The following is a 219,035-nucleotide window of genomic DNA, read 5'->3' as shown; positions in this document are numbered from 1 at the left end:
GGGATGGAGAAAAACAATTTTTTATTCTTTTTAATCGCTTTGCAAATAACGTAAAACAAAGGCATTCATTGGGTCAGATCCTTTCTAATTTGAATTAGCAGATATTTGATGTGAAAGCAAATTGTAACTTTTATTATCATTACTCTCTCAAATATAACATTTAAAGTGTTAATAAATCATGAATATTTGTCATGTATGGTGAGAAATTAAGTTAAAATCGCCGTTTATAAAAATAAATCTTAAAAAACAAGATGATACATGATAATTCTACAGCTATCATTAAAAAGGCATTTTTTTGTTTCCCAGTGGCCCTGCTGGAGCAACTAATTTAAAATGACTAAAAATTGAAATCCGAATGCATGTTGCTGCAAGACACTCCCAGGCTATATCCCTTTTCTCTACAAACCATATAAAATACAATTAGCATATCTGGACTAGGAGAAAAGTATCTTTTTTTACTGGGGCTGAGATTTTTTGCACAAAAAATTGCCAAAAAGAAAATTAACCACTATCTGTTGTGTATGGTGAAGCCAGGGATTAAATAAAGCAAAATATTGAAAACATTATGTTTATACATAATATTTCCATCACAATTTTCAAAACAACACAGTTGTGTCCAAGGGGAGCAAAACATGAAGGGGCCCCAGAGGGTTACCAGAACTGGGTTAAACTGAGATTCACCCTAATTTATGCATAAAAGTCTGTTTTCTTTGTGAAACGTGTTCCTGGGATGAAAAGAAAATGTTTTAGGTAAATAAATCCTGGAGAAGATCTTGTACTCAGAGCTCTGATCGTTTTTCGTGTTTCATGCGGTCGGTAAAACGCAGACGGTCCCTGACATCAAGAGCTTTCAAATCCGCCTTTTGTTCTCGCCTTGGAGCTGGCCGTGGTTCTGAAATGAATCCTCGCAACTCGTGTCACATCATCAGGGATGAAAGAAACACGCTCTGAGAGGAGCGGAAGGGGAAAACAACAGCAGCAACAAACGCTATTTAAATGTTATTTGACGACACGCCCTCTCTGAGATTTGGGCAGCATGTAAACAATGAGCCCACATGACAGCGGGGCTGCACACACCCCGACACATGCGCACACGCAGAGACTTCAAAGGAGTCACGATCTAGACGTGCGTGGCTCCAACAGCAAAAAAAACACGATGGTGATCATTTTAAAATGAACATCACTGTCTTTCTCTCTCATTAATTTCTTTATTTTCCTGCGTTATAATTCATCTCGGAGGTTAAGAACCGCCATCTGCCATCAGTCACCAAATCCGGTCTAAGCCTGTGCTGCAGTTGCAGAGACCCGATTCTTACACAGTTGATCGGGTATTAATTGTTGATGTAAGTGTACCGGAAACGTGATCTGTGCCATATATGCACAGTGGATGGCGGTTTGAAACCAACACTGACATCTGGTGACGAACACATGACGACGGCAGAAGGCCTGTTAATATTTATAGCCAGTGTAAAGAACAGTATGAACAGATGCAGATGAATGGAGTCCGAGCTTATAAACGCGGTCCAAGTAGCAATGAAGGATTCACTAAATGTAATACAAGGAATAAATTAGGCGTTTGTGTCTGCTGTTAAATAGCATATTACAGCATTTTACTGGTCATGCTGTGGTAAAACTCCTACGTGAACATATTTCTGGCTTCATTTGCATATAAGCTAATGTCGATGAGACATGCTGAATTTTTCATATTTCATCATGACTCAACAACATACTTTAATGGGTTTTATTGGGATTTGATGTGATAGGCCAACGCTAAGTAGAGCACCATTAAGAATTGGAAGGAAAAGGATATCTGTTGTCTCCCCCAAAATGACTTGTAGCAGGCTGCAAGCAGAACTTCTAATGACTTTCTTCTTCCATCTCTTCTATAAAAGGTCAGATTCGTGGAGTGCAAAACTTATACATAGATCTCATGTCAACAGCTGTGAATCTCTGCAGCTCCCCCAGGGGTACCATAGGCATCGTGGTTTCCTTTAAACTGAAATACTACAAGTAAACTACAAAAAGGCGGAGTCTGTTTACTAATTGGTGAATTTGGAAGTCAATGGATTTTATTTAGTGGCATCCGAGTGAAGAAGGCAGAATACAAAAAAAAAAAAAATGTTTAAAAGCCATGCTTCATTTTCCTTCCACTTCACAATTATGCACTACTTTGTGTTGATTTACAGCAGAAAATGTGACAAAATGTGGGAGCGTTCAGGGAGCAGGGATGCAATAAACTGTTAATAATACAGCAAGGTACATAAATGAAGATGTGTCATGACATTGTGTCACTATATGGTAAAATGACTCCTTTGGAGCCATTTAAAAAAAAACAAAAAACATTTCAGTTTCAGACAGTAGAAAAAAAAAAAACTACAAAAAAAACTTTTCTCTCCTTTAGTGACATATTTGAGAATGAGGGAGATTTTTTTTTTCTGCTAATGATTTGGGAAATTTGCACACTTACAAACAAAAGAAGTGTCTTGAATTTTCATGGTAGTTTTATTTTAATATGAACATACTAGATCCAGCTGAAACAAAAAGTAAAACAATGATTTGAATGTCACTGTGAAATAAGCCTTTGATCCATCCAGGACATGATTTAGAACTTGGTTTAGAAACCATCATTGCTAAGAAGGTTTCTTGCAGTTGATCAACAGGTTTGCACACATCTCAGGAGGCATTTTGGCCCACTCTTCTGTTCTTAAACTGTCTAAATCCTCTGGGTCTCTTAGATGCCACTTGGCAACTCGAACCTTATGCTCCCTCACCAAAGAGCTTAGAGTAGCTAGGCTGCTCCATGAGCCTAATGTGATCCTTCTTAAGGCACTCCTTTTTTGTCTCACCGCTGTTTTTCCCATGGTAGTAGACCCATCCACAGTGTTCTGGTTGAGGGAAGAAGGCTCTCCAACAACATTTAACAGTAAACAGCCTCGTCTGTTGGCGCTTGGAAGCTGCGAGGTCACCATGTACTCTTAGAACAAAATCTGTCCCAAAGCATGATGCTACCACCGCCTTTGCTTGACTGCGGGGAAGGTGTTCTTCGGGCCATACTCGACATTTCTCTCCCGTCAAACACAGCAGGTTGAGTTGATGTAAATAACTGTGGAAGGCACAGCAAATATAATCAATCTAAACTTGCTTGTTTGAGGAACGCAGCTTTAGAATCTGAGATTATTGTAAGTGGGAAGCTGAAATATGGAGATTTGTTTGGAGACACAAATGTTTACCATCCCGTTGTCCTCTCAGTCTTGCAACAGAATCTGCTTTTAATAATTAATGTCAAAATTCATACAAATTCACACAAATGTTATCGGAGAAGAGGGAACAACAATAATAATATATACACAGAGGAGTGAATATATGAATAGGTTCTTTATTTTGAAAGTAATAAATATCAATAAATATTAAAAACTAATGCACATAAAATATTAAACAATCATCATATCACAGATTAACGAATCATGTCATCCAAAATCAACACAGTAGGAGTATTTAAATCCTTATAAATTCGTAGCCAAATTTAGGTTTGTAACCATTTTGAATTATTCACTGTGCAGATTAAATATGCTTTTTAAAGTTTAATGTTTATTTGTGGTCACCCCAGATGTTAATTCCAAGGGACTTCCTGATTAAAAGATTGAATTAAAAACAAAATCCAGATTTTTGGTTTTATCAGAGTGTTAAAATGAATACTGCAACAAAATCATCAGAAAACATTAGCAATAAAGCTTTTTATACAAAAACACATATTTAGAAGAAATAAAAATCTAAAAACCATGGTCTGCTTTTGATTTCAGTCCCCTGTACTGCAACACTCCTAATTAAAACCAGGAACCGTAATACGTCACATTATTAATTACCATAAATACAGTATCTCTGCTATTCTGTAATAGCTTTAGGATTTTTTTGTGTTAGTGATCAACTAACACTAAAAACTGCATGTGAACAAACTTCATGGAAACCGGGGAATACAGTGGACATGTCAGGGAAAAGGTTTATAGCAAAGTTAGATTATAAAACAATATCCCAAACTTTTAACATCTCACTGATCACTGGAATGAGTGTGGCACAACAGCAAATCATCCTAAGAGATCCAGAGCCAAGAGGCTGATGGTAACTCTGGAGGAGCTGCAGGAATCCACAGCTGAGGTGGGAGAATCCGCTAGCAAGACCACCATTAGTAGTTTACACATAAATCTGATCAGTTTGTTGAAGTGTCAAAATAAACCCTTTGTTGAACGAAATCCAGAAAAAGTCCTATTTGCAGTTTGCCACAAGACATGCAGGGGACATTGTAAACATGTGGAAGAATGAGCTCTGGTCACATGAGAACAAAACTGAACTTTTTAACCTATGTGCAAAATACTATCTCTGGGGAGAAAACCAACACTGCACATCACCCTGAACACACCACCCCTACTGTGAAACATGGTGGTGACAGAATCATGCTGTGGGGATGCTTATCTTGAGCAGAGATATGGAAGGTTAGACTTGATGAGAAGAAGGATAGGGCTAAACAAATGGCAATCCTGGAAGAAAAACAGTTAGAAGACTTCAGACAGGGGCGGTGGCTCACCTTCCAGTAGGATAGCGACCCTAAACATATAGCCAGAGCTGGTAATGGTAAAGTTGAGATCATATCCTATTTATATGTTGAAACGACCCAGTCAAAGTTTAGAGCCAAATCCAACTGAGAATCTGTGGCAAGAATTGAAAATTGGTGTTCACAGACGTGATCCATTGTGACAGAGCGTCACTGATCCACGCCACGCCACTCATTTCAGATTTTCTTTTTCAAAAACGCATCATTTTCCTTCCGCTTTGTTTTCTTGGATTACAGAGAAATACCACAGCATACATTAAAGGTGACAAAATGTGGAAGAGGGTATGAATACTTTTGCAAAGCACTACATCTGCAGCTTCTTTAAGACTCTATTCTATGTTTTATTTATTCAATAAATAATGCAAACTGATTGATGTTATTGTCATGCAGGCAATTTAAAGAATTAACTCCAAAACATATCTTACCTACACAATGTACGAAAAATGAAAAAGGACAGATCTGCCTAAGGCCCCATAAAACTTTGGGCCGGCCCTGGAAACACCAAACCCCCCCCCCCCCCCCCCCCCCCCCAACTCAAAAACAAACTCAGAAAAAGCTGGAAATACACAATTCCAACAGATTTTTTGGCCCAGCCTGCTGGGATTGTTCTGATTTTTCCCACTTTTGACACTTACTGTGGTGTCTGAAGGGATGGAAACTTGGAGCTTGCTCACCTTGCTGCTGTGGTTCTTAGCATTCATTTACAGACCGTGAAGAGCCATCATCACCAGGAGCGGAGCAGGATTCAAAGAAGTCCTCACTTCCATCAGCTAACGGGGCACAGCGGAGGTTTTCTTTTCCTTTTCCATCACATCACACACATCAAAGTGGCTCTGGATCCCTGAGGATGAGGGGGAGGGGAGAGTAGCGTTAAAATTCAAGGAAAGCAGGTCTGTTCTGGGAAAAAGAATTATATATATTTCTCACTTTATCATGCAAGAACTGAGCTATACATAAGCATCCTCCCATGAAAATAAATTAAATTGCTACGTCTCTTTTAAACAATCTTCGATCCCAGAGAAGCAGCCTAATAATGTGAAGGATCTCAGGAAGGATCTGCTGACATTTGGCAAAGACTCCTTCACCTAAACTCTGCCTACATTAAAATGGGCCTGCTCTTCTACTGTTCCCAATCAGTTTAACAATTAAACGTCTCACACCCAAAACTCTCGAAAAACCCTGATGTTTCCTATTTACTTTTATTAGTTGCACCTTTTTGCTTTTATCTCACCTGGTGCTGTTTTTTTTTTTTTTATCTCATTCTGTAGTTAAAGTAGGTCTGACTGCACTGATTTGTAAAAACTAGAGACTGGTTTATCATATCTAGTTAAGAATGAAGGTTTAATTGAAAGAAACATGTAGGAAAAAAAAATAACGTGAAAATATTTCTAATGAGTTACAGGAAAATGTGATTATTACATCCCCATGGGTAATATATTAAAACGAATGTCTGCATCATGAGCTGTTAAAGGGTTAAGGTCGAATGAACCCCTAATATATCCTGTTAGTATTTTCGAATAATTGGCTGTACTGAAAATTCAATTTTGGTTGTTTTCTGGGCTAATTTAACACATATGACCAGACACCTCAACTCTTACAACTAATTACAGTCAAACAAGGCTATCTTGACAATTTACTTTGACTAGAAATTAGATTTTATAACCAAATTAGATCAATATGCACACACATTAATAGCCATGCATCTGAATACTAAAAATGTCTACTTTGTAGGGATAGTGTACTTAAAGCATTTTTTTCTCAAGTAAAGCAGTCACAGTATTGTGAAAAGGATTAAAGCTTGCATTAATCTTTTAAAGTGATATTTTTCTTTTCTGATTGTCTTTTAAAGTCTTTCCTTCCAGCTGTTTGATTCATTTTCTGTCTGTTCTTTATGTCTTCGTTCTCTAAAGTAAGAAGAAAAAGGAGGATGATGGTCAACATCTTAAAAAAACCAAAATGTGATTAAGAAACCACATATTAAATCAACAACTAACTTCATTTTGGGAATTATCTTATTGGTGTTAAGATCATTTTTATCTATCTGTTAAACTGCTGTCTGACTGAAAATGGAGCACACGATGATGGGTTTCTGGTAAATTGACTAAAGAACTGAAAAACTGGTTATTGGCTAAGCTGCCTGTTTAAAGTAGAAAAACACAGATTCATCTGAGTTTAGGGGGCTTTTTATACCTAAAAGCTACATACATCTATCGCCGGACTTTAGCAAGGGCCTACATGGGCCCCGAGGTTTTAGGGGTCTCGCAATAGTTTTAATGGATTTTTTTGCAAATGCAGTATTTAAAATGTTTCCAAAGAACAGGTGAGGTATTGAAATGTGTTCTCTTTTCATTTACACAGCAAAAACACAATCCAATCCAATCTATTATCTTATCTAATCTCCTACAAAGAAGTTGCTGTAACAATTTGGGTAACTTCTTGCATGGATACAGACATTTCTAAAATTAGGCTGTTTTAAGAGAAACCATTCAGGAAGGAGAAATACTAAAGTTGTTATAGAAACAGCATTTTCATGTTGGCGAAGCCTAAAAACCCTGATATTTAAAATTTCATCAAACTTTCAACCAGTTCTAGTTTTCATGGTAAACAGAAACTTGTGTGGGTAAGGGAACAAAATAGCTGTAACCCAGTAGTCCACATCCTTCTAAATATGGCCATGCATAGATCAGATTTAAACAGCTTAACAAACAGATGAAAATCCTCTAAAAAGGTCTGGTACTGGACTGAGGGAAAAAGCAGCTGAAGTCCAAATAAAAACCTCAAAAGCCTTCAGAAAGTCCAAAGAAATAATGATCATGTTCACTTTAAAAGATTCAATTTAATCTTCCTGCTGGCACAAATGTATGTATATATATATATACACATATATATATATATATATAAAGGGATGCCTCAAGACTTTTGCACAATACTGTAGAGAACAAAAATTACCTCCTCTTCAAAATTTCCTTTTTTTTTTTTAAAGATTGAAAAGCAATTTTCAACAAAGCATTTCTGAGCATACTAATTTTAAAACAAAAAGTGTAAATTATTTATATTAACAAAGAATAACTGAATTACTTCAGAGAAATAGTTAAATAACTAAAGTCTGTATTATAACCTCCCTGAAGAAGCAGCAGCACGGTGGTGGGGGTATTATGCCGTTGGGGTATGGCACGGAAGAGGAAAACTGACAAGATCGGATGTTTTTATTGAGCCACAGCACAAACTACTGTTTAACTCGGTACTGTTGTTGCTTACAAAGTAGGAAAGGTTCCTAAATGCGAACAACTGAAGAGAAAATAGTCAAGAAATTAAATGAGCCACAGAACAAGGAAGTAAAACAAAGAGCTTAGAAAGAAAACTAGTGAGAGATCTCTCTAAAGGACCCAGAACAACTGCCAAGATACTGATTTAGCCAAGTCAGGAATTGGTGTCAAAGAAGACGATCACTAGAGCTCTGCAACAGGAATGGACAGCAAAAACGCAGCTTATCGAGAAGCGACACCTCCACTGAAATTGAAAGTTCATGCTAGACGCCCAGCAACTCTGAGAAATTTGGGGAGAAGAATGGGCTGGGTTTCGTCAGGAGTCGTGTTAAAAACTACAACAGACGGCTGCAGGCATCAGAGGGGCTAATAACTTGAACTCTGCAAGTTTCTGCACAATAATGTAATAAAACAATACGGAGAAATTTCATGGTGGGATGTGGTGGTATTTATTTTGATTATTTAAATAAGAGAATTTCCTAAAGTATTTTTTGGTGAGAAATACGTGAATATTTAAATGACTAAAGCTTTAAATTCTAAATTTAAAACCAACAAGCTTATTTTAGAGCAGTGATGCATCAGTTACAAGTTAAAAGACAGGAAACAACACATGTTTCAAACTCAGACTTTTATTGGTCAGTACAATGAAATAAAACTGGAGATATCTTCACCTCCTGCAGATTTATACTCCTGAGGGTCGGTGATGATGCACGCTGAAGAAAAAAAAAAAAGAAAAAAAAACACCTGCGATCTCCTTCATCCTTCTCAATTTGCAGCGTTCTCCTTTTGAAAAACTTAAATGAGACGTGAAACTATCACCAAGGGCATCTTGGTGCACTGGTTGAGCGAGCATGGCGTCACAAATAGGACATTCCCAGGTTTAAACATTGAAAAAAGGATTTACCAAATATGTTATTGGTAAAAGCAACATAATATGTTCTATAAACACACCCAAAATGATCAAAGTGGGATTTAAATTAATATTTCACCAAAAAAAACTACCAGTATAGTGCTGATTTAGAACCAAGCAGTTAAAACTGCTCGACAGGAAACTAAGAGAAGAAACATGGCAGCATCTATATTTGCTGTTATTTGGTAGCAAAATTAACCATCGTAATAGAACTGGGGGAACAGAAATATGAGGAACGGTCTGTGTTGAGTTAACCTACAGCTGATGAAGTGCATGTGAACTCTAATTTAATCTGACCTTTAATAAACTACCTTTACAAGTTTAACATTTAATGCAATGATTCATACTGGAGCAAAATAACACAAAAAGTGAATTATATATATATATATATCCACCTCTCATTTTCTTTAATCTTCCGTCTTCACTCAGCAACCTTTTCTGAGCCTCCCGGGATCTTTACGCTTTTTGTCCGTTTTTCCTTCTTCACCTCCATTTTCCCTGTCTGTATAACTGTCCTTTGATGCCCACTGGGATCTGCACAGCTTTAACATAGCGTGGACTTTAACACTCTTGACTAGCTAGAACCTGCCCCTCCTGAACTCAAGACGGAGCTGTCAGTACCGCGGGGGTAGGAAGGGTCTTTTCGGAGGGAACATTGGACCCCCTCCTCTCGGTCCTGGCCATTTGCCTCTAAACCTCGGATCAGGGCCGTTAAAACGAGGGAAAGGCGGGCGAGGCGGCCCTCTGGGGTGTGGATGGCGGGCTAAGTGCGGGGGTCGGGGCGGAGGGGGCCGCTGGCCAGGGTGACGCATTTCATGACGAGGAGGTGGCGGCCGCCTTGGCGCATACTGACGAGGAGGAGGGGGATTGTGCTGCTCATGGGCAAAGTAAGGGTCCCTTGAAGGTGAGAGCGGGGGAGAGAAGTGCCCTCGGCCCCTAGGATAAGGGTGAGGAGGACTACCCGGTCTGAAATATGGATCATCGGGCGGGTAGTAGGGATCATCTTGGAGGAAATGGGCATCAGGTTGTCCCAGATCGTCGTGGTAACGCATATCGTCCGGATGAGGATGAAACTCCTGATGTTGCTGTGGGTGATGCGGGTCGTGGAACACATCATCTGGATGCAACGACGATGTATGCTGATGGTCATGAACCACCATGCTGCTGATGAGGCTATCACCTCTGCCCCTGACCCCACCCCCAGCAGCTGTGTTGTGTACAGGCTCCTGCTGTGGGGGGTTCATCAGACCACCAGCTGGGGATGTCACCGGGGGATCAAAACTAGGAGGAGGGGGCGGTACCTTTGGGACAGGAGGAAGTGAGCATCTAAAGAAATTGGAGGCTGCAGAAGGCCCCTGCTGGGAGACAAACTCGTGATGTTCCCGAGTTTGCTCTGTTTGGTAGGGAAACAGTCCCGTTGTTTTGTTTTCTCTAACTCCTGGCACTAACATGTTGTAGCCACTGGGCTGCTGAGAGCTCCCCTCAGGGTGAGCATCTCCAAACCAACTCTGTTCATTTGCCCTCTGAAAGCCCTCGATTGTCTGTGAGCTACTGGCACTGCCTGGAACTCCTTCTCCAAACGCAGGTCCTCCTGGATGCATGGCCACATGTTGGTAATGTGAAGCTGGTGCAGAAATCCCACTCTCTAACATCTCCGGCTTCCCAAATGGGAAGGGCTGGAAGATCTGCCCATTTTGAGCAAAGCCTTGCAGAAGGGGTGCTGGATGTTGGGGATTGTTGGGGTTCTTCTGCTTGTTATTCTCAAACGCTACTGGAGCAGTTTTGGCTGCTTCATTGACAGATGACTGATTGTTGCTGGAACCGAACGGGACCGCCACTGCCTTGTCCATGATCTCATCTTGAGTTGGAGTGCCTCCTCCCTCGTCTCTGACTGGCGTTCCCTCCTGGTTGTCTGTGCCAGTTACTGGGCTAAAACGCTCCCCTCTCACTGATGCGTTTGTTGGAAACCTCTGGTCAAACGCACTGAACGCAGGGTTCCCCTGTAGGAAGCTGTGGATTTTAGATTCTAAGCTTGAAGAAGAAATAAATGGTTCTGGATCTGTACTCAAATCCATATCTCTGTGCAGAGCTTGCACCAGCGCAGAGGCTTTGTTTGAGGTTTTGGGGGCTGCTTGAGAGTTTTGCTGTGCAGCAGATTTTGATGAAGAATGCACAGGTGCTGGAAAAGAAAGAGCAATGCTCTGAGAAGATGCTGCTGAAGCAGATGAGGATAAGGGAGAGGAAGTAATCTTGCCTGGAGTGAAAGGGTCTGGGACAGTATTTGGGGATAGGAGAGGAGTGGTACCTGGATGCAAAATGACAGAGAACACAAATCAGTACTTATGGTGTGTGTGCTGCTTTTAACATAAAATCTACAATAGAACAAATGATGACCAACCCTTTAAGCTGCTTTGGCTCTGAACTTTGGACAGAGCACTGAGCAGGTCTGCAGGACTCACATCCACCTTGGAGAGGAGGTTCACCAGTGAACTGGCGTCCTGTGGGGCCAAAGGAGCAGTGGGTTTGGGCATCAATGGTGGAGCTGTGGGACGTTCTTCCACTACTGCTGCTGCAAGACAGAATAAGTCAGTCACTCATTGTGTTGATTCCCAATACAGTCAACCATTAAACAGACATAGTGCATTGCTAAAGTATTCAGACTTCTGAATTTCATGTTTTATAACAATATAGCCACAGTCTTTAATCTACTCTATTGGGACTTTATGTTTTAGACCAACACAAAGTAGTGCAAAGCAACATTTTCCCCCCCCCCCCTCAAATTAAGCGATACAAAGTGTGGCTGCATTTGTATTCAGCCCTCCCTGAGTCAATACTTTGTAGAAGCACCTTTCACTGCAATCACAGCTGCAAGTCTATTGGGGTCCGTCTCTACCGGTTATGCTCAGCAGAAAAGCTCAAGCTCACTCAGATTCGATGGAGAGACTCTGAAAAACAATTCTGATGTTTCATCACAGATTCTTGATTGGATTTAGGTCTGGACTGTGACTGGGTCATTCTAACATTAATATGATTTGATCTAACCTATTCCATTGTTTTGGGTTGCTGTTCTGCTTAAAAAGCAAACCTCTGCCTCAAGACTCGAGTCCGTTTAGTAGCATCTTAACTTAGCTTGTCTGTCTCTAATGAAGAAATTCTACACAAAGGTGGACTCCATTTACCGATTAGGAGACGTCTGAAGGCGACTGGCTTTTATTTAGAGGTATTAGAGTAAAGGTTGCTAAATACAAATGCACATGTCCAGCTGTTCAGATTTGTAATTGTTTTTTCCCTTCCACTTCACAATTGTGCTCTACTTTGTGTTCGTTCAAGTAACGTGAGAAAAAACATGCAAATGTTCACCGGGTACGCGCAATTCCTAACAGGTCTTCACAAGTTTTAGAAATAAAATACAGCAAAATTTATTTTAAAGAAAACTACATATACTCATAACCCTTATTTTGAGGGCTGATATTTTGCATGACTGGGCCACATCACCCTATAAAGCACATTTAACAAAGACATCCAGCTGGGAGATCCCCATCACATCAGAAGTTCAGAAGATGTCCAAACAGAGACCAGGACTCACCTGTAGTCTTTATGACAGGGCTCAAGCTGTTGAGGATGGAGCCAATTTTGCCCAAATCAACACTTTTCAAGGCAGCCGCAGGAAGAGTTGCAGGAGGAGCTGCAGCAGCTGCTGCAGGAACAGTTGAAAGGATGTTCGTGGAAACATCTGCAGGAGCAGCTGAAGAAACAGTTGTAAAGAAGTTTGCAGGAACTGTCGCAGGAACTTCTAAGGGAACGGCTGCAGGTAGAGCTGCAGGGGGAACGACCTGTGGGATGAGCGGCTCTGTTGCTAATGATGCCCCACTCTTCAAAGGGATTGGAGCGGACACCACTGGTTGGGAGAAGGATTCCTTCTGCTCCTCAACTGAAGTGCAAGGATAGAAAACACGCATAAGTTGCACATTTAATTCTTCATCATACATTAGTTTCCATAAGTAAAACCACACTGTAAAAAAAAAAACGTTTTACCTATGATGCCACCGCTGTCCATTTCCTCCTCAGAGAGCTCCATGTCCTCCACTTCACGGTTGTCGTTCTCCCCGATGGCCTCATCGTGTTTCGGTGACGCTCCTAGTGAGGACAGAGGACTCGGGGCTGGTGGCTCTGCGTCGTCATCCATAGCAGAACCATCGAGGTCTGGATCAGGGTGTGCCAACTCCAGTTCGTGAAAAGGGGACTCTGAGCCTGTTGGAGACGGAGCGTCTGCAGTAGGCGAGGGGATAGGGGACTCGTCCAGATCTGGTAAAGTGGCCTTCAGAGCGTCAAGCTTACGTTTGAGGTGGGAAACCCGGTTTGCGAATGTTTGGTAGGCCTGAAGAAAACACAGAAAGTTATACAGAAATGAATCGTATCAGGTGAATTTCTTTTAATTTAATCATACATTTTAATATATAAAACTTATACTCGACATCCAAATCTTAAATACTTACATTGGCAACAATCTTGACCTCTTTGTACTGCATCTCGTAGAAGATATCTGCATTCCCAAGAGCCTCAAGAAGTGTGGGGCCGGTTTTGCTTTGTTTCTCAAAAAATTTAACAAACTCCTGCAGTTGAGCACTTCCCTCCTCAAAGTCTCTGGAGAACTTCTTTCCTCCTGCTTTATCTGCATAAATTAGGAGGCATTGTGAGAATCTTGATTTAGTTTCAAGTTGAAACTGATCTGTGTTAGATTGTACAGCACTAAAAGGAGGCACCTTTGAGTTTCCGGAGAGCGTCAGAGCTGAAAATGTCAACCCTCATGGTAGCTAGCTGTTTTTCTCTGAGGTCAACCTCATCCAGAGATCTCTTGTACTTGGTCAGCTGCTCTATAAAAGCCTGAGGCTGAAGCAGAAGAAGTCATATTCTCAGATCAATGTTTAAGTTAATGGAGACAAACAAGGTCTACTGTGCTTATGGAGATGGTAACATTACAGTTCACTCGGGGGATATTTAAGGTCACACTCACCACAAACTCTGCAACAACTTTGGATCGCAGATCAGCTTTAGACTCAACTGGAGCTTTAAAAATATGAAAATTTGCCAAATGCACTTAATAATCCACATGTACATTTGTAGCATATATCAAAGTACAACAAAAACAGACTGAACTTAACACAGATGTTAAAAACGTCAATTAGTATAAAGATGCAGCCAAATTTACAGTTCGGAAGATTTCTGGGTACAAATGTCAACAGAAATGATGAAAGCACTCACTTTTTTGCTCCACTGGTGTCTCAGGAGGTGACTCTTCTTTAACCAGGATATTCCTGAGATCAGTAACGAGCGTCCCTGAATATACATCCCTCTCCTCCCAGATGGATAGAATCCTCTCCACGGATTTAATCATCTTGTGGTCACTCTCAAGTCTGGGAAAACAAGACCGGGGTTTACCAAAATACCTGTCAGGGTTGTTGGGAGTTGTACAGATACACTAGATTTTTATTCATCCCCTTCATATCAGTATAAATACAATGTGTGGGAGTCATTTTATTCAAAGCACCAGAAATGATTCAGGAACCTATCTTGATGATGGTTTAAATATAAATAACAATTGTATTTGATTGCTCTAAAACAGTAACGGACAGTGGAAAAGCAACATATGTTCCCTACTGCCCCCTTTACACGGATAAAGACCCCGGTACACTCTCTACAGTATCAAAGAACATGTCTGGATCATGGCAAAAACCCACCTTCAGTGCGAAGGCTCTGGTGATGTTGCTGTGCTCTCTGTACTCAACTTCCAGATGTTCCCTTGGAACCTCAGCATACTCAGTACCCTAGCAGCACCTTGTTACAATGATCTTACAACAAACTCCAAGAAATCGCCAACCTGGTGGGTACATAAGCAGCTAATAATTATTTTTAATGGTCGGCTGTTAATACTTCTTTCGAGTTGTGGCAAAGCAGACAACTTGACATCTTTAAATTTAGCCTGTAGTCCACTTTAGATTGGGTCAAGCATACCAGCCTTAAAAGTACTGGTTAAAACCAAACTGGACTGTATACACTTTGGCCCGTATCTACCTGGAACTTTAGGAGCTAGCATGTATTGTATTTGTATTGTATTGCACCGACTACATCAAAACAAATTCCTTGTATGTCCAAAAACGTACTTGGCAATAAAGCTTTCCTGATTCTGATGTATCGGTAAACGTCCGTCTGAACAACCCTAAATAAAAGCCCGAAGACTCTAGGCCATTAGTTTGGTATTGTTAGCTAGGGCTGCACAATATATTGCATATTTATCTTTAGCGTAGTAGCCCTGGAAGCAATATACACAGCTCAAAAAAATAAAGGGAACACTTAAACAACACAATATAGTGAATCAAACTTCTGTGAAATCAAACTGTCCACTTAGGAAGCAACACTGATTGACAATCAATTTCACATGATGTTGTTCAAATGGAAAAGACAACAGGGGGAAATCTTTGGTGATTAGCAAGACACTCAATAAAGGAGTGGTTCTGCAGGTGGGGACCACAGACCACTTCTCAGTACCTTTGCTTTCTGGCTGATGTTTTGGTCACTTTTGAATGTTGGTGGTGCTTTCACACTCGTGGTAGCATGAGACGGACTCTACAACCCACACAAGTGGCTCAGGTGGTGCAGCTCATCCAGGATGGCACATCAATGCGAGCTGTGGCAAGAAAGTTTGCTGTGTCTGTCAGCGTAGTGTCCAGAGCCTGGAGGCGCTACCAGGAGACAGGCCAGTACACCAGGAGACGTGGAGGAGGCCGTAGGAGGGCAACAACCCAGCAGCAGGATCGCTACCTCCACCTTTGTGCAAGGAGGAACAGGAGGAGCACTGCCAGAGCCCTGCAAAATGACCTCCAGCAGGCCACAAATGTGCATGTGTCTGAACAAATGGTTAGAAACTGACCCCATGAGGATGGTATGAGGGCCCGACGTCCACAAATGGGGGTTGTGCTCACAGCCCAACACCGTGCAGGACGCTTGGCATTTGCCAGAAAACACCAGGATTGGCAAATTTGCCACTGGCGCTCAGTACTCATTAAGAAACTATAACTCCTCTCCTGTGGAACCAGCTCCCAGTTTTAGTCCGTGAGGCAGACACCCTGTCTACTTTTAAGGCTAGGCTTAAAACTTTCCTTTTTGATAAAGCTTATAGTTAGAGTGGCTTAGTTTATCCTGAGCTATCTCTGAAGTTATGCTGCTATAGGCTTAGGCTGCTGGAGGAGATAATGACCACTTTCACTCTCTCTAATACATTCTCACACTACTCTCCAATTTTGCATTATTTGCTGTTATTTCAGCTTTCAACATTATGTTCTCTCTCTGTTTTTTCTTTTCCTAGAAGCTACACCTGGCCTGGCTTTGTGTTTAGCTTTGACACCTTCCTGGAGGGGACATCAGCTGAGCTGCTGCTGCCAACAACTTCATGTTCTCTTTTTCCGTTTAACCCTTTCTCTCCTAGACATAGCTACTGCTGAGCTTCAACTGTGACTAACTGTATGTGCTCTCTTTTATACTCTAGACTTAAAACTGGCTCAGGGTTCGTCTGCTTAGCTGCCTTTCTCTCCTAGAAGAAGCCTCTAAAAGGAGCTATAACCGTTAATGTTTCACTTTTCTTTCCATTGGAAAGTACTACTGGTTCAGTGCTTCTGTGTCTCTGCTCTGTTCTCTTAAACCCCCAGTCGGTCGTGGCATATGGCCGCTCACACTGAGCCTGGTTCTGGTTCTGCTGGAGGTTTCTTCCTGTTAAAAGGGAGTTTTTCCTCTCCACTGTCGCTACATGCATGCTCAGTATGAGGGATTGCTGCAAGTCACTGACTCGATGCAATCTGCTGGGTTTCCTTAGACAGAAAAACTTTTTATCCAATTTGAATAAATAGCTGAATCTGACTTGAAATCTGTATGAATGGATTGAATTGACTTTGTAAAGTGCAATGAGACGATGTGTTGTGAACTGGCGCTATATAAATAAAACTGAAATGAATAACTTCATCAATGTCCAAATAGCAGACCACAGCCAGAAGCAACTTTTTTAATAAAACCCTGTTGTTGAAATGAAAAAATGTATTTTTATTATTTTCCCAGTAGCTGGATAGACTACTCATGAACCAGAGTCCATGTTTGCTATAAACCCAAAGCAGAAAAACATGAACACTTTTTAATTAATTGCGACTCAAACAGTTACTCCAATATTCACCAGAATTGTTGCGTTTTGCTTGTCTGACTGATACTGTGCAGGCCTAGTACGAACTCCGACCTGGGACACATTACTGAAGGACCACCTACTGACCGATGGCGGCATCGCCTGGCTGGCCCACGTCTTCAAAAAAGAAAAAAACTTCTGCCAAAAACTTTTAGCCCTGCTGTCACCTAATCGAAACAAATCTCCAGCTGTTTGGGATATGCTAAAGACAGGAGTTTTACATCCAAGAATCCACCTCAAGAGTTAAAAATTAAATAAATACTGTCTTACCGTTCGGGAATTTATTGATCAGCTGATTTCAGGATGTTCTTTTGAGGTGACAAAATGTTTCTCTGATTTGTTGCTTATTTGTATCATCTTTAGTGTCGACTAAACCTATTGTGGATATAGCTAGAGAATTACTCCTGTTAAATCTTTTTACGCGTGTGATAAACATCACTTCTTGGCTGTGCAATGTGCCTAAACTGATAAAGATGTGTAAGAGGTCATTTCTTTTCAGTTGCTTTACTGCATTGCTGTTTTACGAGTTAAGATCTCTGTGCGCTAACGCAGAGCACACAATTTATTTCCCATTTCTTATTTTATATTGTACTGGTTAAAATTACACAGATGAGCTCATAAAGAGACTGTAGCCGAATAACTCCACAAAAATGGGACTCCCTTGGAGTCCCTGCAGTGTTTATGTCCCAGTAGTAACGTAGTTCAAGTGATTTAAAGTATCGGTGGAATACAGAAACATCAGCGGACCCGTTACTTGCTCAGCTGACAGCCCACTGTGTGACAGGGATGTGTATTTATCTGCATGTAAAGCAGGTTTCTGCAATCAGATCACTAAGAATGGATTTTAACGCAGGTTGTGAATTGTTGTTGTCAAGATGGCCTTCTTACAATCGAATCAACGGGGACTCGTTTATATCATTATTAATACCAGGTGGGAACATGGGCCAAAGAGACACTTTACATGCTTTCATAAAGAGAAAACACCGGTTTCACATATAAGTAACAATGTTATAAAGAATACATGTTTAGTGTTGAATACTTCAATCCAGATTTTAGATGCGTTAGATTTTTAATTAGAGCTAATTAAAGGGATTCCAGGTTCAAAAAAACTGTGAAAACCCGCTTTATTGTAAGCGCTGAATCAGCTGTTAGGTTGAGGGTTGTATTATGTACTCATTTAGAGTTGTAATTGCCTTTATAAATAGATAAACTTTTTAAAACTCAAGAGACAAACATATCTCTGGTGTGTGAAATGTGAAAAACTACACCTCTGTTCTGTGTGCCTTGCAGGTATCCACTTAATCTTATATCACTAAAGGCACTAGCTTTTTTTTGTTGACTTTGTTGATTACGCTGACCAATCACTGCGGTCCTACTGGCACGACTTTTTGAGACAGTGTTAAGATTGAAGCTTAAACTACTCTAGGAAAACTCCTCTGGCACGGGAATCACATCAGCACAAGGCATCTTTCACGACCTTGCTCTTATCTGCTGAATTTATCTTAATATCAAGGAGATTTGTGAGCATCTATCATCAGTTTCAGCCTTTGTGTGGAGGAGGAAACACCATTTGCATTTTCATTCTAGATAATTGATAACAATCAACCAAGAGTAGGACGTTTCTCAGCAGAACATCGACCACATCCAGTCCATTTTGTTCCTAGTCTAGTAGGCCTGACCATGAGAACAACTGCCTCACAGTCTCCAACAGTTCCCCAGGCTCCACCCAGGACCCCAACACATCGCCTCCACAATGAGAAACCAGAACATCAGAACAGAAGTTTTGTGTATGAATACATTTTCTTTTACATCATAGTGCCATCTTTATTCACTGTAAAGGGACTGTTAGCTGCTTATCGTTTAGAGATTTAACTTAAAATGTAAGTACAATCTACAGAAGAAGTCCCTTCCTGTGTCCTCTGCCAAGGCATATTTCTACAAACTACTTACTTGACCAGCTGGAAGGCGTCTGGCAACACCTCAGCAAACGCTGTGCGGTAATTGATGGCGTTCTTCCTTTTGCAATTCTGAATGACATCGTTGGCGAGATACATCAGGTTCAGTCTGTGGGAGGCATTAGCTGAGGAGGAAAAGATGGAGAACAACATTAGGGTCACTAAAATAATTGGTCAGTGGAGTCCAAATAACCTGAGCTCTTTAGAAGACAGGTGTCCAACTCCTGTCCTTAAGCGCCGGCGTCCTGCAACGTTTAGATGTGTCTCTGTCAACACATCTGGATCACATAATTAGATCATTAGCAGAACTCTGTAGAACTTGAGTGCATGAGGAGGTAATTAAGTCCTTTGATTCTGGACTTGGGACACATCAAAAAGTTGCAGGACACCGGACCTCGAGGACTGGAGTTTGACACCCCTACTTTAGACATTTAACTGTCCTAAAATCACCAATTCACCAACGGTACCTACTGAACTAAGATTGTAAGCTCTCATATAATCCACACATAAACGTCCTGACAGTAAAACAGGACAGGTCTGGCAAGAGACCCAACATGAAAACAAACGATGATGCAAGGAGATGTAACAAAAAGTACATATAAGCAAATGAATAAATAAATGTTTGAAGTTAGTAACTCAGTGGATAAATGAATGATACATTTTCACTCCGAGAGAAAGCATGCAGCCAATAACTAACCAATAGCTGCCTGATTGTAACATCCTTCCGGTGTTTGTTTACACAAAGAATATTTTTTAATCCTTTTGATACCTGTGCCCAAAACATTGCACCAAATCGATATTTTTCAGTCCCACTTTCTTAGCGAACCCATCTGTAACGCTCAGTGCTGCATAATGAGGTCATCACCATGAGAACTAAGAATAAAAGAAAACATTCTGTAGACGGCTCAGGTCCCTGCAATATTAAAAAGCATGCTACAAAGCAGACACAAAAGCCCCTTCATACGTGAGGTTTCAACTCTTTCGTACTAGTGATGCGCGATATATCTGCATTAACATCATAGTTATTTCTTAACTTATCGGCATCCGTCCCATAAGTAAAACCGGGCCAATATTTCTAGCCTGTGTTTATTTCCATCTGCTTGCTGTTTGTGTTTCAGGAGGGGATAGGAGGGGAGAGGGCTGGCCATGAGTTATTTGTTTAATTTAATTTAATTCCAGCCTTTAGTCTTTTTATTTCACACCTGCCATCAATTACAGAGACGCTGATAAACCTTTAGGGAGGAAAGGTTTACGGTAATAAAAAGACCGAACGGTTATTAGGACCATTTTAAAATGAAAGTACCATTATGTGGTGAGCACAAATGTGAAACCTTACAGTTTTGAACGCAGTGTTTCATTTGAACAGGACTGTTTCAACCACTAAAGATCAAGTGTTAAAAGTAGCTATAATTTGGAAATGAAAGAGACATCTCTCAAAAGATAATTAATTACACATTGTAAAAGGTGTGTCAATTATGGAAAAATTTGTTTTTTTATTTCCATTTTATTAAAACATACCCAGCGGAAAACTCTTCATTTGGTGTGGCAGCCATCAAACCCAGCTTAAAAAAGCTGACCTGTATTTTGCATGTTCCAATCAGTATTTTGATGATTTCTCTTTAGTGAAGACCTCCTTGCCATCACCCTAATCTTCAGCTTCTTCCACAGATTCCCTATCCGATTCAAATCCGGACCCACGCCGGGTCACTGCAAAACGTTGATATCACTCCCAGTCAGAGGAAGCATGCTGGTAAAGATTACTTTAAACTAGAATTAAATGAATATTTACAAATATTTTTGGGCCTAAATTTTATCTATTTAAATTACAAAAAAAAACCAACATATTTTTAAGCTCATTAAAGAGCATGCATTAAAGTGCTGGGTGCATTGCATGTTTTGGTGTCCACAGGTTTCTCTGTGACATCATCTAATAATGGGCAGTTGTCGCTTATGTTAATGTGTGATAAACAACTGCTACTACTAATAATATGGTTTATAAATACATGTCTGCAGTTGGGTTCAGCTCTAGTGAATTAGCATTTGTCTGTCATCATGATTCTACAGTTTCATATCATCAGATGCTCAATAACCGTGACTAAAGTTCTTGTCATCCTTTAGCTAAAGTTGCAGAGAAAGTTATATTATTAAAACTGGATGCTTCTTTCTTTGTCAAACAAAAAAAGACCAGATTGAAAGAAGAGGTTGTGTTCAACATGTGACAACAATCGCCTGATTTCTCCACATGTCTGATCTAAGGAGAAGGTGTTTCAGGAAAACACCTCGCCCTGGCTACAATCTCCTCATGTTCTGATGAAGCCAAACTTCAACTTCTGGACGAAATTCCACACGGTATGTTTGGCACAAAAAAGTATAACAATATACCCACAGTGAAATATGGTGGTGGCAGCATCATGCTCAGCATTTATTACTTTTCTTTAGATGGAACTAGACCTTTTGTCCAAATGAAGACATTAACAGGTCTGTCTTGACCTGAAACCATCACAGCAGCATCACAATGAGTCAAAACATCCATCTTAAATCAACAAGAGAATCAAAAGGAAGAGAATTAAAGTTTGGGAATGACCACCAAGCCAGAGATCAGAAGCATATCTGAGAGAAAATCTGTGGGACAAGAGGTGTCCTCACATTCTGATAGATGTAGAGAACGTTTGGAAGAAACAGTGGACAAAAATGACCAACTCAAGATGTGGGACGCTGACAGACTTCAACTAAAGAAGCCAGAATGCTAAAATTTACACAACAAACTAATAGCTTCAGAGTTGCAATCAGGTTATTGTAGCATTTCTATGTTTTTGTATTTTCCACTCCGTTTCCAGCTGAATTGCACAGAATAAATGTTGCATTAAAGGTGGAAAAAGTTTGGAAATGATTTATCATGCCCTTATTTCTTTACGTCATAAAAACCCCACATTTTAAGAGACTGTGTATACTTTTTACATCCACTGTAGCCACAGACCAGATGCAACACGTGTATTTCTCCTTTTTAGACTGGAAATAGCACATAAATACTAATGAAACTGAAGGGCATAACATAAATTATTATATTTTTTTAAAAATTACTGTGCAAACAAGTCAGAAGAATTAACTTAGGACTATCATATAAAGCTGTAAAATGTATTTTACACAGAAAAATTGATCTTTTTCTCAAAATAATTAATAATAGAAGCCAAAGTATGATAAACCATTAACTAATATAAGCAACATTTTTATCCCTGCTTTATAATTTGTGCCTTCTAGTTATTGCTTCCCATCCTTAAAGTTAAGGAAAATCGCTCCTTTCCGGGATGATGCCAGTCATCTTGGGAGTTCAGTCAAATCTAGTTTCACCAAACAGGTAGGCTTTAAACTAGTAATAAATGGGTGAATAAATTGGGTTTTTGCATTCATTTCCATTTTCATATTCAGCAGCTCTAAATGCAAATCCCAATTCCCAATAATAACTCAGTGCCAACAGAGCTAAACTAGAGACTAGACAAGCACAGTAAAAACCAGCTAGTGAGCAGAATCAGATGGTTTTCAGCTTGACCCACTCTGCACGTTACTGTGGAAAAACGCAACCGCAATCTTATTGTAACACTGAAAATGGTTACCATCAACCCGTGTTTCCCCATTCTTGCTTTTATCATCAAAATTTCCTTTCGCCCTCTGTAGGCTTTAACATCTGTCTTACCAATATCTGCATCACCTTTGACCATAAAAAGAAGTTAAAGTCAATCTAAGAGGCAAAATGCAAAACTTGCATGCAGAACATGAATGCATGGTGGTTGAAATGTAATAGGATACCAAATACTGCATCCAAGTAGTCCTTGGATACAGTAATGACAACTGTGATTCAATGCAATGTGCACCTCTTTTTAAAATATTAGTAAAACCCTGTTTTACAATTATAACTACCTATCACACAAACACACACTCTTGTCTTACTATTTGCTGTGAGGACGTTGCATTGACTGTCATTGACTTTCATTAATTTTCAACCCTTTCTATGGCCTACCCCTGAACCTACTGCTAAACTTAACTATTACCAGTACATTCCTAGCCCAGCACATGCAGACACACACACACACACACACACACAAACAGTGTAACATTGACACTGCTCTTCATATAAAAAATAATGACAAACAGCACAGAAAGGCCAGAGGGCAAAGGGCAGCACTTCAAATAGTTAGGTTTTAGGTTTCAAGTTTTAAGTCATGCACTGCCTCCTGATTCAAACAATTATTGTACAAAAAAAATATTAATTATTTTTTTCAAAAGACTTTTCAAAAACTCGAGTAAAACTACAAAGCCACCTAAATCTTAAAAATGCTTATGCCATTAACACAACCAGAAAAGCCCAACCTATTACCACTAAAAAGGTTCCCCTCAAGGTCAAGGGCAACTTCATCCTCAGCCCTAGACAACTTCCACTTTACCTCACACGAGCACCAATAGTGCTCCACCTAGACATGAACTTATCAGTCAGCGGCCCAGAAAACCATTAAATAACCCTGAATCGAAAAATACAATTACTTTAACTGAATGAGGCTCATCTTCAAACCTCACCCTCAACCATCCAGCACCTCATTAACAAGTAAATCAATCAACTTGTTAACTTTGTAGAACCTTTTTATAGCTTGATATCATCCAGAATATTTTTCAACTGAGTTCAAATTTTGCCGTTAATAGCTTCTTGAGAATAACCTTGCTAATAAAAAAAAATGGTTATGTTTTTATGAATTACCTTTACATTTTCTACTAGGAATGGGAGCAAATTGTACTGCTGTGACAAACGGTAAGTAATAGTTCACACACAGTCTTGTAAAAGCAAAATACTATAAATTAGATGTAACTAATAACCTTTGCACAGCATTGCATGCCATGTGCACAGGAAAAATACGGTATGCACTGAAAACACAAAATGAACATTTAACCATATGGATTCCCTTAGAAAGGGGCAACATGTTCCTCATCACCATAGTATACACTGTATGAATGCCTTTTCTATGCCTACAAGATAAAAGAAAATCTCATATTTTAGTGGCTTTGGAGATTTGATTTAGAGTATTACAAAGATCCTCTAAAAGGCAAGGTAATTCTGGTCAGAAGTTGAACAAATTCACAAACAGAAGATGCACAAATAATTGAACTTTCTGTAGAAAACACTGCTTCTTTCCACTAACATCACAGAAACTGGACACTGTCCTGATCAGGTGAGGAGCGGGTGGGTGGATGGATAGAAAAATGAATGGAAGGGGTGGATGATAGATGGATGGATGGATGGATAAATGTACTGAAGGACAGTTGGATGGAGAAACAGCTGACTGGATGGACGGATAAGACAATCAACATTTAAACAATGCGGGAATAAAACCTAGAAATACAAAACCTGTTTCCTTTCCCCTGTAATTGTGATCCAGATCAGAAACATACTTCAAATTCCATACTTTTCAAGACTATGTAGAAACCCAAAGTAAGTAATTTTAAGATATTCCTACCGAATTGGAAACCTTAAAGCAGATGCAAACTTCAGCCTACTTAGCCAGTTCCGATCATCGAGACCGTGCTTTAAGCAGGTAGTAAAAATACTTACATTTCCTCAAACATTTCATCCACTGGCGCACAATGAGGCTGTGGTACTTCTTGTTGTCTATGCACCAGGCTGACAGTCCCTGAATAGAATCCATCGTGTTGGTCAGACCTCTGAACCTCTTGTCCAGTTGGGCTTCCAAAGATCCGCCTGTTCCCGCTGCCATGTCCACCGGAGCCAGTCTCTATCGCTCCAACATTAACTGAGCTTGGGTTAGCACTTAGCTTAGCATGCTAGCTCAACGTTACACAAACACCATCGTGTTCAAAAGCCGCTCGGCAGCCTCCCGCTGTAATTTTATATAGAGTTAAAATTCGAGTTAGTTGTTTTCAAACCTCTATCTATATTTAAAAGTTATGGAGAGTGAGCTTCTTTTCCGGAGATAATTTGTCATATCATTTAACACTTATGGTTAAAACTTAGCGCCTTGTGACATCCTGGTACGCAGATGAAGACTTCCGAAACACGCTGTGATTGAGGCGCCCCCTAGTGTAACGGAATTTCATTTCTTTCTCATCAAAACGGTACTGTGAAACGGTTTTCTTCTTCTTCTTCTTCCTTCTTCTTCTTCTTCTTGAAGCGGTTGGTAAACAACAATTTGTTGCATTACCGCCACCAACGGGTAAGGAGCGTGAATCGGACATGAATGATAAAAAAAACTATACAGGTCCTTCTCAAAATATTAGCATATTGTGATAAAGTTCATTATTTTCCATAATGTCATGATGAAAATTTAACATTCATATATTTTAGATTCATTGCACACTAACTGAAATATTTCAGGTCTTTTATTGTCTTAATACGGATGATTTTGGCATACAGCTCATGAAAACCCAAAATTCCTATCTCACAAAATTAGCATATCATTAAAAGGGTCTCTAAACGAGCTATGAACCTAATCATCTGAATCAACGAGTTAACTCTAAACACCTGCAAAAGATTCCTGAGGCCTTTAAAACTCCCAGCCTGGTTCATCACTCAAAACCCCAATCATGGGTAAGACTGCCGACCTGACTGCTGTCCAGAAGGCCACTATTGACACCCTCAAGCAAGAGGGTAAGACACAGAAAGAAATTTCTGAACGAATAGGCTGTTCCCAGAGTGCTGTATCAAGGCACCTCAGTGGGAAGTCTGTGGGAAGGAAAAAGTGTGGCAGAAAACGCTGCACAACGAGAAGAGGTGACCGGACCCTGAGGAAGATTGTGGAGAAGGGCCGATTCCAGACCTTGGGGGACCTGCGGAAGCAGTGGACTGAGTCTGGAGTAGAAACATCCAGAGCCACCGTGCACAGGCGTGTGCAGGAAATGGGCTACAGGTGCCGCATTCCCCAGGTCAAGCCACTTTTGAACCAGAAACAGCAGCAGAAGCGCCTGACCTGGGCTACAGAGAAGCAGCACTGGACTGTTGCTCAGTAGTCCAAAGTACTTTTTTCGGATGAAAGCAAATTCTGCATGTCATTCGGAAATCAAGGTGCCAGAGTCTGGAGGAAGACTGGGGAGAAGGAAATGCCAAAATGCCAGAAGTCCAGTGTCAAGTACCCACAGTCAGTGATGGTCTGGGGTGCCGTGTCAGCTGCTGGTGTTGGTCCACTGTGTTTTATCAAGGGCAGGGTCAATGCAGCTAGCTATCAGGAGATTTTGGAGCACTTCATGTTTCTATTTGCTGAAAAGCTTTATGGAGATGAAGATTTCATTTTTCAGCATGACCTGGCACCTGCTCACAGTGCCAAAACCACTGGTAAATGGTTTACTGACCATGGTATCACTGTGCTCAATTGGCCTGCCAACTCTCCTGACCTGAACCCCATAGAGAATCTGTGGGATATTGTGAAGAGAACGTTGAGAGACTCAAGACCCAACACTCTGGATGAGCTAAAGGCCGCTATTGAAGCATCCTGGGCCTCCATAAGACCTCAGCAGTGCCACAGGCTGATTGCCTCCATGCCACGCCACATTGAAGCAGTCATTTCTGCAAAAGGATTCCCGACCAAGTATTGAGTGCATAACTGTACATGATAATTTGAAGGTTGACGTTTTTTGTATTAAAAACACTTTTCTTTTATTGGTCGGATGAAATATGCTAATTTTGTGAGATAGGAATTTTGGGTTTTCATGAGCTGTATGCCAAAATCATCCGTATTAAGACAATAAAAGACCTGAAATATTTCAGTTAGTGTGCAATGAATCTAAAATATATGAATGTTAAATTTTCATCATGACATTATGGAAAATAATGAACTTTATCACAATATGCTAATATTTTGAGAAGGACCTGTAATATTCTACCCAGTTACCATAAAATACCGAAATATTATGTTATGTTTTCTTAATTCTGTTCTTTCTCTTTGGTATTTCCTACAATTGTGCAAAAGGGTTTAAACTATGCATAGTTTCTTTATTCTTCGCAATGGTACAAGGTCTTTTTAAAATAATATTTTGAAGTAGGTTTTATCTGCATCATTTAGATTCCAAATATAAATCTGGAAAATCGATATTGCAGCCAATACTTTTCTTCAGCTTCACAGCAAAGCTGAGAAATACCCAAAAAAGGTTTCCCCAATAATTGCAACAAGAGTGGATAACAATGCTTATGACGCTATTCTGAAGTTTATTTGTAAAGAAATATGTAAAAAAATGTTTCATATTCCTTTCACTTCAAAATGAAGCATTACTTTGAGTAGGTCTACTGCAGCATCTAAGAATTCCACAAAACGTTTATGGCTGTAATGTGACAAAATGTGGAAATCTTTAGTTTTCTTTTTAGTTTTTGCAAGCCACTCTGCTTCATAAAAAACAAATTGAGCAAACTGATTTGATAAATCATTTCAGTCTTTTAATATATAAAAATATGCTTTTATCAAGCAGTTACAAGTAAGGACAATATGATTTATAAGAAACAAAGATATGGCCTCGTACAAAAAAAACAACTGGACTTTTTTGTAAACATACAACTGCAAAATGTTATTTCACAAATAGACAAATATGCAGTCATATAATACATTTTAACAACAAAAACACTAGGCTTTATTGTACATGAATTGTTCTTTGCCCTGTGCTGATCATTTCTACATGAACTAATGGTTATCCAAAATAAGAAAGCCTGAGAAACACCTGCACAAAAAGCACATTTGGTTTGCTGTGACATGATTTTTCAAATTTATTTATGAACTTATGCACTTGATTTTTCTTTGTTGTATAATTTAAAAGGCATGCAAATACATTGTTACGTTTGTGTTTATATGCAAGGCTGACTGATGACAAACCATCAGAGATGAGACGTCATCCAACATGAATGAAACCTCACTATAGTGGTAAAAAACCCAAACGTTATCAAAAGGTAATAAACAATGAGTTCAGGAAAGGAAATCGGGTCAGTTTCTTTTATCTTCACGACATATTTCTTATTGCACTTACAGTGTTACCAATTTCATGAAAAAATATTAAGTGGGATAAAGCTGTTTAAATGAGGCACAGCAGTTGGTTTCTACCTACTCATGCTTGGGTTTAGGATATATTATACATTTATTTCTTAAATGTTTCCCAGCACAGTGCCACAGGTCTATGATTCAAGTACTTCTCAAGCTTGTATCTAAGGATTAACACAAAACAGTTGATGAAATTTAATATAAGTAATGCTATTATAAATAATATCACAACTTCTTGGATGTTCACAGATGTGTAAAATTTCCTCATTTTCCTCCAAAGTGCAGATGCATGAATTCAGATGCGGACAGGCTTAAATATATTAAGTTAACTCTTACAGTGTGCTATAAATCTCCAGTGCCACATCTTTCCAGCAAAAGCAAAGAGCGCAACAGGCGAATTAAGCAATGTAGTTTTCATTTTTTGCTCCACTAGTTTGTTGTTTTTGCAGACAAACCTTTTCAAAAGGTTGAGATAGAAACAAAGATGTGATAAAAAAATAAAAAAATTGTGACATCATTGTCTCTAAAAATATTAAGTGGAGGGGGAAATGTGAGATAATGTATTTCAGCAAGATGACTGAAATCTACCAGAGACAAATTTAATGGAGGTTGGAAGCAGAAAATGGGTAAAGGAAGATCTTTCTTTATTTTTGGAGTGCCTCCAAGTCACTTAAAAAAAACTACATATAAAATAGTCAGCAAACCTGGCTATTGGAGGCGATATGCTCGAAGAGTGCATTGTTTCTTGTAAATGTATTCTTAATACAACAAAAATTCTTTTAAAATAATCACGGAAGCTACAAACGAATATTTTACTTCACAAATGGCCAGAAATCAGCAATAAGGCTCATTAAATTAATGCAGGATAGTGTAAAAAAACATTTACTGTATGTCACAAATGTTATCATCTGTGCTTAATATTACTACTATTGTTAACAATAATAATAATGGTAAACATTGTTTTTACTATTATTATTATTAATGAAATCCTGTGCTACTATCTTTCGTCCTGCCTTACAATATGTTAAAAGTACAAAACAGTAAAAAACTGCTTTAGTGCACATGAAATATCAAATATTTCTAACTCTTTCAACTCAGTTTTGCACAAAACATTACATTCCTACAAGCAATAGCTCCTAATAATATAAAAAAAACATAAAAATTATAAAGTCATTATTAGTATTATTTTAAAATCGCTGTGCTGCTACTTTTCGGGCTGCCATACATTATGTAGAAAATACAAAACACAAAAACAGCTCTAACACACAAGAAATATAAAGTATTTCCAAGTTCCTTTAACTTAGTTTCATACAAAAACATTACCTTCCTGCAAACCATAGCAATAGCTAATAATAAAAAATAAAAAAACCTATATATATATATTTATATATATATATATATATAAATATATATATATCACGGCCACTTCAGAAAGAGAAACCCAACAGGTTGGGGGTTAATAAGTATCTTTCTCCACCTACTCTGGTTTATAATGCCTTGCAGGCATGGCAGGCTGGCTTCGTGCCAATCTTTATGGTTATGTAACCAGGTCCGCCCTCTTCCTTAACTCTAGCCGACATGCTGAGGTACCTCCATGTGATAGCAAGGTCAGCCACAGCCAGTTAAGATGTGTCAGTTGTCCTAAAGCTGTTGCTTGAAGACACTGAGCAGTCCTGTGTAGCTGGGCTGCCACACGAAGAGGGCAGAAAAATCTCAGCAAGCTTCTGGTTCTCATTTTCTCTGCTGGTACATAAATAAGACCTGCCTAAAGAGCAAGTCCTGTCTGTAAACCTTTGCCTTGCTGGACAGTTGTCCACTGCAGCTTTAGCAGTTTTCTCCTCTGCTGTGGTCTGATTTTCAGGCAATACAGGAAGACATGTAGAAGCGGTGTCAAGTGAAGTGGCAGCGTGACAGCTCTCGTGTTCTCTGTGTTGACGGTGGCTTTGCTTAGCCGGGACTCTGTCAGCAACATCGGGGTCTGACCAGCTCAGTTTTCTCTTCTGCAGTGGAGAAGAAGAACCAAAAATAACTACTGTAACAAAGGTCTTAGAGGGAATTAGATAACATGCCTGAATTATGAAACACCGAACCACAAATAAACCAGTTTTCAAAACAAGACGTACAAACTGAATATAACTAATCATAATCTTTGTTTCTCTTTACAGCAACACTGTTTTACTTTCTATCTGTTTGCTAAACTGTCAGAAATATAAAGTGCCTAACAAACGTATTCATAACTCTTGAACTTTTTCACAACCACAAACCTAAATGTATTTTATTGTTTTCTGCAATAGAAAACACAAAGTTGTGCATAATTAGGAAGTAGAAGTAAAATCCTTCTTGGGAGGATGGATTGAACTTTACTGTTTTCTAACCTCACGCTTCTTCTCCAAAACTATCACTGACCTATTCTTGGTCTTAATGATGCTGTAACCTGTGAGGGTTTAACAGAACAGCTTGATTTAATTACACACAGGAGGATTTATTTATAAATAAGTAACTTCTGAAAAATGCTTGAACTGGATTTTATTTAAAGTTATCAGAGAAAAGGGGACAGAACACAAGTATTTGCCGCCATTTTACGATTTTAATGGTTAAAAATAATTAAAAAATAGCTTTTTTTTCTTCTTTTTTTTTTTTACATCTAATTCATAATTATGCGTCAGTTTGTATCGGTCTATCACATGAAATCCAAATACAACATCCTGAAGTTTACAGTTGCAGAAAAACAAAATGGGAAAAAGTTTAAGCTGTAAGAATGGCTTTTCTAGCAACTCTGTACTATGACATCAGTAGTTTGGACATTTCTTCTAAGGTCTAATATATGAAGCTCACCTTGACCGGAATGTGGAGTTGATTTTTCCTCCGATATGAGGCGAGTGTGGGAGTGCTGGTCGGCTTGGATTTGCCCACAGACTTGAATGACTTCTGAGGGAACCATGTTTTGAGCAGCATCTCTATCTGCAGCAGATTCTGGAGGTATTTCTCACTGCAGCACAAAAAAATAAATACCAAAGCTGTGCATTAGTAATAATAATATGTGCAGACATTTGATTTATAAGTATGTTTAGTTACCAGAATGTTGCACATGTACAATAAAATAGAAAATAATCAACAGTAAAAACCAAGAATAAAGAGAATTTTTTTTTTACCCCATTTCAGGTTTCTGTAGGATTCCAAGTATCCGCTGTAATCTGTCTATGGCAACACTCTGCTGGAAACTGGTTAACCCTATAAACAAATATCATGAATGTCAGCTCAGTTGGTTTAGAGGTTTTATTACACTTAATAACATTCAGTTATTATTAATCCACATACCTTTGTCAAACCGTCCAGTCTTTAGTCCCTTTAGAAGCTTAAGCAATGGGTGGGTATACCTGTGCAAATCAGCACACTGGAAATATAAAGACACGTTTTATTACAAAAGCCAGGCAAAAAATCCAGAGGGAGAGAAAACTTTTTCAGTGCAAGGGTTCTCACTTTCTCAGCAAAGATCAAGTCTCCTGGCGTCACTAATGATGATCTGAGTGCAGGCCCTTCAGGAGATAAATGTTTGGCTTCATCAGGGTATAGTACACACTGATCGCCATTAAACTCTGGGTGCAGGGAGTTTTTCAAACCGCCATCCCCCTCTCCCTCAGAGAAGATGTCTGCCTCGTCCTCCGTCTGCTCGTTCTCGCTGGGGGGGAAGCTTGAGGTGGAGGGAAGCGAGTCGTAAGACGGCCATTTGGAAGTTTTGCCCAATGATTTCATCTGTGGAGATATACAGAGGTTTTCCATACTTTTAGGAATGGCTTTGTTATCATTAAAGTTGTAACTAAAACTCATTTCACTCCTAAAAACAATGAGGAAACCTATTTTTAATACTGATAAAAGGAGCTAGAAACATATTTCTAATACATGTGGCTTCTTGCTTTCAGTAATAAAGTTCCACTAGAAGAAAAGGAAACAGCAAGTGGTCATTAAATGGTTAAATCGCACTATGGATGAAGTTAAAAAAACACTTAAAATACCTTTATTGTACATTGCAACTCAAGTAAAACCAATTTTAACTAACACATTACAGTCAAGCTTGTTCTTGGTACCGGCACCTTTTCTCTAAAAAGAAATAACATCATATTGTGGGGGGAAAATGAAAAAGGCAAAATCAACAAATAAAAAAACTATACAATAGGGCTGCACAATTTATTGCAAGTTTATCCTTATTGCGTATCACTCTATGCAATACAAATATCGCAAAGAACTCCAAGGACTGCAATAAATGTTAGCTAATTATTTAAAGATCAGGGTCTTTCTGCCTGTAATATATTTACATACACTTGTTGTTTAATGCAGAATTAGACGTTTTTAGTAGATGAAGAGGTGTTGAGATGCTTAAGTCATTAAGAAACAGAAGAAACATTTTCAATAAAACCTTGTTGTTGAGATGATAGCTGGATAATTATTTGTTTATTTCAGATCATTGTTGCAACATAATATCACATATTGGATGTTTTCCGAATATCATGCAGCCCTACTATAGAAATGAAAGGTTAAAAAAGAAAAAAGGAAAGAAGAAAAACCGTCCGTGTTAATTGTTGAGTTTCCAACCTCTTCACATTTGTAATTAATGTTAGAAAACTGGGAGATTAACCAGTTCGGCTTTTAAAGAGATCAAATTCAATCGGTATCTGTTTTCTGTTTTTAGATAAATGAGTAGATGAATCCATCTTTATTCTTCGGTAAATGGAACAAATAAGGAATTTTCAAGCTTCCATCTGCATATTAAGCAAAAACGCCACTGCTTACTTATTATGAAACCAATATCAGCAAACTAGTTTTAAGGAGCTTTGGGTAATGTCTGGCTCATGTTTGAGCAAGCATAACGTAAGGAAGATAAGGACAGAGTCAGTGATCAACTTTGACTGTTTATAACACTGGGTGGCAGTAAACAGTGGATCTGTACCAGACGTTAATGAACTCAAAGTGCCAGAGCCACTGGTGTAGACACTTTGAGTTAAACTATGATTGTGGGCAGTCCTTGACACTGAGGTTTGAATTGTAAAAAGTTGATTAGCTCTAACCAGGATCGGCAGCTGAAATACAGACAACTGAATTGTTCTTTCCTGTCCTCAAGACTACTTTCCCCCCCACATTTCAGGCTACTTCTCTTGGCACTTGTTTTCAGAATCAGAAGAGAGCTATTTGAGACCTTTGCCAAAAATAATCTAGTAATGGACCAGTTGAAATGAACAAAATTCACATTTTCTGTTTCAGTTAAAGGCATCGAAGCTGAAAACTCAGACTTTCTTAGTCTTTAAAAGAATCATCCAACAACATGCAGTTTGCTGTGCTTTGTTTTGGGTTTAGTAATGTACAGAGAAGGTAAGTGACATGTTGCAATTCCTTCATTTTCTGTTGGATTCAAAACGATGTCCTTTATCTGGGAAGATGTAGCACATTTTTTTCATTAATGGTCAGTTTTTATTAGATTCAAAGGTTAAGTGAAGAAGTTCACACAAATGAGTTTGCAACTAAAATCATTTACAAGGTCAGACGTTAAAAGAACATCAGACACCCGTCCAGTAATACCTGATCAGTTTATTTCTAATTTAATTAGAATTAGAGATTCGCCAATGACTCAACCAGAGACAGAAATCGACCCTTTTCCCTTAATCACCTCGATTGGTGATCAGCAGGTTGGATCCTTAAAAAACATATTTGTTCCACTGCTGATTAAATGCATCAGGATTAGATCATTTTAGCCTATAATCACATTAGCTTTCAGCAAGCCTTAAAAAGGCCCTTTAGATAAAGGTTAGTGAATATACTTCAGGTCCTATAGTCCTCAAAAAGAAGAAACAGAAATTCAGTTAAAATAAAAATAGGCAGATCACACCTAAAGGAAAACTGCAAATTTGTATCAGCCAGGAAAAGCCTGATTGATGAATCGCTTAATTTATGACCTATGCAAATGATTCCTAAAAAAAAAACTGCCTGAAAATGTAAACAGAAATTTTGGTTCAAGCTGTAAAAGGCTTTCAGTAACAACAGTGCAACAAGCACTTTTTAAAAGACAAATGAAGGATTTATTATTTGCATATAAGGACGGGACAATACTGCAAGAAAAAATAATCTATTTTTCAGTAATACCTAGACCTTGATTTCTGAAACTACTACAACAAACATGTTTTACACATAAACAACACATATTTCGAAAAGTGGGAACTGGACTGCAATATTGTAATCAAACACGATATAAGACTTCTTATATAAAATAATATAATATAATGACTGTTGTATAAGTGGTTAGTTACACATTTAAGTCAAATTGACAGAAACTATTTTTTAAACATTTTTCAGCATAAATATGCTTTACCATTGTTATTTTTGTTATGTTTAATAACTAAAAAAGGCTCTCAAGACTACACAACCACCGTTTTAAAAACTGCCACCAATTGGTCAATAGACGGAAAATAAAACAGTCTGCAACTGTAAATGGATCCCTTCAAATGGAGGGAAATGGTCTCGGATCTGCTGTTCAACTCTATGCTGAATTGGATTTTTATTTGAGATATATGTCAGAATTTGTTCTCTTTTGTGTGTTTTTTTTTTTTTTTTTTATCTAGGTAAAAAATATTAAATGAAAATGAAGAAAAAACACTATTATACAAGAGGGTGCCTAAAAGTTCACCACAAGCCTGGAAATAAATCATCTGAAACACACGCACCCTCTTATACAACACACCTCTGCTCATATGAAACCAATGTACCCAACATTTTCAACCCAGTTAGGTAAACACAGAACAGCTATGCTCATTTTACTAAGAATGAACCATAAATGTTTGAATTATTGACTGAATTTCAGCATGGTTGTCCTGCTCCATTGTGCCTCATAAAACGTTTAACTGTACGATTTAACGTGTAAAATACTCGTGATTTTTCTTAAATAAGAGTTCATAATTCTTACCTTTCTGCTTGAAAAATCCAGAAACTGACTACTAGCAAACTGTACTTTGAATCGATAAACTACTCCTGACAAGCGGAGGGACGTCGGACACCGAACTAACGGTGAATAAGCTCAGCTGTGAGTCCTGTCCTGTTCCCTGGTTCAGCGTCAGCTCCTCCCTGTTCCTCCAGTCGTCTGTGTGTCGTGTTTCCTGCACTCTGTGTATATCTCCGATCTGAACAGACAGTACTGGCACGGTGAAACGCAACGGCCGCCGCACGTGCTCGAAGAGGTACGGCGCTGCGATTGGACGAGAAGCAAGGACGCTCTCATTGGATGAAAGTCTCAACCAATCGGCGGCAGCCTTAGCTTCGGGTTGGTCTGTACACGCGGTGATACCGCCTCATCTCCTCGAGCCGCACGTGTTGGTGTTGTGGCTCGAGGAAGAGGGGAGCGGCACGTGGCTGCTGCTGGCAACTGTTAAAAATTTAGCTGTTCATAATGGGGTCACACTTGTCTTCTTTCAGTGGATATAACGCAACAACTGAGTGAGATAAACAACAGGTCACGTTTACTGTGTATTTATGCATAGACACTCCATTAAATCATAGTTTTTACCTTTTCTATCAGCCAATCACATCAGACACTAGGTCTCAAATATGTTGTCTACAGACAGCAACGTGACTTAAGTAACATACTGTGTAAGAGTTGATGAGGAAAAAAATGTTTTTATTTTTACATTTTCCTTATTTAGGGACCAATACATTCTGCAAGTTGTGTTGTTTGTGGTTAAAGCTTTAGTATTAATCCTTAATTATTCACAAGTATTTAATCATCAATGTAAGTTTACACTGTAAAATGTAACATGTTGTTTGAACTTAAAAATACAAGTGAAAGCTTTTCAAAGTCAGAGGTTGCTAAGTAGCTCCAGCTTTAATTTCCAATATAGCTACCAAGCATTTAAAATGTACTGAAAGTTGCAGGTGTAAACTATTTCTTAGCAGTTCTGTCAGTTTATATTTCAGTAGACCAGTTGAACTGTACATCTATTTGTTAACTTACTCCTTTTGTATGGAAGCAAATTGTTACCATATTTCAAATGAAAAAAGGCTGCCACAGCCTGCCACCGAAACTGCCAGTTCTGCCTGCCACTGCCACAAATTGAGCTCGGCCCTGCTGCAATTAAATCAATTTCTCGGCACATTTGCAATGTAATGCAATGCAGACGTGCACAGCGTCCCCTACCGAACAAGATGGGTAGCTCGGTCAGCAGGGAGCTGAGGAAGAGCGGCTGCTGACGTCACTCTGCTGCGCCCGCCGTTCGGAATGCTTTTTTCGTTTTCGAGTTCTGGGCAGTACTTTGCGGGCAGACCATGAAAACGAAAAAGCAATGTCTGCTTTGTTTTGTTTTTGATTATGGCATAAAATGTGCAGTCGTGAAGAAGAAAATGCAAATAGGATGATTGATTACTAATTTTATTTATGGGTCAAATAATGCAGCCACATTCTTAAAATGAAATAGCATTTCTGAAAATGCTTTTTCATTTGAAATATGGTAACGATTTGCTTCCATACTTTGGAGCTTTACAACTTTAAATGACTTTAAGGAGTGTTTTTATTGTATTTCTAACTGGTGTCAGAAATACAGGTCAACAGTATATCACAGGGCACCAAAGACACACAACCATGTACACACACAACCATCCCTTAGGGCAATTTAAAGAGACCAGTCAACCTATCGGATATGTTTTCAGACTGGGAGAAAAATGGAGTACCCAGTGAGAACCCATGCATGCATGGGGAAAACATGCAGAAATGGCTACCCTAGCAAAATTATTGTGAGAACACCTCAACGGCTTCTCTAGGAGATCACAAAAGAACCAAGAAAAACATCTGAAGGACTCCAGGCCTTGCTTGCCTTTGTTAAACTCAATGTTCACGATTTAACAACAAGAAAGAGAAACAAGAGACCTGGCAAAAGCGGTGGAGAGTTTTTTAAAACAGAAAACTCTAGAGCTTTACATAAAACACTTTATGGATTGACGAGACAATAGAAGGAACTATGTGGAAGGTGTGCATCCTGTTACATATGGTGTAAAGCGAAAAATAGGTCATCATACTGACAGTCAACAAAATGGTGGTTTTGGAGTGATCTAGTCAAAGTCTATTTTACATTTTTAAATATATTATTCCAATTGTGCTTTGTATTAGTGTTGTGAAGCACTTTGTGATCTGTGTCTTGAGAGGTGCTATATAAATAAAATTTTACTTACTTACTTACTTACTTACCTAAATCTGTTTGAGATGGTGTGGCATCACCTTAAACAGGTTATGCTCAAATACCCTTCAGTGTACCTAAATTAAAACAATCATGCAAAGATGGGATCAAAATTCCTCCAGACTGGTGTCTAAGGCTCATTACCAGTTATTGCAAACGTATGAGAGTTGCTGCTACCACCTGTTACACAACCAGAATTATGTTCAGGGGGACAATTACCTTTTTGCACTGGGCCAGCTTGGTTTGGATAACTTTTGTAAAACTGCATTAGGTTTATCTTCCTCTTACATTAAAAAAATATTCAATGAGTTGAAATACGGACATGTGACACAAAAGCAAAAAAAAAAAAAAAAAGAACAAATCTGTATACTATTTTACAGCACTGTGTAAAATAGACAAAGTTTTGCCTGAAGATCCAAATTAAAACATGGGGATTTTATTCCCATAATGTTTGCATTACTGACTATAAACTGCACAAGATTAGGAGACATGGTTTCGCAGATATATTAAAGTCTTCAGAGAGAGGAATGCAGTTTTACAGAATTACATTACAGCACAGAGAGGAGGAGTAAATCACTTCTTCAGTGCAGACGTCCGAAAGAGAAGATGTGGAAACTATATGTATTAAATAAAACAAAAGGGGGATGCATCTAATCGGTGTGATAATACTAAAGGGTTAGGTATGAAGTAACAAGTGACACAAAGTTTTGAACAATATCAGTCAATTGGAACTGTCACCTGAATGATCAAAGAACCAGAGTTTCCTGATGGACTGTACAGTACAGGCTTCAGACACAGATCAGGATGTACTTTTTAATGGTTCATTATTGCAACAGGCTGAACAGCATTTCGATGTTTGCATAGGGACGCTTAGTTCTGGATTTGTTTCTCTTCATTGCGACACAGCACCTACTGTAACCATCAAAACACCAACGGCCATGGCATCCTGGGCTGATAAAGAATCCATGGCAGCAAACATTTATGGCCACTACTAAAGGCCCTCTATGCAGACAGATGAGGCCTGGGAATATAGTGTGATATTCACTGTATAGGGAAGATTTGTTGAAATTTATCTGTATTTCTCAGAATTACACACTGCAGGAGGCAATACATAGCTAGGGATGGATAAGTTAGTTATTCCCCTTTGCCCCAGTTAGCCTTTATCAGTGGAAATGATTGTGTGAATATTGGAATTGTGCCAACAAAAATATGTGAATATTTCTCAGAATTATTACTCTCATTACATAGCCAACTAGACAATATAACTGAAATATCCTTATCTCTATCATTTATTTTCTTTAAAAATTATTTCAAGGAGGTCAAATAGGTTTTGCGAGTCATTATTTAGTTAAAAATATGCAACAACTTTCTCACTCATGTTAAAAAAAACAAAACTGAATTTCTGTTGCCTGCCCAGTGTTTGATTCTGAACAGTTTGTAGGAATTTGTAGTGTTTGTCTTAAGCTATGCAGGCTTTGTAATATTTTGCATATTTCAATGAACATTGTTTAAAATATTAAGGTAAGGTAATGTTGTGAAATAATGATTGCTTGGCTATTAGCAAGCATTAATAATTATAAATTATAATTATTAACCAAATTATTAACAAAATAATTAAACTTTAAGTCAGAATTCTTTAGTCAAACTCTTTAACTAGACTAATAACGTTTAACTGGACTACTAAGGAAAAATTAAAAGAATGAAGAAAACAAATAAACTACAAACAAAAGAATAAATTAAAACTGAAACCAATAACTATGACCCATGAGGGCCGTGGGGGCTGTGATGGGCTCTGATGGGCATCCCTGCTTCTAGACCTTTTGGGGGACCGGCCCTCCAGGGTGAAATACAATGTGCCCCTCCTACCATGGTCCCTCCGGGTTCTGACAGCTGCGGTGATCTGGTTCCTGCCCGATGTGTTGGGGGCTCTGGGGGTCTCCCCTGCTTTGTGCCAGGCAGACTTGCTGCAGGGGGTTGGTGTTGGCCCTGGGCTTGGCCTGCATGGCTGGGGTTGGCAGTGTGTCTGGGTCAGGGGGGTTCAGTGCCCTGCTTCTCTGTTCCTTTTTAGCCTGAGTGCTGCTGCTCCTGTGACTTGTTGGCGAACTTCTTCTGTGTGGCGCATATGGTTGCCCTGGGCTGATGCTTTTTGTCTGTCTGCCTGGGACTCCTGCAGCCTTCCAGAGCCAGGTCTACCTGCCCTTTATTGCTCTTAGGTGCTGCCCACATACACCACCTCAACACAAACACAATTATTTCTATAAAGCATAAACGCAACCAACAAGACATGCATTAACTACTTATGGTCAACAACTATTAAGAGTTAACTTTTTCTCATAATCCCACTTGAAAACCTCTAACTACTATGTATGTTAATGGGATTTTATGCAATAGACCAACATGAATTGTGATAATCGTGAGCTGTAAGAAACATTTACTCAAAATATGAAAAGAGTGCAAGTTATGTTTATGTCAGCTTTGCACATGTGGAAGTTGAAATTTTTGCACAGTCTTCTTTGCGAAATAGTTCAAGCTCAGCCAGCTTGATAGATATTGTCTGTGAAAAGCCATTATCAAGTCTTCCCACATAATTTTAACTGGATTTAGTTGTGGACTTAACTGGACCGTTCCAACACGAGTAAGCTTTGAGCCAAACCATTCTATTGTTTTTAGGGCCATTGTGATGCTGGCAGGTAAAACAGTCTCAGGTCTTTCGTTTCCTCTAACAGGTTTTCTAATTGAGATTCCATCACGCTTCCCTCTCCCTCCTGAAGACAGGCATCCCCGCAGCATGAGGCTGCCACCACCATGTTTCACATTGGAGATGGTGTCTTGAGAGTGACCAAAGAGTTCATTTTCAGTCTCATCTGATGAGAGCACCTTCTTTCATGTTTTGCCCGATAAAGGCCAGATTTGTGCTCTGATTCTCTTCCCCACTGGTTGTACCTCAGAAACCAAGGCAATGCATATATAGTCATATTCAATAAATTAAAATACTATTGAAAAGTTAATTTTTTTCCGCAACTTAACGAGCTAATTAAAAACACATTATATACATTAATTAAACACAGATCGATGTAGTCAAGCCTTTATTTCTGTTCATTATTATAATTTTTCGCTTACAGCTAATGAAAACACAACATTTAAGATTATAATATTACATCAGATAAAAAAAAAAAATATAATACAGAATTGTACGCTTAATGAAAAGTATGTTTAATACCTGCTTAAAGATTATTATTTACAAAAGGTCCTTTCAATCTGCTAAACGAGCTTCATTGGAGCGCATATTCTAATTGATTAAGTAAGTCTAATTCATTTAAAGACTCCAGTTCCAGCACATACACGGTATTCTGACAATCTATCTTGCTGGCAAGTAACTGCCAACAGGTTGTGCTACAGCTCTAGGGGTTATATTTCATAAAAATCAATTAGCATCTAACTCAAAGAATGTGAATCATTTCATTCAAACTTGCTTGCTAAAGGAAGGAGCAACAAGGAACAGCAACATCTCTGTTCATAGCCAATTTCATGTTAATTATGCAGCCTTAAAATGGATTATGTTTCATTTTTATCTCACTGTAATGAGAACAGTGTAGTTATACGCCTTAATATATCTATAGAGCAGCCCCTCACAATTATTGGCCCTCCTGGTAAAGATGTGTAAAAAGTTTGAAAATTATTTATCTGTTTTGCAGTGGCAGCAATCTGGCTTTAATTTTAGCACATTTATTCAGCTGGGGGGAAAAAAATGTCTTAAAATCTCCAATGCCACCCATATAAACACCCCAACGGTGTCTGTAAAATGAATACTTGTAACCATTGTTTTAGTCATGCTTTAATTTTTTGAGTTGATCAAAGTGAAGGTTCTGATTTTCTTCATAACAACTATTCAACACTATTTACATGCCAGCTTGTCTGGCAGCAACATCTTGTCTTACCTTCACAAATGTAAATGTGGAGTTTGCTAAACTGGGGCTTTAACTCAAACCATGTTCTTTGGGCAACAAACACTCCAGGTTGTTTAGGTGTGAAACAAAGGTTGAATATGTGGAAATGTATTTCATGTAGGTACGGTGGAGAAGCTATGATGCTGTGGGCCCATTTCTCTTCAAAAGGTCCTGGGACCTTGTAAGAGAGCACGGTATAGTAAATTCTTAACATTAAAAAAATATTTATGCACTTTAGCACACGCCTTCTATGCTTTGATGCATCTAATCAAAGGTGGTCTATGTATAGTTGTAAGATATGACAAAAACAATGACGTTCAGTGAATATTTAAACCTACAAATGTCAGCAAACAATTATCAATTAAGAACTTCTTTCTAAAATGCTCTCGAATCAAAAGTTAGCATTTTATATGTGGAGGCATGACTGATTCAAGCAAAATGCTTCAGCAAATTTTATTCAGTTTGAGACAGTTTTTTATAATTTGTTCATTTTTATTTCACCATCCCTATATTACATTTGTCTGTTTGTCTTACTAACCAAAGCTGTTTTGCAGGATTTGACACAGACAAAAAACAATATGCAGAGAATTTTAACCCATATTTCCACATTTATATTTTTATGAGTAAAGACTGGCACTGTTTGTAAGTTTAAGTTTCCATGGGCTGGAAGCATAAATGTAATTCAACAAGGCTGTTTTTTTTGTTTGCATTCAACAACAACCAAATATTATAAAACACATTTTTTTATACTTGACATCTGTGGTGCGCAGACATTTTGGGGGGCAGGGGCTCAAGGGGGAAAAAAGGGCACCTTGTGCGGCACATGGAGTTGCTGGTTGCGTTTGTAGTGTGAGATTTATTACAGGGACAGCATGAACATAATTTATATGTATTACTAAGCACCCAGAACACAAACTGTCCTGTGGGATGTAGGGAAATGACCACCCAGAAAGAAACTCCAAACAAGAATGCATTTTACAAAATTCTTTAAATTAATAAGGCAACAAAATTATCATAGATTGATTTAAAATTAGACACAACCTGAACTTCCTGAGTCAAATTTGAAACTTACGTTATCCTTCATTTTTTTTCTTTTTACACTGAGCACAGCGTGTTTGTCTTGACTATATCATTCTGTACTTTTATTCAATTCAATTCAATTCAAATTCAAAAATACTTTATTAATCCCAAAGGGAAATTAAATGTTGTTATAGCTCATATTATGTAGGTTTCTTCAAAGAGCCGTTGTAGATGCTGATGGCTGTGGGCAGGAAGGATCTCCTGTAGCGCTCCGTCTTCCAGTAGATCTGAAGAAGCCTCTGACTGAAGACACTCTGTTGTTGTAGGACAGTCTCATGAAGAGGATGCTCAGGGTTCTCCATAATGTTCTTCATTTTATGAAGAATCCGTCTTTCCACAATGATCTCCAGAGGTTCCAGAGGAGTCCCCAGAACAGAGCCAGCCTTTTTTATCAGCTTGTTGAGCTTTTTTAAGTCCCTGGTTCTGATGCTGCTTCCCCAGCAGATGATGGCAGAAGAGATCAGACTTTCCACAACAGACTTATAGAAGATATGCAGCATCTTGCTACAAACACCAAAGGACCTAAGCTTCCTCAAGAAGTACAGTCTGCTCTGTCCCTTCTTGTAGACGGCTTCACAGTTGCATCTCCACTCTAGTCTGTTGTCCAGGTGAACACCGAGGTATTTATACTCCTCCACCACCTCCACTTCTTCTCCCATGATAGAAATAGTTTTTGACTTATTCCTGTTTCTCTTAAAATCTACAATCATCTCCTTTGTTTTAGTCACGTTCAAGATAAGATGATTGTTTCCACACCATGCCACAAAGCGGTCCACTACCTTCCTGTACTCAGCTTCTTGTCCATCTCTGATCCACCCCACAACTGCAGAATCATCCGAGTATTTCTACAGATGACAGGAGTCTGTCTTGTACTGGAAGTCTGAGGTGTTCAGAGTGAAAAGGAATGGTGAGAGTACCGTCCCCTGTGGTGCTCCTGTGCTGCTGACTACCTGGTTAGACTCACAACCCTTCAGTCTCACAAACTGTGGTCTGTTTGTCAGGTAGTCTTTGATCCAGGAGATTGTTGAGGCTATCACAAAATGTCTTCTGCACCAAATAACCTTATGTTGTAGCAAAGCAGGTTACACTGCCAAATTTACCAGGTAGGTCACACTAAATGAGTTATCTTCAGAAATGTGAGCAACCAGTGACCATTCTACAGCGTAAATCAACTATACCCAGAAAATGAGTTATAAAATCTTTATAGTCAAAATGAAACCAACAGCAGAGAATATGATCATAAGAAGAATCATCTATACTTCTGCATGTAGCCAGTGTGATTTATGACAGAAATTATTATTAGAGAATAAAAATGAATGAGATTACAAGTCCTGAGAACTGGAAGATGTCTACTATTTAGAACTGAATATACTCTGATCACATCATCATTTTTACACACAGAAGTAGAAAATACAACTTAGCCTAGATGCCCCACATTTAATAATGTTAACCAGCTCATTTGGCCGTATTTGCAATTTTAAAAAAACATGAGTCACACAGAAGTCATCAAGGATTATTATAGCAATTGTAATACGTACATCTATGAGATAGATTTGAATTTATTTATTCTAATTTAAGAGTTCAATCGTAGACATCCTCCTGGCGCCTGGTGGCGGCCATAGAAAACATAGCGGCTAAAGGTATGCCATTGATTGGCCTGTTCTGTTTAGCTAAAATGGTGGCAAGTTTTTATTTTTTAATCCGAAGTTTAGGAAGCAAGTATATTCGTTTTGCGTTTTGTGTGTTACCTGGATGGTTAGGCGGCCTGTCTTCAGGGCTCTATCTGACGGCGGAGGAGAGGGGAGGAGAGAAGAAGTAAGCTGCACCAGCGCACGTCCACCTCTCCGCTCTGCACGCAGCCCGTCTCCGCTGAGAGACACACGAGGCGGGACACGGACGTGGGGGGTGTGGGGGGAGGGGGTAGTTGTCGATCAAAATTTCAAAACGTGGGGCACTGCTATTAAAGATCTTTAAATTCAGAAATTTTACCTTGGGCCACTCACTTTACAATGTAAAAAAAAAAAAAGATTTCAGGAGGGCACTTTTTGTCCATAGGATAAAAGGGCAGGTGCTCCAGCACCACCTCGTGTCTATCTGTGCACGCCCCTGCTTGACATGAATTCTGCAACAACTAGACAAGGTTGAAAGGTATATTTATTTTATCATGATAATGTTAGATGCCGGATGAACCAAAAGGAACACCCATTGGTGTAAGATTGAGCTGTTCTGCCTGAGGCCAAACACAACTTGGCAACCTGAGAGAATACTAAGTGTGGTTAAAATGCTCATTTGTCCAGGTGTGGATAAAACAAGTGCACACATTATAGCCTCCTGGAGTGAGAGCTAAGGGTCTGGGCAGATGAGATGGAGAGCTGAGATGGTTGAGCCTGCAGTAGCGAGTTAATGCACAGCAAACTTCAGCTGGGCTGAGACCCCATTCATAGAAAAAAGTACTGTATGTCACAATAAATCCAAACTTCCTGCAGAAAATCCAGTCTCTTCCAACTTCTTCAATATCTAATTGCCCTGGGTATTGCAGAAGCAAATATTTTCATGACTTTAATGCTTAAATTAATGTCTAGAGATGATCAACAGAGAGAATGTAGTTTACAGGCATTCAAAAAAAACATCCACTTGCATTTTTATTTTTTTATTTAGAGAAGACAAACGATGAATGAACATCTATAAACATTTTCTTCAATTTTGTTTAATTTTTTTTTCACAAGTCCCTTGAGGTGTAACACAGACGATGGCGTTTGTCTAGCGTTTCCCCTGCCCTCCTTGGTTAGTCAGTTCGTCCTTATTGTCCGTTCTCAACACATTCAACCTCCCTAGCAGCCGAGCCAGGGATCCTCTCTGTTTGTCTTGGAGACAAAAGCAATCTTTCGAGCCATTTCCATGTGGTAAATGCGCCTGCAGTTCTCGAAGTTCTTCCTCTGTCGCTCTCGGCAAGGCTTCTCGAAGTAGCGTTTGCGCTTCACCGTTTCGATTATCCCATCCTGGGTTAGAAGCCTAGAGTGTGGAGCAAAAAAGTGTGAGAACAGCTGAGTGAGGAAACACTAAATTTAAAGTAAACAGACAGAGCTTTGGAAAGGGATACTGACTGTTTCTGGTTTTTATATTCTACAAAAATCCCAAGTGGCACAGTTATCCTCACCTAACAATCCCTTTAAAATAAATGTAACCTAAGCTTATTTTTAATTTGTACTCTACTTATACTTTTTGGGAACCTCTAACTAGTATCTAATGACTTTCTGTTTCCATGGAGTATAATTATGAGGGTACAGAAACCCCATTCTTGAAAAAAGCCTGTCCTCAAAAACATCTGGAGTTTGCAAAACTACACTGGGGCTTTAACAGCAACCAGGAGCTTTGGTTAAATGAAACTGGGTGGGTTTGGACTCAAACGAGGAATGAAGATGAGGAAAAACATTTAATTTGCTGGTTATGAGAGAGGATCTGTGATGCTGGGTACCTGTTTCTCTTCCAAAGACTCTGGGAAACTTGTACATGGCACTATGAAGCTATCGAAATACCAGGATATTGAAATAAACACTGGCATCCTCTGCACAAAACTCTGCTGCTATATTTGATTCCACATTAGATTTTTTTAGCCCACACTAAGAAGGTTATCAAGTGTTCGAGACTTGGAAAGTCGATTACTGAAATCATCACATTAATCAGATGTGCTTTTATTGTAAAATCCATCCAAATGGTTTTTCGCTTGAGAAAAAAACCTACAAGATAGAACAACAGCCCCCAGTGATAAGAAAAGGCCCATTGTCTTATTATAGCTTTCACCTTTGGTGAAGGGCATGAGATCCAATAATGTTTGAGATACTAGTTCGTTATATCTGTAGTTTACTGCACTTTTAACTTGGCTTCCTATTGATTTTAAATAATTGTATTTAAATTAACTTATCTATCTTTGTTTTATTGTAGTGATTAATAAGCTTTATACCAGTTGTTGGAATTAAATCAAGTTTTAGTTTAACTCTATTTACGTTTTCTTCTTTTTACTATTGTACCCCCGTTGTTACATCAGTAACACAATTGTCTTTCAACATTTTGTCCCCCCGTCATGCTTGGTTAACATTGTTGAGCTAAGGTTTGTGCATGCGTGTCTTTTTATTACTGCCCCTTGTTAATGAACAGTGCACCATAAATACGTTCTCCGTATAAATACATTTATTTTTGGGGACCAGTTGTGACGCATTTTAAAACCCTTCCGAAATACATTAACAATAATCTATATATCTTGCATAACAAAACAGAAGCAAATCCATTAAAGGTCATTTCTCCTGCGCAACCGCACTTGGTGACATTGAGCTGCAGGCTAACGTTAAGCTAGCTATTACTAACGTCTCGTTTCCATGACAACAGCTAAACTGAAATTAAAATCAGCTAGAATTCTAGAGTTGAACCTGTTTAAGGTCCTGTACGCCACATCGACGTCGCCGCCTTGAACCATCACCGTCCGAGCTATGAAGCGAAGGTGCCGCGACATGATGAAACAGGAGCTTCCCTAATATCTTTCCGGAGGGTAACGACTAACTGCGAAAGGTTCCGGATAAAAGAGCACGGGATTAAAGAATCGCTAGGTGGCGCGTCACTCAAACATCCTTCCTAATATTAAAACTCACAATTCCAGTCTTATGTGGCAAAACCAGTGCAGTTATTTAAAAATACACAATGCATATATTTCATAATAGTTATTGTTGTTCAGAAGATTCAATTCAATTTAATTCAAAAATACTTTATTCATCCCAAAGGGAAATTGGTTGTTGTTGTAGCTCATTTTATACAGGTTTACAATTACCATCAGATTTAGATTCTATGCAGTTGGTGGGAGTCTTTTGGCATTTTAATTAAACAACAGATGTCCAATTACTTCTGTTTTTTACTATATTCTTGCAATAAATAATACATTTTGCAAAAAGTGATTAATTTAAATACTCCTTTCGCATTTATTAAGACCAAATTTCCAGTCTGAAAATATCAACTTAGAGGTAACAAAACATATTAATTTGCCTTCTGTAAATAGTTCAAACATCTACTAAATGTTTTTTTTTAAAAATCAAAATAAAAGAACCAAATGGTCTGAAATATCTAAGTGTGACGAGAGAGACAGAGAGAGAGAGAAGAAAACAGTAACGGGCGAAATACTTTTCATGGCAATGAAACATCTGTCTATTAGAATATCACTTAATTAGAGTATGTGCATTTACACTATTTCAAATTTTTATATGTCCTTACAAACACTGTCAAACTAAGAGAACCTCTGAGCTATTAAATACATATGTTGTTTAACCTTTTGTATAAAAATAAATAAATCTGACTTTACAAGAAAAGTTTTGGTTGTGCTAATCCACCGTGTGCCTAAAAAATACAATTATGCAAGTAATTCCCTTAACCTACTCCAATGATATGTAATTAACTATAATAATTATATTTTAAAGTTTAACAAAAATCTGTTATATGCATATTCCAGACTGTACTGTAGTGTCAAATGTCTCATCATATATGTTTGTCCCTTTTTTAAAAGTTTGCATATTAATAATTAGGTAAATTAAAAGTTTCAAATATTGAGTTCCAGCTCTGTTAACCACGGACTTAATCCCAGTCTTTGTATGCATTGGTTAGATCGGCTCCGATTAGGGACCTGAATTGCTGTAATTGTTGTCTGTAAAAATAGAAGATCACTATTAGGGAAACTGGAATTTGGATAGATTTGTCATCATAGCAGCAGGGACTCCAGTGTCCAATGTTAGTGTATTATCAAGCCCATTATCCTTATCCTTTTTGAACTTTGTCACCCCCATGCTGTTACTGTTTTATTTTTGTCTGTCCCATGTTTGGCGTTTGAGGGTTTTATTTGCTCCTTCTTCTCAAGAAACACAGCATTTAAAGTTAGTTCCCTTCTTGCTCTAAAGACTATACTACACTCTAAAGTATTCTGTATCTCCATTGCCATTGGGAGAGACTCTGACCCAACTTGCATAGATAATATCATGGGACCTTTTGTGAGGTGAATGGTGTCCTCATGTTTCCTCATCTGATCCAGGTGTGACAAAACAGTCCTGGCAGTGAGGGAGTGTGAGAGAAAAATAAAATAAAGAGGCAGAATCACCAGCAGACATTAGCATACAGACTCTGCCATCAATGTATGCGACACTTGTGTGGATATTATGAACCACATTTCACCGACACTGCGTCTGAAAGCATGAAAAAACATATTTCACTTGAAAAAAGGACTCCTGTCATCTGCAGAAATACTCGGATGACTCTGCAGTCGTAGGCTGTATCAGAGATGGACAAGAAGCTGAGTAAAGGGAGCTGGTGGACAGCTTTGTGGCATGGTGTGGAAACAACTATCTCATCTTGAATGTGAATAAAACAAAGGAGATGATTGTAGATTTTAAGAGAAACAGGAACAGGTCTCCACTATTTCCAGGAAAGGACAACCAAGGACAGAGCAGACTGTACTTCTTGAGGAAGCTTAGATCTTTCAGTGTCTCCAGCAAGATCCTGCATGTCTTCTATACGTCTGTTGTGGAGAGTGTGATCTCTTCTGCCATCATCTGCTGTGGTAGCAGCATCAGAGCCAGGGACTCAACAAGCTAATAAAGAAGGCTGGCTCTGTTCTAGGGACTCCTCTGGAGATCATTGTGCAAAGAACGATTCTTCATAAAATGAAGAACATTATGGAGAACCCTGAGCATCCTCTTCATGAGTGTTTTCAATCAGAGGCTTCTTCAGATCTGCTGTAAGACAGACCGCTACAGGAGATCCTTCCTGCCCACAGACATCAGCATCTACAACGGCTCTTTGAAGAAACCTTCATAATATGAGCTACAACAACATTTAATTTCCCTTTGGGATTAATAAAGTATTTTTTGAATTGAATTGAATTGAATTGAATTGAATTGAATTGAAATGAAGTGAATTGAAAAGAAAATAGCCTTTTCTGATCATTCTGTCTGTTGCCCTGGTAACAACAGTGTTCAGCATTCTGCCAGTCACTGCATCTTCTTTAATTTACAAACAAGACACATACATACAGACTTACAGACATACATACATATATCATAAATTATTTTAATAGTTTTTCCCACATAATGCAACATTTATTGTGTAGAATTGAACTGATAATCAAATAAATCAATTTAAAGGAAAATATAAAACAGGTGATTTATTTCAGTATGAAATCTTCTTTGGTAGGGGCGACCGTGGCAATGGTGGTAGGGGTTCGTCCTGTAACTGGCAGGTTGCCCTGCTCTGTCCATCTCTGTCATTGAGTCCTTCGGCAAGACACTTCATCCACCCTTATCTGCTGATGGTGGTCAGAGGACTCGGTGAATGGGTGGTTGACTGATTGTAGTGTAAAGTGCTGTGTGGTCTCTGGGGACTTGATAAAGCGCTGTACAAGTGCAGGCCATTTCAGCATCCTACACCTTCATTTGTTAATATTTGTCCACTCAACCATGCAAATGTTCTCAAAATCTATTCAGTTAATAAGAAAATCTCTTGTGCACAACCGTCTTTAGGTGACTCCACAGATTTTCTTCCAAGTTTAAGTCTGGATTTGGGCTGGGTTATTCCAAAACTTTAATTTTCCTCTCATGGAGTCGTTCTTTTATTGATTTAAATGTATGTTTGGTCTTATTGTCATGCTGAAAAATAAAATCTCTCATCATGTTTAGCTCTTTAGCAGATACCGGATGGATTGTGGACAAAACGTCCTGGTATTTTAGAACTAGCTATAATTTCATTGACCTTGATAAAGCCTGTTTAATCTGGTCTTGACTGTTTAAATTTTAAAGCGCAAGACAAGTCACAAGTACACTAGAATGTTCAGCAGATAAACTTGTCCATGTTTCTAGGTGAGACACAACTGTTGCATCCTTATTGGTGTGGGACTATATGGATGCAAACAGCTTTAGAGGAGAAAATGCTGGGTTAATATGTGTTTAAATGACAGAAGTGGGACAGGAAAAGTGTCGACAGATGACAGCAACTGCTCTTGTTCCTGGTAAGTTACTCTTGTTTTTATTGAGTGTGTTTACAACTGTTGCCTGCAAAGTATTTTCCTCCTTGGGGACGTTATAAACCCCTTTGAAATATGAACCCTTTGTGGAACCTGAAGCACATGTTAAAAACATTTAATGCACATTACTGTGCCAATGTCAAAAGCTGCCACTCTTTTCTTTGTTATGCACCTCTTAGATTTTTGATGATTGTGTCTGCTTCTGTCGGTTTCTGCATTTGAGTATGAATATTTATGTTTTTCTTCTCAAACATGACAGTAGAGATGGTATTTTATTTTAATCAATAAATTATATGAGCAGTTCTCAAACATCTTCAGTAATGACCCACAAAATAACAACAACAAAAAATTCAATGTACTTCAACCTGTCTACAGAGCAAGACATATGTATTGGCACCCTTTGTAAAATTGTGTAAAAAGCTTCATCTTTTTTGTAGCAGAATACTTTATTTTGAGCAAATTCAGTCAGTGGGGGGCGTGGGCGGGCATAATTGTTTTTAACAAAATCATTATTGGGACAATTCTTGTTAACATTGCTGTTAATGCTTTGTATACACCCCTTTTGCCAAAAGACCTTGGTCTTACGATTTCTGGGGTAGCGAATATAATCACAAGAAACTGACTTGGTATTATGTATTCGGTAGAGGGGCCAGTTCTAAAGGGGCATTGGCCCATGTTGGCCTCTGTCTACAATCACCCATGCTGGGGACATTGTTTCACAACCCAAAATGGGCTTCTGACCCCAGATTTAGGAACCAGTAACAGATAAGGTGTCCTCTAGCTGCAGTGATGCCGCCTTCTGGATATCTTATCTTTTGCTCTGTCAGTACCAGCTTTCCCACCTTCCAGCCTGCAGAATGAAAGATTCACACCGGATCTGATTTCACATTCCAGCTTTTCGACGCCTGCATACAAGTTGGACTGCTATTTTTCTCTTTTTCTCTTTTCATGAACAGATTCTAAATATAGAATTCTTACTCGTGCCTTGTCTGAACACTGTTGTTAATATAGCACCATCCATTCTATAAAAGAAACAAAACAATTAACACATTTCTTTGCTGTTAATCAACATCAAAAGCCTTACTGGAAGTGCATTTTTCCAGCTCGTATCCAAATCTTTCACCACGTTGCCAGAGGTGGAGGGTGCAGTTGGGATCTGGGGGGTGGGGAAAGTCTCTGCATTGGCTGGATCAGCATCACATTCAGCCGAGCTGTAGGCCAATGAATGGAGGAGCAGATGCAAGCGGAGGAGACAGCTTTTTAGGAACAGACGCACACCGACCAGAGCACTTACAATCACACTCCTGCTCTAATCTGCAAACAGCACCGAAATGGAGAACAAAGTGACAGATTTCTCTGGCAAATGGAAAATGAAGTCCTCGGAAAACTTCGAGGAGCTTTTGAAAGCTCTCGGTGAGTTACTCATTACAGCGCACTTTCATATTATTATTATTTTGGCGCATTGTTCTGTAATGTAGATTACCTTTTCAAAGCCAGAATACACAGGTTAAAACTATTAGGTTGCAATCTTTCTTTTTAAATCAATTTTAGCACATCCAGTTTTTCATACTAAGTATATTAATTAATGTCACTTATTGTTTTCTAGTTTAATCATACAAATCCCCCCTGATTTCTTTATAATGTTTCCAAATATGTTGAAATCTGTAAATGTAATCTTGTGGAACAGTTCTCCAGGTTTTCTAAAGGTCAGAGTTTTTCTTTGGACTTTAATTGAAAAAGCAGCTGAAGAGCTTCAGAAAACCTGATAAACTGTTGCTCAAAACCTTTGAAGACATTGCTTGAAAGTCTGTAAGGAAAAAATGATGCCTCTGATTGCCAAAAAAGCAAATTTGTGTTTTCAATAATTTTTATTGTTGAAAACCAACCCGGCTTTTAAGACACGAATTAGGTGTTGAAGTATTTTTCTTGCTGCTGTTTTGTTCTTATTAAGCTTCGAGTGGCTTGGCAGAATCCAGGTCCATGTGCCCATTGCAGGGGACAAAGGTCAAACGAGGGCCACATCCTGGATTCTTTCATAAAATCTAAGGTCAAATTGCCTGTGGAAAAATGTTAGATTAGTCTCATCTAAAGCAGCGTCCTCCTCATGTGGTTGTAATTATCGCCAATGTAAACGAAACTAAGCCTTGACATGGGCCCCAGCAGCCAACCAACTCTGAGCCTGACTTTCCTTCTCTGCCTCCCTATAGCCCTGGGCAATCCTGGGCTTTGTTTGTGTGCAAATGTGTTACCCCCTCTAAGTACCAAAACATGAGCAAATATGGTCTAAACTGAATCTGAGTTGTCTTGATCTCTCTGAAGCGAGGCCAGCTCAGATGAATAATGGCAGAGGATCAGGTTTATTTTTCGTCACTGTACACTCAAAAGAAACTGATCCATTTGCGTATGTTCTGTTTTGTTAGATATTAATCCACATTTCTGAATAGCAATTATATACATTTATATAGCAACTGAAAGACACTTAAATATTGTAAATTCCAGTAAATTTTAAAAATACACACGGTCAACTTAGTTAAATTCTTATTAATTATTAAGACACGTTTGCCCATCTGGTTTGGCCTCATTGTCAAATAAAAAGCAAAATAACTGCTTTGTGATCAAGGTGTAAAACATCACTGACACAGTAACAAACTTGTTTAATCCATTGTGACAAAATGGCATTTTAAACACTTTCCCTGACAACCGCAGCTAACATTGTTGATCAATGGCGATAACTGTCCCAGGGTTAGCAAGTTCAGGCCGCAAGCAACTTTGACTTTAGCATTAGCGCTGTCGCTAAGCTAGCTAGGTAATAGTGGACACATACATAAATTGTTGCTTCAAAACAGAAATATTTGCAACTAAAAATCTTATCTCAATCCTTCTTTTATTAATTTATTATACTGTTTCATAATACAATCCAGAAAAAACATATCAGCCTTATAGTGGTCTGCTGGACACCACACATGATAGATGAGAATAGCTGTGAAAAGGTATTTTACCCATTACAGATTTCTTTCTGCCACATTTAAATATTTCATGTTATGAAACTTTCATTGATAGACAAGATAACTTGAGTAAACACCAAAAATATCTTTAATTTATTGGGGGAGAAAAAACTTTCCAAAGTAGCCTATCTCTGCGTAAAAGGTTAACTCCCTTACTTTGTTAAACTCTGTAATAACCCACATTTTGTTCCAAACCCTTCATAATTACTGCCTGACCCGTAGAATAAAAAACCCAAATAAAATATGTTTAACAACATGAAGTAGGCTAAAAGATATCAAAAAGTTAAACATAAAGCCCCCCAAAAAAGAAATTCAAAAACAGAGAAGAAAAAAGTCACTGTCATCTATTTGTCTAGAAATAGTTACAAAGTCATTTTTAAGATTTTGGGACTCCACATGAACATGAGAGCCATTATCCACAAATAGAGAAAACATGGTTAACCATCCCACCTCGGTGCCAGCCTACCACAATTACTCAAAATGTGCCTCAATGATTCATCCAGTAGGTCACAAAAGAAGCCAGAACATCTCAAGTAGTGTAGGCCTGACTTGCTTTAGTTAAGGTCAGTGTTCATGATTCAACAAGAGACTGGACAAAAACTGGACCTATGGGAGAATTCCAAAGTCAAAACCTGAGCAAAGCGAACACAAAGGCCCAACCCACATTTGCCAAAAACATCTTGATGATTCCCAAGACTTTTAATATTCTGTGGATTGACAAACAAAAGTAAAACTTTTTGGAAGGTGAGCATCCCATTACATCTGGTATGAAACTAGCATAGCATTTCAAAAAAAGATCATCATACCAACCGTCCACGGTCTGGGGCTGCTTTGCTGCTTCAGGACCTAGACAACTTGCCATAATTAATGGAACCATCAATTCTGCTTCGACCAGAAAATCCTGAAAAAAATGTTCAGCCACCATATTATAACCTTAATCTCAAACACACTTTGGTTACAAGGATGTGCACCAGCAAGTTATCCTTTGATTTTGAAGTGGCCTAGTCAAAGGCTGGACTTAAATCAGAATGAGTTGTTTAAGCCAAGGGTGTCACAACCAGATCTTTTTAACCAGAGGTTTTTGGAACAATTACTTTTTCACATACAGCCAGGTTACTTAGATAGCTTTATTTCTCTCAATCAATTAAATCTTCATCTGAAAACAGCTTGTTTTTATTTACTTGGGTTATCTTTGTCGATGATAAGGTTTGTCTAATGATCTGAGAAATTTAAGTGTGGGAAAAAAAAACAAACACAGGTGAAACCTGTAAGAAGGCAAAAGCGCTGTAAGTAGTGTTTTCAAATTAAGTGACCAATATTCTTAGAGTTCAGCTATTAAACATCATATTTACAAACTAATATCCGTCCATCCATCCATTCACTGTCTATACCTGCTTGACCTCATAGGGTTGGCCTATAGAGTAACCAATTGACTCTGAAAAATGCTGTGATGGTGTATTATTACTAATTAATAAGAACCACAAATAAACTTCCCATAGACCATTTGTCTTTTATTTTGTTTTTACAAATTGATATTTCAGACTGACTAGAAATGACCATTTAAAATTTTCACAGCCTATGAGTATTTTGAGTAGTTTTATTCTTTAGATAGATTTTTATTTTATTTTTGCAAAATGAAAGCATGCTAAAGGATTCAAAATATGCAGTACACACTAAAAGTAATAATCTGTATTTAGTCTATTTACTAAACAGTTTGTAACAGTGACAAATTTCTATTAAATGTTAAAATTAATTCAAAACTATATATTACAGACTTTTTGAAGGACTGCTACATAAACAAATGTGCAATAACAGTTGGTATGTGCGTTCACTGACGCATGGACAACTCAGCTTCAGTCATTAAAACAACAACCTACCACATCTGTATTTTAAAATGTATTTAACTGACTGAAAGTTAATATTCTCCAAAATTAGTATTTATAGTGTAGATCCCCCGGAAACAGTATCTCATTGTGATTTTTGTAGAGAAAGCTTCCATCTGAGGTACAGGAAGTTGTGCACCAGCCTAAAGCCAATAATGTGGTTGTCTTCGAAGAACTGAACACAAACACGTTCTGATGACGACATTCAGTAAACATCCTTACCACAGCCTCATATTTTCACTGAAACATAAGCGCAACAGTCCTGTTGAAGACAATGTGTTTGTTTCTTTGCACCAACGTTTCCAGGTTTTTCTCATTTTGCTTCATACTAGAATTTACGTCACACTTTTATGGCGTTGGAACATCTTGTTTACATTACCAAAAGTCCAACATAGGAAAGCAAAAAGCATTTTGGGTTATCTTGCTCATTATAACAAGATTCACTGTTATCTTAACTAAGGTGGAGAAAAAACTGGGAGAAATCAGATTGCTTTTGTCTTACTAAAATTAATTTGTTCATTTTAGAGTATAGTATTGTTTTATTATGGGTTCTGTAGTACCTTGAAACATACCAGATGTGTCTTGATTTAATGAAGCCCAAATTATGCATGTTCGTTCTTGGTTTTGGTTTATTCCGACATGTAAAGGAGACATAAATCACTAATAATTATATCCTTGGCAAACTCTGCTGTTAGCAGCTGTGAAAATTGTTCAGAAATTTCACATTACATGTAGTTATGAAAACAGCCAAACACAAAACACTGACAGGCAAACATTGTGAAATTAATTTTGTTGGCGCTTTATGTAGGCTTCTTTTGACTGCCAAATATCAGGTAACATGGCTTCAATGATCCCAGGGCAAGATAGAAAATTCCAGCCATTCTTTGCACAGAGCTGAATTACCACAGGAGGCTTTTATATGTGTTAAACTTTCATAAAAAAAAAAGACAGACAGATTCACCCTGATGTATTGTCTACCACAATAACATTCAAAACCACTGGCATTCACAGCTGTGATTATACATTACGGACCACTAGTGAGACTTTAGCTCTGTGTGTGAATCCTTAGGTGTCAACGTGTTCCTCAGGAAGATAGCAGTGGCCGCGGCCTCCAGCCCGGCAGTGGAAATTACCCAGCAAGGAGAAACCCTCTCCATCAAGACATCCACCAGTGTCCGCACCACCCATGTCTTTTTCACCGTGGGTCAGTCCTTCAACGAGGCCACAGTCGATGGACGGCCTTGCACGGTACACATCTTTTTGCTTCGCATAAAGCATTCCTCTGTAATGTCAATAAGTGCATAATAGAATCTGCTCAAGGACAGCTCAACTGGCGGCAGTTCTGCAAAAAAAGTAACATATGGAAATAATTTCGGTGCAACTTGAGAGTCGGTTCGAAGGATTTTACACAGAGATCTGTTGTCAGGTTCTACCATTTTGGGTTCTGGTTTGTGTTTTTGTTCTGTGGAGTTTTGATAGTTTCTTTTTCTTATTTATTCCTGAATTCTTGTGTTCTTGTGTGCACTTTATATCAGCATCATTAGTTGTTTGGGTTTGTTTACTTTTCAGTTAGGTTTTCCTCTATGTCTTCAGGTTACTTTGTTAGTTCTTATTTTCCAGAGTTTTATATCTTAGGTTGTTATAGTTTTCTTAGATCTGTTTCCCTAGGTTTGTTATTTAATCCCTTCCCCCATGGTTTAGTTATGTAATCAGTTTCGCCTGTTCCACAGCCTCCCTGCATACACCTGACTCTAATCCCTGCTGATTGCTTGCCTCTCATTCCTTTGTTCTATACTCACTTCCCTCAGTTTAAAAGCTCATTGTTTTCCCATTACCAGTTGCTGGTTCCTCCCGTTCACTACCCACTTGTGTTCTGCTGGTATTATGTTTCGTGTAGGTTTTTGGATAACTCTTGTATGTTTTTTGGGAACTACTCATGTAAAGCTTTTTTTGAAGACCTTTGATTAAAGAAGCTTTTTCTCATCATGCTGCTGACCAGTGCCTGTCTGCATTTTGGTCCTTTACAGCCACAGACCGTGACATCTGTTCTTAATTTCTTTGTACTGAATGAGTGATGTTCATGTTCCTGACAACTTGTAAAGTTTTTCTCACAAACAGCGACTGGCAATTTCAGCTCCAGTTACAACCACACATCAAAACTAAGTGTCAGGAGTGGCTTTGGGTCAATTCGTCCCTTTAATAATTCCTGCCTGCATTTGCACCCACGTGTTGCCATTTCATACCTTCCTGTTCCTATTTCATACTTTTATACAAACCATGTTTTACTAAAACTATTGCATATCAGCTTTTTTTATGAATTATTTTCATAAACAAGTGGAGATAAATATACATAAAAATATTAAAATGTTATATATAATTTTATTTAAAGTAATTGTATTGTCTAAACATTTCCAAAGATTTTGGAATACAACCTATTACTCTTTCAGTATGACTACATTTGGACTCAACCGTATGACGATGTCTTCATATATTATATGAGTAGATCAGAAAAATTAAAAGTAAGAAACGACACTGTACCAAATGTCCCAATGGCTCTGTTTTATTCCAGAAGTGGGGAAATTACCGGCACCCAGCTAAACCACTTCAGTCATGCAACTTGTTCTCTCATTTGAATTCCTGTAGAGTTTTCCAAAGTGGGAGACGGCCCGAAAGATTAGCTGTGAACAGACTTTACCAAAAGGCGATGGACCAAAGACTGCGTGGACCAGAGAACTGACCAATGATGGAGACCTAATACTGGTAATTATTTTGTGCATATGTCAAATACACAACTTTACAGAGGTAAATAAGAGAACTAGATGTCTAACGTGACTGATAACTGTAGGGCAGTGTGAATTATTCGAGGATCAATTATTTCCATGATTGTTTTTAGAGATCTGAGCTCCTGAGTTTCTAAGTTCAATTGTCCTGGAAGCATACAGTTGAAATCAGATATTTACATAAACAGTATAAAAAGATGTTCAAATCCCTGACTAGGGTCTTTCTCCATGGAGTTTGCTTGCTCTGCCCATGCATACATGGGTTCTCTCAGGGTTCCTCAGACAGTCCAGAACATACATGTTAGGTTAATTGGTCTGTTTAAATGGTCCTTAGGAATGAATGTGTGCGTGCATGTTTGTTTGTCCTGTGTGTCTCTGTGTTGACCTGATGGCCTTTCCAGGGTGAACCCTGCTTTACACCCAAAATTATTTCGATTGGCTAAATAGCAGAATAATGACAGAAGACCTTTTAAAAAAATAATTTCTATTTCTTCAAAATCAGAGGTTTACAGACATTAAGATTACTGTGCTTGTGCTCATTCACAACCTTTGATTTAATTGTAGGCACACGTGAAGTTATTAAAGGGGCAATGTCTCAAACACATTGCTTCCTTGTGTAACATCATGGAAATATAAAGAAAATTCAGCCAAGATGTCAGGAAGAGAATACTGAACCTCCACAAGTATGGTTCATCTTTGGATACCATTTTCCAGATGCCTGAACATGGCACGTTCATCTGTTCAAACAGTTACCATGGGAAACAGGCGACACCATGGGAATGTCCAAACCTCTTGACAAGATGGGAGTTTTATTATTCATAGTGACACAAGTCCTGTACTAACATGGGCTGAAATGCCATTCGGAGAGAAAGAAGCAGTTACTCAAAAAGCAAGATGAAAAGCTATATTACAGTGTTCAAATGCACTCTAGAACAAATACCTTAATTTTTTTTACCTTAATGTCCTGTTATCTGATTAAAAATTGCAGTGCTTGGCCAATACAACCCTTATTACTTCAAGGGAAAAGGGAAGCCTGCAAAGCCAGAGAATAGCATCTCAACTGTGAAGTATGGGGGTGGCAGCTTTTATGTTGTTTGGCTGTTTTGCTGCAAGAGAAACTGGTGCACTTCACAAAATGAATGGATTCCAGAGAAAAGAACATTGTGTAGAAATATTGAAGCACCATCTGAACACATCAGCCAGGAAGTTTAGGCTTGGGCACAAATGGGTCTTCCAAATGGACAATGACCCTTATCATACTACCAAAGTACTTACAAAGTGGACAAAAGGGTAGATGCACTTTAGTGGCATCAAAAAGCTCTGACCTTAGTCCAATTTATGGGAATAAAAAGGCGGGTGCAAGCAAGATGGCTTACATAGTTACTGACTACTGATACAGTAACAACAGTCCTGTCTGGAGGAATGGGTCAAAATTTCAGCAAACTATTGTGAGCAGATTGTGGAAGGATTCTCAAAATGTCTGATTCAAGTCATGCAGTTGAAAGGACATTTTACCAGTTATTAAGGAAATGCATGCAGACTTCTGAATTTAAAGAAATTTAAAAAATATATTTGATTAAACAATCTGTCAAAATTCTTAGAAATCTTTTATAAATCCCAACTGACCTAAAACAGGAAAAAAAAAGTTTAGTCTGGTTTAATTTCAGACAAAGATAAAGAAATATTGTGGTTTTTTTGTACAGTGTATGTACATCTGATTTCAAGTATATGTTGCTAAAATTGCCAAGTTCCAAGACCCTAATGCTTAACTCAAACAAACACCTGTGTCCCAATCTTTTTTTAAAGAATTTCCCAGGAAATGAAAATCTCTAAAGTATAGAGTGACTGAGTTGATTCTCCCCTTCAGACCTATCCGTTTGAGCTGGACTCACAACACAGGTATAACAACTTCCCCCAGACCTGTATCCCGCAGGAGGAGGTCGTCTCAGTATGGATGAAACAAAACCAGAAATTATATTTGTTTCTAGCATGAACACTTTTTTAGTTCAGGTTTAAAATCTTCAAACAAGAGGTCACAGAAAGGAAAAAGATGGAAAGAGGAAGATGAAAGGCCAAGTTTCTTCTTATTCTTACCCATTTGCCATTTGTACGTCTTTGTCTATCATTAACAATGCATCTTTTATATGTGATAGCCTAATTAATGGCAAACTGAAAGTAGCTTTGAGAATAACACTTGAAATTTGTATTTCAATTGTACAGCAAAATGATTTTGTTCATTTATATAACAAAACTTAATTGATCCAAATGTACAATATGTTAGAACAACAGCATTAATTGCTGTTGTTAACGTGTAGTATTAAAGTGATATTACATGAAATGGTGATTTGGACTTAACGACTTAAAAATCACAACCAGAGATCTACCTAATGCATTGGTAAACAAGTGTTTATAACTCATTTTTCAACATTTTAATGTAGTTAAGAAAGAGCCTATTATCTGAGTTCGGGTTGTATTTATGCAAAGTGCTTGGCATAAAAACAACACAGCACCTTTCTGCAAGTACAACATATCTACAGTGAAAGGTTGTATTGGCAGCACCATACCAAAATGAAATCCTTCGATTTGATTTCCTACAAATACAACAATAATGGCCTTGAAGTCATAATACTGACTAGCAAAGTTGGAGGTTTTCAAGCAACCCAGAGGTCAGTATCCAATGTGACTGCCATGTATAAGAAATATGGTGAAATTTGCAGGTATAAAATATTTACAAGAACTTCTGACTGTTTTTATCCTATCAAACCAGTGGCACACAGAGTATGGTACAATCTCTACTTGTGATTATGCTCTTGAACATATATATACGCTCTTTGAGCGTATACAAACGAGAAGAATACATTTATGGGCTTGACTTAGTCATAGGAGTTAGCACCAAAACACTTTGCAAACCCGAAGGATTTTCCAACCTGCAACAAGAATGTGCTCAACCGGGTTGTGACTTCATTCTCAGATCCACGCCTGACTTCCAAGACAAAATTTGTGTATCTTTGGTTGAATTTTTCTTTTTTTAAAGAATATTCTCTAAATATGCAAATGAAATGTTTTATTGATAAACAAAAATTCTATATTTCTTAAAACTAATATTAGGTCTGTGTGTATGATTAGTCTTCTCTGTGATATGTATAGAATATTTCTGTCTTGACCAAAATGGTGGACCATTTAGCTGCTGATACCAAAGCTTGGTACAATGTGTTCAGTTTTTCTATGAATTTTAAACATTAAATTGAAAAACTTGTGAAAAAAGGTCTTAAAAGTGAAACCCTGTGTCGCTGTTGCTGTTTTCTTTCAGATGATGACTGCCGGGGATGTTGTCTGCACCAGAGTTTATGAAAGGGAGTGAGGACATTTTTACACAGTACTGTCATATAATACTTCTGTTTGTGTTTCATGCATGGTTTTCATTTACTCAGCTTGGTCTTTTCAGCCTCATCGTTCTCCTAGCCACTGAGTCCCGGTCTAGTCTTCCTCAAACAAGGAACTGGACAGAAAAGGCAAACTGCCTTTAACATGAACATTTTGTTTTATTGTATGATTTAATCATGTATACATTCCATTTTAATGCTTTATCCTTGTGCCTTTGTTCTTATGATCAATGTTAATAAACTATTTTCTATGAATTTGTTGTTTGCTTATTCTTTTTCAAGCTCTTGCTGCTTTGGTTGCACCTCCTTTTCCCTTGTCACGTACTTATAACTTCTCATTGCTGTCGATCATTCTTATTCTCCACTGCTTTTTTTCTTCCGATTTTCATACCATGTCTCCGTCATCACAACTGACTACAATATGCACTTGATTAGTACCAAAAACTCCCAAGGATGGTTCATATTTTCTAAACCCTGCAATGAGACACTTGGCAGAGACGAGGGGAAAACAGGGAGTGGAGAGAAAAATGAGTAAGAGAAGGAGAGAGCATGGCCATGAGAAAATTAAATCATTGCATCTGGAGTGGTTACGCTTCCTCTGTAACAAGCAACTATTCAGGAAACTCTTTTTCACTCTACTCTCTCATTTTTCACACAGGTACGAGGAGTTATTGGGCCTCCTCATACACATACCTGGGAGTTATCCACCTCTAAAATGTGTTTTCGACTACATAGATGCAAATATGTGCATGATTAGGTTTTAAATGCTAGATTTAACAACTTCAGCAGTGCTAGATTTTACACTATACTTCAGCTTGGGGCAAACTCTCACCTTTCAGTGAAAAATTGGCCTTGGGAGGACTGCAATGGTTCACAGGCAGTGATGGTTTTTCCAGGTTTTGAAACAGCCTGTAGTCCACCTCCCCTGTGAACTGTTTCCCAAGTTTATATATGCACAGTGCTGAGCAAGCAGCTAAAGCCCACAGCCTCATTTTTAAGATGGATATCCTCAGAAAGTTCAGTAGTTAAATGTGTTTGCCAAATCGACATAGCTCTCCAACTCTGCTCTCACTGAACATTTGATACAGGTGAATGTGTTATTGTGTGATCCTTTCCAAGAGTCTGAGTTAATTAATGAGGCAGAAAATGGGAAAAAAAACTTGTTAAACAAAAGTCGGTATGTGCTAGCCTTTTTTTGCAATCACTGTAAAGCATTGGACTTACAAGTTTCTTTGGTACAATGCAATATGACACGATACAATTCAAGATGATATGATGTACGATGAAGCCATGGTGGATCACTCCCTTCCAGGTTTGGCTTCAGTTTGTCCCTTAAGTAGAGAGGTTTGAGTACCTTGGTGTCTCGTTCATGAGCGCTGGTAGGATGCAGGGAGACATATATGGACTAAAGCCGACAATGCACTTCAACAATGCTCTTCATTTTATCCATCCAACTACATTCTGACCCTAACCTACGGCAATGACATATATGGATCAAAAGTGAAAGAATGAGATCCCGGATACAAGCAGCTGGAATGAGCTTAATTTGAAGGGTGTCTGGGCTCAACTAGAGATAAGGTAGCTACGTCATCTTGGAACGGAGTCTTTGTTCCTCTGCATTAAAAGGAGTCAGTTAAGGAGTTTTGGGTCTCTAATAAGGATGTTTCTTGAGTATGTTCCTTTGAAGGATTTCTGGACATGTCACAATCCAAAACTGGCTGGAGGGACTATACTTTTTGGCCGGGGAGCACCTTGGATCAAACAGGAGAGTCCTGCTGGGGAGAGGGACGTCTTGGTTCTCCTGGTTGCCTTATCTACCCAGTCTTGGATAACCTGAAGAGGGTTAATGAATAGACGGATGGGCGAACAGATGAATCAACAGACAAACAGATAGATGACGGATGTATGGATAGATGTGTGGAGTCAATGGATACACAGACAGCTGACTGTACTTTACTTTGGATCCAAGGTTTTCTTTGAAGATGCAGTCTTTTACTTGGCCAGCGAGATCAAGACGTTCATGTGTATGTCTTCTCCAGTGTAGCCTATGGAGGGCTTCAGGCAAATAGGAAGGCCAGTGCTGCACGCTGAGTTTTGTAGCTCTATGACGTCATGGGGTACTTCCTGGGAACTGTCATGAAAATGGTTTAATGCTGAGCATTCTGAGATTTAAAGTTTTTTATTAGTTCTTCTATGAGTTCTGTTTGTTTTCTGCATGCTGTTCAGACCTTGTTCCTCGCAGATGGATGGATGGATGGATGGATGGATGGATGGATGGATGGATGGATGGATGGATCATAAATGCCAGACAAAATGAACATCGTGATGTAGACGCTCTGTAGTGATCAATCAATTAATTACCAGGCAATCCTGAAATGTTCTACTAAACATCAGTATGGTTTTAGGTACAAAATATTAATGTTATTTTGTCATGTTAACTTTCTTTTCATTGCCATCTGCTATTTTCCTGCTGGCCCACTAAAGTTGGAATGTAAAATCCCCAGCCAACTCCAAATTCAGATCCAATATAACTGCTGCTGTACATATAAAAACCTTTCGTGAAAGTTGCAGTTGTATGTAGTCTGGGCACAGAGTACAACATCAGGATTTGTGGTTTTCTTGCACCTAGAACATGCTCAGCTCTGGTGTGACGTCATTTTCAGATTTAAGCTCTGATGTCCAACACCAATTGAATACATCAAAACTGGCAACCTTCTCTTCTCTGGTGTGGTAACCTTTGGGTATGTTTTTTTTTATTAATGTCTGTTAACCTAAGTTACTTGGTTTTAGAGGTTTTAAGTATGCAATGCTTGCACAAGCTCAACCATGTTTAATATGCTTTTATGTCTCATAGCTGGAAACTATGTGTTTTGTGGCGTCACTAAACCCCATATTATTGTGTAAGTTCTCATCAAAACCACAGTACTTGGTGTACAGTACTGCACACAGATTTTGGTTGAAAAGTCTCTTGCTGTTTGCTTAAGAACTGAACAAACCGCATGTAATCACCCAAAAAAAAAAACAATAAAAAAAAAAAGTCCAAATACAAGCTTAAACTGAAATGACCTCTTTGACAAATGATCGTGTCCCTCTGTGGAGCAGTTTAGAGCTGTTCCTCCTTAGGCGGGTCATTTTCCACACACAACTGTTATGCCAATTAATTCCTCAGGCAGTGATGTCATGGAGCACTGATTGGCTGAGGTGGAATGCTGCGGTTTCAGAACAGCAGGTCAAATTGGATCCAGCGATTGATTGGGATCCAACTGGACACATTGTGAAAGTCCCCGTGAAGCTTTGCTTCCTAAATGTTCATTGCAAAATTACGATAGAGTTGTGAGGTTAGCTGAAATAGACTTCAGTGGCACTGATGTGTCAAAAATCTAATAATATTTCTTGTATTAAAAATTGACTTTAATTTAGGGATAAATAGTTGTCAAGCAGCTCAGACAGAGTGCTTTGCAAAAGTGTTTATGCTCAATTTATTTTAATCATTCTTGTTGCTTAGCACTTTGGTACCTGCTGTTTTAAAAGTGCGTTATAAATAAAGTTGGCTTGGCTTGGCCTTAAACTTGTTCATAATGACTCAGATTACAACTACAAACTTCAGTGCATTTATTGGGCTTTTATGATACATAGTTTTAAAATAAAACTAAAACAAATCAAAATCTGAAAAGTGTGGGGTGCATTTGTATTCATTTTTTTAACTTTTGTTGCAATTACAGCAACTCCCAAGTCTTTTGGGGTATGTCTTTCCAGCTTTGCACATCAAGAGCCTGAAATATCTCAGCCTAAGTTGGAGTGGATGAAGACTGTGTGTGTGAACTTAAATCGTTAAGTCTCGCTACTCAACGGGGATAAAGTCTGGACTTTGTGCCATACTAACACACAAATATGCTTCAATCCATTGTGGCTCTGGATGTATGTCTAGAGATATTGTCCTGCTGGAAGATGAACCTCTGTATTTTGTAGCCTCTAACAGATGTTCTCCAAGAATAGTCAGACTCATCTTCCCATCAAATCTAGCCTGTTGCTGCTGAAAAAAAGCCTTCCCACAGTATGATTCTGCCACCATGTTTTCCCATATGAATGGGGTGTTCAGGACAATTTGGAGTCCTAGTTTCTTTTGTTCTAGACCCTCTACCATAAAGCCCAGATTTGAGGAGTCCACTTTTTGCTTTCACTTCACAGTGATGCACTACTTCCTGTTGGTCTATCTGATAAAATCCCAATGAAAAACATTTAGATTTGTGGTAATAATGTGACAAAATGTGAAAATGTTCAAGGGGTTTGGCTACATTATCATGGTATCCGTGGTATATCCGTGGAAATACATAGAAAAACAAAGCTGAAAAGGAGAAAAGTATCACTTTTTGACTATCTCTGACATGGCAGTAAAATTTATATTTTTCTAATCTTTAATGGGAAAATAGATTTTCCAAGATATATATGACTGAGATCTCATGTAAGAGGAAAGGGACATCATATGTCAAAGCAGGTCAAAGGATTTTGAGTTTGAACAGTGTGTTTATTATAAAATCTCATGACTGTCCTCATCCATGTGACCCCATGTGACGCTTAGAAGAAGAAGATTAAAAGAGAGCAGACCAGATTGTGTTGGGGCAGCAGGGCATGAAATGTGCATAAACTGGTGGACCTAAAGGTGTAATCTTATCTGCTGCTCAATCTGTGATGATGGAGATAATGAATGAGAAGTTATGCTGATTTTTACAACCTTTTTACAACCTTTTATTTCTATCACATCTATTCATGAACTTTAAGAGGTGATGATAATGTTCTTTACAGTTTTGCCTTACCTGGGTCAGAATTCAATTAAACTGGGTGTACAAATTCCACATATGTCAGCTGAGATAATCAATGAGCAAGTGGGACATCTACTGGTAAAAGTGATAATTACTTTTTAGGTATTAATCCAGTTTGACATCCAGTTTCACCATAAACAGCTACAGCTAGGCCCAAATGTATTCATACCCCTGTTATATTTAGATTTTAAATTATTTTCAATAAATCAGTTTTTTTTATATAGAAAATGAGACATGTAACTCTCAAATGTTAATAAAAAATGTAAATCTGTATTAATTTTAAATAAAATAATTTACCTGTTTGTATTTACGTTTTTCAATAAAATTCTGTCGAAAATTATTTATATCCCTTTATTGGCAATATAAAAATTAAACCCTTCTTATAATTGCTGAACATCTTTTGGCATGTTTCCCCTGGTATTTTGATTATTTATCTTTGGTAATGAGATCCATGTCTTTGAGGGTGGAAGGCCTCCTTCCAGAGGTATGCCTAATTTAATTCATTAATTTAAAATAATTGTATCTTACAATTATGAGATACAAGCTCACATCTGTGACTTAGCTATTTCATAATATTTGTTTTTCTTAACTATAAAAAAACTTTTAATTTTATTTAAGAACGGACAATTCAGATACTATCCAATCATTTCGAGATTGTATCTCAAATGATGTCATAATTATGAGATAGTTTCTCAAAATCATAAGTTATAATTGTGGCAGGGCAACTGTTATATATTTAGAAATTAGTTTTTTTAATTATGAGAATTATGAGATAAGTTGTTTTATTTTCACGGATACCTATTGCAGCACATATTTACCCACGGGTAATATTTAATCTGTATTATTGGAAGTTTTATATATATATATATATATATATATATATATATATAGTAACTGAAAAAAGTCTCAAAATAAGGGTTGTTAAAAAAATCCAAAGCCAAAAACATTTGCCCCATTTACTATAGCAAAATCACGACACATTTGAGTATTATATGAGTATTATAATTGTTTTACGGAATAAAACCCTTAAAATAAAATTTTAAATTCAGAACGTCTGTTTTTTCCCGCCCCCAACGTCTCCCACGTGACTCCATGCCGCAGCATTAGTCACATGACCTCTGGTTACTTGTTTTCCTGTAGCAGAACATATCTGATTTCCTCTGCTCTTCCTTGATTTCACGACACTGTTAACTTAGACGTTAGCAGCTTTTCCAGCCGCTAGCCTTTAGTCTAACGTTTTGTAAACGACTTAAAGATGAGCAACAAGCCTCCGTCTTAGCTGGATAGAGCCGCAACATCCGCCTTTATCGACAAGAAACAGAAACTAAAACCCCGTTAGGTCTGCTTGTTAGCATTAGCTTAGCTTCTGTTTTTATTTTCCCAACGTTTACATCAACTGTAGGCTGTGGCTCTGTGACGTTAGCTACACCGACATGTCGAAGTACACCAGCTTCCCAGAACCGGCGGAAGACCAGAACCCTTTCCAGGTGGGTGACAGGAAGCTTGTGAAGTTCCTGATGCATGACAGATTTCTGCTGTTGATAATGTGACGTGCTGGTTTCTGTCTGGGTCCATCTTTTGTACTTATTATCTTGCGTACCCATTGTAGCTTTAATATGCCGTGAAAACCGTCTGGAAACGTGTAAACCAGTTGTATAAATGATGTGTTGTCTTTTTTTTTTTTTTTTTTTTGCCTGTTAGGATCCGACTGTGACTCAGCATAGTAGCAACACAGAATATGCTACACTGGACCTTTACAATCCGTTTGATAAACCAGCTGGGGTAAGCAGTGTCTGAGAGAGAGAGATGGCCTGCAAACAACAGGGAAAATGTTAGATTTCATTTGAACTGTTTTCCGTTCCTGTCTTTCTCTGTTGTTTGCAAGTGAACTTGTAGTCAACTTCTATGTCTCATAAATGGTCTAAAAAGTAAAAATGCTGGATATGAAAATATGTATAGGAAGCCAATCAAGTTACACAGTGCTAGAGGTAGTGCAAAATGTTTCCAGAGTATTCATAATTTACGTACTACAGATGCATCTCAATAAATTAGAATATACTGAAAAGTAAATTTATTTCAGTAACTAGGTAAAACACATTATAGAGGTTAATTACACACAGACCGATGTTTTCAAGCCGTTATTTCTGTTAATTATGATGCTTTTCAGCATAAAGCGAATTAAAAGGAGGATATTTGATTTAGTAGAGGATTGTAATAATACAGAATACCTGTAGAAAAAAGAATTATTACAAAAATGTCTACTCTGTATGTAAAATACCTGCTTAAAGGTTGCTATTTTCAAAAGGTACTTTTACTGAGAAGCGAGCCTCATTGGAATGCTTAATCTAATTTATTGAGATGTACCTGTATATTTTACAACGCACAATAGTTATAGTTTGGGATTTATAGATAAAAAGATAGTCTGTATCTGTCCTTTAGACAAAGGTCTGCTGGTAAACAGTCAGATTGCAACAGGCAGAAATTATTTCTTGCAGTTTTCTTTATGACGGCAGAGCTGAGCAGGTCTGTTGCCTAAAGAACTCTGCTCTATTGGACGAATAGGAAGAAAGCAGGATCGGTTTAAAACTTTTTCACTCCAAGGGTACATTTTTGGTATGGCAGTAAAAACCTTCAATCAGATTAGACCAACTTTGTTCTGTTAATCATAAAATTACTTTGTCAGGTACTTTTAAGCAAGCAGTAACGAAATGGGAACCGACTCAGGACTTTCAGACATCTGTGCTTATAAATATGATTATATAGATCTCTAAAAACTGTGAAGCTTTGTTCTAAATGACTGAATGGTAATTGTGGACATTTAGTAAAGTCTTGTAGCATCTGTCAGTGAAAATCCATCTTATTTTTTTTATTTATCACGCTCATGGATGTGTTCTGTTGTTTTTTTTCCCACAAAACAATTGTGTTATAGCCTCCACCGCCATATGAAGCCTCATCTCCGTCTGCACCTGCAGCAGCAGAGACGCCATCAAGCGCAACAACACCCACTGAGCCTCGCAACTACGGCTCCTATAACTCCCAGGTATTCGTCTTGCAGTGTAAAGTTACCTCTAATGCGTTTTTTTTTTTTCCAGTGGAAGCTAGGTGCCCACAAATATGTGGATCTTCAAAATGATAAATACAATAGAAAGGACATACAGTGCTTTGCAAAAAATATTCATAACCACTGAAATGTTTTAACACATTTAATTGTAATTTTATCTGATAGAAAGTTGTGATTAATTGTGAAGTTGATGGAAACAATACATGGTTTTAAAAATTATTTTTAAATATTTTTGTTTCTGAAAAGCTTGATATGCATTTTAGAATGAATAAATAGTGTCCATTATGTGTGTAATATAATCTCAGTATAAAATCAGCTGTTCTGTGAAGGCCTCAGAGGTTTGAGAGAGAACATTAGAGAGTAAACAGCATCACGAAGATCAAGGAACACAACAGACAGGTCAGGGATGAAGCCAAGAGGTATGCGAGGTATCTCTGGATAAGCTGCAGACATCTGACTCTCAGGTGAGGGAATCTGTTAGTCGTGCACTGTAAAAAATCTGGCCTTTATGGACTAGTTGTGTGTAAGCCACAACAGTTTTGTAGTTTGTCACAAGTCATGTAAGAGACATGGCAAAAATGTCTAAAACGGTGCACTGGTAAGATTGGAAATTTCAACTTTTCAGTCTACATGCAAAACCTTATGTGTGACTGTAAACTATTACTGCACATCAGTCCGAACACAGCATCCTCACTGTGAAACATGGTAGTGGCAGCATCAGGCTGCGGAGAGGCTTTTTTTACAGCAGGGACAGGAATGCTGGCCGGAGTTGATGGAAAGATAACTACAGGAAAATCATAAGAAGTCCTCTCACCTGAATGGAAATGCAAGCCACACTTTTCAGATATGTTTTTGTTTGTTTTGATGTTTGTGGCTGTTGATTAAATGTGAGGAATTATAAAAGGTATGAGTACTTCTGCAATGCACTGTGAGTGCCTATTTATGTCAACTGGAACTGTTTTTATTGCTTTTCATCGTAAGAAGCAACACTGCCATTGTGATTGGCTACAAGCACAGCTCTTTTGTACAAATTATTAAGATAAGCATCTGTATCACTCTTTAAACCCAACTACATGGGTTGGACAATGAAACTGAAACACCTGTCATTTTAGTGTGGGAGGTTTCATGACTAAATTGGACCAGCCTGGTAGCCAGTCTTCATTGATTGCACATTGCACCAGTAAGAGCAGAGTGTGAAGGTTCAATTAGCAGGGTAAGAGCACAGTTTTGCTCAAAATATTGAAATGCACACAACATTATGGGTGACATACCAGAGTTCAAAAGAGGACAAATTGTTGGTGCACGTCTTGCTGGCGCATCTGTGACCAAGACAGCAAGTCTTTGTGATGTATCAAGAGCCACGGTATCCAGGGTAATGTCAGCATACCACCAAGAAGGACGAACCACATCCAACAGGATTAACTGTGGACGCAAGAGGAAGCTGTCTGAAAGGGATGTTCGGGTGCTAACCCTGATTGTATCCAGAAAACATAAAACCACGGCTGCCCAAATCACGGCAGAATTAAATGTGCACCTCAACTTTCCTGTTTCCACCAGAACTGTCCGTCAGGAGCTCCACAGGGTCAATATACACGGCCGGGCTGCTATAGCCAAACCTTTGTTCACTCATGCCAATGCCAAACGTCGGTTTCAATGGTGCAAGGAGCGCAAATGTTGGGCTGTGGACAATGTGAAACATGTATTGTTCTCTGATGAGTCCACCTTTACTGTTTTCCCCACATCCGGGAGAGTTACGGTGTGGAGAAGCCCCAAAGAAGCGTACCACCCAGACTGTTGCATGCCCAGAGTGAAGCATGGGGGTGGATCAGTGATGGTTTGGGCTGTCATATCATGGCATTCCCTTGGCCCAATACTTGTGCTAGATGGGCGCGTCACTGCCAAGGACTACCGAACCATTCTTGAGGACCATGTGCATCCAATGGTTCAAACATTGTATCCTGAAGGCGGTGCCGTGTTTCAGGATGACAATGCACCAATACACACAGCAAGACTGGTGAAAGATTGGTTTGATGAACATGAAAGTGAAGTTGAACATCTCCCATGGCCTGCACAGTCACCAGATCTAAATATTATTGAGCCACTTTGGGGTGTTTTGGAGGAGCGAGTCAGGAAACGTTTTCCTCCACCAGTATCACGTAGTGACCTGGCCACTATCCTGCAAGAAGAATGGCTTAAAATCCCTCTGACCACTGTGCAGGACTTGTAGATGTCATTCCCAAGATGAATTGATGCTGTATTGGCCGCAAAAGGAGGCCCTACACCATACTAATAAATTATTGTGGTGTAAAACCAAGTGTTTCACTTTCAATGTCCAACCCCTGTATAGCAGCTTTTGGATCTGTAGCTACACTTAATACAACACATTTACATCGCCCCTTTCATAATTTAATAAAAAATCATCCCTTTTTCTGTGAAAGCTGACGTCCACTTTGCTTGCTGTCTTTGTGTCTAAGCCTGCAGTGAACGCCACCACAGCAGAGCTCCTGAGGAAGCAGGAGGAACTCGAGAGGAAAGCCCAGGAGTTGGAGAGGAGGGAGCGAGAGCTGCAGTCGCACAGCCTCGGACCTGGAGCCAGTAAGACGCAGCGAAGCTGGCCTGTTTTATCTGTTTTAGTTCATAATTTTCTTCTAACAGTCTTTTATCAGTGCTCTCCGTGAGATTTCTAGTAGAGTTTATCCAATAAATATAAAAAGGGGATTATTTTCATTGGCTTTACCTGCATCTGTTCTCTTCTTCAGCTCGTCAGAATAATTGGCCCCCACTGCCTTCTTTCTGTCCTGTTGGGCCCTGCTTCTACCAAGACATCAATTTGGAGATCAGCCAGCGCTTCCAGCGTACTGTCACCATCATGTACTACTTCTGGATGTGTGAGTTTATCTAACTGAAATATATACATCCTACTTTGGAAATTTAGTGAAGTTTGTTTTCTTGGGGTTTGTGGGTTGGACTTCAATATCTGGGCCCAATAAATGAAGTGGACGGAAGTTGTTGATTTTAAGTGCGGTTCCGGTCAGATGTTTAAGTAAACTACCAATAGACAAAACTGCCAAATTATTTATTTAATGATTTATTTGAACTCTTCTAGTTTTTGTGGTGGAGGGGTGATGCAACATACAACTCTGATAAATAAAAGAAAAAATAATTGAATGCACAGGTTTGAATTTGATGGGAATTTTCTCTAAATATCCTTTTTACTATTATTTTACTTAAAAACTGAAATATATAAATACAATCCCCAGAGTTGCAGAGAAACAGCACATTTTCTATTTGTTTTAGCCAGTTGCTCAGTCCTGGTATACCTCTCTTCTTGTGTGTCCAATTTTATGAATGCCATTATTAAGTAAAGTGAGTAACTAAAATAGATTTATGTAGCAATAAATCTAGGTTAAATTACAAGGTTGCACAATATGTCGCAAGCATATCGTCAATATGCAATATTGATATTGCGAAGGACTCTGGATATATTGAAAGTGCTATGAACTTGCCTTTTTCCTTCTATTGTCATATTTATCCACGTGCCTCAGATGCTCACACCACATCCCCCAAAATGTTGAAGGTCACAGAATGATGGAAGCACAGAGGAGAAACAGAGGAAATGGGCAGAAATTGCCACTGATATCATCATTGCAATATTTACCAATTTTATTACCATTACAAGATTTTATAATATCATCCAGCTTTTATGTGCATTTCAAATGCAACAAATTCAGTTAACCAATGAAGTAAAAATGCAAAGAAAATGTAGGATGTTTTTTTTTTTTTATAAGAACCAAGGTTACTCTTAAAAATGTTAAGAGTAACCTTAAATATGGGCGCCACATATTCAAGGCCTCCATTACCCTTAGTTTGGAGTCTGACCAGTGGGGCAACCAGTAAACCCTAACCAGCTGACCTCGGAGAGCTAATGGGAGCATGCAGGTGAAGCGAATCGCACAGATTTGGGATCCTGTCCATGCGCACCTCTGGATTTGCAAGTTATCCTGAGAAGATCACTTGCAAATAAATTCATTTGTAAATAAGTGGCAGCAACTGTGTAAAATACCTATTTTAAAGATTGTCATAGAAATATTACGTATCAAGTTTTTAAACATTTTTAACTCCATTTCTAATTTCAGTCCTCCACATAAAAAACAAATATATATAATTTTTATATAATGGAAAAGTAATTTTTTCTTATTCCATATGGAGAAGTTTGTATTTTTTTTAACACAATATATTAAATATTTGCAATCTGGAAGATTTTCAAGATATGACAAAAAACATTTTAGCTAGTGGAAAACAATAAAATATGACATTTTAAAGGGATTTTAATACAAGGGAATGAAAGATGAATTCGAAACAGAAATCACATCGCACTTGTACAGTATTCAAAAACTGCATTTTGAATGCGAGTAAATTGCAACAAATCCTGCTGGGATGCAGATTTTTCTGTTTAATTTCAAAAGGCTATAAAAGAAATACACTTTAGGAAAATCTGCCCATATTACATTGTGCCATTTGCATCATTACAGACCATGGACTCAGGAGGGTTAAAAGTAAATATAAAAATAGTTTATTTGGATCAACCAAACTCCTGACACACTGGTTTGTTTCTGAGTGCAAAATACTGGATTTAAAATTCATCACCTGACTTCTCTTTTTATTAATCATCTCAAATGTTTGCTTGTTTTTTTCCTGTCTTTACCGACATGTAGTCTCTGCGTTCACCTTTCTCTTCAACCTGATCTCTTCCCTGGCTATGTTCTGTGTGGACACCGGTACCGGTTCTGGTTTTGGCCTCTCCATTCTCTGGGCCCTCCTCTTCACTCCCTGCTCCTTCTTGTGTTGGTATCGACCTGTGTATAAAGCCTTCAGGTGATCGCAGCTGTTTTATCATACTTCATGTGCAGATGAAAGATGCTGAACATTATTTTAATTATTAATCACTTTATGCTGTTATTGCTTGTTTATTTGAGAGAGATTTTTTTTTCTCTTGCAGGAGTGACAGCTCCTTCAACTTCTTTATCTTCTTCTTTATCTTCTTTGCTCAAGACTGCGTTTTTGTCATCATGACGATTGGAATCCCTGGATCAGGATTCAGGTAAAGCTTTTTAGTCTGTATTTATTCTCTAGCCAGTAGTTTCGGTTTTTCTCTGCTTAATTTGATTTACTTCACTAACTAATACTCTTAAGGTCAATGTTTTACACTGAGAGATCCAGGATAGAGTATCCTATTGTGGTGCTACTGTTGTGTTGTGCGTCCCAGCTACACATCATTTTCAGTCATCATCTTTAGCTAACCACATAATTATCTCGTTGTCTCACAATAACAAAGTCATTTTCTCGTGTTAACAAGATAATTGCTGTAGGGGAAAAGGTCACGTTTGAGCTCATAAGGTAAAAATGGTTTAAAAATCTGTGTTTTTTGTCTAATGCTAAGTTGAATCCTTTGTTATTTTCATGCTATGGGCTGGTTGATCCTTGTTTACTGATCTATAAAGCTTTGTGAATACACAGGTCGACGGGTCAGGATGGTGCATTCAAGTAATCAAGTCTAGTCAGTTTTATTCATGGAGCACATTTCATACATCAGTCCCAAAGTCCTTGTGCATAAAAAGAAATGTGAAAATTAAAACATTCAAGACAAATAATTAAAAGCAACAAATGTAAAACAAGTATAAAGAGATTTAAAGCAACATAAAATACATGAACCTTGCTGAAAGCTTGATAAAACGAGCATGTTTCAAACTTGCGAGATATAGTAGTTGCTGATCAGAGGTCTTGTGGGAGAGCATTCCAGACCGGACCATAATGACTTCAAGAACCGAGAGCTGATCTGGAGTTGATTTTAGGTATAGCAAGACTTACACTTGAAGACCTTAAGGGCCTCTCTGGAATATGTTTAGTAAGTAAGTAAGTAAAGTTTATTTATAAAGTGCCTTTCACAGACAGTCACAAAGCACTGCACAGGAAAATCACATTAAGATCTTCCTTTAAAATACAATAAAATCATGACATAAAAGCCTGGCGGAACAGAACAGCTTTTAAAAATCTCTACAGAGTCAGCAAAGTGAAGCTGCGGTGGCAAATTGTTCCACATTTCGGGGCTGCGGTCTGAAAAGTTGTTCCCCTTGGTTTTCAGTCTTGTGCGAGAGACATCCAGGATATTTTGGCCTTGTGACCGAAGGCTACGAGGAGCAGTTTTGATTAAAAGCTGACACAAATAGTTAGGAGCCTGGCCATTTAGAGCCCTGTAGGTAAGGACAAGAATTTTAAAACAAATTCAAAGTCAAAGTTTAGTGAGCGTCTGAGTAATGTAGGGAGGGGTCAGGTCATTTAAAGCTTTGAAAATAATAAGAACTGATTTGAAAAGACGTCCTAACTGTAAGCCAGTGGAGAAACTTTCCGATTGGAGTGATGTGCGCAAACCTTCTTGTTTTGGTCAAAAGCCTAGCTGCCATGTTTTGTATCTGTTGGAGAGATCTTATTTTACTAGAAATAAAGGAGTGAATCAGTTTTTCTAAATCCGGTTGTGTGAAGAAGGATGCGAAGTTAAAGCAAAGTTTATTTGTCCTGGGAAGCCACTGCAGTTGGTGTTTTTCTCGCTCGTATGTTCACTCTACTGTGTTTTTACTGTAACCCGTTTTCCTCCTCAGCGGATGGATTGTGAGCTTAGCTGTTCTGGCTAAAAGCCCTGCCGTTGGTGCGATCATGATTATGAACGCCATCCTCTTCACTGCCCAGACCGCCATGGGGGTTTTCCTGTTGAAGAAGGTCAGTGGCTCTCTATTAGTAGGGCTAATCTAAAGTCAGAAGCACACATTAAGACTGCATTTTGACATAATAATAGTCCTGTTGTGTGGGCTTCTTATAGATCTGTTAGTTTCAGTCTCACAGAGGTTTGTATCCTAATTTTAATCCATTTTGGTTTTAAACACTTAAACGTTTTACCACCTACCCAGAGAGAATCTTCTTCTTAATTTTTTTTTTACTTTAAGAATGGGTTGTTTTGAATAGATTAGGTTGTAGCTTATTCTTTGTGTTTATGTGGTGAAGGGAGAGGGTATGTTTAAATTAGCAATGGCTTTTTAAAAGGTATCAGTCCTGTAAGGGAGTGTTTGACCTGTTTTTGCAGAATCCAGAATGACAAAATCTTGAAACTCTCGAACAGAATGACTCTTAACAAATCAGTGTGCTCAGTTTATAGATCTGAGAATACACTGATAACCCCCACACCACTGTGTAGGGGGTTATGATTATTGATTGATTTATCTTGATCAATAATTATAATTACAAATCATAATTTGACAAAATCAATTTCTTAACCAAAATCCTCATTTATGAATCAAGACCAGAGATGTTTCTGGTGTTGTAATTGCGGCTCAACGCCTTTGACAATTACAACCGTTAAATACTCCGTAATAATTAATAACTATTGCCGGAGATGTCACTGTTTAATCGACCATTTCTGCCGAAACGTGTGGAACTTTAACCTTATCTTGACTGACAAATCACTTTTTGCACACAATGAACACATAACGCTCTCTTTATCTATGTGAATATTTATTAATCTTCACCTACTCAACATGCAAAATTCTACATAACAAGGGTAACACATCTAACTACGCAAAAATAAAGAAAACAGCAGTGGGTGTTGAATCAACCAGCATTTATGGCAAAATTGAGAATATGACGAAGAGGTGTGGCGGTGAGTGGAGAGTGGGCGGGGGCGCAACTCCAACTGTACTCAGTTATCCTGACCATAAAACTTCCCCCAACTCCTGAGCAGACAAAGAGTTATAAAACTTTTGGCGGCAAGCTAGCGAGCAGTGATGTTGAAGACAAAGGAAAAGGGAGAATTTTACCATGAGGTTATTTTAACAGTCCAGTCTTACAGCGCACCCGCGTTGACTCCCAGATAGTAAAACACGCACAAAGCTAGGAACGCGGCGGCTCCAGATATCAAAATAACACATCAGTTTCAATAAGCAAGGTTACATGCACATCTCATTCAGAACACATGAGATCCTAACTAGCGATTCTGATCGCTCTACAACCTCCGACCCTGCCCAGGCCTTCTAATAAAGAAATAAAAGATTAAATAAAAGATGGGTTTTACTTGGTGAAGCTTCCTTCTGGGGCAACGAGTGAGAGGGAGAAAGGGGGGGGGGTTTTGAAGCGCTGCTGCGCGTCCACAGTTAAACTCCAAGAGAGCGGTCAGTCCCGTCCTTTGGCCTTCTTGACGAAAAGGAAAAATAGGATCTGACCATCAGCAGTCGACTAGGGATGAAACACGGTGGCGGTTCGTTTCCTCGAACTCCGTGTTTTTAGTTGCGTGTTAAACTCACGTCTTCGATCGGCAAAGTGAAATTTCTGGCCTTCCTAGTCCAGAAACCTCAGTTATGAATTGTTCGTTGGCCAACGAGAGAGAGAATAAATGAAGACTCCACGTGGGATCTCTTCTTCTCCAGAGGATGCTTCAGTTGCGTGGTCACCGTGTCAAGATTTCCAGCTGAAGGCGGGGTTTTCAAAACGGAGCCTTCCTATATAGCGTCCTGTGACATCAGACTTGGGACGCCCAGTCATATCAGTCGCAGTGCTCGATGGGATATGTAGTAGCGGGCTGTCCTGGATACAAAATGACCGATGCCATTGGAGAGGCACAGTGACGTCCAACAACGTGCAGATAGTCCAATACTTAGCAACAAGTGGTCCATCAACTGTTTTATTTTTATATCCACACAAGGCACTAGGTGCATTCTTTAATTATATCATAAGTAGCTACAATCAAGGATAAAATAATCCAAAGCTTTGATTTACCGCACTATGTTTCAAATGTGACTTTTAAAGTAGACGTTTGAAGATTTGGCTCTTTTAAGAAGTACTTTCTGTTCAATTGAATTATCTGGGTTGGAGGGAATGCTGTGTTATATTGTCAGAATGCGTGTTGTAATCCATATTGTGCATGTTTCAAAAAACAGATTAGTGATTTCTAACTTGAAAGGAAAACCAGGGAGAAAATCCCCAAATCTAGGCTAAAAATGTCTACCCTTGAGTACATGTAGACCTTAATGTGAAGCAACTGTTTTTCACTAGCGTTACACTTCCAAATTTACATTATCCACTTTAAACTATGATTCATTGTGTGCATGAAAAAAAAAACAACAAAATAATGGTGGAAACCAGATATTTATATACACTATAAAAATGACAGAAGCCTCTTTTTCTCATTGCCTGAGATTAAATCAGGTCAAACTTTGCCTGTTTTGGATCACTTAAAATTAGTAAAATTATTTCGATTTGTGCCAGAAAAATATGAAGCCACTTTTTAGAGGATTATTTTTTACTTTCAACAAGTCCAGAGGTTTACTTACAGTCCCTTTAGTATTTGGAAGAATTACCTTTTAAGCTGCTTGATTTGGGTCAGTGTTTTGGGTTTGCGTCCGCCAGCTTCTTACTGTACTTTGCTGGAATTTGTATGTAGACTTTTGAACAGATGAACATGGCAAATTCAGGCATCTGGAAGTTGTTCCAAAGGATGAACCAGACTTATGGTCCAAAATTGCCTCCTGTTATCTCGGCTGATTTCTTTAGATGTTTTTTAATGGCGTCACATAATGAAGCAGTGTGTTTGAGGTGTTGACTTTAATTAGATCCATAACTGTTCTCCCATTTAAGTTAACCCATCAGAAGCTTATAAAAGCTATGACATAATCTGGACCTTCTGAAATTGTTTTAAAAAATGATGTAAAGAAAGTACTCACCGTGCTTCGTCTTGTCGGCCCGCCTCATGTCATACATTCAGCAGATAGCAAGCAGCTTCTAAGAAAACCCACATATCAGGTTGTAGGTATCGCTTTCACCCTCATTGTGTTTGATATATGACAATGAACTGCTGCACGTATCGGGTACCAATGTACTTTTCCCCTCTCCGCTTCAGATCCACAGTATGTACAGGCAAACCGATGCCAGCTTCCAGAAGGCTCAGGCAGAGTTCGCCACCGAAGTCATGTCCAATCAGGCCGTACGCCAAGCAGCTGCCAATGCTGCCCAGGGGGCCTTCACTGCACCTCGATAGGAGAACAGAAAGTAAAACTTCAGAAGTCATGCATGGGTTTTCTGATTTTGAAAGTGTACAGGATGAGCTGCATCCATTGCCAAACTAAAGTAACCAAGTAACCAAAAAGTAAAGGTTCAAATGGTGTAAAGAATAAAAACAATGCTTTCAAAGTGTCAGTAGATACAGAAAGCCATGCTGTCACCCCAGACTGTTTACCCAGCTTGTTTAAATAACTAAATTAATGTTTGTAGAAAAAAATGCTGCAACTTTTACATTTATATCCACAAACAGCTCATCCTAAGACAGTTTTTTGTTTTGCTTGAGTGTTAAATAACAAACATTTTTGCTGTTACAAATAAGAATACAAATTATCTGTATTGCCAAATCTTATACTGTAAGGACTATACTTGTAATATACTTACACCATACTATGGTGGTGTTTTCTTTTCCAGTATCTGTGACTGTTTTGTTGAAGCTTAATGTGATTAAATTATAGCAAACAACTGTTTTGGTTTTAAGCAAAACACATTGCCATGCTCTCACAGTCCTTGGCTGCTGTCACTGCTTTTCATTTGAATTATAAAACAGCTTTTTTTTATAAAAAAAAGATGACGTTTTATTTTACCTTGGTCAGTATGGCTCTTTGCACAGGGCGTCTTTGTCAGGAGGCGGCATGTGCCAGTTTTCTGTTTTTTTTGCATGTCCAGTGTTTAGGGAGTGGCAGGGATTCATGCAGGGTCTTAAAACGTCGTAAAACGTTGATTAAAGAATCAGGCCTTAAAATTGACCCAAATGCAACCTGATTCACCATAACTGACTTTAACTTTTATTTAAGTATGTCTTAAACAACTCAATTCAATTCAAAAATACTTTATTTAACCCAAAGGAAAATGAAATGTTGTAGCTAATTTTATACATATGAGCAACAAAGAGCTGTTGTAGATGCTGATGGCTGTGGGCAGGAAGGACCTCCTGTAGAGGTCTCTCTTACAGCACATCTGAAGAAGCCTCTGACTGAAGACACTGTTGTTGTACAACAGTCTCATGAACAGGATGCTCAGGGTTCTCCATAATGTTCTTCAGGTGAACAGCGAGGTATTTATACTCCTCCACCACCTCCACTTCTTCTCCCATGATAGAAATAGTTTTTGACTCTGTTTCTCTTAAAATCTACAATCATCTCCTTTGTTTTAGTCACGTTCAAAATGAGATGATTGTTTCCACACCATGCCACAAAGCGGTCCACCACCTTCCTGTACTCAGCTTCTTGTCCATCTCTGATCCACCCCACGACTGCAGAATCATCCGAGTATTTCTACAGATGACAGGAGTCTGTCTTGTACTGGAAGTCTGAGGTGTACAGAGTGAAAAGGAATGGTGAGAGTACAGTCCCCTGTGGTGCTCCTGTGCTGCTGACTACCTGGTTAGACTCACAACCCTTCAGTCTCACAAACTGTGAACTTGAACACTTTTGTATTTATTGCTTCTTCCATAGACTTTGTTTTGTTTCCTTTTAACTTATTTTATTTTACTGAGAAATGCACAGGCAGTTGTAATTTATGTTTGTTGTAGTTCAAACTGAGAGATTTGAGTGTTTTAAGATGTGATAGAACATTAAGACCCAGTCGTTCACCCTTTCCTCTAAAGCCTTGTAAGAATTATGTCCTTTTTAATTCAATTCACTTCGATTCAAAAATACTTTATTAATCCCAAAGGGAAATTAAATGTTGTTTTACTGTCTTTTTGTGGTTTAAGAAATTAAAATCAAAAAGATTTGTCATGATATTTAATATTTTATATTACTTTTTCATTAAGTAAGTTATTAAATTCCTAGGTATTTTTAATTTATGTAGGTCTGAAATTTTAATCATGAAGGATTTAAAAGGTCACAAAAAGGTCTTCAATTTACAAAAACTTGTAGAAACCCTGGAGTGAGTGCCCCCTTGTGTTGGGACTGCCCACTGAATTATCCCACCACAGACATGCAGTGTGGTTGGATAATGGTTGGTAAGAAAGTTAAGATTCCAGGGCAGCCTTAAATCAGATGGCTAGTTTATTGTTTTCTGATCAATTTGGACTGCATCTGATCATTGTCTTAAATTTAAAACCTGAAATACTTAGACTTGTCAAATTTGAGCTGGATTATTCTACACTGAACAGAGATTCTTTATAATACTTTTTTAGATTTTTTAAAAATCTTTATATGTGATTACACAAGAAGAGCGTTCACTCAATTTTAGCATCAGGAGGACCAAGACAAGGGTGGATAACAGAATATTATATAGAAGGGTCAAACCAGGATTTAATTTTTCCAATCTGATTACAGATTCTTTAATACAGATTTTATTTCTATAAACAATTTGTTAAAAAAGATAGATTCTTACATGTCATTCATATTTAGTGCTTTGAAAAAGTATTTACCCCCTCACAGATTTTTTATGTTTTTGCCACACTAAATATTAAATAAATTTCCATATTACGGAAACCCAAGTAAATGCAAAAAGCAACTTTCAAATGATAATTTCATTTATTAAAGAAGCTGCTATCTAAATAAACCTAAAAAAACACTTAAGTGGAACCTGTCAGGCAACACGAAGCAGAATTTAAGCTCTCAAAAAGCAACATAATCTAAATAATTTGCAGAACAGATGAGTAGTAAAGTTGTTGGCATCAATCTGGACAGGCTCACATGTAATTTCCAACACTTTGGTAGTCCAGCAGCCCACATAGTGAACTATTAACTTTGAACTGTGAACAACTAAAATGCTGCAGACCTCACTTGTCTCAATTAGGGTCTGTGGTTTGGGGCTACTTTGCATTGTCTGAACCTGGCCAGGTTACTGCAATTGATCAGAAAATCCTGAAGGAGAATGTCCAACCATACGGACGGACCTGCTAGTGTTGGTAGCAGCACTAGCAGGTCCATCTCTGAATCACTGAAAAAAAGAAAATGAAAGTCTGGACTTTTTTGTAGAATAATATTAAACAGGTCATTCGTGCTTAAAAATCCCCAGAAGAAATGTGTAAGGGGCAAATACTTTTTCACAGTATTGCATAGATATACTTAGCCTTAAATAATAATTTTGACTCTCTGTGGACTAAGGAAATGACACTATAATCAAATTTATCAACTCAATTATTGTCTTTGAAATACAGTGAAGTTGTTCGATTGACAACAGTCCACCTTGACAAAAAACTGCTCAGGTAATTCATTATAAATCACTGAAAGCCTTAAATTAAAATGAAATTCTATGTGGGGCCCAGAATGCTCACCCGGGGGCGGCATTCAAACAACAAACGCTCCTGGAAACACTGAAAACCGTGGAAAGGAACTTGTAACCCTGGTTACCAATGTCCTACCCAAAACATGATGTTTACCACCCAAAGATCGTCTTTTCAACTAGCAGATAATGTTGGAAACTTACTTGGTCCTTTAAATTTCTCAGTTCCTCGCTTGTCCAAACTTCTTGGACTGAGACTGAGAGCGACGTCAGAGACAGCCCCTCACTGTAAACATGGCGGAGGCTGCGGACGCGCCGCAACACCGGTTTTACTGTCACTGCTGTAAGAGAGGGACGGAGCCCAAATTCCCGGTGGGTCTCATTTTTCGGCGTGTTATTATTGTCATTCCATCTCCTGAAACGCTGTTTCTCTTTGAAAAATGAACTCTTGTTTAATTTGTTACAATTCAACTCAGAATGATAAGAAAGTGAAATCTGAGAAAAGAACAACCTTTTATTGGTACTTAATGCATACTTCGGTCGAATGCGCGAAGTATGCATTAAACTCTTAAATTAGATGGTCCGAGTAAAATCTGGTAAATCACTTTGCCATATTTAGAAGCGCTGCTGCTCTGTGTCCAGTTGTCTGCTGTCAGCTGCGTTTCAGACACATAAGGAGTGCGGTGGACACACACCCACCGCCGACAATTCAAAACCACACAACACCGGAACTATTTGGACAGTCTGATTTGTCTTCGTTTTTAGCTGAAAGGCGCTCTGTTACAATGTTTCTGGGAGAAGAAGCGAATGGAGAAAATGTGAGCGTTATGGAAAGCTGTTGTATCACTTAATAGTGAGGCTAGTGGGTTTTTTTTATTATGTGGACTCATGGCTTTACCCCTTGGGCACCACACAGTCACCAGCTGTGTTTATTTTTTTTTTTTCCATGAAAGCAGTCCTTGGTGAGCACCGCTTTCTTTATTAATTAGCAACACTGGTTCACAATTTTACAGATTATACAACAAACTAATGTCACCTTATCTTGAATAATCTCTTTATTTTTTGCCCAGGTGTGTAGCCTCCCTCTCTGGTACAGGTTTCTGTACCTGAAGCTGTAGCAGTTCATGCAATTCACGAGTAGCTGCATGCCTCTTAGCCAAGCAATGCTGAATTTCCCTGTCATGACATTTTCTGCACTTTGAGGTTACATTTATTAACAAGTCCCAGTTTGTAGATGTAATTTCTTCAAATTTCCCAGTTCACTAGCGTACTTGTTGCTTCTATTGTCTGCGTCTTCGACCCACCCACGGGTGACATTACTGTTCATTCAGAAGAACTAAGTAATCTACGGTGCCTGAGCTGAACCAGAGTTCATGCTCAGGAACCTCTTGTCGTCAGTGGAAACACACATCACCGGTTCTAAATCACATTCGGGAACCGAAACAGGCTCAGAACTGCATTAATGGAAACCAGTGGCAGTTTTTGGTATGGGCAATAATTCCCTCTGATGTTGCCCTAGGCAACTGACTATTATTGGGATATTTCTCCTTAGTGTAAAATTAATTTTTACCAATCCAGAATGCTTTTTATTTAATCCACAATCAACATTTAGGCTATCTCAAACATAATTAGTAAGACAATAACACTTTCAGTAAATATTTTATTTGACCAATATGTTTTAACCTCATCTATGAATATCTTTTGACCTCTGGTCATGTTTTTGCCAGTTTCTGTGGGAATAAATGCTATCATGGGAAAAGAAAGTACATTCCTTTAAAGTCTACGGGTTTCACTTATTTTGTGTGTATCTAGTGGTTTTTAGAGTGTAGTTGTGTTTTCACAAGCTTTTCCATTTTGTCTTCATCCCTCCAAAGACTTTACATCTCTTTAATGGTCATTTCAGGTCACCCGGTCATTATCTTTATTTAGGCCAGAAAATATGTGAAAGGTAAAATTGTTTTTTAGCCCATATGTCTAGTCTAAATTTTGCCCAAATAATGACATTGTAAGTCAAGCTTGTTTAGTTCTATCAACTTTAGCAAGCTGTCAACCATAATTAGACATCAATAAGCACCTTCACTTTCTCAGCATTTTCTTTTTTGTTAACCATATTTCATGTTTTTTGATAGAAGTCAATGACAGCTGTTCCAAGGATTTTTAGCCATGTTTTGCTTGAGGGGATCTTTGTTTAATGAATATTTGCCAAACCCCTAAAAAACTAAAATTGATGTGGGGTGTGTAACATAAAAAACGTGAAGAACTAGGAGTCTTATCAAATTCAAAAATACATTTTTTATCTGTCCTTTGAAGTCCTATGAAGCAATTTGAGTTGCCATGTGTATAAATGGAGCTATATAAGTACACTTGCCTGTTTAACTGGCAAAAATGGAAACTGAGATATCCAGTAATAATTTTATAAGTAAAAATACATTTCAGACCCCAGAAATGATTAAAATTTCATTCACAGTATAATTATGTAAATCTACAAAAATAAAATTTCTAGATTTCTTTTTACTTATAGCCAGAGGACTGCTATTACTGATGTTAGAAAAAGTAATTAGAAAAAAAGTGTAATTTGATTTTATGTTCCATTGGCCTGCCACCCTTGGACAAATGTTTAGTGTATAAAGTTATCTATGGTTTTAAAAGGTCATAAATATCCAATTTACTTGACATTTATCAGCAGTTTGATTATGTATTGTCTTATACCAGTTTATAAAATACTTATAATCAGAGAGCAACTTGTCATAAATGAGAATAATAAGCATCTGATCTGTTTGCAACATCAGAAATAATCTAGAGGGAAAGTAAGATCAAACCCCTGCAGGCAAATTCAGTAGTTCTCCTGTCAGAAACCAGTGCAGGAATAACTCCCAGTGGTTACAGCAGATGATCAAAGCCCAGGGGCGTAGTTATGAAATGAGACGGGAAGATTTCTGAAGATAAACTTTTCTTCCTTCAGGATTTGGTTTGTCCCACATGTGAGTCTGACTTCATCGAGGAGGTATCAGAAGACTCCAGGTAAAAGCGCCGTCTTTTATTCAGTAAAATAATTCATTTGTCTAAGTTTCGACAATGCAGTTTAGCGTTGGTCTTATGTAAATATGCATTACTGAAAAACGTTACAAAATATTTATTAAATCATATTAAAAATCATCATCTGTCTTATGCTTATGAAAACTTGCAGGCTTCCAAACCACATCTGCTTCCAGCTCCAGTCAGAAGTTTACATCCACTTGTCACATAAGTCATTTTGGGCTTTTATTCATGTATTTAAACCAGGCTTTTTCCAGGCTGAAATGCTTGAATAAACAAATAACATCAAATGCATATCCAAAACAAGAAGAAGTTCTAATATAATATGCATCCATTACCTATCATATTTGGTAAAACATCCTTAAGCATGTTGTAGAGAAACCACTCACCTTTTGAGGTCATTAACAACTTTCTGGTATAATTCTGGCTGAATTTTGAACCACTTTTCTTATCAGAAATAGGTTAGGACTGACCAATATATTGTGAATTTGTCATCATCGCAGTATTAGAGTGTGCATTATTAATACCGCTGAGGGCAGTTTGTAATGCAATACCTACAGGTTAATGTATTCCAATTGTCATGAATGCACATCTCCACGGCAGAAAGATTTTCAGCCTGTTAGATGGTGTCCAACTGTGGCAGATGTCCACCCCTGACACAGATGATGGTGCTCAAGATGCTAAAGGTCACAGAGAGGGTTGGAAGCATACATAAGACAGGAGTGAGAATGTCAGGGTTTATTGTTAGTCTACTGTATCCTCTTCAAACCAGTCTTCATGTGTGTTTGGGATGTTTATGTTAAAAACCCAGTTGTGTTTTAGTTTCAATCATCTGACCCAAACAGTCCCCTTCAAAAGATTGCAGGACCAAACAGGGTCCAGGCCAGCTATGAACTGGAAGCTGCTGGAATGCCAGAGTAGCTGTCAATAGTAAAGCCAGTTTAGCAGCAACTATGGCCTGAGAAGAATCCGACCAAGAAATAATCCACTGCTCCAAAATTTACAGATGAAGCAGAGATTGAGCCATTTGGCTAAAAAGACCAGACAAATCTAAAGATTTTCAAACATTAGCACACTGTACTAAGCGTCAAGCAAGGTGGTGGAAGCATCACAATGTGGGTCTCTTTTGTGTTCCAGGACAGGACAATGGTCCCAAACACAAATCTAAACTGATTTCGAACTAATTAAAGCTGGCTAACATTAGGCTTCTGAAATGGCCCCCAGCTTAACTGTATTGAACATTTATGGACTATGTTCCAAAGCAATTTGTGCGAGGAAACCAAGCAATTTAAATGAACAATTTCTGCCAAGATGAGTGTTCAAACATCCAGCCAGAAATATGCTGGAAGCTTGTTGAGACTACAAAAACAGTGTTGTTACTCTGCAGCTTGCTAAGGGACATTTATCCAAACATTAGTGGGGATGTATGTATACATTGAGCCTGTACATATAATATTGACAGGATTGGAGAAAATCTGCAGCAAATTCAAAGTTGTGCAGCCTGTTCATGTTTTTTTTTAACCTTTAAAGTTGTTTGTTGAATAATTATTCCCGAAAATGAAATAGTTCAAACAAAGCATGGAATATCCCAAATTAATATGACACTCATGCCAGTGATGAGTGGATGTAAAGTACAGTTTCATGGTTTATTTTACATTTCCATCCAGTCTGGCTTGCATCACATGAATGTTTTAGAATAAAGCAGAATTAATTAAATTGCATTAAGTGTAGATCCATGGGCCAAATGAGAAAAATAACCGATACAGCTAGAATCCCCAAAATTTATAAATGATTTTTAGAATTACTTTTTTTTTGTTTATTTTCTTTAAGAAGATTTTTTGAGACAGTGACCTTAACTAGCTCCTATTTTGCTCATTAAGTTTCCTTAAACTGCATTTTTGTACAGTAAAGGACATTCAAAACCAAACAAAGTTATTTTTTGCCTCCAGAAGACACATCCAAGCTGTATCTTCCTTTATTTTAGTACTGCATTTACATTATGTTTTTGTTTATGCAAAGTTTGATTTATCCCGAAACAAAGAAGAAACCTTGAAGGCTCCAATTTCTATCCTTTTAGCTCAACACTCAATACAGCTTGTGGCCTTTAGTAGGAGGAAAATTAGGTGCTAAATTTGGTCAGAATCCCAAAATTCCTTCCACAACAGAAAGTTATTCCTCACACAAACTTTATGTTCTAAGAAAGACGATATGTTTTTCCTTATTCTTGTTCTTTGTAAAGCATCCTGCAGGACAGCACGGCATCAGTAACAAATGAAGAGTCAAACTTGCTGTTCCCAGACGTACGTGAAACTAATTGCTTTTTAACAATGACCTCTTTTGTGTCTCAGCCTTTGTGTGACAATTTTCTCTGGTCTCTCTTTGCAAGATATGGCAGCTGCTGTTCATGGAGCGCTCCGCCCTGCTGTCGAACCCGCCCTCCTTCGAGTCTCGCCCAGGGGACTACCAGCAGGTATCTGCAGATCAGAGCCCCCCGTCTCCAGTGTCCCCGGTCGTTACAGAGTTGCACGAACAGGAGACGCTTCTTAATCCTGAGCGGGACGAGTCTTCCAGGCCTGAACAACATCCTGCTGTGTATGGGTGTGTTTGTAGACAAATTAGTGACACAGGGTTGCAGAGATATATTTTATGTATCTGTCTGTTGTGATCAAAGAGCAAAAAAATGATATAAAGAAGCTTTTAGGATTATACTGTTCTGTGCAAAAGTCTTGCATCATCCCTTGTTCCTTTAGATTGCATTTTGCTTCCTGGGTCAACATTTCTTCTGGCTTTCAGAGGTTTTCTAAAGTTTATTTTTTTGGACTTTAGCTGCTTTTTTTTCTCTTGTTATTGGACCAACAAAAGGACATTATTAAGTAGTTTATTTGTTAAGCCACTTATTCTGACCTACAAATAATTCAGTGATGAACAGGTTTCTGAGCCCAAGGAATAAACCAGTGTTACACATACAGTACAGACCAAAAGTTTGGACACACCTTCTCATTCAAAGAGTTTTCTTTATTTTCATGACTATGAATATTGTAGCTTCACACTGAATGCATCAAAACTATGAATTAACACATGTGGAATTATATACTGAACAAAAAAGTGTGAAACAACTGAAAATATGTCTTATATTCTAGGTTCTTCAAAGTAGCCACCTTTTGCTTTGATTACTGCTCCGACCACTCTTGGCATTCTGTTGATGAGCTTCAAGAGGTAGTCACCTGAAATGGTTTTCCGACAGTCTTGAAGGAGTTCCCAGAGATGCTTAGCACTTGTTGGACCTTTTGCCTTCACTCTGCGGTCCAACTCACCTCAAACCATCTCGATTGGGTTCAGGTCTGGTGACTGTGGAGGCCAGGTCATCTGGCGCAGCACCCCATCACTCTCCTTCTTGGTCAAATGGCCCTTACACAGCCTGGAGGTGTGTTTGGGGTCATTGTCCTGTTGAAAAATAAATGATGGTCCAACTAAAGACAAACCGGATGGAATAGCATGCAGCTGCAAGATGCTGTGGTAGCCATGCTGGTTCAGTATGCCTTCAATTTTGAATAAATCCCCAACAGTGTCACCAGCAAAGCACCCCCACACCATCACACCTCCTCCTCCATGCTTCACGGTGGGAACCAGGCATGTAGAGTCCATCCGTTCACCTCTTCTGTGCCGCACAAAGACACGGTGGTTGGAACCAAAGATCTCAAACTTGGACTCATCAGACCAAAGCACAGATTTCCACTGGTCTAATGTCCATTCCTTGTGTTCTTTAGCCCAAACAAGTCTCTTCTGTTTGTTGCCTGTCCTCAGCAGTGGTTTCCTAGCAGCTATTTTACCATGAAGGCCTGATTCACACAGTCTCCTCTTAACAGTTGTTCTAGAGATGTGTCTGCTGCTAGAACTCTGTGGCATTGACCTGTTCTCTAATCTGAGCTGCTGTTAACCTGCGATTTCTGAGGCTGGTGACTTGGATGAACTTATCGTCCGCAGCAGAGGTGACTCTTGGTCTTCCTTTCCTGGGCCGGTCCTCATGTGAGCCAGTTTCTTTGTAGCGCTTGATGGTTTTTGCGACTGCACTTGGGGACACTTTCAAAGTTTTCCCAATTGTACGGACTGACTGACCTTCATTTCTTAAAGTAATGATGGCCACTCGTTTTTCTTTACTTAGCAGCTTTTTTCTTGCCATAATACAAATTCTAACAGTCTATTCACTAGGACTATCAGCTGTGTACTGTATCCACCTCCTGCACAACGCAGATGATGGTCCCAACCCCATTTATAAGGCTTGAAATCCCACTTATTAAACCTGACAGGGCACACCTGTGAAGTGAAAACCATTTCAGGTGACTACCTCTTGAAGCTCATCAACAGAATGCCAAGAGTGTGCGGAGCAGTAATCAAAGCAAAAGGTGGCTACTTTGAAGAACCTAGAATATAAGACATATTTTCAGTTGTTTCACACTTTTTTGTTCAGTATATAATTCCACATGTGTTAATTCATAGTTTTGATGCATTCAGTGTGAAGCTACAATATTCATAGTCATGAAAATTAAGACAACTCTTTGAATGAGAAGGTGTGTCCAAACTTTTGGTCTGTACTGTATATATCACACAAAACCTAGCAAAAAACCCCAAACATTGTAAAGGACATCTTTTGGTTCTTACCAACATGTTGGCAGCAACATGTCATAGAGGCACTATTTGTTCCCATTTCGTATCTCCAACTCCAGCCCACAAGAGCCATTGTCTTGCAACTTTTCCATGCATCCCTGCTTTAAATGTATGTCAGTACCGTGAAAATTTGGTATTTTTACTCAGGGTTAACGTTTCATGAGAATCTCATACTGGCCCATGCCGAGTTGATTTTTGCGGCAACAAGCAGATTCCCGAAGCAGGTATTAGTTGGAAATGTATCACACAGTTTATGATCAGCTGAAAGATCATGCATCTGTCATGTTTTTGCTACATTTTTTCTTGTTTTTTTAAGAACATAACTTTCTTATACTGGCTGCACGGTGGGGCAGTTGGTAGCACTGTTGCGTTGCGGCAAGAAGATCCTAGGTTTGACTCCTGGCCAGGGGTCTTTTTGCATGGAGTTTGCATGTTCTCCCCGTGCATGCGTGGGTTCTCACCGGGTACTTCGGCTTCCTCCCACAGTCCAAAGACATGCCTGTTAGGTTAATTGGTCTCTCTAAATTTCCCTTAGGTGTATGAATGAGTGTGTGCATGGTTGTTTGTGTGTTGCCCTGCAATGGACTAGCGACCTGTCCAGGGTGTACCCCACCTCTCGCCCATAGACTGCTGGAGATGGGCACCAGCTTCCCCGCGACCCACTATGGAAGAAGCGGTCTGGAAGATGACTGACTGACTGACTGACTTTCTTATACTGTTCTTTTGGGTATAATGGTGCACATATTTGTATTGAACTGCCACAAAATTGATGTTAAAGTTTGGTCTTGCACACTCATCTGAAGAATTATCGCATGTACACAAGTATTTATTTCTTTGTCTTAAATGCCTCATTGGAAGTTGTGTAGATTAAATACTATCCAATGCACTCTGCACCAAAACAATGCAAGAATTGTGGATGATGATGACACACAGAAGCATGAGGACTCATCTGCGTGTTTTAATTCAGCAGTGTTATATAGTTCTGGGCTCTCTGTGATCTCATACAGCTGGTGGAGGGGGCGGGGGCAGTACTGTCTTTTATTTTACTTTAAGTTAATTAACTGAACCGAAACAAAACAGTATCATTTGTCATTACTTTCTACTTTCATAACAAGTGAGATTGTTTATTTGTTTTATGGCCTGCAGGTGGCACTGTTTAATTCAAACTGAATAAACATTTTCAAATATTTCTAATTTTGATTAACCATTAGACAAATCCAGCATAGAATGCTATCTTAGAGCCTCCCCACATACAAAGGCTTTTTTTTGGTTTTTGTTTCTGCTTTTGTGAGGGTTGTATTCTGTGTAGAATAAGTGAAATGATACATTTGTTTCCTGCTCCTGCTGTACTGAAGCCATATTGAACTGTTTCATATGGACGTTGAAAGGATTGATCAGAAAATAGGTGAAAACTAGATTCAGAAAACCTCTAGAATTAGTATTGTTGAACTACTAAACTTTTACAAGAAGCTCTGCCATCTTGGTAGAAACATGAAAAAAAAATGTAATGGTTTAAAACCTTTGCACAGTACTATATATCTATACTTGAGTTCCTTATAAATATATATAAAAATGTTTATCATGTTGGATTGAAGGTATTTGTCATTAAGTAAAATCAGCTGAGTTTTCTAAATCAGACACGTTTTTGGCTTGGTTTTGCTTTTACTTATCAGGATCATGCACCAGATCTTGGCTAACCTGTTTACCAGCAATGAAAACGCATCTTCTACTCCAACCTCACTGTGAGCATGCTTTTCTTTTTCGTTATTATTTTCAATGCACATCAGTTGCTTTTGATTTCATTCTGACGTCGTGTGGAAACCTTCCTCTCTTTTGCTTTGCCTCTCAGATCGAGCATGCTGCGATTGTACTCAAACCCGGGAGACTATGCGTGGGGTCATGGAGGCCTTGACGCGGTCGTCACAGAGGTCAGTAACAGCAGCGTTACTGATCACTGAAATACAGCGATACACAAATCTAAACACCAAAGCTGTTCACATATCATTTATTATCTACTTCTCATTACACAGTTATTAGAGCGGTTGGAGAACACAGGTCCACCCCCGGCTAAAAAGGAGATGGTCTCATCACTGCCAAGAGTCTGCATCTCTCAAGAACAGATAGGTGGGAATTTTTGCATCGTATGCTCTACGTTTACTCTTATGGCTTTTTAAAAAAGCTTCATTTTATATTTCATTTCCTTTCTTCTTTTCAGTTATTTTAACACTTTTTTAGTTTGTTTCCTTGCCCTGACTCTATCCTGCCTTCATCTTAAGAGAAAGACATGTTTTGACTGCAGGAGCCTTTCCAAGAGCCAGGGTGGATTTCTGGCCTGTTATTTACACCCCTGTGTTTCCACTGTATTTACCAGGGTAAAGACTAGTTACCATGGTAGAATTTACCCCAGAAAAGGGCCCAGTTAGGGAGGTGGTACTTTTGGTATTACCTGGAACATTTTGGGGTCGCGCTTTGTGGAGGGAGGATGCTCAAGATTTCTAATTGATTATTCTCAGCAATATGTTTCTTTTAAGTTTTTTTTTAAAGTTTTTTATTTTACTTTTATTTATGTTTCTGTCGTCCCATCTTATATTTTTCTGCAGTTCATTTGTTTGTAACTTTAACTGGTAAGGTTTTAAATCACAGACTTTTTCTTTCAGGAGTAAAACCTCCAAGGCGGTATTTTAAGGTTTTAAGCTGTTCATGTTAGAATGTTTTAAAGAAATTATGTGGTAAGGCACCAGTAAAAACAGCTACAGGCCTTCAGAAATCTGTTTCGTCAACAGATTTTTTTGTTGAACATCAGTGTTGGGCAGCAGCAGATGGGGAGATGGAGGATTCAGGGTAATGGGTTCTGTGGCATAAAGGTTCAGGGTAACAAACATGTCTGTACTTATATGTTTTTCTTTTTTCAGACTGCCGGCTAGAATGTCCTGTTTGTAAGGAGGAATATTCACTAGGGGAATCTGTCAGGAAGCTTCCTTGCCTCCATTGCTTCCACAGTGACTGTATAGTACCTTGGTTGGAGCTGGTAAGGATGAAAACTGGATATGGTCTAAATGCCTGCCTAAACAATCAAGAGGATTTCTTGAAACAGTAATCCAGATGCAGAAAATTACCTCTTATGCTTCATTACACATTCATGTGTAGTGATCAAAACGTTTTTTCTCCACTCCTAGCATGATACCTGTCCAGTGTGCCGAAAAAGTCTTGATGGCATCGACAACAGCCTCCTTCCCACATCGCAACCCTTAAACGAGTGCTCTGACAGGCAAGAGCATCAAGAGAGGGAGGCAATTTGAGCAAAGAGCCAACAACTCATCATGTTGGATCAGCTGCTTTTAAATAAAACATATTACATGCACCACAGTGCTAACTGTAGCTTCAGCTCTCACGTCATTCATGCATCCCAATGAAGGACCTTCATGTTTTCTGCTCTAGAATAAATGCTATTTTATGCATCTCCCACAGAGGGATCCAGCTGTTTTCTTGACAACATCCTGAGCGTGTGTGCTCTTCTCACTGCACTGCTTGCAGAGGCCGTTTTCTGAATGACTGACTTTGATGTGACGAACTAATAACCACTGCGCTGCTAGTGGCTGTCAAAATGATGGGCTCTTACAGAGTTATGGGAAAAACACTTTTACAAGATTGTCTTGGTAAGACAGTTTCAGCATTTTGTTGACCTTTAACCAACCTAAAGCTGCTATTAAAGCTTAACCCTGTGACCTCCACCCTTTGTACATACTTCTGTTTTATAATGTGATAAATACAGGCAGGTGTTCCAGTCTGTTCAGTGGCCAGTTAGGTTAGCATAGAGGTTTCATTGACTGAACACATAACTCAGTCTTTTGTATTATGGTTTAAATTGGGTATAAAAACAATGGCAATAATTATCATGATTTCATATTACTATGTGGAATCAGTTTAACACTTTCTGACATGTACGTAATGAATGAAATAATATGAGGTACTCCTATATTCCAGATTGCAGTAAACAGGTGCATCTCAAAAAATGAGAATATCATCAAAACATAAACATTTTTCAGTAATTCAATTTAAAATGTGAAACTTGTATAAAGAATAATTACAATTGATATATTGCAAGCTTTTTTCCAGTAATAAATGCCTAAAATTGTTTATTATCTCTTACACAATCATGGGGAAGACTGTTGACTTGCCAGTTGTCCAGCAGACAGTCATTGAGACCCACCTTAAGGAGGGTAAACCGCCAAAGGATCCTTGCTAAAGAATTATGGAAAGTTAAGTGGAAGGAGAAACTGTGATACGAAAAGGTGCAAATGCAACAGTGATAACTACTGCCTTGAGAGGATTCAGCAGGTTTGGGCAGGTTCACAAGGTGTGGACTACAGCTGGAGTCAGATCTATCACACACATGCGTATCTAGATCATGGGCCACAACTGTCGCAGTCCTTGTGCTAAGCCACTCTTGAACCAGAGACAATATAAAAAGCCTTTTGGCTAACTTAAGGTAAAAGAAAAACAATTGGACTGGAGACTTGTCCAGGGTGTACCCCAATTCCTCAAATGGGCCATTTTAATTTCTCCTTAAACTGTTGTAAATATTAAAATAACATTTCAAATTTCTGCCCATTTCAGACCACAATAAGATAAATGGCTTGCATTTTAATAAAACATTTCGTGTTCATAAATTAAACTCAAATAACCACTTAGTTTTTGTTTTTCTTTACTAGTTTCTCATGAGAAAATGCAAGTTGCAAAAATGACATGGAGCCACCTTGAATCTGAACTCTGACTTGGCCTGGGAAGTCAGCGTCCAGTTCTGGTTTCAGAAATTTGGATTTCTGAGTACAAAAACAAAGCAGGTCTGTCCATTTAATAACAATATAACATAAGTTCTCATCAGAAACCACTGATAAACACAAATATGTGGTTATTTGAGTTTCATTTTAAAATACAAAATTTTCATTTGAAATGCAAGTCATTTTTCTTAATTTGGTTGGTTTTTACTTTTAGATTTCTAATAATAGTAACCCTAAATGATAAGCAAGGAAAATCACAAAATTGGCCTGTTATCCCGCGCTCTGACACTCTCCACGCCTCAAATTATTTGCTTCATCCCCTGACATAACAGCCCATATGTGGTAGTAAGTGTTTTGACACCTGGTTCACAATGTGTTAAAAATGCTGCACAACCTTTTTAAACACTAATACCCAATCTATATTTGATTCATGGCAAAAGAAACAAAAAAGGAAATCACGTGGGACAACACCTTTGAGGTTGGAACTAGGAGCAACCTCTGGCGTCACAGTGTCCATTAATATCCGAATCAGGTGTCTGTGTAGGTGTATGGCAAAAACGAGCCAATTTTGTTTCCCTTTGCACTTGATGTAAGATTCAACGTTTTTATTATTTTAAACTTAAACCCCAAAATTAAAATTCCACTCTCGCGGGAAGTAGTTTTATATTTTTCGGACAGGTTTGACTTCCTCGGAGGCACTATCACAGTTATTTTTCTGCCTTGCAACTCAAAAACTCCAGCTTCCGAGAACGAATAGAATAAACCATGAATTATAACTGTTTTATAATACAGAACCATTTATTGTTTCTTTTCCCCACAATTGGCTTCCGTTTATCCAGCGTGTTATTGTTTTACAGTGTACAATCCGTTTATTTAAACGCCTTTGTGCTGCGTTCACGTCCTACGTCGGTGCTGTTTATATACAGTTACGTTTATGTTGACCCTCTGTGGTGGCTAACCTAGGCGGTACCGAGAGTCTGACAGATGACTGCTGCATACCAGCGAACACACCCTGAAATAACCCACAAGACAACTCTTAACGGTAACCTAAAATAGCTGCAAAAAACGGTACAGATATTTTTTCAGGGACCAAGGACCGCAGGAACCGCTCACAACAGACATTTCCACTCCTCTCTCCTCCTCCCTCCCTCCTGTGTGGGACTCAGAATGCCCGTGCTGTACAGACACAGTAGCGATACGGGGCTGAGCAGACATGGAGGCCCGATTAACGAGAGAGGCCCGCGCTGACACATCCAGGCCCAGCTAACAGAGACTCGTTGTGGATCTCAGAGCACCTCTGGAGATATTACGGACACCAGTCGCTGTAAGGGAAAACCAGTTTAGCCGCTACGGAAGGATAAATTACAGGCAGACCCATTTCGGGTTTCTGTTGATTCAACGCAGCCGCCATTTTGTTGACAGTTTTTTTTTTTTTTTTTATAACCTTACACGGCTCTGCATCTGTTGTTTTCTACCACTGGAATATAACTCTGCTTTTTTAAATTACTATTGAAAGTCGATGTCATTGTGCGCGTGTGTTTGAAACCGAATTGGGACATTTTTTTTTCTGGTTGTAGCAGAGTGTAGCTTCTGCATCGTTAGCCGTCGTAGCTGAGATGTAGTAACACGAGTGCCTACGAGAATGTGACGGAGATGCAAGATTATGGACATCACTTATCCCCGAGTTGTGACATTTACTTTCGGTTAGCGCAAATTGTGTTAAAGCTGTAGGCGTTTGCTGCCAATTTCTAGCCTAACTAGAGCGTAGGTTGGTGTTGTTGCTGGGTGAAATTAGCTTAAATCGCTATTAAACTGGCTTCTGATTAATAGCTAGTTAGCAACTGCCAGTGCCATTGATACAGAAGGGCTGTCTATTATTGGACGAGCGTTAGCTTGCATATTGCTACATTATAAAGGGACATATTTGATAATTTAGAGGTTGTATTAATCGCCCATTGACAAAGCCATCCCCGTTTATTGTTAATGCTCTACCAGCTGTGATCACAAGTGTTATTTGAATACGTTTTTGAGGGGATGCCTTACATGTTGGCACTGAGCATCCACCATCGTAACTTTCTGTTTTGAAGCAGGAACAGGCAGTTTTTCCAGGGCTGCTCCTGGTACAAGAGAATGCTAACTTTTGGGGAATCCCGAGGGATTTTCTGTGATTTTTATTTTCTGTAGCTCCGGGCGATTTGCTTAGAGTTGTATATGTAAGCAGCAATCAAAATTCCAGATCTGATTGTGTTTCGGTTTTACTATTTTCAGCAGTTGGAAGCTTATTAATAATAAAATGTGGCCACCGCGTTGATGCATACATGAGGACAGGCAACAGAGCCAAATGATGTGAACGCCGTTTCTGGACAAATTTGCAAAGGTGAGTGTGAAAAGATGTACTTCATTAGATGTGAGCAGTTGAAAAATAATGCCGCCTGCCCTTGTTTTGTCTGTGTAACCGAGGCAGAATTTGCACCATACTAATTTTTACGCACTATTACATCTGTTCAAAGTAATTTCTCCCTTAATGCAATAAACAGCTCGTTTGTCTGGGCATGGGTTTCCTTAGAAATATTAGTATGACTAAACGACGAGTAGCTGCTTCAGAGCTATTCCCATGAGGGGCTGTGTTGGCTGTACAGGAAACTGAATGCAGTTAACGTTATTTGCTGTGCTTTTTTTTTTTTTGTTTGTTTGTTGCATTGCGTACCTAATTAAATCACAGTGCACATTAAATATGCACCTTGTTTTAAACAGCAATGCACCCTGCAGAGCATGCCCGCATGCTGCACATTTGACTGACACCTGTCATCGCGCTTGCGTTTTATTTATACCCTTCTACAATCCAGCTTCGGGTTTAAAACATCGCAGCTGCTTCTTTTCTCTAAGGGTCATGCTCAGTTATGGATATATAGCCCTACTCCATTGTTAGGCGATGCACAGCCAAGGTAGTAGTAAAGGAATTTGGCTGGTTCCTCCCTCTGAGCAGGACTGAGTCCATGCACATACCAATGGAGTTAGAAGGTCTGGTGGAAATGACAGGGCAGACAGCAGCCCCTCATGTGAATAATGTGGTGTAGGGTGGAGGTTGGTAAGCGGGTGGGTTGGATACTATTGCTCTGGCCAAAGGGAAATCAGCAGTTATGAACAACGTGTGCAAAAGCAAGGAGAGAGTGAAAGGAGGGGAGGGTGGGAGTGAAGGGGAGGAAAGAAATGGGAGGGGGTGCGGGAAGTTGTTTACTACGTTCCTCCAGCTCCCTCGTTTTATTTGGTTGTTGGCCTGATATTTATTATGGATCCCCCTGGAATACAGATTATTTGTTCTCATTTTATGTGCCGTTCTTTCTAATTTAAGTCTCTATTAATGCTCTGAAAGACAAAGAAAACATGACACAAGCTGACTAATTTACTGTAACCAGTGGTGTTGTCATTGGGCAGATCTGCAGTGTGACTGGTAATGAAATTACTATTTTGTAGTCATTTACAAAAGTACCTTCGTGTTAAACTTGAAAATGACACACTTTATGGTTGGGGATTATTTATCTCAAATTTGAAAACTGATTAATTTGGTTCATTTTTTCTAACAGAAAAAAGTACCAATGACTGGTTTGTCTTAGCTGTCTAAAGGTGAGAGAAATCATTTTACTCTTTTGGTTTGGGCAAAGGCTTAATGAATTAGTCACTACAGTTGCTTTTTTACTTGCAGTATCCTGCAAACGCATTCTTACCCCTTGAACTTTTTCACATTTTGTCCTTTTACAACCACAAACTTCAGTTGACTTTGTGGGATAGACCATGATTTTCGTTATTCACCAATAAAAATCTGAAAAGTGTGGTGTGACTTTGTTGTTAGCCCTCTTTACTCTGACTCCCTTTAATACTATTTAGGAGAGCCAACTGTCTCGAGCAGTCACCTTATTAGTTAATGATGTGTTTGGAATGTTTTTCTTTGTATAAATCTAGCTGTTCTGTGAAAGCCTCAATGGTTTCTTGGAGAACACCGTCAACAAGCCGTGTATTAAAGGCATAGGAACACACCAGAAATGTATGGGATAAAGTTGTGGAGATGTTTAACGCAAGATTAGGTTATAAAACCTGTATAAAACAGATTGGACCATCTCCTGGAGCACAGTTCAGTCCATCCTCTGTGACTGGACACAGTATTGCATAACTGCAAACCTATCAAGATATTTCCACCCACCTAAACTGACAGACTGTTCAGGGAGAGCCTTTAATCAGAGAAGCAGCCTAGAGGCTCATGGTAACATTTGAGGAGCTGCAAAGATCCACAGCTCAGGCTGGGGAGCAGGGTTGGGGATCGTTTGAATTTGAAAGATTCCGGTTCCTATTCCTTGTTTTGATTCCAGTTCAGTTCCTGCCAATTCTCGATTCTGATTCTTTTAAGAGGCAGGATCAAAAACGTTTACATGGTTTAAATTTCATCTTTTGTTTGTTCCACCACCATGCAGCAGGGTCAGACATAATGGAGTAGCACATCATGGAGTCTGGTCTGCTGCCAGTCTAAGGATGTATTCACACCAGGAAAGTCCTTTATGTCTGCTTGTTTGGTCCGAACCAAAAGCGAACTTTATTTTTTTCATTTGGTGCGGTTTGTTTTCACATTGTACTTTTTGCAAGTGAACTATTACTTCCAAACAAAGCCACGCGGGTGACGATCATTGTTCCCATTGGACAGAAATGACGGGGGCGGGACAGAACACAGACCCGGAAATGTAGGAAAACATCTGTAGACGTGCTGCGTGCAGCACCTCTGTTCTGCATATTTATGCCGTTATTACAGCTGCAATATTATTGTGAAGATGAAGAGCAGCTCATTCAACACAGACTTTGAGACGTTTTATTTGTAATGTTGGAACCCCGTCGGAGAACGCGTGCTGAACGCCGACGTTCTCTACGTGTCCCACAACAAGCCAGTAGCGTTGCTAAGCAACACAGCTTATCAGGTATGATTACCTTACAACACACACCTTTGCTACTGGCTACGGTGGCTTTTTAGGTCCAAAGAGACGTACGTGTTTTGTTGTTGGTTCGGATCGGGGCCGGTTTGTATTCAGACCATAAGCGAACAGCACCAGAGTCTGTTTGGAAGCGGACCGAGACCACCTCAAAAGTGGGTCTCGTCTGTTTGTTTGGTCCGGACCAGGGTTCGATAGAGTGTATTCACACCTGCACAAAGGGTCCGGACCAAGGAGGGAAAAGAACTCTGGTCTGTTTAAACCGCACCAAAAGTGGCAAGTGTGAAAACACCCTAAGATTAACAATTTTAGGTTGTTTGTCTGTGAAAAAACACATGGGCTAACGTTAGCAATTCAGATAACCCACCCTTTAGGTTGAATGTGACTTGTTAGCTGCTTCATTGTTGGTATAAGACATGTTATATTGTTTTACTTACCTGAATCTGACTGCAGCGTGGTGCTAGGTTGAGTTTCAGGGTGGAGGAAGAGGCAGCAGTGTAACACAGGGCACTCTGTCACTTCTGCTTCTTCTTCCGTTTGAGCGATTGGGGCGGTCGGTCCTGTTGACGGGGGGCGAGGGGGTGGTGGTGGAGCCCTTGGTTGATAATGGAAGGGCAAACACTGGTATCAATATTTCTGCAAGGCGCTGTAGCTGCAGTCAGGCACTGGAAACAGTTCTCATATCAATGCAAGTGTTTAGTATCTAAGAATAAGAAAGAAATTGTCATTGTTTAAGTAGGATGCAAGCAATAGAGCCAGTCGGGTGGGCAATAAGGAGACAATGTGTTTTTGATTAAAGTTTCAAAAACACATGTAGTTTGTGTGCTTTCCAAGTTTGCGAAATCTCACAGAGGGGCTTTAAAAAAGCACCACTAGGGTGAAAAGACTGATTGAGTGTTAAAGAAATAGGGAGGTGTAAGTTGACTGTGGTATGTGTAATAAGGGGGAGTGTGAAGTTTTGAAGCAAAAAGGAGAAATTTGAGTAAACACAGAAAAGAGAATGCCAGAATAACTGCAGGCTTGATGTATGCCAAAAGTTATGCTTAATTTGCTTTATGGCTCAACCGAAAACATGTCTACTTCAGTTTTTTTTATTAGAGTCATAAAAGCAAACGATGTTAAAGGCTAGATGTACAGCTGATTCCTTTTTTCTTGCAGTTATGCTTAACTGATGGGTCGACTTATTTGACTTCCCCGAGGCTCCATTGAATTAGCTGTTTTAGTGCTCTCCTCTAATGTAGGTTGCAGGAAAACCGCTGGCACATCGATGCCTAATCGCTCACTCTCCGTTGCTGCTGTGAGAGGCAGGGAAAGGCTGCCGAATCGTCTGTTTGGTCCCAGAGGACCCAATGTGCTGAGGTCACAGTTCTGAATTGCCTCCAAATGACTTCACAAAGAGAAAGCACCTGCTTGGGGGCGAAGCTGCCTTAAATCACTCAGTGGGTGCAGGGAGCCGTAGACTACTTCATTGAATTGGGCTGCCCTCTATGAGCGCAATTAACAAGCATTCTGCTGTTTGTTGCTGGGCAGTTCACCAAGTATTAGAGCTTGAATATTCTGTGGCTTTTTTCTGCAACATGCGTAAAGATGTGGCAATATGTATATATTGTACATCATAGGTGGACAAATCAGAGGAGCTGTGCCTGATGTTGGATTTCTTAGGTAGAAGAGCCATGGCTGTGTAAGTGGGTCACAGATTATTATAGGCTGTGAATGGAGCACATCATAAAAAGCCACCTAGACTGAATGAGGGGTGCTCTTGAAGTAAAAAGGTGATTAGAAATGGCTTCCCTGCATCTGTTTTACATTACTCACAATGTGCTTTTTTATGGAGATTATGACTGCTGATGCTGAGAGGAGTGTCGCTGCTTTGAAAGTGTTATAAAACTTGAAGCCATTATACCCTGGCAATTTGTTAAATTCAAGCGGGAATACTTGTTAAAGCAACCCGAGTCCAGAATGGGTTCAAAAACAATGAAGTCAGAGCAATACAGCACTTATTGTTTCATAGCAGTTGTTGTAGAGAAGGTAAGGAAAGTCTATACTAAATCACTCTAAACCTCATGGAAAGATGTAACTGTGAAGATATCACTTTAATGATATTTCTCAGATGCATACTTGTTAATTTTCTTTGAAACGAAGGGAAAATTCTGGTTGGGATTACAACCTGGTGTTTTACAACCATAACTTGTGATTTTTTCACAGCAGTAACAGTCTGAAACAGAGCTGAGGAGCTTTACTACCAGAGCTATTTGCTCCACTGTAAACGGATCAGAGTTTTTCTCCTTTTGGCAGATGTAAAAAGCTCTTCTGAACTCTGCTGGGGACTAAACAAGTTTGCTTATCATGGGAAGGCATCCTAACTCTCCAGCAAACCAGAGAGAGGAAGTGATGTGTCACGTATGATTTGAAAACCTAAGTATGATCTAAAATCTTCTAAATCTTCACCAGGTGCCCGTAACCATAGTCTCTCCCTCTTAACCATTTTTTTGTTGCACACCTCGCTGCCTCGCCTGCTGCTCATAGTGGGCAGCTTCTTGTAATGGTGCCCAAAACGAGCAGCTGTTGTTGCTGCATGATGTTCTTGAGGTGGCTTGACCCACTTTCAAAAGTGCAGTGATAGCATTCACTTTCCAATTGAACTGAGTGTCCTGCTCCATTACGGTGTGAAAAAACCCTTAGAATCAGTGTAAAGCCAGAGTAAAGATGTAAAAGTTACAGGCTTCTAATAATTAAAGCCTACTCAATGTGTCCGAAAGCAGGAACCTGCAGTGGAATCCTTGCGTTATTTAAGATTCACTAATGATCCTGGGAGGTTGATTGTTTGTTTCTTGCCACATAAATGCTGTGAAATATTCAAAAATTACCATTTTATTTTCCTAAAAGTCACGTAGGTTACTTTTTGCTTTCACAGACAATGAAAGCTGAAGTCTGTGCTAAATGTAATTCATTTAAATAATGTTTTCACTAAAGTTAGCTGATTTTAACAGTGTATTTGAATGTAAGCAGCGTAAAACACTGTGATATTCAACATGTTTGCCAACTGTTCGGGTTGTTTAATAAAAATGCTACCTACCAGTGGTATTTTATGGGGTAGATTTCTACTGTTTGATTGACTCTGGGCTCCTGCAGTCAGGGATTAAAGAATGGTCCCAGAAAAATGACACTAGTTCTTGTAGTGGAAACACACTTGTAGTTTGTTTTTTAGCTAGAGGGCCCTCTCACAGCTGGCGGTGTTTTTCTTGTTGTTTGTTGCAGTGACTAACTGAATTTGTTTTTGACTTCTCTTTCTTATTTTGCCTGTCTCTATTTATACAGTTGAAGGACGGAGAAAGTGGGCTGGACAGCCAAAAAGGGAGAGAAGCCACTTCAAAAAAGGAGAGCTTCACCCTCAGAGATATCCCCCCTTTCCCCTCCTTCATTCCTAACCCGTCCTTATACAAGAACTCTACCTGGTATATACAATAAGCATCCACACCCCCTAAAGTTCTGATGGATCAGAAGGTTCAGGGACAAACTTCAACACCACCACCTCTTCTCTCTGCTGCTGTCACAGCTGAGCGAGAGAAGGAGGGAGGGGGTGGAAAAAAAGAAGAGGATGAAAAGAAACAAGAGAGAGAGAAAGAGAAAGAGGGAACTGCTACTGGTCCCCCTGGTGCAGGTGGGGCAGGAGACCCCGAAGGCGACCAGTCCCATTTCTCCATCACGGAGAGCAGCCTGTCCGAGGGTAATGTCAAGCTTAAGATTGGCCTACAGGCAAAACGCATGAAGAAGCCCCCAAAGAGCTTGGAGAACTATGTGTGCAGACCAGCCTTTAGGGCCACCGTGAGGCACACAAGTCGCGGGGGAAGTAGCACTCGTGGAAACCGGGCAGTGGCTGCAGGCGATGGTACGAGTGGTCAGAGTCAAAGCCCCTCAAAGAGCCATGGAAAGGAGAGGGAAAAGAGTCCGAGTGTGAAAAAAACACCAGCTACATCATCTTCATTAGTCCCCACTGCTAAAGCTATTACACCTTCTGCTGCTGCTGCTCCTCCTGGCATCATTAAAACCCCATCCCCCTCCCAAGTAAACGGGAGTGCTCCAGCTAAAAAGGTGAGAGCAAGACAGTCTTACAATTGAATTAATGAAAGTAATTCTTCAGCAAAAGCACACAATTGTGTTTAAATTGTTGCGTTTATATTGTGTTCTTATTTATCATGCTCCAAATTAAACATGCACCAGTCAAAGATTTAGCATGAGATTTCCAGGTTCTCTTTCAAAACTACAAAAAACATTTTGTATTTTGAAAATTCTTCTCTGCTTTCTAGATCAAATTTAAAAAGTAACTGTCAATCAAATATTTACTGTAGGAATTTCCTGATCAGTTTTTTTTTTTGTCTCTGATAACATAACAAATCATTTAAGAACAGGCCTTAGCCAATACAAAGTGTCTGTCTAATACTTCATTAAAGCTAACAGCCTCAATGCCTTTTGGTTAAAAACATAGGAGCTTCACAGTGCAGTAAAAAAATCATGGCATTTAATCAATACTACATTAACTCACCAATGTCGTTCTGGATGTTGGGCTCTCTCCTATTCTTCCTTCTCTTGACAGTGACAGATATTTAGTCCCAACCAGAGTTTACACTGGACAGCCATAATATGTTACGTTACGTATATTTACAGGTTAACTCAGTTAAGGAAACTACTATGATGCGTTAACAATGTATAACCTAAAACGAACATAGTTTTATGATTCCTTTCTAAAAATACGTTTGAATTCAGACGTACAGGAACAGGTCTTTCATAAACCTTCATTTGCTCCTGCCTCCTTCTAACGATGTCATGCGGAAAATGCTAGGCTAACGTTAGCATGTTTACAGTCTTTTAATAAGATTTATTGATAAATCAGCTAATAACATTTTTCAGTGTGGTTCTAGGTAATTGTCAGTGGGCAGAACTTGCTCTACTTTATGAAGCAGATTATTTTTTTTAAACTTGTGTTTCAGCTGCTCTCAGCTTGCTTCAGCGTGAACAGTTGTAGGCACATGAGCTTGCAGCCGCCAATAAAATCTTTATTTTAATGGAACCTCATTGTTAAGGGTGAAAACTATTAGATTGTTACGGAAAACACAGATTTCTTAGATCAGCAAATTAATGTGCACGGGCTGTCATACAGTTTTTCAAGTCGTGGACAAAAATAGGCTGTGATTTAAAAATATTCTGCTGCTGCTGAGCTCACTGGAAGCTCCTCTGAAATCATAGACAGTAGACAAATAAGTCTACCTGTATCAGGAGTTCATTTTAGTCGGGGATGTTGTTACCGATCGTCTTCAAATGCCATGATCAGAACCCCAAGCCGATATGAGGTTGGGTCCAGAACATTCCTACTAAATTGAACACAAAGTTGTGCTTATTTATCCCCCTTTAAATGTTTTTCTGAAGTAGAAAGATCCACAAAAAAGCAGTCTTAGTCATTTCTGTGTTATTGCACAAACAAATAAAAGGGCTTAAATTGCTCTTTAGATTTCATTGTGTTCGCAGTTGGCCTGCCTCTATTCATCATGCGTCACCCTCCGACCTGCCTCCGTCTGCACTGACGCTCCTCTGTCTCTTCATGACTATGGCTTTTCCACCCCCCATCCTGGCATGACCCCTCTTAATAGCTCTCCCTCACTGACCCCTCACTGACCTCACTGAGTAGCTCCTCCTTGCTTTCCCTGATCCAACATGTGCAGCAGGAATGAGTTGAAAATTTGTTCAATGAAACTGAAATTCATGAACAAATACATATCCTTGCTTTTAACTTTTTTGTTGGATGCTAATATTTTTTTCTTATGACATTTCATTGGAGAAAACATTTTATACAGTACCTTGCTATTTACATTGAACTTTTCACATTTTATCATGTTGCAAACACAAACTTTAATGTTCTTTATTGGAATTTAATATGATGCACCTAAACAAAATAGTGCATAATTCTGAAATAAATGGCAATGGATACATGGTTTGCAAAATGCTTTTACAAAAAAAAATCTGCATTTATATTTAGCCCCCTTTACTCTGATTCCCATAAATAAAATCCATTGCAACCGATTTCCTTCAGAAGTCACCTAAATGTAGACTCTACAATGGCATGGCTTAGCTCAAAGCACATTCATGGGATCGAATGGATGCAGTCCTGACCTCATTACAATTTAGAAACTGTGGTAAACCTTAAAAAAATGACATTTGAAAACAGACACTTCCCATACAATGTTTAAGCTTGTGCTGTTTTGCAAAACACTTCTGGATATAAGTCATTTCAGTCTTTAGATGCTGAAATAGACAAAACACTCGCAGCTGTAATTCCAGTAAAATTTTGTATCTTAACATATTGACTCAGGCTCCTAAATTCATATGTACCCCACACTTTTCAGATTTGTATTTGTAAAAAATGTTGAAAAAACATGTAGCTTTTTCTTGTCAGTTTCAACTTCACATTTACGTCCGTTGGTCTTCATCACTTACATATTTATTATTTTTCATGCAGGGTCCACCAAAGACAGATTGCAAGTCTGATTCAAAGTCGGACACAAAATCAGTCACTACCACATCTGAAAGACCCCTCAACCTTCACCGACCGCCACCGGACAATAAAACGCATTCCTCTGGGAAGAAAACACCAACGCCACAAACCAACTCACGGACATCTTCGCCTTCTTCGCCACCAATTGCAGCAAAAGAAACGACTTTTGAAGGTGTCAAACCTCCTCATTATACTTATAGCACGGAAGGTCAGAGAGACAAGGACAAGGGTGTCCAGAGTTGCGGACCACCCACTGTCACTGAGAAATTAGCCCAGCTTATAGCAACCTGCCCACCATCAAAGACTCCTAAGTCAGCTAAACCAACAAAAACAGATTCAAATCCTCCTCTTCCAACCTCAGGCTTCATGGCTCCCACAGCCAAGCAACGAGACAGGGCAATGGCCAATAGGAACACATATTCAAGACTGCTGCAACTTTCCCCTCCACCCCCTGTGTCAAGACCTCCTGGTCGGCCTTATGGCTCTAGGAACAGAGATGGCGTTTCAGAAAACGCACCCAGCCTGACGCAGCTGAGGAAGGAGGACTCAGACGGACTGGCAAAATCTATTGTTGGCAACATCAACAACAGCATTATTATAAGTAACAGCAGAAGTCGCAGCAGCAGCCCTGCATTCCCTCATAACCGCCCAATAGTTGCGTCCAAGGACGGCAACTACAACGACAGCAGCAACAGCCCTAGTGGTTTGTCTAAGTCACAGTCACGTGGCACTCACAGCTTACCATCTTCTCCATCTTGCCCCGTTCCTTCATCCTCCTCCTCCATCTCAGTTGAGCATAGGACAGTGACTGCTGTGAGTCACCTGGGCTCCCCTGCTCCCTCACAAGGACACCATGCACAGGAGTCCCCTGCCCTGGCAGAAGAAAGTGGGGCAGGTCAGAGGGAGCAGGGAGGCGACAGCCCCAGAGACTTAAAAAAGTACTCTCCTACAGCAGCATTAGGAAAACCAGAGAGTAAAGATAAGGCAGCAAGTCATCAATCATTGCATGTCGAGAGGGGGAGAAGCTCCAGTCCCAAAAAGCGCAGTCCCAACAGGGATAGTAGCCAATCAAGGAGAACCACCAGCCCTCCTGAACCCATTAGACAAAGTACGCCCTCTGCATCTGAGCCAGAGGATGAAGAAAGCCTACCAACGCCCCTTAGAGATGATTCACCTGATTCATCCCTAGACTCACCTGATGAGCAGGATAGTAAACCCCTAAAGAAACGTAGGGGAAGAAAACCCCGCTGGGTAATGAACAAGCTACAGACCCAGCTAGCAGTTCAAGACGGTCTCTTCAATGAGAACAAAACCAGCATGTCTCTATCTTCAGGTTTAGAAACTCCATCTCCACCAGTTAAAAGACCGGTGGGCAGGCCGCCAAACCCGAATAAGATCAAACCAAACCCAGTGCCGCAACATTCAATTTCACAGCTGTTTCCGCCCCAGCCTAAGAAAAGGGGACGGCCAAAGTCCAAAATGCCAAGACTTGATGCCCCAACTCCAGGGAACCCCTCTTATAAGCTGACCTCTTCCAAGGTCTTTTCATCTCTGCTAAAATCCAAAGAAGAGCAGGACCCGCCTGTTCTTCACCCAGAGGTAGACCTAAACCCGCCTAAGCCTATGCCTAGAAAACGTGGACGTCCTAAGCGCCTTCCTCCTACCTTACCCCAGGAGGGTCAGCCTCCCACTTTGGATCCTGAGTCGGGAGACATGGGAGACAAACGGTTCTGCAGCAAAGGAAACGGGCAGCTCATTATGAAAACTATTATCGGCAAAATCAATAAGATGAAAAGCGTGAAGCGGAAGCGTATTCTGAATCAAATCCTGTTGTGTCCAAGAACTGAAGAAACCCCTAAAAACAGCACTGTTGGAGTGGTTAACTCTACGGAAGCTACAACTCAGTCCTTGTCCTCCCTGGCTGCTTCTTTTGGGGGGAAATTAGGGCCGCAAATTAATGTTAGTAAGAAGGGAACAATATACATGGGTAAGAGGAGAGGGCGTAAACCAAAATCTGCATTCAGTCTGACTCCATCACCACCAGAACGTTTCCTGTCTCCGAACACCACTTCCACTCTTCATCACCACTCTCAGTCCCAGCAGCACCACCTGTCCTCCTCGGAGGTGTTCCCCTCTCCCTCCCTCTCACAGTCTAGTGGAGGCCACAGCCCCATCAGTGATGCCAGCTTTGTGGAACCTAACTCTGTGCACTTTTCCCACTATTCTAGCTCCCATCATAACCATAGCACGTTCTCCTTCCCTCCCCCAACCTTTTCGGTACCCAATAAAGTTCTGGGCTCCACATCCTCTTCACCAGCCACAGCAGCTTCCCAGAAAAAGTCTTCTTGTCGTGGGTACCCTCACCATCATCATCATCATCATTACAGACAGCAGTTCCATTATCATAAGCTTTCTCCTCCCAGGCCACTTCACCCGACCTCCCCTGCTCCCCTCAGCGAGCTAAAAGAAGCCACACCTTCACCAGTCAGTGAGTCACACAGTGAGGAAACGGTGCCCAGTGACAGCGGGATAGGAACGGACAACAATAGCACATCTGACCGCGGAGAGAAAGCTGGAGGGACGGCAGGCTTGGGTGGAATCGCTTTGCCAGCCGCAATGGGTGGTGGGTTATTAATGCCGGGGGTAATGAGCTCAGCAATGGCTCCAGGAATGGGCCTCAACTCCAGAGGCAGGCGGCGACACTCTGCTGTGCTAATGGAGCATCCCTCACCCTCTCCATCACCCCACGGAACAAGGTCCTCTCCTGATCCCAAGAGACCTCATCCAGCGGCTCCCACCTCAACGTTACTGGGACACAAGGAAAAACACAAGCACAAGTGCAAACGGCGCAGCCACGGATGTCCTGGGTACGACAAGATGAAGAGACAAAAAAGGAAAAGAAAGAAGAAGTACTTGCAGCTGCGGTCTCGGAGGCTTGATCCTGACTTTCTCGCAGAGTTAGATGAGATTGTTGTGATGCTGAGTGAAATTCGGATATCACACCGATCCACGGGGCACCGCCTTGGCAGTGGGATTAGCATGGAAGCTGGAACGAGTCGGATGCCAGGGCTGGGTAGCAGAGCTGGTGGTGGAATTGGGGGCCCAAGCGGCCCCCCTCCCCATCATTATGTTCACAGGGACCTCCTTCCCACAATCTTCAGGGTTAACTTCGGCAGGTTTTACTCTCATCCTGCATACTCCTGCGACCCCTTGCACTATGTTCGTAAACCAGACATGAAGAAGAAACGCGGACGACCTCCAAAGCTAAGAGAATCCATGTCTGAGGTTCCTTTTGTCCCCGGGCTTGGATTCCCTCTCTCCAGTGGAGGTTTCTACCACCCTTCCTATGGTGTTCCTTTCTCATCAGGGCCCCTGGGGTTGGGGTATTACAGAGGCTTTCCTCCAGCGAGTGCCCTGTTTTCTCACCCACATCACCAGTCGCCTCACGCAGCTCCATCACACCACTCTCACCACTCACCATCTTTCCCTCCCCCTCCACCCACGTCCTACATGCACCATCACCACCCTTCACATCTCCTCTTAAACCCCTCCAAGTTTCACAAGAAAAAACATAAGGTGCTCAGGCAGGAGTACCTGGGTGGAGGGAGGCCCCCCGTCCTCTTCCCACCCATGTCCTCCGAGCTGTCCTTTAACTGGCACCATAAACACAAACACAGGCACAAACATAGAGAGCGGTGTTCCGAGGAAGACCGGGAGCAAGTGACTAGGAGTGGATCAACGAGCCGGGTTAGTTCAGGGATTTCTGACAAAGGAGCTGCTTGTAAAGGAGAGCGAGTTGGAGGTCTGGGAATGACGGAGTCGTTACAAAGATGCAGGTTTGGAAGAGACACCTCTGGCGCCACGAGTAAGCAAGCTTCTGCCAACTCCCCTTCCTCCTCTTCATCTTCATCTGCGGAAAGGTACAAGCGCAAAGAGAGCTCCATGTCCTGTCTAGGACCTTCTAGGCTTACACTGGATAGCAGCTCAAAAGGCCATCATCCAGTTGCTTCCTGGTTCAGGATGGGCACGGAAGCAGATTACTCTAAGTTTTCACGGAGTCAGATGGCCGCTGGCCAGGGCTCGTTCTCAGATGGACGGGCAGGAGAGCCAGTAGGGTGCTCAGACAGCGAGGATGAGGAACCTCTTACTCCCACAGAGGATGGAGAAGCTCATGATTCTCCTAATCTGACAAATCTGTTCGCCTCGGCTCTGACACAGACTTCGCTGAAGGGAGGAAGGAGCAAAAAGACTGAGGTAGCTACGGAAAGTTCCAGCTTCTCTCACCTGGATCGGCCAATGAGGAAGGACCGCTCGACATCAGCTGAACGGAGAGAATTAGGTGAGTCCAGTTTATGTATTCTCTCATGTCAGATTGCATTATTTCCTTTTTAAGTTATTTAATCAATTAATAAGATGTGTAATTATGTTCTATAGACTCTACATTCCAATAATTACATCAAAACTGAAATGTAGGGGACTATTAAAAATGTATAATGGTAAGAAACTTAAAATTAGGTACTTTAGCCTCATTTAATTAAATTTGTTTTATTTTACAAGTTTTACAAACACCTATAGTTTTAAAGCTGTTTATATAAATGAAAAACATTTGCCCAGCAGTTTGTATGTTGTCAATTATCACAAATGACACAAAGACGTGGCTTTCTTTGTGAAGTTAAGAAGTAATAACGGGAAACCGAATATTGCATCATCTACAGGAGCCTTTATGGTTGAGTTAAAAGATTTAAAGCTGAAAAATGTTACTTTCACATGTCGGATGGTGAAACATGTATAAAACTGCAAAAAATGCAATTTTGTCATTAAATATTTGATCATATTTAGAAATGACTTTTAAAAACCTCTTAGCAAAGGCAAAAAGCTAAGGCTTTTGAGTAGAAACCTGTCGAATTTTAAATTAGTTGCAAAAGTCAGGTGGTGCAACCATTAACGGATATTTTTTGGAGGGTAAAGATAAAAGTGATAAAAAATAATTTAATGACATTTTACAAAGAGACTAAGGTTATCAAAGGTCTGTGTGTTAATAATCATTATTTAGGGGTTAATACCAATTATTTAATAACTGTGTTAGGTGTTTTGAAGTAAAGGTGATTTAGCTAAGCCAAGATGCTAAAAGAAAAAAAATTCAAAATAGCCTTTTACAAAACTGCCAAATCCGAAGCCCGCTTGAGTTGATTGATTTTTTTGTTCCACACACAGATAATGAAGCCCAGCTCTGTAAAGGTTTTATTTTGCCGTTATCCCCAGAATGTTATGAAAACGTTGAAATGGAAAATGTATAGGAACCCCCACATTTCATATGGAGTCTAAGCTTGTTATATTAAGCAGATCTTTTGCTTTTCAAACTCTGCCATGTGGCACAGTAAGTGGGATCTAATATTTTGTTTGATCTTCATACATGCACACACACACACGTGTGCATCAGCAAACCTCGATAGTGTGTTGGAGGTTGTTCTGTGGTTGCTGCTGGAAGCCTCCATACCTCAGTTGTGGCTACACCAAACAGCACTGATAAAATAAAGGTTGCGCCTCTGTAGTCATCCCAGCTGTCTACTATCTGAAAATTACAATAAGATCCAAAAAACAACTTAATTAAGCTGGTAAAGTGTTTCTCTTCTGCACACACTCTGTATGTGATTTGGTAGCTTTTATCAGTATTACTTTCTTGGACAGAAAGGGACTTTCAAAGTCTTCCTACTCCTTGATTTTTTCTTTTTGTCACATGAACTTCAATGCATTTAAATTGTGTGTTTTAAAAGTGATTGAACAACAGAAAGTAGTGAATAACTAAAGTGGAAGGAAAATGATACATTGTTTTTAAACAGTGCCCATTTAATTAAATTATTCTGATACCTTTTTAAATGAAATCCAGGGCATGCAAATGCCAGCTTGGGGAGAATCTGTTGACAGGACATTAGTCAAGTCGTGTAAAACCTTTGCTATTGTGGAACAGTGGCAAAGAAGAAGTCGTCACTGAAAGAAAGTCATAAGCGATACTGCTTGGAATTTGCTACAAACTACATAGGAAACACAGAAAATATGTGAAAACACGTGCTGTGGTGAATTAATTGTGGTGGCGACATCAAAGTGTGGTGATGCCTAAACATGGACAGGGAAACCAGTGAGAGTTGATGGGGAAGATGGATGGAGGGAAATCATGGAAATAAATCCATTAGAGATGGGAAAAGACTTCAGACCGGGCAGAGGTTCGTCTTCCAGCAGAAAAACGACCTTAAAGATTACAGCCAGGGCTACAATGGAAGGTCTTAGATTTAACGTTATCCATGTGTTAGGATGGCCTAGTCAAAGTCCAGACTTACATTCAATTGATTATTGGGAAAACAAAATAAAAGCTGTTCAATTGTGTCCATCCAGTTTGACTGTGGTTGAGCTGTTTTGCATGGAGGAAAATGGTACAATTTTGAGTGTCCAGATGTGGAAAGCTGGTAGACACATACCCAGACAAGCTTGCAGCTGTAGTCTCAGAAAACATGTGTTTTTTTATGTCTTGACTCAATAGGACTGGACATTGCTTCCCATGATTGCTTGGTGAATTGTACTGTGTGTGAGCAATGGTAAAACGGATGTTAATGAGTGTGGCCCAGTGTTTATAGGTATGTCTGCTGAGTAAGATGGGACGTTAAGAGGTCCCTGTGGAGGCAACGTGGGGCAGTTCAAAACAAGCCAAGTAATCCTGGATTAGAACGTAGGACTTGGGGTCAACCGGCGGTCACGCACGGCATGTTGACAGCAGAGGGGCCAAGAGAAGAGAATCTGGGGAATTGGCGGATGAACAAGACAACAGGGGAATGACGGAAGCAGATAAATACACACTGACAGAGGAGAACGTGTAGAGGATGCTGTGGGGAAATTCGGCAAAAAAAGAGCCCGAGGTGAACACTGCATAGTAGGAGTTTTTTATTTATATCAACATCTCTAAAAAAAAAAAAAAGAAAAGAAAGGGTAGTTTTCCAGTAGTAAATTGTTATTTTACTCCCTCTACGCTCTGAGATTATTTTGGTTGAGATCAGTCCTTATGGACAAATTTCTCCCTCTAACCAACATTGATGATTTATTGATTTCACCCCTCATTACAATCTGGTCTCACTAGAACAAATCAGTCCAGGTTTCAAGTTCATAGATGTTGCAACTTACAGTCACAACCCCATCTAAGGTGGTCCTGATGCCAAATACAACATTAAAATTGTTTTTGATTTTCTTTTTTTCTAACTTCATTTTTATGATGTTTTAGAGAACGAGTGAGTACGAGCAAGAACATTTACCAGTTACACAGTCAGATTTTTGCAATAATTAACAATATACAATGGAGATGTATGAATTATGCAGGGTATGCAAATTAAACAATGGTGAAAGACATTACATATTCAAAGGAATAAAGAAAACGACACTCAAGACAGGGGAAGGAAGCATGTCAGTTACAATTTTAATAACACACTTCCAAAATGGTTGGATTTTTGGACAGCTCCAAATATACGAAGGTGTCTGCCTGCCTGCAACCTCTCCAACACATATTTTATACTTTTTACTTTAGACTGTAGTTTGGCGGTGAAAATGGAACTGGATTTTTCTGACTACGCCAGTACATGGAACAAGTGGTAGTTAACACTGTCAGACACACATTTTCCTGTGTGTGTGTCCTGGCAAAATCAACATTTAAAAAGTAACAATAAAGTAGAACACCAAGAACTAAATGAACAGTGTGAAATCTGACTGACTTCCAACTTTAGGGTCACAAATTGCCCTGTCATCTCAAATCCCAGTGGAAAATCAGTTTATAGGGTCTCGTTCTCTGCACAAATCAAAGTCTCTCTTATTCTTTAATTCCATAATTAATTCCATAAATTCTGATATTACTACGTCAATGTCTTCCTTTTAGGTCTATTATTTTGGTTTGGAGATGTTTCTGTGGTAGACCATGAGGCAGAGCGTCTCTCGGGTCTGTGTTTGCTACCCCTATTTCTTCCACCTGTTGTTCTGCTTCAGTTAGCCACGTGTTGTGGTTTCAGACAACAGCAACAACGCTCTGCAGTTTCTGGTTTCAAGGCAGCAGCAATGCTCTCACCCTCCATCTCACCACACCCTGTCGGTTCAGTGCTAGCTAGCTCCTCGTCCGTTAGAGACGTCTGTTTCATAACTTTGACCTTATTCCCCCTCTAATTATTTTTTCTGTTTTGTACTTCAAGCATTCTTGATGATCTCGACTCGTTTAGGAGCCAATTTTATCACTACGACCAGGAGCTAACTATATTATTCCGCCGTCTTGAAAAGCCTACCAGAAGCCAGTTGTTTTTTTTTTTGAGGTTTTTTAATTTATTTTTTATGAATCAAGGAAAGGTTTCCTAGATCACAAACTCTGTTTAATAAACATTTTTTCCAGTGTAGAGTGATCCATACCGGGTCCATAGTCCATTTTGGCCTTAAGCTTGATTTAATCTATAATTGCTATAATGCAAAAAAAAAAAAAAAAAAACGTTGAAGTCTTTCTTTTTATGGAATAAAGGTTTAATAAACCTGAAACTGATTTACTTGTTCAACTTGGAATCGTCCAGCTTAGTTTGTCCAGTCTGAGTATTTTAGATTTAGAGATTAGCAAATCTCTGCCAAAAATCCTTTTAAAAACTGCAAAGTTTTGAAGTTCACATGCATTAAAACTTATCTGTATGTTTTACTAAGATATCTGGCACCAGTAACTCCCAATCTTGTATAGCGAATTAAATTTAGAGGAAGTCCATCATTTAGCAGTTCTGAGCGTTATTCCTGGATTTTACACAGCTGGTTGTCTTAGAAACAAATATGCAGGTAATGTTTGCTGGATTTGCACCCCTTGCTTTGGCATTTTGTCACAAGCCATAATAAATAATGTGGAATACCTGCAATATTGCACCTAACTTCATAGCTTGTTGCCATGACTGTCCTTGTTTATCTGTAGATGTGATTGCAGTTTGCAGCAGTTTAGATCTCTGGTCAGGTTCCAATTATAAAATGTTGGATGAAAAAGCAGAACTGGGTAACCCTGGCATGACGCAGACATGTTCAGTTGCTGTCAGAGTAACGGAAAGCAATGCATGTGTGAAAGGTGATGTAAACTATATTCTGGCTGACGATACAAACATATTTGAAGCCTTTTTCAGATATTTTTTCCAAATGTCTGCAATAGCGTAAGATCTAGCATGCTGTCAATCACTCTTTTTATTTAGTTCAAAATAAAATGATAAATGGAAAAAAAACAAAAAAAAAAAACAGCAAGAAATGAAAATCGGCATTCAGCTCAAATGAGTGGCTGAAGATAGGCAAAATGAGATATGTATTGGAAAAGGCTTTGATTGGTCATGTATCCTTGAATGGTGCTTTATAACTGTCCATTTTCCATTAATTTTGTTAATTGTGCTTAAATGTTGTGAGTTTATTGGCTTTATAGGTTAGCAATACCCAAAGATTTCCCTTCAAATAAAAAGATAAACATACAAGTTTATACAGAACTGGGTATTAACATGTTATGAAATTGTCTCTGTATCATATTATCAGTAAAAACACTTAAATATTTCTTGGTATTATGCAGACATTCAAAGCAAAAGATGTTTAACATGATCTGATTGCTGTTATTTGAAACATTGGTTTTGCTTTAAAAAACATCTGTCTTTATTTGACTGGGCACCCCTTTTGCGTGTCGTGGAAAACTAAAATAGTCCCTAAAGGTAAAGAGTTGAGTGATCTACTTCTCATGGGAAAAAAAACTAATTTTCCAAGTGGAGTTTATAAGGAAAAACATGTTGGGGTTATATGGAAGCATACCAGCTTTTTTCTTTGAGTGTATTTCAGGCAGTTCTTAGATTAAAAAACAGGACAAGCCAAGTCAAGTCGATTTAATTGTATCCCCCAGTATAATGACAAGAAAGACTTTACTATTCTAAGATAGGACAAAATGTGTGAACATTATTTCAGACTCTCTGGGAAAACTCTTTTATTTATTTGTACTGTTTATTTCTTTCCTCATCTAGAACCTCAAGTTGTTGCTAAAATGTGTTTTTTTTTTTTTTTAATAATTTTTTCTTTTTTCCAGGATCATCAGTCATCCAGTCAAGAGGTGTCGCGCTCTCTACTTCCGAAGGGCCTGAAGGATCCCTCCACAACCTGCACCAGCACCATCCCCAGTCCTCTCTGTTTCACTCCCACATCTCTCCTGGTTCTTCCTGTCTATCTTCCGCCCAGGACTTCTGCCTGGACGCCTCCCTTTCCCACCGCTCCCATCGGGTGCAGACATCCAAGCACAGCCTGCATCATGTCAACAAAATCCTGCGTGCCAAAAAGCTGCAGAGACAGGCTCGGACAGGTAACAACGTGGTGAAGAAGAGGGGCCCGGGACGTCCTAGGAAATACCCACTGCCCTCGCCGCCGTCTTCCCCACCCCATGAGGTGGAGTTGAATCAGACTGTGCACAGGGACATCGGGGGAGAGCAGCTAGCTGGCCGAAGAGGGTGGGAAGGGGATACTGTTACAGATGCTATTGAGTCTGTGGTCCAGGGTCAGCGTAGAAAATGTCAGAAAAGGTCACTTGTTGAGGCAGAGGGGGATGAAGAAGCAGAAGAGCAGGTTGAAGAAGTCCAGGAGGCAGAGGAAACCATGCAGCAACTGCCTGGGAGAGAGGAGAACCAGACTAACCTTCCACCAAAATCCAGGACAGAGACAGGAAGAAGCTGGCCTGCAGAGGAGGAACATCAGCACATTCAAGGGCATGTCATACCTTACGTTTCAGCTACAGTGCTCTTTAAAAAAATATTTGTATTTTGGCATCGTACACTAACTTTTGTCTCTATTTTTAGTTCCACAGAAGGCAAGCCAGATGGTCAGTTCTCCCCAGAAGTCCCAGGCACCGTCTCCAAGGAACAGGCTGCACCAATCAGCAGCCAACGAGAGAAGAAAGCAGCCAGACTTCCAAAGAAGAAGTTCCAGAAAGCAGGACTGTATTCTGATGTGTACAAGACTGAGGAGTAAGTCCCAAAGAAAACATCCATGATGTATTCTCTACATGAAGCAGTTATGGGCGTCTATACTTTAATGAGCTGCTTTCAAAGTTTTCTTTTACGTTTTTCTTTTTTAAGCCCTCGCAGTCAGCTTCTGCAGCTAAAAAAAGAGAAGCTGGAATACATACCTGGGGAGCATGAATATGGACTGTTTCCTGCTCCAATACATGTTGGTAAGTTTAAAATTCTCTGCTTTGATATTTAAGTAAAACTTTATGTAGTCATGTTTCTGCATGTTGTTGGTAATCATTGTACTAACTCTTAAAAGAAGACTAGAAACCAGGGAAGGCGTTTTTTTTCTCCCAGTTATAAGAAAATACAGCATTTTTGTATTTGGAGATACAAGCTATAAACCTGTATTTTGACAGTTTTTGTTTCTTTGCACGTCCCCGGCTTTGTTTGTGTTTTACAGGGAAGTACCTGAGACAGAAGAGGATTGATTTCCAGTTGCCTTACGACATCTTATGGTTGTGGAAACATGATCAGGTGATCAGTCTTGTTAAGCGGAAGGTTTTTAAAAGTGTTTTTCTTTTTTCGTACTCAAACAAACTGAATTCTTAGAGGCACAGTTTAAAATAATATTTCTGTTTTATTTTGGTTTTTAGCTTTACAAGAGGCCCGATGTCCCTCTTTACAAAAAGATCAGATCAAGTGAGTTACTGCTTGTTCACCTGACCTAATCAAAACGTCTTTCCCGTCTGATCTTTGTGCAGGCTACTGTTTCTGTATTGATCAGTGACAAGTTAGAGGGTTTGCTTTGTTGTCAGTTTGAATATTGTGGCTTTTGTTGTTTTTATGCATTGTGCGTCAAACAGGACATGATAAATTTAAAGCTCTGAAACACAGACGTGCTTAGGAAAAATGGAAAATTACAGAAAAATTTGAAATTTTTCTCCAGGTTTTTAAAAAAAAAATCATGAAAAATGTTTGGATTTTAATCAGTTGCCTAAATCCATCCATTGCATCCATCGCATCCATCCCTCCCTCCCTCCCTCCATCCCTCCCTCCCTCCATCCATCCCTCCCTCCATCGCATCCATCCATCCCTCCCTCCATCCATCGCATCCATCCATCCATCCATCCCTCCCTCCATCCATCGCATCCATCCCTCCCTCCCTCCATCCATCCCTCCCTCCATCGCATCCATCCATCCATCCCTCCCTCCATCCATCGCATCCATCCATCCATCCATCCCTCCCTCCATCCATCGCATCCATCCCTCCCTCCCTCCATCCATCCCTCCCTCCCTCCCTCCATCCATCCCTCCCTCCCTCCCTCCCTCCCTCCATCCATCCCTCCCTCCATCGCATCCATCCATCCCTCCCTCCATCCATCGCATCCATCCATCCATCCATCCCTCCCTCCATCCATCGCATCCATCCCTCCCTCCCTCCCTCCATCCCTCCCTCCCTCCCTCCCTCCCTCCATCCATCCCTCCCTCCATCGCATCCATCCATCCCTCCCTCCATCCATCGCATCCATCCATCCATCCATCCATCCATCGCATCCATCCCTCCCTCCATCCATCCATCCCTCCCTCCCTCCCTCCATCCCTCCCTCCCTCCCTCCCTCCATCCATCCCTCCCTCCATCGCATCCATCCATCCATCGCATCCATCCATCCATCCATCCCTCCCTCCATCCATCGCATCCATCCCTCCCTCCCTCCATCCATCCCTCCCTCCCTCCATCCATCCCTCCCTCCATCCATCCCTCCCTCCATCGCATCCATCCATCCCTCCCTCCATCCATCGTATCCATCCATCCATCTATCCCTCCCTCCATCCATCCATCCATCCCTCCCTCCATCCCTCCCTCCCTCCCTCCCTCCCTCCCTCCCTCCCTCCCTCCCTCCATCCATCCCTCCCTCCCTCCCTCCCTCCCTCCCTCCCTCCCTCCCTCCCTCCCTCCATCGCATCCATCCATCCATCCCTCCCTCCCTCCCTCCATCGCATCCATCCATCCATCCATCCATCCATCGCATCCCTCCCTCCCTCCCTCCCTCCCTCCCTCCATCCATCCCTCCCTCCCTCCATCCATCCATCCATCCATCGCATCCATCCCTCCCTCCATCGCATCCATCCATCCATCCATCCCTCCCTCCATCCATCCATCCATCGTGGTTCCTTATTTAAAGCCTGATTACCGTAGAAATATGTGATGTAATTTCCTGCTGGACCTTTGTTATGTTTTTAAAAAATGGCCAAAACTAGGAAGAGACTGTGAAGAATGAATTCTGGAAAAGTTTGGAATTTTGAATGAAAACTGTGTGGGTACCATTTAAAAAGTGTAACTCTTTGTCATATGTCACAGATGTGTATGTAGACGTGAAGCCTCTCTATGGGTATGAAACAACTACTTGCAACTGCAGACCTCCTGAGACTTCAACTGAAAAAGGGTGCCTCGATGATTGCTTGAATAGGTACAGAAACGTAACGACAAAGCTTGATTCTATTTCTAGATTTCCCATTAGTAGGTTTCATGTTGCTGGCTTTTTCAGCAATAATGGTTGGTTCACAGTAAGTTTCATTTTAATAGAGTATGAACAAAATGCCAAATCGATTCAAAAGTATCACAGTCACACTGAAATGAACCTTTTATTGTGATTTTGCAGGATGAGCTTTGCCGAGTGCTCCCCTAGTGCGTGTCCTTGCAGTGATCAGTGTGACAACCAGCACATCCAGAGACACGAGTGGGTCCAGTGTCTCGAGCGATTCCGTGCTGAGGGAAAGGGTTGGGGAATTCGCACCAAGGAGTCTCTCCGTGCTGGTCAGTTCATCATCGAATACCTCGGAGAAGTGGTTAGCGAGCAGGAGTTCAGGTGAGACGGTTAGATCGTTTCCCGCCTAATGCTTTCTTTTGAAGATGACAGAAATTCTGTTTGAAACTATATTGCTTCATGTCTGGTGTGTTTTAGGAACCGAATGATGGAGCAGTACCACAATGGCCACTACTGTTTGAACCTTGACAGTGGGATGGTGATTGACAGTTTCCATATGGGCAATGAGGCACGCTTCATAAACCACAGCTGTGAACCCAACTGTGAGATGCAGAAGTGGTGGGTGTCATGATAACTTGAAATGGTTTCCCTTAAAACCATCCTGCGTTAACCTTAAAAGATATCTATCCAAGAACCTGCTGGACAGCACATGAGCTACTGCCGCAAGGTGTTCTGAACTGGTAGTTTACCCAAACCTGGTTAATACTGCTTCCATTATCTTTGTGCTTCTTAAATATTCCAAGTTTAATATGCTTGGAGTGTTATAAATAGCCAGTCGGATTAAATTACGAAGGATATTGAGCCACTGAGATAAAGAAAGATGCATCAGAGAAGCTGGAAGTTGATGCAGCTGTACACTTCAGTATTTAGTCCTGAAACTGCTTACATCAGCCAGTAATCAGGCTGGAAATTGGCCATTTAGCTAAATGCTACTTTATTTGTGGTAATTTAGGACAATTGCACTGGATATATTTAGATTTCTTACACAGAATTGGATTTAACATTTTTTTTTTTAACTAAGTATTGGTTAAAATGTGTTAAAAGAAAAAATACAGTGTGGAAAATGCAAAGAAATTTGCAGACCTTCTTCCTGTTCTTTAGAAGCATGATGTGTTCACAGGCCTGCATCGGTTCACTTTTATAAGGACAAGTTGCCTTTGTGGGTTGAGGGGTTGATGTAGTGATGGCTTATAGTTTGTGTGACCACCTTGCTGCAGGATTTACAATCTTAAACAACGTTCCAAAATCATTCTGTTTGAGAAGAGTAAGAAGGTAAGATAGATGTGTAATTTGAATTTGAAGCATTCTTTCGAGCAACAACAGGATCCCTACACTAAGTTCATTCGCCATTATTGTTTTTGAAAAGAACGGTATGGAGAAAGTCAGAGGTTTGTGGGTTACTGCTGTATCCACCTGTGATTCATGAACGCCCAGCAGGAGCTCAGAGGCGGCACATCTTTGTTGGTTGATGACAGACAGTTTGGTAAAAGAGGCCCTGGACTACTTAAAATGGGTCAAACAAGGACCGGAAATTTTACAAATTTAAATGTGTATATAAACAAATTTAATTATTTAAATGCCCCTTTGGAGCTCCTTTTGCAAAACTGTGTCACTGTTTGCTTTTAAGATTTTCCTAAAAACAAAATCTAGAGTGTAACCTAAAACAGATATGTAGCTACAGTGTAAACATGGAAATGTTGATCTAGTTTGGGTCACTTACCTGTTAGCTCTGAAAGCACTTCTAGCAGGTGTGACTCTACCTCGAAACCACAGCCCTGTAATTTTATTTCTGTGGTGGTAATCTGATGAGGTCACCTCGCTCCTTGACACGACTCAGCTACATAAACGGTTTAAAGTCACTTTCTCCCTAGAGGTTGTTCACACTGCCAGACTTGTCTGGACAGTCCGCCCTGTCCCTGATTCTTCACAAGTGACACCATTTAAAGCATTTGTGATCACCTTTTCGCCCTCAGAGGTTTTGCTCGTTGAGCCCTCTTATAAACCAGGACACCAGCGTGTGAGGTCCAAATGTGGAGTGGCTCAGCTGAAATAAAAATCCTCCTCAAGGCTGGAGGAATTTCAGCACCAAACCAGACAAGTCATTCATCTTGTCACAGAAGAGAGATTGTATGCAACCAGGCCTTAGATACTGCTTTGGTGCTTGAAGACAATGTGCTGAAGCAGCTTTTTTTGGCCTGTTGAAGGAATAAATTATTGTGTGCCTGGGAAACAGAATATTGGGTTTTGTTCTTTAAGGAATAGTGAAAAGCTGGGACCCAGTTTCATTTGGAGTGGAGAGAAACAACTGTAATGTGTACAACCTTTAGTGCCAGTTAAAAATAGGTTTAGCTGTCTATATGTCATTATTATTAAAGCTTACACTTCAGGAATAAAGTTATGTAAATTAGTTTTCCATTAATCTGTTGTAGACTTTGATTCTGGTCCTCTACAACACAAAAAGACAAATAAAAAAAAACGATCAAAATGACACGAAAGTTTTGCTTTTAAAAAAATCTTTAATGTATTTCTGGTGTGATCATATCTATTATAGATCTGTTACATAATAGTGGTCTTTTTAATGAATCATTCTTTGTAACAGTTTCCATCACAACATCTGCTAAAGAATAGGCTTGTTAACAAGCTAATCAACTCATGTTTTGCAGGTCAGTGAACGGGGTTTACAGAATCGGTCTCTTCGCTCTCAAGGACATCCACAGCGGCACTGAACTCACCTACGACTACAACTTCCATTCCTTCAACACAGAGGAGCAGGTGAAGCTTCAGCTAACATTTTCACCTCTTCACAGACGTGTTGTTCTTCAAAAGTATCTTCAGGAGATAAAACAAGTTCTCGTCTCATCCCGCGAGTTTGTTAATTATTAATAATGAGAAGGGAAACGGTTTATGCAAAACAGATCCCAGTTTAGTTTTAGTTCAGCACACTGACGTCAGGTAACAGCTTTTTATTTATCTCAGTGAAATGAGATTAAATCAGCTTCGTTTCAGTTCATTTTTTCATCCTGCCAATATAAAAGCAGACAAGAAACTCGATACCCGAATTGGTTGCATTTATCCTTTTCATGTGTCCGTAACAACTTGTCCCATGTCACTACGCCCACAACTTCAGAAATACCCCTACAACAAGATGCATTTAAAATGTATGACCTATTTTGACTATAAGTTTTGAAATTTTTGCATTATATGATAGAACCAAAAATACTCCGGTACAAAATTTCTTCTCAATACAAGGCTTAAAAATTCAGGAGAGTAAGGATAGTTTCCTTATTTTTATGTCCCTTCTTAAATTGTCCTTTTTGAAGCAATAGTATTCATCACCTTATCTCCTAGATAAGTGCCAGACACTTTAGAAACCAGTCACATATATTTTGTTCATTGGTGCATTTCCTTGTCTTCAAATTTTATTACAAACTTTTTTTGGTTTGTTTTTTGAAATGTTTGAAAAAATGTCAGTTCTGCTCCTTTTAGTCTTAGCAAAGCCCATAAGAAATTCCAGTTTGACTTTTGTTCACACTTTGTTTTTGCTTTTTCTCTGCAGCAAGTTTGCAAGTGCGGCTCGGAGAGCTGCCGGGGCATCATCGGAGGGAAGAGTCAGCGCATCAACGGCCTCCCTGGAAAAACGGGAGGCGCTCGGAGGTTGGGTCGACTCAAGGAGAAAAGGAAGTCAAAACACCAACTCAAAAAGAGAGTAAGTGATATTTTTGTTAAAGGAAAGTTTATAAAGGATTGTATGAGGTTTAATTTCAGGGCTTGCCATCCTTTCATCTAAATTAGGATTTGAGTGAAAACTGTGACCTGAACACTTATCTAGGTCTAGAAATGTCTCTGAGTATTTCCAACCTTTTGTGTGGACATCATTTTCTCTTGACTCAGAATTGATCTGGGTAGGTCACAATGTTTTTAAAAATGTATCTCGGAATGCCTGAAAGGGTCTTCTTACCTCGTTGGCTTGAAGTTCTGCCAGGCTGTTTCGACTTGGAGACATGGTCTTAAATCCAGTTTTCTTTAACTTCAGGAAGAAGAGACCAGCGACGGCAACAAGTTTTATCCACATCTCATGAAGCCCATGTCTAACAGAGAAAGGCAAGACAAATGTGTCTTCTAAGTCTGGTTTTAAATTCTCTGACTAAAACATGTTTTATTAATACACTCCTGCTTTCATTATTTATTATTTTCTGGAGAAAATGGAAAGATTCCTTTTAATCTGCACTTTACAATCATCTCTACATGCTTTGGTAGTACTCACTCTTTTTAAGAGTGAGCAGAGCAGCAACTAAAAAGTGTCATTAGATAGTTGATTAGTTGGATAAAATTATCAGTTACATGTCACTGCAGCAGCAATGACCCCTATTGTACACCTACACCCTGCAGAGCTACAATAAGAGAAAGACTAACCTTTTATTTAGACTGACTTCTTCTCTCCTGTCGTGATCAGAAACTTTGTGCTGAAGCACAGCGTTTTTCTCCTGCGAAACTGGGAGAAGATGAGGGAGAAACAGGAGCTGCAGAAGAGAGAGGGTGAAAGAGAGAGGGATGCCAGCAGCCTCTCTATGTACGCTCGCTGGGGAGGAGTTATCCGAGACGATGGGAACATCAAGTCAGGTTAGTGAACAGGCATAAAGTAACAAACATGTCAGAAAAAGAGAATAGAAATTTATTACAAACGCTGAAAATTGGCATGGAGCTAGCTTTATCTCTGCTGGCTAATCTGAACTGCTTCTAACATCCATCTGCTCTTTTCAGACGTGTTCCTGACCCAGTTCTCAGCTCTGCAGACATCGCGGTCAGTTCGGACTCGGAGACTCGCTGCAGCTGAAGAAAACACAGAAGTGACTCGCACCGCACGTCTGGCGCACATCTTCAAGGAGATCTGTGACATGATCACCAGCTACAAAGGTTAGTGGAGGGAAACACCATGATTTATTCTGCTTTAGCAAGTTTTGCCAAACTCACAGTCGTAATATAAACACCACTCCCATATTGAGCTGAATTATTGACTTAATAATGAAATAAAAACAAATTTAACTGAAGTTTCTGAGAAAGCTGGTGATATTTGGTATGTCTTACATGGACAAGGCATCACACTCCTTCACCCCATAAAAGTGCATCAAGTTTTTTTGTCACGTTGCCTCAGTACAAAAAAAACATAATGAAAGGGAACAGGTTTAAGGTGCTGACTCGGCATTCAAATATCTTCAAATCTCAGTACATGCGAAGGTTGTTGTGATACAAAAATTTCAAATTAATTCCTTTTGCTAATTTTAACATTGAGGAGAAATGAAGCACTTTTTTAATATAGAGCTGAAAAAAAAAAAAATCAAAACCGTAAGTCACTGGTGGTTCTTTTATTGTCTTAATTAGTGCAAAATTAGTAAGCTGTATGCAGTTATGTAGCAAAACAGGAAACATGATGGCACTTACTAGAAGGGTTAATATCAATATCCTTTTGAAACATTTATGGGCCTCCCCAAAAACCCGAGTTTGAAAACAAACAGAACATTCAAACAGCATCTATATTTTTAAGATTGTCTTACTGAGAACAAAACCAATAGGTACCAAGTCATCTGCCATTAAGATAAAAAATACATTAAAAGTGTCACTTTCCTTTATAGCAAAACAGGAGACGAGATGAAACTTGCTAGAAGTGTTTGTCTCTTGATGGAAGTATGCACCTTTGATTCAGTAAAACAAATGTTTGGAAAATATGTTTCTCAATAGTGTAAATAAAGATTTATTCTATGTATGTCCAGATTTTCCAGCAGCCATGTTAAACTTGTGTGCTTCAGGTGAATTTTTTTCATATTTTCTATGGTGATCAAACAGAGTCAGCAGGTTAGGTTGCCACAGTTTCTTAACTTGTAGAACAACGCTATTTAATAACTTTAAAATGTGCAGCATGTATGATATTTTCGTATTAGCTATTGCCGCCAACTACAGAGAGAAATTGCTAATAATTAAGCGGGTTACATTAACCTATGTGGTCCTGCATGTTTAATACTTTGCTGCTGCAGTAGCAGGAACTTTATTGACCTTTTTAAATTCCTCATTAACATCAATGTCAGTTTTTTAAATGCTTTGAGTTTCTGATCCTACTCAACTTTAGAACCACAGCTTGCATATGGACCTATGGACTACCTTTGGCTTTCCCTGTTTATCTGCTTCCTAGGCAAAATACCATAATTCAATTCAGTTTATTTATATAGTGCCAATTCACAACACATGTCGTCTCAAGGCACTTCACAACAGTCGGGTACATACATTCCAATTAATCCTAACCATTGAACAGTGCAGTCAGATTCAGTTATTTATTCAAATTGGATAAAAAGTTTTTCTGTCTAAGGAAACCCAGCAGATTGCATCCAGTCAGTGACTTGCAGCATTCACTCCTCCTGGATGAGCATGTAGAGACAGTGGACAGTGACTGGTGTTGACTTTGCAGCAATCCCTCATACTGAGCATGCATGTAGCGACAGTGGAGAGGAAAAACTCCCTTTTAATAGGAAGAGACCTCCAGCAGAACCAGGCTCAGTGTGAGTGGCCATCTGCCACGACCGACTCAGGGTTTGAGAGAACAGAGCAGAGACACAAAGAGAACAAATAAGCACTGATCCAGGAGTACTTTCTATGGGAAGGAAAAGTAAATGTTAATGGATGTAGCTCCTTTAGTCGTTTCACCTGGAAAGAAAGAACAGATAAACTCTGAGCCAGTTTTCAAGGTTAGAGTCTGAAAGAGAGCACATAGAGTTAGTTACATTAAAGCTCAGTCAATCGCCATGTCTAGGAGAGAGAAAGGGTTGAACACTGAAAGACAGGGCCATGTGGATCATCTGTAGAAGGTGAGCATTAAGTTGTTGCCAGCAGAAGCTTGGATGATGCCCCTCTCCAGAAAGGTGTCACAGGTAGACACAGAGTCAGGCCAGGTGTAGCTTCTAGGAAGAGAATAGAGAGAACATAAAGTTAAAAGCTGAAATAACAGCAAATGTTATCTAAGAGTAGTTTAAAACTTCTCTTCCTTCACTATTATAATTTTCAGTCATTACTGGTCACACAAGCCCTAAAAGGGAGGGGAAAGCCTGAACATCTGTGTTTCTGCAGCGCTGTTGTGCAAACTTGTGTGCCAGCTTGGCGAAAGTACGGCAATTCAATTTTGTATACATTTTACACAATAAATCTCATTTTTTGGTATTGATTATATATAAATATCGATAATTTAAAAAACCCTTGTGCTCGCAGTTCAGTGTCTGCACAAAGTGCTGGAGAAATAAGTTTGATCTGTTAAAGCCCTACCTCTCCCCTTCCTGCTAATTTTAGCCTAAACTTGAATTTTAAGTTCATAATGGTGGAAAATTAGGACAGTAACAAAACATTTTGTTGTAACTTCAGACTCATCCGGACAAATACTTGCTGCTCCGCTGGTGAACCTCCCATCCAGGAAGAGGTAAGAGTGTGAACTCTGTTTTTCTATCAGCAGTGTTACTTAAAAACTGTTACACTGTGTGGATGCTGTACACAAACAGACACGATTATCTTTCGACACGCATTTGAACCGTGAAAGCATGTGTCCGAAGTGTTGATTGTAATCAGTTGGTGTCAAAACAAAAACAGCACTCATTCTAAAGCTGTTATTCGGCTGAGACCAACATTTATTTTGTTGTAATCAGTGGCAACGACGTTCAACTGGAAACTGATGCTTTTGTCTTTGTGTGCCAACAGGAACAGCCAGTACTATGAGAAGGTCTCCGACCCTCTGGACCTGAGCACCATCGAGAAACAAATCCTCACCGGCCATTATAAGACTGTGGAAGCGTTTGATACAGACATGCTCAAAGTGTTTCGCAATGCTGAGGTAAGCAAGTTTGTCTCCATTATTGAGTCTCAGCCTTTTCACTTTAGTATTAAATGCTGTGTGGCAAAAATACTCACAGTAGGACTATGACAACACTTTCCAGTCATAGGGTTCAAAATATAAATATAGAGAAACTATAATTAGTAACCAAAATTCACCTGTGCCTTCCTGATTGCATTTTGATCATTTTTAGGCAAAAATCTCTGATAAGTAGGACCTGATATTAAATGTTTCAAAAGAAACCTCTGAAAATGTCATGGGATGTCAGTTGACATTTAGTGCTTTGAATTGCATTAACACTTATTTAGACTTAAGCAAGGTTTCATTTTAGGTTGTCTGACGACATGAAGTAGGCGAAAGCTCTGCCATGAAACATTATTCTACGGTCTAAAAAAAAAACCACTCAAGAACATATGAAAAGTCATTTCTAAGGCTTTGCACCTCCTGCGAGCCCTAATGAGAGCCATTATGCATCAGTCATTTGGTCATTCTGTTTTTTACATATCAACAAACAACATGATCTTTGACAATCTTTTATATGGGGTATCTGCTTTAATCCCTGTGTTGGATAATCTTGTAATCCCTTAATCTTCTGTTAGATCTGAAACTGCTACATCTATAAATTAACCTACAGCACGGTTTTTATTATATGCAAAGTGTTTGTTGTACTTTTCTTGAATTAAAACAGATTAGCTTTTATGGCATGCAGTTCTTATAAAAAAAAATATTGGAGTTGACACATCAGAACTCAGAGAAAACCTGGAATCTGTCTTGGCCTCTAGTGGACGAAGCCTTAAATATGACACTATGAAATGAAGGCTAAAGCATTTAGTCTTCATCGGACACTGAAAGGAAAGGAGAACTCTATTCAGCATAATTCCAGGTTCTCGGAGCTTGCTCCATAAAAAATCAAAATGATTGTTTAAGGCACTTCTGAGCAGCTCCGCGCAGCCTTTTGCAATCAGTCAGTCCTTGCTATGAATTCCTGTCTTTCTCACATGTCACCTAAATGGGATTCGTGATCCTTCAAGTACAATCTGCAGGCCCCTTTGATTTGCATCTATAGCTGAGCTGTTTAAACAAGTGCTACTTAAAAGCTCTTGAAGTCGATTCGTCTTTCAGTCAGAGGAGTTTGAAGTGGGTCTAAAAATCAGGATAACCTTTTCTTATCAAGGGTTTTTTTATGGAGAGTGAATTTTTCTAAAACTTGAAGCTAAGGGGTGCTATTAGCTTGTTAGATGAAGTTTCTCTTAGTTTTGAATACATTTGTCTTTTTATATTACTTTTTCCTGCAGATCATTCATAAGTCTTTACTGAATGATGAGCGTACCTCTGGTCTCTGCTTAACTTTATTGCAGAGCTAATATATATTATGTCTATGATCAATTCATGCTTTTGCTGTTTCTTCTAATACTATTTCCATCTGTACATCTAAAAAGCACCAACGTTTACGGCCATTCTGTTCTGATCAGAAATATTACGGCAGAAAGTCGTCAGTGGGCAGGGACGTATGCCGGCTGAGGAAAGCTTACTACAGCGCCCGAAACGAAGCTGCGGTCCAGATTGACGAGATCGTGGGCGAGACCGCCAGCGAGGCAGATAGCTCGGAGTCGCTAGAGCGCGATCACGTTCACCATCACCAGGGAGGAGGGTCGGGTTCACACGACAAGGACGATGACGTCATCCGTTGCATCTGTGGAATGTACAAAGATGAAGGAGTGATGATCCAATGTGAAAAGTGCATGGTTAGTAATGAAAAGAAGTTGAAAAATGGAGGGATTGTTATTGGTATGAGAACATGTGCCCGTTAATATGTTTCTGTTTAGACTTTTCCAGAAGAAGGAGCTGTTAGTTCTCTATGCGTTTTAATTTTAGTGAATGGAAATAAAGGTTTTTAATGTTGATCACACTTTAACTTAAAAAATAAATGTAACTGTGTGAATCTGCACCAGCTGGCCACTAAGATGTTTTACATGTTTCTCTGTGTGAACTTGTAGAAATGTGTTTGTTTTTTCAATTAAAGGTGTGGCAGCATTGTGACTGTATGCGTCTGGAGACTGAAGTGGAGCACTACCTGTGTGAGCAGTGTGACCCTCGACCTGTAGACAGGGTACATCTCTCTCTCTTTAACGTGTCCATCAAGGCTTTAGTTATTTGTTTCCTCCATTTTTTTAAACCGGTTTTACTGTCACCTTCTCATGCTCCTTGCGTTGTTGTCACAACAGGAGGTTCCCATGATACCCCAACCCAGCTATGCACAGGCTGGCTCTATCTACTACATATGTCTCCTTAGAGATGACCTTCTGTTACACCAAGGTATGGAAGCAGAAGAACTAGCAGCACAAAGCTAATGCTGTTTATAGCTAATCTTTGTAAATAACAAACATTTAAACATTTCAAATGTGTTGCATTTGTGATCTAGTTGTTTAAATTGCCTTGTAAAAGCATTCATACCTCTTGAACTTTCTCACACTTTGCCTCTTTCTAAACACAAAGTAGTTTATGATTCTGGAGTTGAATGCATGGTTTAATTTAATTTTTATAAATTCAAATCTGAAAAGTGTGCCGTGCATTAAGTATATTTGGCCTGTCCACCATCTTGAGTGTCTCCGTATCGCTTCACGCATTTCACAACATTGTAACATTGCATACTTTTGGACCATGGATAAGTATCTAGAGTTGTTACAGCCTCCTGATAAGGCCATGTACCTCAAGAAAATTGCAGTCATCAACCAGGTGGAGCCATATGTACTGCCTATTGGTTTGTTTAGCGCAAATCCGGAGGATTGGTTGCACAACAATTTTTTTTTATAGCCACAACATAGGCAAAAATCCAAATTCAATATCGCGTTTTATTGGATAATTACATAATTGTTATAATACTAGATATACAGCATAACAGTAAAGGTGAAAAGCAGCCTACATCTAGCTGGTCAAGACGTGAGACTGCAACTTACTGAAGTAGGTCACAGCGCTAAGTGCTGCCACCCAGCTTAGGATCAACTGATCAGCTCACGGTCTTGGCAGACTTCTTTCCAGAATTTTATTACAGTACATGTGGACGAACATTATTTATTTACCCGTCACAAAACGTGCACTGCACACTCGGGCGTATGTGAGGTTCGAGCTGTCCAATCACGCCCTGGAAGATTGAGCCACACTAGTTGTCGTTGTGTACTCCGTGTTTTTGTTTTCTCACGCTGATTTTCTATCACGGCGGGCAGACGATAGACTGAACGTTGGTCTTGACCACCACGTGCAGGTTATTCCCATAGTTCAATCAATAGTCTGGAGTTTTACTTCAAAATCAGCAGCAAATCCTAGAAGAAACCCTGTAAGAGGTTATAGAAGTCTTAAGACTGGGATGGAGGTTCATTTTGGAGCAGGACAATGACATTTAGAGATGGAACCAGAGCTACAATGGAATGGCTTGGCTTAGATTAAAACATATTCATGTGTTGGGGTGGCCTAATCAAAAGGCCAGACCTAAATCCAGTTGAGAATCTGTGGCAAGACTTCAAAATTGATGTTCAGACTTTCTCCATCCAATCTGTGTGAGTCCTTCTGCAGAATAAGACAAACATTATAGTCTGTTGATGAACAAAACTGGTAGAGACGTACCTCAACGCCCAGCAGCTATAATTGCAGCAAAAGGGGGTTCAAAAAATGATTGACTTGGGTGCTGAATGCAAATGCATGCCCTGTTTTTCAGATTATCATTTGTTAAAACAAAAAAGATTAAAACCATGTATAATTTTCCTTCCAGTTCACAGTTATGCACTACTTTGGTCTAACAGACAAGATGCCAACAGAATACATGTTATTCTCTCAGTTTACTTACCACAGTGTTCCAAAACTACAGTGTGCAAAATGTACCATGCTACATATCTGTTAGCATGTACAGTGACTTTTTCAAGCACAACATTAAATAGACTTAAAGTGCCAGGTCTTCTGTTTGTAATCGGTCTGTTTGTTACGAGCAGGTGACTGTGTGTATCTGATGAGAGACAGCCGGCGCACTCCTGAAGGTCAGCCCATTCGCCAGTCTTACCGTCTCCTTTCCCACATCAACCGTGAGAAACTGGATATCTTCCGAATTGAGAAACTGTGGAAGAATGAAAAGTAAGTTCACATCCATAGTGAAGATGAGGAGATAAGACAGCAAAGTTGTATGTTAACATCAAACCGCATCATTATATTGCTCTTATATTTATCCACTCAAACTCTGAAGGGGTGAGCGCTTTGCTTTTGGTCACCACTACTTCCGTCCTCATGAGACGCATCATTCCCCTTCGCGGCGTTTCTACCAGAACGAGTTGTTCCGCATGCCACTGTATGAGATCATCCCCCTGGAGGCAGTGGTGGGAATGTGCTGTGTCCTTGATCTTTACACATACTGCAAAGGTAAGGAGAAAACATGCGTCTAGTTGACCAAACCGAGAAGCACGCATGCTGTTCTGGTTGATGTGTAAAAACGTGTCTTTATGAATATGAAGCAGGACAGAGCTGACACATTAAAGGTCCGGTCTGAGATCAGTTTCAGACAGCAACATTTGACTTAATTCCAGCGTTTTTCTACTAAAGCAAAGTACATTTGTCCTACAGGAAGGCCAAAGGGTGTAAAGGAGCAAGATGTGTACATCTGTGATTATCGTTTGGACAAATCGGCCCACCTGTTCTACAAGATCCACCGGAATCGCTACCCTGTCTGCACCAAGCCATATGCCTTCAACCACTTCCCTAAGCGGCTCACGCCTAAAAGAGACTTCTCGGTGAGACTTGGTCGTGTTTTGTTGGGATCCGCTTCTGTTTTAAAAACTGTGACAGAGTGCGAACATTATTTCTGTAGCCTGCAGCAAGCTCCTCGGTTTGTGTTTGGGCCGACCAGAAACAAATGAGAGAAACCACATTTATTTATTACATCCTAAGGGGAAACCACAGTGAGATACGTGTTTCATTGCTGTTTGCATGTTAATATGAGGGATGATGCAAAGCCTGAGGCTATTTAAATATTAAGCAGGAGGTTTTTATTGTAGGAAGAGGGAAACTCGTAATCTAACTGTGTAGAAATAGTGTTTTTGACAGGAAATTTTAATTGGTTTATTTTTGTTATCATATTTATCCATCTAAAGCTTAAATAGTCCTATCTTTGTGAACATTGTTTTTCATTTTATGTTCTTCCAGCCTCATTATGTTCCTGACAACTATAAGAGAAATGGAGGCCGGTCTGCCTGGAAAAGCGAACGATCCAAAGAAGCCGCCGGCTGCGAGGATGACGCCTCTTCCTGCGACCGAGGCGAGGATTTCACACATGGGGCGGAGGACGGAAGGTCGGTAGAGGATGACGTAGACACGGCGCGGGAGGATCCTGAACTTCTTTCAAAGGAAAGGGCAAGAACAGGTGACAAGGAGGAGGATGAGGAGGAAGACGAAGGGCTGCAGGCCGGCGTGCGGAAGGAGCTGGGGGAAAGTGCTGAAGACAGGATAGGAGAGATGCTTGAACTCCCATTGTCTTCAGCCTCCTCGCCACTCCCTCACCCAGCACTGAGCAGGAGGGAGGCCCAGAGGGAACGGCTCGACAAGATTTTACTGGATCTGCTGCACAGAGCGCCCAGTAAGAACGGTGAGGGACCGGGAACAAAGTGGGGGGGTAGGTCAACAGATACATGTGGGCCGCTTTGTCATGTCATTCATAGTTTGATTTTAAATTACTTCAAACACATCTTCAGATACAGTGTTTGATCTCCCTTCAAGTTTATTCTCTTTTTTCAGGATCTATATAAATTATATACATCTCTTGCTAAAATATTCTTACTTCTTGAACGTTCCCACTCTTCTCCCACAATCACAAACTTCTATGTATGTTTCTAGGATGTGAAATGATTGGCAGACACAAAGTAAATCATAGTCTCAAAGTGGACTGGCTCAGTCAGATTGTAGGGAGACGTTCATTTTCAAGTGTTTCCATAGATTCTCCATTGGATTTAGGTCTGTACTTTGACTGAGCCATCCTAACACATAAATATGCTTTGATCTTTGATCTTAAACATTTCATTGTACCCTTGGCTGTGCGTTAAGAGTTGTATTTCTGGAAGGTGAACTTTTCAATTCAATTCAGTTTATTTATATAGCACCAATTCACAACACATGTCGTCTCAAGGCACTTCACAAAAGTCAAGTTCATACATTCCAATTAATCCTAACCATTGAACAGTGCAGTCAGATTCAGTTATTTATTCAAATTGGATAAAAAGTTTTTCTATCTAAGGAAACCCAGCAGATTGCATCCAGTCAGTGACTTGCAGCATTCCCTCCTCCTGGATGAGCATGTAGAGACAGTGGACAGTCACTGGTGTTGACTTTGTAGCAATCCTTCATACTGAACATGCATGTAGCGACAGTGGAGAGGAAAAACTCCCTTTTAACAGGAAGAAACCTCCAGCAGAACCAGGCTCAGTGTGAGCGGCCATCTGCCACGACTGACTGGGGGTTTGAGAGAACAGAGCAGAGACAAAAAGAGAACAAAGAAGCACTGATCCAGGAGTACTTTCTATGGGAAGGAAAAGTAAATGTTAATGGATGTAGCTCCTTTAGTCGTTTCACCTAGAAAGAAAGAACAGATAAACTCTGAGCCAGTTTTCAAGGTTAGAGTCTGAAAGAGAACACATATAATTAGTTACAGTTAAGATCAGTCAATTTCCATGTCTAGGAGAGAGAAAGGGTTAAACACTGAAAGACAGGGCTATGTGGATCATCAGTAGAAGTTGAGCATTAAGTTGTTGCCAGCAGAAGCTCGGACGATTCCCCTTTCCAGAAAGGTGTCACAGGTAGACACAGAGTCAGGCCAGGTGTAGCTTCTAGGAAGAGAAAAGAGAGAACAAAGTTAAAAGCTGAAATAACAGCAAATAATGCAAAATTGGAGAGTAGTGTGAGAATGTAGCGAAGAGGGTGAAAGTGGTCATTATGTCCTCCAGCAGCCTAAGTCTATAGCAGCATAACTACACAGATAGTTTCAGTTCAGATTATTTAGTTAAATGGCGCTTATTTACAACAATGTCGTCTCAAGGAACCCCACAAAGGTTCCCACTGATGGTCATTGTTATACTAAAAACCATAAGGATTGGGATACCTCTCTCTGTCAGACTGATTATAACCATTGGAAAAGAGAAGGGGTCATACAGGTAGCAGAAATGGAGGGTGTGTTTGCACCTCAACCATAACTGAGGTGGTTTAGGCTAAACCTGACTCCCCCTTACTCCAACCAACAGGGAGGGAGGAAGGCTCCCTCCCTGATAACCTAAGCCACTCTAATTATAAGCTTTATCAAAAAGGAAAGTTTTAAGCCTAGCCTTAAAAGTAGACAGGGTGTCTGCCTCACGAACTAAAACTGGGAGCTGGTTCCACAGGAGAGGAGCCTGATAACTAAAGGATCTGCCTCCCATTCTACTTCTAGAGACTCTAGGAACCACCAGTAAACCTGCAGTCTGAGAACGAAGTGCTCTGTTAGGAACATATGGAACAATCAGATCTCTGATGTATGATGGAGCTAGATCATTAAGGGCTTTATATGTGAGGAGGAGAATTTTAAATTCTATTCTAAATCTTCTGCCTCAGTCTCAAGTCTTTCCCCTTACTTTCCTCCCTCCATCTTAACATCAACTCTGACCAACTCTCCTGTCCCTGCTTAAAAAAAGCATCCCCACATCGAGATACTTCCACCATGTTACACTGTGGGTATGGTACGGTTAGGTCCATATATATTTTTTACTCTGACACTAGGGTTTTTTTTAGTTTTTTTTTAACCTGTTTACTGAAACATATTCCACTTAGATAATGGTCATGGACATAATGTGCGGACTCTCCGCTTTCATTTGAGGGTATCCATGTTGAAATTGGAAGAAGAGTCTTTTTTTGAAGGGACCAAAAGTAATTAGACAACTGAATCAAAGGCTTTTTCATGGACAGGTATGGGCAATGCTTTCGTTTTGCTATTATTTAAGCAGATAAAATATCTGCAGTTGATTTGAGGTGTGGTGCTTGCATTTGGAAAACAGAAAAAAGGCCATCGGAAATATTGCAACAGTGTTAGGAGAGGTATCTAAAGGTTGGTACATCCTGAGAAAGAAAGTAAGAAAGCACTGGTGAACTCAGCAACGATAAAAGACCTGAACGTCCACAACAGTGGTGGATGATTCCAGAATCATTTCCATGGTGAAGAGACACCCCTTCGCTAAAAAACATTTGGAAAAAAGCCAGCATGGGGCGTTGTGTAGCAGTAGAGCGGGCGCCCCATTTACAGAGTCCTCTATGCAGCCTTCCTGGGTTCGATTCCTGGTCTCAAGACCTTTGCTGTATGTCTTCCCCCACTTCTCTCTCTGCCCGTTTCTTGTCTGGTAACTGTGAATAAAATCCAACTTGTGGCAAAAAAAAAATCTTAAAGTAAAGTAAAAAAAATATCCAGCACAGTTCTGGAAGAACATTCTTTGGACAGATGAAACCAAGAAGGTGTGGAACAGCATATTACCCAAAGCCTACCACATCATCTATAAAACACGGCAGAGGCCGTGTGATGGCTGCCAGTGACACTGGGACATCACTGTTTATTGATCATGTGACACAGGACAGAAGCAGTCGAATGAATCCTGAAGTGTTCAGAGATGTACTGTTAGCTCAAATCCAGCTAAATGCAGTCAAGTTGATTGGGCAGCGTTTCATAATACAGATGACCCAAAACATACATTCAAAGCAACCCAGGAGTTTATTAAAGCAAAGAAGTAGAATATTCTTTATTCTCTCACACGTAGCATTTTGGGCAGAGTCCAAACACTTATGTTTGGGTCTCATCAGAGAAGAGCCCCTTCTTTCACACATTTGGCATGTCCCCTACACAACTCATGATTTTTGTTCTTATTCCCAGGCCTCCCAGTTTAGCTGATGACCATGTCTTTTTAATTCTGCCATACTTTATATATACTTCATATTTTTTATGTTTGGCCAAACCAGCTAACTCTGTCAGAATTTGAGCACTTATTTAATTTAATAGCTAGTTTTTGGGTGAAATCTTCTAAATGTATCATCTTTCTCCTTCCCTCTAGCCATTGATGTCACCTATCTCCTCGAGGAAGGGGCAGGACGGCGGTTACGGCGAAGGACGCTTGGATTCGGAGATTTCATTGTCAGAAAATAACGTTTTTGACGTGCCTGGTATATGCACCTTTGCTTTCACTGCTTTGAAAAGAGGGGGAGGAAAACGGAGAGATGGCAAAGAAGGGAATCGAGCATTGTTGCCTGTCCAACCTTTATGGATCACAGTGCATTTAAAAGTTTACCTCTTCCAAGACAGTCATCCTCCGCTCTGAGAAGGTGGAAGGGATACAGAAGCACTTACTCAAAGGAAGTTCTGCCTTGAAAGAGAGGAAGCTGTCCCGGTCTTCTTATTTAAGTATATCATAGAAAACATTTTTTATTGAACATAGGAGAAAGTAACCCATGCACTTAAATACATCGAACATTATAAAATCATGGGTAGATGAATATTGCTTGCAGGCATTGGAAAATAAAACGGTTGGTACTGGATAGTGATGGACAGAGGGGAGGGAGGGCTTTTCTCATTATTTTCCTTGTGAATCCTGAATTATTGTTCTTCATAGTGGGATCTCGCTGTAATGATGAAATGTAAGAGATGAGAGGAAACTGGTTTATAGGAGAAAATGTAAAGCTGAGCGGTGTGCTCTGATGCTGCGCTTTAGAAAGAGAGAACAAGGGTGGATAGCTGCACTTTTGGTACCTTGAATATTGTGAAGCTCTGTGAAATGTATCTGCAATGAAAATACTCTAACACTCACAGTATTGGCTGCAGTCTGACAAAAGCAAGTTAAAAACTTAGATCTTTTTCCTGCGTTTTCCGAAGTAGCTCATTTAGAAACAGGCCTGTGGTGTGGTTTTGGGATTGGGTTTGCGCTTATGTGAAAGTCTTTTGTTATTTCTATTTTTTAGGTAGCCGTGAGGCAGTCAGCTTCGCCCCCCTGTTTTTTTAGAAGCAAAACGATTCACCAGCTTAAATAAATCAGGCAACGACCGGAGGAAGAGGAGGGAGGGTGCCGGCTTTAACTGTAACGCCTTACACAGCCGCTGCCGTCTCCTACTGCCTTGCGGGCGAGTTTGTGTCTGCAAGATTTTGTGAAATTATACCTTTTTAAAAAAAACGTCAAAAAAAATAATCAAGGGCTCGATGGCAATTAACAGTTTTAAGAAAACAATACTTAACATGAAATGTATTGTGACGGTCATATTTTCTTATATTCTGTGAGCTGGGTGGGGGCCGCGGGGCAGTGTGTACTGTATATGTGGAGCAGCGAATGACTTGCGATTATTTTCTTTTGTTTTCTTCGGACTGATTGCCATGGAGAATGTTTGTTTGAAAAGGAAAAAAAAAAAAAAAACATGATATTTGACGCGATTTCCTTTTTCCCTGCAATGTCCCGGCGCGGTAAACTGACTGACAGACCTGACGAGAACGAGAAGCTGTACAGTGCCAAGTTCTGTAAATATACACACTTTACATAAAAAGTGTCTCCAAAAGCAATATCTTGAGAATGGATTTTGTTTATTATTGTACTGTACAGGACTCAGCCCTAAATGTATTATTATTATTATATTATTTCTTCGCTATGTATTACTATAATGAAGACACTTAAGCTCTGATGATAATGTTTTTTGTAATGTCCAGAAATTCTCACCATAACCAGTCCTGATGACATGAAATTTAAGTTGTTTGTTTGGTTGCCTATAAATTAAGTCCACCTGTAAAGTGCATGAGCAAGAAGAATGTCAGAAGGCATTGGGATGTGACAGTGACTCTGCAATGACACCTTCGTCACTGAATTTTGTTAATAATATAACTTTTTTAAGGAGGAATCTGCTCCTTGTTTTTTTGCTGCAAAGTGTTGAACACTAAAAAAACAAACCAACATAAAAATGTTAAGATATTTTTAAACGCTGACAGAAAACAAAAGTAAGGCTGTCAAAACGATACCATGCTATTATAAATATATATATATAAATATATATATAAATATATTTTTTGTTTTTCTTTCAAATAGGAAAACGGTTCCGTTTTGTGATAGCGGTCATTGTATGATGCTTGTACTTGTATTTGTGTGTTTTGTGTGATCCGTTTTAGTTATTTTTAGACAATCACAAAATCAGATGCAAGCATTGTAAATGGCAGACTGACGGACATTTTGTGATGTGTACAGTTTGTCAAAACAAGAAAAAAGAAAAACAAAAGAAAAATCTTCTTCCACTCGTTAAAAAGTTTGTAATTACAATTCTTAAGTCATGAAAAAAAATGCTGTTGGTTTCTACTTTTTGTTTTATATTTGTCCTTTTTGTTTGTTTGTTTTTTAATAAAAAGCACTACATTATTGTGAATGCATATGTTGTCTGACGTTATAATTCTCACCCAGAAAAGGGTGGAACAGTGTCTCTGGATCAGGCATGACACTCTAAATTTATTTAACATTTATCCAGGTTTTGACGGGTTTAAAAGAAAATGACTAGTATGCATAATAGTTATAGTTTCCAAACATTTCTTTACCAATTCAATTGTCTAAATGTTCCATCCATCAACCCCTGTATGCATGCATGCATCGATAACAAAACCTCTTGGGAAGGTTTTGTGTTTAAGCTTTAAGAACATGGCTAATAAAGGACTGAGAACCCTGGAAAGGTAAGGGATTATTAAGGAAAAATGCATAGGAAGCCTGGAGAGAGATTTATTGATCGGTGCCTTGTCCTCACTCATGATGTTAAGTTTTAAAAATATAGTTTAATCAAACCCAGAAAAGCATACAATAAATACATGTGCTGGGAATTATTTAAATCTTTTAACTAATGTATTAAATAATTTAAAATGTTATTGGAAATTAGTTCATTAAATACATGTTTATCATTTGTTAAAAGCAATTCATTAAAAAAAGTTATACAGCCATAATGGGCTGTAGCACAGGAAATAAAATGTGAAATAATTACTGTAACAAGATTTTTATATTTAGTTTTGCAATGTATCTAACAGACTAGTGACATACATTAATTCTATATATATCTATATAGATATATATATTACCAGATTATTCAAGTCATGGCTTAGTTATCTAATTTACACACTTTGTCCTCGAGTAACATGATTGTAATTCTCATTTAGTCAAACTCACTTGTAGTTTAGTGACTGATAAAGCAAAGGTAAATATCGCGATATCAGTGCAGAAAATGTAAATCTCGCGATAGACCTAGGAACCTGCACTTGGTTGGTTGCCCTGGTAACAGAAAATATAGTGACTCGGTAACCAGCTAGGTTTAGCTCGCTTTTATTATATATATATATATATATATATTCAACAAAACAACAATGTCTAGAAGAAAACAACTGAAAGATAAATCCAACCAAGAAGACCATGGGTCGAAAAACAAAGGTTAGTAAGAAAATAACTGTGGATGAGTTTAATCAGCGCTGAGGAACACTAACTAAGCTACTGTATCGGTCTGTGAAAAAAGTTTAAATCATCGTTAAAATATATCTTTATCATTTGCTTACAATGCAGTAAGTGTTGTGTTATTAATTTACAGCTCTAAATCTGAATAGCTCTAAGTACCAGTATATATATATATATATATATATATGTTAGACTATAACAGATGTCAGCCATCAGTCGGTCAGACAGTGCTACCAACTGCGCCACCGTGCAGCCCATATAACAGATGTTAAATCATAAAAATTAACGAGCCCCTTTAAGATCCCTGTACCTTAATAAAAACATGTTTCTAGACACCTTTATTTCAAAACATCACATAAAGGTATTAAATGTCTAATTTATACCTAAATGTATCCAATCATATTAAATGTACAGTATACAAGTTTATTTAAATCTAAATTAATGTTCGAGTTTTTCCTTCTGAATTATAACTAATTTATATTTATTAAAATAAATTTAACTGTATTTTATTTAATATACAAACCAACATAGATTAGTTAAGCTCTGCCTTCATGGTTCCTAATAGAAAAGTGTTACGTATCGGTCGGTCATTTAATTAACTCTGATTAAAAGGTTCAACTGCATTCTCTAGTTCAAGTTGAATTACAACCAACTGAAATATCAAAGCCTTTTCTATTTCTATTAGCTGTTAAAACAATTAAATAATTTTAGTTTTGGCCTGTATTTTTTTATCTTGCAATCTAGACCACTATACCTTCTGTTGTTCCACAGGTTCAAGTCCAAATGAGGCATTACCAGTGCAGACCTTTGGTAAGCTATGATGTTTGTCTACAGATTAGTCATAAGATGTTTGTTCAGTCATTGACTAACCATCCCACCGTCTTACAGATGATTATCAGTGCACAGGAAATGTGGAGGTCGACTTCCTTATGCTTTGCGGTCTTCTGAACATGCAGGAAGTCCCAGCCGTCAGCACCAAACATCCAGCCTCATCCACCGATGTAAATGAAGGAGTTGGGGGTTAGTAAGTATTGAGCTGCTCCTTTTCTCAACAGAAACAGATATAGAGCCTTCCATAAGTGTTATTCTCCCTCCGACTCTTCCACATTTTGCAATGTAACAATCTCCACTGTCGGTGTGTTTTATTGGGACTTTATGTGACAGAAAAGTAGTGAATAACTGTAAAGCAGAAGGAAAATGATTCATTTTAGTTTTTTTTACAAAGCGTATATTTCCGTTTCATCCCTGTTATTTCCCTTAACAAGATCTACACCTAACCTGCACACAGAGTAAACCTGTGGTTACATAGTGGTGACAGCATCATGCTGTGGTATATGCACCAGGAAGAGGAAGCTGATACAATTTGATAGGAAGCTGGAGCTAAATACACGGCAATCCTGGAAGAAAATCTGTTTTCAGTTTGCAGTCCAACTTTGTAGTCTTTACTTTCCTTTATCATGCCACTGCAATGTACTTTTCATGTTTTCTTTTCACTGCAATCTAATTTTTTTCATCATGTAGAACACTTTGAATTGTCTTATTGCTGAAATGTGCTATGTAAATAAACTTTCTTTGCCTTGTTAGAGGCTGCATAAGACTGGGGTGGAGGTTCACCTTCCTGCAGAAGAGCAACATAAACATACAACCACAACTACAATGGAGTGGTCCTGTTCAAAGCATATCGTGTGTTAAAATAGATATGACATAAATGTAGTTGTGAATCTTTGGCAAGGCTTGAATGGCCAAGAATCTCCATGCGCAAAGCTGGTAGAACCAAACACGAAAAGACTTGCAGATGTAATTACAGTGAAATGTTCTTCTAAGAAGTATTGCCTTATGCCAAATGCATAGTTTTTGAAAACTGTATCCTATTCCTTCCACTTTACAATTAAGCACTACTTTGCAGTAATCTGTCACATAAAATCCCCATAAAATGGTAATTCAAAACTTAATGTTTAAGGGATATGACCAAAGAAACTCATAAAACAGTAAAGAATCCTTGTATGACAATTGCGCTGGATGTCTGCATACATAGATAGATGCTATTTTTTTAGTTGCTGTTTTCTGATGCTCCACGTGGTCTTACCTGCAGAAGATGACCTTTCACAGATAAGTGTCTCAACTCTCTGGTTTAAGCCGTGTTTAAACATTGAGCTGGAAAATGAGGACCCCCTCAGTGTCATGAGGATGAGGATTTCTGGTAAGAATGAAACACTCAAGGGGTTGTGCTTCCATTTCATCTCAAACCCACTTTAAGTACCAATGCACTTAACCATTGCTTGTCAGTTTATTTCTCTTGTTTAGGTATTGTAATAAATTATAAAGATAAAAAGTAATAAAGATACTCGAATCTCACTTCTAATTTCATTTAAGTTTGTGATTTGCTGAAGATTTGACTCTAAGCCCTAATTTAATTGACTGTGGTTCTTACTGGCCATCTCTTATGGTATATGATTTTGAACCCTTATAAAACCAAGATAACAATGACTGACCTTTCAAGATATATATAATGTTTTAGAGTCATATAGCCACATTTCTTTTGCAATTGACTAGAAGTATATAGAAAATTGCTTTAAATCAGCAGTTCTCAAAGTTCTCCAAGACAGGTGTGACTTGATTTATAGTCGGCACAAAAAACCCCGTAAAAGAAGGCTCCTTTTCACACACCATAGTGTTGTGCACAGGAGGACCATAATAAAACGAGGAGAACCCAAGCTGAGAGCAGTGTCCTTCAGACGGAGAAGTCAATGTTTACGATTTTCGTCTCTTTAGAGTTTCTGAGTAGTCTGCAACTCACAAAACGTATTTGCAGGCTTATCAAAAATCATTTGGGCTAAAATAATGGAACATATTTTTATTGTCGTTGAATATAACGTAGAATTATATAATGGTGTGTTCCTGATCTGGAAAGCATCACCACAGAATAACTAAAGTTAGAATACAGTGTAGATTCCTTTCGCTTATAGAAAATTAGAAAAATTAAAAGACAATAGATGCACTGTGGGCATATTTTGTAAGGAGAAATATCCATTGGCTAAAACAAAAAGCATGAGGATGTTTTTCATTTTACACTTTACAGTTTTTTCACATTTTGTCACTTTACAAACACAAACTTCAATGTAGAACTTTATGTGACACACCAATACAAAGTAATGTTAATTAATTGTAGGCCCAGGCTTTGACTGGGACATTCTAATACATAAATACGCTTTGATCTAAACTGTTCTAATGTATCTCTGGCTGAATGTTTAGGGCCATTGTCCTGCTAGAAAGTGAACTTCCACTTCATTACTGCTTTTCTGGTTAAAAAAATTCTATTTTAGCAGTATTCTCATAGTTTTTACTCTTTCAAACAGACAAAATCAAGAGGTAATCTAAAATTCTAAGTATCAAATTAACATCAAAATATAAGCAGGTTCTGCATACTGCAGTAACCATCATCAGATTTGTCCTGTATGTACAGGATGGAAGGTGAACGAGCAGATCTTCAGAGCATTGCAGAAGATGCTCCCCTCCATGAACCAGCTACAGTGTCTTCAGTGAGTAATGAACTGGTGCAGAGAGGAGCTCTCCTGTTATGGCAAACAGAACTACAGCTTCTGCTGCCTGGCTGTTGTTTGTTAGTGTAATATTGTTCACCGTGCTGCAGGTTCTGCCAGGCCGGGCTGACAGATCCAATGATAGTCTCCCTCACAAACACAATGTCTCTGTGCTCCAACCTCAGGTGAGTGGATTCTTCGACATTGAAACTGTGAAACATTGTTTTATTTTGCACCTCTGGGAAGACAAGTCAGAAATAGTTCTGAATTTGTAAGTAAATTTGCTCTGAAATATGCAGAATGTGGATTACTGATCCAGCTTGTTAACTCTGCATTGTGGTAGAGCTGTGTCACTGGAGGGTAATCCTCTTCCAGAGCAGAGCTTCCACCTTCTTCTTTCTGAAGACAGCATGTGAGTCACACATACAAGATCCAGCACTAACCCTTTTTTTAAAAATATGTCCAAATTCACGTCACGTTTCTTTGGTCAAGCCTCACCGACTTGTCCTTGCGGAATAATCAGATCGGAGATGAAGGCGCTCGTCTGATAGGTTCTGCGCTGTCGACCACTAAATCCGCTAATAAGAACCTCTTGTCACTCAACCTGGCATTCAACAATATTCGGGATGCAGGTGCTGCACATATTGCACAGGTATAATCCAGAGCTGCACCGAACCATGTTCCCCCTGGATGTTCCCATCAGGGCTGCTGACACGTTTTCCACCTTGTTTTCTCTCTCAGGGCCTGAGGCTGAATCGTACTTTAGTCTTTCTATCGCTGTCCAACAATCAGATTGGAGACTCAGGAGCTGCCCATCTGGCTGCGGTATCCATTTACCTTAAAGACTTTAACTGACAGATAATGCTTTTAAATTGGCAGTTGAGTCGTTCTTTATCATATTTGATGTAGTGGATTAGATATTACACGATTTAATAACCCGCCAGCGCTTAGCATTTCCATTTTTAGATCCTCGGGGAGTTTGCTCTAACACATGAGGAAGTTGTGGAAAGGAGGAAGCTGCTGCTGCAGAAAATGCAGGCTGTAAGTTTGACAGCTACATTTTGTGTTTTCTGTGAAACTTTAAGCAGTCCAATCCAATACTTCTTCACTTCTGAAGAGATTAGAATAACAAGGTGAAACCTTAAGATTTGGAAACATCTGATTGAGTTATGATCAGAAGTAGTGTTTAAAACACTGTAATAGTTTTCAGGCTTTTTAGGAATGAAGCACATATATAGGGCTTCACTGAAGCACTCACACACTTTGTCAGATTACAGCCGCAAAGTCTAATTTAGTATTCGGATTTTACATGACAGAGGAACACAAATAGTGCATATTTGCAAAGTGGAAGGCAAATAATGAATGTTTTTTTTATCCTTTATGAAGAAACATCTGAAAGCTATGCTCTGCATTTGTATTCAGCCCCCTTTACTCAATACTTTGTTGACCCACCTTTGGCTGTAATTACAGCTCCAAGTATTTTGGGGTATCTCTCTATCAGTGCTCCGGAGACTGAAATACTCATTCCTCTTTGCAGCGTGGCTCAAGCTCTGTCAGATTGCACTGAAAGCATCTCTGAACATCCATTTTCAAGTCAGCCACAGAGTTTGATTTAGGTTTAGGTCAGGACTTTGACTAGGCCATTCTAACAAATACAGTCATATTCAGTAAATTACAATATTATTGAAAAGTAAATTTATTTCAGTAACTCGGTTCATTCAGTGAAACATTTTCACATAGATTAATTATTCACAGACAGATGTTTTGAAGCTTTTATTTCTGTTAATTATGATGATTTTCTGCTTACAGCTAATGAAAAGATGACAATTAAGATTTTAATTCATTGAATATGATACTCAGCTTTACTTATCCATAAATCCTGATGAACCCAACCAGTTAGATAGACTACAAGCATGTCTTGAAGATATAAAAACTTGGTTGACTTTAAATTTTTTGCTTCTAAATTCAGACAAGACACAAGTTGTCGTCTTTGGACCGGAGTTTTTATAAAAGAAACTTCTTAGTCAATCACTTAACCTGGAAGGCATTAAATTGACCTCTGATAATAAAGTAAAAAACCTTGGTGTTATTTTTGACCAGGACATGTCATTTAAATCCCATATTAAACAGGTTTCTAGGATTTCCTTCTTTCATCTCCAGAACATTACCAAAATTAGAAATATCCTGTCCAGGAGTGACGCTGAAAAACTAGTCCATGCATTTGTTACTTCAAGGCTGGACTATTGTAATTCTTTACTATCAGGATGTCCACAAAATGCAGTTAAAAGCCTTCAGCTGATTCAAAATGTTGCAGCAAGAGTTCTGATGAAAATTAAAAAGAGAGATCATATTTCTCCTATTTTAGCTTCTCTTCATTGGCTCCCTGTTAAATTTAGAATAGAATTTAAAATTCTCCTCCTCACATATAAAGCCCTTAATGATCTAGCTCCATCATACATCAGAGATCTGATTGGTCCATATGTTCCTAACAGAGCACTTCGTTCTCAGACTGCAGGTTTACTGGTGGTTCCTAGAGTCTCTAGAAGTAGAATGGGAGGCAGATCCTTTAGTTATCAGGCTCCTCTCCTGTGGAACCAGCTCCCAGTTTTAGTCCGTGAGGCAGACACCCTGTCTACTTTTAAGGCTAGGCTTAAAACTTTCCTTTTTGATAAAGCTTATAGTTAGAGTGGCTTAGGTTATCAGGGAGGGAGCCTTCCTCCCTCCCTGTTGGTTGGAGTAAGGGGGAGTCAGGTTTAGCCTAAACCACCTCAGTTATGGTTGAGGTGCAAACACACCCTCCATTTCTGCTACCTGTATGACCCCTTCTCTTTTCCAATGGTTATAATCAGTTTGACAGAGAGAGGTATCCCAATCCTTGTGGTTTTTAGTATAACAATGACCATCAGTGGGACCCTTTGTGGGGTTCCTTGAGACGACATTGTTGTAAATAAGCGCCATTTAACTAAATAATCTGAACTGAAACTATCTGTGTAGTTATGCTGCTATAGGCTTAGGCTGCTGGAGGACATAACGACCACTTTCACCCTCTTCGCTACATTCTCACACTACTCTCCAATTTTGCATTATTTGCTATTATTTCAGCTTTTAACTTTGTTCTCTCTTTTCTCTTCCTTGAAGCTACACCTGGCCTGACTCTGTGTCTACCTGTGACACCTTTCTGGAGAGGGGAATCGTCCGAGCTTCTGCTGGCAACAACTTAATGCTCACCCTCTACTGATGATCCACATAGCCCTGTCTTTCAGTGTTTAACCCTTTCTCTCTCCTAGACATGGCGATTGACTGAGCTTAACTGTAACAAACTCTATATGCTCTCTTTCAGACTCTAACCTTGAAAACTGGCTCAGAGTTTATCTGTTCTTTCTTTCTAGGTGAAACGACTAAAGGAGCTACATCCATTAACATTTACTTTTCCTTCCCATAGAAAGTACTCCTGGATCAGTGCTTCTGTGTCTCTGCTCTGTTCTTTCCCTCAAACCCCCAGTCGGTCGTGGCAGATGGCCGCTCACACTGAGCCTGGTTCTGCAGGAGGTTTCTTCCTGTTAAAAGGGAGTTTTTCCTCTCCACTGTCGCTACATGCATGCTCAGTATGAGGGATTGCTGCAAAGTCAACGCCAGTGACTGTCCACTGTCTCATCCAGGAGGAGTGAATGCTGCAAGTCACTGACTGGATGCAATCTGCTGGGTTTCCTTAGACAGAAAAACCTTTTATCCAATTTGAATAAATAACTGAATCTGAATTCCTACCCTCACCTATGGCCATGAACTTTGGGTCATGACCGAAAGAACAAGATCACGGATACAAGCGGCTGAAATGAGCTTCCTCTGTAGGGTGGCCGGGCACTCCCTTAGAGACAGGGTGAGGAGCTTGGCCATCCAGGAGGGGCTCGGAGTAGAGCCACTGCTCCTCCACATCGAGAGGAGCCAGTTGAGGTGGCTCGGGCATCTATACCGGATGCCTCCTGGATGCCTTCCTTGGGAGGTGTTCCAGGTACGTCCCACCGGGAGGAGGCCCAGGGGACGGCCCAGGACACGCTGGAGGGACTATGTCTCTCGGCTGGCCTGGGAACGTCTTGGGCTCCCCCCGGAGGAGCTGGAGGAGGTGTCTGGAGAGAGGGACGTCTGGGTGTCTCTGCTGAGTCTGCTGCCCCCGCGACCCGGTCCCGGATAAGCGGAAGACTACGAGTACGAGTACGAATATGACTGGATGTTGCTCTTGAAATATAATAACCTACTAATTACATTCAATCAGTGCTTTGTGAAGGCTGCAATTCATTATATTGTGTAGCTTGTCTGCTTTAAACTTCATCCCTGACCTTTCTGCTCTGCTCCCTGGTCCTCATGATGCTGTTTGTTCAGTAATGTTCTCCAACAAACCTCTGAGGCCTTCGCAGCTGGATTTATACTGAGAATAAATTACACACAGGGGGGCTCTGTCTTTATAAAGGCAACAGTTGCTTGCACTGGATTTTACTTATGGGTATCAGAGTGAAGGGGTTGAACACAGATACAGAGTTTTGATCATTTTATTTATAAAAACCTATTTTAAACAACCCATCATTTTCCTTCCACTTCACAATGATGCACTGCTTTTGTCAGATAATCACAGATACACTGAGGTTCTAGATTGTAACATGACGTACTTTTGAAAGGGACCATACAATATAAAAGAATGATACATTTAAAGACTTGTGGATGAGGATGTGTTGAACCTCTGCTTTTTGCCGTTTTTGCATTCTTCTTTTAAGGCTGATCTTGAGCAAACATCTACGAGCCAGGTGTCCCCCTTGCATGCCCCTTCAAGGGAGAACAAGGGCACACTCAGAAAAAAGGTAATATATGAATATTATAAGGATGAGAACAAACACATGCATCATTATGCAAAATGATCTAATCCTGTGCCAATATATTAATCAGCAAAAATCTGCCAGGAAAGATGAAAAAACTGCCGAAATCAAAGAAAAGTCTCAGAAGAAAAGTAATCATCAGTGATACATTTCACCAGTTATCCTTCAGCAGTGTTTGGTTTCTCATAGCTGTCTTTTCAAATCTCTCCCAGCCCTTGACGGAAAGGGAACTCAGAGCAGAAGTCTAAAGGGTGGAGGCAGAGAGAAACAATTATCTGCTCTAGAGGTGCCTGAACACTTTACCACATCTAAACAGCCTCCACACATATATATAGGACATAACCTAATTTTCTCCAACTATGTGGTTTCTTTTCTTCCTGCAGGATAAATCAAGCACTAACCTGAATGAGGTCTGGCAGTTGCAATATTTTAATGTAGCACTTGCAGTGATGCATCTGAGTTAAATTTACTGTCTCTGTACAAACAGGCAGCATCTGTGGAGACAGGAAACCCCCTGCTGGACTATTCGGTGCATCGCAAGAACGGACAGCTCTTTCTGCCTGGAAACATGAGGCTTGCTTCACTCAACCTGGCAGGTCAGTACCTAGAAAACTATTCACATCCCACCAACGGTTGTATTTGCAGACAGGACAGTTTTACTCTGATTAACTGAATCTTTTTTTCCTTGAAATATATGTGACTTTTTTTTTTTCAAACTCCTACCTTGTGTTTAATATATATTTTATCCTTCTAGATTTCCAAAATGTGATTTTTATTTTTAACATTTTTACTGTAATTTATTTACCAAAAAAATGTTTAAGCCTCTACTCTCTTAAAGATTTGTGAAAAAGAAGTAGTAAAAGCCTGTAATTCATAATAAAACTTCTGTTTGTTTGTGAAGGAAACAGAATTACAAAGAAGTCTCTGCCTCTGTTCCTGGCATCTCTGGAAAAGCAGGAGGATGTGGGAAGAAACTTGCGCCGTCTCTGTCTGCAGGTGTGTTTTACATCTATTCAAGGGACTGACACTGTTCTTGTCTGTGGGCGTCTGTGCAAAGATCTTAGGAGAGCAACATACAGCCACACCCAACAGGGAACAGCAACAAATCAAACAGAGCTTAGTGGGAAATTTTACATTTCCAAAACTAAACATTTTCGCCTGTCTGTAGCAGTCTTTAATCTAAGAGGCAGGTTACACCCCCGTACAGTCTGCCAGGCCATCACAGGGACATGCAACCATACGCACACTGACACTAAACCTAACATAGCTATGTTTGGACTGTGTGGGGGTGGGCCTGAGTACCTGGAGAACACACACGCATGCACTGAAAAAACATACAAATTCTACACAAAAACTTCTTGTAGCAAAGTAACAGTGCTGACAACTGCCACCAGGCAGCACATTTTAATTCAATTCAATTCAATTCAGTTTTATTTATATAGCGCCAATTCACAACACATGTCATCTCAAGGCACTTCACAACAGTCAGGTTCATACATTCAAATTATTCCCAACCATTGAACAGTGCAGTCAGAGTTAGTTATTTATTCAAATTGGATAAAAAGTTTTTCTGTCTAAGGAAACCCAGCAGATTGCATCCAGTTAGTGACTTGCAGCATTCCCTCCTCCTGGATGAGCATGTAGAGACAGTGGACAGTCACTGGCGTTGACTTTGCAGCAATCCCTCATACTGAGCATGCATGTAGCGACAGTGGAGAGGAAAAACTCCCTTTTAACAGGAAGAAACCTCCAGCAGAACCAGGCTCAGTGTGAGCGGCCATCTGCCACGACCGACTGGAGGTTAGAGAGAACAGAGCAGAGACACAAAGAGAACAAAGAAGCACTGATCCAGGAGTACTTTCTATGGGAAGGAAAAGTCAATGTTAATGGATGTAGCTCCTTTAGTTGTTTCACCTAGAAAGAAAGAACAGAAACTCTGAGCCAGTTTTGGAGAGTAGTGTGAGAATGTAGCGAAGAGGGTGAAAGTGGTCGTTATGTCCTCCAGCAGCCTAAGCCTATAGCAGCATAACTACAGAGATAGTTTCAGTTCAGATTATTTAGTTAAATGGCGCTTATTTACAACAATGTCGTCTCAAGGAACCCCACAAAGGGTCCCACTGATGGTCATTGTTATACTAAAAACCACAATGATTGGGATACCTCCCTCTGTCAGACTGATTATAACCATTGGAAAAGAGAAGGGGTCATACAGGTAGCAGAAATGGAGGGTGTGTTTGCACCTCAACCATAACTGAGGTGGTTTAGTCTAAACCTGACTCCCCCTTACTCCAACCAACAGGGAGGGAGGAAGGCTCCCTCCCTGATAAACTAAGCCACTCTAACTATAAGCTTTATCAAAAAGGAAAGTTTTAAGCCTAGCCTTAAAAGTAGACAGGGTGTCTGCCTCACGGACTAAAACTGGGAGCTGGTTCCACAGGAGAGGAGCCTGATAACTAAAGGATCTGCCTCCCATTCTACTTCTAGAGACTCTAGGAACCACCAGTAAACCTGCAGTCTGAGAACAAAGTGCTCTGTTAGGAATATATGGAACCATCAGATCTCTGATGTATGATGGAGCTAGATCATTAAGGGCTTTATATGTGAGAAGGAGAATTTTAAATTATATTCTGGATTTAACAGGGAGCCAATGAAGGGAAGCTAAAATAGGAGAAATATGATCTCTCTTTTTAATTTTCATCAGAACTCTTGCTGCAGCATTTTGAATCAGCTGAAGGCTTTTAACTGCATTTTGTGGACATCCTGATAGTAAAGAATTACAATAGTCCAGCCTTGAAGTAACAAATGCATGGACTAGTTTTTCAGCGTCACTCCTGGACAGCATATTTCTAATTTTGGTAATGTTCTGGAGATGAAAGAAGGAAATCCTAGAAACCTGTTTAATATGGGATTTAAATGACATGTCCTGGTCAAAAATAACACCAAGGTTTTTTACTTTATTACCGGAGGTCAATTTAATGCCATCCAGGTTAAGTGATTGACTAAGAAGTTTCTTTTATAAAAACTCCGGTCCAAAGACGACAACTTCTGTCTTGTCTGAATTTAGAAGCAAAAAATTTAAAGTCAACCAAGTTTTTATATCTTCAAGACATGCTTGTAGTCTATCTAACTGGTTGGGTTCATCAGGATTTATGGATAAGTAACGCTGAGTATCATCAGCGTAACAGTGAAAATGTATCCTATGCTGCCTGATAATTTCACCTATTGGAAGCATATATATAGTAAAGAGAATTGGCCCAAGTACTGAACCCTGTGGTACTCCACAGTTAACACTGGAGTTTAAAGATGATTTATCATTTACATGAACAAACTGGAATCTGTCAGACAGATAAGATTTAAACCAGCCTAGCGCTGTTCCCCTGATCCATACAACATATTCCAGCCTTTCTAAGAGAATATCATGGTCGACTGGATCAAATGCAGCACTGAGATCTAACAGAACCAGAACAGACACAAGTCCATTATCTGAGGCCATAAGAATATCATTAGTGACTTTCAGCAGAGCTGTTTCAGTGCTATGATGAGCTCTGAAACCTGACTGAAACTCTTCAGACAGGTCATTGTTGTGTAAATGCTCACACATTTGATTAGCAACTATTTTCTCAAGAATTTTAGATAAGAATGGAAGATTGGATATAGGTCTGTAATTTTTCAAGTCATCTCGATCAAGCGAAGGTTTCTTAAGTAAAGGTTTAATTACAGCTACCTTTAAAAGCTTGTGGTTCTGATCCATTTACTAAAGATAGATTAATCATATCTAAAATGGGGCTGATAATCAGAGGGAACACTTCCTTAAATAATTTGGTTGGGATTGGGTCTAACATACAAGTTAAAGGTTTAGATGAAGCTAATATTTCTGATAACTCAGGAAACTCCACATGATCAAAACAGTACAAACACAGATCAGGTTCTACAGTTACTTGCTGAGGATGAAGTAATCATCTTCGGGAGTATGTCAAAGATTTTCTTTTTAATAGAATCAATTTTATTTAAGAAGAATCCCATAAAGTCATGACTGCTGAGAGCTAAGGGAATGGATGGCTCAACAGAGCTATGACTCTGTGTAAGTTTAGCAACTGTACTAAAGAGAAACCTCAGATTATTCTTGTTCTCTTCTATTAATGATGAGAAATAAGCTGTTCTAGCTTGGCGAAGTGTCTTTTTATACAACAGTAGGCTATTTTTCCAGATTAAGTAGGAATCCTCTAGGTGTGTAGAACGCCATTTTCTCTCCAATTTTCTAACACTGTGCTTTAAAGTACGTAGGTCTGAATTAAACCAAGGAGCTAGCCTCCTATGAATAATTACCTTCTTTTTCAAGGGGGCTGCATTGTCTAATGCATCACGCAATGATGAAGAAACACTATGAACAAGAGAATCAATTTGTGAAGGAGAAGAAACAGAATTATTGCCCTCCATTGTGTTTTTCAGTGATAATGAGGAAATCAAAAGTGGAACAGATTCTTTAAAGGTTGTTACAGCATCGCCTGATAATGATCTACTATAATGAAATTTAATGAGAAAATATTGTTATGTCTTTACACTCAATACCATATGTCAGCACAAGGTCCAGAGAATGAAGACCAAGGTGGGTAGGTTTGTTAATGTTTTGAGCAAAGCCAATTGAGTCTAAGATAGCATTAAACGTTATATTTAGGCTATCACTTTCAGCGTCTACATGAATGTGAAAATCCTCCACTATAATAACTTTATCTGTATTTAACACTAAATCAGATAAAAGGTCTGAAAACTGATCTAAAAATTGAGAGTAAGGGCTTGGTGGACAGTTTTAGTGCTTTGCAAATTGGATGAGGAAAACTAAGGATTAAATATTCAAAAGAGTTGTAGCTATTGATTGGTCTGGGACTAGTCAATAAATCGGACTGAAAGATGGTTGCTACTCCTCCTCCTCGCCCAGTATTTCGAGGAATGTGAAAATTTAAATAATTAGTAGGAGTTGACTCATTTATAGTAACATAATCCTCTTGCTGCAGCCTGGTTTCTGTGAGGCAAAATAAATCAATCTGATTATCACAAATCAGGTCACTAACTAGAAATGTATTTGAAGAGAGAGACCTTATATTCATTAAGCCACATTTAATTGTTTTATTTTTCTTTTTAGTCTGAGTTGTGTTTATTTTTATTAGATTTTCCGGATTTCCTCATTTTAGATTATTTTTTAATCTATTCAATTTTGGCCGTGGGCGAGACACTGTCTTAATAGGGTAATGGGTGGGTAGCAGTACAGAAGCTGCAGAGAGGAGTGTTAAACTACGACTCTGCTTCCTGGTCTGAACCCTGGGTTGTCAGAGGTTTGGAGAACTAATAAATTCGGCCAGATTCCTAGAAAGAAGAGCTGCTCCATCCAAAGTGGGATGGAGCAGTTTATAAAACAGTAAAGGGATTTGGACCACCTTAAATTTAGATAAGCTGAAAAAGCACAATGTGGTTACACGTGGTTTAAAGCACAATATGGGATTTGTGAATTCTTTGTAGAAAAAATTGGATTCTTGCTTTTGCCCAAAATAGTGTTGAAAATGATCTATTCCTGTAAACCAATCATATAATTATATCATATAATTATATTCTTATTTAGATTTTAAAGTTCTTCATGTTTCTGAAAAGCTAAGCAGAAAGGATTTTTTGCAGAATGGGTTTTGTTGGGGGAGTGGGTGTGTGTTTTAGTTAGGCTGATGTATAGAGATGTGGTGATGCACGTGACTCCAATACAGGAGAATTTGGTTTGACATTTCTCATAAGAATGGACTGGCCCAAACAGGGATCAGAACCACAGTCAATAGAAATACAGTCCAATATCAACTATATACGAATAGAATAAACTATACTTTGAGTTTGAACATTTTCATGAATACGTACATCCATATTTCAAACTATCCTACTAGGTAGAGAATAAGGCTGAGACACAATTATTAGGTACAATGGTACACAATGGTTTGCAACATGCAGTTATGAAATGGAGGTAATAATTAGAGAGGAGGCCAGATGACCTAGAGACACAGAAAAAGGGCTACTTTATATTCAGTTTTTTTGTTGTTTCAAACTTGTCCTTATATTTTCTGTTTTTGAGTTGAGTTTATCAGTAAATTATTTAATGTGTTCACCTTCATATACCTTTTTTAAGACCTTATTTACAATAATCTAGATGTTTAACAACATCAGGTAAGACCTACCAGAAAAGTAAGGTACTTACTTAGGTGCCTCAATATCTTATATGTTTTATATTTAAGTTTTAGGTTTCATATATTGACCAATTATTTTAAACAAATTAACTATAGTAATGTTATTCATATTACTGCTCTTGGCACCATATATATTTTAATTGCTACATATCCCTTTAAGTAATATTGCAGTCGATTTTTTTTTTCCCTTTTAGATTTTTCAGATGCATTGTCCTCCTTAATTCTGACAACCTATTTTTATTTTAGAAACCCAGATTAACAACTAATACCTAATGAGTATGTATTTATTAATATTTTTAATCTCTCTCTTTCTCTCCTGTACAGAGAAACCTCTTCCTTGCAGACTCGAAGTTTTACAGGAAGATAGAAGAAATATAGGCTCTCACTGATCCTCTGGTTGTGACTCAATGGAAGAGGAGGGAAAGGACTTGTAGTGCTCAGCAATCATTTGCCTCCACCTTATTTAGGTCTGATACAGAAAAATAAAACATATTACTTTTTTCTGAGTTCTTTTTTTACAATATAAAAGACGAGGAGGACAATTTTATTACTTTGTTTTTGCCCACAGTAGGAATTAAGGAAAAGAAAAAGATTAAACATAAGACACTAAACATACAGTCGTCATTGTTCTTCTACCATAAATCTACCAACTATTTATCACTGTGGTAAAATAGGAAAATGCTCTAAATGTACCAAAATAATCACTTGCTCCCCAAATAGGATTTCTTATCTGGTTGACCATATTGGCCCCTTAAAAAAACATGTCAGTGTTTTTACCAGGATAGCTGAATATATCTTAAACATTAAATGTTCTTTATACTTTACTCTGTTTCAGAATACAAAGCATGTCTGGGTGAATAAACATGCCTCAAATTAAATTAAAATGTTTGAGTTTTGCTGTTTAAAGATAAACAGTTGCTCCACATGTGTAAAATTCAACACATATGGACTTATTGTATTTTATTGCACCATTCATAGACAGGGTAATTAAAAATGCTTTGCATGAAAAAATAATGGTTCCAGAAAAATTCAAAAACAAATGAGTAAAAATAAAGCACTACATAAAAAACAAACAAAACACGGAAATTATAAATGAAAAGAAATTGCAGACATGATATAAATGACCTGATAAAATTATTTCAGTTCTGACTTAATGTAGGCAACAGTTTCTGCACCTTAGATTAACAGGGAATTTGTTTCAGAACTAAAATGGAAACTAAATGCTGCCTTCCCTTGTATTGTTCTGATCCTGGGAACACAGGCCTCTGATGATCTGAGGGGTCTGTATTGTACCCAGCACACCAAGCAAGTAAACCTGAAATGTATTCAGCAAGCCTAAAAATACAAAAAATAAAAATACACACCTAAATCCAATTAAGAATCCGTGACAAGACTTGAAATGTATTCACAGATTCTCTCCATCCAATTTGATTGAAATTTTAGTCTTTGACTAGACATCCAATTACCATACTACACAAAACATTATTTTTAAAGGGTGGGAACACACTTTAGTTTCGTAATTTTGGATGAGTAGATGGACGGATTTTGTAACTGGATGTCTAAAAGATAAAATAACGCGAATTATTTTTTTTTTATTAATATCACCGTTTTAAGCAATGAAAACAATAAAAAAGCAAGGTTGCTTTACTGGTAAGCGTAAATAACAACTAAAACTACTTTTCAAATGCTATTTCACTTTTAAATTTGCCAGTAAACAACAAATAAACTAAAAGGACGCATTTGACCTCACCAATATGGCCGATATGTCGCTAAAATGTCGTCACGTCCGGCCTGTGCTCCGACGAACCACCAATATGAACCCCTCGCTTCCGGTGATACCTCCTTTTCGGCAGCGGCTATTTCCTCGCCAACATGCCAGTGAGTATCAGGAGGCGGTTAAAACCTGCTTTTTATGACTTTTTGCTGACGGTTAGAGGGATATTACAGGGCTCAGTGGTTTCAGGAGAAAATATCGTGTTGATTCGTCCCACTTTTAGACGGTTTAGTCTGGTCGAAGATGCTGTTTTTTAATCATTTTTACAGAGCATCTCGAGCGCGTTGTGACACAAGATGGCTGCGCGCACACTGCAAACATGGAGCCAGTTTAGCGGAGAGGCTCAAAACAGACAGGAGGATAATTTTTATGGCTTGGCCTCAGTTGTTTGGTTTGTAGTTGCTTAATCGACCGTAGATAGATTTATAGACGCCGACGAGATATTTATAAAAAAAATAAAAATAACGCAGTGTGTTCTCTAACGTCGGATAGGTAGGCCAAGACGTGGGCCTAAGCGGGCCAACGCAGCGATGCTGCAGCTAAATCAAATATGTGAATCGGATGTCTTTTTTTTTTTTTAGCCAAATAATGCATCCAATATACATTACTTCACCCCTAGCTTGCCTTTTGTCACAAACGATTTGCGAATTTAAGCCCCCGCTTGAAGTTTTATCTGTCTTTTGTTCATGATCACGTTTACCTATGTCTGTTTTGTAAGCTTTATTTTTATTTATTTAGCTCGCAAAAGACTTGTTGCACCCATCCCCTGAGGAGGAGAAGAGGAGACACAAGAAGAAGCGTCTCGTCCAGAGTCCCAACTCTTATTTTATGGATGTCAAATGTCCAGGTACGTTTTCTCTGCGCCTTATTTTGTTGATGCACAAAATTAGTGTAGATTACAAGTGTAAAAACTGAGTCCTGTCCTTTCTCTGCAGGATGCTACAAGATCACAACGGTGTTCAGCCACGCTCAGACAGTCGTGCTGTGCGTAGGCTGTTCAACGGTCCTGTGTCAGCCCACTGGAGGCAAAGCACGTCTCACAGAGGGTCAGCATCTGCACACTAACAGGAGTAGAAATTGTAGCTTACATGACACTGTGTGATATAATATCATCAGCTAATTAAAGACTTTGTTTTTATTTGCATTATTTAAAAGGGAGATGATTAGAGCTGGATTTAAATGTTTTGGTTCCAGGTGGAACAGGGTCAGGGTTAGTTAGGTTCTTAAACTAGGTCTGGTTTAGACAAACAAAGCTTTTAAACTACTGTTCTACCCATCCTTTTTATGTTTGCCTCACCTGTGTATTTTATTAATAACTTTTAATTGTTTCTGCCCTAAATTCCCAGTTATACCTTTTGATATTTATAGCTAAAATAACGTAGAGTCCCCTTAGAAAAAAATACTTATACATTCAAGCGTAAACAAGAAAAATTCTACAAAATTCGGGACCCATTCATTAAATGTATTGCGACAACAGATCTAACAAACATAATGGAAGAGACTGAATAAAACGTTTTAATCTTTATTTATATTTGACTCTGTGGCCCTCAAAGAAAAATAAAAATGTGTGTTCCAATCTACGAATACAATCTAAATGTAAACTAAATTAGATCCCCAAAGGTAAATGTATAAATACAAACCAGGTTCTTTGTATTAAACATGTTTTATTTTTATTGATTTTTCTAAATGAAAAATCAAAAAAAAAAAAAAATGTTGGTTTAAAAAATAAAAAACCTAGAGAGGACTGAGAGCTAAGGAAATTAGAGTGTGGAAGAGTAACGTATTTTTATTTGAAACCTGTGTAGGAACCTTGAATTATAAACTTCAGTTGTTTCAGAAACAGTCTGAGGGATAATTTGACTGATTTTGATGTGGTTATGCTGCACTGCTAAGTGACTGGACTTCCTCCATCGTGGTTTTCCAATCTCATTCCAGTGCCAGATAAACCTCAGTTTGCAGAAGGGTTGAGCTACATCCATGGCTTCCCCCTTTCGAAGGCTGAGAACAAACAACTACCTCTGTAGCTTTGCTCGGATCTTATTGTGTTGTGACATTCTAAAAACACCGAGATATTTCAGTTAAAGCCAAGAGATGTGGACAGTACCAGACTCGTGATCTGCAGCGCTGTGCTACACAATAGCTGTGCTCAGTCTGCAGTATTCTGCTGTGAGGCTCCTCTTTTGTCAGCAGTGGACTAACGTGTCATTTTGTCTGGCAGGGTGCTCGTTCAGAAGGAAGCAGCACTAGCTGTTCTTCCTGAAGCTGAAGGGGAGAGGAGGGGATGGACTGGTTGATATCGGCATCTCCTGCCTCGAGACAACCGCGACGGCAGAGCCTGTGGTCCCGAATTGATACGAGACCAGATGATTTAACAGGACAGAGGATGTTTTCTCTGTTTGTGTTGACCTATTGGTTGTTGCTTTAATTCCTCCCTCCAACCCTGTCTCTCTAAATAAAATGTTTTCGCTAAAGGAATGGATCCCTGTGTGGTTCTTATTGTACTGTTTCTACTTGGTCTTGAAAGGACTGGAGTTTACTTTTATTATTTTCTTGGTCTAGTTTCCAGGTAGATTTCCTTTGATTTCATAACTTGAAAAAATGAAGCTCTGCAGTCCTAAGTCATTTTTCTACATTAATTTAAAGGTGTCTAAATTAGATTAACTTTTTTAAAATATAAAGTGAAACTCTTATTAGTGACACAAGTTCCGTTTCCCTGAATATTGCACATGAAATGATTTAAATGCTGAAATGTAGGCCTAATTAAATGGCCTGTACTTGTACATTTATCAAGTCTCCAGAGACCCCAAAGTGCTTCACAGTACATTCAGTCACAGCTGCATGGGGCACACTGACAGAAGTGAGGCTGCCATACACAGCCCCCTACCCACAATCAGTAGTCAAGGCAGGTGAAGTGTCTTACCTGAGACAGACATAGTGGGGGCTCGAACTGGCAACCCACCGGTTACAAGACGAACACCTGCGACCATCGCCATGATCGTCCCAATTAAATTAATTAAAAATATACTGTACTATATATGCACTGAGTAACTTGTACAAATTACTGTTCATTGCCTCCAAATCATAGGGCTGCACGGTGGCGCCCCCTGGCCGGGGGTCTTTCTGCATGGAGTTTGCATGTTCTCCCTGTGCATGTGTGGGTTCTCACCGGGTACTCCGGCTTCCTCCCACAGTCCAAAGACATGCCTGTTAGGTTAATTGGTCTCTCTAAATTGCCCTTAGGTGTGTGCATGGTTGTTTGTATGTTGCCCTGCGATGGACTGGCGACCTGTCCAGGGTGTACCCCGCCTCTCGCCCATTGCCTGCTGGAGATAGGCACCAGCTCCCCCGCGACCCACTATGGAATAAGCAGTAGAAAATGACTGACTGACTGACTGCCTCCAAATCCTCTGCATTTTTATTTTACAAGTGCAAACTTGATATTCATCTGAAAAGAGAACATGACATTTCTGATTTAAGAATTGATGCATGAAGCCAGCAGTTGTAGCCTTTGTCTTGTATACATCTGTGTGGCGGCCCTTAAAGCAAAAACTCAGGCCCCACCATGTGAATCTCCCTCAAATTCTTGAATTTTTGCAGTTATTCTTGTTGCATGTGCACCTTGTAAACCACACTTTTTCCTTCCACTAAACTTTCTATTATGCTTACTTTCGTCACTCTGAACAGTCAACTTCTTCAACAATGACCTTTAGTGGCTTCTCCTTATGGAGGGTGTCACTGGCAAGTCTGCAGTCTCGCTCTTTTTTAGTTGGTCTTCTGTGATAATTATAAACTAATTTATGGTTTTATTTAACTTAATATGAGTTTAGCTAACGTTTTGGATTGAATTAGTAAAATACATAAACTTCTACATGATTTTGTATTTTATTCCAATGCACCTGTCAGTGTAATCTAAAAACTGAAAAAATGTTTTACAAATCATCTGAATCTGCATTGAAAGCAAACATCCACATAGTGTTCAATATTTTTATGAACATACAATAAGACCCAGAAAGGAAAATAGGTGAGTTTGAGTGTGGGAAAGTATAAAATATGTATTGATTTTCCTAAATGCAAATTCAACAGCCCTAACAGAATGTTGCATGCTTTTAATACTACACCAAGCTGTTAAAATGCATGCAGTGTTTATTGCACAGTCAGAAAAATGCAGCATTTACAGGTGAAGCTCTTTACAAATGAGGAGTAATGGTTCCTTAAAGCAAAATGATGCCTAAAAACAGTTAAATAACACATAAACCTGAAGAACAGAACCCACAGGGTGTCAGTAATGTCTTATTGGGTCAATTGTAAAATTTTACTTGGGTAGGATCACCTTTGAATCTGTAAGACTTAAATATTGCAATTATAGTTTAATATCATCGTAAATGTTTCTGTTACTCCAGGAGAAAGGCCTTAAGAAGAAGTGAGTTGGGATAGATTTCTACATATGTTTGTATTTCTGCTACGTATAATGTTTTTTAAATATAGTTTTATGCACATCAATACAAAGTTCACTTCATGATCCACACCTGAGTCAGGAAAACTGTCCCAGCATGGTCACCATAGCTCAGTTATCAGCAGAAACCTCCTCCAGAAGCACCTGAATCACCCTCCTTCCCCTCCCACTGCCCCTCTCTACCCCTCTGCTCCGCTCGCACACTCGCTCTTCTCCTCCCTTTCCCTCAGCAGGTGGCGGATGGAGGAGTTCTGTGTGGACAGCGTGCTGGACAGGAGCGGCATCAGGCTCCTGAAGCCCTCCCTCAACTCCTCCACATTCTTAACCAGGCTGTTGATGTGTGAGTCCAGCTCCCCCCTGCTGCCCTGCACTTCCGCCAGCACGTCGTACATCAAGCTCTGCATCTGTGTGTGAGTGTGATGAACACGAAGGGAAGATGTGGAGGAGTTATACCAACGTTTTAATGAGGATGTTTTCTGAGGAAGTTACAGTTGCAGCTAAAATAATTCAATCCCTACAAAAAAATGTGGTTTCTTGGCAAAATTCGTAACTGTTCACGTGTTTGCAGTAAGAGAAGAGAGATGTTCTTCTTCTAGAAGAAGTCCCTTATCAGAACTGTAGCCTTGTCCTGTTGAAAGACCCAGGCATCACCACAAAGATGAGGGCCCTCTGCAACATCTAAACCTAGCCAGCTCCATGGTTCCATTGAAAACTTAAAGCTCCCAGATCATGATAAGGTCTCCTCCACTGTGACTTGAATGAAACATCTCCAGAAGGATCACCTTGTCTTGTTGCCTGTGTTGGGGGCTTCTTTGTGTAAATGAGTAAGTTTTGGATGTGGACTCAGACATGGTCTTTTGGTCTATAAGCTTTTTTATTGCAGATGCTGTCTTATGAATATTGGGCTGTAGTCAGCATCAGTAAAGGCCTCAAACTGGGTCAACGATCTGCTTGTGTCCCAACGGGCCGCCTGTCGGATCCTCCAGCTTAGTGCAGTTGAAAGTATTTGGGTCTATCTCTTGACTTTTTCATTCCAACCCCGTCTGGATTTTGAAAGAAATTTAAAATGACTCTTTTAAGGTCTCTACATACCCTGCAATAGTAGAGAAATGTGTTCCCGAGGTGGCAAGAAAGAACAAAGTTTTACTTTACAATTATATTTAATAAATTAGAATATGTGTTCTGATGAGGCTCGTTTGTCAGATCAAAAGTACCTTTTAAAAAAGACAACCTTTAAGCAGGTATTGAACATGCTTCTCATTAAACCCAGATTGGAAGACACAACCAGAAACGTTCACAGGTTCAACGTTAAAGGAACAGTGACTATGCCACAGATAGAGCAGGAAAACAAAGCCTTTAATGGCTGCTCCCAGATTCTTAAGGATGCAGGGGGTCGAAAATCCTTGATGACCGAAAAAGACCTGCAACAGGACTTGATGGCAGCAGCAAAAGACTGAAGGGCTGCATACCTGAAATACACCAGCACTGACCCGAAAGGACACATAAAGTTAGCTGCAATGTGCTCACAACTTTGTTTGCCAAAGAGGTTTTTGGGATTCTGTTACGTGGAGAAAATGAATTAAAACTAGACAGGAAGAACGAACCTCCTGCCTGTTAGGAAGCTGAAGCTTCGGCATCATTTAACCTTTAATCAAGGATCCCAAGCATTCCAAGCAAACCTCAAATTCTATCATGGCTTAGATGAAGCCTTTGAGAGTTTCTGGCGAGATTTGAAAAATATTAATGGGTCCGAGGGTTTTTCCCTTGAGGGGTGGGCTAAGATTTCTCAGGAATGCTGACAAAAGCTGGTGTCAGGCTATAAATCACTTTGCAACAGGTCATAAGGATGCTCCACTAAGAACTAAAGATACTTGTCATGAAGGGGCTAAATAATCTTCAGACTGCTGTAGTCATTAAAAGAGGCATTTAGTGTTGAGTTTGGAGAACCTACTTGATTTGGCTTGATTTGTTTATTGCAAACAGCTTGCATGAGTTGATATTTTGCTCATAAACCAAATTTTCAGAGGGTGTTGAATAATTTCAGGTGCAGCTGTACATGATGCCTTCACTTGCCTCTCTCACCTTGCAGAGGTCAACGAGTGTGTTTCCCTGATCTGCAAGTATCCTCTTTTCCATCTTGACTCTCCGTAGCCTGAAGATTGAGAGACAATTCTCATAAACACAGTCATATATCAGTTGGAATTACTGTGACTTGCAAAAGTATTCAAACACTTTTCATTTTTGTCACATTGTCCCCCACAAACTTCAATGTCTTTGATTGTGACTTGATGTAACAGACTAACACACATCGTGATTGTGAAGGGGAACAAATGATGCACGCTTTTCATTGTTTTATAAATAAAAATCTGAAAAGTGTGCATGCATTTCTGTTCAGTCCCCCGTATTTTGTTTCTACTAAATAAAATCGAGTGAAACCAGTTGCTTTTAAGTGCCAATGGTGTCCACATGTGTGTAGTATAAATTCAGCTGTTCTGTGAAGGCCTCGGAGGTTTGCTAGAGAACATTAGTGAACAAAATGCATCATGAAGACCAAGGAATGCAGCGGGTCAGAGGGATCAGGTCAAGGATAAAACTGTGGAGAAGTTTAAGTTTAATCCTTAAATATTTCACAGAGCCCCATTAATCTGTCATCTGAAAATGAAAAGTGTGGCACAAGTGCAAACCAAGAGGCCAGGCAAGGAGAGCCTTTTTTAAAGAAGTGGCCAAGATTTCATGGTAACTCTGGAGGAGCTGCAGGGATTCACAGCTCAGGAGGGAGAATCTGTTGACAGGTCAAAAAAAGTCTGTGTACGCCACAAATATGATCTTTATGGAAGTGTGGCCAGAAGAAAGCCTTTGCTCAAGGAAAGCCATAAGAAGCCCTGATTACAGTTCGCCACAAGCCATGTAGGAGTTAGAGCAAACGTGTGGAAGAAGCTGCTCTGATCAGATAAGAACGAAATTCCACTTTCTTTTTTTTTTTTTACCGTTTCCTGTCCGGCAGAGAATCGCTCAGAATTGTTGTCTGAGTGCCAATAAATTGTCCAACAGATTTACTTTCACAAGCGGAGCATCACAGCTAATGCTTTAAAGCTCTGCTTGAAATTTATAGAAGAAACTTTATTATAAACTTCTTTGGGAATATTTCAATTGTTACGGACACGAAGACTGAAATGAAGAGGAAAAAAGAAGCTCAAAAAAGAGAGAGATGGGGCAAAAGGGGAGAAAAGGAGGAAAGAGTGGAAGAGAGAAAGAAGGATGAAGAGAATACAAGATTACTTATACACCTGCAGCTGTTTTTTTTTTTTTTAACAAAATAGTACACGGTATTTATGAATGTAAAATGTACTTAGTGAGAGATGCAGCCCAAAATAGAACATCTTTGTATCTGTCAACACCTGAAGCTTAACACCTGTGAGTATGGGTGTGGACGCGCTTTGTATACAAGGTTTCTCCACAAAAATATGCAATAGCGAGTGTGAGGACCCACAGGCCTGCCCCATGGTCCCTGGACGGACACTGAGGAGATCCGAGCCACAGACATCTAAAGGCCCGCCAAAGCACAGGAACCCCAGGAGAACCACCGCCGGGACTACCGCAACCCCCCCAGAGAAGAGCAGTGGAGAGTCCCAGGGGAGCCACCCAGCAGCGACAGTGCAGAAGCCCCAGGGAGCCGCAGCAACGAGTCCACTGGCCCCGACGGCAGCCGTCCACGCCCGAGCAGATCCAGCCATGGACCCAGAGGCCCAAGACCCCGGGACACACCACCCCCCAAGCAGAGGCCCGACAGAACCCAGGGGGCCAGGCCCCGGCAAGCAGCCACCGGGAGTGAGCCAGCCCACACCAAAGCACCCGGCCCCGGACAGCGAGAAGTACACCAGCAGGCAGAGACTCCAACCAACGGCAGGTAGTGTGGCGGGGGGGAAATAGGCCCCCCATAATATGGCAACCAGCCCCCGGACCCAGGAGGTGGTCCCCTTCCCTCCTTGGGCAGAGGCAGGCAGACAGCGCCAGTACTGCCCAGATGTGTTATCAGGCAGTGGCCTGAGAGTCCCACAGTCAGTCAAAGCAGTCACTGGAGGACATTGATGTCCACTAAGCCCATTCAGTCTGGTCTGCAGATGCACTAAATCACAGGTCCTTCTCAAAAAATTAGCATATTGTGATAAAGTTCATTATTTTCCATAATGTCATGATTAAAATTTAACATTCATATATTTTAGATTCATTGCACACTAACTGAAATATTTCAGGTCTTTTATTGTCTTAATACGGATGATTTTGGCATACAGCTCATGAAAACCCAAAATTCCTATCTCACAAAATTAGCATATCATTAAAAGGGTCTCTAAACGAGCTATGAACCTAATCATCTGAATCAACGAGTTAACTCTAAACACCTGCAAAAGATTCCTGAGGCCTTTAAAACTCCCAGCCTGGTTCATCACTCAAAACCCCCAATCATGGGTAAGACTGCCGACTTGACTGCTGTCCAGAAGGCCACTACTGACACCCTCAAGCAAGAGGGTAAGACACAGAAAGAAATTTCTGAAGGAATAGGCTGTTCCCAGAGTGCTGTATCAAGGCACCTCAGTGGGAAGTCTGTGGGAAGGAAAAAGTGTGGCAGAAAACGCTGCACAACGAGAAGAGGTGACCGGACCCTGAGGAAGATTGTGGAGAAGGGCCGATTCCAGACCTTGTGGGACCTGCGGAAGCAGTGGACTGAGTCTGGAGTAGAAACATCCAGAGCCACCGTGTACAGGCGTGTGCAGGAAATGGGCTACAGGTGCCGCATTCCCCAGGTCAAGCCACTTTTGAACCAGAAACAGCAGCAGAAGCGCCTGACCTGGGCTACAGAGAAGCAGCACTGGACTGTTGCTCAGTGGTCCAAAGTACTTTTTTCGGATGAAAGCAAATTCTGCATGTCATTCGGAAATCAATGTGCCAGAGTCTGGAGGAAGACTGGGGAGAAGGAAATGCCAAAATGCCAGAAGTCCAGTGTCAAGTACCCACAGTCAGTGATGGTCTGGGGTGCCGTGTCAGCTGCTGGTGTTGGTCCACTGTGTTTTATCAAGGGCAGGGTCAATGCAGCTAGCTATCAGGAGATTTTGGAGCACTTCATTCTTCCATCTGCTGAAAAGCTTTATGGAGATGAAGATTTCATTTTTCAGCACGACCTGGCACCTGCTCACAGTGCCAAAACCACTGGTAAATGGTTTACTGACCATGGTATCACTGTGCTCAATTGGCCTGCCAACTCTCCTGACCTGAACCCCATAGAGAATCTGTGGGATATTGTGAAGAGAACGTTGAGAGACTCAAGACCCAACACTCTGGATGAGCTAAAGGCCGCTATCGAAGCATCCTGGGCCTCCATAAGACCTCAGCAGTGCCACAGGCTGATTGCCTCCATGCCACGCCGCATTGAAGCAGTCATTTCTGCAAAAGGATTCCCGACAAAGGATTGAGTGCATAACTGTACATGATTATTTGAAGGTTGACGTTTTTTGTATTAAAAACACTTTTTTTTTATTGGTCGGATGAAATATGCTAATTTTGTGAGATAGGAATTTTGGGTTTTCATGAGCTGTATGCCAAAATCATCCGTATTAAGACAATAAAAGACCTGAAATATTTCAGTTAGTGTGCAATGAATCTAAAATATATGAATGTTAAATTTTCATCATTACATTATAGAAAATAATGAACTTTATCACAATATGCTAATTTTTTGAGAAGGACCTGTATATCCAAATCAGACCTTTTTCTTCTGAGTGAGAAAGACCGATGCAGCTGAATCGTAGAGCGGTGTCCTCTGTGTCCCAGCCAACTCTGGGCTAATAACGACCAGCTCATTTATACACAGAAATCTTTATATACCTAAAAACAAATACCTAACTTGAGCAGAAACAACAATATACACAGATAAAATCTTTGATGCAGAAACACACACTAAAGTAACACTAGCATGTTTTTAGGTTTCAAATTGAATCAGGATTTGTTTTACAGTTTATCATTTCTAATCACCAGGGTCGATACCAAGTTTATGTAAACGAAACAAAAAAGAAGGAACCTGCAAAAAAAAAAAAAAAAAAGAAAAAGGTAAAACAAATTCTACTGATTCTGCTCTTTGGGAGCGGATGATGAATGAAAATTTAAAAGGCAGCAGCTTCCTGTCAGGGGGTCAAGCCTTACTGGTGGATGGCCAGCAGCAGCTTCCTCTGGTGCATGCGGACTCTGGTGTGGTCTTTTTCTCTTGACAGCTTAGTGTACTTGTAGATAAGCCAAGTCTCTCTCAGCACATTTGCAGCAGCAATTTTTATCTGGTGAAAGGACGCAGAAAATCACAAGGAGTTATTGCACGTTTATGCACAAAACCTCTAAGTGCTGTTTTTATGGGATGTGCTGACTAACACCAACAAACCGTTTATATACCTGAGAGCCACATAAATCGTTGTGACTCATTATCAACTTTCATATGTAAAACAGATTGGAAATAAATACTCGTGTTTAGCAAAACTATATTTCTGTGATATTTCCAGCATTTTTGTCTTTTTCAATCACTTTCAGCTGGATTTAAATATATAAAGACATGGAGTTTTAAAGCTATATAAACATTTCACCCCAGTTGCATATTTTTAATTAGTTTCCATATGAATCTTTATTAAATGATGACTAAATAAGCAAATGCATGCCAAAAAAAAAAAAGGTAAGAGCACGTATATGTTATCAATATTCACCCTTTTGGAGATATGAGAATCCATCATGAAATTGTGGACGTGCTTCTCAGCTCGGGTCAACTCCAGCTTCCTGGCCACCACCGCCACCACCAGGACCGTGCATCCTGCTCCCTGTTGAGAGACAGAGATTGGTGCTCAGGATTTGATGAGACTGGACTTCGTGGTGTATCAGACCACCTGCCTCTGTCTCACCATGATCCCAGTGAGGAGGCAGATGCTGCGGCCGCAGTAAGTGTGAGGGACCACGTCTCCGTAACCGATGGACAGGAAGGTGACAGAGACCATCCACAGGGCCTCCATGTAGTTGCTGCTAAGGTCTCTGTAATTGTGGTGCCTGCGGGGACAAACGAGACCCATTTCCTCTCTCCATTGACCCTTACTTCTGTTTTACTGTATTGGGTGCACAGGTTCGAAGTTATTCTGAATTTTCTCTAATCCACACAGGGTAAAAATAGTCATAATGGCACATGCATATAGACAACACATGTATGGATAAATGTGCATTGACAAGTTGCAGAGAAGCCACTTTTTGGAGCCACCAAGGAGCCTACGACCTGATTCTGGGCTATTTAACCACTCTTTGGTAGAATTGGTGGAGCTCATCTGAACTGCGTGGTTTCTTGGCACAGACCCGAGTTAAAAGCAAAGTCCATTCATGTCTAACAGGTTTAAACTCAGGTTTGTTTACAAAGCTTAATGTTGACCCGCTTTATTTATATTATTATTAATATTATTGTTGGTAGCAGCTCAGGAAAGGAAATGTTTATGGAGAAAAAAACGAAGTTGTTGCAACAGCAGAAGAATTCATGTAAAACTCTAAAATTAAATTTTACAGCTTTAAAGAGTGGTTAATAAAGAACTGACTAGAGATTTGGTTTGATTTGAATTAATTAAGGATAATATAATATAGCTGATGCCTGGATACACTGTATAAAAATAAAACCGCTTGAAAATGGTCAATGACGTTATTGGGGAATTTTTGAATAAGGTTGCGCTACTACACACAGCGGGATTTAGACCTTAGCTAATCTCACCCCAGTACCAGTGATGTTTTAATTTAACATCACTGAAGATATTCAATTATAAAAGGTCTGTTTGCTAATTGTTCTGTGAAATATAGGAACAAAACTGAGTCATGATGAGGAGCCTTTTTATGCCTGAACGATTTAATGGTCAGATCAACAGTGGATATAAAAGAATGATCAATCTCTCTGGTTTCTTTGGTTAATTTCTGGCTTCTGCTGTTGTTCTCATCCTGATTGATTTCCATGTTTTTCTTTAACTTGCTTGGTCTTTTCTATTATTAAATCCTTCCCTCCGCTCTCCAGGATGCAGCTTCCTGTGTCTGTTGCCTTTTGAGTCCCAATAACCTTTAAACCTGTCATCTCCAGCTGAGCCCAAATATTTCCTGCTAGATTTAGTTCTGGACTCTGGCTAGACCATTCCATTTAGTTAGTTTTAGACTCAGTGTGATGCTGAAAAATAAAATCTCTCTTTATATACAGCCTTCTGGCAGACACTTGGAGGAATGGGCCAAAACCGACAGGTATTTAGACCTGTTTGTGAATTTATACACATTTGCAAAAACCTGTTTTCATCTGACGAAAGCAACCCTAGATCATGATGCTGCCACCACCATTCTTACTGGTACATTGAGATGATTTTTATTATTTACAACATCTGTGCAAACTATGGCTTCAGCTAAAGGATGAAAACAAACAAATGTCAAATTCAACTAGAACAGCTGGACTTTGGGTTACCCAGACTTTCGATAATTAACAGCAGGAAGACTGAACGTTAAAGTATTTGTCTAAGGGTTTGTACACTTAGTCAACCAGGTTTATGCAGTTTTACCTCCAGTTTGTTTTTCTGTTGAATTGTACAGGATATGACACGTTAAAGGTAGGAAATATTTGGAAATTGTTTATCAAGGTCTCATTTTTTACTTTTAAAAGCGACTGCTAGTCAATGAGCAAAAATAATCTGTTTGAAAGTTGACAGATGCTGAACTGAAATCAACCAAATCCAAAGAGTAATTTTAAAACACGTTCAAAATACTGTTAAAAAAAAAGTGGAAAAAAAACCCCCCAAAAAGGAATATGTTCTGATTCAAACATTTTGCACAATATTTGTAGGTGAACAAAGTCTAAGAGTTTTACAAACTACAACCAGAACTGATGTGACGCCACCACATCAAATACTCTCAAACAGCAGAGAAACAATCAGCAGGCATACCTCTCGCACACATGTAGGCCCCATGCTGCCACAATCCACAGAGACACACTGAAAATCATCAGGACAGTCCCAGGATAGGTAGTCATCAGTGTTTTCCCCACAAACCGGGTGTTGAAGTGGATCTGAAGATCAAAAAAACCCACGCATTACATCATCATTTTGACACAAGATACCTACTTAGCCAGACTAGGATAGCACCTGTCAGATTATCCTTATATAACACAGAGATGAGGGATAAGAAAACGTCTTTGCAATCCGGCTTGATACATGGACAGTGGGTTTGGTTTTACAAAGGAGGGAGGGATGCAAGCAGCATTTTCATCACTTTAAATAGCAGTAATAAGGCAGGGATTAGCCAGGTGGACAGGTCCAGATATGGAAAAGTAAGGGGGCATGGAAGGAATCAGTAAGGGACATTTTTGGCATATGAAACCAGGAATGTTCATGAAAGCGAAATTGTTAGTCACACCTCAAGCGTCACACTTCTACAGACCTCTCGGCCCACCTAGACACAACAAGATATAAACAGATGAGGATGAAATGTACAAAACTGAAGGCTAACTCAAATCATTGTCCAAGGTTCCTTCCCACCTGTACTCTTTAAAAATTAAAACTAAGTCTAAAAATGTGTCTTCTCACTTCAATTTACATAGTTCAGCATTTCAAATCTGTGCGGTTCAGTTAGACCAGATTAAATAAAGAAACTCAAGGGGTTACCACCCACCTTGTTCAGGGCTCCGATGCTTCGGGAGGCCGTGTCCGTAAAGAGGCGGCTGTGCAGCATCATGGCCCGACCCAGCAGGTACAATCTGAGAAACATGGGCAAAGCCAGCATGATCTCCAGCTCCGTCTCTGAGAGTGTTGTACGGACTGTGGTCTTCTGGATGTATGCCAGTAGCCCCACTGGATAGGGATGGATGGCCACTATGACCAGCTCCAAGACAATCAGAGCGAAGCGGTCAGTGGTCATGGCTATTCTCCAGTCCTCTGCACCAATATCATGAACGTAGAGCTGCCACAGGGGTGAGAAGAAATTATTCAGTTGAAACCATTTATAAGGAAGGATCTCTTTCTAGTGTTTAGTGTCAGTTCATTTATTTATCTCCTGTTGATTCTGTTTTTACTAATAATCAAAAATCAAAACCTTTCCAGTTTGAAAGAGGAAGATCATAAGGTTAGTCCACTGCTGTTTAAATCAGTTATTGAATTGGTAGCAACAACAACCAAAGTCTGTTGGCACATTCAGGACACATAGAAACATCACACTGAATATATATATATATATATATATGTAATCTCATTTTACACAAGGGTTAGGGTTATGTGTAACCATCTAGAGAATATATAAGTCCCAGCCAACATGTGTATGCGATGCCCATATGGATTTTGCACAGTCTGGATGGATACTTAGTGGGGCTGAGCTTAGAACTGTCTTCTTAAATGGGACAACATTGGTTAAATGGGAATTAGGAAAATTGTCTCAAGATGCACAACACATCCCAGACCCATATGCACACCAATTTTTACCCAAAGTTGTCCTGCATCAATTTCAGTTATTCCACATTAAACTTTTTGTGGCAACTAACATGGGGCCATTATCCAACCCGTGGACGATCCCATCTCGGATCTATTTTCAGCTGATTTTTCTTCTATATGGGCCCCATTAGTAAAGGTGGGCAGGATACTCGGCCGGCGATGGAGCTGCATTTGGTCCAAGGCATTTCTTCTCTTCCTCTTTGTGTTATATAATATGAAGTTATGCCACTGAGTTAATCCTTCAGTACTATCTTTCAGATTTTTGCCTTTACCAGTTATTACCTACATAAAAACTATTTTTTGCAAAATAAACTAAAATCATTTGAGCTGCTATATGTAGCTATATGAGTACTCTAATCCCAAAGCTCACTTTTTTAGATTTACAGCTGAATCTTGTCGTCCAACTTTAGAAACACCCCAACCAACAACCCAGTTGGTGACTTTTACCAGCTTAAAAACATCAGGGAGAGGTTTATCTACCTTATTTATAATTAAATTATGTGGAGCCACTCCTGCCCTCTAACAGTCCTTGGGTTTGGCCGTGTGCTTGTCTTCAGCACTAGATCATAATGTGACATCCAGCGCAGCAGAAATTAGGAAACTATAGATCTCTCCTCTTGGGTTGGGGTTTTGTATTTTGGGCAAAAAAAGTATTTTATCAAAAATGTTCCCTCACACCTTTAAAAAGTTTATTTGAAGCAATTCGAGAAAGAAGATCACAAGCCAACCGATTGTAAACTTTTTAAAGGCAACAGAAGGTTAGACGCTTTAATTTCAGAGATTTTAAGAGACACATAGAGGATAATTTTGGATTATGTAAGAATGAACAGCTGGGTCACCTGCACCTCACAGCAGTGATAAGCCACAATGAGGCCCAGCAGGACAAGCGTAGAAAAACTGATGACTGACTTGAAAGAGAGGGAGTAGATGGAGCTCTGCAGGACAAGCACAGGGATAATTATTCACAGTTAACATCTTAAGCTGCCAACACAAAACTAAATGAAGGAAGTAAAGTGAAAACTCGCTGAAAACTACTGTATCTAATGTTGCATTTTTCTGCTCTTCATAATATGATGAGAACATATTAACAGCTGCAACTGTGCAATGTGATTCATTGCATAACTGTTGCAAAGCCTTTGCACTTCCGAAGCACTCTGACCTTGCTGTAGATGCTCCAGGACAGTTCCGTCTCCATCACCATCATGACCACTCCAAAAAGCCCCACGGCTAGGGCACAGTCGTTCAGCCGCTGCCTCCTCAGAAACAGGGACCTCCTGTGGACCAGCCGCCAGCCGATGTTGTGCGTCCTCCAGTATGAGTCCTTCTTAGCGTCCTCTTTGCGTTTGGGGCTGTGCTGGGGACTGGGGCTCCTACTGAAGCGCTTGGCCGCCGGCAGTGGACCCCTGGCCTCCCCTGGGCGCTGGTGATATTGCGGTGCTTTATGTTGTTGCTGGAGGTTGTCATCCTTGCTGGTGATGATGATCTCTGGGAGACTCTGGCGGTTGTGCATCTCTAGAGAAACATTGCCTGACTTGCGGTACCCTCGACCATCAACATCCCTGAGATCCAGGTTGGACCTGCTGTGGCCCTTAAAGGGGGATCCACAGGGAGAGATGGGCAGGTCGGTAAAGGATGTTACAGTCTCTTGGAGTCTGTTTGAGCCTAGAGTTTTAGCTTTGCTCTGGTGGTTTCGCTCCTTCACTCCTGGATTTTGTGGCCTTTTCTCACATTTTTTCTCCTTGCTCTTGGTTTTCTCTCTCCTGTTGGATCTAGGTGTTGCCGTGACATAGAGATGGCCATTGTACAAAGGTGTCGTAGCCAGGGCCTGCGTTCTGTCCAGCCACACGGTGTGATCGATAGATGTCTGGACTGTGTGGTGTATCCCACATTGGGGCGAGTAGGCCTGAGGTGGGGCAACCATCCTTGGTGGCAGGAGGGGTCGATGGTCCTCCAACTCATCTCCATCCACAACCGTTGAGTTCATTGACAGGGAGTGCTCCATGGTGAAGGGATTCTTTTAAAGAGGTTTAAGGATAAGATGAATGAGTATATTAGACAAAACAAGTGAGAAGGTGAAAGCAGTTTGAACAGATGGCAGCAGCAGTTGGATGTAAAATTGCAACTTAAGCTTAGTGAGGAGATATTCTCCTCATTTTTCATATCTGTAGGGTTCACATATGCTCTCCTTTTACAAATCTTCCATGCAACGCTTGTATCACTTCTGCATGGCTGCAGATCCAAAGAAGAAACTACATGGGTTGGACAATGAAACTGAAACACCTGTCATTTTAGTGTGGGAGGTTTCATGGCTAAATTGGACCAGCCTGGTAGCCAGTCTTCATTGATTGCACATTGCACCAGTAAGAGCAGAGTGTGAAGGTTCAATTAGCAGGGTAAGAGCACAGTTTTGCTCAAAATATTGAAATGCTCACAACATTATGGGTGACATACCAGAGTTCAAAAGAGGACAAATTGTTGGTGCACGTCTTGCTGGCGCTTCTGTGACCAAGACAGCAAGTCTTTGTGATGTATCAAGAGCCACGGTATCCAGGGTAATGTCAGCATACCTCCAAGAAGGACGAACCACATCCAACAGGATTAACTGTGGACGCAAGAGGAAGCTGTCTGAAAGGGATGTTCGGGTGCTAACCCGGATTGTATCCAAAAAACATAAAACCACGGCTGCCCAAATCACGGCAGAATTAAATGTGCACCTCAACTCTCCTGTTTCCACCAGAACCGTCCGTCGGGAGCTCCACAGGGTCAATATACACGGCTGCTATAGTCAAACCTTTGGTCAATCATGCCAATGCCAAACGTCGGTTTCAATGGTGCAAGGAGCGCAAATCTTGGGCTGTGGACAATGTGTATTGTTCTCTGATGAGTCCACCTTTACTGTTTTCCCCACATCTGGGAGAGTTACGGTGTGGAGAAGCCCCAAAGAAGCGTACCACCCAGACTGTTGCATGCCCAGAGTGAAGCATGGGGGTGGATCAGTGATGGTTTGGGCTGCCATATCATGACATTCCCTTGGCCCAATACTTGTGCTAGATGGGCGTGTCACTGCCAAGGACTACCGAACCATTCTTGAGGACCATGTGCATCCAATGGTTCAAACATTGTATCCTGAAGGCGGTGCCGTGTTTCAGGATGACAATGCACCAATACACACAGCAAGACTGGTGAAAGATTGGTTTGATGAACATGAAAGTGAAGTTGAACATCTCCCATGGCCTGCACAGTCACCAGATCTAAATATTATTGAGCCACTTTGGGGTGTTTTGGAGGAGCGAGTCAGGAAACGTTTTCCTCCACCAGTATCACGTAGTGACCTGGCCACTATCCTGCAAGAAGAATGGCTTAAAATCCCTCTGACCACTGTGCAGGACTTGTATATGTCATTCCCAAGACGAATTGACGCTGTATTGGCCGCAAAAGGAGGCCCTACACCATACTAATAAATTATTGTGGTCTAAAACCAGGTGTTTCAGTTTCATTGTCCAACCCCTGTATTTCTCCTCTATTTTTTTGTTCCTACCTTACTGTCCAGGCTCAGGTCTGAAAGCAATCCACAGCAAGGATTAAAAACAGCTTTGTCTGCTTGTTTCCCACTGAAGTATTTAAGCCCTTGATCCTGAAGGTCGCATCTGCCCAAATCACAAAGATCTTCAAGTAAACTCCTTGAAAGGACTCAGCAGGATAATTTTCATTCAAAAACGGTTAAACAAAGATTCAGCACCAGTGTGCCTGGTTGCATTCACAGCCAAGTATTCCAAACGTCCGCTCCCTTCATGTGTGAACTTTCCAGCAAGCAGCATCACAGAGCTCCTCCCATAGATTCAGCTGAAGCTCAGGAACTTCCCCTAAACACGATGAGTTTGACCCATCAATATCCATCACATCTGAAGACATTTATTCAGCTGTTGTGTGATCGTCTGCTGTCAGGGCATCTTCCTTAAAGATCGGCAGGGGTTTAATGAGAGCAAAGACTCTAAGTTGCAGATGTTGCAAAGGCAACGACTCGGTCATCTGTCAGAGGGGATTGGCAGACTTCATCCCCTGGGTTGCTAATGTGTTCAAGTGCACCGATGTGTGTGTGGAAAGGCCCCCGGGGCCAAAGATCAAGCTGGAGCGATTCTCAAAGTCAGCACAGAAATGCTATTTTGCTGCATTTCATGCATAATCTCTTTAATTAGACTCATTATTTTCATGAGAGAAGTGTGTTTATGAAACACTTAAAAAAAAAAAAAAAGAAGTAATCCACAATCAGTTCAACAGATTAGTACTGAAGATTATTCAGGTGAAATAGAGATTGTGAGTTGATGAGATTATGAAATATGAAATATGTCAGCCAATTCGAGCAATAGGGTGGAGTATTAAGGGCCGGAGTCAGAACAATGACATTCAGCATCATGAATTTATCTAAATCCGTGTGACAGATGGGTGTAAAGATAATAGAGCTGCCTCCGAATGGAAAGATCCAAGGAGCAAAGGGTGGCTGGAGCGCAACCGGATAGGACAAGAACAAAGAAAAACTGTATTTAATCAGACGACAGCATGTATTTAAGGATGGATTGAGGGAGAATAGCGGGGGAGTAACAGCAGGTATCATACACTCTGATTTTAACTTCTACAGACGCTCTTCCAGATGTTCACTCCTGTGTTTTAAACTAGTCACAGCCCTTTGTGCTATTTTGTGGGCCAATTTTATGTGATATATCAACATAAATATTGCCTGCCTGTGAAGAGCAAGGAAAACTGTGCACGGTGTTAATTGTTTTGACTTGAATAAAGGTCTGGACTTTGACTGGCATTATCTAAAACAAGAAAATGCTTAAATTGCTGCCTTGGCTTCATGTTTAGGGTCATCATCCAGCTGAAAGATGAACCTGTGCTCCAGTCTCAAGACTTTTACACCCTACAACATGTTTTCTCCAAGATTTGGCCTTCCCATTTAATCTAACCAATTTCTCTTTTCTTGCTAATGAAAAACATTCCCACAGCATGATGCTGCCTCCAGCATGCTTCACAGTCAGGATAGTTGTGACCAGTGGTGTGCAGTGTTAGTTCAGTTCTGGTCTCATCTGACCAGAGCTCCTTCTTCCACGTTTGCTTATTTTACATTCAAAAGAGTGCATACATTAAACAATGTGGAGTAACATGGAATGATATAGCGATGAAGCATTGAATGCGCTTGCAGAAATGCATTGAATACATTAGAAAAGATTTTGTTGGTAATTTCAGCTTCAGGATGTCTTCTGGAAGGATAATCTAGTTGGGTTCATTGCTCAGGTGTGATTTTGACCCATTTTTATACACAAACTTTCTTCAAATCTCAAGGTTCTAGTGTTTACCTATGTGCACTTGGATCTTCAGTTCTTTCAACTTGGATGATTGGATGGGCCGTTCTGACAGTTTTATTTTCCCCCCAAAAACAACTGAGAGTGTTGATGAATGAGATTTTTGGTTCATTGTCTTGCTGAAAAAGTTAATTTCTTCCTTCATCCTTCCTTCAATTATGAGAAGTCTGCTAGTATCATATGCTGAAAAACAGACCCATACCATGATGCTCACACTTTCATGCTTTACTTATGGCATGATGTTTTTGGTGTGATGTGCAGTGCCATTTCTCCTCCAACCAAGATGTGCGCAGTGACATCTAAAAAACCCACTTAAGGTCTCATCTGTCCAAATGTTCTGCAGCAAACTTTAAACAAGCTTCAACATGCATTTTCTTCAGGAGTGGAGCCTTGCTCTGTAAGCATGTTTAGACCTCATGGTGGTTGAGGGCATGACTTACCATTGTTAGTTGGGGCTGGTTTATGGAAAATAATGCTATGATGCCAGTTTAGAAATACGTATACAACCAATACAAGCCAAGCTGGAGGTTTTGCTATAATATGGTTGGAGAGGCCTTGGGAGAGCTCTTTGATTTAATCCATTATTAGATTTTTCTTGAGGTCCTCATTAGGACTAAACTAGGTAATGTTAATTTGCATTGATTGAGGCTAGGATGGCTTTCTAAATACTGTCAGCTATTTTACTGGCTGGTGCTTTTATTCCCTACTTCTTTAGAAAGTTCTGGTAAATGAAGTAAAAAAGGAAAAAAGAAAATCATGTTCAATATTAATTCCCTGCTTTTCCTGATTATTGCACATGATTTAATTACCTATTTCTATTGATTACTTTGTAAATAGAGGATGACTTGGATTTTTAGCGACATAGTCCCATTAAAATATATTTACTGAAAAAACATTGTCATGTTTAATATTTATTCTTCCCAGTGTGTGCATGCCACACTTTTGAGATTGTCTTGTAAAACAAACCTCAATATGTATAATTCTAGTTCTACTTTGCAATTATGTTCTCCTTTGTGCTAATCTATTACATAAATACTAATTAAAACATTGATGTCTGTGTTTGTATGGTGACAAAATGTGAAATGTTTTAATTGGCATGGAAACTTCTGTAAGATACGTCTTTGTGTTTATAGTTTGATTTCATACACTTAGAAAACTGCGTCATTACAGAAAGTTTTTAGTTAAATCAAATTCAGTTTAAAAGGACTAAACTAGTGCAGCCTCACTGCGAACTGGTTACAGAGGCCACAAATGTTCCTAAATGATGTTGTCCTAAATTATACACATCTGCAAGGCTTCAAATTAATTCAAACCTCCTGCCAAAAGCTTGTAAATCCACACTGCTATAGCTGGTAGCTTAGTGTCAATTCTTCTTGGCTCTGTGGACAGAAGCCAGCACATCTTCAGTCTCCTCTGCTGCAAATCCTCCTCTGACTGTTAAGAAAGTGAAACGAATCGGCTGGATATTTTCAGCCTCTGTAATTGCTGGGGCTGGTAAGTGGCAAATCTGCTCTATGCCCTAAATCTTCAGCCTGTGCCAGTTTATCTTCTGGTCAGGTTAATTGCTTCAGTCCGATCTGTTGGGAGAAAAAAGATAAACAGGTCTCACTTGGATGCTGACGGGTAACAAATAGGGATTAAAAGGGTGAAGGTTTTGATTAGTTTAAAGAAGTGTCCTACATTTTGGACAAAGTCAAATGAGAGAATGTGGACATGCAAAGTGACAGAAGATGACATCAGTACAGAAAAGTTGCTTTTAGGTGTGCCCAAAATATAATTAAGGGTCGCTTGCTGTAAGATTTCAAAACACCAACAGACCGATCTGATCAGAAAAATCTTTTACAATCTAAATGTGCATGAGCCAAAAACAGATCAGAACGCATCTTTGAAACAACACTGAGAGGAGATGTCTGCACAGACTTCAAAGGAGAATAACAACCACAGTCATCTTTGATCCTGCTGCCTTCTGGCAACTGATACAGAAATATCCACAGCAGAAGCAGCAGACTTTGCATGTAGTTATTTTGCTCTGCAGCTTAAACGACTGTTGAACTCATAATAGTTTATGTATAAAGTGTTGGGTATGATATATTCCTCTGTAGAAGGTAGTTGTTCATTACATTTAATATGTTATTTTAAATGTGAAATTCTGCAGACCTCATAAAGTAAAAGGGTGCTAAACTGATCTGCCCACTGTCTAGATTCATGACCCACTGAACCCTTAATTGATTTTGACCAATTGACCAGCCGAAAAGACGACCAACCAACCAACTGACTAAACAATGGATTTACTGACCATCCATCTAGCCGACCGACCGACCAACTAAACAACTGAAAAACCAACCAATGAGCCCCCAAACCAATGACTCAAACAACCAATGGACCAACCAACCGACAGGCAGACCAACCAGCAAAATACCTAACCAACAATCATAGAAACTTTGTGTGAAAAAGTAAGTAGAACCTTGTACTTCCACACTGGTTTAGACTGGAAGCAGACCGCCAGTTAAACCTTAATAAAGTGAAAGCAATCACAAATGCCTAAAAAGATGGCTTTTCAGTCAAAATTGCAATTCTGTATTCAGACGACAAAAACTTTGTAATATATGAATGACAGAAGCTGTGAATGAACCACAGTTTGTGTGAGCAAAGACAGCAGAAGAGAATAAAACGGTTGCAGTTTAATGGTATAATCGATTTGCAAATTTATTAATGACGTCATAACCTTTATATGACGAGTGCGGCTGCCATAGTAATGGGGACGCTGTCCCAGTCCGTTGTGGTGAAGAGAGAGCTGAGCCGAAAAGCGAAGCTCACGATTTACCAGTCGGTCTACGTTCCTACCCTCACCTATGGCCATGAACTTTGGGTCATGACCGAAAGAACGAGATCCCGGATACAAGCGGCTGAAATGAGCTTCCTCCGTAGGGTGGCCGGGCACTCCCTTAGAGATAGGGTGAGGAGCTCGGCCATCCGGGAGGGGCTCAGAGTAGAGCCGCTGCTCCTCCACATCGAAAGGGGCCAGTTGAGGTGGCTCGGGCATCTATACCAGATGCCTCCTGGACGCCTTCCTCGGGAGGTGTTCCAGGCACGTCCCACCGGGAGGAGGTTCAGGGGACGACCCAGGACACGCTGGAGGGACTATGTCTCTCGGCTGGCCTGGGAACGCCTTGAGCTCCCCCTGGAGGAACTGGAGGAGGTGTCGGGGAGAGGGATGTCTGGGCGTCTCTGCTGAGTCTGCTGCCCCCGCGACCCGGTCCGGAATAAAGCGGAAGACGACGAGTACGAGTATATCTTTTTAATTTTTTTTCTAGGCAAAATATGATAAAAAGCTCTAATTCATGTTGGAGCCGTAAACTTAGTTCAGCATATTTAGGTGTTGAACTATGAACATGAATTAATTTGTGATGAACTGGTACAACACTGAAACTGTTAATATTTGTCTGCAAACCATTGATAACTCAAGGACAAATCATGATTAGAGGACCAGCGTGCACCAGCAAGCATGGAGACAGGTGTTTCAGTGAGAGGATGGTGTGACCTGAACTTTAGCTGGATTACAGAATGAGGTAAGGACACGTCATCAGATCTTATTTTATCACTGGACGCTATGAGCTAAACTCACAGATATGCAGCCCAAATGGGCATTTCAGTGTGACAACTAAGAAGGTACTCCATTCATCTAATATATGCTATATATATATATATATATATATATATATATATATATATATATATATACATATGTATATACTTTACTTTGAGCTTTAGAAGAAGGTATATCATTTGGTAATTATTTTATTTGTTAGAATTTTGAAAGATGTAGCAAGTTTTTGACAAAAATCACTCTGTGTCAAAGAAATACTTTGCTGAATCTACTATTCCACACATTGTATTGAATTACAGTCCACATTTTCCTCCTTCTGGACTTGCTGTGACAGGATGTAACTGAAATCCATTGCAGAAGAACTTCATCTACTTAACTCTGCTCTGGACAACAGAAAAATCCACTCTGACAAAATCAGACTTCACAGAGAAGTGCTGCTTTTTGTCAATAACATCCTATTAAGCGGAGGGGACATGTCAGCGTAGGAAAGGGCCTAATCCAATCAGTGGGGTAATTAAAAACACACAGCACAGCAGGAGCAATGGCGGATGGCTGCATTGTCAGGAGTGGCGTTCAGCATTTAGCACAGTGGAGCAATAACTGTGGTCAGACCAGAATAAAGTGAATTCAACAGGAAGTTTTAGTACAAAGGCTCATCCTTTTGATCCACCTATCCTCATCCTTTATATTGCCTTGCAAATACATTCATACCCATAAGCAATCACATTTTGTCACATTACACCCACTAGCTTCACTGTATTCTATTTGGGATTTTATGTGATGCATAAATGTAAAGCAGAATGAAAAAGATGCCTGGTTTCGAGATTTTTCTACAAATAAAAATCTGAAAACTGGTAAGCATTTGCATTCAGGTCCCTTTACTCTTATACATAAATAAATAATTCCCAATGCAACCAATTGCTAATTTGTAAATACAGTCCACCTGTGTGTTATTTGAAGTATTTTATCTGAACTTATTAAGTCTCAAATCATGAAGTCAGTTTGGTCCACTTCTTCAAAATGTTTGCAAATGCACTGCTATCCTAAGCTGTCTATTCTGCTTTGGTGAGGACTTTGACTAGGATATTACAACACCTTGTGTTTCTTTTTCTTCCCTTCAGCTGTTGGACTCTAGAATACTTATGTTAGGAGCTCGAGCTCAAGGCAAAGACTGAGGGCCTACTACATTTGGCTGCAAAAATATTCCCAGTAATTAATCATGCACCACAGTGCAGCTTCGGTGCCTTACAGAAGTACATTTTGTTTTTATTTTGTCACATTACAAGCATTTTATTTGAATTTTACACAAGTGACCAACCAGTGCAAACGGAAGTAAAAGGAAAGTGATAGAAATTTTCTTTTTAAATAAAAACCTAAAAGAGTGTGGTGGGTATTTGTATTCAGACCCCTTTACTCTGATTTCCCTCAATGAAATTCAATGCAAACAACCGCCCTCAAAAGTCACCTCATAACAGGGTCCGTCTGAGTGTAATTTATTCTCAGTATAAATCCAGCTGTTCTACAATGGCCTCAGAGGTTTTTTAGAGAACATTAGAGAACAAACAGCACCATGAAGACCAAGGAACACAGGCGTCAGGACAGGGATAAGGTTGTGGAGAAGTTAGGTTATAAAACATTATTCCAAAAGCTTTAAACATCTCATAGAGACACAAGATTCAATTCATTATCTGAAATGCAAAGACTATTGTGCAACCACAAATTTTTGTCTTTTAACTCTAAAAACCATGAATCATGTGTTAGTCTATCACCTAAAATTACAGTAAAATAAATTTAGCAAAGCACTGTATATGGAATTAGCTCATCTGGCTTCATTTTTCTGACAGCATTTCTTCATAATTAACATCTCATATCCGCCCTGCTCTGCTTATTCCATTTTCCTCCGTGTTTGAGACCACCACCTCACTACTCCCTGACAAGACTCCTGCCAGCGCTGAGCTCCAGCCAGCGTGCACTTGGAAAACAAACCACCAGATGTCACCCACGCCTCAGTGCCTCCAAGCTGTGTCTTTATGAGGCCTAATGAATTTAGTTTTTTGGCTCTGTCACACTGGTTGCTCGGTGCACAACAACATGATGTGCAGGAAATCAGTTTTGAACAAATTAAAAAAAGGGCAACAAGATGCTTCAATTCTGCTTCCTTTCCTGCTCCAAATGTGCAGTTTTCCTGCTTTACTTGACTCTGTCATCATTCTTTTCCCCTCCAAGGGCCACTCGCCATCCTGTGTGCAGTAGAGCATGAATGTGTACCTCCGGATGTGCGACAGGCTTCCTGGGTGAGAGAGGGGGGTAATTCCGAAGGGCAGCAGAAGTAATAGGGTAATCTATTATACAGTCTAAGTCTTTCTTTCTCATTTTCTTGCCCCCATCCCCCTTTCTATGCCTCGGTCTTTCAGCTTCTCACTGCCTCTGCCCTTGCATCAGCATTTCACGAGGACAAATGAGGAGTAGAGTTTAACTATGCACATTCCCAGTGTCCTCCTGCAGAGCCCAGCACTTTCTCAATTAGACCAGTCTGCACCGCTGATTCAAAGATCTCACGCACACATGCACAGGGCTTTCAGTCCAGCGGTGCACGGCCATCACCACTGTATTGTGTTACCATAAGTGAAAGAATCTGTCATGGAGATTTCTGAAACATGCAGCGCTGCACATGTTAACAAGAGAGAAGACAAAGCAGGGATGTGTGAAGGAAGGAGGATGAATGTATGAACCTGATAGAGATTCAGAGAATAATCCACAGATTACTGCGTAAGAGATGAGGAGGAAACTGGCTGCTAGAGGAAACCAAACTTTTCTGAAATATCTGCTGTTTAATTTTTTTTGCTTGTTATTTTAGTCAAATTTTGATACATTTTTTTTGATAAAATATCATTTATTGTCATTATTTTTATGATTTTATCTGTTTTTTACTTTTCCTAAATTATTATTTTCTGTAAATTTATTTGATTAGTTACGTTTTTATTTTACGTTTATTAAACCTAGGATACATTGAGAACGGGATCAAATTTACCGTGCAGCACTAAGGTCACTTACCCACATAGGTCCTAGCCAACATAGATAAATACATTTACATGTTCTTTTTTAATTTGTATTTATCATTTTTTTATGATAATAACAGACAAATATACATAACAAAATAAAGATTCAATCTAGCCTGAATTATACGATATAGTTTCCATCCTTTCCACTTTTTCTCATCGTTTTTCAGTATTTCCCACCTGAATGATCTCGTTCTGCTCCTTTTCCCAACAATCTTTCTGGTTTGGATCATCCGTTCAGCCAATTAAAAGCTCTCACCCCCTTCCTTATCTACAACCCTTTCATTCACATCCCTTTCATTTTCCTTTCTTTTCCATTTTAGGCCCTCCTCCCTGACAGGCGAGACAGCTCACAGCTTTCAACTCCTCCTCCTCCTCCTCCAGCGAGCACATGCTCATGCTCCTTCCATCTGATACCGACTGGATGCGGAGCAAAGATTTGCCAGCAGCTTCTCCAGTCTCCGCTCCCATCTTCATCTTCTCTCCATCCCCTTCTCCTCTCCCATCCAGAGCTTCTCCGTTTTCTTTTTGCTCCGGTTGTTCCCGACCAGGATGTGGCACTCTGTGGCTCTTCTCCTCTCTGGACTTTCCGCTTTGATCAACGGTGAGTCTGACTTCATCTCTCCTTGTCTTTCATTCAGGATTCTGGTCTGGTTGCAGAAGTGGCATTTTATAGGAATACAGTCAGGAATGGGTGCTCTTCCCTCAGGTTTCACCTAATATTAAAATAAAAATTTTAGGGAGAGCGTTGCTCACCTGTTTGCTTATCTGTTTACATTTAGTAGTTCCTTTAAGATTAATGTGCTCTTGTTTGTCTGGAGACATATGTTCCGTGCTTGGATGGCATTTTTTACCAGACAGACTGACACCACAATGACAGCTGCAGCACACAGAGAGATGCCAGCTGTCAGAACATTACATCTCTCCAAAATTGTCTTTCTGGTCAAATCTGCGCTCATATCAAGGGTCTCCCTCCCCACCCGCAGAAACGCACTTCAGTTTAACGACACGTACAGATCAGCATCTTGCTTCTCGCCTCCCTGTTGCTGCAGCCGAGAAGCTGTGTACGTTTTGGGCTGACGGGGGATGACAGAGCTGAGAGGCAGAGTGGGTGAACTTTCCCTACAGGCAAAGAGCAGCAGCACTGAGATGGTGTTCAGTTTGAGTTTATGACGAGGCTGTAGCTCAATCACCAGAACGACATAAAAGACAGGAGGACAGGGAAGGTAAAAGTTTCAGACTGTATTGCTGCAAAACAAGAAACACTCTGAAACATCCAGAGCTTTTCTGTCACTCAGTTTGAAGCAAACTGCCTGGAGTGTGTCTGATGTTTCTCTGACTTACATTATCATCCGTTCTCCTTTTTTACAGCACTGTGCAAAAGCTTTAAATCACTCCCAATTTCTTGAAGCTTTGTTTCCAATGAGACAGACTTTAAAACTCTCTCTCATAGTAATGTTTTCTTCGCAATTTGGCTGCTTTTTCACTCATCTTCTGTGCAGTCCTTGTACCTGACCTTGACAGAACACTGTTAAGTATGCCCTTACAAATGAATAAGCAATGGATGGAATAAGAAGTGTCGATCTAATAAAAAAAAAATACTTAAAGCGAATAACAGTGTATGAAAGTCATGTCTTAAGGAAACCGCAGACAAAAATCTGCCAAAACATAAGACAAGACATAAGAGATGGATCAAATTTCAGCTTATCATCTACTCAGTGTAGAGATTACAGCCAATAAGTCCAAAATATGATTATTCTCTAAAGCTCTGTTATGTTGTTTTCACCTAAAGAAATGAGAACAAATTGTGTCTATTAGATGAGCCACTGGCAACTTATCCCACTGTCCTCCCCACAGCATGATGCTTCCACCACCATGCTATCTATCTATCTATCTATCTATCTATCTATCTATCTATCTATCTATCTATCTATCTATCGATCTATCTATCTATCTATCTATCTATCTATCTATCTATCTATCTATCTATCTATCTATCTATCTATCTATCTATCTATCTATCTATCTATCTATCTATCTATCTATCTATCTATCTATCTATCTATCTATCTATCTATCTATCTATCTATCTATCTATCCATCCATCCATCCATCCATCCATCCATCCATCCATCCATCCATCCATCCATCCATCCATCCATCCATCCATCCATCCATCCATCCATCCATCCATCCATCCATCCATCTATCTATCTATCTATCTATCTATCTATCTATCTATCTATCTATCTATCTATCTATCTATCTATCTATCTATCTATCTATCTATCTATCTATCTATCTATCAAAACACTTTCCTAATGAATTTTTGACGTAAATCACAGCCTTCCTCAGTACAACAAACGTTTTGTGAAATCATATTCATATCTGTGGTTTCATTAATTACATACTTTGTGTTTTAATATTTTGCAGATTTGTAAAAGTACATGGAGCATTTCCTAAATATTCTGAATTTTTATAGTGCATTTTAAACTTAATGAGCTTCACAATCGCATATCATTTACAAAAACATTGAGCATTGTCCATAAATCTTCGGTCTAGCCTTATTATTTTCATGCAGCATGGTCAGGCTATCTTGTAATCTTTAAAAGACGATCTCAGTTTTGTTCTTTAATGCTTGCAATGTCTTGGTTGGGAATTTTTCTGGTGCCTAGGAGATATATGCCCCCGGAAAATGGGTTTGACAACTCTTAAGGACATTTTCTTTTTTTTTTTGATTGATTGATTTATAGGCGGTTGCTGATAATTTTGTCTCCTCTCCATTTGGTACATTTTCTGCTTTATACCCGACTGATTCGAGTATGAAAGGAACAATCCATCAATGGACATTTCGAACCTATCATACATTAATTTAAACCCACCATGTAGATGTTTATTACTGTACAACTGATTATTGATAATATTTTGGATCTTCTCTCTAAAGAAATGTATCAGTGTGACTCCGATAAATTTATATTATTTGCCAACAGGGGATTGTTCAGAACGTCTTTTGTTTGATCTCATGATTCAGTAGTCAATTGGAAATAAGGTGTAAAGTAAAATCTCAAGAACATAGAATGACATTTATTTATTATACATTAAATTCATCAAAATGCTTTTATGTACCAAGAGACTGAAACGCAGTGTTGGAGTAAAAGGTAAGAAATGGTTGGTTTATGGTACAAAACAAGGGTAGAAATTAGCCAGGAGCCTTCATAAGGCAAAGTATAATTGTCTTAACAAAGAAATAGAAATGATTATGAAAATAAGTGAAAAAACTGCCAGAGTTAATAGAAAAACATTAAAAGATCTTCAGCAAACTATTGGCCACTTCAAAAGTTTTTTGGAGGTTACCGCTGGTGTTTTCAAGATTTATTCTTTGAAGCAGAATATAAGGAAAGATTGAGAGCTTTGTTTACATGAATGAAAAGAAATCAGAATTCATTTTAGTTTAACAAGCCAACCTATACAATGATTGCAAAAGTCATCAGTTTGTTAGACTCCTATTAACACCTATCAGACAGCCTTTATATGAGGAATTTATAATGTTTTTCCTTCAGCTTTGGCTTAAAGTCTCCTACCATTCATATTATTCGTTGAAAGAGTAATTCATACTTTAACTTTTTGTGGTCCATTGTCTTTTTATTGCTGCTCTTGATCAATTTTCACTGAATAGGTTTTATCACACCCACCTTTTATTGGTTTTGTGATACTGGCTTCCCTGACATCCTGTCATAATCTGCTTGTGTTTGGGGTTTTGAGTTCTGTTTACTTCTCTTCACTGCTACGTTCTGCACTTGCCTTATTTTAGTTCCTTCACGTTTATTACATTCATTCTGTTTAGGCGTTTGTTCCTTCCCTGGTTAGATGTTTAGTTTGTGTTTTCCCGTAGATCTGTTGGTAGTCTCTTTGTTTGCTTATTTCTGTTCACTCAGATGTTTTCTGAGTGAACCTCCCTGCTCTCCACGTTCTTCTGTGTTAAATAGTCACTCTCCTTCAGTTCTTCGGCATTCCTTCTCAACCAGCTGCTCCTGATTCTCGATTACCTCCCCTAGTTTATTGGTCCATACTCCACTTCCCTCTGTATTTAAACTCTCTGGTCTTCATTGTTTGCTGCTGGTTCCTCCTGATATCTACCATGAATGCTACCCTGTATCTTCCTGCCATGTTTCGTGCCTAGCCATTCTGTAAGTCTTTTGTTTATTATTATTAAAGCTACTTCTCTACTCACCATGCGGCTCCCTTGCTCTGCTCTGCATTTTGGTCCAACCCAAAACCAGCAGATTATGACACCTCCATTTCAGGATCCAGTTTAAAATGCTATTTCTTTGTTCCACCAGTGTGGCACCACCTTGAATTTACAGCCTCAAGTTTTAGGCAGAGTAGTGAAGGTCTACAACTGATATTTCTAGACGCAGGTTAAAGACATTTGATTGTGATTATTTATTTATTTGTTTCCCATTCGACCTCAATCTGTGGATCAGCCAACCTCTTCCATATATAGAAGCCCAGAATTTCGATAATTTAAAATCAGTCCTAAAAGTGGTTTTGTTGTCTCTGTGTCCTGTTGAAGCGGAGTCTTTGCTTCGCTTCACTAGAAAGTGCAGTTGCTTGGAGACTTAACAAACCAGCATCCTGTGGGTGGATTTAAAAGCGTTATGCTTCAAATTCACTTTGCCTGTAATTCACCACAGGGGGCACTGATTGTGACAAAAACTGTGATTTCTAACAATACAATATTGGCAACATTCATATATATACGTAATTTCTGCTCCAATTCTTGCCAGATTTGTTAATTTAATGTGCACAGGCCTGGGTTTCTGTGTGACAACTATGTCACCAGAATAGCCATCTTATTGTTAGTGAGCCATCCATTAAGTCTCACTTTTTCCGGTGTAATGAGTCTGGGTTTTACCTGTAAGGGTTTATGTGATGAAGGTGACAAAACCTTATTTTCCAGAAATTGTCTGTCACTCCACTCAAACTATAAATTGAGGCTTATTTTCAAAGATAGTTATTTACTTTAAAAACAAAGAATAGGTTGAATATGTTTTATTTATGGCTCAAAATCTCTAGGTTTTATGTCTTATGGCCCTAAGATATGATATTTGCCCTTTAAGATGTTGCACTAAAACTTGAGGAGTATTGCATAAAAACTCTCTGGTTTTCATTTACCTTGCAACCTAGCATGCATGATAGTTGGAAACTTCAGACTCTCCAGAATCCTGGGTTTACCAATTGGGAGAAGAGCTGAAAAGAAATTATGCAAAACAATCTTTAATTTTTAATTTCTTGGTACATTTACCGTCGACCTTCAGACCTTTGAAAGCACTAATTCATGCCACTTTTGCCATGGATTCTTCAAGTTTCCTTTTAAATCTCTCTCTTTAATTTGTCACTGGATTGTATTAATCTGTTATAATTGTTGAGTAATATATTCTAAGTGAAGAGCAGGACTTTTATATCAAATCTCATTTGGAGACAACAACGGTAAATATAGGTGTGGCTAAAACTTACGTCACATTTCCCTTAAATTGGTTTTATATGTAAAAGCTCATTTTCTCTGAATTAAATCTTCCGATAAGGATCTGTTACAAATGGCTTTTGTCCACAGGTGTTCTTTAATCCCCAGTCCACTATACTGGTTGAGGTTTTCCATTAATGTTGGAATAATCTTTGTTGCAGATTTTAAAGGACATCTCATATAATCATTTTGCCAGATGTAAGTCTTGTTTTGCTTTTTCTTTAGTGTCGTTGCAGGGACCTCACCAGAGGAACCTGCTGAAAAACCTCCTGAAGGACTACAACCGGATGGAGCGACCAGTGGGGAATGACTCACATCCTCTGACGGTTTTCTTTACCCTCAGTTTGATACAGATCATGGACGTGGTAGGTGCATGCAAAGTGGAAACTACTCAGCTTATAGTTCATGATAGGTTCTCTTCCATTTATGTTACTCATCTATCTGAGCCTCGAAGCTTTGCTCTCTCTTTCTTTGTGTATTTTGTGTGTTTTTATGTTTTTCGAGCCACAGTCCTGTGGTCTCATTCAGTAGAGAGGAACTTCTCAACATCAGAGAGTCCTCTCTTGGGATTTTTTCACCATCTTTCATCTATCCGAGGTTCACTGAGCTTCGGGCAAGTGGAGCTGCGGCACTCCATGGGATCCTGCGCCGGAGAGGGAAACGTGCTTGTAAAACTCCGCAAAAGTCTATGAACACCACTGCCTTCAATTCACCTGGCAAATGTCCGCTCTCTAAGCAACAAGATGGACGAGCTGCTTCTTCTTACCTGTAAAAACATGGACCTCCACGGATCAGCGGTTCTCTACTTTACCGAGACATGGCTGAGTTAAAACATCCCGGACCGAGCACTGCTGTTGCCGGGCTTTCAGCTGTTCAGAGCTTTAAAAGACTCATATCATGCTGTTACCAGGGCTGCTCTGGGTTTTTCAGATCATTATCTAATCCACCTCATCCCAACCTACAGACAGAGACTAAGAGCTTCCAAACCCAAGGTTCACACTGTTAAGAAGTGGACTGAGGAATCAAAGCAGACCTTACAGGCCTGCTTTGAATGCACAGACTGGACTGTTTTTGAAACCTCAGCCACTGACTTAAACCAACTAACTGATGTGGTGACATCATACATCAGTTTCTGTGAGGACATATGTGTGCAGACCAAGACCTTCTGCACCTTTGGGAATAACAAGCCATGGTTTACTCCACACCTCAGGAATCTGCGCAGGGAAAAGGAAGAAGTTCACAGCAGTGGAGATTGGGCGCGGTACAAGCAGGCCAGGAACAAACTAACAAAGGAGATCAAAGCAGCTAAGAGAAGCTATAGTGAGAAGCTTAAGAACAGCCTTTCTACTGGTGACACGTCAGCTTTATGGACTGGTCTGAGAAACCTGACTGCCTTTAGGAGCCCCCCCCACCCATCCTGAACAGAGTCGTCTCCTGGCCAACCGTCTGAATGGCTTCTACTGCAGACATGAAAGGAAGCCGTTCACACCTCAAATCATCTCCTCCACATCCCATTCAGGAACAAGTTCTTCCCACAAAACTACCAACCCCCCACCATCAGATCCTCTGCCCGCACTGAAGATCTCCGAGGAAGAGGTAAACAGGCTCTTTCAGCGCATGAAAACAAAGAAAGCTGGAGGACCTGATAACATCTCCCCGTCATGTCTGAAAGCCTGTGGAAATCAACTCGCCCCGATCTTCACAAGGATCTTCAACAAATCACTGGAGACGTGTGAGGTCCCCTCCTGCCTCAAACGATCCACCATCATCCCGGTGCCCAAGAAACCCACCATCCTAGGATTAAATGACTACAGGCCTGTAGCCCTGACGTCTGTGGTCATGAAATCCTTTGAGCGGCTGGTGTTAAAGCACCTGAAAGACATCACAGGCCCCCTGCTGGACCCTCTGCAGTTTGCTTACCGAGCAAACAGGTCGGCAGATGATGCTGTTAACTTAGGTCTACACTTCATCCTGCAACACCTCGACCATCCAGGGACGTACGCCAGGATCCTGTTTGTAGACTTCAGCTCGGCCTTCAACACTATCATACCAGACATCCTCCACCAGAAGCTCACCCAGCTCAACGTCCCAGCCTCCACCTGTCAGTGGATCAACAGCTTCCTGACGGACCGACAGCAGCAGGTGAGACTGGGGAGCATCTTCTCCCGATCCAGATCAATAAGTACTGGTGCCCCCCAGGGGTGTGTTCTATCCCCACTCCTCTTCTCCCTGTACACAAATGACTGCACCTCATCGGACTCGTCCATGAAACTCCTGAAGTTTGCAGATGACACCACTGTCATTGGACTGATCCAGGACGGTGATGAGTCTGCATACAGACAGCAGGTGGATCGGCTAGTACACTAGTGCAGTCAGAACTACCTTGAACTCAACCCACTCAAGACTGTGGAAATGGTGGTGGACTTTCGGAGAACACCACCCCCATACACCCCCCTCACCATCCTCAACAACACCGTAGCAGCTGTGGACCACTTCAGGTTCTTAGGAACCACCATCTCTGAGGACCTGAGATGGTCTTCACACATAGACACTGTTCGGAAGAAGGCCCAGCAGAGACTGTTCTTCCTGAGGCAACTCAAGAAGTTCAACCTTCCACAGGAGCTGCTGGTCATCTTCTACACTGCCATCATTCAGTCTGTCCTGTCTTCATCCATCTCAGTGTGGTTTGGCTCATCCACAAAACAGGACAGGTCCAGACTGCAACGAATAATCAGGACTGCAGAGAGAATAATCAGGGCTGACCTTCCCTCCATCCAGGACTTATACAGGTCTAGGGTCAGGAAATGAGCTGCTAAAATCTCTGCAGACCCCACACACCCTGCACATAAACTGTTCAGAGCTTTACCTTCAGGTGGCGCTACAGAGCACTGTTCACTAAAACCAGCCGCCACAGAGACAGTTTCTTCCCCCAGGCTGTTTCTCTGTTGAACATTCAATAGAGTACAGAACAACAGCATACAGATGTTGCAAATGCACCTTTTTATTTATATATGTGTATATTGTATATTGTATATATGTATACTCTGTAATGAAAAAACAAAACCAGAGAGCAAAGTGTACCGGAGTCAAATTCCTTGTTTGTATGTACGAACTTGGCAATAAAGCTGATTCTGATTCTGATTCTGAAGGGTTAGACCATAATAATCCAACATTATGTGCTTTTGATCTTAATCTGTCTCTGCTTTTTTAATGCAGTCTTTCATGCCATTGGACCAAATCTTTTTTAAGTAATTTCCTACTTGATGATCTCATGTCAGGTACCAGCACAATTTAAAATGCTATTTGCCCTTTAAAAACCATATTTGGATTCATCGAGCTTGCTCTACTTATTCCCTCCTCCTCAGAGTCTCTAATGACTTGTTGTTGTGCAGTGGTGCAGGACAATTTGCAGTCGAGCACTGAAAAGAAATCAATATCTTTAAAACGGTAGACTGTTCAGTCTTACTCTGAAAACTAAAAATGTTGGCCAGGCATGTCAGCTACAGCTCAGATTTTGTTTTATTCCTATTTGTTATTTAGAAGTATTTCTGTAGCTAAATCGACCCTTCAGTTTTCTTCAGTTACTCCTAAAGAGGGAGTTCTGCAGGGTTCTGTTCTTGGCCCTTCTTTACTGATGACATTCAGCTTTTTATTGCTTTTGAACCCTTGTGTGCTGTGAAAGTTTAAGTCCTACAAAATTGTTTGAAAAACATAAACTCCTGGTTGTGTGATACATTTCTCCCGTTGAACAAGGAGGAAATGTTGGCTCTTGTTTGATAGTAATAAATGAATTAACCATATATTAAAAGTGCATTTTTCTGTTTTTATCAGCTAAAAAATATTGATAAAAGAAGCAATAATATATTCAATGCGGAGATGGCAATGGGTTATTCAGGCTGTTCATTTGCTCTCGGAGAGATCGCAATTTTACTTCCCACATTGAAATGTCTCTGGACCACCTAAAGATTGTAAAAAATGCACCTTCTAGGCCTCTGACTTGATTTTTCAGGTTCTTCAAAGACACACTTTCTCTTATTGCAATACAGAAAGGAGCTATGTGAATATAGTTTGCTTACTTACATACTTTCTTAACTGTTCATGATGTGGTTACATCCATCAAATGGATAAATCACATAATAAATGGAAAGCCTTAAAATGCTGCAAAATCATATAACAAAACACTCCAATTCTGTGTTTCAGGATGAGAAGAACCAGGTGTTAACCTCCAACATGTGGCTTCAGATGGTAAGGACTGTCTGTTTGACTTTTCTGCTGTTGTTGGTGTGCGGTTTTTATGAACCACTTTATATAATCCGTAACACCAAAATTAAGGTCACAAGACTTGCTGTAACCCAGTATTTCCAAATTTAGAGCTGAGAAAAACAGGCTTCTCTTGGGAAAGTACCATTAAAAGACTGCTCGTCCAAAAGAAAAAAAAAAAGAGTCATCACCTAAATTCAACTGTGCAAGTGCATTCATTGTAAAAAGATTGTACACCCTTTAATTCTTGGTAAAAATAAATGATCTGGTCTTTTGTGGGCTTTTGCTGCTGTGTTTAGTATTATTTTCCGGTTAATGGCTATTTAAACCAAGCTTCAGCTGTTTGACAGATAGTATTACATTTAAAAGAAAACTTTTGTCAACTGAAGGTGCCCAGGTCCTGTAACGGCAAAATAAGCCCAAATCATCCCTCCACTACCATACAGTTAGAAATGTTTTGTTATTCAGATGCAACTTTGAGAAATATCTTATCTTATGGGGGAATGGACCTTATTCTAGCAATCTATCTAAGAAGGTACATGTTTATGGAAGTTTTCTAACAATAACACCAAGAACGTTAACATTTAATTACATGTTATGGCTTGAAGAGATGGAAACTTAACTCTTTAGTCGTTTGTGATACCTGTGAGCTTTGCACTGTCTTGGCCTTGTTGTTAATGTTTTCCCCTTGTGAGTGGTCTTTCTTGATAATATAAGATGCACTTAACATTAATTGGACAGTTGCTTCATTGCTGAATTATTTCCTTCATGACACTGTGAAAATGCACCGCTGTATGCTCCAGCCCAGTTAACTGCCTGAACTTCTGTTTTTATAGAGGTGGTCACACCTGCCAATGATGAAATTATGAAGTGCATTTGATTAGCAGTTGCTTTTTTAATTATGGAACCTGGTAAGGATTAGATTATTTTTATTACATCATGATAAGTAAATAGGTAGAATTAATAGACAGTGAACATTGTCAGGGTATTCTAACAGAGAAGAGCATCAGCAATTCACATATTTCAACTGAAAACATGTTATTTAACCATAACTGTTGCAGAGAGATGCTTCCTGTTTGTTAAGTAATGCTATGAGACGGTTCGCCCCTCTCCAGTATGTGCCTAAGAATGAATAATGCTGAAGTCTTTGCAAGTATTTGATACAACTTTGCATGCTGCTATTGCATACTGTGAAGTTTTTTAAAGTGCATGAATATTGAAACATGGTTCAATGAAATATTAGATTTCTCTCTTGGCTGGGAGTGCTCTTTGGTATTAATCTATTTCTGTTCATCTGGAACTGAAGATAAAGTATCTTTCCTGTAAATCTGCTGGGCCACGTCATCTTATCTGTCTCTGTGGGTTTAAAGAGTTGGTATGACCACTACCTCCAGTGGAACCAGAGCGAACACCCCGGAGTGAAAAACCTTCGCTTCACCACAGACCAGATCTGGACTCCAGACATTTTGCTCTACAACAGGTAAAACACCTGAACACACACCTCACACACGTTCATGCACATCAACAGCTGGTGACACTTCCTCCCCTGTCCTCCCTCAGTGCAGATGATGATTTCGACTCCACCTTTAAGACCAACGTTCTGGTGAACTCCAGCGGCTTTGCCAAGTTTCTGCCTCCAGGTTGGATTCTCCTTTTGCATTCATACTGCCTTTGAAAAGTATTCAAACCTTACAAACATTTCCATATCTATCTGCATTTCAACCAACAACCCTAATGTACTTCGTTGAAGTTTTATGTGATGGATCAACACAAAGTACTGCACAATTGTTCAGTGAAAGGAAAGGTACACATGGTTTTCCTCTTTTATTCTACAAATAAAAATCAAAATGGGAAATGCTATTGCATTTTATGTAATTACAGTTTTGGGGTATGTCTCTGCCAGCTTTTAACTACTAGAGATTTAGATTTTCAAGCTGTCTTTGCAAAACAGCTCAAGCTCAGGCAGATTAGACAAAGAACATGTGTGAACATCACTTTTCAAGTTTTGCCACAGATTCAATTAGATTCAATCAACTATTCTATCACATGAAGGTCATTTGATCTGAACAATTATATTGCAGCTCTGGCAGGATGGTCAGGGTTGTTGTCCTGCCGGAAGTTGGACCACCAGTCTCAAGTCTTTTACAGCCTAAAACAAGTTTTCTTTCATGATTGCTCTGTATTCAGCGCCACCCTTCTTCCCATCAACTCTGACCAGCTTACCTGTACCTGCTAAAAGAAAGCAACCCCACAGCATGATGCTGCCACCAACATGTTTCACAGTGAACGTGGTGTTTTCAGGTTGATATGCAGAATCAGTTCCCAGCTGCAAATAATGTTTTACATGTTCAGTTTTGGTCTAATATGACCAGAGTACCTTTTCCAGATGTTGCTGTGCTCCCTACACAGCTTGTGAAAAACTGCAACTGGAATTCTTATAGCTCTCTATCAACAATAGCTTCTTTCTTGCAACTCTTTCATAAATACTAAGTGTCAAGTTATGGCAGTTGTCAAAAGATTCTCCCACCTGAGCTGCAAATGTCTGCAGCTCCTCTAGAGTTACCACAGGTGTCTTGTCTGCTTCTGTAGTTAATGCTGTCAGTCATCTCTTGGTAGGTTCAGAGTTGTTACTTACTCTTTCAGTTTTCATATGACAGATTAAACAGAGCTCAGTGAAGCATTTGGAATTTGGGATATTGTTTCATAACCTAATTGTGCTTTAAACTTCTCCACAACCCTCTCCCTGTTGTGTCTGGTGGGTTCCTTGGTCTTCATGAAGATGTTTGTTCACTAATGTTCTCTAACAAACCTTTGAGGCCTTCTGAGAACAGTTGGATTTTTATTGAGATTACGGTATAGAGGTGATCTCTGTTTTTTTTTTTTTTACTTGACTTCTGCAGAGAGTTTGGTGCACTGGATTTTCTTCTTTATAAAAAAATATAATCTTCGTTGTATTTTACAATTATGCATTACTTTGCTATCATAAAATCCCAATAATATACATTGATCGTGGTTAGAACGTAACAAAATGTGGAAAAGGTGAAGTGGTATGAATACTTTGGCAATGCTCTGTTTTGTATATAATCGAAATTGTTCCCTCTCTCATCATCCTTGTCTGTTACCTCATTTCCCGGAGGTGCAGCATCTCACCCTGCAGCCTCTATAAGCCTTCTTGTTTGTACATTTGACATGAATATTTCATCGACATAAAAACAACATTTGTCAGTATAAACTGCTTAGAGCGCTCACTTCCTCCTCCTTATATCTAGACCTCATGACGGGCTTTCCTACAGGTAACGACTCCCTTGGGTTTTCACGGGTTTTTGCTTTGTATTTTCTCAGGCCCTCCCAGATTAAAGGAGCCTCAGACTGAATCCTATTGTGGAGTTGGGGGTTAGAGCTTCAATTACCCACTACAGTAAAAGGCTTGGACTTCATTCAGGTCATGGACCAGATTTATTGAATCATGGCTTCTGAGTGTATTTATGACTCCTCTAATTTTTGATCTAAATCAGAGTCTGTAAAAGGAAGATCGAAAGGAAAAACTCTGGTGTGGAAAGGTAGATTTATGATGGCCTGACCAATGTTACAAGTATAGTTAGGGATTCTGACTACTGTGAGAGGATCTTATTGACAAATAATAGGCTCCAGGTTTCATGCGTAAAATGACAGCCAAAGTTATTGGAACAACTTGTAAAGATGGATAAAACATCTAAAATAAATGTATCTTCTATTGCAGTGATCTCATAATACTTTAGACTACATTTATTCAGTAGGGGAAACATCCCATGTGAAGAAATTAGGTTTTGACAAAATTACTTGTGGAACAGTTTTTGGTACCTCTAACAATACTTAATGATTGTTTGAATTTTTGCATTACCATTTTAGGAGTTCTATTAACTTTTCATTAATAATCCATGACTTTCTATTTGCCTGTGATACAAAAGCCTATTTCCTTTAGCCACTGGCTACCACGCTGGAAGAGGTCTCATATTTATCGTGCTTCCAAGCACTGCGAGTAGGATGGTAAGGGTGAAAAAAATCTTCGAAGTTCTCTGCTTTAAAGCTTGGCACCTTATGGTCAGCAGGTCTTTTGTCTGCATAAAGTTGCAACATTACTGATCAATATAATCAGGAATAGCAGTATTCTGCTGCAAAGTCTGTTGTTATACAGACTATTTATGCTGCTGAGTGCATAATAATAATAATAATAAGAGTGAGTTGTTCTAAATAAAATAATTCCTTAATCAGGGACTATGTTATTACCTACTGCAAAGAAGTAATTAGGAGATTTATCAAATTAATATTATCAGCACTCAAATCAATTACATAAAACTAAGTATTATTTTAATAACTAATTGCATCGAGATCTGTCTGCTAATGAAGCACAAACAAAATAAAACGAGCATTGCAGAGGAGTGGGCTCGAGTCATGTGACTTACAATCACGTGAGCCACGAGTCACAAATTTCATGACTTTAGACTCGACTTGATGACTTCATTAAAAACTTTGGACTCGACTTGGATTTGAGCCTTTTGACTTGAAAAGACTTGATATCTTACACCAAACAGAAAGTATGTTACAAAGGAAAAACGCAAGAGCAAGTGTCACTGATTCTTAATTGCAAGCCCAGAGAAAGGCCAATCGTACAGGTTGCCAAAGCTGCCACAATTGTGTGGGTAATTGTATTGGGTGAAGGACTCAGTGCAAACGGTTCTCAGACAGAGAGCAACCCTGATGGCTTCCCTGAAGTTATAATCAAGGTGTTTTTTTTCTTAGAATGAAAACAAAATAGAGCAAAAAACATAAGTTTAAATGTCCTCACCACCTCCTCATGTCAAGCAGGTGGGTTACCCACAGAAAGTATTCTTTGTCTTCATCATTTAAGTGTTAGGTTGTTGCAAATGCTTCAGTATTATAGTTTAGGTTTAATGACGATATGTAAAAAAATACTTTATCTTTTCCTTCCACATGCAAAGATATAAATTGCCTATTTAAATGCATGCCAGATTTACTAATGCCTGCTTCGATCTTCCCCTTTCGACCTGCCCTGATGGCTCTTAAGATAATCTTATGAGAAATTCTTGCCATGTGTGGTGTGTTAAGAGTGATCTAGTCTACTTGGAAGGACATTGGGACCTCAAATCGGTGATATTCTACATGTTGGATCATCTCGGCCCGATATCCTACAGTGAGGGGTGTTCCCCACATGCATGGGAAGAACATGCAAACTCCATGCAGAAAGACCCCCGACCAGGAGTCGAACCGAGGAACCAAGACAACAGGGCTACCAACTGCGCCTCCGTTCAGCCTTGAATCAGTTAATGTTAGATATATTAATTCCCAGCCAGTTTGTGATGCGTTCTCATAATCCCCACATCTAACGCAACAGAGAAAGATTATGTGTAATTTAACTTGCTTTTACAGACTACAAGGTAATTAAAAATAAATTGAGTTTGTAAAACATGGGCTGAAAACGTAAGTGGAGAGGCAACAACATCTAACTTCCTTCTCACATTTAAACTTAAACAAAGAACGGTGAATCAAATAATACATATATATAGGAACTAATGTATGCTTAATTTGAGTTTAACAAGTATTTTTGTGCTCACTAATTTAATCCTGGAGCCTGAGAAGTCACATGGATTGAGTCTGACCTACAAACAGTCAGTACATCTGAGCTGGCAGATAGCTGCATAATAGTCATGTCTTATAAAATGAACTTGATCTGCAATTAATTGTCATACAGTTCTATCAATAATTCTTGTTATTTTCATGATCTGATGTAAAATCAGGTTTGTACTGTTGCAGCTGGTTAATGTGGAAATTATTTTTATTTCGTGTAGAAATCTGGTTAGATTTTATTCAGTTCATTATCTTTTAAACTTACTGGATGTTTGGATGGTTTCACTTAATATTTTTTGCGAAAGCCAACATCAGCAAGGATTTTCAAATGATTTTGAAATCTGGCAAACAACAACACCTTTTTAAAATTATTTACAAATCTCTAAAATATTATTATTCTACATATTTGGTCAAATGACTTTTATTTAAGATTCGAAATTAAACCTTGGCATGTGACAAAAAGGTTGTACCTACACTCCAGTGTTAGAGAAAAGAGAATGATATGAAGATAATGATCCTTGTGGATAAAAGTATCTCCCTGGCTAAATGTTTATGTTGATAGTTCACCAACGACTAATTGCTTGGTAGAAATGCAATAATACCTACTTCTAATACTTCTGCTATTCTTAATAATTATCAGAAAATTGTAATATTAATACCGAGTCTTATCTTGGTTCCTTCTGGTTCTCAATAATGTGATTACTAAAAACAATTTCATCCCTATGAAGTGGGTGCAAGAACAAATTTTTCCAGAGCAAAGAGTGCATGAAAATAATTTCATAGCATAAATCAGAGATTAACCTCTGCATGCTCTCAAACTAGAATTCAGCCTGCAAACTTCTTCTTTCTCGTCTAAAAACTCTGAGGGCTGATTTGCATGTCGACACCTTCACAATGAATGTTTCTGTGAGCTGCAAGGGTCCCATGACATTTTGCCTTTGTGTGTGTGTGTGTGTGTGTCTGCCTATTTTACCAGGCCTGATTAATTTTGTCCCTTAAGTACATTAAGAGCTGCAGTTTGCCAGCACACCACTGTGCGGATCATTGTGATTCCCAGGGATAACACCCTGGGAAGGGTGCCGTGCTGATGCATACGTGTGAGGGCATTAATTTTGCATGATAAAAGGCAGCAATCTCATTAGGGCAGTGACTGTAATCTCATTCTTTTTTCAGCGGAGCTGTGGGTGTTTTTATTCTGTTGATGCTGACACTTAGTAAACAGCTGTGTGCAGGCAGAGCGAGGAAGAGAAAATCTGTCGAGCAGAGAAAAGTGCCAGGATTTTTATAGACATGTCTTTGATGAGAGGCAGTTTGTTATCTAGTGTCGGCTTTCTTTTATTCAGCCTCCATACTGAGTTTCAAAACAGTAAACTCTTTGGACTGCTGCTATTGGCTGTGCTGCAGAGTCAAAGTGAATAGAAGGTCTAACAAGCTTATTGATATCTGCACAGCTGATCTGAGCCCCCAATGTGTCTTCCTCTGTCTCTGCAGGATTCTGCTGAGGTCAACAAAGTCATCTTGTCAATTGATTGTCTGGATGTAACTCCCTGACCTCTCCCCTCACATCTTTTTCTCAGGAATATTTATGAGCACTTGCAACGTGGACGTTCGCTGGTTCCCGTTCGACATCCAGAAATGTGAGTTAAAATTTGGCTCTTGGACCTACGACGGCTGGCTGCTGGACCTCCAGATGACCGATGCAGACACCTCGGGATACATGCCCAATGGAGAGTGGGACCTAATCGGTGAGAATGAGGAAATATCTCAATCCTCTTTTAAAAAAAAACTTCCATCGTGATTAATCACAGCCAGCTTCTTTTGTATTCTTACAGGTGTTCCTGGCACCAGAAATGAGGTATTCTATGATTGCTGCAAGGAGCCTTACCCGGATGTGACGTTTGTGATCACGATCCGGAGGCGGACGCTCTACTACGCCCTGAACCTGCTCATCCCGTGCGTGCTGCTTTCTTCTATGACCCTGCTGATCTTCGTGCTGCCAGCCGACTCCGGAGAGAAGATCTCGCTGGGTGAGTACAGCAGAGCAGATGAACAGATGGCCACTGCAGAGAAGCTGAAGTGCTCAGTTTTACTCTAATGTCAAAATCAAATGTAACATTACAAAAAAAGCTCAAATGAACTGAATGTGGTCTGAACTTTATCTAAATTACAACAAGAGTTCAGTTTAACCATATCCATGAGATAAAACCAGATCTTTACCCATGTGGAGCTCCTGTTTGGGGGTCATGGGGGTTTATTTGTCCTGTCCATTTGTGTTTTGTGCATCAGTAGAAGGCATACAACTGTGTCCCTGGGTTGTGGTGGTACCTGTTTGCTATCTGGTTTTGGTATGCCCAAAGCAAGGGCTGAATTCACATTTCTGGCACAAATCTAGGCTGGTTCCCAGTGTGGGTTGGATTCCTACAGAGCTGATGTTGTCTGGGATCTTGTTTGTGCTGTTCAAGGACAGAATATAAAGTTGAAACCTTGGGGTACCATTTTTGCACATGATGTGTTTCTGTTGAGGTTTCATCCATTATCTTCAGTGTGCACTGGACCGATTTTAGTCAGAATGCAAGTCTGAGGCTATGGTTCTTAAGAAAAAGGTGGACTCTGGGTCTGGAGTCAGACTCTACCTCAAGTGGATGAGTTCAAGTATGTTGGTGCTTTGTTCATGAGTTATTTCAAGATGGAGCAGAAGATGGATAAATGGACTGGAGCTTCGTCTGCCTTAATTTGGGTTTTGAGCTGCCGCTTCTCTGCACCAAAAGGATTCAGCTGAGGTCGTTCGATCATCTGATCAGGATGCTTCCAGGTCACCTTCCTTTGGAGTTTTTCTGGGCACGTCCCACTGGGAGGAAACCCAGTGGCAGACCCAGATCTCGCTGGAGGAACTATGTATCTCGTCTATCCCGGGCGCTCCTTGGCCTCCTTGAGCTGGGGAGTGTTGTTTGAGGGAGTGATGTCAGAGTTTCCCTCCTTAACCTGTTGTCTCTATGACCTTGATCTTAGGCAAGCAGAAAACAATGGATGGAATAAGACAAAACACAGGTGTTAGAGTGCAGGCTGTGAAAACATCTACATTTTTAACATTTAAAACTTCATTTTCAAGATGTTTCCCATCTTATGTCTTTGTATGGTGTGGATGTTTGTGTTTGTGATATAGTTCTTTTATTAGACAAAAGTGAGGAGGATCTTTCAGTTTATTCAGATAAATTCAGTTCACAAGAAATGTCATAAGGTACTTAACATAAAGAACAAGTTCCGTTGTAGAAAAATTTACAAATCAAGTTTGAAGCAGTGCAGTCATGAAGGCGGATTAGATTTAGTGACCATTTAGTCCAATTTGATCCCAAATGTCATGCAAAACAGTCTCATTCAGATTATAATATCAGTTGGTCATATGTTATCTTCATGAGGAAGCCAGTAGCATCAAGTTATTGACTTAATTTCTCAGATCAGGCTTTTATTAGCCAGCACCAGTTTCCAGTTTTCTTTGAAGTCTGGCTATTGTTGGACAATCTTCCTTACATTAGTGTAAAACATACAAACTAATTTGTTCAAACTTTGTTTTAGCCTAACAATTACACATTCTGATTAAAAAAATAGATTATTTTTTTTTGGACATGTTACTCAATAAGAAGAGTAGTTGTCTTGCAATCAGAAAGTTGTGGGTTCGATTCCATGTTGAATTGCCCTGGGACAAGACACTTAATGTCCAGTTGTCTACCTACTGTGCATCAGTGTATGAATGTATTTATTTGTGAGTGTAGCTGGGTGAATGTGGCTCTAGCCTAAAAACTACTTTAAGTGGTAGGAATGGCTAAAAAAGATCAGAGATCACAGTGCAAATGCATCAAAGAATATCTATGCTGATGTGTTTACAGGCTCCTTAAACGGGACATTTCAGTTTGATGCTTTCATGGACACAAAAAATGCTTTTCTGTTTTCTCTTACATTTTTTTTTTTACTGTTGGACCTGTTTATCTGTAGTCAGAGCTGATCACTTAAAAAACAGCTGATTATAACGACTGTCTGACTAACAGGTGGATCACTACTTTAGATTTAAGATCATTTATGTTCCTCTGCTTCAAATAATCTGCTGCTGATCCTGCTGAGGGCTTTGCATCATTTGCTGATTTGCAGCATGTTATTTAGCCTTTATAGATTTGTCAGGAAGCTGATAGTAAACGTTATTCAAGGAATGGTTGTCACCCTTGATATGTATTGAAAAATCATCCACAACTGAGAAGGTTTTCTTTTTTTTCTAGATACAATAAACCCTTTCAGATAAAACCAAGCAAAGCTTAATAGTATAAGCACATGTGAAATCTAATGTCAAATAAGGGACACAACAAACGTTTTTATTTCAATGATAACCTTTTTTCACAATAATTTCCTTCAATGAAAAGCCAAGCATTCAAGTCCATACCTTGGAGTTTTCAGTTTTCTACCCTTTTATCTGCACTGCTGTCCACTGGTCCGAGCCAGATACCTGCATCTCTTCCTCCACCAATGGAACTGGTAGTAGCATGAGGTCGCTACTGAGTGTCAGTACAGAAGGAGGGCTTGTTGGTCTTGACTGACGTGCCAACGCACCAGCAGTATTCATAGATTTGTAGTATTAGGGATGCATGCGTTGTCTACCAGCAGACCAGCTCTAGAACACATTTGGAACTGTCCTGTAGGCCAAATATAACCACACGACCCAGATTAGGATTGAAAATGCTCTTTGCAGAAAGGTTTTTATGAATGCCAACCAGCAAATAGTGTTACTCCCTTTACAGCATGTGTGCATCTGATGGAGATAGGATAATTACTCTCATAATTATCTTGGCAAAGTTATAAGTACTACGTATGGTATCTATGTATCTCAGTATCACTGTTAAAATGTACCGCAATCATATTTGAGTTCAGACATTTGATTCACTTTATGTATATGTGTTTAAATTAAATATTTAGTAATAATCCATTATTCCTAATCTAAGCCATTTAATTTGTCTGGCATATTTGAAGCCTGAAGAGCTCCACAGGGAGGAATGAAGCAGCTAAGAGGATCATAAACCAGGAGAACAAGAAAAAGAACAAGAAGATCTTAAGTTTGAGTAACACCTCAAACAGACGTTAGGTTAGCTTCCCATAAAGAGAAAAACAGATCATATTCCTGCAACAAGTACGGTATGTTTCTTTTAAACACAGAGGTGTCTTGTAAAATGTTCGCCTATTTTAGAGTTTAAGATGTCAGTTTATCACTGTTAGTTTTCAGCATTTTTGATTCACTCTCATCAAACGTTTAACAAAGTTATCAGAAAACCATTCCAATTTAGAGTCAGGGTGAGGACAACCAGCTGGAATGGAAACATGTCTCTCTTCAAGGCATTTTTCTATTTTATCTGTGTGAAGACAGTTGTGTCATAAAATGCTGGTTTGTTGGTGGACCAATGTGCAGACAAGGATGTGGGAACCACATGGTGAGTAGAAACATTTTAATAATGAGAGGTTACAGGTAACACAGGTAAACATAGAACTCAAGGCAACTGAGATGGAGCAGTCAGTAAACTGGAGGATCCAGTGTGGAGAAATAAATATGAGAGTATAAATACAGAGGTGGTTGGGGGAACATGCAATGAACTAAAAGGGCTAAACAGGTGAAATGCAGAGCAACTGCGGGAGGGAGGATAATTAACACAGATGAGCAGGAATACAGAGAAGTCCAGAGAAGAAACATAAATATCTAAAGACAAGAACGTATCATGAACCTAATCTAAGAATAACTAGAATAATGGCGACTAAACAGGCAAATGCAGAGAAATAGACAAGAAACTCAAAACACCTAACAGGAAATCATGACACATTATCATAAGTACAGAAGCCAAACTGATTGTTATTATTATTGTCGGAACTGATGAAGAAGTTATTCAGATCTGCTTGATGTTGTTTTGATTAGAGTCCTGCAATCTGTCAGCCATGTCTCTGTGTTCAAGTTAAAAAATTAAATTAACATTTTCAAAACAAAACAAATAACCGCGGCCACAACATAAGAACGAAGGTCAAAAACCAATTTCAACTTGTTATTGTAGCACAATATGTGGATCAGCTGGAGGGTTACATGAATGAAAGTTTGAGGATATCAGAAGGATCAGCACCTCAAAAACAGAAAACATTATATAAACATGACAAATTTATTGTAAAACTGATTTATTTTTGTTAATGTGGAACCTAAAATGTTTATATTTTTGTTTTTTTTTGCATCATTTAGATCATGATTTTCATAGAAGCAGCAGCTTCTGACTCAGTTCTACATCAGCAAAGTAGCTCCAAATCTCCACCATCCTTCACAGCTTGAATGAAGTTTGGGCTTTTGTGAACACTGCCTATTTTTCCATTGGGTCATAACATCAGAAACGTTCTGATTTGGTTTCATCTGTCTACACAACAAAATTTAGGAGCTTTGGGAAGAATCCAGTAGGGTGGAAGCTTGCTACAGTATGTTTTTCAGGGGAGACGTGGTGGACTCGGTGCTGCTGTCCTGCTGTTAATGCAGTTCTTTTGATGGTTTGTCCTCTAAGTGAGGAGCTAAATGAAGATGTTTTTTTGAAAACTGTTCAGTTTTTTTTCTCATGACTGCACCCTGTTATTTTGGCAGATTTGCAAATCCAACACCTGCTCCTGACATTAGAAGCAACTGTTTGTTTACAATCATTTTTTCAAGTAAATATGAAACAGTATTTTTCAGTTTTTTCTAAGCTGTAATAATAACAGCTAATAATAATAACATTTTTTAATTTTTTTTTTTTTTTTATTTAGAAGGAATTCTGAATTCTCCATAGTAGTGTTGGAAAATTAAACCAAGAGACATATATACACTTACTTGCCACTTTATTAGGTATGCCTTGCTAATGCCGGGTTAAACATCCTTTTCCAATCGGAACTGCCTTCTTCATGGCAAAGGTTTACCAAGGTGACATTTTGGTCTATATTGACATGATGACATCATCCAATTGAACTAGATTTTCTGGTTGCACATTCATGATGTAAATCTCCCGTTCTGCCACATCCCAAAGGTGCTCTGATGGATTAGGATCTGCTAGCTGTGGAGGCCATTGGAGTACATTTTGTTATATTCAAGAGTTTGAGATGATTTGAGGTTTGTGACCCTGACATTTATTCGGCTGAAAGTTTCCATCAAAAGATGGGTAAGCTTTGATCATAATGGGGTGGACAATAACAGGTAGGCTGTGGAATTTAAACCATGTTCAATTAGTACTAAGAAGCCCAAAGTATGCCAAGTAAATATCCCCTACATCATTTGTACCACCACCAACAGCCTTAACTGTTAATACAAGGTAGGATGGATCCATGCTTTCATGTTGCTTCCTCCAACTTCTGAATCCAGTGGTGAGCCGGTGTGAACTGTAGCCTCTATTTATATGTTGACAGGAGGAGCGTTCTGTGTTGTCCTCTACTGTTGTAGCCAATCTGCTTCAAGGTTCGAAGTGTGTCCCTTCAGAGTGTGAACTTCAGCAAGTCAACTTCACCACGTCTACATGCCTAAATGCATTGAGTTGAAGCCACGTTATTGTCTTATTGGGTTGCCCTCAATTATATTTTGCTAATAAACGAGTTTTATTCTGTGCTGCTCCAGATACACGAAAAGAAATGCAGGCAATATAACTTAAAAGCAATCTGTTTTATCCAAGAAGAAGGGCCCATGAGCAGATCAAATCTCTGACTTCAGTACCTTCAGACTGAACTTGTGAATTCAGGCCGCCTTTAAAAGTGAAACATTGCAGAGTGAAGGCACAGGAGAGGCTCAGGAGATTATCAGGAGACACAAAAGAGGCAAACTGGGAGGGGAAGAAGATGAGAGAGGAGACGGATTACTGGATAACTACAAACAGAGCGGTGGGTGTGGGAAGGTGGCAAAAAAGTTGAGAAGAATTAGAAAAGGGTGATGGAGGACGGATCAAGAAAGAAACAAAGAACTGATGAGACTGACACTATAATAGCATGTAAAGTGCTGCAAAATTTAATTTTAATATCACTGTCACCCTCTTTAAAGATCTGAGAATCATGTCAACTGAGCATTAAAGACTCTGGACTATTATCTCTTTTACAGTCGATCCTCAGTTCTCAGCCTCTCTTATGTTATTCACTCAACGTTAATTGGCTCATTTTGTGTTTCATAGCGTTTACCAAAAAGTTACTTTAATGTTCCCTTGAATTTTTTGAAATGAAAATAAACCTTTTAATGGAAAAGCTCAGAAAAACGGGTGAAATAACCGCTAACAGCAGCCTCATTTTCACTTAACATCACATTATACAATCAGGGCGGTCCATTCTCTTGCTCTGTAATTTAAACGGATGATAATATGCTTTTAAAAATGCTGTTTGCCTCCCGTCTGAGTGGGAGTAAACTGGGAGGGAAGCCACAACAGATTTGTCAAAGCTCATTCTTATTCTCAAACTCAATACATGATAGATTATACAGCATTTCTCCAAAGGAGGGAAAAAATGCCAAGCATTTCACATGCGGTCAATTAACCTATCGATGTAATTAAGGATAGTGAATTGATTAGGGTTGGGGGTACGCACTGCACTGTCTTCCAGGAAAATACAGTATTGTCACTTTTGATAATGAAGGAGACATTAGGACAAAGCAGCTGAGCTCTCAGGGTTAAAGGAGTCTCCTTTTAACAAGACAAAATTAAACATAAAGGGAGTATTTTATTTCCCCCAACAGCCTTAAAGCACCCATATTTCACCTCTAAACTCAGGGGTTTAATTGAATGTTCGGACTGGGGATGGTTTTGCCAGCAAAGCACTGCTTAAATTCTATCTGGACGATAATTGATGTGGGGGTGGATAAATGAAAAGTATGAGGTGTGTTTTCCTGCTCAAGGCCTCAGTCTGAGAGGATCTTTTTCTGCTGTTTTGGCTGTAGGGGTGGTTGGGGGGGAAGTCATTTACATAAATCGAACCAGATCCCATCATGAGCCTTAACCATTTATCAAAACACTGAACACTCAAGGAAACCTAACCACAGTATCGACTGCCTAGCAAAATGTAGCTAAAGCACAGGAAACCATCTGTGTCTCTATGTGTGCCTGCAGGTATCACCGTGCTGCTCTCTCTCACCGTTTTCATGCTCCTGGTTGCTGAGATAATGCCCGCCACATCTGACTCCGTCCCACTCATAGGTACGTAAAAAGCATATTTTCTGTTTTTATGTAAATAAAAAAATATATTCATGATGTCCAATCAAAATATTACATTAAATCCTAAATAGATCATAACTAGAAGTTAATGTTTAATTCCAGACCAGTAAAAAAGTTTGGTTAATCTTAAATGTTTGGCATATTGATTATAAAGACCATTTCTTGCACTAAAAGATTTACTGAGAATCTCCACCCCACCTTTTTAATATCAGTTGTAATTATTCCATTTTAAGGTGTCCTTTCATCCAACCCATCACCCTTCGTTTTATTAACAGCCCTGATTCATCCCACTCATCCTTGCCATTAGTGTTAATGACACAATTTTATGCTATGCATTCCTCTTAGTGGTCCCTGTTCACTGCACTGGTCCTCCTGATGATTATTTATGATATTTTATTCATCCTCCTCATCCCATTAATCCTTATTCCTCTTTATACTGCCTTTTCATCCTAATACATTTTTTGATCCTTCTATATGATCCCTTTATTCCCATTAGACGGCTTGTCCCTATTTATGATTCATTTTTATTTTTACCCTCCTCATCTTGCTCTCCTATTAGCAGCCAGTCTTGATTCCAATTATTCTGATCTCTCTTTATGATAACTTTTCATCCCACTTCTCATTCATCTTATTCCATTTAAAAAAGCCCTTTTTATCCCACTCATTTTCCTTATTCCTATTTATGACTCATTCTTTCCCCTTATCTTCCACAGCTCTCCTTATTATTTCCCTCTTCACCTTATTTAACCTCCTCTTCATTCTTATCCCTCTTTATTTTTCCCCCATCTTTTCCCATAATTTTTTACCCATCATATTCCTTTATGACTGTTTTTCATCCCACTCATCCCTCTTTGACAACACATATTTATTTGCACATTAACAACACTAAAGTCTAACAGATCCTGGGAGGAAAGACCTGTGATAATGCTCCTTTGTGCATCTAGGATGCACCAAATGTGACCTTCATTAGCATACTTTTTCTGTTTTAATGTACATTCCTGACCTGCAGGACAGTTCTCTACTAATAAACAAGTCAATTAGTTTTCAAACAAGGAAGTAAAAACATTCAATTAAAGCTGGACAAGCAAATATAAGCAAAACATTTAAGAATTATTAAAATATGTTTCTGTTGTGCCCCGATGGTCCATTTAAGGGACATGAAAATAAAATAGTCTGCATCTTCCCTGAGCCCAAACTCTTTTAAAAAGGCCAGTAATTACCAGAAAATAGTTCTGTTTGTCTGATAAGCTTAAAATTTAAAATTGATTTTGGGCACAGTTATAACAGTTATAATAATCTCAGGTTTGGAGAAAAATACCCACCAATTTTCTGGCCTGCATATTACAAATGTTTAGTCAAATACAAAAAGAAAAAGATTATCCAGACCTCTAAGCAACCAAAGTATTTTATCACAACTGTGTTACATTTCTTTACCGGAGAGAAAAATACATTTATTAAAGTACAGAAGTGGGTTTCAGTTCTTAAGCTTTCAAATGTTGTCGAAAGTCCGATGTGACGTGATAAAGAAAAACCTGTCCTTACCTTTTTAACATGTTGATGCAATCCAATTCAAAATGCATTACTGTACTGGAAAAATACATTTAAATATAAGATGCATATGTAAATATTTAAAAATAAGTTTTAACTGATCATCATTGCATTTCCTTGTGTGTTTTACACAGCGTCCCACTTCCACTGAGATGAAGGTTCTATTCCCAGTTTAGAATGAGCAAAACAAAGAGGTCAAACCTTTATCATTTTTCTGCTTTTCCTGCTTAGATCATATTCTCTCCCAACTCATCCATCTGATGCCTCCTTATAACCCATTTTCATCCCATTTAACCCTTTCATCCCTTTTTATTCCCTTTTTCATCCCACCCATCTTCCTCTTGACCCTTTATGATCTCCAATCATCCCACTCATCCTCTCCATCCCTCTTTATGAACCATTTTAATCCCATTAAACCATTAACCACCCAATTACTTCTCCTTATTCCTCTTTGTGACCCTTTCTATCCCATCTATTTATCTTTATGGCAGCTTTTCCTCCAACTTACCTTCCTCATCCCTATTAAAGACCTCTTGTAATCTAACTCATCCTTCACATACCTTTCATTCTCCTTGCCATCCTCTACATGGACTCTGTGCATCCCATTAATCCACCTATATCTCTTGAAGCCATGTTCATCCCATTCCTCATCCCCATTTATATTATGCCTCTATTCATCCTCCTCATTCCTCTTACTGACCTTCTTTTATAACATCCATCCTCTTATCTCTCCTCAACCCACTTTGTAACACATTTTTATCCCATTCATACCTTATTATGAAACCCTTTTCATCTCACGTATCTTTGTATGACCCGTTTTCATCCCACTCACCATCTTCATCACTCTTTATGATCTCTTTTTTCATCTCAGTCATCCTTCTAATCCCTAATTATCCTCGTTTTTCTATACATCCTCTTCATCACTCTTAATAATCATTTTTAATCCCCCTCATCCTCCTCATCCCACTTTAATATCCATTTTCACCCCACATATCCTTCTTATCCCTCTTTATAATCCCTGTTCATCCTGCTTATTCATTTTATGAGCATTTTTCGTCCTACCTATTCTTCTATCGTCTCTTCTCAGGATTTCACAAATTTCTGTTTCAATGTCTGAAATAATTTCCAATCAAAGTACACTGCAGCGCTGTACAAACAGTGTTAGAGTCACATCCGGCTGATTTATGTCACATTCAATCAGTCTAGCCCTTAGTTAAATTCAAATTTGATTTAAAAACAGCAAATCAATTCAGTACTCTATCTCACCCCAACAAAATCCCTTTAATCTATTCTTTCTCCTTCCTACTTTGCTTTTTCCTAAGGTACAATCTGGGTGGTCCAAATTTATGCCAAGTCATTTTCCTACTGAAACAAAAAGCCTGGTCTGAGTCTCCTTTTTTCCCAGGTCACCTGTCCTTTCAAACCAGTAAACTCATATTATTGTGGTCTGGTCATTGCTACCAAATCCATAGTCCAACGGAGCCACACAGTGATCTGCAGTTAGTCTGGTTTATCACAGAGAGCTTAATTATCACACCCTCTATCCTACTGTAAGGAAATTATATCCTGTCATAACATACAGCGCCAAAGAAGCAGTGCTAAAAAAATAAATTAAAAAAGCTGAATTTACATAGGCCACCTGCTCACCCTGAACTTAAATGGGCTAAATATATTGTGGCCACACTGCTGAAAATGAAGTCTAGAGAGGGAGGCCATAGCCAGAAGCAGATGTAAAGAAGACACAACACCTTGTGTTTAAAAGCTTAAAAAAATCAACAGAGTACTGGTCTCAGCATTTCTTTATATGAAGACAAACTACCCTCATCTTAATCTCTTTGATTTTGCTGACATGAGCAGAATAAGTGAAGCGGCCGTAATAATGCCATCAAACCTCAGTTACCCTGAAAATAAAGTAGAAGATGCTATTACGAATTAATTTTCCTCTAGATAATCTAAATATGTTTTAAAGATTCAGTCTTTGCCCTCACAGTGATTGGAATGAAATAAAGCTTAATTAAGAACTACGGTAACATGAAGGCTGAATGAGATATTAACCTTGTAGATGTTTTTTTCCTCCACATATTAGCTCAAAAACTGTAAAAATGAATTATTACAATGCTATCACCTCCTCCTCCTCCTCAGGTCAGTACTTTGCCAGCATAATGATCATCGTTGGGATGTCAGTCATTGCCACAGTGGTGGTTTTACAGTATCATCACCATGATCCAAATGGAGGACACATGCCAAAATGGGTAAGGCTGAGCTCAGACACATTACAAGACACATTCATCATGCTTTTTTCTCTGACTGAAGCTAAACTCAGCCTTCCTGTTACACACACGTTCCTTTTGATATCCCAGTTTGCTGCCCCGTTCAGCAACGTTTTATCCGTTCGTTAGTGCACCGTATGCTGCTATCCCAGTTTCTCTTTTTATTCACTGACTTCATTGGCAGTGACTCATCCAGCAGTGATAGTCTTTCTTAGTGTGTTCATCAAATGCCTCATGGCAGACTACAGCAGGAGTGCTTTTCAAAGCACTCTGGATATGTAGGCGGATTCGGTTTGACTCATTCCCTACTTCTATTTTTCTTACCTTCTGTTCAACGCTGAAAAAATGCACCAAGTCTTTATAAAGAAAGTTTGTTCTGACATGCATAATTTATAGTATAATTTGAAATTCGGAGGGAATATTTAAAAGCACTGTTTATAATTTTAAGCATGCATTTACTGTTTTTTTGCTTTACCAACAAAGAAAGAAAAAAGACAGGCCTTCAATTATTGATATGCGGACAAGCTTGCTGGCTGCATGTGCAAGCAGGTGCTTTATGCATTGACATATTACAAGGACGTTCTGTTGATGAATGGCCTGTGTTGACAATCCAATGGCCAATTAGCAAACTAATTGATGAGGCTCAGATTAGGGCATTGAGAGAATGCAGTTCATAATTAGAGCGCTGCACAAAAACAACATCAGTGTTGAATCCTGACTTGCAAAGATGCTCTGCAGACACTAATTGAGCAGTCATCTGGACATTAGCTCTCATTTAGCAGCCAGACACCCATCTGGATGCTGCTGGGTCAGTCTGCCCTTTCAGGAGACACTCATGGATTGGAGAAGAAGAGTGGAACAGTTTTAAATCCAAACCAATTTGTGCTGTTTTTATCTAATGCTGTAGCTCACTGAAACACAGCTCTGCAAGCTCATAAGGGTAATAAAACAGTAATCACGCAGTCCATCTCTGTGAGTCCACAGTTTGAATTTAAGGCTACACTTGTAAGTAACTGAGAGTCTCTGTTGGAGAGAGTGCCTTGAAAATATTTTAAAACTGAGACAAATCTGGTGCAAAGTGAAACAAACCACAACATTGAAAACGGTCATCATCCAAAACCAAACAGGCCTTTAGACCGACTTAATTAGACCTCTGAGAGGGTCAAGAACTGATGATTGTTTTATAATACTTCATTAGTTAACGTTAAAATTCCTTCTTTGACTTGCTTACAGTGTCTTCCAAAAGTATTAATTCCCTTAAACTTGTTCACATTTTGCCCTGTTATGACCACAAACTTCAGAGTATTTTCTTCTGATTTTACTTGATTGACCAACACAAAGAAAAGAGTAGTTCTGAAGTAATGATCCATGGTTTTCACAGATTTTGTATGTACGTAGACAAATTCTGGTCTCATCTGTCCTGAGAGGATTTTTTGCTGTGTCCCAGATGCAGGTTGCTGCAAACAACAAACAGAACTTCTTACGACTTTAAACAATTGCTTTCTTTTTGCTACTTATCCATAAATGTCGTTTTTGGAGCACACGACTAATAGCTCTGCTGCTGACGTATTCTACCTGAGCTGTGGTTCTCTGCAGCTCCTTCAAAGGTCAACATGAACCTCTTGGCTGCTTCTATAACGTTTTCCTCGTGTTTCTAAAAAAGGTTAAAAAGCCATGTAGAATTATCCTTCCACTTCACCGTGTTGTGTTGGTTAATCTCATGTAATATCGACGAAACACAAAAAAGTTTGTTGTCGCAACATAACGAAATGTGAACAATTTTAAGGGGTATGAGGAGTTTTGTGAGGGTCTGTATCTCGGTGTCTATTTTTGGCCTGTAGGTGCGGCTCGTTTTGCTTCAGTGGGTAGCCTGGTTCCTGAGAATGAAGCGGCCTGGGGAGAACAATGACCCGGAGCGACCTCCCTGTGCCCCACACCTGCGGCGCTGCTCCTCAGGCTCACAGAGTGGCAGCATTCCCAACCCTCCTGATCCAACCCTCCACCCGCTGCACCCGCAGAACCTGACGCCTCTCCAGACAGGGCCTCTCCATGCGGGGCACCCTCACCTGCAAACCAGCGCCAACAATAACGGGAACCTTCTCTACATGGGATTCCAAAGCATTGAGGACTCTTCGGTGCTCTCAGAGCCTATCCAGAGGAATAACATCTCTGTCGGACCTCCACGGGTGGCAGGAAGTCCGCCTCCTCACCTGCCATCTCAGTTCTGCAGCTCCCCTCCACCTCCAACTCCCAACATGGACACAGTAGGGTGTCCCAGCACTGTCTCCAGTGGCGGGGGCTTTGGAGGGGGACCAGGAGGGTGCTCGACATCTGTGATGGGAGACCCCCAGCTGCAGGCGATCCTGGAGGAGGTGCGCTACATGGCAGACCGCTTCCGAGAGCAGGACGAGACCGAGAGCATGGCTGACCAGTGGAAATTTGCAGGCGCTGTGATTGACCGCCTGTGTCTGGTGGCATTTAGTGTCTTCAACATCATCTGCACCATCTCCATCCTCATGTCGGCTCCAAACTTTGTGGAAGCTATTTCTAAGGACTTTGTTTGACGGGGGAAAACAGGAGGAAAAAAAAAAGACACAAAGGAACACTGAAGAAAATTAAGTACGGGATGTAGAATGGAACGGGCTCTGATCCAAGGAAACATGATTTCCAACAAACTGTAAGCTCTGTGATTTGTGATTGGGAGGATCTGTGGGAACGGAAAGAAACTAATGGTTTTCTTTGCTATACATTCTGTTTTGCAACCAAAAAAAGAAAACAGATGATGAAGGGAATACGGGGTGTAGTTTAAATGAAATTAGAGCGTGCAGGGTGCTTTATCAGAATCTTCACAAGGTGAAATAGCTTTTTGTGGCCCATTTGAAGAGTTTTGTTTTAAATCTGAAAAGGGCTCCAACGCAACCTGAGGTAATAAGGGTCTCATGTCAGGGAAGACTGAGGGTGTATAAGTGGAATAAGAGACAGACAGATAGGCAGAGACAGATAAAAGAGGCAGATATGTGACTGTTTTACTTTCTCAGATAGGGGAGACAGCCTCTTACTCCCAGAGGTGGAGAAAATACTGCATCACTCAAAGTGATGTGAGAAGAAGAGGGCGGCGAGAGCCTTACAAGGACACAAAACAAAGAGCAGACGTGAAGGACAGACACTGTTCCCTTGGGATCCTGAAAGAGATGGAGTTTTGGGAAGCTGCTTGATGCTCGGATGCACAAAAGATGACCGAAGATCAAGAGCGTCCCATCGCACGGGAACTAAAGAGGATCTCATCTATTATTCAATCACATTTCGTCTAATGACAGTCAAATTGAATGGCTTCGGATAATCCTTCAGACTAACAAGCTTTTCAAAGATGAACTCCCACCTACATTTGTGAGCCACTTTTAATCTCAGAGACCTTATCTCCGTCAGACGATTGCCAATCAGGACTCTCCTCAGCAGCTCGCTCTGTGTGCGGCGCTCGTCCTCACCTGGAAACTCGAATTAGCCGGTCATCAACAATGTAGCGGCCCGTCGCTGCGCCACTGTGAAGGCCAATGAAAATTCATGCACCGGTTACCTAACTGCATCTGGCAGGTCATAATGGACCAACGAAACTCATTGGATTTCATATTTAAGGTTTAATAACTTAGACAGGAGATCAGGGCTTTAAAAACACACCAGAGGCAGAAGGAAGGGGATGAGATTACAGAAAATACTGAAACTAATGTAAAGGAGCAGCGTCCCGTTAAATTCCTCTGACTGGTTTACAGCGCCATGAGGGAGGAAGAGTTTTAATTTCAAAATATTTTCATGAAACTCTGATTTAGAGAGTATGACGCTGCAAGTCAACACCACGGCCCTCATACATTGATTTTGGCTGAAACCACAAATAGCAAGTCTTTCTGCTGGCAGTTTGAATGAAAAATCCTCTTAGCTGTGTTTAATTCAGAAATATTAATGGGGTCACCATTCATGCATAGATGTATATGTATGAGACAAATCCACCTGTTTTTTTATTTGTGCTACAGCGGCTCGCAAAAGTATTCATACCTCTTGAACATCACATTTTGTCATGTTACAACCTCAAACTCTAATGTTATTCTGTTTTTGCATTTGTATTCACCCCCCTGAGTCAATATTTTGTAGGACCACCTGTCTTTGTAGGCCCTGTGAGACTGACTGGGGAGCACCTGTGAACATCACTTTTCAAGTATTACCACAGATTCTTAGTTATATTTAGGTCTTACCCTTTCTAAAGCATGGATATGCTTTGATCTAAACGTTTCCATAGGTCTGGTTGCATGTTGGAAGGTGAACCTGTGCCCCAGTCTAGCATCTTTCGAAGCCTTCAACAGGTTTTCTTCCAGGACTGATCTGTATTTAGCTCCATCCATCTTTCTCCTCTCTGCTGAAGAAAAGCATCCCCACGGCAAGATGCTGCCATCAACATGTTTCAAGTGGTGTGAATACTTTTGCAAGTCACTGCAATAACCCATCATAAAATCTGATGCAGATTATTCAAATCCTGTGTGGGACATTTGTGCGTTAAATGATGCATCCAACAGCTTCTAGACAGCCTGGAAGTGTTTTAAAATGAGGACCCAGAATATGTTGAACCAGATTCAAAAGATCCTAAATATTTATTTGCTAGTTGTAAAGGAAATACTAATGTTAGAAAATGTAAAAACAAACCCTCAACAAAACAAAAAGCTAAATTACTCACTCGCCCCATATGTCTTCACTGTAACTAAACATTTTTAATATAAAGATTTACCTGTTGTTACCATGGTGAACACAACTTAAATCAAAATGTGAATACTTTACAGAAAATTGAGGATAGAAAAGTTAGTTATTTCTGATTTTAATACAGTAATCTGACAGTATACAACTAAGACTAATGTTTGGTATTTCTTACAATTAAAATTAATTATATTTAAAAAGCAATATTTGTCCCAAGAAAAATCTCTGTCTGTTTTAGTATTTTCAGAACTTTGTATGTTTGCAGACTCCAGCGTTGAGGATACGAGTACTTGAACTATGAATTTATAGAGCAATATCTGTATTTTTATTTTTTCTCTTAAGAGGAGCCTACATGTCTTTTCAGTTGGGGCATTTTCATTTTTATAAATAAGCTAAATAAGAGAGATGTTCCTTTTTTTGCACTTTTTATGGCATAATTTAAAGAAACCTCATTGGGATTCTTCATAGTTATTCCCATACCTCCAGATTACTTCTGTCCACAAATTTGTACTTGAACAAAGAGTTTGTTTCCAAGGAATCAGAACTTAATGTAATCTTTTAAAGTGGTGTTGATAAATATTATGTCAAGAATATTTTTCAGGACATTATCATTGGACTTTAGCTCCTTTCTTACTTATTTTCTGTCCCGTACCTGACTATTTTTAGTGGGTTTTTTTTTACTTGGATTTTAAACATCCAATCAGAAGGATAAAATTTGTTTATATTTCTTTGGTTAAATCTAAGAAAAATACCAAATATTACAGCTTATAATACAGAAAGTAGCATTTTGCCAAAAACTGGGTGATTCCCAAAGAGCTACAAGGTCTAAGCTTAATCAGGAATGATGCATTGCTCAGGTCCGGTGTCAGATCCGTAGACTATAAAGTAAAGTAAAGTTCAAAGAGAAACTTTGCAAGACCTTCAAAAAGTCTGGAACACTACTGAACAAAAACACTTTAAAATGTTACAGAAAAGTTTGGTTTCTTGCAAGAAAACTATAAAAGAAAATAATTGTACTGTATCTGAATCCTTTTCATCTTTGTAAAAACACATTTAATTTCTTTATTTTTTTGCCAGTTCTTCTCTGTTTGGTGCACTGCTCCTCAGACCATGTTGATTAAAAACCATTAGTGGTCTTCATTTTTCTTTAGAACGTTTTTCTAATTTGCACATTAAAGATGACACAAACAATAACTTTTGTTGGATTAGGTTTATATTTTTTCTTTTTAATATATACTTTTTTGTTTGGGCTTTTACAAGAGATTCACATTGACCACAAAGTTCTTTCAGAAAATAAATAGTGGTCTCTCTCCCATTTCTACTTCAAATTGTTTTCATGAACAGTTAGGGTTAAAATTAAAGAAAGTAAAAACAATTTTGTCTTTATCAGTTTCTACAAATGTTGGAATCTAACTTCAACAAATTCCAGACTGTTATTTAAAAAAATTATGACAAAATGGAAAAGCTGTGTGTTAAAAACCCTATGATTCAACATGATGAATCACCTTTAGCAGCAATAACTTGAACTAGAAATTTTGACTTCAGTTGCTCACATCATTGTGGGGAAGTTTTGACCCTCTCTTCACAGCAAAGCTGCTTCAGTACATTAAGATTTGCAGACATTTCGTTTTGCATAGCTCTATTAAGGTCCCAGCATAGCATTTCAATCAGCTTGAGGTCTGGGTTTTGGCTGGGCCACTGCAGCGCCGTAACTCTTTCCTTTCTCACTCATTCTGGCGAAGATTTGCTGCTGTGTTTGGGACCATTGGTGATATCCTGTGTGGTCTCGTCTGTCTAAACAGCCTTGTTTCAACAGTCTTTTGGTTCATAACTTTGCCAAAGTAGTGCTACTAAATTATTTTGAGAGTAATGCTTGTGTAACCCAGGTTTAAATAGCCTTCACTAAATATAAGCCTTTTCATAAAAATAGCTATAAAATGGATAAATAGGAAATAGATAGATAGGAAGATAAATAGAGAATAAATAAGTCTTAAAATAGTTAAAGACAATGATATAAAAAGTAATAATTACAAACATTTAAAACACTGTATTTCATGTCATATTTTATTTGGAAAAAGAACAAT

The 219,035-nt window shown here is 39.6% G+C and overlaps 11 protein-coding genes, 1 long non-coding RNA gene and 1 other non-coding gene across 21 annotated transcripts; 8 read left to right on the top strand and 5 right to left on the bottom strand.

Annotated features, from left to right (window-relative positions):
* Nucleotides 1-2,483: 2,483 nt before the first annotated feature.
* rprd2a (regulation of nuclear pre-mRNA domain containing 2a) lies at nucleotides 2,484-25,049 on the bottom strand. Of its 4 annotated transcripts, XR_007040864.1 has the most exons (12): nucleotides 24,558-25,048; nucleotides 18,957-19,086; nucleotides 14,045-14,196; nucleotides 13,797-13,849; nucleotides 13,546-13,672; nucleotides 13,279-13,454; nucleotides 12,818-13,160; nucleotides 12,369-12,713; nucleotides 11,181-11,351; nucleotides 9,178-11,087; nucleotides 5,281-5,447; nucleotides 2,484-3,103 (listed from the first exon to the last, which is right to left on the bottom strand). XR_007040864.1 is itself a non-coding variant. In XM_047382943.1 (10 exons), the coding sequence occupies exons 1-10, from the start codon at nucleotides 24,718-24,720 to the stop codon at nucleotides 9,397-9,399; spliced, it is 3,348 nt and encodes a 1,115-aa protein (XP_047238899.1). In that variant the 5' UTR covers nucleotides 24,721-25,049; the 3' UTR covers nucleotides 8,482-9,396. The 4 variants fall into 4 exon arrangements, 3 of the variants coding, with proteins under 3 accessions (XP_047238899.1, XP_047238901.1, XP_047238898.1); XM_047382943.1 differs by lacking the exons at nucleotides 2,484-3,103; nucleotides 5,281-5,447 and having other exon boundaries at nucleotides 8,482-11,087; nucleotides 11,181-11,348; nucleotides 24,558-25,049; XM_047382945.1 differs by lacking the exons at nucleotides 2,484-3,103; nucleotides 5,281-5,447 and having other exon boundaries at nucleotides 8,482-11,087; nucleotides 11,181-11,345; nucleotides 24,558-25,049.
* Nucleotides 25,050-27,364: 2,315 nt separating this feature from the next.
* ciarta (circadian associated repressor of transcription a) lies at nucleotides 27,365-35,144 on the bottom strand. The gene is made up of 6 exons (XM_047384824.1): nucleotides 34,928-35,144; nucleotides 31,459-31,731; nucleotides 31,297-31,372; nucleotides 31,131-31,209; nucleotides 30,814-30,967; nucleotides 27,365-29,978 (listed from the first exon to the last, which is right to left on the bottom strand). Exons 2-6 carry the CDS (start codon nucleotides 31,729-31,731, stop codon nucleotides 29,601-29,603), a joined length of 960 nt encoding a protein of 319 aa, XP_047240780.1. The 5' UTR covers nucleotides 34,928-35,144; the 3' UTR covers nucleotides 27,365-29,600.
* A 9,701-nt stretch (nucleotides 35,145-44,845) lies between these two features.
* mrps21 (mitochondrial ribosomal protein S21) lies at nucleotides 44,846-46,797 on the bottom strand. The gene is made up of 2 exons (XM_047384202.1): nucleotides 46,636-46,797; nucleotides 44,846-45,223 (listed from the first exon to the last, which is right to left on the bottom strand). Exons 1-2 carry the CDS (start codon nucleotides 46,716-46,718, stop codon nucleotides 45,043-45,045), a joined length of 264 nt encoding a protein of 87 aa, XP_047240158.1. The 5' UTR covers nucleotides 46,719-46,797; the 3' UTR covers nucleotides 44,846-45,042.
* Nucleotides 46,798-51,499: 4,702 nt separating this feature from the next.
* Nucleotides 51,500-61,564, top strand: crabp2b (cellular retinoic acid binding protein 2, b). The gene is made up of 4 exons (XM_047383078.1): nucleotides 51,500-51,671; nucleotides 56,216-56,394; nucleotides 57,790-57,906; nucleotides 61,237-61,564. The coding sequence occupies exons 1-4, from the start codon at nucleotides 51,590-51,592 to the stop codon at nucleotides 61,285-61,287; spliced, it is 429 nt and encodes a 142-aa protein (XP_047239034.1). The 5' UTR covers nucleotides 51,500-51,589; the 3' UTR covers nucleotides 61,288-61,564.
* A 1,120-nt stretch (nucleotides 61,565-62,684) lies between these two features.
* Nucleotides 62,685-79,240, bottom strand: LOC124879949. Its single transcript, XR_007041179.1, has 4 exons — nucleotides 79,103-79,240; nucleotides 78,955-79,012; nucleotides 63,267-63,440; nucleotides 62,685-63,142 (listed from the first exon to the last, which is right to left on the bottom strand). It is a non-coding gene; the product is annotated as an uncharacterized LOC124879949 (long non-coding RNA).
* Nucleotides 67,248-79,753, top strand: scamp3 (secretory carrier membrane protein 3). Of its 2 annotated transcripts, XM_047384810.1 has the most exons (9): nucleotides 67,248-67,616; nucleotides 67,831-67,911; nucleotides 69,059-69,169; nucleotides 71,665-71,785; nucleotides 71,950-72,078; nucleotides 73,906-74,065; nucleotides 74,190-74,291; nucleotides 75,847-75,964; nucleotides 79,131-79,753. In XM_047384810.1, the coding sequence occupies exons 1-9, from the start codon at nucleotides 67,563-67,565 to the stop codon at nucleotides 79,266-79,268; spliced, it is 1,014 nt and encodes a 337-aa protein (XP_047240766.1). In that variant the 5' UTR covers nucleotides 67,248-67,562; the 3' UTR covers nucleotides 79,269-79,753. The 2 variants fall into 2 exon arrangements, with proteins under 2 accessions (XP_047240766.1, XP_047240767.1); XM_047384811.1 differs by lacking the exon at nucleotides 67,831-67,911.
* A 2,778-nt stretch (nucleotides 79,754-82,531) lies between these two features.
* On the top strand, nucleotides 82,532-93,903 carry rnf115b (ring finger protein 115b). Its single transcript, XM_047382931.1, has 9 exons — nucleotides 82,532-82,843; nucleotides 85,434-85,492; nucleotides 87,747-87,807; nucleotides 87,894-88,105; nucleotides 91,846-91,914; nucleotides 92,022-92,100; nucleotides 92,203-92,296; nucleotides 93,085-93,200; nucleotides 93,349-93,903. The coding sequence occupies exons 1-9, from the start codon at nucleotides 82,766-82,768 to the stop codon at nucleotides 93,469-93,471; spliced, it is 891 nt and encodes a 296-aa protein (XP_047238887.1). The 5' UTR covers nucleotides 82,532-82,765; the 3' UTR covers nucleotides 93,472-93,903.
* A 2,126-nt stretch (nucleotides 93,904-96,029) lies between these two features.
* ash1l (ash1 (absent, small, or homeotic)-like (Drosophila)) lies at nucleotides 96,030-139,329 on the top strand. 3 transcript variants are annotated; one of them, XM_047383246.1, is made up of 27 exons: nucleotides 96,030-96,277; nucleotides 97,222-97,330; nucleotides 103,245-104,018; nucleotides 106,438-110,812; nucleotides 116,570-117,239; nucleotides 117,330-117,497; nucleotides 117,609-117,703; nucleotides 117,943-118,016; nucleotides 118,136-118,181; nucleotides 119,842-119,950; nucleotides 120,143-120,349; nucleotides 120,446-120,586; nucleotides 122,692-122,800; nucleotides 123,585-123,734; nucleotides 124,062-124,129; nucleotides 124,482-124,648; nucleotides 124,790-124,942; nucleotides 127,430-127,484; nucleotides 127,760-127,892; nucleotides 129,365-129,637; nucleotides 129,916-130,002; nucleotides 130,118-130,208; nucleotides 131,876-132,014; nucleotides 132,124-132,296; nucleotides 132,498-132,664; nucleotides 133,077-133,506; nucleotides 136,988-139,329. In XM_047383246.1, exons 3-27 carry the CDS (start codon nucleotides 103,419-103,421, stop codon nucleotides 137,077-137,079), a joined length of 8,772 nt encoding a protein of 2,923 aa, XP_047239202.1. In that variant the 5' UTR covers nucleotides 96,030-96,277; nucleotides 97,222-97,330; nucleotides 103,245-103,418; the 3' UTR covers nucleotides 137,080-139,329. The 3 variants fall into 3 exon arrangements, with proteins under 3 accessions (XP_047239202.1, XP_047239200.1, XP_047239201.1); XM_047383244.1 differs by having other exon boundaries at nucleotides 96,031-96,277; nucleotides 133,077-133,542; XM_047383245.1 differs by having other exon boundaries at nucleotides 96,035-96,277; nucleotides 133,077-133,515.
* An 888-nt stretch (nucleotides 139,330-140,217) lies between these two features.
* lrrc71 (leucine rich repeat containing 71) lies at nucleotides 140,218-155,508 on the top strand. The gene is made up of 17 exons (XM_047384217.1): nucleotides 140,218-140,365; nucleotides 141,158-141,196; nucleotides 141,275-141,406; nucleotides 142,479-142,586; nucleotides 143,850-143,925; nucleotides 144,036-144,110; nucleotides 144,269-144,337; nucleotides 144,418-144,577; nucleotides 144,667-144,750; nucleotides 144,892-144,966; nucleotides 148,692-148,775; nucleotides 148,861-148,921; nucleotides 149,003-149,076; nucleotides 149,174-149,200; nucleotides 149,278-149,386; nucleotides 149,692-149,786; nucleotides 155,333-155,508. The coding sequence occupies exons 1-17, from the start codon at nucleotides 140,302-140,304 to the stop codon at nucleotides 155,384-155,386; spliced, it is 1,386 nt and encodes a 461-aa protein (XP_047240173.1). The 5' UTR covers nucleotides 140,218-140,301; the 3' UTR covers nucleotides 155,387-155,508.
* Nucleotides 155,509-156,832: 1,324 nt separating this feature from the next.
* Nucleotides 156,833-159,253, top strand: rps27.1 (ribosomal protein S27). Its single transcript, XM_047384527.1, has 4 exons — nucleotides 156,833-156,886; nucleotides 157,521-157,629; nucleotides 157,718-157,828; nucleotides 159,001-159,253. The coding sequence occupies exons 1-4, from the start codon at nucleotides 156,881-156,883 to the stop codon at nucleotides 159,027-159,029; spliced, it is 255 nt and encodes an 84-aa protein (XP_047240483.1). The 5' UTR covers nucleotides 156,833-156,880; the 3' UTR covers nucleotides 159,030-159,253.
* Nucleotides 158,663-158,792, top strand: LOC124880006. The gene has a single exon (XR_007041202.1). It is a non-coding gene; the product is annotated as a small nucleolar RNA SNORA35 (small nucleolar RNA).
* A 1,620-nt stretch (nucleotides 159,254-160,873) lies between the features above and the next one.
* Nucleotides 160,874-176,623, bottom strand: LOC124879793 (small conductance calcium-activated potassium channel protein 1-like). 3 transcript variants are annotated; one of them, XM_047384524.1, is made up of 10 exons: nucleotides 175,285-176,623; nucleotides 172,906-173,760; nucleotides 172,586-172,681; nucleotides 170,935-171,222; nucleotides 170,211-170,332; nucleotides 168,168-168,309; nucleotides 167,976-168,086; nucleotides 167,431-167,558; nucleotides 163,309-163,387; nucleotides 160,874-161,639 (listed from the first exon to the last, which is right to left on the bottom strand). In XM_047384524.1, the coding sequence occupies exons 2-10, from the start codon at nucleotides 173,746-173,748 to the stop codon at nucleotides 161,415-161,417; spliced, it is 2,034 nt and encodes a 677-aa protein (XP_047240480.1). In that variant the 5' UTR covers nucleotides 173,749-173,760; nucleotides 175,285-176,623; the 3' UTR covers nucleotides 160,874-161,414. The 3 variants fall into 3 exon arrangements, with proteins under 3 accessions (XP_047240480.1, XP_047240482.1, XP_047240481.1); XM_047384526.1 differs by having other exon boundaries at nucleotides 163,318-163,387; XM_047384525.1 differs by having other exon boundaries at nucleotides 172,592-172,681.
* A 7,454-nt stretch (nucleotides 176,624-184,077) lies between these two features.
* chrna11 (cholinergic receptor, nicotinic, alpha 11) lies at nucleotides 184,078-218,145 on the top strand. The gene is made up of 10 exons (XM_047384778.1): nucleotides 184,078-184,376; nucleotides 189,522-189,661; nucleotides 193,497-193,541; nucleotides 194,927-195,036; nucleotides 195,117-195,196; nucleotides 200,759-200,926; nucleotides 201,014-201,208; nucleotides 208,292-208,378; nucleotides 212,087-212,196; nucleotides 214,056-218,145. Exons 1-10 carry the CDS (start codon nucleotides 184,325-184,327, stop codon nucleotides 214,776-214,778), a joined length of 1,710 nt encoding a protein of 569 aa, XP_047240734.1. The 5' UTR covers nucleotides 184,078-184,324; the 3' UTR covers nucleotides 214,779-218,145.
* The last annotated feature ends 890 nt before the right edge of the window (nucleotides 218,146-219,035 follow it).

Source organism: Girardinichthys multiradiatus, chromosome 13, assembly GCF_021462225.1.
Source record: "Girardinichthys multiradiatus isolate DD_20200921_A chromosome 13, DD_fGirMul_XY1, whole genome shotgun sequence".
Taxonomy (NCBI): Eukaryota; Metazoa; Chordata; class Actinopteri; order Cyprinodontiformes; family Goodeidae; genus Girardinichthys; species Girardinichthys multiradiatus.
The sequence above is the reverse complement of the archived record's forward strand: the minus strand, read 5'-3'. Positions and strand labels throughout refer to the sequence as shown.

Bases quoted from the DNA above. Each gene is read 5' to 3' on its own strand.
- rprd2a (XM_047382942.1), bottom strand. From the start codon at position 24,720: ATGGCAGCGGGAACAGGCGGATCTTTGGAAGCCCAACTGGACAAGAGG. The intron at 12,714-12,817 runs GTAAAACGTTTT...CTTGCACTTCAG, and splicing joins GGACAGCGGTGGCATCATAG to TTGAGGAGCAGAAGGAATCC. The intron at 11,088-11,180 runs GTTGGTCATCAT...TTTTGCATCCAG, and splicing joins GAGCCAAAGCAGCTTAAAGG to GTACCACTCCTCTCCTATCC.
- ciarta (XM_047384824.1), bottom strand. From the start codon at position 31,731: ATGAAATCATTGGGCAAAACTTCCAAATGGCCGTCTTACGACTCGCTT. The intron at 31,373-31,458 runs GTGAGAACCCTT...TTATATTTCCAG, and splicing joins ACTTGATCTTTGCTGAGAAA to TGTGCTGATTTGCACAGGTA. The intron at 29,979-30,813 runs GTGAGCTTCATA...TCTCCACTGCAG, and splicing joins AACTCCACATTCCGGTCAAG to AAGAGAAAACTGAGCTGGTC.
- mrps21 (XM_047384202.1), bottom strand. From the start codon at position 46,718: ATGTCGCGGCACCTTCGCTTCATAGCTCGGACGGTGATGGTTCAAGGC. The intron at 45,224-46,635 runs GTTCAACTCTAG...TCCACACTCTAG, and splicing joins GCGTACAGGACCTTAAACAG to GCTTCTAACCCAGGATGGGA.
- crabp2b (XM_047383078.1), top strand. From the start codon at position 51,590: ATGGAGAACAAAGTGACAGATTTCTCTGGCAAATGGAAAATGAAGTCC. The intron at 51,672-56,215 runs GTGAGTTACTCA...GTGAATCCTTAG, and splicing joins GGAGCTTTTGAAAGCTCTCG to GTGTCAACGTGTTCCTCAGG. The intron at 56,395-57,789 runs GTACACATCTTT...GAATTCCTGTAG, and splicing joins TCGATGGACGGCCTTGCACG to AGTTTTCCAAAGTGGGAGAC.
- scamp3 (XM_047384810.1), top strand. From the start codon at position 67,563: ATGTCGAAGTACACCAGCTTCCCAGAACCGGCGGAAGACCAGAACCCT. The intron at 69,170-71,664 runs GTATTCGTCTTG...TTTGTGTCTAAG, and splicing joins ACGGCTCCTATAACTCCCAG to CCTGCAGTGAACGCCACCAC. The intron at 74,292-75,846 runs GTAAAGCTTTTT...TTTCCTCCTCAG, and splicing joins ATCCCTGGATCAGGATTCAG to CGGATGGATTGTGAGCTTAG.
- rnf115b (XM_047382931.1), top strand. From the start codon at position 82,766: ATGGCGGAGGCTGCGGACGCGCCGCAACACCGGTTTTACTGTCACTGC. The intron at 85,493-87,746 runs GTAAAAGCGCCG...TTCTTTGTAAAG, and splicing joins GAGGTATCAGAAGACTCCAG to CATCCTGCAGGACAGCACGG. The intron at 88,106-91,845 runs GTGTGTTTGTAG...TTTACTTATCAG, and splicing joins CAACATCCTGCTGTGTATGG to GATCATGCACCAGATCTTGG.
- ash1l (XM_047383244.1), top strand. From the start codon at position 103,419: ATGGATCAGAAGGTTCAGGGACAAACTTCAACACCACCACCTCTTCTC. The intron at 122,801-123,584 runs GTGAAGCTTCAG...TTTTCTCTGCAG, and splicing joins CCTTCAACACAGAGGAGCAG to CAAGTTTGCAAGTGCGGCTC. The intron at 124,130-124,481 runs GCAAGACAAATG...TGTCGTGATCAG, and splicing joins CCCATGTCTAACAGAGAAAG to AAACTTTGTGCTGAAGCACA.
- lrrc71 (XM_047384217.1), top strand. From the start codon at position 140,302: ATGTCTAGAAGAAAACAACTGAAAGATAAATCCAACCAAGAAGACCAT. The intron at 143,926-144,035 runs GTGAGTAATGAA...ACCGTGCTGCAG, and splicing joins AACCAGCTACAGTGTCTTCA to GTTCTGCCAGGCCGGGCTGA. The intron at 144,751-144,891 runs GTATCCATTTAC...TTCCATTTTTAG, and splicing joins GAGCTGCCCATCTGGCTGCG to ATCCTCGGGGAGTTTGCTCT.
- rps27.1 (XM_047384527.1), top strand. The intron at 157,630-157,717 runs GTACGTTTTCTC...CTTTCTCTGCAG, and splicing joins TATGGATGTCAAATGTCCAG to GATGCTACAAGATCACAACG. The intron at 157,829-159,000 runs GTCAGCATCTGC...TTTGTCTGGCAG, and splicing joins CAAAGCACGTCTCACAGAGG to GGTGCTCGTTCAGAAGGAAG.
- LOC124879793 (XM_047384524.1), bottom strand. From the start codon at position 173,748: ATGGAGCACTCCCTGTCAATGAACTCAACGGTTGTGGATGGAGATGAG. The intron at 171,223-172,585 runs GTGACCCAGCTG...CCCCTGTGGCAG, and splicing joins ATCACTGCTGTGAGGTGCAG to CTCTACGTTCATGATATTGG. The intron at 163,388-167,430 runs GTAAGGCTTGAC...CTCAATCTTCAG, and splicing joins CTGCTGCTGGCCATCCACCA to GCTACGGAGAGTCAAGATGG.
- chrna11 (XM_047384778.1), top strand. From the start codon at position 184,325: ATGTGGCACTCTGTGGCTCTTCTCCTCTCTGGACTTTCCGCTTTGATC. The intron at 184,377-189,521 runs GTGAGTCTGACT...CTTTTTCTTTAG, and splicing joins ACTTTCCGCTTTGATCAACG to TGTCGTTGCAGGGACCTCAC. The intron at 189,662-193,496 runs GTAGGTGCATGC...TCTGTGTTTCAG, and splicing joins TGATACAGATCATGGACGTG to GATGAGAAGAACCAGGTGTT.